Genomic DNA, 236776 nt, shown 5'->3' on the forward strand with positions numbered 1-236776 from the left:
TGTTTGGGGCTCATTTTTTGCAGCATGATCTGTAGTTTTTATTCATACCATCTTGGGATGTGTATGACTTTTTGATCACTTTTGATTTAATTTTTTGAGGGAGGTGAAGAGAAGAAAATGTAAATCAGCCATATATAAATACATCTATATTTTGGCCATTTTGAGACACAGCAATGCCTATGATCTTTATTTTTTATTGCTTAGATTTATTTTTAATATCTGGAAAGGGAGGTGATTAGAATTTTTAGATTTAAAAACTTTTTTTTAAACTTTTTTGTACCCCCATTGGAATTTAACATGGAAAGAATTACCACTGCAGTCTAGGGGAGATTCCCTATGTTCTATGTAGTCTCGTCACAGGCAGGGCTTCATAGGAACATTGCTGTGGCAGGCCTCAGATTATTTCACAGTAATGGAATGGCTTCCTCTATCTCGGCGCTGGAAAGCCTTTTGGGTCCCATTTTGGCCCCTCAGATTCTGTGGTCACAATTTATTATGACAGTTTAAAAGTTTGTAATTGGCATTCCCAGACCGGAGAGCAAACCGCAACATTTTGTATTTTGCTTTCCGTTCTGGGATGCGGAGCAAGACAGATCCGGCATTACCCCATTGCAAATCAATGGAGACGGATCAGTTTTCTCTGACACAATCTTCCACAATAGAAAACGGATCCGTCCCCCAATGACTTTCAATGGATCCGTCTTGGCAATGTTAAAGATACGTTAAAGATAATACAACCAGATCCGTTCATAATGGATGCAGATGGTTGTATTATCAGTAACGGAAGCGTTTTTGCTGAACCCTGCCCGATCCAGCAAAAACACTAGTGTGAAAGTAGCTTAAGTACAAAAGTCATTAGGACACTGCTGTAAACTGTAAAAAAAAGCTTTCACTTGGCGTTATTATTCTCTTGGAAGCAAAGGTTCCCTTTCTTGAAGTATGCTGTTAGTTTCCGATAAACCAGACCTGTAAAGAGAAAGAAATGTTGTTTACATTTATCAGCACTACTTAAACTCTTTTTAACCCTAGTCTAATTAGGGTCTTATCTTATAGGGCGGCCCCCACTGAAGTCATCGCACTTTGTTTTGTTTTGTTTTTTCCCTGTTGATTTTGGCGCCTTATATTCTCCCTGGCTGCATCCAATCAGAGCGCAACGCTCATAGCCAGGGAGGAGCTCATTCTCCCTGGCTATGAGCGGTGCGCTCTGATTGGATGCGCTCACAACCAGGGAGAAGAGAACCGCTCCGGTCTCCACCTAGTATAACCAAGTAGACTAATTAGACTATAAGGGGCCGAAATCAACGGGGGACAACAACGGACGAATTTTGAAAAAAAAAAAGTGTGATGACATCAGTGAGAGCCGCCCTATCAGGTAAGACCCTATTTAGACTAGGGCTAAACAGATGAAAGGCCCTCTTTAAATGGGTTGTCCCATCTCAACATTTATAGCAGGGGTGGCCAACCCGTGGCTCCATTTACTTTCAATTGCGGCTCGTTCTGTCTACATCAGTGTCAGATTATAATTGGGGCATTTGAGTCGGCAGCCCTGGGCCCAGGGTGAGCTAATTTGGCCGATTTGCCATCCCAAACGCCCCATTTTATGACACCAGTAACATATAGCAAAATAATAATCTTCAGCAGCAGCACTTCACTTACGAGCTGCCGACAGTAACAGCCGGGCCAGGTCCCGCCCCCGTCAGCGCCGTGGTGGAAGGCTGGAATGAGGCGGAAGAGTGGAGAGGACTCAGAGCGCCGAGAGCGGGCACGTGACTCAGTTACTCACTGCAGCTCCGCCTCCTCCTCTGGCACAGAAGGCGAAGCCATCGATGTGCCTGCACACCGTAGGGTGGCCACTGGCTTCACACCAGAAAGCCTGACCTCACCGGCGACGCCACCGACCGAGGAAAAAATGGTGGGAGGAGAAACAAAAATGGTGGGAGGAGAAACCCCTTTCAGCAGTCCCCCAAAGGAGTTAATAACTACTGTGAATGGGGGACTGCTGAAAAGGTAGCCAGCCAGTTCCCCCTTCACAGTAGTTATTAACACCTCATCAGTCCCCCATTCACAGTATTTATTAACCCCTTTCAGCAATCCCCGGCGGCCCACAGCACAGATCAGTGAGTACCTAATTTCCCCCCTAGTTATTACAGTCCCACCCATTCACAAACTTCCCCCCTTTCAGTTTCAGCAATCCCCGTCATGGCCACAGCAAAGTCTTTCAGACCAGTACCAGCAGCCTCGACTATCTCAGCGCAGCTGCGCTCCTCAGAGTCTGTTTCTCCTTTCACTTCCTGCAGCGCCTGCAAACCAGAATTGACAGGCAGCATGTGATGTCAGTGCGCTCTGCGCTGTGACTAGTGAGCCGAATCATGTGAGTGACTGATACTTAAAGTGCCCCTTACAGTAGTCTCGCCGATAACCACAAAAAAGGAGAGCTTTTGGCCGTCCGTCCTGGCCTTGCGCCGGACGGAGGACCAGAAGTCTAAAATCCGGACTGTCCGGCCTAAAACCGCACATCAGGCCACCCTAGCCATCTGTGAGTGTGTCTGTGTGTGACCTAATGCCCGCCCCCAGTCTTCTCAATGCCAGCCCAGCAGCCAGATTCATCAGACCGCAGGCTGGGTCTGTGGGAGTGGCAAGAAGTGGAGCAGCAGGCAAGGAGGACCTGCTCCAGCAGCAGCCAGCTTGAACAGCAGCCAAAGCTCCTTCCATAGTAAATTTTAATGAATGTTAATGATGGGCAGCAGGGCAGTGGGCACTCAATCAGAGCAGCAGTGGCAGAGAGACTCCCTGAGGCCAGCAGCAGCCATTTTAGTCAGATTATAGCCACTCTGCAGCTTTGGCTCTAATCTGACTGGAATGGCTGCTGCTGGTCTCAGTCTCTCTGCCACTGCTACTCTGCCTTTTTTTCACAGGGGGCAGTGCCCAGTGGATTATTAATCGCACACAAAGTGTTAGTTCGAATATCGAATTGGTGAATTATTTTTAATCCTTCTCTTCACAGGTGGCTAGCCCAGCACACCAAGTTTTTGAACATCAAAATGGTGAATATTAATCTATGTATGATAAAGAGATCAATAATCCGAGCGTTTGACCATCAAAATGGTGGTGTGCTGGGCATGTGTGAGGAGAAGGATCAATAGTAATCCACCATTTTGATATTCAAATACTCGGTGTGCTGGGCTGGGCATGGGGTGTCATCTGAGCATGGGGCGGTCATCTGAGCATGGGGCGGTCATCTGAGCATGGGGCGGTCATCTGATCATGGGGCGGTCATCTGATCATGGGGCGGTCATCTGAGCATGGGGCGGTCATCTGAGCATGGGGCGGTCATCTGAGCATGGGGCGGGGAGCGGTCATCTGAGCATGGGGCGGGGAGCGGTCATCTGAGCATGGGGCGGGGAGCGGTCATCTGAGCATGGGGCGGGGAGCGGTCATCTGAGCATGGGGTGGGGAGCGGTCATCTGAGCATGGGGCGGTCATCTGAGCATGGGGCGGTCATCTCAGCATGGAGCGGACATCTGTGCATGGAGCGGACATCTGTGCATGGAGCGGACATCTGTGCATGGAGCGGTCATTTGTGCATGGGGTGGTCATCTGTCCACTAGGACCTGCTCCAATCTCCAGAATGACGCCCCCAAAGTGAAGGAAGAGAAGCTGCACATGTGCGGCCATCCTCCAATCACAGCCATTCACATTCATCATGAACAATGAAATCAGAAACAGTAGATCTATGAATATAAAAAAGGACACTGTCGTGTCGCAGGATGTCACATGTCGCAGTGCCACACCATAGCCTATCATTATAAAAATTGTTGAGACAAAATGTTGCACAACACATGTCGTCATGTAGCCCTAGCATTAAAGGGGCAGGGTGCTGTGGAGGTCACTGTTAAAGGGGCAGGCACTGTGTAGGTCACTGTTAAAGAGGCGTTCACTGTGGATGTTACTGTTAAGGGGGAAGGCCGCTATGGAGGTCACTGTTAAAGGGGCGGACACTGTGGAGGTCATTGTTAAGGGGGCAGGGGCCACTATTAAAGGGGCAACTGCTGTGGAGGTCACTGTTAATGCAGCGGGGTACTGTGGAGGTCACTGTTAAGGGGGGGGCCCCTGAGGAGGTCACTGTCAAGGGAGTGGGGTGCTGTGAAACTCACTGTTAAAGGGGCGGGCTGCTGTGAAGGTCAAAGTTAAGGGGATGGGCTGCTGTGGAGGTCTCATTTAAAGTGGCTGGCACGGGGGGGGGGGGGGTCAGTGTTAAGGGGTGGGGGACTGTGGAGTTCACTGTTAAAGGGGCGGGGTGCTGTAGAGGTCACTGTTATGGGGGATACTGTTGATATCTAACGACACACAAACATTAAATGAAATAGATGAAATATACCCGTGCGAAGCCAGGTCCTTCTGCTAGTATACTATAAATGAATAAATTTCAAGTTTTAATGAATCTTTCTCTAGAAAACTACAGTATATATCAATCTGCTCCTTGTGATAGGAGTGTGTCCCTAATGCTCCATTCACACGTCCGCAAATGGGTCCGCATCCGTTCCGCAATTTTGCGGAACGGGTGCGGACCCATTCATTTTCTATCGGGTCCGCAGCTCCGCAAAAGATAGAACAGGTCCTATTCTTGTCCACAGCTGCGGACAAGAATAGGTATTTCTAGGGGGGTGCCAGGCGGGTGTGTTGCGGGTCCGCAACACACCACGGACGTGTGCATGGAGCCTTAACACGCTGGCATTGTCAGTAATGATTAGACAATGTCAGAGTCTCTGAGAACTCATCCCCCAACTAGTAACAGCCAGTTGTCAATTTATTCATAAACTTCTAGGAGAAATAACAGAGGAACAGTACATTGCAGAGTTATAATAAAAGCTGCTCCAGAATTGTTATATTATGAGGAATACAAATGTTTACTAAAATAGACGTCAGAAGGAATGACAGGTCGTATTGCAGTGTCCCATTATGTGTTATATGTGGGCACTTTAAACTTTTGATGTGTGTATTTAATGTATTGTGGTATCAAACTGTAATTCCTATTGCCAGGCTGTTAGAAGTCATTACATCTATTCGCCCCTAGGTGGTGCTGGCATCACTGATATATATATCTGGGGTTTACTAATAAAGTTAGTGGAAATTGAAGTTAATCCAGTGTTGAGAACAGAGAGGAATTTGATGGAGGAGCAGAACAGGCCTAGTCCACAATGTAGCTGCCATTTTGACCCCTTGGCCCTGATCAAGCTAAGGGAGCATAGAGAACAGTATTACAGCAGCACAGCACAGACCAGTGAGTCTACGTCTGGATATAGAGAAAGTCTAGTGGAGGTTAGAGCTAAACTAGCCAAAGGACTTCACGCGCAACAGTCACCAGGAGGAACCTAAAAGTACCTGGACACAGCCGGATGATTAATGCGCAAAATTATCCTTTACCACATGCCTCTATGGACATAGTGGACCGTAATTCTTCAGAGAGCATCCATTCCAAAGAATGGAGCAGAAGACTGATGCCTGCCATTACGGAGCCGCCCTGTGGATTGCTACTGACTAGTAGTTATTATATTCAGTACCTACCTGAGTGCTAGAGTGAGGACCAAGTATAGATACCACCATCTTTTCCACCACCAACCTTTGCACTTAACGGTGCTGGCGTCACAAACAACCGGGGTCCCAGCCTCAAAAGCACCCTAAACACCTATACCATCAAGGGCACCTCAACTACCATCTGGCTGGTGATCCCTGTACTAGAGAGTGCCCCGGAAGATTTAGTGCTGTCTTCCCCATCACTGCACGCCGTCCCAGGGAGTCTCTGCTATCCATGAGTAAAAACTACTACTACCCCCATCAGCTCACCGTAGCCTCACATGTTGCCCCTGCGGTCCGGTTTGCTGCACTCTTTAAAGACCTTTAAAAAGGCCAATATTCATACGAACATTTGTTTCCAATCATTGCCCTGTATAAACATTGCCAAAGATCAGCAACTAAAGACGTTGTTGATAGCATAAAAATTATTGTTTGTCAGCAGCACATCTCCCTGTGTAAACAAGGATGTGCCTCTGACAATATGCAAACTGAATGGAGATGAATAATCTTTAATGTGATCTTTCATTCCCGTCTAGTACGATGATAGCTCTATTTAAAACAAGCTTAGACACTGATGATCAGTGCTCGCTTGCAGACTGATGATCTGGCAGTGCAAATGGGTCCTTAGACAGAAAATCTGTGTCGGCATCAGGAGGACATTAAAAATGCTATGGTGTCTGTAATGTCTTCAGTGCTTGTAATCTGTTCAGTATCTAACACACTTTCTGTTGACATACAGTAATGAACATACAGCATGTTGAAGCGATAAACGCGAGCTCCAGGTATAGAAGATTCATTCATGCTGTGAAAGACTTACCTTTTTTTCTTTATCTTTGCCTCCCAGGAGTAAAATGTTAAACTCAGCACAAACTGCAAAATGACAAAATGACAACATAAAAATGATTCATTTTAAAACCAGCAACATTTCTATCATATAATGATACAAGATTCTGTGTAACTTACAGACACTAGAGGCACAATGCCTTGAAAGGCAGCCGCCCACTGAAAATTGAACTTTTCATTCAGAAATCCGCCAAGTGTTGGGCCTACAAATGTTCTTTGTAGGAAAAGAAAAAAGGAAAAATCAATAAATTGAATTAACTGCAGCAGAAACATGTTCTTAGTGGTATCAATGTTTCATGGTAAAGATGAAACCTATCTAGCATATACGGCATAAATGCTTAAGGTGTACAGACTTTAGTAAGTGATGACCTTTCCTCAGAATAGGCCATCACTAGCTGATCAGTGGAGGTCCCACAACCCGCACTCCCGCTGATCAGCTGTTTGGTGTACCTACATTGCCAGAATTCGGCTCCAGAACTACACCGAACCATCAACACTGTAGAGGAGAGATTTTGTTACTACAGCAATGCTCCCTCCACTATAAGGTTAATGGTACTGTGTACCTCCGGCGCCGAGTTCAGGTGATGGTGCTACAAGGAATAGCTGATTGGCAGGAGTGCGGGTGTCAAGACACCTACCGATCAGCTAGTGATGGCTAGTGTTGAGCGAACAGTTCGAGCATAGTTCGGGTCCGTACCGAATTTTGGGGTGTTCGTGACACGGACCCGAACCCGAACTTTTTCGTAAAAGTTCGGGTTCGGGTTCGTCGTTCGGCATGTATTTTGGCGCATTTTGAAAGGCTGCAAAGCAGCCAATCAACATGCATCATACTACTTGCCCTAAGATGCCATCGCAGCCATGCCTACTATTGGCAAGGCTGTGATTGGCCAAGTGCAGCATGTGACTCAGCCTCTTTATAAGCTTGTGCGCACGTCGGGACGTGCTCACTCCCGATGTGAATAGAACAGGGATAGACGCAGCTGATGCTAGGGCGAGAATAGGCAGGGATAATTGAATAACTGGAAGCAAATTTCTCTCCTCCACCTGTGATTCATCTGAACAACTGCAGCTGAGCTGCTTTTTTGATAGGGATTGGCTATTTTTAGAGTGGCCAGAGTGATTTTTCCATCCACATGTACCTGGGCTGACCGCCGGCCGCCATTTTGCGACTTGTAGTGCTGCAGCAGAAGCTGCCACAGTGTGCATTCCAAAGCTCCAAACAAGTCAGACATCTACACCTGGGATTCAGACCAATAGCGATTTAGCAGCACAGTCCAAGGCTATTTTTTTTAAAGGTTGTGCAGACCATTTTGTGGCACATGTTACTGGGCTGATAGGCGGCGGCCATCTTGGGACTAGTGCTGCAGCACAATCTCTCCCAACGTCCATTAATCACTTGTAATAGTGGTCTGTGCCATAGAAATCCTACATCAGGGACTTGGGTGTGCTTGTGTCACCCCTACTAATACCAGTCCACCTGTAATCCATACAGTGAAAAGCCATAAAGTATTCCAGTGAGGGAATTTTTTTTTTATTTAAAAAAGGCCAAGTTAGTTTATCTGGTGTTCAATATACTAGATACAGTTAGGCCTGCGTTTCATACATCTGGAATTAGCAAACTAATGTGCTGGGGTTGGGAAAACATATATGTACCCATACTAGAATCTGTCAAAGAAAGCGGTACTCACATATAACAGTCATTCCATCTGTAATCCATACAGTCAAAAGACTGAAAGTATTCCAGTGAGGGAATTTTTTTTATTTAAAAAAGGCCAAGTTAGTTTATCTGGCGTTTAATATACTAGATACAGTTAGGCCTGCGTTTCATACATCTGGAATTAGCAAACTAATGTGCTGGGGTTGGGAAAACATATATGTACCCATACTAGAATCTGTCAAAGAAAGCGGTACTCACATATAACAGTCATTCCATCTGTAATCCATACAGTCAAAAGACTGAAAGTATTCCAGTGAGGGAATTTTTTTTATTTAAAAAAGGCCAAGTTAGTTTATCTGGCGTTCAATATACTAGATACAGTTAGGCCTGCGTTTCATACATCTGGAATTAGCAAACTAATGTGCTGGGGTTGGGAAAACATATATGTACCCATACTAGAATCTGTCAAAGAAAGCGGTACTCACATATAACAGTCATTCCATCTGTAATCCATACAGTCAAAAGACTGAAAGTATTCCAGTGAGGGAATTTTTTTTTTATTTAAAAAAGGCCAAGTTAGTTTATCTGGCGTTCAATATACTAGATACAGTTAGGCCTGCGTTTCATACATCTGGAATTAGCAAACTAATGTGCTGGGGTTGGGAAAACATATATGTACCCATACTAGAATCTGTCAAAGAAAGCGGTACTCACATATAACAGTCATTCCATCTGTAATCCATACAGTCAAAAGACTGAAAGTATTCCAGTGAGGGAATTTTTTTTTTATTTAAAAAAGGCCAAGTTAGTTTATCTGGCGTTCAATATACTAGATACAGTTAGGCCTGCGTTTCATACATCTGGAATTAGCAAACTAATGTGCTGGGGTTGGGAAAACATATATGTACCCATACTAGAATCTGTCAAAGAAAGCGGTACTCACATATAACAGTCATTCCATCTGTAATCCATACAGTCAAAAGACTGAAAGTATTCCAGTGAGGGGATTTTGCTTATAAATATAATATATTTCATTGTGGTGCGAGTTGAATCGCAACAATGAAGAAAAATACTATTAAGGGACGAGGACGCGGTCGTGGTGGTGTCCGTGGAGCCTCTGTTGCTGGTAGAGGACGTGGCCGTTCGGCCCCAGGCGCACACAGTAGGGAACGAACTCCCTCAACTAGCCGGCAGAATGTACCGCAATATCTCGTGGGGCCCAATGCCGCTCTTAGGATGGTAAGGCCTGAGCAGGTACAGGCATTAATCGATTGGGTGGCCGACAGTGCTTCCAGCACGTTCACCACATGGTCTTCCACCCAGTCTTCTGCGGAAAGCGCACAGGTGGCACCTGAAAACCAAGCCCATCAGTCTGTCACATCACCCCCAAGCATATCAGGGAAACGGTCTGAGCCACAAGTTATGCAGCAGTCTCTTCTTCTGTTTGAAGACTCTGCTTCCAGGGTTTCCCAGGGGCGTCCACCTAGCCCTTCCCCAGTGGAGGAAGACATACCATGCACTGACGCACAACCACTTATGTCTCCAGATGAAGAGGACATGGGAATACCACCACAGCAGAGTCACCGACTCTCTGATGATGATGAAACACAGGTGCCCACTGCCGCGTCTTTTTGCAGTGTGCAGACTGAACAGGAGGAGGTCAGGGAGGGAGACTGGGTGGAAGACGATGCAGAGGACGATGAGGTCTTAGACCCCACATGGACTGAAGGTCGTGGCGATGACTTTCACAGTTCAGAGGAAGAGGTAGTGGTGAGACCGAGACAACAGCGAAGCCAAAGAGGGAGCAGGGGGCCAAAGCAGACGAGCCGCCGCCCCCAGAGTTCGCCTGCTACTGGACATCGCCAACAGGGACCCAGCCCCACAAAGGCAGCTTCAAAGAGTTCCCTGGCATGGCACTTCTTTAAACAATGTCCTACCGACAAGACCCGAGTGACTTGCACGCTCTGCCATCAGAGCCTGAGGCGAGGCATTAACGTTCTGAACCTCAGCACAACCTGCATGACCAGGCATCTACATGCAAAGCATGAACTGCAGTGGGGTACACACCTTAAAAACCAGGCACTCGCTGAGGCTCCCCCTGCTCCCTCTACTGCTGCTGCCTCGGCTTCCGCCTCGAGAGGAATGTTGCCACCTGCCGAGCAGCAAACAGAGGATGTGCCACTGACACCACCACCACCGCCACCGTCAACTAGCGTCTCCACTATATCACACAGCAGCGTTCAGCTCTCAATATCTCAAACCTTAGAGAGGAAGCGCAAATTCCCCCCGAGTCACCCTCGAGCCCTTGGCCTGAACGCCAGCATTTCTAAACTGCTGGCCTTTGAAATGCTGTCATTCCGGCTGGTGGACACAGACAGCTTCAAACAGCTGATGGCCATGGCTGTCCCGCAGTATGTGGTTCCCAGCCGCCACTACTTCTCCAAGACAGCCGTGCCTTCCCTGCACATGCAAGTGTCCGATAAAATCAAGTGTCCACCTAACCACAGATACGTGGACCAGTAAGCACGGCCAGGGACGCTATATCTCACTAACTGCACACTGGATGAATGTAGTGGCGGCTGGGCCCCCGGCGGACAGTTCCTTGGCGCACGTCCTTCCGCCCCCTAGGATCGCAGGGCATCATTCTCTGCCTCCTGTAGCCTCCTCCTCCTACTCGGCTTCCTCCTCCACTGCTTCCACCAGCTCATCCGGTCAGCCACACACCTTCACCACCAACTTCAGCACAGCCCGGGGTAAACGTCAGCAGGCCATTCTGAAACTCATATGTTTGGGGGACAGGCCCCACACCGCACAGGAGTTGTGGCGGGGTATTGAACAACAGACCGACGAGTGGTTTCTGCCGGTGGGCCTCAAGCCAGGCCTGGTGGTATGCGATAATGGGCGAAATCTCGTGGCAGCTCTGGGACTAGCCGGTTTGACGCACATCCCTTGCCTGGCGCATGTGCTGAACTTGGTGGTGCAGAGGTTCATTCACCACTACCCCAACATGTCAGAGCTGCTGCATAAAGTGCGGGCCGTCTGTGCGCGCTTCCGCCGTTCACATCCTGCCGCTGCTCGCCTGTCTGCGCTACAGCGGAACTTCGGCCTTCCCGCTCACCGCCTCATATGCGACGTGCCCACCCGGTGGGACTCCACCTTGCACATGCTGGAGAGACTGTGCGAGCAGCAGCAGGCCATAGTGGAGTTTCAGCTGCAGCACGCTCGCGTCAGTCGTACTGCCGAACAGCACCACTTCACCACCAATGATTGGGCCTCCATGCGAGACCTGTGTGCCCTGCTGCGCTGTTTCGAGTACTCCACCAACATGGCCAGTGGCGATGACACTGTTATCAGCGTTACAATACCACTTCTATGTCTCCTTGAGAAAACACTTAGGGCAATGATGTTAGAGGAGGTGGCCCAGGTGGAGGAGGAGGAGGAGGATGAGGGCTCGTTTCTAACACTTTCGGGCTAGTCTGTTCGAAGTGGCTCAGAGGGAGGTTTGTTTAAGCAGCAGAGGACAGGTTCACAAGTCGCCAGCCAAGGCACTGTACTGGAGGACGAGGAGGAGGAGGAGGTGGAGGGGGACGAGAATGACGCAAGTTCACAGCGGGGTGGCAGCCCAGGCCCATCACTGGTGCGTGGCTGGGGGGATACGGTGGACGATGACGATACGCCTCCCACAGAGGACAGCTTGTCCTTACCCATGGGTAGCCTGGCCCACATGAGCGAATATATGCTCCAATGCCTGCGCAACGACAGCAGAGTTGCCCACGTTTTAACGTGTGCAGACTACTGGGTGGCCACCCTGCTGGATCCCCGGTATAAAGACAATGTGCCCACTTTAATTCCTGAACTGGAGCGCGACCGTAAGATGCGCGAGTACAAGCGCACGCTGATAGAGGCGCTCTTGAGAGCATTCCCACATGTCACAGGGGAACAGGTGGAAGGTGAAGGCAGAGGAGTGGCAAGAGGTCGCCAACGCAGCTGTGTCACGGCCAGCTCATCTGAGGGCAGGGTTAGCATGGCAGAAATTTGGAAAAGTTTTGTCTCCACGCCACAGCTATCTGCACCGACACCTGATACGGAACGTGTTAGCAGGAGGCAGCATTTCACTAACATGGTTGAACAGTATGTCTGCACACCCCTCCACATCCTGACGGATGGTTCGGCCCCATTCAACTACTGGGTTTCGAAATTGTCCACGTGGCCAGAGTTAGCATGTTATGCCTTGGAGGTGCTTTCCTGCCCGGCGGCCAGCGTTTTATCTGAACGCGTATTCAGCACGGCAGGGGGCGTCATTACTGACAAGCGCAGCCGCCTGTCCACAGCCAACGTGGACAAGCTGACCTTCATAAAGATGAACCAGGCATGGATCCCACAGGACCTGTCCCTCCCTTGTGCAGAGTAGTCCTTATTAACTGCCTAAAACATGTCTTGTTGTGCTACGGGCCACTTCTTTATTTGATACAAATTTTATGAAACCCACAGTTGAATGAAACTCTTCTCTGTCTGGGCGCCGGGGCCTAACCAGATGAAAGTGGCCGGTTAAACTAACGGGTGACATGAAGCCATAACCTCTGCCATGCTACCTCTGTCTTCTGTCTGGGTGCTGAGGCCTAAGTCAAATAAAGCGGTCTTCTGCTGTGCTGGGGGATATGAAGCTAATCTCTGACCTCTCTCCTCTGTCTGGGTCCAAAGGCCTAAATCACTGAAAGAGGCCTTCTCCTGTGGTGTGTGATATGATGCCAGAATATGTGCTGTGGGGCCTCTCTCCTCTTCCTGGGTGCAGGGGTCAAATAAACTAAATTGTGGCCTACTCCTGTGGTGGTTGATATGATGCCTGATTCTCTGATGTGGAACCTCTCTCCTCTGTTTGGGTGAAGGGGTCAAAGTAACTAAATGGTGGCTTCTCCTGTGGTGGCTGATATGATGCCAGAATATGTGCTGTGGTGCCTCTCTCCTCTTCCTGGGTGCGGGGGTCAAAGTAACTCAATGGTGGCTTCTCCTGTGGTGGCTGATATGATGCCAGAATATGTGCTGTGGTGCCTCTCTCCTCTTCCTGGGTGCGGGGGTCAAAGTAACTCAATGGTGGCTTCTCCTGTGGTGGCTGATATGATGCCAGAATATGTGCTGTGGTGCCTCTCTCCTCTTCCTGGGTGCAGGGGTCAAAGTAACTAAATGGTGGCTTCTCCTGTGGTGGTTGATATGATGCCTGATTCTCTGCTGTGAAACCTCTCTCCTCCATCTGGGTGTAGGGGTCAAAGTCGCCTTCTCCTGTGCTGATTGATATAAAGCTGATGGTTGTGCCATCTGACATGGTTGCCAGGGTCTGATTCAATGGGGGCCTACTCCTGTGGTGGGTGATCTAAATGCCTGATTCTCTGCTGTGAAACCTCTCTCCTCCGTCTGGGTGTAGGGGTCAAAGTCTTTCAAAGTCGCCTTCTCCTGTGCTGATTGATATGAAGCTGATGGTTGTGCCATCTGACATGGTTGCCGGGGTCCCATTAAATTGGGGCCTACTCCTGTGGTGGGTGATCTAAATGCCTGATTCTCTGCTTTGAAACCTCTCTCCTCCGTCCGGGTGTAGGGGTCAAAGTCTGTCAAAGTCGCCTTCTCCTGTGCTGATTGATATAAAGCTTATGCTTGTGCCATCTGACATGGTTGCCGGGGTCTGATTCAATGGTGGCCTACTCCTGTGGTGGGTGATCTAAATGCCTGATTCTCTGCTGTGTAACCTCTCTCCTCCGTCTGGGTGTAGGGGTCAAAGTAACTAAATGGTGGCCTACTCCTGTGGTGGGTGACTTGAAGCCTGATTCTGTGCTATGGGACCTCACTCCAATTAATATTGTTTAATTTTTATTTATTTTATGTTAACTCATCATTTCCCTATCTACATTTGTTTGCAGGGGATTTAACTACATTTTGCTGCCTTTTGCAGCCCTCTAGCCCTTTCCGGGTGTGTTTTACAGCCTTTTTAGTGCCCAAAAGTTCGGGTCCCCATTGACTTCTATGGGGTTCGGGTTCGGGATGAAGTTCGGGTCGAGTTCGGATCCCGAACCCGAACATTTTTCGAAAGTTCGGCCGAACTCGTCGAACCCGAACATCCAGGTGTTCGCTCAACTCTAGTGATGGCCTATTCTGAAGACATGCCATCACTTGCTAAAGACTTTTCATCCCTTTTAAGTATATATATTTAGCAAATATTGTACATTGCCTCCATGGGTGGTCACAAATGGTCAGATGCTAAATAACAGCATTGAGCTGTGAGACATTTGCCCATCTTTTAAGCTATCAGGACATGTTAGTTAATACTTTAAAATTTGTGACTCTTTGCATCTTTTGAAGGCTGAAGGTGAATTTCATGCCTCCAAAGTTCTAACAGGATCATGTACATCTCATATATGCAGTGAAAATGGAAGTGTGGTTGGTCAAACAGCAAAGCAACATGGATGTCAGGAAGGTTTACACTAGCACTTCCCCTTATCCTGATCTGCAAAGTGTAGGAAGGCGCAAGGGACTGTCGTTGACGAAAGGTACTTGTCACCAAGGTTCCTGGCCTCAGTGGAGTAAGAGCCAGTTTTCATGTGTCAGCAGCAGTTGCTGTTGGTCACCTTGCTATTTAGTATAGCTGTAATAGCTGATCCAGGACGGATCTTACTGTGAGTAGTCAAAGATCTGGGTGGGTGACTACTCCCCATGTTCCAGGCCAGGTTTTTACTGGCCTATATAAAAAACACAGCCAGCAGTGTCAGATGGTGGTAATTTCCTCTCTCTCTCTGACAGAGGAGCTCTGGCAATCGCTGGATTGGGATCTGAGCTATGTGCTAGGCTGGAGGCCTGATAACAGGTGACTGTTTTGCTGTATGAAATGTCTAGGTGTGAACGAACACCAAAACTGCAAATGGACTATTTTGTTGCCACAAGTGTGAATAAAACACTGAAGTTTTTGAGTTACAAACTGGTCTTTGCCTCTATACTGCACCAGCTTGTCCTGTCTACCAGAACGAATGGCCACAATTGGTGGAGGATGCGGCAGGAGCAGTGAGGCCGACGTGAATGCCAAAATATTTGTTGGTTTGCATTTTTGAACACTGTTGTATGTCATACATCAAACCAGCGGTATTACAACCCATGCCCCACGACAAAATGAAGGCTGTTGTGAAGACCCTCATGGAGGCTAATTTGCAGCAGCGAGAGACAAACCTGCAACAATGGGTGGCTAACAAGCAGCAGCAAGAGACCAACCAGTTGCTGCTACAACACGTGATGGCTTTGCAGACAGCCACGATGCCCGGAAGGCAGTCCGTGCGGTGATTCCTAAGATGACATCCGCAGACAACATCGAAACCTACCTGGCGATGTATGAGAAAGTGGCCACAAGGGAGAAGCTGGCGAGACCAGTGGGCTGTGGTCGTCGCTCCGTTTCTGGCATCCGATTCCCAACAGGTGTATTTCGACTTGCTGGACGATCAAGCAGCTGTCTACCACACAGTAAAGGGTGAGAGTTTGGCAAGACTGGGGGTGAATGTGTTGGTCCGGGCCCAGCAGGTACATCAGTGAGCCCGCGAGACCCCAGTATTATGACTTACTCCACCTTTTGCAAAAGTAGCTACAGCCTAATGTGCTGAGTCCCATGGCTATGCTGGACAAAATATTGGCTGACATGTTCTGGGGGGCTTTACCACCCCCTCTCCAGCAATGGATCGGTCAGGTCTCTCCAGGTAATGCCCTTGAGATGGTCGACCTGGTGGAACGCTATGAGGCTACCCGGAATCTACAGAGGGATTCATTTGGGAGGTGGGCAGTCAAATCCTGTAAATCTCCACCCCAGATCCGGAGACTTGTGCCAACCAAACCCGCCCGGGATGTACACCCGGCTCCGATAGTCTGCTGGCAGTGTTGGGAGCCTGGCCATGTACAAGCTGACTGTCCACATAAGGTGAAACCCAAGGACACGAACTATGGCTTCTGTCAGTCATTATATGCCAGGAAGCTGTGTGCAGCGGGTACCCCAGAAACTCAAAATCACTTGTGCCAGGTGTAAGTGGAAGACACTTCAGTAGAGGCCCTGCTGGACTCAGGGAGTCTGGTGTCCCTAGTAAGGGCTCCCCTGGTACAGTCCGCTGAGTATACTGGCCGGAAAGTTGGGGTCATGTGCATTCATGGGGACTTAAAAGACTATCCCACCGCCCTGGTGTCTCTAACCACGGGGGCCGGCAGGTGGACTCACAAAGTGGCAGTTGCCACAAACTTACACTACGAACTTATAATCGGGAGAGACTTCCCAGGTTTCCCGGCACTGAGGCCTGCTATGAAAGTGACTGATACCCATGAGACAGGGGTAACCCTGGCAGAGTGGCCTTGCTCCGGGGGAAGGCCAGAACCCTGGGAACCCAAGGCCGAAGGGCCAGCGGTAGGGCTGACCGCCACTTCGGTGGAAGAGGGGGAGACAACCCCACTGAGTTTAATGGTGGGAGACATGGAGGACTTGCCGCCGGGGCTTGAGCTGGCAGACCTCAATGTCTCCGGGGATAATTTTGGTACTGCACAACACCGAGACTCAACCCTATCCCGAGCCTGGGAAAATGTATTAATAGTAGATAGTGAACCACAACTTGCTGGGGCAGAGTCGGTGTTCCCCCATTTTGTGGTTCAGAAGGATATGTTGTATTAGGTAAACCAGCTGCGGGGTGAACCCATTGAACAGTTGGTGGTGCCCCAAGCTTATCGCAAACTGGTGTTAGAGTTAGCCCACCAACCTGTTCTCGGGGGTCATCTGGAAATATAGAAAACACAGGACCGGATACTACAACGGTTTTACTGGCCTAGTGTGTTTAGGGAGGTGGGCGAATTCTGACCTGCCAGGCAACTAGCCCCCAGCACCTTTTCCGCAGTCCCTTGGTACCTCTCCCGATCATCGAGGTACTGTTTGAGAGAATTGCTATGGACCTCGTAGGCCCAGTACCGAAGTCCGCTAGAGGACACCAACACATCTTGGTCATCCTAGACTACACCACTCAGTACCCGGAGGCGGTGACACTGCGACATACATCGGCTGAACATATAGTTAAGGAGCTAATGGAGATGTTCTCTCGAGTGGGGCTACCTAAAGAGGTTCTGACTGACCAGGGGACCCCTTTTATGTCCAAGGTCATGAGAGAACTCTGTAAGTGGCTGCATATCAAACATTTACGGACATCCGTGTACCATCCGCAAATGGACGGTCTGGTTGAAAGGTTTAACAAAACACTAAAAACCATGTTAAAAAGGGTGGAGTCTAAAGATGGGAAGGACTGGGACCTTCTTCTGCCCCATCTCATGTTCTCTGTGCGAGAGGTACCCCAGGCCTCTACTTGGTTTCGCCCTTCGAATTGCAATATGGCAGACATCCTTGCGGTATGTTAGACGTAGCCAAAGAGGAGTAGGAGCAGCAACCCACTCTGCATAAAAGTGTCCTTGAGTATGTTACCAAGATGCAACAGCGGATAGAGACCATTTTGCCTCTTGTCAGGGAGCATATGGAGGCCGTTCAGCGAGACCAAAGTCAGATCTATATTCGGCAGGCTCGGGTCCGGATCTTTAACCCGGGTGATCGGGTTTTGGTTCTGGTGCCGACCGTGGCAGAGGGCCCTACGAGGTACTTGAAAAAATTGTAGAGGTAAATTATAAAGTACACCAGACATGGAGTTGAAAGCCGGAGCAGGTGTACCATGTGAATCTACTCAAACCATGGAAAGATAGGGAAACCTGTCCTAAATACAGCCAGCGGCCAGGTTTTCTAGAAGAAGCGGTTTTGGCCCCTCTGTCTGAAGCAAGGGAAGCGCCTTCCACAGTAAGAATTTCTGACAGCCTCTCCTCTAAGTAGGCTCAGGAGGCCAGGGAGTTTATTAGCCGGAACATGGATGTGTTTTCGGATCTCCCTGGACGCACTTCTACAACTCGGCATGACATTGTCACTGAGCCTCAGGTGAAAGTCCAGCTAAAACCATACCGGGTACCCCAGGCTCGGCGACAAGCCATCTTAGAGGAAGTGCAGATGATGCTGAGGCTAGACGTCATTGATGAGTCTAAAAGTGAGTGGGCTAGTCCTATAGTGCTAATACCCAAGCCAAACAGAACATTCTGGTTTTGTAACGATTTCCGAAAACTAAACGAGATCTCTAAGTTTGATGCATATCCCATGCCTCGGGTGGATGAGCTTATTGAGAGGTTAGGCCAAGCCCAGCATTTTTCTGTTTTGGACCTCACCAAAGGGTACTAGCAGGTACCATTGATGGAGGCTGCCAAAGAGAAAACTGCCTTCATCACACCAGAGGGGCTGTACCAATATAAGGTGTTACCCTTTGGTCTGCATGGCGCCCCTGCCACTTTTCAATGGCTCATGGACATTGAGCTGCATCCACATCGTCGGTACACTTCAGCTTATCTAGACGATTTTGTCATCCACAGTACTGACTGGGAAAGTCATCTACCCAAAGTGCAGGCTGTAGTGGACTAACCCAAAGAAATGCACAATAGGGTTAGAGGAGACTAAGTACCTGGGGTACGTCATTGGACATGGAGTTATCAAACCCCTAGTGAATAAAATAGCGGCTCAGTTGACAGGGCTCTTAAAGGGACGGAAGTCCGTGATGGTCCGCTGGAATGACCAGGCGGAAGAGGCTTTTTCCGCATTGAAGTCGGTCCTGTGCGGGTCACCGGTTTTGGTGACACCCCACTTCAAGAAGGAGTTTGTGGTACAGACCAATGCCTCTGAAGTAGGCCTCTGAGCTGTACTCTCTCAGGAAATCAATGGGGAGGAACATCCTGTTGTTTTTCTGAGCTGCAAACTTACCCCAGTCGAGATCAGGTACAGTATAGTGGAGAGAGAGTGCCTGGCCATCAAGTGGGCACTCGAGTCTCTCCGCTATTATCTGTTGGGGAGAAAGTCCCGTCTGGTGACTGACCACTCCCCTCTCAAGTGGATGAGGCAGGCCAAAGGAATGCTCGGGTCACCAGATGGTTCTTGTCATTAAAGAACTTAAAGTTTTCAGTGGAACACAGGACAGGCCGCTTGCAGGGAAACACGGATGCCCTGTCCCGGGTACACTGTCTGGCAAGTGTTCACCCCCTCAGGGTTGAACAAAGGGGGGAGGTATGTAGGAAGGTGCAAGGGACCGTCGTTGATGGAAGATATGTGTCACCGAGCTTCCTGGCCTCGGTGGAGTAAGAGCCAGTTTCATGTGTCAGCAGCAGTTTCTGTTTGACACCTTGCTATTTAGTATAGCTGTACTAGCTGATCCGTGACGGCTCTTACTGGGAGTAGTCAAAGTGCTGGGTGGGTGACTACTCCCCACATTCCAGGCCGGGTCTTGACTGGCCTATATAAAAAAAACAGCCAGCAGTGTCAGCTGGTGGTAATTACCTTTCTCTCTGACAGAGGAGCTCTGACAATTGCTGGATTGGGATCTGAGCCGTGTGCTAGGCTGGAGGCCTGAGTTTGGGAGGTCTGGTCTGTCCTGAGCAATGCCGATCGGGTGTTAACTAACACCTAGGATAACAGGTGACTGTTTTGCTGTATGAACTGTCTAGAAAAAAACTGCAAATAGACTGTCGTACTGTTTTGTTACAAACTGGACTTTGCCTCTATACCCCGTCCGCTTGTCCTGTCTACCAGAGCGAATCCCCACAAAAGCTTTCTATAACATAGAAGTGCTTCCTGGATATGATGTCTCGGAAGTAATCTTCTACTTCTCTGCCACTGTCCCCAGGAAAGTCATGTGATTGATATTAGGAGGAAGAATTAGGATATTGAGGACAATGCAGAGCTGCACCCAACTTCAGTTATCAGCCCCTGATTATAAAAGTCTTAAGGTGCATTTAGATGATCCAACGAGCAGCCGATTGTTGGGAAGAAAGCGTTCCTTCCTGAATATTGGTGGCTCGTTAAATGGAGATGAAGCACTGCATTTACATGCAGTGATCACCTCCACAGTATGAGGACGAGCGATGGCTGCTGCTACTGTAGCAGCTGTTATGGATTGAGCCACAATCAACAGATTCGGGATCAGATTTGTTCTTTAATACAGTTCGGTATGCACCGTTACTTACAGTAATGGTGAATGCACAAGACTCCCTTAGTCTCATTCTACTAGCGGCCATTTTGTTTGGTTGCAGGCGCAAATACTTTACATTGCAAGCACCAGTTTTTGTCAGGCTGAATTCCGACACTAAGGCCTCTTTCACACGGGCGTTGCGGGAAAAGGTGCGGGTGCGTTGAGGGAACATGCGCAATTTTTTTCTGCGCGAGTGCAAAACATTGTAATGCGTTTTGCACGCGCGTGAGAAAAATCGGCATGTTTGGTACCCAAACCCGAACTTCTTCACAGAAGTTCGGGCTTGGGATCGGTGTTGTGTAGATTGTATTATTTTCCCTTATAACATGGTTATAAGGGAAAATAATAGCATTCTGAATACAGAATGCTAAGTAAAATAGCGCTGGAGGGGTTAAAAAAATAAATAAATAATAATTTAGCTCTCCTTAATCCACTTGATCGCGCAGCCGGCATCTCTTCTGACTTCTTTCTTTGCTGTGTGCAGGAAAAGGTCCTGTGGTGACGTCACTCCGGTCATCACATGGTCCGTCACATGATCTTTTATCATGGTGACGGACCATGTGATGATCTGCTGCGCAATCAAGTGGATTAAGGTGAGTTAAATTATTTTATTTATTTTTTTAACCCCTCCAGCGCTATTTTACTTTGCATTCTGTATTCCGAATGCTATTATTTTCCCTTATAACCATGTTATAAGGGAAAATAATAAAGATCGGGTCCCCATCCCGATCGTCTCCTAGCAACCGTGCATGAAAATCGCACCGCATCCACACTTGCTTGCGGATGCTTGCGATTTTCACGCAGCCCCATTCACTTCTATGGGGCCTGCGTTGCGTGAAAAACGCACAAAATAGAGCTTGCTGCGATTTTCACGCAATGCACAAGTGATGCGTGAAAATCACCGCTCATGTGAACAGGTTGAACAGCATTGCACCCACGCGGAATACTCGCCTGTGTGAAAGGGGCCTAATGCTGGAAACAGGCTGGATCTCTGCCGGGTCCAATTATAATCAATGGGGTCCGGTGGTGTCTCCTTGCTCCTTAAACTCAAGAAGGTGGTCCTATTGTTGATTGACAGCCTTTCCTCTATGACAGTCCATACACTGCTAGCGATCAATCACTGAAAGGTCCATCTGCTTGACTTCAATGCCAAGAATGAGCAGTAATATAAAAGTTTTACAGAATTTTTTCCTTCTACATATCAATCTGCTCAGCTCCTCCTGCTCTATAACATGCTACCTGCAGCTCAAACACCATGTTCAACCAAGGTTCCCTTTAAGTAGCTGCTTAGTCTTCTTAAAAGGCTACGCAGTATCTCAGTGTTAAAAGTTCATGTATTGATCTACAATTTATGAAGGGTAATAAACACATTATGGTATCAGATCATATATAGCTTATAGAAGAACTGCAGCACACGTCTTGCATCAAGGTCTGTCTATCTCAAGGTCTATTTATTGACCAAACTTCATAGTAAAGACATGTGAAATCACAGTGATTACCCACAAGTAAGTGAACTTGTGACGAATTAAATATGTAAAAAAAAAAAGGAAAAATCCTTTATAGGTTGCAAATTCTGTATAAGGTGTCTAATATCAGAACACTTAGGTGTGGCTGTTGCAGACGGATCCAGAACCATTCAACATAAATGGGTCCATGATCCGTCCGCGTGTTCTATTTTTTTCCGGTGCGGAGGCACGGAGAGAAACCCTACGGAAGCACTCAGTAGTGTTTCTGTGGGGTTCCGTGCCTCTGTTCCCCATGGGACCTTCCAGATTCAAGTGAATGGGTCCGCATTTGTGATGCGGTGCACAAACAGCCGGGGCACAGATATTGAGGACCCGCTGTTTGCAAGCTGCAATACAGGCAGGAGAGATAGCTATAAAAGAACGTTCCTCTGACAGCTATTTAGTGTGAATGGCCAATCTCTACCCTGTAATATTATTTCCAATAGCAGAAATCTATGAGCAGTGTCAAAGCAGTTTCACCATATCAAAGTGATCTTCAACACACAGACAAAAGGAATATCACCTTTAAAAGTAAGGTTTTCTTTGAAAGGGAATCAGTCACCATGTTTATTCTGCTATTTCTGAGAGAAGCATAAAGTAGTGACGATTTTGTACCAATTTCAGCGCTGTGGTGTACTTTTTGTGAAATTTATAGTTTTTAGTTGCAGCGCTCATATCACACTGTGATTCTGAAGTCTATAGTAGTCATACAGTGAGAGAACCATGCCCTCCCATCTCTGATTGACAGAAGAAAAGCTGTCAACCAGCGGCAGGAGAAGTCGGCAGCTCATGAGCAGTGATGGCCAGTCCGCAGTGTTCGCCTGCGTACACATGCGATCTGCCATCTTAACTGACAAGTCCAGTGAGGCACAGGTAAGTCCTTACCTGTGCCTGTGCGCGAGCTGGTCTGAAATGAAATGCGGTCTCCGGGAGCAGGCAGTTCCGAGAACAGACTCCGGGGGACTCCGTTCTCGGAACTGCCTGCTCCCAGGGACCGCATTTCATTTCAGAAAGGCTCGCACACAGGCACAGGTAAGGACTTACCCGTGCCTCACTGGACTTGTCAGTTAAGATGGCAGATCGCATGTGATCGCTGGCGAACACTGCGAACTGGCCATCACTGCTCATGAATACAGAGAACTGCTGGCTCACAGCACAATGTGGGCACTGCAACAAAACATTTCAAACTAGGCTCATATATCTAACGGAATGCTGAATTCAGCGTGTCTATCACTAAGTGGTGACAGGTTCCCTGTAATGACTACAGTGCTAGTAGTTTGTTGATCATTCAAACGTTACCATATACACATTTTCCGTTCATACCGTATACACATTTTTAGCATTGTTGTTTTAGAACTGTGTGCAAACCATGGGCCTCTTAAGACCTGTAATACTTTTCTGTCTGCGCCCCCTCCCCAATATCATGTTGGCACTGCTGTGCAGGGTATTGCATTTGCCATTGCTATAGCAGGCACCAGGGGCGGACTGGGAACTAAAAGTGGCCCTGGAAAAAATTGTAAAAGTGGCCCCACGTTTCAGATGGGTTTAAATTGACAGAAAGCGGGACAACATAATTAGGCAGGGACAACAGAAGTAGGCAGGGTCAGCAATACCATAGGGCAGAACAATATACCGCCCCAGCTGAACCAAATACCACAGTGCAGCACAAAATACTGCCACCTATGTCACAGTATTTAACTGTATCGCTGTCCTGTCCTGTCCAGTCCAGTTGCATAAGAGAGAATAAGATCATTATGTACCCAGCTGGCGGCCGTGAGGAGGGCTTGAGTGGCCCTCCTAGGCATTGGCCCACCTGGAAATTTCCCTGTAGGGTCAATGGCCAATCCGCCCCTGGCAAGCACTGTGGGTCTGTAGAAGTTATATTTTAACTGCCTTAGGCTACATGCACAGGATGTTTTTTTACTGCCATCACACGTCTGTTTTAAGACCAAAGGCAGTCTATAGGGTTATTCACATGGCAGTTTTTTGATGGCGAGTGAATAAAAAATAGAACATGTTCTATCTAGTCCGCTTTTCACTAACCGACTGCCCCTATAAAATGAATGTGTCCATTTTTAACGTCCGTTTCTCAAAAAGGCATCAGTGGAAAAAAAAGTCAGTTAAAAATGGATTGTTTATTCATTTTTAATGGATGTTTTTTTTTTTTCACTGTTGTGTGCACGTAGCCTTAATGGTTTAATCCAGGCAATACTGTCCCTTTGCATTTCTTCCTCAGGCCCAGCACTAGGTATAATAGTCCTTTTACACCGCCAGAGGATCGGGACAATTATCTGTAATGGATGTTCTTATAAATCTTTGTGCTACCGATCCCCTGACAAGTGAGCAAAACAAACAAACGGAAATGGCCGGACTGGAAGGGGGGAGAAAGGGGGGCCCCTAAGGGTAGGCCCACATGACGGGGGGTTTGGTTAGTGAGCCCCAGGGAGATTAGGATTGGGGTAGCAGGGGGTGGGGTGGATGCAGGGGGGTCGTATTGGTGGGTTTGAGCAGGAGGGGAGGAGCGTAGGGGTTAAATAGAGTAGGGGGACAGTGGACGGTAGCCATTTTGGTTACCTGAGAAAGCTGGCCAGACCTGTTGCAGAGATGGAGCAGTTGGAAGCGGCGATTCAGGAGCTGCGGGCGGCAGCAGCGGTCCACGGATCGGCATAGGCCCAGGAGCAGGTTCGGTTGTTGCTGAGGGGGGAGGCTGAGGCTCCTGTCTTGCCTCAGCCACCTTTAATACGGCCGCGGCGGGCAAGGCCGCCGGCGCGCTTTAGTCCTTCTTCATCCCCCCTTCGGGCTCAGCGGCGTGTCCGGAGCCCTTCACAGGACCCTTCACGTCGGGCGCCTCCGGTGCCAGCTGCTTCAAGGCCCCGACGTGGAAGGAATCCAATTGGTAGGCGGAGCCCCAGGGGTGGCCGGGCCCGGCCATCTCCTTCATCCAGCGGCAGCGGCGGGGGTTCTGGACCAGGTGCGGCGGGGGCCCCCCTAACTCCTGGCAGGGGGGTGACCGCCCGGCGTGGGAGGAATAGGCTGCAATACGGGGCTGCTGCAAGGGAAGGAGAAACGAGCAGCAGGCCCTCCGTTCAGTGTGTGAGGGGTAGCTCCGCCCACAGTAGCTCCGCCCACCGTGCCTCAGTTAACCCTAGCGTCCCTGGTCTGAGGCTGGCCAGGGGACAGGCAGAAGGGAGAAGATGCAGCAGGACGGATCCAGATTGCCATAGAGAGTGCTGCCTTGCTGCTGACCCCAGCTCTGCCAGGAGGCAGAGTGAAGAGGAGAGCTCTGCCCCTCAGGATCCAGTCGTGGAGAGACGCATCGTCCCTGGTACCAGCGTTTCCAGGGGACAGTATGAAGATGGATTGGCGGCGGGATCCGAAGATCTGCCTCAAGGGACGGTTCGTCTGGAGTCAGGAATCGCGGCTGATGGGGACACAGCACCCAGGCAGCCAGGTGAGATTACTTGGGGACCGTTAGCACAGGTAATGCAGGGCATGGGGGTTGGGGGGGGGGTAGTGGCCCGCAGGCGGATGTCAGCAGGGGTTTAGGGCAATTGTTGGGGGGTTTGGCGGGATTGATGGCTAGTTGGGGGGTGGCGGGGGGATCCCCTTTACAGGCGTGGGGTGTACAGGGTCCGTCGGGAGGTTTCGGGTTGGTGGGTGAGCCTCGGCGGGCATTACCGGGAGTGGGGATGTCAGTGCAGACGCAGGCGGGGGCTGAGGCGGAGGAGGAGACGGTGCGGGTGGACGATAAGGCAAAGGGAGAGGTGTATGTTTGCTTTGAGGGGCCTTTGGGGGCTCATTTGAAGGCGGAGGTGCGGGAGCGGATTTGGAAGGGGGAGTATGTAGAGATTTTTTCTTTGCTCCCCTTGGAGAGGTTTAATCTAGATAGGGCAAAAAAGGACGAGGGTAAAAAAGATGAGGAGGAAAAACGACGGTTCAGGTTGATTCCACGGACGTTTGCTAATTGGTTGCAGGCGTTCGCTATTTTGGCGAGTGTGATTGGGGAGAAGGCGCCGGAAAATTGTTCGGCGCTGTTTTGTTATCTCGATGCTATAGGCGAAGCGTATAGGGTTTACGGGGGGGTTGCCTGGTTGCGTTACGATGAACAATTCCGGCAGAGAAAAGCGGTGCGTCCAGACATAAGGTGGGATCACAAAGATATTGCCTTATGGCTGAGGGTGACGGCACCTGTTAGATCTGGGCAGCCCTTTCGGGGGGAAGGAGGGAGCGGGGGGTCTTCCAGCATGGCGTCGGCCTCAGCAAGAGGCTTGTGCTTTGCCTTTAATGAAGGAAACTGTAGATTCGGGGTTAAATGCAAATTTAAACACGAATGCTCAGGTTGTGGGGGGAACCATGGAGTGGCAAGATGCTTTAGGGGCGGGAAGCAGAAAGGGGACGCCAATAGCAAAGGGGGAGACGCCGGTCAGACTGGAAAGGATGGTGCCTTTTCTCGCTAGGTATCCGGATAGGGCAGCGGCGGTATTGCTTGAGGCAGGGTTTGGGGAGGGGTTTAGGATTCCGTTTGTACCAGGGGGGGCAGTGTTGTTAAAAAAGAATTTGCGTTCGGCTAGGGAGCATTCGGAGGTGGTGACGGATAAACTAAATAAGGAAGTGTTGTTGGGTCGGATGGCGGGACCGTTTCAGGAGCCGCCTTTTGCGGATTTGCGAGTGTCACCGCTGGGAGTGGTCCCTAAGAAGGAGGTGAATAAGTTTCGGCTTATTCATCACCTGTCTTTTCCAAAGGGTTCTTCGGTCAATGATGGTATTGACCCCGCACTTTGTACGGTGGTGTATACGTCATTTGATGCAGCGGTCGCGTGGGTGAAGCGCTTTGGGGCGGGGGCACTCCTAGCAAAGACGGATATTGAAGCGGCGTTTAGGTTACTGCCGGTACATCCGGATTGTCACCATTTGTTAGGCTGTTTTTGGGAGGGGGGTTTCTTTGTGGACCGATGCTTGCCCATGGGGTGCTCTTTGTCATGTGCCTACTTCGAAACGTTCAGTTCGTTTCTGGAATGGGCTGTGATAGACTCATCAGGTTGTGCATCTCTGATTCACTACCTGGATGATTTTTTGTGTATAGGCCCCCCGGGTTCGCGGGTGTGTTCCTTGTTGTTGGAAACGTTACGTTCGCTTTTTGGTTGGTTTGGGGTTCCGTTGGCGGCGGAAAAAACGGAGGGTCCGGTAACGGTATTGAGTTTCTTGGGGATTGTGATTGATTCCGAAAAGATGGAGTGTAGACTGCCAGTAGATAAATTAGAGGATTTAAGAGGGAATTTGGTGAATGCCCAGAGGAAGAAGAAGTTGCAGCTACGGGAGCTTCAATCATTGTTAGGGAAACTTAATTTTGCTTGCCGGGTCATGCCTATGGGAAGGGTTTTCTGTAGACGACTGGCTAGGGCGACAGCAGGTGTGGTTTCGCCTCGTCACTACATTCGGCTGGGGAAGGAATTGCGGGCGGACTTAAAGGTGTGGTTGTCATTTTTGGAAAAGTATAACGGTCGCTCGTTATTTATGGGGGATGTGATGGACTCGTTTGACTTTGAGCTGTTTACAGATGCGGCGGGTGGTTCCGGTTTTGGTGCATTTTGTGGTGGCCAATGGTGTGCTGGGCAGTGGCCGGTAGGGTGGTTTGAGCGCGGTTGGGTGAGGAATTTGGCGTTATTGGAGCTCTTCCCAATTGTGGTGGCGGTGTTATTGTGGGGGGACCGTTTTCGGAATAGGAAGATTCGTTTTCACTGTGATAACATGGGGGTGGTGCAGGCTATAAATGGTTTGTCGGCATCTTCGCCTTTAGTGGTACGGCTTCTTCAGCGGTTGGTGTTGGAGTGCCTGTCGCTTAATGCCTGGGTGGTGGCGGTGCATGTCCCGGGGGTGGAGAACTGTATTGCTGACGCCCTCTCTCGTTCACAGTGGGATCGTTTTCGTCAGTTGGCTCCGGACGCGGAAGCTACGGGCCTACCTTGTCCGGCTTGCCTGTGGGATCTGCTGGAGGAACCGTGAATGGGCTCATTCAAGCGTCGTTGGTGCCCGGTACGTGGGCTATGTATGTCAGAGCTTGGGATCATTGGGAGGCTTGGTGTGTGGATCTGGGGGCTAGGATGGAGGATTTGGAGGTAGCGTTGTTGATGTTTTTGGGCCATTGTAAGGAAGAGGGATGGTCAGTTAGTAAAATTAATGGTTGTATGGCTGGGCTGGCTTTCGGTTTTAAAATGAGACGGATGTTTGATTTTACTAAGTCGTTTCTGGTGGTGCAGGCGTTAAAAGGATGGCGTAGGCTGCGATCAGGGGTGGATACCAGGAGGCCGGTATCGTTTGCGTTATTGTTGGAATTGGGGGAGCAGTTGAGGGGTGTGTGTAATTCAGTGAAGGAGGTCCGTTTGTTTAGACTGGCTTTTTCGCTGGCGTTCTTTGGGGCGCTTCGTTTGGGTGAACTAGTTTGTCCGTCGGTGTATAGACCGGGGGGGTTGATGAGGGATGATGTGGATTTGTTTCCGGATAGGGTGGAGTTCGTTATCCGTAGATCAAAGACCGATGTGGAGGGTCGGGGTCATAGGGTGGTGTTGTTTGCGGTGGAGGATTGTGATATGTGTCCGGTCAGCTGTCTTCGGGAGTATGGTTCACGGGTGGAGGTGGGGCTAGGTCCACTGTTAGTTCACGCGGATGGGTCCTATTTGTCCCGTTTTCAATTTTCGGCAGTGTTTGCAAAATGTTTGCAGGGGTTGGGGCTGGATCGGGAGGGGTACTCCAGTCATTCGTTTAGGATTGGTGCAGCCACTGAAGCAGCAAGGCTGGGTTTGGGGGATGAGGTCATAAAACGCATAGGACGATGGGAATCTACGCGTTTTAGGTCATATGTTCGGCTGAATCGTTTATAAAAAAAAAAAAAAAAAAAAGGGGGGGATGATATTTTGCTTTATGTTGGCAGTGTTGTTCTTGCATTATTTTTCTCGTTTCAGGTGCAGCACCCGCCCTGGTGTGGATTTTGGGACACTCCTATGTTTTCTGGGGGGCCGTTCGGGCAGCAGTTCGGCCGGACGGTCAGCAACTAGGTTTCGACAGGGCGTCGGTGGTGGTAAGATGGATAGGGCGCAGGGGCATGATTTGGAGAGGGGTGCTGCCGGAAGTGCATCGTTTTGCTCGGATGGATAGGGCACCTGACGTGTTGGTGATCCACGCGGGTGGAAATGATTTGGCTGCGAGACCTATCAGGGAGCTGGTGAAAGATATAAAATGGGACATGTTGCGGTTGTGGTCATTGTTCCCTGGGTTGGTGACCGTGTGGTCAGACATAGTACCGAGGCGAGTCTGGAGGGAGGCGAGGTCGTTGGAGGCAGTAAATAAGGCTCGGGTTAAAGTTAATCGGGCGGTTGGGCGGTTTATGGCACGGAACGGGGCAGTGGTGGTCAGGCATAGGGACTTGGAGAGCGGGGTTGGTTCCTTTTGGAGAGCGGACGGGGTGCACCTGAATGCAGTAGGGGTGGATATGTGGAGCCTGGCGCTGCAGGAGGGTATTGAGGTGGCCCTGAGGATGTGGAGGAACGCACAGAGTTGAGGAGTCTAATCTGTGCGTTGGTGGCGGTGGGGGGTCCTTGGAGTTGGTTACGGTGGAGCTGGAGGACATTGGGAGGGCCCCCACGGTTGGGGCTGGACTCCCATGGTGGCCCAGCTGTTGAGGGGGGGGCCATTCTGTGGTGCTTCCGAGCTGGGGGTCACGGCTGGAGGCAAAATGGCTCACCCCGGATCAGCAGCTGGGGGATTTGTGGGGCTCTAAGGACCTCCCCCGTTAGGAGGAGTCATTGTTATGGTTTATGTTATGTTGTATTTATATTAATAAACGGCTGCTGTGGCCAATATATTCCAACAGGTGTCTGAGTCTTTTTGGGATGGTTGGGTATGTTGGTATATGGTGGGGGCGGAACAGGTAAGAACAGTTAGTTGTAGTAGGGGCGAGCAAAATATGACCAATACCCCCGTCAGGAAATGGCCGGACTGGAAGGGGGGAGAAAGGGGGGCCCCTAAGGGTAGGCCCACATGACGGGGGGTTTGGTTAGTGAGCCCCAGGGAGATTAGGATTGGGGTAGCAGGGGGTGGGGTGGATGCAGGGGGGTCGTATTGGTGGGTTTGAGCAGGAGGGGAGGAGCGTAGGGGTTAAATAGAGTAGGGGGACAGTGGACGGTAGCCATTTTGGTTACCTGAGAAAGCTCCCTCCCACCCTCCCTTTTAAGTTTGGATGGGGGGGGGGGCGAGGCGATGTGTGCATGGGGAGATGGGATCGGTCTTGTCACAGTGGCATTGGCGGTGGGGGGTCCTTGGAGTTGGTTACGGTGGAGCTGGAGGACATTGGGAGGGCCCCCACGGTTGGGGCTGGACTCCCATGGTGGCCCAGCTGTTGAGGGGGGGGCCATTCTGTGGTGCTTCCGAGCTGGGGGTCACGGCTGGAGGCAAAATGGCTCACCCCGGATCAGCAGCTGGGGGATTTGTGGGGCTCTAAGGACCTCCCCCGTTAGGAGGAGTCATTGTTATGGTTTATGTTATGTTGTATTTATATTAATAAACGGCTGCTGTGGCCAATATATTCCAACAGGTGTCTGAGTCTTTTTGGGATGGTTGGGTATGTTGGTATATGGTGGGGGCGGAACAGGTAAGAACAGTTAGTTGTAGTAGGGGCGAGCAAAATATGACCAATACCCCCGTCATGACGCCTATGAGCACCACATCTCAGGGCAATAAGCAAAGTTAATGGGGGACCAAGTTTCGTAAGGTCGTTTGTTACCCTTTCACTCGGCATCTGTCTGTGTGAAAGGTTTTTTAAATGAGAGCCAATGAACTTAAATATTGCAGATCATAATTGGGCTGTGTAAGAAGACACTGATACAGTTTTACCCAAATGCTCCTTTAAGGGTAATCCCATATGAGACATTTAAGACATATCCACAGGATATACAATACATGTCTGATATGTTTAGCAATCCAGAGAGGAGATGACTAGGTGGCTCTCAACATTGTAGTTTATAGGAGTTGTGAAACACACAGCTGATTTACTAACTCCCATACACTACAAAAGACATAATTAAGTATGGTCACCTTGTCTCTTTTTCTCTTGAGTGCCAAACAGGGAAGCAGCCCAATGTCCCAATAAGTTTAGTTTCCATATCTGGGACTCCCATTTGTGAGAAATGTACAGCAAATACTGTTGAAATGCCATGTCTCAAATAAGAGTGCCTCTTTGTTTTATTTGCGGCCTTTGGTAGAGCTGCAGTCTATCAATGTGGCCATCAGACCAGATAAAAGACTGTGCACCTCTGCTTTAGTTGGATATACAATCACATTATACAGATTAATAAAAGTTGGAAGCATCCATGCAGATACTGCAGATAGAGATGTACATACCCTGTTGACCACACTGCAGTGAACAGTCCAGATACCAAGCCCAAGGTGCTAAGGTCTTCTTCAAAGCCATTCTCACTGGAAGCAAATGAGATATGAATATTACAAATTGTGGTACTATAAAACCGCAAATGACACAATTACCGTAGCTGCCTGAGCATTTATAACTCACTGCATAATCCAGCTAAAATAAGAAGAATACTAAGAGCTGTCGAGGCATAAGAGAATAAGTAAAAGGGTTAAAAAACTAATATTTATACATCCAGGGCCCGAGAGCGGAGGTTACTGGTTCCTAAGTACATTTTACCACTATAATATGTATAGGGAAGTTTACATCAATCCATAAAGGTCTTTCATTATCTACAGATAATTGGACTGAAGTCATCTATGGTAATCCTAGAATCCACCACTATTTTCAATCATTCGAAGAAGTTTTAGAAAATAATGTGATGTTCAGTCTGATGTTGATATAAGAGACTGGCAGATTTATCGACAGTCGAGGCCTCATAATAACCATATTGTGCCCTGCAGACCCAAGGCCCTGGGCCAAAAATTTGGGCCTGTGTTTTATAATGTAACAAATGCAGAAGAAAAAAAACTTTTCTATGGATGGAGGATGTAATAGCTTCTTGTAAATTCAGGTAATATCAATCTTTCATGTAATATTGTTTAACATAGATTATTAAAGGGATTTTAGGAGATTTTGAAACTGATGACTAGTGTTGAGTGAACTCGAACTCAAACTTTGCCGGAAAAGTTTGGGTTCGAATTCGGTGTTTGGGCATTTAATAAAGCTTTTGAAAGACTGCAGGGTAGCCAATCAACAAGCTTTTAAGCTGTGGGCACTTAGAAGCCAATACAGCCATGCCTAGTAATGGCATGAGTGTGATTGGCCGGTGCATCATGTGACCCAGCCTCAGTCCATCAGCTCTGAGTAGTGCAGGGACAGGAAGCAGGCAGCTGAGGCGAGGGAGAGTGTTAGGAATCTGGCTATTTGTTTTGTGGGTGACCTATAATGATTTTTTGTGGGTGCAATGCACCAGCTTTGCACCCCTGACACAGAAATATAATAATAAATTTGGCTGTTATCCCCTTGGCTACCAAAGATTTTTTCGTTTTTACGTTTTCATTTTTCTTCCCTATTTTCTGTGAGCCATAACTTTTTTTTTATATTTCCGGTCACATACCTGTATGAGGGCTTATTTTTTGTGGGACAAGTTGTACTTTCTAATGCCACCATTAATTATGGCATTAAATGCAGTGGGAAGCAGGAAAAAAAAATTCCAAATGGGGTGGAATTGGAAAAAAAACGCAATCCCTCCACAGTTCAATGGGTTTTGTTCCCACAGCGTTTTGTTTACGGCAAAACTGACCCATGCCCTTCTTTCTCTGGGTCAGTACGATTACAATGATACCCCATATGTATAGGTTTTTCATGCTGTAAAAATAAATGTAAACTTTGATAAAAAAAATAATTTTTTACATCACCATATTCTGACCCCCATGACTTTTTTATACTTATGTCTACTGAGCTGTTTAGCACCTCATTTTTTTTGCGGCACAATCTGTGCTTTTTATTGATACCATTTTGGAGTGTGCATGACTTTTTGATCACATTTTATTTAATTTTTTTTGGGTAACAGCAATGAAAAAATTGCAAATCGGCATTTTGACCCTTTTTTCCGTTCTGTTTCTGTTTTCGGTCACAGTGATACCTATGATGTTTATATTTATTGTTATTTAGGTATTTATTTTTTAATTATATGGAAAGGGGGTGATTAAAAATTTTATATTTTTTAATATATATTTTTTACTTTTTTTTGTGATCATTTTGTGGCTCATATATGAGCTTATTAATTATGTTTTTAAATTTTTCATTTTGTTCTTTCAGGGATTTTATTTTTGCCATTGAATGTCAATTTTGCTCATTTCTTATCCTGGTCTGCCATCTTGTAGTCAAAATAAGAATTGCAGCCTGAATTGCAAGGCTGAAGGTGTTCATCGCAAGTACCGATGCCCCATTTGGCCACACGGGGCAAAGGTTTTTGTGCATTTAGATGCCGTGAGCTCACTTTGTCACGGCATCTAAAGCATTTAATTACCGCGATCGGCATTATTGCCGGTCACGGTAAATAGCAGCAGAGATCTGCCGGCCATGACGCCCACTGCACGCGCGAGCGGGCGCCATGTTCACAAATCGCTCCAGCGCCGTATATGTACGGCGTTGATAGCGAAAGGGTTAATTCTGTGGGTGACCTATAGCGATTTTTTTTGTGGATGCAATGCACCATCTTTGTACCCCTGACACAGAAATATAATAATTAATCTGGCTGTTAATTCTGTGGGTGACCTATAGTGATTTTGTGTGGGTGCAATGCACCATTTTTGTACCCCTGACACAAAAATATCCGTCTGTTAGTTCGGTGGGTGGCATATACCCATTTTTGGTGTGAGATACACGTGCACTTTATACATGACAGGGAAATTATCATAGTTAATCTGACTGTAAGTTCGGCTGGTGACATATACCCATTTTTGGTGTGAGATACACGTGCACTGCATATGTGACAGGGAAATTAATATATTTAATCCATCTGTTAGTTTGGAGGGTGACATATTCCCATTTTTGGTGAGAGGTACAGGGAAATTAATATAGTTACCATTTGTAGTTCGGTGGGTGACATATTCCTATTTTTGGTGTGAAGTACACCTGCACTGTTTACATGACAGGGAAATTAATATAGTTAATCTGTCTGTTATTTCGGTGGGTGACCTCAAAGAATGAGGAGAGCATCAAATAAGGGACGTGGCCCTGGTCGTGGTGCTGTTGGTGCTGGTGGAGCTCCTGTTGCAGGAAGAGGACATGGTCGATCTGTGCCAGCTACACGCCCAAAGGAAACACCTTCCTCAGGTGCACGTAGGCGACAGGACATTCAGTGTCATTTTGTAGGCCCGAATACCGGTGTACGAATGGTGAGGCCAGAACAAGTAGAGGCGGTAGTAGATTGGATGGCTGACAGTGTCTCCAGTTCCTTTACATTGTCTCCCACCGGTCCCCTGCTGAAACCACAGAGTTGGCACCTGCAGCCCATGGGCATCTGTCTTTCACCTCACCCCCTTGCAAATCAGCCAAGCAGTCTGAGCCTCAAGTCATACAGCAGTCTCTTATGCTTTTTGATGACTCTGCTGGTGGGGTTTCCGTGGAAGTGGAAGAGGAAGAGATTGAGTGCACTGATGCCCAACCACTTATGTTTAAGAATATGGACATGGGAGGACCACCACAGCACGTCTCTGATGATGATGATGAAACACAGGTGCCAACTGCTGCGGCTTTCTGCCGTGTGCAGACCGGCAAGAAGGGCAGGGGTGAAGAGTGGGTGGAAGATGATGTGGAGGATGATGAGGTCCTAGACCCCACATGGAATCAAGGTCATGCGAGTGACGTGTGCAGTTCGGAAGAAGAGGTGGTGGTCACACAGCGCCAGCCGCACAGCAAAAGAGGTAGCAGGGTGCAAAAGCAGAGTGGCTGTCCCCTAGACAGGATGCCTGCTACTGCCCACCACACCCTGGAACTGAGCACACCAAAGCCAGCTCCAAGGAGTTCCCTGGTGTGGCAGTTCTTCAGACAATGTGCTGACGACAAGACGCGAGTGGTTTGCACACTGTGCAATCAGAGCCTGAAGCGAGGCATACATGTTCTAAACCTGAGCACCGCCTGCATGACCAGGCATCTAAATGCAAAGCACGAGCTGCAGTGGAGAACACACCTGAAAATCCACAAAAGATCTCAGGCTCCACTTGCTGCCTCTTCTGCTGCGATCTCTGACTCTTCCTCCCCCTCTGGAGTGACAGTGGCACCTGCCACCCAAAACAAAAGATGTGGCAGCAACACCTCCACCACCGTCACCCAGCATGTCCACAGCTGTCCATCCCCCAAACACTGGAGAGAAGAGGAAGTGCCCGCCTACCCACCCCACGATCCCTGGCCCTGAATGCCAGCATTTCAAAATTCCTGGCCTTTGAATTGCTGTCATTTGTTCTGGTGGAGACAGAGACTTTTAAAAACCTTATGACGGTGGCTGTCCCACAGTACGAGGTTACCAGCTGCCACCACTTTTCCAGCCGAGCCATCCCTGCCCTACACAACCAAGTTGCAGACAAAATCAGGTGTGAACTGCTCAACGCCATCTGTGGCAAGGTCCACCTAACTACAGATACGTGGACAAGTAAGCACAGGCAGGGACGTTGTATATCCCTAACTGCACACTGGGTAAATGCAGTGGGGGCTGGGCCTGAGGCGGATAGCTGTTTGGCGCATGGACATTTCTCGTTGCTTCCTCCTCTACCGCCTCCTCATCCGGTCATAGTAACACCACCAACTTCAGCACAGCCAGGTGGAAACAACAGCAGGCTGTTTTGAAACTCATCTGTTTGGAGGAAAAACCTGTGGACGGGCATGGAACAACAGACCGATGAGTGGTTGGTGCCGCTGAGTCTCAAGCCTGTCCTGGTGGTGTGCGATAACGGGCAAAATCTCGTAGCAGCTCTGGACCTAGCTGGTTTGACGCACATCCCTTGCCTGGCACATGTGCTGAATTTGGTGGTGCAGAGGTTCCTGAAAAATTACCCAGATATGTCAGAGCTGCTGCAGAAAGTGCAGCTGTCTGTGCACGCTTTCTGCGTTCTCACCCTGTCTACGCTGCAGAGTAACTTCGACCTTCCCGCTCACCGCCTCATATGCGACGTACCCACAAGGTGGAACTCCACCTTGCACATGCTGGAGAGACTGTGCCAGCAGCAGCAGGCAATAGTGGAATTTCAGCTGCAGCATGCACGGGTGAGTCGCTCTGCGGAACAGCACCAGTTTACCACCGAGTGTGCCTCTATGCGGGACGTGTGTGCCGTGTTGCGCTGTTTCGACTACTCCACCAACATGGCCAGTGCCGATGATGCAGTCCTCAGCGTTACTATCCCACTTCTATGTCTCCTTGAAAAAACGCTTTGGGGCGATGATGGAAGAGGAGGAGGAAGAGGGATCATTTCCACGGTTATCAAGCCAGTCATTCACAAGTGGCTTGGAGGGTGGGTTCCTGCACCAACAAAGGCCAGGTACACAACTGTCCAACCAGGGCACTGTTCTGCAGGATGAGGAGGAGGATGATGAGGAGGAGGAACCGTGTTCACAGCAGGGTGGCACACAAAGCAGCTTATGGGCCTCAATGGAGCATGGCTGGGGGGATACAGAGGACACCAACGATACATCTCCCACAGAGGACAGCTTGTATTTGCCTCTGGGCAGCCTGGCACACATGAGCGACTACATGCTGCAGTACCTGTGCAATGACAGCCAAGTTGCCCACATTCTAACCAGTGCCGATTACTGGGTGGCCACCCTGCTAGATCCCCGCTACAAGGATAACGTGCCGTCCTTAATTCCGTCACTGGAGCATGATCGGAAGATGCTCGAGTACAAGCGCACGCTGGTAGACGCTCTGCTGATGGCATTCATACCTGACAGCGGGGGCTCAGTGGAAGCACAAGGCGAAGGCAGAGGAGGAAGATGTTGCCAACGCAGCTGGGGCACCTCCAGCACCTCAGAAAGGAGGGTTAGCATGGCCAAAATGTGGAAAAGCTTTGTCAGCACGCTACAACAACCAGCACCACCAGCTGATACTGAACGTCTTAGCAGAAGGCAGCATTTCAGTAACATGGTTGAACAGTACGTGTACACATGCCTACACGTACTGACTGATGCGTCTGCCCCCATTGAACTTCTGGGTCTCCAAATTGGGCACATGGCCTGAGCTTGCCCTTTACGCCTTGGAGGTGCTTGCCTGCCCTTCCGCAAGTGTATTGTTCGAACGTGTGTTTAGCACGGCAGGGGGGGGGGGGTAATTACAGACAAGCACAGCCGCCTGTCCACAGCCAACATGGACAAGCTCACGTTAATTAAAATATACCAGGCATGGATCCCACAGGACTTGTCCGTACCTTGTGCTGAGTATACAAGTACCGGCCGCACCCAGCCATTGCTATACTCCAGCGCACTTTTTCTTTGCATTCTCTTTTCTATTTTCCAATGTTTTGGGGTCTTCCCAAATTTATAAAAAGAAAAACAACAAAAACAGTGTTGGCTACCTCATCCTCCTCCACCACCACTTCCACCTATACCGCCACGTCCACCGCCTCCTCAACCTCCTACTCCACTTTGACCTCTGCCTCCTAGTTCAAGATTATAATTTGTTTGCAGGGCAACTGTCCTGCTCTAACCCCCATTTTGCTTTCTTTTGCAGCCCTCTAGCCCTTACTACGACTATTTTACAGCCATTTTAGTGCACCAAAGTTCAGGTTCTTATTGACTTCAATGGGTTTCGGGTTCAAGTTCAGGTCAAGTTCAGGTCCCGAACCCGAACTTTGACCCGAAGTTCGGGCGAACCCGAGCATCCACGGGTCTGCTCATCCCAACTGATGACTTATCCTCAGGATGGGTTATCAGTATCTGATCAGTGGGTACCGCAGCCTTCTCGCAGCTTACCAAGCACAGCACCATATATTGTATAGTGGCTGTGTTGGTATCGCACTCAGCCCCATTCACTTCAGTAGGGCTGTGCGTAGGCCACGTGAACAATGAATGTGTCATCACTGGCCTAGGAAAAGTTGTGAGAAGACTGCAGAGCTCATAGGAGCGCCAATGCCTTCTCAAACAGCTGATTGGTGGTGGTATCGGGTGTCGGACCCCCACCAATCAGATACTGATGACCTATCCTGGGGATAGGTCCTCAGTATCAAAATCGTCAGGAAAGCCCTTTAACTGAAAAAATTGAGAAAAATAATACATGAAAAATAGCTCATTTAAAAAAATGACATCCAATGAAAGTAAACTAAGTGCATATAACAACATGTATTCCAAGGCACCAGTCCTTTGACGATAAAAGCTTAGGCTACTTTCACATTAGCGTTTTTTTTGGATCCATCATGGATCTGCAAAAACGCTTCCGTTACAATAATACAACCGCATGCATCCGTCATGAACGGATCCGGTTGTATTATGTCTTCTATAGCCATCACGGATCCGTCAGGAACACCATTAAAAGTCAATAGGGGACGGATCCGTTTTCTATTGTGTCAAAGAAAACGGATCCATCCCCATTGACTTACATTGTGTGTCAGGATCCGTTTGGTTCCACTTCGTCAGGCGGACAGCAAAAAGCTGCAGGCAGCGTTTTGGTGTGCGCCTCCAGAGCGGAATGGTGACTGAACGGAGGCAAACTGATGCATTCTAAATGGATCCCTTTCCATTCAGAATGCATTAGGGCAAAACTGATCCGTTTTGTACCGCTTCTGAGAGCCCATGACGGATGTCAGAAACGGAAAGCCAGAAAGTAGCCTTATTACGCTAGAGCAGAGTGGGAAATCTTTTTGCTGCCGAGGGCCATTTGGATATTTGCAACATCGTTCGGGGGCCATACAAAATTCTCTACTTAAAAATTTTACGGTTATATTTAGTCAAACATATAAGTGTCTTAGGGGTAAGTTACAGAAATTGCGCTTCAAATAAAAAAAATCTAGAGCGATGTATTTTTGCAGCACAAAATGGCGCCTGCACTATATATTACAAATAGTACAGGTGTCATTTTGACCACATATAGCAGTCTAATATTTAAGTTGAGAATGTTATATATTTATTTGGCATTAATGGCAGCCAAGCTTATCCCAGTGGGTTCCAGAGAGGGATTCACCCAGCTTTTACTCTCCCTGCCTCTTTCTTCACAACTGTCCTTACCTTTGTCCCTTTCTCAGCCTCAGATCTGCCCCCCACCTCCATCTGCCTCAAATCAGCCTCCTATCAGACCCCAAGCCTACATCAGCCTCAGATTAGACTCTCATCAGACCCTCCCAGCCTTAGATCAGACCCCCAGCCTCAGATCACACCCCCATCAGACCTCCCAACCTCAGATCAGACCCCCATCAGACCCTCCCTAGCCTCAGATCAGCCCCCATCAGACCCCCCCAGCCTCAGATCAGATCCTGATCAGACTCCCCAGCCTCAGATCAGACCCTCATCAGACCCCCCAGCCTCGGATAAGACCCCCCAGCCTCGGATAAGACCCCCCAGCCTCAGATCAGACCCCCGCAGCCTCAGATCAGACCCCCCCCAGCCTCAGATAAGACCTCATCAGACCCTACCCACACTCAGATCAGCCCCAATCAGACCTCAGATCAGACATTTAAAAAAATTTCAAAAATTGACTTACCTCTCCAGCTCCAGACGGCGCTGCCACTTGGCAGATTCACGTACCCTCCCTAGGCTTCTTTTTGCCACGCTGTACTGTGACCTGACAGCGCACAGCGTCAGGTCATAGTGCGCATCTACGTGCACTACGTCCTGACACTGTATGTGTCAGGACACAGCATGGGGTCGGAAGAAGACCAGAGAAGTTGATTACTGCTAGCAATGCGCTGTTCTCACCTTCCTGTGCCTCCCACATGCTAATGACTGCTTCCATAATGGAAGCGGTCATTAGCATTTTCAGGCAGGGGGCCGGGGGCTACATGAAATGGTCCCAAAGCAAGAGGTTCCCCACCCCTGCGGTAGAGTAACCTCACAACTGCATTGCCAAGTTATTCTCAACTGTTAAAAGGGTTTTCAACAACATAGTCCCCATGCACACTACTGAATTTCATTTTCCGGTCCAAAAATCTCGGTTTCCCAAGCCACAGATACCGGCTATGTGCGTCCTTCATTTTCCCATTCCACCTGTCCCACCCTATATTAAAAATGCATATTCTTCTCTGCAAAATGGACAAGAATAGGACACGTATGTTTTTTTGCGGCAGTGTGGAACGGACATACGAACATGGTGTGCTGTCTGCATTATTTGCAGCCCCATGGAAATTAATGGGTCCACATCCTATATGCAAAAAATGCAGATCGGATGCAAACCAAAAATACGGATGCGTGCATGGGGCCTAATACTGATGACGTATCCATATGGGTCAGCGATATCTGATTGACAGGGATCCAACTGCCTGCAACCCCACCAATAACCTATTTGTTGGGGCCATGGTGGAAGCTATGGCCTATTCATTGTACACCAAGCACAGCGCCATCCATTGTATAGCAGTTGAGCTTTGTATTTAGCATAATTTCTTTCACTTGAAAGGCTATGTAATTGATGGATGTGACTTCACAGGCTGAGGAAGAGGCTGCAGCTCTTGGCCCATGGTCCTATAAAGTGGCCTATCCTGAGAAGATCCAGAAGACCTTTTTAATTATAGTCTCTTTCTTTGTCACATGTGTTGACATCGCTCTGAACAGTCACTATTTATTAGATCGCTCTGTTGTGTATGCAGAGTAGTAGTAAGAAGTTATAAAATGATATGGCATACTTACTATGCTGCACTGAGCATTTCTGGATAGATTGGCAAACCAGAAAGACCAATACAGAATCCATCCAACACTAATACAACGATAAACAGCCACAATTTACTAGAAAACAGAGAAAATAGAAAATATAGAAAATAGTTGAGAAATATTATTTTTGTAAAGTGCTGATATCCTACTGTATATTTCACACTGCCCATAATCCTAAACATCATTCCCACATTCACACATTTTTTTATTCTCTAAATGCCTAAAATCATAAGATAAAGTTATTTTGCAATAGATCCTAATTAAAGATTTCCTAACATTTTGCTTCCTTATGAAGTGACCCACTGAATCACTGCTAAAGGATAAATACTCTGGTTGCTACTAAAACGTTTACTGTTATGCTAACTTCTGATTTATGCACCCTGTGATCCAGAAAGGCTACATATATGAGGAAATACTTAAATTGGCAGCCTTGTTAATAGTTGCTGGGTGGTGAGCTTGTCTTATTTCTTATGTCTAGAGTAGGGAGTTCCTAGAAAGTCCAGCTAGAAAGTTGCAGCCAAGTAGGCCAAAAGAGAACTCTTCTCCAGGAAAACACCATTCCTGAGAGTGAAAAGCTGCCAGAAAAGCAACTCTGCTGAGGATAGAAGAGTTGAATTAATACAGAAGGTTGAGGACCATAAAGGCTGTGTTTGGGCTGAGACAATAAGGGTAACAATTGCATATGGATTTAGACTTTACTGCATGTGGTTAGGGTTAATTACTGCATGTAGTTAAGGTTAATTGCTTCTAGCGCCCACCACACTTCTTAGATGGATCTGACCATCTGATCTAAGGGTGTGATCCAGGGTGTGATCAGAGCGGAACAACAGTGCGCACCTCCATCCACTGTTGCTGCACCCTAGGGTATAGTCGGAGAGGGATCAGCCACCATGAGGACTGCTTCCTTCCTTATGGCTACCGCAGCCACTCATCCTCTCCACATCCTGCAAGCACACATCCCTCTTGCGAGCCGTGCCCGTTGCACACATGCCTATTTACAAGCTATTGGGGGCTATTGGGGTCATTTATCAAACTGATATAAAGTACAACTGGCTTAGTTGTCCATAGCAACCAATCAGATTCCACCTTTCATTTTCCCAAAGAGCTGTCAAAAATGAAAGGTGGAATCTGATTTGTTGCTATGGGCAACTAAGCCAGTTCTACTTCACACCAGTTTGATAATTAACCCCATATGTGTCTCTATGGTAACAAACAGTAAACTTTTTATTGCCAAATTCTGCAGTCATATTCCCTTCTACCTGCTGTCAGCATCTTGCTATCCTAATGAATGTACGTTTGCACAAAGTAATGAACAAGGGAAGAAAATACGAAACTGCAACACATGATTTGATTGCTCTCTGGTACCAAGAAGACGCTTAGCCTGCATAGTAGCCGTAGAAACAAAACTATGGCAAATTATGGCAAAGCGGCAACATTTGTAATTTTCTATTCATGGGGACAATATGAAAAATGTTGGTCGTGAAGGTGTACATGGCCTTTACATTTTGAAAAATGTTTGCTATCCACTACACAGTATAGCAGTGTTTAAACACACGTTCAGCCATACTCTAACCTTGGTAAAAAAGTGCTTTAGACACGACCTAGTGCAAATAGTTTAGAAATATGAGAATTCACCAAGGTGATTGCCTTTTTTATTAACAGTACAGGAATCAGGTTGTACATGACTGTATTTGCTTCTTAGGGCTCATTCACACAACCATATGGTTGCCGTGCTCATGTTGCAGACCGCAAATAGCGGTCAGCAATGCACGGGCACCGGCCACGTGAATCCTGTATTGCGGTGCGGACTCATTGACTTCAATTGGTCTGTAATCTGCAAAATATGGCTAAAGATAGGACATGTCCTATCTTTTGCGGTGCGGAAGCATGGACTCGAAAGCCCACGGATGGGCTTCCAAATGTTTCCCTGGGCTTCCGATCCGTGCCTCCACTCCACAAAAGATAGTACATGTCCTATCTTTTGCTGTATCTTGCGGATTGTGGACCCATTCAAGTCAATGGGTCTGCATACGCAATACAGCCGTATTGTGGATCACGATTTATGGTCCGCTATATGGGAACCATGTGCATACTGTTGTGTGAATGGGTTATTACTATGTGGTAGCTAAAAAATTTATATAGCTATTAAATAATTAGTGAAGTTTTAGTATAACATCTTTCCAAAACTCAAAATTTTTATTAAAGAGGTTTTCCGACAGTTTTACACTAATGACCTATCCTCAGAATAAGCCACCAATCAGCTGTTGAAGGAGGCAGCAGCGCTGTGGTGAACACTGCAGCCATTTTGCAGCTTAACCTAGGCTAGTAACATCTCATTCATCGGTCACATGGCCTAGGCGCAGCTCAGTCCTATTCAGTAAAAATGGCTGAGCTACGATACCACACAAAGCCACTACACAAGGTATGAAACAGTGCTTGGTAAGCTGCGAGGAGGCCACAGAGCTCACTGGAGTGATAGGGCCTCTTTGAATGGCTGGAGGCACCGATCAGATACTAATGGCTTATCCTGAAGACAGGTCATCAGAATAAGGCCTCCTGCACACAAACGTATTTTTTTGCTGTCCGCAAAAACGGGTCCCGTTTTTCCGTGATCCGTGACCGTTTTTTCGTCCGTGGGTCTTCCTTGATTTTTGGAGGATCCACGGACATGAAAAAAAAGTCGTTTTGGTGTCCGCCTGGCCGTGCGGAGCCAAACGCCTCTATGTTAGAATATACTGTCGGATATGAGTTAGATCGTGAAACCTCATTTCCGACAGTATATTCTAACACAGAGGCGTTCCCATGGTGATGGGGACGCTTCTAGTTAGAATATACTACAAACTGTGTACATGACTGCCCCCTGCTGCCTAGCAGCATCCGATCTCTTACAGGGGGCTGTGATCAGCACAATTAACCCCTCAGGTGCCGCACCTGAAGGGGTTAATTGTACTATCATATCCCCCTGTAAGAGATCAGGGCTGCCAGGCAGCAGGGGGCAGACCCCCCTCCCTCCCCAGTTTGAATATCATTGGTGGCCAGTGCGCCCCCCCCCCCCCTTCCTCCCTCTATTGTAATAATTCGTTGGTGGCACAGTGTGCGCCCCCCCCCCTTCCTCCCTCTATTGTAATAAATCGTTGGTGGCACAGTGTGCGCCCCCCATTGGCCCCCCCTCCCTCTATAGCATTAACAATATTGGTGGCCAGTGTGCGGCCTTCCATCTCCCCCCCCCCGATCATTGGTGGCAGCGGGTTACTAGCAATAGTACAATAGTAAAAGATTCATACTTACCTGGGAGCTGCGATGTCTGTGTCCGGCCGAGAGCTCCTCCTACTGGGAAGTGACAGTTCATTTAGCAATGCGCCGCATAGACCTGTCACTTACCAGTAGGTGGAGCTCCCGGCCGGACACGAACATCGCAGCAGCCGGTAAGTATGAATCTTCTACTATTGTACTATTGCTAAGTAACCATGGCAACTAGGACTGTAGTAGCGTCCTGGTTGCCATGGTTACCGATCGGAGCCCCAGCGATTAAACTGGGACTCCGATCGGAACTCCGCTGCCACCAATGATGGGGGGGGCGGAGATGGGAGGCCGCACACTGACCACCAATGTTGTTAATGCTATAGAGGGAGGGGGGGCCGATGGGGGGCCCACACTGTGCCACCAACGAATTATTACAATAGAGGGAGGGGGGGGGGGGGGGCGCCCACTGTGCCACCAACGAATTTTTACAATAGAGGGAGGGGGGGGGGGGCGCACTGGCCACCAACCTATTATTACAATAGAGGGGGGGGGGCGCACTGGCCACCAATGATATTCAAACTGGGGGGGGGGGGGGGAGGGTCTGCCCCCTGCTGCCTGGCAGCCCTGATCTCTTACAGGGGGCCGTGATCAGCACAATTAACCCCTTCAGGTGCCGCACCTAAAGGGGTTAATTGTGCTGATCACGGCCCCCTGTAAGAGATCAGGGCTGCCAGGCAGCAGGGGGCAGTCTTGTACACAGTTTGTAGTGTATTCTAACTAGAAGCGTCCCCATCACCATGGGAACGCTTCTGTGTTAGAATATACTGTCGGTTCTGAGTTTTCACGAAGTGAAAACTCAGCTTTGAAAAAGCTTTTATGCAGACGGATCTTCGGATCTGTCTGTATAAAAACTAACCTACGGCCACGGATCACGGACACGGATGCCAATCTTGTGTGCATCCGTGTTCTTTCACGGACCCATTGACTTGAATGGGTCCGTGAACCGTTGGCCGTGAAAAAAATAGGACAGGTCATATTTTTTTCACGGCCAGGAAACACGGATCACGGATGCGGCTGCAAAACGGTGCATTTTCCGTTTTTTCCACGGACCGATTGAAAGTCAATGGGTCCGCGAAAAAAAACGGAATACGGCACAATGGCCACGGGTGCACACAACGGTCGTGTGCAGGAGGCCTAAAACAGTAGGAAAACTCATTTATGATTATATGAACACTAATTGGTATTTTGCCATGATTACCACAAAAAAAATCTCAGTTTTTGTTATTTTGAGGAGGGGAAAGCCACAAAACCGGTACATGTGAGTGCACCCTAATATACTAACGCTCATTGATAATCTTTATTAACACTAGTTTGTTATGTTTTATGCAAATTAAGCTTAAAAGAGCTTTCCAGGACTTAAATATTAATGACCTATCTTCCACACACATTATTAATATCAGATTGGGTCCAACCTCCTGCAACCCCACCGATTAGCTGTTTCAGCCAGCACCAAAAACTATACAGTGGGTGGAGCTGGAAGTAGAAGGTGCTCTGTCCATAATATAGGGGTGCTGGGATACTGCAACTCAGCTCCCATTCAACTAAATGGGAGCTGAGTTGCAATACAATGGCCGGAAACTACATCATGGACAGAGACTTCTGCTTCCGTCTCCATTTCTGCCACAGACAGCTGCCCGAAACAGCTGATCAGTGAGGTGCTGGACGTCACTATCCCAAGGATAGAACATAAATATCTAAGTCCTGAAAACTCTTTCAATCACTTTATCATCTGTAATCTTACAACTTGCTATTTTACTCTGTTTCTATTCCTCACAATATTTGCTTGCTGAAAGTGAATTGAAACAATGACATTATATTCACATGCAGCAGAATATCTTGCAGACATTTCTCTGACTGAAAATGAGTTTCACATACGTGAAAGGGGTTGTTCCTGCAAATCCCATTCAAAAGATGGGGACAGTTACAGACATATCTGCAACAAATCTGAGGTGTATGAGCCCTTAGGCCAGACACAGACGAGCGAGTTCGATGTGAAAAACTCGCTGTGTGTGGCTGTAGGATTTCCCGTTCTGGTTTCTGCTCCTCTGACAGGATTGCACAGCATTATAATGATTTATAATGCTTTGTGTCCCTGTGAGACCTGGAATCTGTTGAATTAGCATGTGTGTTAACTCTACTACATCTGTATATTATATGTATGTAAAAGACTCGATAGTCTACAGTAAATATAGATTTTATTAACTACCTACAAAGCAATACCAGACCGCTTACAAATCAATATAAATTTTATTACATGATCCAATACATAATTAAAAACATTAGTGCAGGGAAAGGTGACATCAACTGGAGGAAGACACAGCGGATACAAATTTCAAAAAGTTACCACATACTTATATACAGAAACAATAGAATAAAGTGCAAGTGCAAAAATTGTATTAAACACATCCAAAGGACCAAGAACAATTACCCATGCTGTGTCTCCACCGAGGTGGCACCAGCCCGACGCGCATTTCGGTGAACCTTATATTGATTTGTAAGCGGTCTGGTATTGCTTTGTAGGTAGTTATTTTAAGTATTTATACCAAGGCTTTTCGTGATAGGTATAATTGATTGGTGATGCTATTGTGCACACATATTCTGTTGGGACTCTCTTGGTTGTTGTTTTTTTATATATATATATATATATTTTATTAGTATAGAGCGTGTTGAGTCTCAGTCACAGTCCTAGTACATATGCACATCAGGATGTTAGGGAACAGAATCCTTTTACAGCATCTTTTTACAACCTGCCTACCTTGGTGGTAATTGTTACCCTTCGATGAAAGACGCAAATGTAGTGTGAAGAGCCCAAGGTATTTAACATATTAAGATTTAAACACACCTTTCAATGTGGAATATAGGTGCAGGTCCTAACATAAAAAAACACAATGCAATACCAAGGTTGCCAAAAATGATAAAACGCTTCCTCCATTCCTGTATGAAAAACATAAAAAGGTAAATCATGATTACAGTGAAAGCAAGCCACTTGATCAATGTCAAAAGAAATATTACTTACAGGGCATCTGTCGCTTACTACTCCAAGAAGTGGTGAACTTAGTGAATACGATAAAGCAAGTCCGAGAAAAACTAAGCCAACATAACTGGCGTTCAAGTTAAACTGGAAGCAGAAAAAGAGAACAGCAATCTCTACCGGAACATTACTTGAATGTTTTATTAACTAACCATATGTAAATTTGCATTATTAGAAACACACATAGGAAAATAATTATATTTAATCATACAAAGGAGACTTTGAGGAGGTAAAATATTAAAACCAGATTGTGATATCACAGAAAATCATCATAGCATTAAATGTTTATTAACTAAAAAAGAAACAAAAAAAGCATAACATTTTAGATAATCACAAAATTCCAACATTGGTGGATTTTGTCAGCAAATGTGAGCACAAAATATTTCATGACATTTAAAGATGAGTTAATTAGTTTGCAACGAACCAGGTTCGTTAGGAATTTCTCAAATATTTATCCACCAGGCAAACCCAAAGCTTTTTAGGTTACCTTCAGATGAAATGGGACACAGCGCTATTTCACTGCACAAGTCTGTGGGAAAAAGAATGAGGGAGGGAGGAAGTAAAAGAGTGCTAACATGACCCTGAGAGGAAGCGGGGTTGGGGGAGGCTTGCCCTGATTGGCTCCTAGGCTGACAGACGGCCTGGATGAGCCAATCAGTGCTGTAGCAGGAAGGGAGGTACCTTTGCAGAATGAGCAGAACATCATTCTGCGCATGGCTGTGAATGAGGGTGGACAGAAAACGATCTTAGAGACAGTGTACAGTCACAATCCAGCTTCTATTCTATTGTGAGGGATAGTAAAAGGAAAGGCTAGAAAGAAGAATAATTGTATAGAATTGGGAATGGCAGGGAAAACTTACAGACGAGGAGTGAGAAGGGAGGAGATGAGGCTGGGTGTGCTAGACAGTGCCTTCTAGCTGCAGTTACTGCCTTATAACACAGCTGCAGTTGCTGCAGAACCTCAAAAGCTGCAAGAACATTTCTTTTTTTTCCAATTTGAACAGAAATATATATATATTTTTTTTCTGAAGTGTTGGTGTGGGGAAAGACTGGACAACATGTTTTACAATAGAGAGGATAGCATTTTGAAACACCTGAAACTATAGTCCAAAATCTGGGATAGGGCATCTCCAGACAATTCAAGTATACAACACATGTTTTAGAATACGGAGGGTAGCATTTTAAATCTCTGAGTGAAAACACTGGAAATACTAAAATCTATGACAAGGCATCTCCACACAGTTTAAGGTTTTTTTTTCTGTTTTTCAAAAATAGCAATCCAAGTTCTGTGCCCATGTGAACAAGACAGACATAGCAGAGCTGGAGAGGTTTGAGAAGAGGGCAACTAAAGTGATAACTGCAATGGGTGGACTATAGTACCCAAAAGATTATCAAAATTTGGGTTATTAGGGTTAGAAAAAAGACGACTGAGGGGACAGCATTCTTTATTGTAAGAGCAGTGAGAATATGGAACTCTGTACCTGAGGAGGTGGTGATGATGAACTCACTAAAAGAGTTCAAGAGGGGCCTGGATGTATTTCTGGAGTGTAATAATAATACAAGTTATAGTTATTAGATTTCTAGAGAAGGATCATTGATTTAGGGAGTTATTTTGAATGCTTGATTGGAGTCGGAAAGGAAGTTTTCCTCTAAAATAAGGAAAATTGGCTTCTACCACACAGTTTGTTTTTTTACCTTCCTCTGGATAAATTTGCAGGATAACATGCTGAACTGGATGAATGGATGTTTTTTGCAGCCTTACAAACGATATTATTATGTTATCAATGTGTTCAAGAGCTTAGGAAGGGGGAGGGGAGAGATAAAATGCAAAAATTCATTAACAATTCACAAAAACAGATAACAAGTTTTCCTAAAAATTCTGGGTCTTAGGAGACTAGAGGGTGTTACATGCCAATTTTCAGGGCAATTGGAACCACTTTGTTTCGACCTAAATCGATTCAGGTCCAAACCAAACTTTTTGAAAGATTACGCAAACGAGATGGTCGCGCTGCCACATATAGGCTGTAGCTTCTAAGTGTAGATGAGGACATGACAGTCTCTTCTAGTGCAACCGAACAACCGAGTTCCAACAGAGGATAATCTTTGCCAAAAACGACTCCTTCTGTGGATTTTAGAATTTGGAGCACATAGTGAAGGTCCATCAACTTATTATATCTTCCCTCCGTGGTAAATAATCCATCCTTCATAACTACAACTCATAACCAATAGACTTCTATCCTTAGCTTTACGCTATTTAGTATTACCCACATGTTATCACTCAGCCAATCATATTGCATTCACATCTACTATCACCATACGTCATTCCCCATTCACAAACCTGACATGTGATTTTTAGCAACCAATAAGACCTCCCATTCTAACTAATCCTCCCCATAGTGTTATACCGTAGCTTTACTACAAACTTATAACTATTCATGCAGACATTGTTTCAGATCAAAGTCTATGTTTAGTTCATCAGGTTGTAAGGAATTCATTCTGTATATATATTCTACTTCGGTGCGATTGATGTTCGCCACCGGGTCCCCACCCTGCCCCGCCAGTTCAGTTTAACCTTTTCGATCCCCACAAACCATAACCCCTTAGGATCTTTTTCCATGCATTTTTTTTAAATGCATGGACACGCTATGACTTTCCAAGCCTTTCTTTATGTTGTTAATATGCTCCTGGATTCTAGTCTTAGGGTCCATTCACATGTCCGTAGTGTATTGCGGATCCGCAAATTGTGGATCCGCAATACACTCGGCTGGCAACCCCCATAGAACTGCCTATTTTTGTCCGCAATTGCGGACAAGAATAGAACATGTTCTATTTCTTTGCGGAGCCGCGGCCCGGAAGTTCGGGGCCGAAGCCCGGAAGTTCAGGGCCGTGCTCCGGAAATGCTTTCCGCATCCATTCCTGCCCCTTTGAGAATGAATGGGTCCGCACGCGTTCCCGATATTTTGGAATGGATGCGGACCCATTTGCGGACGTGTGAATGGACCCTTAGGCTGGGTTCAGACCTGAGCGTCTTTGATATGCGCGTTTAACGCGCGTTTTTGACAAGCGTTTTTGACAAGCGTTTTTTGCAATAGTAAACGCGCGTTTGACGCGCGTTTGTGTGATTGACTGCAATGTCCTATGGCCACAAACGCGCGTCAAAACGCCCCAAAGAAGCTCAAGTACTTGTTTGAGCGTAGGGCGTTTTACAGCGCGTTTTTCAGCGCTGTAAAACGCTCAAGTGAGAACCAGGGCCATAGGGAAGCATTGGTTTTCATGTGTTGAGCGTTTTACAGCGCGTTTGAACGCGCTGTAAAACGCTCAAGTGTGAACCCAGCCTTAAGCTTGCCCATAGTTCTCCCAATATAATGTAGCCAGCATGGACATTTAAGTAGATAAACAACCCCCATATGTTTACAGGTTATTTCTCCTTTGATATTATAGGTCAGACCACTTTTAGATGTTATTCTCTGTACATTCCTTTTCTTTTTATCTTCATTGGTGCGATTTCTGCAAATATTTTTGTCATCATGGGGGAATGAAAATATTAAGCCTATATTACAACAACAACAATCGGGGGTAGACTCCCACTATGGAAAAGATATATAGACGACTGTTTAATAATGTGGGAGGGTAAACAACAGGGGCTGACATTTTTATTAATGGCATAAACAATAATAGTTGGAACCTAACCTTTACTAGTGAAATTAGTTCAGAAAGAGTTAATTTCCTTGACCTCACCATTTTTGTCCAAGATAATAAAATAAAAACAAAAAAGTTTTTTAGGCTACTTTCACACTAGCATCTTGGTTCCCGTTTGTGAGATCCGTTTCAGGGCTCTCACAAGTGGTCCAAAACTGATCAGTTTTGCCCTAATGCATTCTGAATGGAAAAGGATCCGATCAGAATGCATCAGTTTGCCTCCATTCCACCTCCATTCCGCTCTGGAGGCGGACACAAAAATGCTGCTTGCAGCATTTTGGTGTCCGCCTGACGATGGGGGGGCAAACGGATCCGTCCTGACACACAGTGTAAGTCAATGGGGACGAATCCGTTTTCACTGACACAATATGGCACAATATAAAAAGGATCATTCTCCCATTGGCTTTCAATGGTGTTCAAGACGGATCCGTTTTGGCTATGTTACAGATAATACAAACGGATGTGTTCTGAACGAATGCATGCGGTTGTATTATCTGAACGGAAGCGTTCGTGCATATCCTTGACGGATCCGCACCAAACACGAGTATGAAAGTAGCCTAAAGCAAACCGATGTCAATGGTTATATTGACACAAGTACGGTAGCTGCCACCATGGCCCTTGGATAAAAAACATTCCTAAAGGACAACTTATGCGGATCTATAGAAATTGCACAGATATAGAGGATTACAGAGATCAAAGTAAAATCATACGAGGAAAAAGGGTATGATGAAAAAGATCAGTGAAATTGTGGATCAGTGAAACTAGATGTAAAGAAATAAAGAACAGAAATAATAAAGAAGAAAAGGACTTTAGATTTACCTTTTTCACTCAGTTCAGTGCCATTACAGGGCCAATGAAAAATACGTTACGGAAGAAATGGTCAGTTTTGAGAAATGACCCCATTTTGGGGGCTGTTATCCCAGAAAAAACAGAGGTTCTGTACCGAAAAGCGCCCAATTTAGGGGACGTTTTGGTGCACAATCATATTCCCATGAAGGCTGATAAAAAATAAAAAAATTAATTCACATGGTGCGGTTTCTGCATTGCGTGCAGAAATCACACCAAGGAAGATAAAAGGAAAAGGTACAGAGAATAACATCTAAAAGTGGTCTGACCTATGATATCAATGGGGAAATAACCTGTGAACATATGGGGGTTGTTTATCTACTTAAATGTCCATGCGGGATACATTATATTGGGAGAACTATGCGCAAGCTTAAGACTAGAATCCAAGAGCATATTAACAACATGAAGAAAGGCTTGGAAAGTCATAGTGTGTCCACGCATTTAAAAAAAAAAAATGCATGGTGAAGATCCTAAAGGGTTATGGTTTGCAGGGATCGAAAAGGTTAAACTGAACTGGCGGGGTGGGGACCCAGTGGTGAACATAAATCGCCGGGAAGTAGAATGGATATACAGAATTAATTCCTTACAACCTGATGGACTAAACATAGACTTTGATCTGAAACAATGTCTGCTTGAATAGTTATAAGTTTGTAGTGAAGCTACGGTATAACACTATGGGGAGGATTAGTTACAATGGAAGGTCTTTTTGGTTGCTACAAATCACATGTCAGGTTTGTGAATGGGGAATGACATATGGTGATAGTAGATGTGAGTGCAATGTGATTGGCTGAGTGATAAGATGTGGGTAATGCTAAATAGCGTAAAGCTAAGGATAGAAGTCTATTGGTTATGAGTTGTAGTTATGAAGGATGAATTATTTACCACGGAGAGAAGATATAATGACTCCGGTCACATCTTTAAAAAAACAATAGATAGTTTGAAGGTCTGTTTTAAGCGAATAGGGTTGCTATACTGCAGAGATTTAATATATGTAACACAGGCAACATGTGTAAGACAAAGACTATTGATATTGATTGTTGATTTAATTTAAGTATAATTAACAGAAATGTGGGTGTTTTAATTTTATATAAGTTTTAAGATACAGGTATTTTATATTAAAGAGGGGTGGGAGGAGTATGTCTTTCTTGTCTTGCCCTACCCATATAAATAGAACGCCCAATTGTGGGTGTAATATTCGCCCCTGATGAAGCTATTTTGGCGAAACCTGGGTCCGGCAGTCTTGTGAATACGGACGATTTACTGATTGTTCAATGCCTGGTAATTTTATACCTTTGTGAGTATAATAAAACTTTTTTGATATATGGAAAGTTGATGGACCTTCACTATGTGCTCCAAATTCAAAAATTCACTGAAGGGTCGTTTTTGGCAAAGATTATCCTCTGTTGGCACTCTGTTGTTTGGTTGTCATATCCTCATCTAAAACTCAGAAGCTACAGCCTATAAGTGGCAACGCGACCACCTCTTTTGCGTAAACTACTGTTTGATGTGAATCAAGCCCACTTCACACGGAGGTCTGCGACGCCGATAGAAAATCTAAATAACGCAGTGGTGAACTATAATTTATTTTGTTATATTTGGTTTTGTTTTCTTTTTATTTTATTTTATTTTATTTTTTATTATTTTAACAAATTTTAGACAAACTTTTTAAAAGATTTGGTGATCATGAACCAAACCAGATCTCAAAAGGTTTGCTCATCTCTAATGAGATCACATATGACTGCTTCATGCTGTGGAGCCCTAGACTAACAGATACTTTACTGGAGGCTCACTTCTTTATTTCACCCTGGAATCCTGCATTTGCATACATTTTCTAATAACATTCCTTAGCCAAATTGCGCTTCTAAGGCCCGAGCTCCATCGCAATGTTATGTTCCGTGGTTATTGCACTGTGCTATCAAACCAGATTGGCAGAAATATTATTAGGATTGGTTTGGGTTTGGGCGTCACTCAATATCAGGCAAAAATATAGCCAAGTTGGATTATATAATGTATAATCCAACTTGGCTATATGTTTGCCTGAGATTGAGTGATTCTCAAACCCAAACCAATCCTTTTCTCACTTCATCAGCAATAGGGAGTGCTGTTGGGCAGTGCACCTTTCCAAAAGTGGATCAGTGAGTGAGCCACCATTCTCTTTGTATTAGAAATATTATTAGCCTGTGCCCACAATTTTTAAATGACTTTATACTTCATACTGAGTCTGTACTACTGATGCTATGTTCCTCTCGCCATATTAGTTTTGATGAAACTAGGACATTTTAAAGGTTGTGGGGCAGATTTATCATAGCTTGGCATTTACCAGGCTATGATAACCAGGTGGTCTTCGCGAGCCCTTTGCTGACAAAGATTTCAGTCTTGTTTCCCACCAGAAAAATAGTGTAAAAGATGATAAATGTGGAGGGGCTGCCTACCCGCCCTCACGCCCTCAACACTCAAGAGCCATTGAAAAAGTCACAAACACGAATTTTGCACCTTTTCACACAAAAAATTGTAGTACCACTACAGTCATTTTATTGCTCCAATGCACCTAAAATAATGTAAAAAAAAATAAAATGAGAAAACTTTCTAAATCTTCAATTAAAATATTCTACTGTTTTGGGGCTACAACTTCTATGCTTACTAATGTGTCTTCCTGATAACAGACAACAAACAAACCTTGTTTAATTTAATCTTGTAGAGACGCTCTCTTTCATACTTTTTACTACCTCGGCCAATGTGTTTGGGACAGATAAAGGGGATTTGATTGCTGGATCAGACTACACAGGGTTTGTTTGCAGTCTGTAACCAAGGAGACAAGAGCTTGAGACACATCATGGAATATTTTAATAAAGATTAGTGTTGATCGAGCACAAAAGTGCTCGAGTAGAACACTTTGGGATGGAAGTCAATGGGAGAACTCGAGCATTAAACCAGGCACCCCCTGTTCTAAAGAGGGGAGGGTGTCTGGTTCATAGGAAAAGGTCAGAAATTGAAGGAAACACCACTGAAATGGTTTGGGAGCAGCATGGGGAGGATGTCTGAATGCATCTTGCTGCTGGGAACGATGTTGTCCGAGTAGTACGCCACTTTTACAGACTGACAATAATACGCACCAAACCGAAGATAAAATCGATTTTAGAGGAAAAATTGTTAGGAAACATTCTTTCCTGTATATTTACTTGTATATAAAGTGCAAGTGCTGCCAAAAATTACAAGGAACAGGCACTCGATACAACCTGTATATCACATAAAGGAGGGCCTCATTCACATTGTGGTATAATTGTTCATGTAGTGGGACTCCTACACTCATAAAGCCTATGCACTAAGTGAAAGGGCTGCCAAAAATTACAAGGAAACGGCACTCCAATACACCCTTTATTATACATAAAGGAGGGCATCATACACACCCTTGAAAAATTATGATTGATGGCCCGCTGGTGACCCTCTAAAACATTAGGGGCAAGGGCCTGACTGTTGGCTGACTGGTGCTGCAAGATGAGAATTCAGAGGTGGAAGTGGAGGAGGAAGGAAGAGAATGGGGGTTGCAGCCACTAATGTAGGTGGTGGCGGAAATTCTGATGGAAGTAGGGCCCGCAATCCTTGGTGTCAGTAGCACCTGTGCCATTCCAGGGTACAACTCTCTCCCAGCCTCCACAATGTTCACCCTTTGTGCCGTCTGGGAAATGTAGCATCCCTGGCCACAAGCACTTATCCATGTAAATTCGGAATTATGTCGCACTCAGGTGGTGGGGAATCGCTTAGAGGTGCTCCCACTGACAGACAACACCCAGTCTGACAAATCAAAAATAAGTAATAAATAAATATATGAAGGGCCACTGATGAAGGGGTCATCTTTCTAAACCCCAAAAAGCGTTTGGGATTACCCCTATCTCCAAGAAACGCACATCGACCGATTGAGTAGGCGTGGATGCTATTACTGGAAATATCGAAACCCTGATTTACCGCGGGGTCACGTGTATTCGAAGGATTGGCGCGGTATTCAAACACAAGCAACAGCCCTTGAGACCGGAACCCCAATTTCCACAGAAGGTATACCGTGTCGAGGGCAACGAAGTCCACTGAAGACCTCCCGGTAAGATTGTGCTAGTTTGTCTCTAAAACAAGCGATCGCACTTTGTGGAGTATACAGCGGGACGCCGCTGTTTGTATCAAGTGAGCGGGACGCCGCTCTATATGTTACCAGCTTTTACCTGTGCTTGAGATCGATAAGTATCTGGTATACTGCTTTGGCGCTTGGAAGAACTTTTAGTCATTATCGTATTGCGAACTTTTTATATTATCGAACATTTCATATCATCGAACATTTTATAACATTAGAGTTCTGGTCAATTGTTGCATTGCGAATATTTCAAATTATCAGAGGTCTGGTTGACTGCTGGTTCCAGAGATTGAAACTGACCAATTGGATGTATATTTTATCGTGAACACACATGTATGTGTTTTATATACCGTATATATATATATATATCCACTCTCTTTGATTGCGGCTATTAATTTTAAGAACAATATTTGTTTTATTGACCTATCTATATAATTGTACTATTCATTATCTGAATTTTATCTTACATTTAATAAAATCCCAATACTATAGGGAGTGCCCCACTATTATTTATTTATTTATTATATATCCATGTGTCAGTCGTTAAGTGGACCTTCCCAGTAAATTGTGTTGGTCAGGGCACGGGTGATGTTACGGGACACATGCTGGTGTAAGGCCGGGATGGCACACCGGGAAAAATAGTGGCGGCTGGGGACTGAGTAACGATGGACTGCCACCGCCATCAGGCTGCGGAAAGCCTCGATGTCCACAAGCCTAAATGGCAACATTTCCAGGGCCAACAATTTTGAAAGGTGTTCATTTAGTGCTATGGCCTGTGGGTGGCTGGGTATTTGCGCTTTCGTTAAAAGGCCTGTGGTATGGATATCTGTACACTGTGCTGGGACACAGAAGTGGATGTGGTAGATGATGGTGCTTGCGAAGGTCCAGGTGCAGGGTGGGAGGCATCCGGGCCTGCGTCTTGGGCAGGGGTTTGGCCAGCACGTAACACAGGGGAAGAGGAGGCAGTGGTGTGACCCGCAGACACAGATTATGGACCCTGGCATTCGACCCACCTATTTGGGTTCATTGATGCCATGTGGCGGATCATGCTGGTGGTGGTGAGGTTGCTAGTGTTCACGCCCCTGTTCATTTTGGTATGGCACAGGTTGCAAATGACCTACCTACCCCTTGGCAAGGGAGATTGCCGCAAGGGGGTTTCCTGGGGAACAGTTGCAGGCCTGTTTGGTGTGGCCCGCCTTCTCCCTTTTGCCACCCCACTGCCTCTTCCAGCCTGTTGCGGTGCTGCGGATCCCTCCCCCTCTGTACTGCTGTCCTCGCTTGGCTTGCCACTTTCCCAGGTCGCACTGGTGTGAAGTCGAGAGTTGTGTCCTGCGCCACCCTGCAAGCTGGGACATGAAGCTAGGTATCGTGGATGAGTGTGTTTCTTGTGCTCTGGCATCAGGCACAGTTTCACCGCGCACAGGGCCACGGCCTATGGGTGCACCATCAGCAGCACGGCCACTTCCCCGTCCCTTACTGCTCGCCTTCAGCATATTAAATGGTATATATGCTTGCAAGTATGTCACACGTACAGTAGCGCAGGTTTTGTAAGCATATGCGCAAATAAATTAGACTGAATGTCACTGATATTTAGGATGCGCAAACGTTATACTGGAGATGTAGGGCAGGTAATGTCGCTGCCAAATTCAAAACAACTAAATGAGGTGACTTTAAAAATACCTTTATTATTATATCAAAAGGGTATTGGTATAAATATACCACCTATATAGTGCAAGGAGACATGCGAGTACTTGAATTTCCTAAAGGGGAGTATTGCCCCCAACAAGAAATCCACAGTAACAGGATAGAAAGAAAAGGAAAACGGGGGAGAGGAGCAAGGTCTTATGGACCGGGCAAGGGCAGAAATACAGTTGCAAGAAAAAGTATGTGAACCCTATGGAATGATATGGATTTCTGCACAAATTGGTCATAAAATGTGATCTGATCTTCATCTAAGTCACAACAATAGACAATCAAAGTCTGCTTAAACTAATAACACACAAAGAATTAAATGTTACCATGTTTTTATTGAACACACCATGTAAACATTCACAGTGCAGGTGGAAAAAGTATGTGAACCCTTGGATTTAATAACTGGTTGAACCTCCTTTGGCAGCAATAACTTCAACCAAACGTTTCCTGTAGTTGCAGATCAGACGTGTACAACGGTCAGGAGTAATTCTTGACCATTCCTCTTTACAGAACTGTTTCAGTTCAGCAATATTCTTGGGATTTCTGGTGTGAATTGCTTTCTTGAGGTCATGCCACAGCATCTCAATCGGGTTGAGGTCAGGACTCTGACTGGGCCACTCCAGAAGGTGTATTTTCTTCTGTTTAAGCCATTCTGTTGTTGATTTACTTAGGGTCGTTGTCCAGTTGCAACACCCATCTTCTGTTGAGCTTCATCTGGTGGACAGATGGCCTTAAGTTCTCCTGCAAAATGTCTTGATAAACTTGGGAATTCATTTTTCCTTCGATGATAGCAATCCGTCCAGGTCCTGACGCAGCAAAGCAGCCCCAAACCATGATGCCCCCACCACCATACTTCACAGTTGGGATGAGGTTTTGATGTTGGTGTGCTGTGCCTCTTTTTCTCCACACATAGTGTTGTGTGTTTCTTCCAAACAACTCAACTTTGGTTTCATCTGCCCACAGAATATTTTGACAGTACTGCTATGGAACATCCAGGTGCTCTTGTGCAAACTGTAAATGTGCAGCGATGTTTTTTTTGGACAGCAGTGACTTCTTCTGTGGTATCCTCCCATGAAATCCATTCTTGTTTAGTGTTTTACGTATCGTAGATTCGCTAACAGGCATGTTAGCATATGCCAGAGACTTTTGTAAGTCTTTAGCTGACACTCTAGGATTCTTCTTCATCTCATTGAGCAGTCTGCGCTGTGCTCTTGCAGTCATCTTTACAGGATGGCCACTCCTAGGGAGAGTAGCAGCAGTGCTGAACTTTCTCCATTTATAGACAATGTGTCTTACCGTGGACTAATGAACAGCAAGGCTTTTGGAGATACTTTTATAACCCTTTCCAGCTTTATGCAAGTCAACAATTCTTAATCGTAGGTCTTCTGAGAGCTCTTTTGTGCGAGGCATCATTCACATCAGGCAATGCTTCTTGTGAAAAGCAAACCCAGAACTGGTGTGTGTTTTTTATAGGGCAGGGCAGCTGTAACCAACACCTCCAATCTCATCTCATTGATTGGACTCCAGTTGGCTGACAACTCACTCCAATTAGCTCTTGGAGATGTCATTAGTATAGGGGTTCACATACTTTTTCCACCTGCACTGTGAATGTTTACATGGTGTGTTCAATAAAAACATGGTAACATTTAGTTCTTTGTGTGTTATTAGTTTTAAGCAGACTGTGATTGTCTATTGTTGTGACTTAGATGAAGATCAGATCACATTTTATGACCAATTTGTGCATAAATCCATATCATTCCAAAGGGTTTACATACTTTTTCTTGCAACTGTATCTCACCCTAGTTGCCCTATAGACTGCTCAGCCCAGGGCGACCCCCTGATGGTGGAGGTTCCCTGTCCCCGAATCTAATACTATCCAGTCCCTGTTAATCCCTAATCAAGGGAACCCTAACAAGGGAAAGATAGCTACGTAGAGGGTATCAGCATTTATCCCAAAAGAGGTGGGTGCCACCGAGGCCCTCCCGATACACATAAAAAAAGTGTCAGTGGTTATCCCAAGGATTGGGTGCCACTGAAACTCTACAGATATAGAAAAAACGAGACCCCAGCAGCGAAAAAATTACACTGAATGTCACTGATATATCGGATGCGCTAACACTATACTGATGATGTAGCGCAGGTAATGTCGCTGTCACCAGCGGCCAAACAATTGCGCTGAATTTCACAGCGCAAATGTAACACAACAGATGCAGCAGAGGTTGTGTCACTGTCAGCAGCGGCCAAAAAATTGCACGCAATTTAGAGCAGGTTGCGCTAATAATATATATGGCAGCCAGATAAAACAATAGTCCTTAAAAGGACTTTTGGGTCTCTAACACCTTTCACCAGTAAAACCTGCCTAACAAACCAACCAATTCCTGTCCCTACACTATCTGTCCCTTCTGCTGCAGCTTTCCCTGACTAAGACTGAGCTGAACCACATGTCATTGAGTGCTATATAGCATCCGATTACGAGTTCTGGCCAGCCAATCAGTTCCTCCGCACATGTTTATTTGCTGCATAGCGATGCTCGAGTAAAAAAGTGTTCCAACACTAATAAAGATTATTAGCATTTTTTTTTTTTTACTTGCATTTACGAGCAAAAACATGTATGGCAGAAGGTTACATACTGTACCATTTACACAACTAATCAATGTGAAGACCCTCAGTCAGGAAGTACCGTATGGCAAGTAAAAGGACAGCACAACGTCCTCCATATTCTTTATACTGCATAATGTTTTAGAAGATATGGAAAGAATTTGCAGATTGGAAATGACACCCAGTAAATACTAAAGGTGATCTGACATGATTCCTAACCAAGATATTACTAGAAGGAAAATTTAAGATTAAATTTCCCATGTAATAACATTTCCAAAGTATCTGTTCTAATGACTCTATGTTGTTATGTTCCTCTATTGTTCATTCCAGAAATGTATGAATGAATTGCCAGAAGTCTGTGATATAGGTACAACTGGGTGTTTTCTGTTGGGGTAGTGTCCCTGAATAGTATGACACTGATTGGATAGTAACAAGTCCAATTGGTAACACCCAGTTGGACCGTTAATGCAGACAGCATTACAGCAACAGCAAAGTTATTAGAAAAGATGCTCCAAATTTATTATCACATGGGGAATGCAAGGAATTACTCAAACAGACAAGCCAGGAGCAGTAACAGGTCTTCTTTAAAAAAAAGCATGTTAACTAAAATAGATTTGAATACATTTTGAAAACAAGTGCAAATTACTTACAGTTTCTATAAGAAAAAGGGACATGGTTGGATCCAAAAATGCTAAAGATGCACCCAATGAATATATAGTAAAATACAGTATAATAAGCTTTGGCAGCTTGACTAAAGCCAAAAAAGAATTTTTCCTGGGTAAATCATCTGCAATAAATATGAAACACAGTAAATAAAAACAGTTTTTGCAGGGTTTTTGTATTATTAGGGCTCTAAAGCTATAAAAGCATACATAATATGTTGTTTGTTTCAAGTTAAATATACATAAAATATTCTTAAGTAGTTTTATACACATCTTGTAACAGTTTGTTTTGCGGTGAATTTAATGTTTTGTAATTTTGGAGAAAACAAATGTAAAAAAAATAGTACAAGACATGGGGGGGGGGGGTTAAAAAGCTTCCATGCTAGTTTTCTGACATAGAAAAGTTGGAAATTTTAGTGCAAGTCCCATTTAACAATATGTTTTCCAAAAAACTGCTGCACATTACACCTAAAGTTTACTCCAGTTCCTGGTTAGAGTAGATTTCAGTTGTGGAGCATGGGTGCCACAAAATATGGCACAATTATTAAGCAGTGTGCACCTACTACATGGACAGACACCAGAAGAGTGTTACTTTTGTAGTGTTGGTCGAGCACCAAAGTGCTTGTGTGCTCTGGTGCTCGAGTAGAACACTTCCCGATGCTCGGGTGCTTTACAAAGTACCAGAGCACAATGGAAGTCAATGGGAGAACCTGAGAATTAAATCAGGCACCCCCTGCTCTGAAGAGGGGAGGGTGTCAGGACTCTAGTTCAGCTTAGGAGTCCCTGCTCTGACGCCATTTATAGCTATGTCCATATATGGAGTCAGTGCTTGGGTACCCAGTGTATTTAAATCTAATTTAGCCTCTATTTCTGAAAAGTTTCTGGAGGGATTCGAACTCGCAACCTTCTGCATTACAGCCAAGAATCTTAACCACTACACTATAGAGCTGCATAGCCAGTTACTTAAATAAAAAAAATAAAAAATATGAGACTTCTGCTGTATAGGAATACTTGCAGCTCTATAGTGTAGTGGTTAACATTCTGGGCTGTAATGTAGAAGGTTGTGAGTTCAAATCCCTCCAGAAACTTTTCAGAAATACAGGCTAAATTTAATTTAAACATATATATGTTTTTAGCCATTATATATTTACATATATTATTATATACTTAGAATATATAATATATCATAATATATGTAAATATATTATGGCTAAAACATCAGTAGTAGTTTCCCACATATTATGCATTCATATATATCAGAAGTATGATTTTATCTATATATAAATATATATATATATATATATATATATATATATATATATATATATATATAGGTAAAGAAGAATCCAAGGCAGCACACAAATATCCGTGAAAAACAAAGGGTATATTATTCATGGATGGACGGTGACTGCAGGCATGGCACATGTGTGTATGATAACTATCTAACACTGACAGTGTTCATGTATGTCTGTTTGTTCCTCCCGATGTGGGGACTGTGACACAGAGTCACTTCAACGGTGACGTCTGTGTTCACTGGACCCACTACGGTGTGCTGCCTCTGATCTGGGTCCCCCGGCGGAGGCTTCACATATATGGAAAACAGGTGTGAAAGTTCATATTGTGCGGACCTGTAAATTGACAATTTTAAGGATATAGTTATGGGGATGAGGTGGCCAAGGGTGACAGTAGCCTGTTTTATACCGCTGGACCCCCTTTGTTATGGATGAGTAACTAGGAAATCAATAGTGTAACAGGTCCGTAGCTATGCATGATTGTCAGGTGACTGGTCAAATGATCGCCGTGCCTGTTTGACTATGCCCGTCTAGCTTTGGGAGTGAGCATGCTCGGTCCACGTGTGATGCCAAGCCGCCATCTTGACTGTGGGCCGTTGGTTGCTGTATGTCATAGACAGTCTAGCGGGATGTAACATTCCCCGCGCCTGCGCAGTGTCAAGTTCTGGACGCCGAGTGAGTCCTGCGGTCTCCAGAGACATGTGAGATATCCAGAAGTAAATGAATTTTTAATTAACACAATCATGTATACCTGCAAGAGATTATCAATTGACGATTTGTATGCACTATAACTGTATGTATCGATGATCAATATTTGTGACACTTGGCACTTTTTTGATATCTTATGTTGTGTGGCTATATGTCTTATATTATAATTATGTACAGTTGAGAGTCACGGATTTTATTAATGTTTATGTATTAATTGGAATACAATCATGTAATCACGCTTTGTTAATTGTGTATGCTTTATAAGCACCTGAGTTTGCACTGAGTATTATGGCTTGACAAAGGCTCCATAGAGAGAGCTGAAACGTTGCTGTCTGCACATGGGTGAATAAAATACCCTTTGTTTTTCACGGATATTTGTGTGCTGCCTTGGACTCTTCTTTACCTATATCCTATTGGATCAAAGTCCATGATCCATTTCAAGGAATATCGCCTCCTGGCTTTGTGTGCTGCTCATCTATTTTTCATTTTATATATATATATATATATATATATATATATATATATATATATAATGCAAAAAAGGGCAGCACTCCAAGATAAAAGAGAAATCCGCTTATTCACCAAAGTGGTACAGTGACGTTTCAGCTCAACAATAGAGCCTTTCTCAAGCAAGGAAAATAGACAAAGTGCTCAATACATATAGTGCAACCAATAAAACTCATAATTTCATATCATTATCACATAATTAATAAATAAAAACTTACACAAAATCGCATCAAAAGTAAATGAAAGTGCAATAGACATGATTTCATACCTAAAAGATCAATGATTAAAATGATGTCAAAATCATTTAATAATGATGAATCACATGTGATTGATAAAGTGCCATGTGCAAATAATATGATATGCTAAATCAAAGAGGAGGGAGGACGGACTGGGGTACACTAACCAGGTGTGGAGCGACATCGTGTGTAATGTCCGCCAAGTTTGGAGTATCAGATCACCACCTCGCATGACCGGGTTGCTTTCAATGCCTATAATGCGTCATTACGCTAAACAGCAAATAGAGCATGCGCATACATGCCTGACAAATTTGTCGGCCATATTAGAAAAGGTAAATAATGTTGCATGCCCAGAACATCCTAAGACCTATCAAATCGCCATCTTACTAATTGGCCACATGTACATCGGCTCATATAGGGGCACTAATAGCCATAGAAAGGGCAAATGACATTGAGAATTCATTCTTGGACAACTTCTCGAAAAAGTCTAGTATTGCATATACTAAGTTGCGTAAACGTAATATTGCATTTACCGCCTTGGGCCTTACTGATATATGGAGATACCACAACCCTTCATAGAGGGATTTCATTTTTTTCTACTCCACACCACTCTTTTGGAGGCTTGATGGTTTTTCTTTCCTCTCTCTACCTACTTCTGGTCGGCAGAGACTGGCAACTAGTGATGGACGAACATCGGCCAGGACGGTTCGCTAACGCGTGTTCGCGATCAAATGTTCCCGAACCACGTGTTTGCGGCGGGCCCCATTGACTTTAATGGCAGGCGAACCTGAAAAATCTTCAGGTCATAATTACAGCCAGCAAATACTTACTAGAAGTGCACAAATAGTCCCACAACATGAACAGTGACATACCAGAAGGGGATCATTGGCAAAAATTCACACAAAAAATATGTATTTTAATCAGGGGCCATTTTTATGCGTCTTAATGGGAAAATCTTAAAAATGTGCCCTGCTGGAGCCTAGAAAGATTTTATTTTAGACCACGGGAGTACAGGCCTCAAAAAATAGGCATTCACCTGACAGAAAAGAACTTGTGATGATGTGGCTGGAGGTACATTAGGTGGTCACTAGATAAAGATTTTACTGTAGGCCACTGGAGTACAGGCACCCAAATTTAGGCATTCACCTAACAGAAAAGAACTTGTGATGATGTGGCTTGAGGTACATTAGGCGGTCACTGGATAGAAAATTATACTGTAGGCCAGTACAGGCTCCAAAATGTAGGCATTCATCTGACAGAAAAGAACTTGTGATGATGTAGCTGGAGGTACATTAGGTGGTCAATAGATAAAAATTTTACTGTAGGCCACTGGAGTACAGGCCCCCAATTTTAGGCATTCACCTGACAGAAAAGAACTTGTGATGATGGGGCTGGAGGTACATTAGGCGGTCACTGGATACAAATTTTACTGTAGGCCACTGGAGTACAGGCCCCAAAAATTAGGCATTCATCTGACAGAAAAGAAATTGCGATTATGTGGCTGGAGGTACATTATGCGGTCACTGGATACAAATTTTACTGTCAGCCAGTACAGGCCCCAAAAATTAGGCATTCACCTGACAGAAAAGAACTTGTGATGATGTGGCTGGAGGTACATTAGGAGGTGACTGGATACAAATTTTACTGTAGGCCAGTACAGGCCCCAAAAATTAGGCATTCACCTGACAGAAAAGAACTTGTGATTATGTGGCTGGAGGTACATTAGGCGGTCACTGGATACAAATTTTACCGTCGGCGAGTACAGGCCCCAAAAATTATGCATTCACCTGACAAAAGGCCTTTTATGCCGCTCAATATACATAAGGCAAGGACCATTCTTTGTTCTGGGTGTGGGCGGATATGTGTGGGCTGGCATGAGGAAATTCAATTACACGAGGTCGTCACAGGAGTTGAATTCCTCCGAGATCAATGCCTCATTAATTTTTAGAAATGTGAGGTAGTCCACACTGTCGTGAGCTAGGCGAGTGCACTTATCGGTCAAGATCCCCCCCTGCTGCGCTGAACGTCCTTTTTTCAGACAGGACACTCGACGATGGGCAACCCAAGAGTTCCATGGCAAATTGTCCCAGCCCTGGCTATAGGTCAAGCCAGCACACCCACTAGTCCAGGGGTTCCTTGCTTCACAGAGCGTCTACATTGGTCGTTAACCTGATGTTAGTCGGACACCTGTCGGTCTAGGCGTTCCCTGAGGCTAGAACCGGAGGGCGGTTGTCAATGGGTTGGCTGCAATAATGATCTCATGTCTGAAGTGACCAACACATCTTCAAACCGCCCTCTTCTTGCAGACGAGATAGTATTGGTACCTGCACCTGTTTCGTTGTGGGTGGAAATTCCTCTGCCAGTGCCCGCAACAGCAGAATGCAGCATCTCTCGCAGCAAGGCCTGGAAATGCTGAATTCTGCCAGCCCTCTGTGATGCTGGTAAAATGTCCGCCATTTTGTGTTTATACTGGGGGTCTAAGTACATTGCCACCCAGTACTGGTCCTTGCCCTTTATGCTTTTTATACGGGGGTCCCTCTTCAAACACTGGAGCATGAAGGCCCTTATTTGCACTAAATTGAAAGCGGTGAAGCGCCATGGCTTCTGCTCATAGCCCAGGAGAATTTCGTCCGCGGTCTCCTCCCCCCAGCCACGGAGAACACCATGGATCCCCGAAAAAGTTTGAAGTCCCCCTCGAAGACTGCTCTTCTTGCTCCTCCTTCTCCTCCCCCCAGCCACCATCCTCCTCTGACTCCTCTTCAGACTCCTGCTGACTTGTCTCAGATGGAATAGCCCCCCCTGAGAATTCATTCAGCATTGCGACTTCCTCATCTTCCAGCTCCTGCTCCTCGGTAGCTTGATCAATGACACGACGCAATGCACGCTCAAGAAAGAAGGCGTAAGGTACAATGTCACTGATGGTGCCCTTGCTGAGACTGACCAGTTTGGTGATCTCATCAAATGGCCGCAGAAGTCTGCATGCGTCGCGCATGAGCAGCCACTGGCGTGGTGAAAAGAAACCAAGCTCCCCAGAACCTGTTCTGCTGCAGAGTTCGTACAAGCTGGAGCAGCCTATCAAGCATATACAAGGTGGAGTTCCAGCACGTTGGGCTGTCACAAATCAGACGTCTGACGGGCAAGTGGTGGTCAATCAAAAATAGCACCACCGTGTGGCGTGTTCGGGTATTATTTTGTAACTTCATCATTTATTTTGCAATTGTATTGATTTTATATTCTTTGTTTTATAATAAACGATATATATATATATTGCATATACAATTGTCCGTTAGTTTCACTGCTTGCACAAATCAAATTAAGATACTAGATAAAAAGAACTCAGAGGCGTTTATGTCCGCCCGAAGGATCATATAATATTTTTTGATCCATACATATATATATATAATTTAATCCTCTCTTTTATATGAAGATTCTTTTTATATAGAAGCTATATGACAATGCGTTTACAGCACAGGCTGCAGGTGGCAACACTATTGTCAGCAGCTGACACGTTAAAAAAAGCCCACACTGCAGAGCCATGTGCGAGCGTCCTGGGAGTGCCAGAAGTGACAGTGCATGGTGGATGGCTCGCTCCAGATACATTTACAGTCTGCTTTTTGCCTCCTGTGCCCTGAGAGCTCTGCCGGCTTCTCCTCCCTCTCTGCTGCTCCGTCTCTGATTCTGAACTCCCCTGCTCTTCCTCTCTTGTGGGCACCCACGTGATGTCCATCGACACATCATCTTCACCACCACTGACATTTGAGATCTCAGAGTAGGCAGCAACAGCGGGGACCTCCCTCTTTAGGTTGATCTGGGTACTGTCGTCAGCGGCCGTTGCTATCTCCTCTTCCTCATCCGATGTCAAGAATAGCTGCGCATCGGTAAGGTCTGGGAATGGATTGGAAAATAATCCCTCTGACTCGAGTGGAGGGGCTATGGTGGTGTTGGTGGTGGTGTCTTTGGTGGTGCACACAGCAGAGAGTGAGGAGGGTGAAGATACAAAGAATGAGGAGGGTGTAGAAGTGGAAGGGCAAGTGAGCCACTCAACCAACTCTGGTGTGCCTTTTGAAGTAATCGCACAAGCGTTCTCCAACTTCCCACTTAGGTTCCGTCCTGGTGCACCTGCCCGACCACTACCACCCCTGCGGAACGGCCTGCCTCTTCCTCTGCCTGTCATTTTCAAAATTACCCTGTGCCTAAGTTCCCAGAGAAAAGCAGTATTTGTAGAAGCAGGTATATCGCAGGCCTCAACCAATATTTGGTGGAAACCGGTATATCGAACCCCTTAATCTGTATTTTGTGGAAGCAGGTATATTGCAGCCCTCAATCATTATTTTGTGGAAGCAGGTATATCAAACCCTTTAATCAGTATATTGTGGAAGCAGGTATATCGCAGCCCTTAATCAGTATTTTGTGGAAGCATGTACAAACCGGATTCCAAAAAAGTTGGGACACTATACAAATCGTGAATAAAACTGAATGCAATGATGTGGAGGTGCCAACTTCTAATATTTTATTCAGAATAGAACATAAATCACGGAACAAAAGTTTAAACTGAGAAAATGTACCATTTTAAGGGAAAAATATGTTGAATCAGAATTTCATGGTGTCAACAAATCCCCAAAAAGTTGGGACAAGGCCATTTTCACCACTGTGTGGCATCTCCCCTTCTTCTTACAACACTCAACAGACGTCTGGGGACCAGTTTCTCAAGTTTAGAAATAGGAATGCTCTCCCATTCTTGTCTAATACAGGCCTCTAACTATTCAATCGTCTTGGGCCTTCTTTGTTGCACCTTCCTCTTTATGATGCGCCAAATGTTCTCTATAGGTGAAAGATCTGGACTGCAGACTGGCCATTTCAGTACCCGGATCCTTCTCCTACGCAGCCATGATGTTGTGTGATGCAGAATGTGGTCTGGCATTATCTTGTTGAAAAATGCAGGGTCTTCCCTGAAAGAGATGACGTCTGGATGGGAGCATATGTTGTTCTAGAACCTGAATATATTTTTCTGCATTGATGGTGCCTTTCCAGACATGCAAGCTGCCCATGCCACACGCACTCATGCAACCCCATACCATCAAAGATGCAGGCTTCTGAACTGAGAGTTGATAACAACTTGGGTTGTCCTTGTCCTCTTTGGTCCGGATGACATGACGTCCCAGATTTCCAAAAAGAACTTTGAATCGTGACTCGTCTAACCACAGAACAGTCTTCCATTTTGCCACACTTCATTTTAAATGATCCCTGGCCCAGTGAAAATGCCTGAGCTTGTGGATCTTGCTTAGAAATGGCTTCTTCTTTGCACTGTAGATTTTCAGCTGGCAACGGTGGATGGCACGGTGGATTGTGTTCACTGACAATGGTTTCTGGAAGTATTCCTGAGCCCATTCTGTGATTTCCTTTACAGTAGCATTCCTGTTTGTGGTGCAGTGTCGTTTAAGGGCCCGGAGATCACGGGCATCCAGTATGGTTTTACGGCCTTGACCCTTACGCACAGAGATTGTTCCAGATTCTCTGAATCTTCGGATGTTATGCACAGTTGAGGATGATAGATGCAAAGTTTTTGCAATTTTTCGCTGGGTAACACCTTTCTGATATTGCTCCACTATCTTTCTGCGCAACATTGTAGGAATTGGTGATCCTCTACCCATCTTGGCTTCTGAGAGATACTGCCACTCTGAGAAGCTCTTTTTATACCCAATCATGTTGCCAATTGACCTAATTAGTGTTAATTGGTCTTCCAGCTCTTCGTTATGCTCAAATTTACTTTTTCCAGCCTCTTATTGCTACTTGTCCCAACTTTTTTGGGATTTGTTGACACCGTGAAAATTGGAATCAACGTATTTTTCCTTTAAAATTATACATTTACTCGGATTAAACGTTTGATCTGTCATCTACGTTCTATTACAAATAAAATATTGACATTTGCCATCTCCACATCATTGCATTCAGTTTTTATTCACAATTTGTTTAGTGTCCCAACTTTTTTGGAATCCGGTTTGTATATCAAACCCCTTAATCAGTATTTTGTGGAAGCAGGTATATTGCAGCCTCAATCAGTATTTTTTGGAAGTTGGTATATCAAACCCCTTAATCAGTATTTTGCGGAAGCAGGTATATCGCAGGCCTCAATCAATATTTGGTGGGAACAGGTATATCAAACCCCTTTATAAGTATTTTGTGGATGCAGGTATAATGAACCCCTCAATCAATATTTGGTGGAAACAGGTATATCAAACCCTTTAATAAGTATTTTTGTAGAAGCAGGTATATCACACCCCTCAATTATTTTTTTAGCCACAACAGTTTTATTACACCACCCTGTTTATTTGGGGCAACAGGTATATCGTAGCCCTCAATCAGTATTTTGTGGAAGAAGGTATATCGCACCCCTCAATCAGTTTTTTGGGGGGCAACAGGTATATCACACCCATGGCAAATAGTTGTTCCAATAGCGCTTGTCCCTCTATATAGGTGTGGTATTGCAGCAGAACCGCACACAACTGCTGCACAATATAAATATACTATATACTTTCTATGTTAGAAAGTATATTATAGGTATATCACACCCCTCAATCAGTTTTCTTTGGTGCAACAGGTATATCACACCCATTGCAATTAGTTGTTCCAATAGCGTTTGTCCCTCTATATAGCTGCGGTATCGCAGCAGACCGCACACAACTGCTGCACAATACAAATGCACTATAATATACTTTCTATGTTAGAAAATATATTATAAGTATATCACATCCCTCAGTATATCACACCTATCGATAGCACACCTATACAAGTCCTTAAAAGGACTTTTGTGGCCCTATTAGCTAGCGTTTGGTGTCCCTAACAGCCTGTCCCTGCTCCACAAAGAAACCTCTTCCTACACTGGCATAACACAGAATGTAAAATGGCTGCCAGATCGGGTTCTTTGACAGGGTGGAGGTGTGTCCATGTGCTGAAACGTCTCAATTGGCTGTCCTGTCCCACCTGATGGATGTGTCATGGGTCAAAGTTCGGCACAATGCAAAAGAATATGGCGCCGGCAGACATCAGCATATGTTCACATGTTTGGCGAATCGCGAATGCGCAAAGTTTACCGCAAAACGACTGCTGGGCGAACCGCAAGGCCATCTCTACTGGCAACATATCTATATGTGATCATGCCCCGATTTCCACCACCTTACAGTTGAATGGACCAGGTTACCTCAATGGATCTCTTATACTGTACACACCAAAAGCAAAACCTACTTGATCTCTTCACAACTAGTTTGTAGTTTGCAGCCTGACTCCCCTATGCCTATAGTTTGGGAAACTCACAAATCTCATATTTGTGGGATTCTTATTGCATTGGGATTCTCGCTATACAAAAATCTATTCAGAAAGAGGTAGATTCTCTACTAACTCAAATTGCAGCGATGGATCGCATTTACAAGCACACTAAATTGACAGCTTAAGCAGACCTTGCATTGCTTAGAGGTAAACTCAAAACGCTTCTAAGTGCTAGATCAGCTAAGCAGCATTTTCTTTTTTCAATATTAACCTAATATAAAATTTCACACAAAACAAAATAAATATAAAACCCAACCCACTATTTCTAACACAGAGAGAGAAATAGTGATTCCAAACCAGTGATTCCAAAGTTTGGAGAACAAATAATTTTTCTCCCCTATTAGTATATATTATTTTTTCCATCCTTATAATATGGTCAATCGTTTTCTTCCACTCTATCACAGAGGGGGATCTTTTTTAATCCATCTTTTTAAAATAAGGAGTCTAGCTTGAAAAAGTACTTTACAAAGTATTTATTTATCCCATCTTGAGATCGGCAAATGCATCATACCTCCTAATATACATACCAAAGGATCTCCCTCTATTTGTATTCCAATAGTTTCTTTAATAATTACTGCTATCTCAAACCAATATCGGAACAATTTAGGGCATCTCCATACCAGATGGAAGAGGCCTGCTTGCTCCCTGCCACATCTGGGACACTCATCTGTAGATTTTATACCCTTTTTTTTTATAATAAAGGAGATCGATATAGTCTATGAATAAGAAAAAATTGAGACACCCCATATGAGGGCCTCATTGAGACCATGGATCTATTCTTCAATACCTCCTCCCACTGTTCTCCGATATCCCATCAAAATCTTTTTTCCATTTTTCTTTAGCCACTATATTAATCTTAGGGTACTTTCACACCAGTGTTATTCTTTTCCGGCATTGAGTTCCGTCCTAGGGGCTTAATACCGGAAAAGAACTGATCAATTTTATCCTAATTAGAGTTGAGCGGACACCTCAATGATAGGGTGGAGGTGTGTCCATGTGCTGAAACGTCTCAATTGGCTGTCCTGTCCCACCTAATGGATGTGTCATGGGTCAAAGTTCGGCACAATGCAAAAGAATATGGCGCCGGCAGACATCGCATATGTTCGCATGTACACGGGTTCGACCGAACTTCACAAAAAAGTTCGAGTTCAGACCCGAACTTGACCCCAAACCCCATTGAAGTCAATGGGGACCTGAACTTTTAAGCACTAAAATGGCTGTAAAAATGTCATGGAAAGGGCTAGAGGGCTGGAAATCGCATCTAAATGTGGTTTAGAGCATGGCAAGTGCTCTGCAAAAAAATGTGTATAGGGAAATGACTTGAAATAACAAAATACGTAAAAATAAAAAATTATAATCTTAATCTAGGAGGACGATGTCCATATGGAGTAGGAGGTTGAGGAGGCGGTGGATGTGGCGGTGTAGGTGGAAGTGGCAGTGGAGGAGGAGGAGGTAGCCTACACTGCTTTTTGGTTTTTAATTTACTTAAATTTTTTTAAATTAGGGTACACCCCAAAACATTGGGAAATATAACCTGTGATAACCCCCTCCAGTCATGCTAAGCACACATTTAGACAATACACTGGCTGCAGGGCAGGCCAGCACCTCCAAGGCGTAAATGGCAAGCTCAGGCCATGTGCCCAATTTGGAGACCCAGAAGTTGCAGGGGGCAGAACCATGTGTCAGTTCGTGTAGGTGTATACAAACATACTGCCCCACCATGTCGCACGTCCCCATGATGTTCACGATCCAATTGGATATCTGTTATGTCAACCTTATATGTTCTTTTCTGCGCCTACCATGTTGATCACGGTTAGCGGCGAATCAGGGTTCCACCCCAGAGAGGGAGCGTGAGAAAGAGAGACCACATCCAAGGGAGATCAATGGATGATATTTTATTGTGATTAAGGGAAAATGTGGGACAAATTATTAAAGCAGAAGAATTGAAGGAAAGAAGGGGGGCCGCGACAATCAACTGTCAACTATGTAGAGCAGGGTTATATCACACCAAAAATTGGTTAATTTCATCCGAAAATGTAACAGACAAATTAGTGAATTTTTTTTACCTGTCTACTAGGTATAGCAGTGGTATGTCACACCAAAAATTGGTGAATTTAACCCAAAAATGTAACAGACATATTCGTGAATTTTTTTTAACCTGTCTACTAGGTATAGCAGTGGTATATCAAACCCAAAAATTTATGAATTTCACCTGAAAATGTAACAGACAAATTTGTGATTTTTTTTTTACCTGTCCACTAGGTATAGGAGTGGGATATCACACCCAAAAATTGGTGAATTTCCCCTGAAAATGTAACAGATAAATTAGTGAATTTTTTTAACCTGTATACTAGGTATAGCAGTGGTATATCACACCCAAAAATGTAAAAGACAAATTGGTGAAATAAAATCAAATAAAATACGTACAAATAAAATAAAAAAAACTTGATTTATGAGGTGGAAGTCCATATGGAGTAGGATTTTCAGGAGGCGGTGGACGTAGCGGTGTAGGTGGACGCGATGGTGGAGGATGACGAGGTAGCCAACACTGGTTTTTGGTTTTAATTTTCTTTTTATTAGGGTACAACCCAAAAGAGTGGGAAGTATCAAAACTACAACAATGAGCAATTGCGCTGTAGTATAACAATGGCTGGGTAAGGCCGGTATACATCTCTATTCTGCACAAGGTACGGACAAGTCCTGTGGGATCCATGCCTGGTTCATTTTAATGAACATGAGCTTGTCCACATTGGCTGTGGACAGACGGCTGCGCTTGTCTGTAATAACGCCCCCTGCCGTGCTAAACACACGTTCAGATAATACACTGGCTGCAGGGCAGGCCAGCATCTCCAAGGCGTAAAGGGCAAGCTCAGGCCATGTGCCCAATTTGGAGACCCAGAAGTTGAAGGGGGCATACCCGTCATTCAGTACGTGTAGGCGTGTGCACATATACTGCTCCACCATGTTGGTGAAATGCTGCCTCCTGCTAAGACGTTCCATATCAGCTGGTGATGCTGGTTGTTGTGGCTTCCTGACAAAGCTTTTCCACATTTCGGCCATGCTAACCCTGCCTTCTGAGGTGCTGGCGGTGCCCCAGCTGCGTTGGCGACCTCTTCCTCCTCCTTTGCCTTCGCCTTGTGCTTCCACTGTGCCCCCGCTGTCAGGTGGGAATGCCACCAGCAGCGCGTCTACCAGCGTGCGCTTGTACTCGCGCATCTTACGATCACGCTCCAGTGAGGGAATTAAAGACGGTACATTGTCCTTGTAACGGAGATCCAGCAGTGTGGCCACCCAGTAATCAGCACAAGTTAGAATGTGGGCAACTCGGCGGTCGTTGCAGAGACACTGCAGCATGTAATTGCTCATGTGTGCCAGGCTGCCCAGAGGCAACAAAAAGCTGTCCTCTGTGGGAGGTGTATGGTCTGTGTCCTCTGTATCCCCCCAGCCATGCACCAGTGATGGCCATGAGCTGGTCTGGGTGCCACCCTGCTGTGAACAAGGTTTCTCCTCCTCTATCTCCTCCTCCTTATCCTCCACCTCGTCATCCTCCAGAACTGTGCCCTGGCTGGACAATTGTGTACCTGGCGTTTGTGGGTGCAGGAACCCAAGCTCGGAGCCACTTGTGAATGACTGGCCGGAAACCCTACGAAATGATCCCTCTTCCTCCTCCTCCTCCTGTGCCACATTCTCTTCCATCATCGCCAGCAGCGTTTTTTCAAGGAGGCATAGAAGTGGGATAGTAACGCTGAGCACGGCGTTATCGGCACTCGCCATGTTGGTGGAGTACTCAAAACAGTGCAACAAGGAACACAGGTCTCGCATGGAGGCCCAGTCTTTGGTGGTGAAGTGGTGCTGTTCCGCAGAGCGACTCACCCGTGAGTGCTGCAGCTGAAACTCCACTATTGCCTGCTGCTGCTTGCACAGTCTGGCCAGCATGTGCAAGGTGGAGTTTCACCTTGTGTGCACGTCGCATATGAGGCGGTGAGCGGGAAGGCCGAAGTTACGCTGCAGCGCTGACAGGCGAGCAACAGCAGGATGAGAACGCCGAAAGCGCGCACAGAGCTTGCAGCAGCTCTGACATATCGGGGTAATTTTTAAGGAACCTCTGCACCACCAAATTCAGCACATGCGCCAGGCAAGGGATGTGTGTCAAACCGGCTAGTCCCAGAGCTGCTACGAGATTTCGCCCATTATCGCACACCACCAGGCCGGGCTTGAGGCTCACTGGTACCAACCACTCATAGGTCTGTTGTTCAAGGCCCGTCCACAGCTCCTGCACGGTGTGGGGTTTGTCCCCCAAACAGATGCATTTTAAAACTGCCTGCTATCGTTTACCCCTGGCTGTGCTGAAGTTGGTGGTGAAGGTGTTACGCTAACCGGATGAGGAGCCGGTAGAGGATGACGAAGCGGAGTAGGAGGAGGAAGCAACAGGAGGCAACCTGAAGCGCCCTGCAATCCTCGGTGGTGGAAGGACATGCAGAAAACTGCTATCCGCCTCAGGCCCAGCCGCCACTGCATTTACCCAGTTTGCTGTTATGGAGATATAACATCCCTGACCGTGCTTACTGGTCTACGTATCCGTAGTGAGGTGCACCTTGCCACAGATGGCGTTGCGCAGTGCACACCTGATTTTGTCCCCCACTTGGTTGTGTAGGGAAGGGATGGCATGCCTGGAAAAGTAGTGGCGGCTGGGCACGACGTACTGTGGGACAGCCACCACCATAAGGCCTTTAAAACTATCAGTCTCCACCAGACGTAATGACAGCATTTCAAAGGCCAGTAATTTAGAAATGCTGGCATTCAGTGCTAGGGATCGCGGGTGGGTAGGGGGGTACTTCCTCTTCCTCTCCAGTGTTTGGGAGATGGAGAGCTGAATGCTTCCGTGGGACATTGTGGAGATGCTTGGTGACCCAGGTGGTGGTGTTGCTGGAAGATCCTCTATTTACGGGGTGGCAGGTGGCACTGTCACTCCAGAGGTGGATGAAGAGCCTGAGACTGCAGCAGAAGAGGAAGCAGGAGGAGCCAGAGACCTTTCTTGGTTTTTGAGGTGTCTACTCCACTGCAGCTCGTGCTTAGCACTTTAATTGCTGGTCATGCAGTTTATGCTCAGGTTGAGAACGTTTATGCCTCGCTTCAGGCTCTGATTGCACAGCATGCAAACCACTTGTGTCTTGTCGTCAGCACATTGTCTGAAGAACTGCCACGCCAGGGAACTCCTTGGAGCTGGCTTTGGTGTGCTCGGTCCCTTGCTGCGGTGGGCAGTAGCAGGCGTACTGTCTAGGGGACGGCTGCTCTGCTTTTGGACCCTGCTCCCTCTTCTGCTGTTCTGGTGGCTCTGTGCAACCACTGCCTCTTCCTCTGAACTACACAGGTCACTCGCATGATCTTGATTCCATTTGGGGTCGAGGACCTCATCGTCCTCCACATTATCTTCCACCCAGTCTTCACCCCTGCCCTCCTTATCGGTCTGCACACTTTCGAAAACCACAGCAGTTGGCACCTGTGTTTCTTCATCATCCGAGACGTGCTGCGGTGGTCCTCCCATGTACTCATCTTGAAACATAAGTGGTTGGGCATCGGTGCTCTCAATCTCTTCTGGGAAACCCTGCTAGCAGAGTCATCAAAAATCAGAAGAGACTACTGCATGACTTGGGGCTCAGACTGCTTGGCTGATTTGCAAGGGGGTGAGGTGAAAGACTGATGGACATCGGCTGCAGGTGCCAACTCTGATCTTTCAGCAGGAGACTGGGTGGGAGACAATGTAAAGGAACTGAAGACACTGTCAGCAACCCAATCTACTATCGCCTGTACTTGTTCTGGCCTCACCATTCGTAGAGCTGCATTAGGCCTGACCAAATAACGCTGAATGCTCTGTCGCCTACTCACACCTTCGGAAGGTGCTTCACTTGTGCGTGTAGCTGGCACAGATCGACCACGTCCTCTCCCTGCAACAGGTGCTCCACCAGCAGCACTACGACCGGGGCCCCGTCCCTTATTTGACGCTCTCATCATATTTCTAAAATTTAGTATCTTGGCCAAAATGGGTGTTTTTTTTATAACAGAATAGAACAACAGTATCTAACACATGTATCTCACACTGACAGATGCAGCAAAGGCTGCCAAATTACGTTTTTTGCCCAAAATAGGTGTTTTTTTTATAACAGAATAGAACAGCAGTATCTAACGCGTGTATCTCACACTGACAGATGCAGACAAGGCCGCAAATTTAGTATTTGGCCCAAAATGGGTGTTTTTTTAATAACAGAATAGAACACCAGTATCTAACGCGTATATCTCACAATGACAGATGCAGTAAAGGCTGCAATATTAAGTACTTTGCCTAAAATGGGTATTTTTTTAAACCCTGAATATTATTGCTGTATTTCAAGCTTGTATCTCACATTGACAGATGCAGACAAGGCCGCAAATTTAGTATTTGGCCCAAAATGGGTGTTTTTTTTGTATACAAATCTTCCTATTACACTCCCTACACTGTCTGTCCCTTCCTATGCACAGCTTTCCCCAACACTGAGCAATTTAGAGCAGGTTGCGTTACAAACATATATTGCTGCTGTCACACACAATAGTCCTTACAAAGACTTTTGGGTCTATGAAACGTTTTTGTAGAAAAATGATATTCAATTACACTCCCTATATTCTCTGTCCCTTCCTATGCTTAGCTCTCCCTAACTTAGAATGAGCCGAACACGCGTCATCGGGTGCTATATAGCACCCGGTGACACATTCTGGCCAGCCAATCACTGTAATGCCAGTAGCCAACATGGCTACTGGCATTACACTTAGGGCAGTACTTACCTGCACGTTTATTGGCTGATTAGCAGCTGCAAAGGGAGGAGACTCAAGCATTGCGCTCGAGCGCATGCGGTTCTCGGCCGAGTACCGCCATGTGCCGAGCATAGCGATGCTCGAGCCAAACTGGTATTCGGCTGAGCAGGCTCGCTCAACACTAGTGAACACATTTAGGGTTTTATTTATTATTTGGCACAGCTGTTATGAGATGTATTTTGTCTGCTGCGCAGGTGTTTTACACCTGATAGTACTTAGCAATTGTGGTGCGAGACTATTGCACCTAAATTTATTATTGTGGCCCATGCTGCCACGTGTCTATTTGGTCCAGGTCGGATTTGGTGCATCCATTACCCATATAAAGGCAGCCTTTGTGTGGGACAAATATTTTGACCTGTCTTTCCTGCCAGTTGGTTTTCTGCAACTTTATGTAGTTTTTGTTTCACATCTTTGGTCATGGCTTCAGTTGCCCCTGCATCTGTAATTGAACTTTATACAGGGACATTTCAGCCCTAGTTTTCTCCCATAAATAAAGGTTTTCCCTAAATAAAGTATATTAGAATAATATTCCCCATTCCTGTCCCTACACATTAGCAAAAAAATAAAAATGACAGTAAATCTTTAAGGGGGTCATTTACTAAAACGTTTAATGTGCTGGTGGTGGATATGCCAAAGTTATGAAGAGGTGCCGACCGATACATAACTTCGGCAGATCCACACCCGATTCTAAACGTAAAAAAAACATCTACAGGCGTAGAAAATGGTAAATGAGCCAGGCCTACAGGCCCATTCACTTCCCTGCCCACGCCACGCCCACTCTTTTAGAGCTGGCGTGAACCTGGAAAAGTCACAGATTGCGGCGTAAATAACCTTTGCGTTACAATAATACATTTAAGGGCAATAGTCTCACACCACAATTGATAAGTATTATCAGGCATAAAACACCTGCGTTGCAGAAAAAATACAGCTCATTTAAGAACAGCTGTGCACCAAATAATAAATCAAACCCTAAATACGCACACATGAATGAGGAAAAAAAGAACAGAAAATGGCCTCTTGCACACAAACGTGTGCTGCCCATGCCCATGCTGTGGACCGCAAATTGCACCAACAGTGGGCCAGCCTCATGCGGATCGCGACCCTATTCACTTGAATGGGATCCGCGATCCGTCCGTTCCGCAAAAAGATAGGACAAGTTCTATCTTTTTACGGAACGGAAGCACGGAACGGAACCCTACGAAAGCACTCCGTAGTGCCTCCGTTCCATGGTTCCATTCAGCACCGCATCTGTGACGCGCAATGCACACGGCCGTTGTCCCGTGTATTGCGGACCCGCCGTATCTGGGCTGCAATATGGCCATGGCAGACACACAGTCGTGTGCAATGGGCCAATGATGGAGAAAAAGGCAAGCTTAGCAAATATGCTCCATTAAGCTCGCCTTTTTTTTTTTCGGAGTAAAAAAAGACTGCCGTATTTGAAACGTCTGTCTTTAAATTGTCTCAAATTTATGAGCCCTTAATAAATCAGCTTAATCGTATTTGGTTTAAGTCTGACGTCTAGTAATTGCTTGGAAAACAGGTTCAAAGGACTTTCTTTTCCGTCTTGGATAACGGAAACCAGGCGGATCCGTTAGGTTTGCCCTGAGACCTCTATTATGATGGATCAAAATGGAAAGCGTCTAAAGGCTGATACGAACTCGCCCTAAGACTGTTTCGGGTGGGTTCGCACTAGTATTATGCCATTCTGCTATAGGTTCCGTTTATAACGGAATATAACGTAATGGCCAGACGGAATGCAAAACAGAAGTCTTTAAGAGGCATTCTGATTTGCTCCATCCTAATACAAGTCTATGGGCAAGCATAATGGATCCGTCTAGTTTCCGTTATGCAGGACGGAAAAAAAAAGTCCTGTCGACAGGACTTTGTTTCTGTTCTGCATAAGTGGAAAGTGGTATTCCACTTTAAAAATCAATTACCTAAGTTATTCAATAAAGTAACGCGCGACTTCGTGAATAACTAACTTCGGCTTATCGGAGCCCATACATTCTAATACTGTACGGAGACGAATCTCAGTACAGTATTATTCCAAAGTTTTAAACAATGCAACTTTGGATGCTTTATCTGAAGCTCGTTTCACTCAACTCTAATGTAATGTAAATGCACCTCCACTTAACGGGCAGCCGACAGTCGGTTAGGAGCACTTCCTTACCGGCAATCTGCTGCTTATCGGCCCATCTAAACCCGCCTCGTTCACACCTCAATTATTTGGTCAGTTAATTTCCATCAGTATTTGTGAGCCAAAACCAGGTACATGTCAAATGCACAGAACAGGTACAAATCTTTCCCTTATACCTTATCTCTGTGTAGGCTCTGCTTCTGGTTTTGGCTCACAATCACTGATGGAAATCACTGATCAAAACACTGACATGTGAACTAGGCCTAAGGGCTCATGCAGACGACCGTATGTATTTTTGATCCGCAAAACATGGATCTGCAAAAAATACGGATGACGTCCGTGTGCATTCTGTATTTTGCGGAAAGGACAGCTGGCCTCTTATAGAACAGTCCTATCCTTGTCCATAATGTGGACAATAATAGGACATGTTCTATTTTTTTGCTGAACAGAGATACGGAAATGGAATGCAAGGAATGGTTCCGTATACGGTCCGCAAAACAAAAAACGGAACAGAACTGGAAAGAAAATATGGTTGTGTGCATGAGCCCTCTGGCAGATCAAGGATGAACTAAAGCTGGGTTCACACCTGAGCGTATTCGATAAGCACTTTTTACAGGCGTTTTTAAGGCGTATTTTGGGGCGTTTTTGCATTTTGGAAACGCGTGTACTACGCGCGTTTGTGTGGTTAACCACAGAGGCATCCAATGAAAAACTGCCACAATACGCGCGACAATACGCCCCAAAGAAGCTTCTGTACTTCTTGGGGCGTAGGGCGTTTTGAAACGCTCAGGTGAGAACCATGCCCATAGGGAAACATTGGTTTTTGCCTGTTGAGCGTTTTACAGCGCGTAGGAACGCGCTGTAAAACGCTCAGGTGTGAACCTAGCCTAAGGGAGGAGGGGTGACCTTTTCCCTCTGTCTCAGTAGAGGCTGCTCAGGACTTCTCATGTTACACATTGCATATCTTCTTCTTGGCTTCATCTCAGTCTGCTAATCTATATTTCCATTTCATCCACCATGACGGCCCACATTGAGATTGACCCTTGACCTCTGTAGGGGCAGGAACACATAGAGAGTTTAAATTCCCCCCACCCCTCCACCTCCTCAGTGCTTTCCTGCCCCTACAGGGGCCAACATGTAGAGAGAGCCCTCCTTCCAGGAGGGTAGTAGCTTTATTCTCTTACAGGAATCTCCTGCTGGCCTCCCACGGCAGGGGCTAAGGCTGGCCAGCTTGGAGCAACAAGGACCCTCGTCTTAGCTTATGCTGAGGCCTGCGGTCCTTCCCTACCTCAGACTTCCTTCCCTCCTCTGGGTAATAGTCGGGGGTGCCGGCTTCACAAGGCGCCTCGCGTCCTTCCTCTCAGGTGACCGGCAGGAGGAGTGGTGCGGCGCATGAAGCGCATTAGAGGCGGGCCGGGCGGCGCACGTACCTTTTTCTACAAGCTGGTGCGGCGCAGGCTCACGCTGTCAGTCGGGGCGCTGCTTGATGACGTCAGACGCCGGGACAAGATTTTAAAAAAGCGCGGTTGTCAGCCTTTGCCTGCTGCACCGCGATGTCTGAAGCACCTACTCCTCGCCAGGAAGGCTCTGATCCTTCGGCCATCAGTACAGTGAGTCCCCTCTGGGGGGAAATTGTATTTTGAATTTTACTTCTGTTCCAATTCTAAGCATGGTATATCTGGTTGCTTCCTCCAGGGCAGCAAAGAATCTAAAACTAAAGCAAAGCTCTCAAAGTGCTGTGCATGCTCAAGAAGGTTACCTGAAAATTACAAAAAAAGGCTGTGCAAGCCTTGTACTGCCGAAATATGGAAGGAAGAGCAACCAGATATTCTGTCCGAAATGAAGACTTTTTATTACGGACGAAATCAGATCTTCTTTGGCCACTATGTCTGTCCCCGCTAGTGTCCCCAACCCTCCCAAGAAACGCAAACTGTCGGTCGTCTCCTCATCTGAGGGCGAGGATGTAGAGGAAGCTTCCGTCACATCCAGACAGATTCCTGCTGAGGACCCCTTGTCAGAGGGGGAAATTTTGGAGGAGGACAAAAAATATTTTTTCTCCACAGACGAGATGGAGGATTTACTCAGAGCAGTCAGGTCCACAATGGGAATTGAGGATACCCCTAGACCCCGGACCGTCCAGGATGAAATGTTTGGCGGCCTTAGATCCAAGACTTCCATCGTCTTCCCTATAAACGAGAATATACGGGAAATGATTATGGAGGAGTGGTCAGATCCTGAGAAGAGATTAGGTGTCCCCAAGGAGTTCAGGAACCGACTCTGCTTTGATCCAGCAGAAAGCAAAATATATAATCAGACCCCCAAAGTCGACATACAGGTGGCTAAGGTTGTAAAGAAAACCGCTCTTCCCTTTGAGGATTCCTCCCAATTGGGTGATCCAATGGACAGAAAGGCAGACGGGCTCCTAAAAAGATCCTGGGAGTCAGCAATGTTTGGGGTAAAAGCAAACATTGCAGCAACTTCAGTAGCCAGGGCTATGTATATATGGCTGGGGGAATTGGACGAACACCTAAAAAATAAGTCCCCAAGAGAAGAAATCAGGGAGTCTATTCCACTCCTTCGTTCCTCCACAGCATTCTTAGCGGATGCCTCTGCGAAATCCATCCGTTTCTCAGCCAAAGACGCTGCTCTCTCTAACGCAGCCAGGCGAGCATTATGGATGAAAGCATGGTCAGGGGACAAGGCTTCCAAAGCCAAACTCTGTTCTATCCCATTTTCTGAGGAGTTTGTCTTTGGTCCCACTCTAGATAAGATTTTAGAGGGAGCGGCGGATAAGAAGAAGGGATTTCCGGAGGACAAGGAGTCTAGAAAGAAGCCCTTTCGTCAGTTCCAGCCCCAGCAGAGATCCTACAGGGGGGAAGGAAAAACTGGCAGGTGGAGCTATCCCAAAGGGGGAAGAGGGAGAGGCTTCATTCTCAATCCCCAAAACCGTCAAAATAAACAGCAATGACACCAGAGTAGGGGGGAGACTGAAGGGGTTCTTACCATCTTGGGAGCAGATCACCTCAAATCCCTGGGTTCTAAACGTAGTCTCTCAAGGCTACAAGATAGAATTCACATCAATCCCCCCAAGAAGATTCTGCATCTCATCCCAGAACAAAACAGAGCTTCCAAAAATATGGCAGGGCGTCCGAGACCTCTTAGATCTAGGGGTAATTCAGAGGGTCCCGCAACTAGAACAAAGGAGAGGTTTCTACTCCAACCTCTTCCTAGTAAAGAAACCAGACCAATCCCTGCAAACCATCATAAATCTAAAACCTCTAAACAGATCCATCTTATACAGGAAATTCAGGATGGAAACCATCACATCCACTATTCCCCTAATCCAGAAAGGAGCGTTTGTCGTCAATCGACCTCAAAGACGCATACTACCATATTCCTATTCATCATCTTTCTCAAAAGTACTTAAGATTCTCCCTAAAAGGGCCGGACGGCTTGATCCACCATTTTCAATATGTCGCCCTCCCTTTCGGCATCTCCTCGGCCCCCAGGGTCTTCACAAAGGTGGTAGTGGAAATGGTGGCCTATCTTCGTCAGGAAGGTATAACAATTATCCCATACCTAGACGACTTCCTTATTCTTGGCAATACAGAAGCCGAAAATCTGTCTGCAACTCAGAGATTCTCAGAGTTGCTAAAAGATCTGGGTTGGATCATAAATATAAAAAAATCCACTCTGATCCCATCCAGAAGAATAAGATTCCTAGGCGTAGAACTGGACTCAGCCCTGTTAAAGACCTTTCTTCCCCAGGACAAAACAGTGGCGCTAGTAGAGAAGATCCGAATGTTTCAGAGTTCTCACAGGTGCTCCATCAGACGGTCCATGAGTCTTCTCGGAAGTCTAACTGCCTGCATCCCCTCGGTTGCCTGGTGCCAAAGCCACACAAGGGTAATCCAGAGTTGGATCCTAAGTGTATGGGATGGAAGACAGACAAACCTAGACAAAAATGTATGGATTCCTCAGTCCGTAAAATCAGATCTAAGCTGGTGGAAAGAAAGAAGAAGACTGCTTGGAGGTCTACAGTGGCGGAACTACCCGGCCGTTCAGGTAATAACAGACGCAAGTCTGGAAGGCTGGGGAGCAAAAATAGGAGACCATCTTCTACAGGGTACTTGGCCAGAAGACATAAGAAAAAGATCCTCCAATTACAGAGAGCTGTACGCTGTCCTCGAAGCATTAACAAAAGGAGAAGACCTACTGAGGGGTCATCATCTAAAGATTCTATCCGACAATACCACATAGGCATACCTACGACACAAAGGAGGGACAAGGTCACGCCTGTTGGGCGCTGTAGCAATGAAAATCTTCTCCTGGGCAGAAGAGAACACCCTGTCGCTCTCCGCCATCCATTTAAAGGGCTGCGAAAACACAGTAGCAGACTACCTGAGCAGGGAAAAAATAGATCCAGGGGAATGGTCCCTGAACCGAAAGATCTTCCAGAGGATCTCAAAAAGATGGGGTTATCCGAAAGTAGACTTATTCGCTTCAAGAAAAAATACGCAGGTAGAATGCTTTTGCTCCCTAAATCAGGAGGACGGCCCGTGGGCAATAGACGCCCTATCAATTCAGTGGAATTGGAGACTGGCTTATGCATTTCCCCCGATACCACTATTACCGCGAGTCATCCAGAAGCTTCTAGGAGAACCAACTACTCTCATCCTAATAGCCCCCCTATGGCCAAAGAGGAGCTGGTTCTCTACTCTAAGACAGCTATCGCTGGAGGATCCCTGGGAAATTCCTTTTCAGAGAGACATCCTAGTCCAGGGCCCACTTCTGCATCCAGACCCAGGAATCTTCAGACTGGCAGCCTGGATCCTGAGAGCGAAACCTTAAAGAACAGAGGCCTGTCAGATAAGGTGATTCTCACGCTCAAGGCCAGTAGAAAAAAAGTGACATCTTCCATCTATTTAAAGATATGGAAAAGATACTGTTCTTGGTTAGGAATTGATCTCCCGGACACCTCTTCTCCTCCCATCAACAAGATTCTGGACTTCCTCCAGAGCGGTCTGGAATTAGGTCTGAGACCTAGTACTCTGAAAGTACAAATATCAGCCCTCAGTACCTTCTACGACTGCAGCTTAGCCAATCACAGATGGGTCAGGAGGTTTATTAGAGCAGCTTCAAGGTTAAGACCCACCCTTAAATCTAGAGCTCCAACTTGGGACTTGAACATCGTCCTAGAAGGCCTAACAAAGCCTCCATTTGTACCGTTATCAGAGATCTCCTTAAAACACCTTTCTCTGAAGACTGCTTTCCTGATAGCAATTACTTCAGCCAGACGTATTGGAGAACTTCAGGCCCTCTCCTGCAGGGAACCATATCTCCAAATCTGTAATGATCACATCCGCCTAACGCTCGACCCTGGGTTCCTCCCTAAAGTAGTCTCCTCCTTCCACCAGGAACAGGAGATCTTTCTACCTTCTATCACTAGGTCCGAAGTTGCAGGGTGTAGTGATAACATGTACCTCTTAGACGTTAAGGATACAGTAATTCAATACCTAGAGGCTACCAGGGCTCTTAGGATAGATAATAATCTCCTAGTTCAGTTCTCTGGAAAAAAATAAAGGGAAGAAGCTAGCTAAATCCTCCATAGCTAGATGGATCAGGTCCACCATCGAGTGTTGCTACAGGATACAGGACAAGCCCAGTCCCGGCAATATTAAAGCCCATTCCACTAGGGCCACTGCCTCCTCTTGGGCTGAAAAAAGAGGCGTCTCACTAGACCAGATTTGTAGGGCCGCAACCTGGGCTAGCACAAACACCTTTGTAAGACACTATCACCTTAATCTTCCAGACTCGAATGAGGCTCTTTTTGGTCGGAAGATTATACAGGCCATATCCCCACCCATGTAGTCATTTGATACATCTCAATGTGGGCCGTCACGGTGGATGAAATAGAAAAACCGCAATTAGACTTACCGGTAATTCCGTTTCCTTGAATCCACCATGACGGCCCCGTACTATTCCCATCCCAAAAAAAAAAAAAAAAAACACATATCATATATGTGTATTAAAAAATAAAAAATAAATCTATATAAAATACGAGTTTAAGGGTATGAATCAATATCTTTTACTCTCTTTTCCACCTTTCGGATAATTTGTAAAGCACTGAGGAGGTGGAGGGGTGGGGGGAATTTAAACTCTCTATGTGTTCCTGCCCCTACAGAGGTCAAGGGTCAATCTCAATGTGGGCCGTCATGGTGGATTCAAGGAAACGGAATTACCGGTAAGTCTAATTGCGGTTTTTCTATCACACTTTTTATGCATAAAGCATGGGGCACACATTTACTAAACTCGCCTATTTTTTGGGGAGTTAAAAAAAAATAACTGGCGTATTGGCATAGTCTGTCTTTATTAGCACCTATCTAGAGCATGGGCAAAAACACCACTACACTGGCCTGTGCCCGAAATATTCAATAGCTGGGTATGGATGGGTATATATAGATGGGGACATACTGCAGAGTGTCATTCACCCCCTGATGAAGCATGTAGCTGCTGTAGGAATGATATACTCTCTGTGTATATTTATTGCACTAATTTCTCTAAGTGACCCACGTGATCTGCTAGAGCGTTTAGCCCTTGGTTTTCTATTTTCCACCACCATCTGCTATTTGTAGTTTTATGTATGTTTTAACTATCATGTTATAATAAAGATCTATTTATAAATGTGTATATGACTCTGGCTGCTAATTTTTGGTGTTGAAAATCTGTCTTCAGTTTGCGTCTCATTTATCATCCTTTCTTGAAGGGATTCTGTCACCAGATTTAACCCTATTAAGCTAGCTGACATTAGCGATGTGCTAATGTCAGCTAAACCTAGTTAGCCTAGTCCTACTTTTATCTATGCCCCCGTTACGCCAGAAATCTAACTTTTATAATATGCTAATTAGCCTCTAGGAGCAGGGGGGGGGGCGTTCCTGCTCCTAGAGGCTCCGTTCTCCCACCTTTGTTCGGCATTCACGGTCTCGGCGACAGATGACTCTGTCTGTCCTTCTAATGATAGAATCCTCTACCACCAGCATCTGTCTAACCTTTGCTGCACTCCTCCCACCTCCATTTCACTGACCCCAGTCAGTGCCTGCACAGTGAGGTCTAAGCCTCTCTCCAGGTTTGCAATGCCCCTAATTATTTCAAGCTGCTTATTTAGATCCAAGGCAACGTGATTGCATCTAGTGCAAATGTATTCAACCTCAAATGGCTCTTCAAGGCATGCATACATTGCACAGGACACATACTTAGTAGCATTGTCCATGGATCACATGTTAAAATGGGGATGAGCTGTAAAGAAGGAAAACAGAAAATATGAGTTAGAATTAGGCCCCTTTCACACGGGCGAGTATTCCGCGCGGATGCGATGCGTGTGTTGAACGCATTGCACCCGCACTGAATACCGACCCATTCATTTCTATGGGGCTGTTCACATGAGCGGTGATTTTCACGCATCACTTGTGCGTTGCGTGAAAATCGCAGCATGCTCTATATTCTGCGTTTTTCACGCAACGCAGGCCCCATAGAAGTGAATAGGGTTGCGTGAAAATCGCAAGCATCCGCATGAAAGTGCGGATGCGGTGCGATTTTCACGCACGGTTGCTAGGAGATGATCGGGATGGAGACCCGATCTTTATTATTTCCCCTATAACATGGTTATAAGGGAAAATAATAGCATTCTGAATACAGAATGCATAGTAAAACAGCGCTGGAGAGGTTAAAAAAATAATAATAATAATTTAACTCACCTTAGTCCACTTGATCGCGATGCCGGCATCTCCTTCTGTCTCCTTTGTTGCACAGGACCTGTGGTTAGCATTCTTTACAGGTCAAGGACCTTTGATGACGTCACTCCGGTCATCACATGATCCATCACATGATCTTTTACCATGGTGATGGATCATGTGATGACCGGAAGTGACGTCATCAAAGGTCCTTGACACCGATCCCAAGCCCGAACTTCTGTGAAGAAGTTCGGGTTTGGGTACCAAACATGCGCGATTTTTCTCACGCGAGTGCAAAACGCATTACAATGTTTTGAACTCGCGCGGAAAAATCGTGGGTGTTCCCGCAACGCACCCGCACATTTTCCCGCAACGCCTGTGTGAAAGGGGCCTTAGACCCTGTCTGTTGTAGTTGGAGGACTAGCTAAAATCAAGTCAACAACACACAAGGAAAATCTATCAAACCTTAGTTTCTTGCTCCTTGTCTTAAACACCGGTTCTTTAAACTCCACTTATTCAGAAGCCCACTTATGGTACTTTCACACTAGTGTTATTTTTTTCCGGCATTGAGTTCTGTCCTAGGGGCTCAATACCAGAAAAGTACTGATCAGTTTTATCCTAATGCATTCTGAATGGAGAGCAATCCGTTCAGGATGCATCAGGATGTCTTCAGTTCAGTCTTTTTGACTTTTCAGGACGGAGATAATACAGCAGCATGCTGCGGTTTTATCTCCGTCCAAAATTCCGGAACACTTGCCGGAATGCTGGATGCAGCATTTTTTCCCATTGAAATGCATTAATGCCGGCTACGTTTTTGCGCATGCTCAGACCGCAAAAATTAGAAAAAAATAAATGCCGGATCCCTTTTTCCGGATGACACTGGAGAGACGGATCCCGCATTTCAATGCATTTGTCAGACGGATCCGTCTGATCCGGATCCGTCTGACAAATGCCATCAGTTTGCATACGTTTTGATAGATCCGGCAACGGAACTGTCTGCCAGAATCCTCTGCTGCATGTGTGAAAGTACCCTTAGTACAGCAAGCCCAGGTAGAGTGAGCTCAGGAAGAGTTGAGCAGTGCAATTGATAGCACAAGGACAATTGCTATAAGCTATATGCAGCTATTTGCAATCACTCCCACAGAATCACACTCAGCACCAGCACTCCGGTTCTTTAAACTCCACTTATTCAGAAGCCCACTTAGTACAGCAAGCCCAGGTAGAGCAAGAGTATAAAACCAGGTTTGGGTGAAAAACTACTGATTGTGGCATCAAATTAAGTGGAAAAGAAGTAGAGAAGTGTTCTGCTTCGGCGAATGGTGACCTCGTTGGCTAACCCTTTTTGGGTTATATGTTCTCGGCCTTTATCATGATCACCGCTAGTATCTTTTCTTTCTTAAGCCTGAGGAGATTGCTTTCTTCACCCGTGTAGCATGCCAGAGCGCAAGTACTTATATATGAACTAAATTTACTCCAAAACTGTTTGTATCAGAACCCAATTTCACCCCAGAATTAAGGAGGAATAGATTTACTTAAATATCAACTAAATACACCCCAAAACTGGTTGTATCAGGCCGCAAATTCCCTCCAGAAACAAGGATGAATGGAGTTACTTTTATATATGAAATAACCCCTTCCCCCCAAAACTGGTTGTATTAGACTGCAAATTCACTCCAAAAGCAAGGATGAATGGAAGTAATTTTATATATGAAATAACCCCCCCCCCCCCCCCCCCAAAAAAAAATTTAAGAAAAATTAAAATGGTTTTATCAGACTGCAAATTCATCCCAAAAGCAAGGATGAATGGAAGTACTTTTATATATGAAATAAACACACCACAAGACTGTTTGTATCAGGCCGCAAATTCATCCCAAAAGCAAAGATGAATGGAAGTACTGTACTTTTATACACTCACCTAAAGAATTATTAGGAACACCTGTTCTATTTCTCATTAATGCAATTATCTAGTCAACCAATCACATGTCAGTTGCTTCAATGCATTTAGGGGGAGTGCTCCTGGTCAAGACAATCTCCTGAACTCCAAACTGAATGTCAGAATGAGAAAGAAAGGTGATTTAAGTAATTTTGAGCGTGGCATGGTTGTTGGTGCCAGACGGGCCGGTCTGAGTATTTCACAATCTGCTCAGTTACTGGGATTTTCACGCACAACCATTTCTAGGGTTTACAAAGAATGGTGTGAAAAGGGAAAAACATCCAGTATGCGGCAGTCCTGTGGGCAAAAATGCCTTGTGGATGCTAGAGGTCAGAGGAGAATGGGCCGACTGATTCAAGCTGATAGAAGAGCAACGTTGACTGAAATAACCACTTGTTACAACCGAGGTATGCAGCAAAGCATTTGTGAAGCCACAACACGCACAACCTTGAGGCGGATGGGCTACAACAGCAGAAGACCCCACCGGGTACCACTCATCTCCACTACAAATAGGAAAAAGAGGCTACAATTTGCACAAGCTCACCAAAATTGGACTGTTGAAGACTGGAAAAATGTTGCCTGGTCTGATGAGTCTCGATTTCTGTTGAGACATTCAAATGGTAGAGTCCGAATTTGGCGTAAACAGAATGAGAACATGTATCCATCCTCTGATGGCTACTTCCAGCAGGATAATGCACCATGTCACAAAGCTCGAATCATTTCAAATTGGTTTCTTGAACATGACAATGAGTTCACTGTACTAAAATGGCCCCCATAGTCACCAGATCTCAATCCAATAGAGCATCTTTGGGATGTGGTGGAACGGGAGCTTCGTGCCCTGGATGTGCATCCCTCAAATCTCCATCAACTGCAAGATGCTATCCTATCAATATGGGCCAACATTTCTAAAGAATGCTATCAGCACCTTGTTGAATCAATGCCATGTAGAATTAAGGCAGTTCTGAAGGCAAAAGGGGGTCCAACACCGTATTAGTATGGTGTTCCTAATAATTCTTTAGGTGAGTGTATATGAAATTAACACACCACAAAACTGGTTGTATCAGACTGCAAATTCAGTACAGAAGCAAAGATGAATGCAAGTAGTTAGATATCAACTAAATACACCCCTAAATTGTTCAGACCGCACTTTCAACTTAATAACAGATGCTAGGATTACTGCAATTACTGTTTAAAACAATCTAAAATTAGAGATGTCGCAAACATAAAATTTTCCGTTCGCAAACCGCCATAGACTTCAATAGGCAGGCGAATTTTAAAACCCACAGGGACTCTTTCTGCCCACAATAGTGATGGAAAAGTTGTTTCAAGGGGACTAACACCTGGACTGTGGCATGCCGGAGGGGGATCCATGGCAAAACTCCCATGGAAAATTACAAAGTTGACGCAGAGTCGGGTTTTAATCCATAAAGGGCATAAATCACCTAACATTCCTAAATTGTTTGGAATAACGTGCTTTAAAACATCAGGTATGATGTTGTATCGATCAGGTAGTGTAAGGGTTACACCCGCTTCACAGTGACAGACCAAACTATGACAGACAAAATTCCCTGTTTAATGCACCACAAACAACCGCAAACAGTCCATTTGCACAACCGCAAACTCCCCATTTGTACAAGGTTGGATACCAAGCTAGCCATGTCCCGTTCCTTGTCCTCACTGATGTGATTGAAGGTCTCTTCCTCCACCCAGCCACGTACAACACCAAGGGTCCCCGAAAGGTGACAACAAGCCCCCTGGGACGCCTGCTGTGTTTGGTCTTCCACCTCCTCAAAGCCACCTTCCTCCTCTGACTCCTCTTCTTCAGACTCCTCTCTCTGCATTGCCTCTCTCTGCATTATTATAAGGTGTGTTAAGTAGTACTATTCCTATCAGTTTAATCCCATTTATGTGTCCTATCAGGGGACGTGTATATGGAATCGATTTTAGGAACCGGGAGATGGGAAAAGATGCTTGGTCGGTCCTCCTACTTCCAATTTGGGGCACTGCGCGTGCAATCTACTGTGCCACCAGATAGGAGTGCTGTGTTAAGTAGTACTATTCCTATCAGTTTAATCCCTGTTACGTCCACTAGTATTATTATTAATGTAACGGACCGTTTCAGCAGACAAGGGGTTAAAATCCTTTTAGGCGATAAGCCCCTTTTTGAGAGACAGGCACAGCTACTGCAGAACACCAAACCCCGAACTAGATACAAAATAGCACTCCAAACTGGAACCTCACGAATAGCTGCTAGCAGACGAACAGGAAAAGCATACAATCCTGGCAATCGGTCCTCTAACAGCATACAGTGAATCCCCCCAATAACGAGACAAGGCTCCGTGTTGAGGGTCAAACAGTGGTCTGACTGTACTTCACGTACAGCCTCTTTTATTCATAAACCACAAACATAGTACTGCCCACAGGGGTTTGAAATACAACCAATCAGTAATTAACAACACATACAATGTAACTACAGCAACCAATCGTTCACGCCCCCAGAGGACCAGAATGAAGACTGTGACTTAGGACAACATATCCCCACAATGCATCATGGTCTCCTCCCCTCTGTCTGGAGACAACCTGAGGAGCAATCCAATTATCTCTCAGAACAAAGGGAGATCGCCAATACACATGTAGATACAACAGGACAGACATCACCATTTAAACACACAATGGGACAATAGCACAATAGAAACACACCCAGCATTTTCCTCCCAAGCTGACAAGTTACAATTATTATAGATTGTTACAACTTTGTGAGTTTACATTGGCCATACATATAACTTACATTAATTCAAACAGTATAACGTGGGGACAAACCTATCCAAAATTCACTTGAATCGGTTCAGGGGTTTAAAAGTTAGTATATGGCCCATAATCCTGGGGCAAGAGGCCAGCAGCCAGTCCTCTCCAAAACCCAGTGGCGAGGTCGGTTTCGCCACACATCTCCCCCCCCCCCCAAGGGAAGACTAACCAGATACCTGACCTCACGCCGGTCGGTACCTGAGTTAGTCTGGCAGCCCACCCACAACCAACTACTGGACCTGTTGACTTTAGTAGCCTGTCTCTGTCCAGTGAGTCCACCAAGGTTATGTTGGAAGCTGGTACTCCCAGTCTCTGTGTTGCTCCCTGGCTTGGAGTGAAGGTTGTTTTGTGGGCAGGGATCAGTGGTACTCTGCCCTGGTGCCAGCGCTACCACGGAAGAAGCCTGGTTGGAGCCTGGTTGTTGGAGGGGGAGACCGACTGTCTCTACCCCCTGTGCTGTAAGTGCAGAGACCACGGTCCCATCTGCACTGTTGTGGGGCTTACTTTGTCCCCCTGGTGCGTTAAGCTGCCGCTGGGGGGAGGGGGTAATGAGCTCCTCTCCCATACATACTTCCAGCCGCTGGGGAGGGCGACCGACCGTCTCCGCTCCCAATACAGTGTCCTGCTGCTGGGGAAAGGAGACTGGGCTCTCTATTCCCTGCTGGACACTCTGCCGCTGGGGGACAGGATTGACTGTCTCTGCCCCCTGTAACTCCGCCTGCCGCTGGGGAATGGAGACTGGGCTCCCAAATCCCAAAAAATCATGCTGCTGCTGGGGGGCAGGAACAACTACCTCTGCCCCCTGTAACTCCGCCTGCCGCTGAGGAGGGAGGACGCTGCTCTCCTCGCCCTGCATTTCACACTGCCTTCCCGGCATATCACTCTGCTGCTGGGGGGCAGGAACTACTACCTCTGCCCCCTGTAACTCAGCCTGCCGCTGGGGAGGGAGGACGCTGCTCTCCTCTCCCTGCACTTCACACTGCCGCTGGGGAATGGAGACTGGGCTCCCAATTCCCTGCAATTCACACTGCTGCTGGGGAATGGAGACTGGGTCTGTCACCTTACTGTCCTGCTGAGCCTTCTCACTGGCGTGGAACAGCTGCTGGTAGCCCTGTTCCATCTCCATCTCCCGGGTCACCAGGTGGACCAGGTCCTGCTCAATCTCATGAGTGTCGTCCCAGTCATACCTGCTCTCCCTCCATTCCAAGAGATCATGGAACCGGGCTTGTGTAGGGCTCCCAAACTCCAGCTCTGAAAAGGTCTCCCATAACAAGCCAGGACCATCAAACTCCTCTCCCTCCAGCTTGTCATGCTCAGCTGTCCTGGGTAGGTACTGTGCCCCATACCACCAGAGCGCCTGGTAGGCATCTTCCAGCCACAGCTCCCGCCATGCTAGGAGATCCAATTTCTTTACCCATTCCTCCCGGGGCTGCTCTCCCAGGAAGGGCATCCGCAGGGCTACTCGCTTCTGCAACCGCTGGTCTTCCGTGGGGAGTCTCTCGTCCTGCATATACTCCACAATACCCAGTACCTGGTACCAGATGCCTTTGCGGACTGCATCTCGGTCATCCATGACACCCTCATCATACTCCACTGCTGTTTCCATTCTGGTGCTGTCAGGGTCGCTGTACTGGGACATGCGTTGCCCTCAAATTGTAATTCCAGGGAATGATGTTTCTTTGTAGCTGTCCTTCTGGGCTGTGGGAACGATCCCGCTGCTTGCCACCAATGTAACGGACCGTTTCAGCAGACAAGGGGTTAAAATCCGTTTAGGCGATAAGCCCCTTTCTGAGAGACAGGCACAGCTACTGCAGAACACCAAACCCCGAACTGGATACAAAATAGCACTCCAAACTGGAACCTCACGAATAGATGCTAGCAGACGAACAGGAAAAGCATACAATCCTGGCAATCGGTCCTCTAACAGCATACAGTGAATCCCCCCAATAACAAGACAAGGCTCCGTGTTGAGGGTCAAACAGTGGTCTGACTGTACTTCACGTACAGCCTCTTTTATTCATAAACCACAAACATAGTACTGCCCACAGGGGTTTGAAATACAACCAATCAGTAATTAACAACACATACAATGTAACTACAGCAACCAATCGTTCACGCCCCCAGAGGACCAGAATGAAGACTGTGACTTAGGACAACATATCCCCACAATGCATCATGGTCTCCTCCCCTCTGTCTGGAGACAACCTGAGGAGCAATCCAATTATCTCTCAGAACAAAGGGAGATCGCCAATACATATGTAGGTACAACAGGACAGACATCACCATTTAAACACACAATGGGACAATAGCACAATAGAAACACACCCAGCATTTTCCTCCCAAGCTGACAAGTTACAATTATTATAGATTGTTACAACTTTGTGAGTTTACATTGGCCATACATATAACTTACATTAATTCAAACAGTATAACGTGGGGACAAACCTATCCAAAATTCACTTGAATCGGTTCAGGGGTTTAAAAGTTAGTATATGGCCCATAATCCTGGGGCAAGAGGCCAGCAGCCAGTCCTCTCCAAAACCCAGTGGCGAGGTCGGTTTCGCCACAATTATTATTATTATTATTATTATTATTATTATTATTATAAGGTGTGTTAAGTAGTACTATTCCTATCAGTTTAATCCCTGTTACGTCCCCTATCAGGGGACGTGTATGGAATAGATTTTAGGAACCGGGAGATGGAAAAAGATGCTTGGTCGGTCCTCCTACTTCCAATTTGGGGCACTGCGCGTGCAATCTACTGTGCCACCAGATAGGAGTGGTGTGTTAAGTAGTACTATTCCTATCAGTTTAATCCCTGTTACGTCCCCTATCAGGGGACATGTATGGAATAGATTTTAGACAACCGCAAAGAGTTGTCAATAGTTGACACACTCATGACATAAATTTTATTCCTCTATGCGTTAATCTTGGTGTAGTGATGACTGTGCTCGTGCGCACATTTGGGAGATTGCAGGCGATGGGGGTTTTTCAAAGCCTATGGTCGTGCTGAGGTAGTTCAGTGACAGTTAAGTGACCCAGAAAACAATGATTCTGCAGTATGGGCCGATTGTTGGCCTAGTAGGCTTTAACCACCTCCGGACCGCCTAACGCAGGATCGCGTTCCGGAGGTGGCAGCGCTGCGCACAGTCACGCATATACGCGTCATCTCGCGAGACGCGAGACTTCCTGTGAACGCGCGCTCACAGGAACGGAAGGTAAGAGAGTTGATCTCCAGCCTGCCAGCGGCGATCGTTCGCTGGCAGGCTGGAGATGTGTTTTTTTTAACCCCTAACAGGTATATTAGACGCTGTTTTGATAACAGCGTCTAATATACCTGCTACCTGGTCCTCTGGTGGTCCCCTTTGTTTGGATCGACCACCAGAGGACACAGGTAGCTCAGTAAAGTAGCACCAAGCACCACTACACTACACTACACCCCCCCCCCCGTCACTTATTAACCCCTTATTAGCCCCTGATCACCCCTAATCACCCCTGATCACCCCATATAGACTCCCTGATCACCCCCCTGTCATTGATTACCCCCCTGTCATTGATCAACCCCCTGTAAAGCTCCATTCAGACGTCCGCATGATTTTTACGGATCCACTGATAGATGGATCGGATCCGCAAAACGCATCCGGACGTCTGAATAAAGCCTTACAGGGGCGTGATCAATGACTGTGGTGATCACCCCATATAGACTCCCTGATCACCCCCCTGTCATTGATTACCCCCCTGTCATTGATTACCCCCCTGTAAAGCTCCATTCAGATGTCCGCATGATTTTTACGGATGCACTGATACATGGATCGGATCCGCAAAACGCATCCGGTCGTCTGAATGAAGCCTTACAGGGGCATGATCAATGACTGTGGTGATCACCCCCCTGTCATTGATTACCCCCCTGTAAAGCTCCATTCAGATGTCCGCATGATTTTTACGGATGCACTGATAGATGGATCGGATCCGCAAAACGCATCCGGACGTCTGAATGAAGCCTTACAGGGGCATGATCAATGACTGTGGTGATCACCCCATATAGACTCCCTGATCACCCCCCTGTCATTGATTACCCCCCTGTCATTGATTACCCCCCTGTAAAGCTCCATTCAGACGTCCGCATGATTTTTACGGATCCACTGATAGATGGATCGGATCCGCAAAACGCATCCGGACGTCTGAATGAAGCCTTACAGGGGCATGATCAATGACTGTGGTGATCACCCCATATAGACTCCCTGATCACCCCCCTGTAAAGCTCCATTCAGATGTCCGCATGATTTTTACGGATGCACTGATACATGGATCGGATCCGCAAAACGCATCCGGTCGTCTGAATGAAGCCTTACAGGGGCATGATCAATGACTGTGGTGATCACCCCCCTGTCATTGATTACCCCCCTGTAAAGCTCCATTCAGATGTCCGCATGATTTTTACGGATGCACTGATAGATGGATCGGATCCGCAAAACGCATCCGGACGTCTGAATGAAGCCTTACAGGGGCATGATCAATGACTGTGGTGATCACCCCATATAGACTCCCTGATCACCCCCCTGTCATTGATTACCCCCCTGTCATTGATTACCCCCCTGTCATTGATCACCCCCCTGTCATTGATCACCCCTCTGTAAGGCTCCATTCAGATATTTTTTTGGCCCAAGTTAGCGGAATTTTTTTTTTTTTTCTTACAAAGTCTCATATTCCACTAACTTGTGTCAAAAAATAAAATCTCACATGAACTCACCATACCCCTCACGGAATCCAAATGCGTAAAATTTTTTAGACATTTATATTCCAGACTTCTTCTCACGCTTTAGGGCCCCTAGAATGCCAGGGCAGTATAAATACCCCACATGTGACCCCATTTCGGAAAGAAGACACCCCCAGGTATTCCGTGAGGGGCATATTGAGTCCATGAAAGATTGAAATTTTTGTCCCAAGTTAGCGGAACGGGAGACTTTGTGAGAAAAAATTAAAAATATCAATTTCCGCTAACTTGTGCCAAAAAAAAAAAATTTCTATGAACTCGCCATGCCCCTCATTGAATACCTTGGGGTGTATTCTTTCCAAAATGGGGTCACATGTGAGGTATTTATACTGCCCTGGCATTCTAGGGGCCCCAAAGCGTGAGAAGAAGTCTGGTATCCAAATGTCTAAAAATGCCCTCCTAAAAGGAATTTGGGCACCTTTGCGCATCTAGGCTGCAAAAAAGTGTCACACATCTGGCATCGCCGTACTCAGGAGAAGTTGGGGAATGTGTTTTGGGGTGTCATTTTACATATACCCATGCTGGGTGAGAGAAATATCTTGGTCAAATGCCAACTTTGTATAAAAAAATGGGAAAAGTTGTCTTTTGCCAAGATATTTCTCTCACCCAGCATGGGTATATGTAAAATGACACCCCAAAACACATTCCCCAACTTCTCCTGAATACGGCGATACCACATGTGTGACACTTTTTTGCAGCCTAGGTGGGCAAAGGGGCCCATATTCCAAAGAGCACGTTTAGGATTTCACAGGTCATTTACCTACTTACCACACATTAGGGCCCCTGGAAAATGCCAGGGCAGTATAACTACCCCACAAGTGACCCCATTTTGGAAAGAAGACACCCCAAGGTATTCCGTGAGGGGCATGGCGAGTTCCTAGAATTTTTTATTTTTTGTCACAAGTTAGTGGAAAATGCTTATTTTTTTTTTTTTTTTTTTTTCATACAAAGTCTCATATTCCACTAACTTGTGACAAAAAATAAAAACTTCCATGAACTCACTATGCCCATCAGCGAATACCTTGGGGTCTCTTCTTTCCAAAATGGGGTCACTTGTGGGGTAGTTATACTGCCCTGGCATTCTAGGGGCCCAAATGTGTGGTAAGGAGTTTGAAATCAAATTCTGTAAAAAATGACCTGTGAAATCCGAAAGGAGCTCTTTTGAATATGGGCCCCTTTGCCCACCTCGGCTGCAAAAAAGTGTCACACATCTGGTATCTCCGTAATCGGGAGAAGTTGAGGAATGTGTTTTGGGGTGTCATTTTACATATACCCATGCTGGGTGAGAGAAATATCTTGGCAAAAGACAACTTTTCCCATTTTTTTATACAAAGTTGGCATTTGACCAAGATATTTATCTCACCCAGCATGGGTATATGTAAAAAGACACCCCAAAACACATTCCTCAACTTCTCCTGAATACAGAGATACCAGATGTGTGACACTTTTTTGCAGCCTAGGTGGGCAAAGGGGCCCACATTCCAAAGAGCACCTTTCGGATTTCACAGGTCATTTACCTACTTACCACACATTTGGGCCCCTAGAATGCCAGGGCAGTATAACTACCCCACAAGTGACCCCATTTTGGAAAGAAGAGACCCCAAGGTATTCGCTGATGGGCATAGTGAGTTCATGGAAGTTTTTATTTTTTGTCACAAGTTAGTGGAATATGAGACTTTGTATGAAAAAAAAAAATCAAAAAAAAAAATCATCATTTTCCACTAACTTGTGACAAAAAATAAAAAATTCTAGGAACTCGCCATGCCCCTCACGGAATACCTTGGGGTGTCTTCTTTCCAAAATGGGGTCACTTGTGGGGTAGTTATACTGCCCTGGTATTCTAGGGGCCCAAATGTGTGGTAAGGAGTTTGAAATCAAATTCAGGAAAAAATGAGGAGTGAAATCCGAAAGGTGCTCTTTGGAATATGGGCCCCTTTGCCCACCTAGGCTGCAAAAAAGTGTCACACATCTGGTATCCCCGTACTCAGGAGAAGTTGAGGAATGTGTTTTGGGGTGTCTTTTTACATATACCCATGCTGGGTGAGATAAATATCTTGGTCAAATGACAACTTTGTATAAAAAAATGGGAAAAGTTGTCTTTTGCCAAGATATTTCTCTCACCCAGCATGGGTATATATAAAATGACACCCCAAAACACATTCCCCACCTTCTCCTGAGTACGGAGATACCAGATGTGTGACACTTTTTTGCAGCCTAGGTGGGCAAAGGGGCCCATATTCCAAAGAGCACCTTTCGGATTTCACAGGTCATTTTTTACAGAATTTGATTTCAAACTCCTTACCACACATTTGGGCCCCTAGAATGCCAGGGCAGTATAACTACCCCACAAGTGACCCCATTTTGGAAAGAAGAGACCCCAAGGTATTCGCTGATGGGCATAGTGAGTTCATAGAACTTTTTATTTTTTGTCACAAGTTAGTGGAATATGAGACTTTGTAAGAAAAAAAAAAAAAAAAAAAATCATCATTTTCCGCTAACTTGTGACAAAAAATAAAAAGTTCTATGAACTCACTATGCCCATCAGCGAATACCTTAGGGTGTGTACTTTCAGAAATGGGGTCATTTGTGGGGTGTTTGTACTGTCTGGGCATTGTAGAACCTCAGGAAACATGACAGGTGCTCAGAAAGTCAGAGCTGCTTCAAAAAGCGGAAATTCACATTTTTGTACCATAGTTTGTAAACGCTATAACTTTTACCCAAACCATTTTTTTTTTACCCAAACATTTTTTTTTTATCAAAGACATGTAGAACTATAAATTTAGAGCAAAATTTCTATATGGATGTCGTTTTTTTTGCAAAATTTTACAACTGAAAGTGAAAAATGTCATTTTTTTGCAAAAAAATCGTTAAATTTCGATTAATAACAAAAAAAGTAAAAATGTCAGCAGCAATGAAATACCACCAAATGAAAGCTCTATTAGTGAGAAGAAAAGGAGGTAAAATTCATTTGGGTGGTAAGTTGCATGACCGAGCAATAAACGGTGAAAGTAGTGTAGGTCAGAAGTGTAAAAAGTGGCCTGGTCTTTCAGGGTGTTTAAGCACTGGGGGCTGAGGTGGTTAATGATCACCTTAGATGATCACAAAGAAAATTACAGTTTTTTCTATGCAAAATTATCCAGCCGATTGCTTTTGGTCTGTTCACAATAAAGCAACGACCTTATCATCTGGGGTGTGCCAACATTGCCATTGCCAACACACTCATAGAGCTGGTCGCTTCATTGTGATACGCAAGCCCCTTCACCACAACAAGGTAACGATCACGAAGGGGAATTGACACATGTATGTGCCTTTCTTTTTGTTTGGTTTTTGAAGCCACAGTGCAGCACCAGAGGCCAGTAAAATGACGCATGTACACATGCCTGAAAAATTAGGTATTGTTGCAGCCGCTGCTGTAGCAGCGGCCAGAAAAATTTATGTTTCCCAGGCAGAAAGTGCCCTAAAACATTGCGGCTTGAACCCTAGTTGGTGGCGGATAAGTCACGCAAGTCATCCGGCATTCAGAGATAAAATACAGCAGCGTGTGGACCATTTTTAGCCCAAGGCAGCTCATCAGGCCTTTTTTAGTCTAATGTATCACCCACTGTCAGTCCCTTCGGGAATCATCCCTCATTCATCTTAATAAAGGTGAGGTAATCTATACTTTTTTGACCTAGGTGACTTCTCTTCTCAGTGACAATACCTCCTGCTGCACTGAAGGTTCTTTCTGACTGGACACTTGAAGCGGGGCAGGCCAGAAGTTCTATCGCAAATTGGGATAGCTTAGGCCACAGGTCAAGCCTGCACACCCAGTAGTCAAGGGGTTCATCGCTCCTCAGAGTGTCAATATCTGCAGTTAAGGCGAGGTAGTCTGCTACCTGTCGGTCGAGACGTTCTCTGAGGGTGGACCCGGAAGGGCTGTGGCGATGCGTAGGACTTAAAAAGCTCTGCATGTCCTCCATCAACAACATGTCTGTAAAGCGTCCTGTCCTTGCCGGCGTGGTCGTGGGAGGAGGAGGATTACTTTCACCTCTTCCCCTGTTAGATTCCCATTGTGCTCTGACATCACCCTTATACGCTGTGTAAAGCATACTTTTTCATTTATTTTGGAACTGCTGCATCCTTTCTGACTTCCGGTAATTCGGTAACATTTCAGGCACTTTCTGCTTATACCGGGGGTCAAGTAGCGTGGCCACCCAGTACAGGTCGTTCTCCTTCAGCCTTTTTATACAAGGGTCTCTCAACAGGCACGACAGCATTAAAGACCCCATTTGCACAAGGTTGGATGCCGAGCTACTCATGTCCCGTTCCTCGTCCTCATTGATCTCACTGAAGGTATGTTCTTCCCCCCAGCCACGTACAACACCACGGGTACCAGATAGGTGACAACAAGCACCCTGGGATGCCTGCTGTGGTTGGTCTTCCTCCTCCTCCTCAAAGCCACATTCCTCGTCTGACTCCTCTTCCTCACACTCCTCTTCCAGCGTTGCCGCAGGTCCAGCAAGCAATGCTGATAAGGCTGTTTCTGGTGGCGATGGTGACCACAACTCTTCCTCTTCACGCTCATCTACGGCCTGATCCAGCACTCTTCGCAGGGCACGCTCCAGGAAGAAAACAAATGGGATGATGTCGCTGATGGTGCCTTCGGTGCGACTGACTAGGTTTGTCACCTCCTCAAAAAGATGCATGAGCCTACAGGCATTGCGCCTCCGCAGAGGCTGTTCTAGCACCCCGGTCATACAAATACTCGTTGACGGCTTTTTCTTGTTGGAGCAGGCGGTCGAACATTAGGAGTGTTGAATTCCAACGTGTCGGGCTGTCGCAAGTCAAGCACCTCACTGGCATGTTGTTTCGCCGCTGGATATCTGAAAAGTGCGCCATGGCCGTGTAGGAACGCCTAAAATGGCCACACACCTTCCTGGCCTGCTTCAGGACGTCCTGTAAGCCTGGGTACTTATGCACAAAGCGTTGTACGATCAGATTACACACATGTGCCATGCACGGCACATGTGTCAACTTGCCCAAATTTAATGCCGCCAACAAATTGCTTCCGTTGTCACACACCACTTTGCCGATCTCGAGTTGGTGCGGAGTCAGCCACTGATCCACCTGTGCGTTCAGGGCGGACAGGAGTGCTGGTCTGGTGTGACTCTCTGCTTTCAGGCAAGTCGACCCCAAGACGGCGTGACACTGTCGTATCCGGGATGTGGAATAGCCCCTGGGGAGCTGGGGGGTTGCCGTTGATGTGGAGCAAGACGCAGCAGCAGAAGAGGACTCAGCCGTGGAGGTTATGGAAGAGGATGGAGTAGGAGGAGTAGAGGAAGTTGCAGCAGGCCTGCCTGCAAGTCGTGGCGGTGTCACCAACTCCTCTGCAGAGCCACGCATTCCATGCTTGGCAGCCGTCAGCAGGTTTACCCAATGCGCAGTGTAGGTGATATACCTGCCCTGACCATGCTTTGCAGACCAGGTCTCACTGGTCAGATGGACCCTTGCCCCAACACTGTGTGCCAGACATGCTATTACTTCCTTTTGCACAATCGAGTACAGGTTGGGGATTGCCTTTTGTGCAAAGAAATTTTGGCCGGGTACCTTCCACTGCAGTGTCCCAATAGCTAAAAATTTTTTGAAGGCCTCAGACTCCACCAGCTTGTATGGTAAAAGCTGGCGGGCTAAGAGTTCCGACAAGCCAGCTGTCAGACGCCGGGCAAGGGGGTGACTTTGTGACATTGGCTTCTTACGCTCAAACATGTCCTTGACAGACACCTGACTGTGGGCAGATGAGCAGGAACTGCTCAAGGCGAGAGACGGAGTGGCGGATGGTTGAGAGGGGGCAAGGAGGACAGCAGTGGTTGACGTGGCTGAAGATGCTGGACCAGGAGGAGGATGGAGGCTTTGAGTTTGTGTGCTGCTTGTACTCATGTGTTGATCCCATAGGCGTTTGTGATGTGCGATCATGTGCCTCGATCATGTGCCTTCGCAAAGCAGTTGTACCTAGGTGGGTGTTGGACTTCCCACGACTCAGTTTCTTTTGGCACAGGTTGCAAATAGGATCGCTGTTGTCAGAGGCAGACACACAAAAAAAATGCCACACTGCTGAGCTCTGCAATGACGGCATTCTGGTGGTGGCAATAGCATGCGTTGATTGGCGTGCTGTCTGGCTGACCCCGGGTGCCGATGCATGCTGTCTGACTGTGCTACTAGCTCCTTGCGACGACCTCCCCCTGCTTCCAACTCGTCTCCTCCTCCTCTCTGTCTCCCCATCAGAACTTTCCACCTGTTCTTCTTCTCTTCGAGCGGGCACCCACGTGACATCCACAGACACATTGTCATCATCAACCGCTTCACTTGTATCTGACAACCCAGCAAAGGAAGCAGCAGTGGGTACAACATCATCATCATCACACCATATGTCCATGTGTGTAATGCTGCCTGACTGAGACATATCCCTGTTATCTACATCCTCTGGCAATAATGGTTGCGCATCACTCATTTCTTCCAACTGATGTGTAAATAACTCCTCTGACAGATCAAGTGAAGCGGCTGTGGTGCTAGTGTTGGTGGTGGCGGCAGGCGGGCGAGTGGTAACTTGAGAGGTGCCCGAAGCTGAGCTGGAGGAGGATGGTGCGTCAAGGTTCCGAGCGGAAGCTGTAGAAGATTGGGTGTCCTGTGTTAGCCAGTCAACTATGTCCTCAGAACTTTTCGAGTTCAGGGTACGTGGCCTCTAAACACTGGGCATTATTCTAGGGCTAAAGGGAATCACAGCACCATGACCACGACGGCCCCTGCGGGGTGGCCTGCCTCTGCCTGTCATTTTTTTTTTATTAGTTAAGTTGTACTATACTATATGCAAGCTACTGTGACACCAGATATGAGTTGCGCTGGTGACACTATGCACTTGCAGCAGGGCCTTAAACACACAAACAAGTGCAGGCAACTGACTGCTATTTTTTCACAGTCAAAATTGTTGTTTTTCTTTAAATGTAATCTACTGTGACACTAGATATGAGTTGCGCTGGTGACACTATGCACTTGCAGCTGGGCCTTAAACACACAAACATGTGCAGGCAACTGACTGCTATTTATTCACAGTCAAAATTATTGTTTTTCTTTAAATGTAATATACTGTGACACCAGATATGAGTTGCGCTGGTGACACTATGCACTTGCAGGGCATGAAACACACGCGTGTGTCGGCAACTGACTGCTATTATATTACAGTCAAAAAAGTTTTTTGTTTTTTTTTAAATGCAAGCTACTGTGACACCAGAGGCGCATAAAGGAGTTCCACATATGGCTTGGTAAATGGTGTCAAGAGCAAGGATTTGGCTTTGTTTCTCATGATAGCTCTACTTGGAATAGAAAGGAACTGTACAAAAAAGATGGTTTGCATCTTTCTCTCAAAGGAACAAATGTACTTAGTGAACAACTCCAAGAATTTGCGAAAGAGTATTTAAACTAGAAAGGGGGGGCAAAAGAGTGAAAATAAAAGAGTCCAATTGCCCCCCGAAACAATGCCAGAACAGGTCAGAAGCACAGAGGTTAAGAAATGATAAGCTCAGAGTCCTGTCTACAAATGCTCGCAGTTTAGGTAAAAAAATCAATGAACTTGGGTCAATAATGGCATCTGAGAATGTAGATTTAGTGGCTGTTACGGAGACATGGTTTAATGAAAGAAATGACTGGGACATAACCATACCAGGGTACTCTTTATACAGAAGAGACAGAGAAGGCAAAGGAGGAGGAGTGGCCCTGTATGTGAAAGATAGCATTAAATCTAACCTAATACAAGTTGGTGAGGCCAACATAGAGTCAGTTTGGGTTACGTTGCAGTTTGCTAACCATGCAGTAACTCGTGTAGGTGTGATATATAGACCACCTGGTCAAGTTAAAGAACTAGATGATCTACTAGTTGAAGAAATAGCTGAAATGACAATAAAAGGAGAAGTTATCATTATGGGAGATTTCAATCTTCCAGATATAAACTGGAAAACCAAAATAGCAAGTTCTACCAGGAGTACAGATATTCTAAATTCCCTACTGGGGTTATCTCTACAACAAGTGGTTGAGGAGCCAACCCGGAGGGAGGCCATTTTGGATTTGGTATTCACAAATGGGGATTCGGTATATGATGTCATTGTAGGCGAAACCTTGGGATCTAGTGATCACCAGTCAGTGTGGTTTAATATAAGAACTGTGAAAGAGTCCCACCACACAAAAACAAAAGTTTTAGATTTTAGAAAAACAGACTTTTCAAAAATGAAATTAGTCATAAATGAGTCCTTATCAGACTGGAACGGATTACATGGAGTCCAGGAGAAATGGGACTACTTAAAAGGTGCATTATTGAAGGCAACAGAAAATTGCATTAGACTTGTCAGTAAAAGCAAAAAAAGGAGGAGACCACTGTGGTACTCAGCAGAAGTGGCCCAAATCATTAAAAATAAAAAGCTAGCATTTTGTAATTATAAAAAAACCCAGAGCAATGAAGATAAGGAAATCTACAAGATTAGTCAGAGAGAGGCCAAGCAAGTTATAAGAACTTCTAAAGCGCAGGCAGAAGAAAAACTAGCTCAGTCTATGAAAAAAGGGGATAAGACATTCTTCAGATATATAAATGAAAAAAGGAAATTAAAACAAGGAATAACTAAATTAAAAACAAAGGACGGAAGGTATGTAGAAGAGAATAAAGGGCTAGCCGACTGCCTTAATGAATACTTCTGTTCAGTTTTTACAAAAGAAAAAGGAGAAGGACCTCCACTAGAAAGAATGACTAATAAATTGTTTGATGCATGTATCTTTACAGAGGAAGATGTTCTAAGTTTGCTGTCTAAGGTGAAGACAAATAAGTCACAGGGGCCTGATGAGATACACCCAAAATTATTAAAAGAGCTTAGTGGTGAGCTGGCAAAACCGTTAACAGATTTATTTAACCAATCATTAGTAACAGGAGTCGTCCCGGAAGATTGGAAATTGGCAAATGTCGTGCCCATTCACAAGAAAGGTAGGGAGGAATCGAGCAACTATAGACCAGTGAGTCTGACATCAATAGTAGGCAAATTAATGGAAACCCTATTAAAGGATAGGATTGTGGAACATCTAAAATCCCATGGATTGCAAGATGAAAAACAACATGGGTTTACTTCAGGGAGATCATGTCAAACAAATCTTATAGATTTTTTTGACTGGGTGAATAAAATAATAGACGGTGGAGGTGCAGTAGACATCGCATATCTAGATTTTAGTAAGGCTTTTGACACTGTCCCACATAGAAGACTTATCAATAAACTGCAGTCATTGAGCATGGACTCCCATATTGTTGAGTGGATTAGGCAGTGGCTGAGTGACAGACAACAGAGGGTTGTAGTCAATGGAGAACATTCAAAACAAGGTCATGTTACCAGTGGGGTTCCACAGGGATCTGTACTGGGACCAATTTTGTTTAATATCTTCATAAGTGATATTGCAAAAGGCCTCGATGGTAAGGTTTGTCTTTTTGCTGATGACACAAAGATATGTAACAGGGTTGATGTTCCTGGAGGGAAACACCAAATGGAAAAGGATTTAGGAAAACTAGAAGAATGGTCAGAACTCTGGAAACTGAAATTTAATGTGGATAAGTGCAAGATAATGCACCTGGGGCGTAAAAACCCAAGGGCAGAATATAGAATATTTGACACAGTCCTGACCTCAGTATCTGAGGAAAGGGATTTAGGAGTAATTATTTCAGAAGACTTAAAGGTGGGAAGACAATGTAATAGAGCAGCACGAAATGCCAGCAGAATGCTTGGATGTATAGGGAGAGGGATAAGCAGTAGAAAGAGTGAAGTGCTTATGCCGCTGTACAGAACACTGGTGAAACCTCACTTGGAGTATTGTGCGCAGTACTGGAGGCCATATCTCCAGAAGGATATAGATACTCTAGAGAGAGTTCAGAGAAGAGCTACTAAACTAGTACATGGATTGCAGGATAAAACTTACCAGGAAAGGTTAAAGGACCTTCATATGTATAGCTTGGAAGAAAGAAGAGACAGAGGGGATATGATAGAAACTTTTAAATACATAAAGGGAATTAACTCAGTAAAGGAGGAGAGCATATTTAAAAGAAGAAAAACTACCACAAGAGGACACAGTTTTAAATTAGAGGGGCAAAGGTTTAAAAGTAATATAAGGAAGTATTACTTTACTGAGAGAGTAGTGGATGCATGGAATAGCCTTCCTGCAGAAGTGGTAGCTGCAAATACAGTGAAGGGGTTTAAGCATGCATGGGATAGGCATAAGGCCATCCTTCATATAAGATAAGGGCCGGGGGCTATCCATAGTATTCAGTATATTGGGCAGACTAGATGGGCCAAATGGTTCTTATCTGCCAACACATTCTATGTTTCTATGTTTCTAGATATGAGTGGTGGCACTGGGCAAGTGGGCACAGTATACGCTGTGAGCCTGACACACACGCTGGCAGGAAACTGCAATTAGATTACACAGGAAAAAAAATAAAAGAAAAGCAGACTGATGTTCTAGCCCTAAAAAGGGCTTTTTGGGGTGCTGTCCTTACAGCAGAGATCAGATGAGTCTTTCAGGACTGTAGTGGACACTGAATACACTAGCCTAGCTATCGATTTCCCTATTAAATCAGCAGCAGCTACACTGTCCCTCCTCTCACTAAGAATGCAGCTTCCGAATGAATCTAAAATAAATGCTGTCCAGGAGGTGGGAGGGTCTGGGAGGGAGGGTATGATGCTGATTGGCTGGAATGTGTCTGCTGACTGTGAGGTACAGGGTCAAAGTTTACACAATGATGACGAATAGGGGGCAGACCGAACATCGCATATGTTCGCCCGCCGCGGCGAACGCGAACAAGCTATGTTCGCCGGCGAATAGTTCGGGACATCTCTATCCAAAATCTGTAGTATTAGAGCACTTTTAGTAACCCCAATTAGTGCAGCAAGGTGTAATAGAATCGCTCCTATTACCCAAGCTGTATATTCCCCTATTGGTCCCTGATCTCTTCCTACAGTGCCTCGCTATCCTTTCCCTACACTATGAATAATCTTTCCCTAAACAGGTCAAAATTATATATATTTTTTTTATAAAGTCTTTTCTAAACACTGTCCGGTAACGTCTCTCCCTGAAGTAAGTTCACTGTAAAATGGTGGAGACTGGGCATGATGAGGTTGTTTATAGGGCTATGACATCACAGGGACTGGCTGATTGGCTGTCTGCATGGCATTGTGGGTGCTCCCTCATTCCCGGGCTTCTTACTTTCACTTTGTAACATGTGCAGCAGCCATTTTAGAAAATATTTATTTCGCTACCACGAAGAGCGAGTAAATTCGACTTCGGGACAAATCTAATTTTTCCTGAAATTCTGATCGAATTCCACTTAGTCAACTTCGACTTGCTCATCTCTATTTGTACTGTATTGAAATGTTGTGTATTTTAATTTTTGTGGCTATGTGTACTAGTAAGGAGAGGTATGGTTGGCATGGCTTGGCATGAACAAAGCTAACCACCCTGTTACTTCCCTCTTGGCTTCCTAGTTCCTGTGCAGTATTAGAAGGGAGATGAAGCACATGAGAGATCTTCCTACTCCTTGGAACCCAATATCCTTCTCTTGTGAGACTAACACTCCAGGAAGACCAGCAAAATACATCTTCAAGAAAACAACTGTAAAACAAGTCAGCAGAGTGATCAGTGAAATACAGCTTTACAGACACGGCTAAAAGGTGAGGGACAACGGCTCAGACACCCATCACCAATACCTCCACTAGGCCAAAGATCAAGTCAGAATCTTACAGAGGACACCTATACCCACATGTGCCAATAAATAGTCATCCAACTTGCCAATATACCTCCTCAACTACTGCCAGGAACTGCACTTTGATTTAGCTACTGTTGGATGTACCACAATTTTTATTTTGCACATAGTAAAAAGACTGCGCCGATTCCCAGGGAGCAATAGCCTGAGGGAGTACACCATGACACAACACTTCATCGGAGCCACTACCACTCCCCTCCTCTGCACTGGCTCCTCAGGGGCTTGCTGCAAGTGTACCAGGCTGGATCTCTTTGAAAGTATATGCAATTCTGTCATATATTCACCTGCTTGACAGTGTCAAGCCGAGGAGAGAAAGCTATGTATCAGTACAGTAATCAAATAATCAAATGATCTGCTAATGCAGCAATCAGGAGGGCCTGAAAACTATTCCAGCATTTATTAGATCATATCACAACCCAGGCCAGTTATTACAATGCAATGGCATTCATTCAATGCTATCAGTTTGGCAGCTCATGTGCCTAGAATATCGCCATGCAGCCCATTCACAGCATGCTGGTCCTTTCCTTAACTTCACTGTCAATGCAATAGATCTGCTCCTAACTTAACTATAATATCATCTTCACTTCTTCAGCTGATGACAGCTTTAAGGTCTTGAGGGAATAAAAATAATTTCTTATAATAAAATATTTGTACATACCATATTTTGGCAAGGCAAAGATATTGAGTGGGATCATTAACAAGATAAGACAGCCAATTGTAATAAATGGAACTTCGTATCCAAATGTTTCATAGAGAATTCCACCGACTGGAGGACCCAAAACAAGACCCAGCCCAGTGAAAATTTCAAGAGAGCCCTGTGCAATAGATAGAAGAAAAGCATTACTTATTGTAAGTATTCTTTCAGAAACTATTCAGCAACTACACATCAAATTAGATTGTAGCACCCCATGTCTACTGTACTTACATTAGTGACCCTACTGGAAGCACCTATCATCACACAAAATGCCATATAACCTACTAGACCTATATTCAGAAATTACATTATTTTACAGAAGTATGAAATAGACAAAATATGAAAGTGAAGGGCAAAGAAAGGCATTATTTCATATGGCCGTAATGAAGCTGCATTTTAAAGTCAGTTATGTCGAGTATTGATAGCTAGGGCTCACTTTCCCAATCCTTTTCTTTGGGAACGTTGTCACTTACCATAGTTACAAAGCTGGTTATATTTATTAGATTAATTTCATGCATGCCAATCTAGAAAGTCCGGGAGGCTCCCCAAAAAAGTGGAGACCTCCAGATCTCCAGAAAGAGCTAGCAAATCTCCCACACAGCTTGTGGAGGACTTTTGGAAAGCAGCCCTCCATGAGGTCTAACTGTATGTATATGGTGTCAGGATGGTCCATCAGTAGATGCAGCCTTGGTGGCTGCACATGCGCTGAAGGGGTGTGTCACATCATTAAATCATTTGTGATGCATCAAAAAAGGGGGATAATCTTCTGGGGAAATGGCTGGGGCTTGGGAAAGGGGCATGTCCATGGTGCACATGCTTCGCATGCTCAGCCATCTCACACTTGCCAACTGCTAAAAGTTGGTAAGTATGGATTAATGTTAATCGAACCTGACAATTTTGGCAGGATTAGACAACCATTTAATGTGTATAAGGTTGTCCCAATATCCGCCCTCCCCCAACAGAACACGTAGGGGAGGAAAAGGATTGGGCTGTCGATATTAACGTGCTCTTAAGGGAGATAAGTCTGACAGTGGCTTTCTACCCTCACCCGATTTTAACACATGCACACTTGGCCTAGCCAAGCGAGGATGTAAATAAAGAGGGTTTGCAAGGAATAGCTGTTGGCTGAATAAGTTATCTAAAATGTATGGCCATTTTAAGTAACAAACACACAAGAAAACACACAGCTGGTTATCTTCATGTATCATGTTGTAATTCATCTGACTTACAAATACAGTGGCCAAATTGTTAGGAAATGTCTTCGCCATAACAGAAAATGATGCCGTTGTTGAAGCACCAAATCCCACAGCATCCACGCATCTCAACAAAAGGCACAATGCTATGAATATTGTTCTGTCGGTTACTTTGTCGAGCAATCTGGAATAAGAAATTATAAAAAAAAAAAGTAGAAATCAACCTATTGTGATACATTTTTATATTAAAATGGTTGTCCAATTTTTTAAAGTGATGGCCTATTCTCAGGATAGGCCATCACTAGCTGATTGGAGGGGGTCTGGCACCCGACACCTCTGTTGGTTAACTGGTCTGTGTAGCTCCATCACCAGAACTAAACTGCACTGTCAACATTGTAGTGGACAGCACTCCTCCCTGCAGCGTTACTTCTATTGAAGCATGCCACACCCCTGCTGATCAGCTAGTGATGGCCTATCAAAGTCCATTCATCTTACAGGGACTGATGAATGAACAGTGCACTACTGGTTCTTTCCTTTTAATTGTTACCTTTTAATGTAGAGAGCTACAGTAATGAGCAGATAGATACATGCCTCTATTGTTCTCAAGACAAATACCTAAGGGTTGAAATCATTGTACATGTCTAATGCACAATGGAGACCTTTAGCAGGAGCTAGGGGGGGCCAGGAAGCTAGAAAATTTCTATGCATGTAACAACGGCTTCAGCTCCACTAATGGCAGTGATTGACTAAGATTATATTTTGTGACTATCTCTCTCTTGTACTACCATTGGGCGTCAGCCATGTTGGAATGTCTTACTGGGGTTCCCCCACTGTTGCAGGTTAAAGGATTGTTAGGCTGCATTCACATCTCCATTGGAGATGATCTGGCAAACTGATCCGGCATAAATGCAGGCTGCCAGATGAACATAAACTGCTGCATGCAATGGAATATATCCAGCCGAAACCTGGCTTTTATGCCGGAAAGCAGTCCAATCACCGCCGGATCCCATTATAGTCAATAGGTCAACGTGAAAACAGCCTTACTTACTTTTACTCTGTATGTGATGTCTATATATACAGTGGATATAAAAAGTCTACACACCCCTGTTAAAATGTCAGGTTTCTATGCTGTAAAAAAAATTAGACAAAGATAAATCATTTCGGAAATTTTTCCACCTTTAATGTGACCTATAAACTGTCACATTAACTGTCTTCACTGTGTTCCATGGTATATTTAATGCCTTGGAAATTCTTTTGTATCCTTCTCCTGACTGATACCTTTTAACAATGAAATCCCTCTGATGCTTTGGAAGCTCTCTGTGGACCATGGCTTTTGCTGTGGGATGCGACTAAGAAACTTTCAGGAAAGACCAACTAGAGCAGCTGAACTTTATTTGGGGTTAATCAGAGTCACTTTACATGATGGCAGGTGTATGCTGACTCCTATTTAACATGATTTTGAATGTGATTGCTTAATTCTGAACACAGCTACATCCCCAGTTATGCACACTTATGCAACCACATTATTTTTGTTTGTTTTTGTTTTCTTCCCTCCACCTAAAATATTTCAGTTTGTTTTTCAATTGAGTGGTACAGTTTATAGGTCACATTAAAGGTGGAAAAAGTTCGGAAATGATTTATCTTTGTCTCATTTTTTTACAGCACAGAAACCTGACATTTTAACAGGGGTGTGTAGACTTTTTATATCCACTGTGTATATATATATATATATATATATATATATGTATATATATATATATATATATATACAGTACAGACCAAAAGTTTGGACACACCTTCTCATTCAAAGAGTTTTCTTTATTTTCATGACTATGAAGGCATCAAAACTATGAATTAACACATGTGGAATTATATACATAACAAACAAGTGTGAAACAACTGAAAATATGTCATATTCTAGGTTCTTCAAAGTAGCCACCTTTTGCTTTGATTACTGCTTTGCACACTCTTGGCATTCTCTTGATGAGCTTCAAGAGGTAGTCCCCTGAAATGGTCTTCCAACAGTCTTGAAGGAGTTCCCAGAGATGCTTAGCACTTTGTTGGCCCTTTTGCCTTCACTCTGCGGTCCAGCTCACCCCAAAACATCTCGATTGGGTTCAGGTCCGGTGACTGTGGAGGCCAGGTCATCTGGCGCAGCACCCCACCACTCTCCTTCATGGTCAAATAGCCCTTACTTTCAAAGTTTTCCTAATTTTTCGGTTGACTGACTGACCTTCATTTCTTAAAGTAATGATGGCCACTCGTTTTTCTTTACTTAGCTGCTTTTTTCTTGCCATAATACAAATTCTAACAGTCTATTCAGTAGGACTATCAGCTGTGTATCCACCTGACTTCTCCTCAACACAACTGATGGTCCCAACCTCATTTATAAGGCAAGAAATCCCACTTATTAAACCTGACAGGGCACACCTATGAAGTGAAAACCATTTCAGGGGACTACCTCTTGAAGCTCATCAAGAGAATGCCAAGAGTGTGCAAAGCAGTAATCAAAGCAAAAGGTGGCTACTTTGAAGAACCTAGAATATGACATATTTTCAGTTGTTTCACACTTGTTTGTTATGTATATAATTCCACATGTGTTAATTCATAGTTTTGATGCCTTCATAGTCATGAAAATAAAGAAAACTCTTTGAATGAGAAGGTGTGTCCAAACTTTTGGTCTGTACTGTATATATATATATATATATATATATATATGTATATACACACACACAGTATATCTCTTGTATTTTATCAATGGTTAGTAAACTTTTTATTCACATAAGCTTTGTTAAGCCTATCTTATTCCCATATCTTAGTATTACCCGTAAATCAACTATAGAAAACCTAACCCGATACAAAGGTTTTGCTGTTCAATTACGCAAAGCACAGTGATGTACAATAACATAAAAGGCACAACCAGACAGATTATAGGGAGGACAAAAGGGACAAGTGTCTAGGGTCCTTCACCAACCATTCCCTTCAGAAGGGGAAATTATTGCATCCTTTACTAATATACAGTGTATTACTACTTTCCGAAGCTCCTTTCTCCTTGTATGGAGCTCTGATGCCCCATCATTTAGAGCTACTACCCAAAAGAAATACAGTGGTCAGTTATGCAGGTTCATTGCAGGGATAAACAGCTGCCACATACCACTGACCCATTTATATTTGATTAACAAGGACATTCTAAAGTCATCTATGCATTATTTGACTCTGCTGGAGGGGCCCCATCTAACTAGCTGTCTAGTCGCCCCGCAACCCTTAACCTGGCTCCTATGTTGACGTATATTTCAGTGAATGAATTGAAACGTACCCAAAAAGAATTGTGGCAACTCCAGATGTGGCTAAACCAGCCACAAACATAAACTTTGCTCCAATTTGAACAAGCTGGAATATAAAAATATATTTGTACATTTATTTTCAACAGAAATATTGTGTTTAATACAAAATAGAAGTCCAAGTATATGGGTGGGTTTGCTATGAATTTCCGTACCTTGCACAGGGTCATATTTACCTATAGTCACAGTAAGGTTGTACCTCTTTACAATCTGAGGGATAGACAACTGCTAAAGAGAAAATTTACATATGCATGTAGCAAACAGTGCACATTCATATGCACATTACATATACCGTAATAAAGGGTTTGTCTCATCTCAGAAACTGATGGCACATTACTAGGACAGAGATCAGCAACCTCTGGCACTCATGGGTAGTGTGGATGAAATTAGATCCTACTAGGAATAGATTACCAAAACCAGTGATTATGTTCCACGTCTTTCATGCTGTTATTATAATAGTAATCTCTTGATAATTGATATCTTATCCTATGTTAAACTCGAAATGATCCTGTGAAAATGATATAACTGCAAGCACCTGGTCTATTAGGAATAATTGTTGGAATGACTTCATGTGGATACGTTCCCAGCATTGAACAACAATACTAGAGCCAAAAATAAATTCTTTATGTGAAATAATGTTCATTTAAAAGGAATCTGTCAGCTCCTTTCTGCCTATTAAACTGAATCTGATGCCGGGTAGTGGACAATTGTGCAGGCAAACTTTTCAGTCCCTGGACAGAAGTCCAATCACTGAGAAAGTCTAGTTTGAAAACAATGTGCAAATGAGCATGCAAGGGACCAGTGGGGGGTCCAGAACCCACCTACTACACCCACTAAACCCAACCTGGTGCCACCATCTTGACTGAAACAAATCAATACATTGCATTTTTTTAAAATTATAAGCCACTTAAAGGATTTTTCCAAGAAGTTTTTAAAAAGTGTCACAGGGCAGTGGGCTGTATGAGATAAAGAACAAACCCACACTCACCTGTTTGCAGTGGGCACATGAACAATGAACGGTACATTACCACTGCAGGTAGAATGGGGATCAGAGAAGTGGGAACTGGAGCTACACAACGAGATCGGCAGAACATTTGAAAGGTGAGTAGGATTTTATCTTCATTTTAAATATCCCATTGCTATCTGGTGATCTTGGATAACCCCTTTAAATATCAAAACCCCTTTAAGCTATGGTTTTTCAGAAAAGAAACTGCACAAAATAACTTTACAGCAGTAAAATACTAATATATTATGACAAAAAGAAAGCACACAAATAATAGACATTAGTTGAAGATGGGAAAACAGACTTACATATTTTCCTAGTATTAGTGAGCTTAAAAAATTGCACAATGCAAAGCTGCCAAATATGAAGCCGACCATTGTGTCACTGACACCTTTCTTCACTGCCTATAATTTAAAAAAAGAACATAAATAAATAAAAAATCAGAAGGAACCAATGTATTAATATTTTTGCTCTTTTTCCTTGTTTTACTGAGGAGGACAATAGAACTAAAACTTAGAAGACTATATCATTATTACTCAGCTTATTCTTGTCAAAATGTAATCCCTGAGAAGACAGGACGGTGTTAATATTTCCTCTCATCATACCTTTAAAAAACAGGACTCTTTAAAAGTGACATATTCAATTAAATGGAGTCTGTCAGCAGTTTTGACTATACTAAACTGTTGACTGCACTAGGCAGCGGCTGATGACAGCGGTACAAACATACCTTTTGTGGAGCTGTTTTTATCAGGAGTAGTGAGAATGTAAACTTTTATTCTGCTAAACTCTGCTTCTTAAAAGTGTTGTCTCATTAAAAAAATATAAAAAACATTCTACATATTTCAGACCATCTGAATATTTTTGTAATAGCATGTAGCTAAATTTTTTTACAAAGTTTAGCCACAGTTATTAAATTTATAGTATTTATTCAATACAATTACAGTATTATTACAGTTAGGCCTCATGTACACAACCGTTGTTTTGGTCCGCATCCGAGCCGCAGTTTCTGCGGCCTGGATGCGGACCCATTCACTCAATGGGCCCGCAAAAGATGCGGACAGCACTCCGTGTGCTGTCCGCATCCGTTGCTCCGTTCCGTGGTCTGCAAAAAAAATATAACCTGTCCTATTCTTGTCCGTTTTGCAGACAAGTATAGGCAGTTATATCAATGGCTGTCCGTGTTGTTCCGCAATTTGCAGAACGCACACGGAAGCCATCCGTGATTTGCGGATCTGCAATTTGCGGACCGCAAAACACACAATGGTCTTGTGCATGAGGCCTTATAGTATTTTATCAATGCAATTTATTTTTATAGCACCATCTGCTGTTTTTTTTATTTTATTCATGTGAGGTACAGATCTTGTTCTGGCTTTGTTAAAAAGATATTGTCATGTATTATATGACAGCTGACATTTATTTTTAACATGAATTATGAGATAACCCCTTTAAGTGCAATGTAGGCAGAACTTAACAATTACACCCTCTCTCTCTGCACTGAGCTGCTACACAGCCCCTCCTCTCTGCTCAGAGTGACAGAGAAGCATTCAACTAGAAGACCAGTACAGAGGTGCAGAGGTGCAGAGGTGAGGGGCTGTGAAGCATGACCACAGTGACGAGAACATTGAAGCAACCAGTGGTCAAAGCATGCTGCCCCATTCAAAGACTAAGGGAATGACAGAGGCAGATTCTACAACTACCTAACTTTGGTTGTTCAGGGAGGAGGAATTATAAGGTGCCTTCACACACGACAGATTTTGTTGCTGAAAAGTTCTACAACTGAAATTCAGTTCTATTGATTTGAATGAGGCTTGCAGAAATTCATGTGTGTCCCACCAAAACAAACCAATTCAGATGAATGGAATGGACTTTCAGTAGTGTAAATTTTCTGCAACAAAATCTTATTAGTATATAGTAGCACCCTAAGGGGGATCACAAACTGTCCAGCAAGACTTGAGTTGCAGTTGAGCCACCTCACATAGCTATTATATCTATTCATTATGATCCCCAGACAAGGTATCATTTTACAAGCTACTTCAGTGCTATTAAAGGGGTTGTCCCATTTCTTGTATTGATGACCTCTCCGGACCCCCACAGTGGGCCTCCCACTGATCAACTGTTTGAAGAGAACGCAGTGCTTGTGCAAATGCTGCATTCTCTTCACTTTTTACCTGCTTGCCATCAGCATCGCAGTTGCAAGCAGGTGTAATTACAGCTCCTCCATCCTATTCACTTGAATGGGAAAGAGCAATTCAGTACCATTCAAGTGAATGGGACGGAGGAGGCGTAATTACGCCTACCCACCGTTGCGATGTCGATGGCGAGCAGGTAAATAGGAGCGCTGCATTCTCTTCAACTAGCTGATCGGCAGGGTTGCAGGAGTCAGACCCCCACCGATCTGATATTGGTGACCTATCCTGAGGATAGGTCATCGATATAGGAAACCGGACAACCCCTTTAAGACATCTTTATTCTAATTCAGGTTATGCTAGTTCTTTTTTTCTATTCATACTAATCTCTTATATTATGAAAAGGAGTTTCTGTCTGTCCCGACGTCTGTCTGTCTGTTTGTTCTTTATGCACGACCAAATGACTGGAGTGATCTAAACCAAATTTGGCACACAGGTGTCCGGGAAGGTTTTAGACCGGGTCTCAGCACTCTAGGACATACCATTCCTGAGATATTCTCTAAATATGACTTGCATTAGCCAATACAAGCCTGCAAGTCTTTTCTCTTCATATCCTGACTGCCATACACACAGTCACATGTCCCTTATCAGCCAATAGAAGCTTGAAGGCCCTTAGTCTCCACATACACAAAGTTTTACTCCAAGTTTCCATAACAACCCAGCCATTTTTCTTCACTGCTGTAGGACAGCTTTCGGCTAGGGCTACAGGACAACCATAAGGGTACTTTCACACTTGCGGAAGAATGATCTGGCAAGCAGTTCCATAGCCGGAATCTGCATGCATGCAAACGGACAGCATTTGTAGACGGATCCGGATCCTACAGACAAACTGATCCGTTTCTATTTTTCTCACATTTTTAAAGGTCTGCGCATGTGCAGACCGGAAGGACGGATCCGGCATTGCAGTATTTTTAATGCCGGATCCGGCACTAATACATGCCTGCATTCAGGCAAGTGTTCTGTTTTTTTGGCCGGAAATAAAACCGCAGCATGCTGCTAACTGTTGGCTGGTGCAGATGATGCAGAGAATAATCAGACATATATGGATGGCTGTAGTTTACTAGGATTCATTTGTATTGGAGACATACAGCAGAGAGCATGGTGCTCATGTTAGCACAGGAGATATAGAAGAACAACAACCATAGATAACAGGGAAATGCAATTACAGATAGTCAACACATAGAACATTATGATAGAGTATTTGTGTATAGTGACATCTAGTGGTCATACTCCAAATACACAGGGAAATAAACCAAGCAATGTATAACATAGCATGAAACAATGTTCAGTCTCCAACACCCCTTCTCATTGTGAAGTGCTTAATTAGACAAACCGATTCTTCTTGTTAGATCCATATGTCTCTTTGCAGGCAAAGGCTTAGTAAGGATGTCTGCTAACATTTCCTCAGTGGGACAGTATCGTAGATCCATCTGTCCTTGCTCTTGCAAGTCTCTTAAGAAGTGATATCTCACGTCTATGTGTTTGGTTCTCGGGTTTATCCGCTCTGTCTGTGCGAGTGCTATACATCCTTGATTGTCCTCATAGATTGGCGTGGACTCTGTCTGGTTCTGATCTAGATCTTCCAGCAATTGTCTCAACCAGATTACCTCTTGCCCTGCTTGTGATGCGGCCACATATTCTGCTTCGGTGGAGGACAGTGTCACTGTGGACTGTTTTCTGGTGGTCCAGCTGATCAGGCCGTCTTTAAATAGAAACAGATGTCCACTGGTGGATTTCCGATCACTGGGGTCACCTGCCCAGTCTGCATCCACATATCCAGTCAGACCACTCTTCCCTGTTGATGAAAGTTTCAGTTTAAAGTCTATTGTTCCCTTCAAATAGCGTATGATCCTTTTTGCTGCGTTCCAGTCCATCTGGGTTGGCTGGGATACTTTTCTGCATAAGAATCCCACTGCTGTAGCTATGTCAGGCCTTGCCACTGTAGCAATGTATAGTAATTTCCCCATTGCCCTTCTGAATTGTGAGTCATTTTGCAAGGGGTTAATTGAGTTGTTTAATTCTTTAAGATAATTTGTTTCCATAGGCGAGTTGACTGGTTTGGCATCATTGAGCCCAAAAGTTTCAATTACTTCCTGTATTTTGTGACTCTGGTTAATAAGAAAACTACCATCTTCTTCTCTTTCTATCTGCATGCCTAGGAAGTGTTTGACATCACCTAGATCTTTTGTTTCAAAGTCCATGTTTAAGACCTCCAGCAGTCTGGAACAATCCCCTTCTTGCTCATAACATACTAACAGATCATCTACATAAATGAGTACAAAGATCCACCTACCATTTAGTTTCTTGGTGTATAGGCAGGGATCGGCCTTGCTCCTCTGAAAGGATTCTCTCAAAAGCGCCTCATTAATCTTCATGTTCCATGCTCTGGCTGCTTGCTTGAGCCCGTAGATCCCCTTCTTAAGTTTGCATACCTGTTCTGGCTTTTGTGGGTCTACAAAGCCCTCTGGTTGCTCCATGTAGATGTCTTCTGTTAAGTCACTGTGTAGGAAAGTGGTTTTTACATCAAAGTGCTTTACTAGCATTTGTTTTGTAGTTGCAACTGTGAGTAGAGCTCTGATTGTGGTATGTTTGACGACTGGGGCAAATGTCTCATCGTAGTCTTCTCCATATTTTTGGGAGTATCCTTTGGCTACGAGTCTCGCTTTATATCTCTCAACTGTTCCATCAGTGTTGTACTTGACCTTGAAAGTCCATTTACAGCCAATTGCCCTCTTTTTGGCCGGCAGTTGCGTTAGCACCCAAGCCTGTGTGTCCTGTAGTGAGATGATTTCTTCCTCAGCTGCCTTTATCCATCTCTTGGCTTCCCTCTCCGGGAGTTGTGTTATGTCTTTCCAACAAGTGGGTTCTCTTACGCAGGATGTTTCTACTTTGTACGAGAGTCTGTTGGGGGGTTTACCTTTGTTTTCCCTCATTGAGCGTCTTGGTTCAGCGTCATTAGCTGGTTCAGTTTGTTCCAGTCTCTTCTGTGACACAGTATCACTCTCGGGGGTTTGTTCCATAGGAAAAAAAACCTGCTCAGCGTTATTTGGTTCTTCTGATCTTGGCATGGCTGGCTCCGTTACTTCATTTCTCAGGTCCTCGATAAATGTTACGCTGCTGCTGATTGTCACTTTATCGGTCTTTGGGTCTAGGATTCTGTATCCTTTGGTGTTTTCGGCATAACCAACAAAGACACCTTCAATTCCTCTATTTTGGAGCTTGCTGCGCTTTTCTCCCGGAATGTAAGCAAAAGCTTTGCTTCCAAATATCTTGAAGTGTCCTATGCTTGGTTTTCGACTGTGCCATAGCTCGTATGGAGTTTTGGTCGTTGCCTTGGAGTGTAATCTGTTTTGTAAGTAGGTGGCCGTTTGTGCTGCTTCTCCCCAATATTTTTCAGGGAGTCCAGAATCAGTCAACATGCATCTGATCATTTCAGTCAGAGATCTATTTTTCCTCTCTGCTACCCCGTTCTGCTCTGGAGTATATGGGACAGTCTTTTGATGTTCTATTCCTAGTTCCCTGAGTGTATTCTCTACTTGAAACCCGGTGTACTCCCCACCATTATCACTTCTGAGTACTAATGGTTTTCTGTGAAATTTATTGCTTACTTTGGTAACATAGTCCTTCAGCTTGTCGAATACTTCTGACTTGTTCTTCATTAGGTATGTCACTGTAAACCTTGAGTAGTCGTCTATAAAAGTTAATATGTATTTATTTCCTCCTGGGGTGGTTGTTCTCATAGGCCCGCATACATCTGTGTGTATTAGGTCGATCTGTCTTGTTGCTCTGCTTTCACTTGCCTTTGGTGGGGTTACTCTGGTGGCTTTGGCCTTGATGCAGCATTCACACCTTAGCGTGTTTGGGCAGCCTGTTAACTTGAAGCCTTTCGTTAAATCCCGTCTGGCCAGCTCCTGTATGCTGTCAGGGTGCCTGTGGCCCAGACGTCTGTGCCATAAATGAATACAGTTCTTGTGCTTATGTGTGCAGAGCTTTGTTTCTTGCTCAACAACATCAAGTTCATAAAGGTGCTTACCCGCTTTAGCTGTTGCTATCACTCTTTCCCCATCTTGGATAGTGCATTGGTCACCTTTAAACGTTGTGGTTAGTCCTTTGCTTGCCAGTCGCCTGACTGATATAAGGCCGCCATTGAGTCCGGGAACATACAATACATCCGTCATTGGTATTTTTAACACTTGTCCATCCTCATTTTTACAAGTGACTATTCCATATCCTGTTCCTTCAGCAGTTGTGCAACTCCCGTCTGCAAGATATATGGTTTCTTTCTTGTCTGGATTGAGCTCTACGAAGAATTCTCTATCGTTAGTCATGTGACTTGTTGCTCCAGAATCTATATACCATTTATGGTTGGTGACAGCATCTGTCACTTTAAAAGTTCCGTGCCACGCTGCTTGGTCGCTGTTTTTCATCATGGTTATGAGTGCCTGATTGGGATCTTTTTCCCTCTGCTCATTCCTCCACAATGGACAGTCGCGCTTGAAATGCCCAGCCCTGTTACACCGGAAACATAGTTTGGCCTTCCAGTTTGGCATCTTAGTGTCTGTTGCTTTAAGAGCTGCTCCTGTATCGCTCTCTTGCCTGTGAGAAGTTTGCTCCTTTCTGCGCTTGTATTCATCTGAAAGTCGAGATTTCACCAACTGTAATGTGAGTTCTGCTTCAGATCTTGTCTCTAATGCATTAATCAGAGGGTTGTATGACTCTGGCAGGCTGCATAAAAGTATTGCTGTCACATGGTTATCTTTGATCTCCTCTCCGAGGTCCCTGAGTTGTGCAACAATCTCCAGCACGCTTCTTATATGTTCTTGCATATCCTCTTCTGGAGTCAGTTTTGACTGATACAGCTTCCTTAGTAAATATAACTTGTTGTTTAAGCTAGAGCTCTCATGTAATCTACGGAGTGCATTCCACATACCTTTGGAAGTATCTTCCCCTTTTATGTGGATAAGCTGTTCATCTTCTACCAGTAGGGCTATTGTGGCTCTTGCCTGTCTGTTTTTCTTATCCCACTCCTGGTTGTCTACATCCGGCCTGTCTGTGGTGAGGACATCCCATGTGTCATCTTTGCTCAGCAACATCTCCATCTTGAACTTCCACATCTGGTAGTTGTCACTATTTAGCTTAGTGATCCCCAGTTTAAGATCCCCGCTGCTAGCCATGATTAATGTACCTTTGCTCGTATTCCAAGCACCTGGATACCTCAGAGCAGATTTCCTCCGCAGCTTGATCAAAGATGGTGTGCAGATGAAGACTAGGCCTCTGTTCCGACTGTCTGATGATTCACGTTGTCTGGGCCCATAACCTTTGTTGGCTGGTGCAGATGATGCAGAGAATAATCAGACATATATGGATGGCTGTAGTTTACTAGGATTCATTTGTATTGGAGACATACAGCAGAGAGCATGGTGCTCATGTTAGCACAGGAGATATAGAAGAACAACAACCATAGATAACAGGGAAATGCAATTACAGATAGTCAACACATAGAACATTATGATAGAGTATTTGTGTATAGTGACATCTAGTGGTCATACTCCAAATACACAGGGAAATAAACCAAGCAATGTATAACATAGCATGAAACAATGTTCAGTCTCCAACACTAACATCCCTGTTAGCGAATCTACGATACGTTAAACACTAAACAAGAATTGATTTCATAGGGGGATACCACAGAGGAAGCCACTGCTGTCCAAAAAAAACATTGCTGCACGTTTACAATTTGCAGAAGAGCACCTGGATGTTCCACAGCAGTACTGGCAAAATATTCTGTAGACAGATGAAACCAAAGTTGAGTTGTTTGGAAGAAACACACAACACTATGTGTGGAGAAAAAGAGGCACAGCACACCAACATCAAAACCTCATCCCAACTGTGAAGTATGGTGGTGGGGGGCATCATGGTCTGGGGCTGATTTGCTGCATCAGGGCCTGGACTGATTGCTATCATCGAAGGAAAAATGAATTCCCAAGTCTATCAAGACATTTTGCAGGAGAACTTAAGGCCATCTGTCCACCAGCTGAAGCTCAACAAAAGATGGGTGTTGCAACAGGACAACGACCCAAAGCATAGAAGTAAATCAACAACAGAATGGCTTAAACAGAAGAAAATACGCCTTCTGGAGTGGCCCAGTCAGAGTCCTGACCTCAACCCGAGATGCTGTGGCATGACCTCAAAAAAGCGATTCACACCAGACATCCCAAGAATATTGCTGAACTGAAACAGTTCTGTAAAGAGGAATGGTCAAGAATTACTCCTGACCGTTGTGCACGTCTGATCTGCAACTACAGGAAACGTTTTGTTGAAGTTATTGCTGCCAAAGGAGGTTCAACCAGTTATTAAATACAAGGGTTCACATTCTTTTTCCACCTGCACTGTGAATGTTTACATGGTGTGTTCAATAAAAACATGGTAACATTTAATTCTTTGTGTGTTATTAGTTTAAGCAGACTGTGATTGTCTATTGTTCAGATCACATTTTATGACCAATTTGTGCAGAAATCCATAGCATTTCAAAGGGTTCACATACTTTTTCTTGCAACTGTAGTGTAAGGAATTGATTCAATTGAATTTTATTTTTTTGTTAGGCAGGATTGGTGTTAGAATCCCAAAAGTCATTTTAAGGACTATTGTTGTGTCTGGCTGCAATATATATTTTTAGCGCAACCTGCGCTAAATTGCGTGCAATTGTTTGGCCACAGCATTACTGCCGCGACATTACCCGCTCCACATATCCTGTATAACGCTTGCCCATCCTAAATATCAGTGACATTCAGTCAAATTTTTTTGCTGCTGATGGCAGCGACATTACCTGCGCTACATCTCCAGTATAACGTTAGCGCATCTGAAATATCAGTGAAATTCAGTGTAATTTTTTCGCTGCTGGTGACAGTGACATTACCTGTGCTACATCTCCTGTATACCATTTGCCCATCCTAAATGTCAGTGACATTCAGTCAAATTTTTTTGCCGCTGGTGACAGCGACATTACCTGTGTTACATCTCCTGTATAATGTTTGCCCATCCTAAATATCAGTGACATTCAGTGTAATTTTTACGCTGCTGGTGGCAGTGACATTACCTGCACTACATCTCCAGTATAATGTTAGCGCATCTGAAATATCAGTGACATTCAGTGTAATTTTTTCACCGCTGGTGACAGTGACATTACCTGCGCTACATCTCCAGTATAAGGTTAGCGTATCCGAAATATCAGTGGCATTCAGTGTAATTTTGTGCTACTGAACATGTGACATACTTGCAAGCATATATACCATTTATAATGTTCAAGGCGAGCAGTAATGGATGGGGAAGTGGAAAATGCCCTGTTCACCGTGAAACTGTGCCTGCTGTCAGAGCACAAGAAACACACTCATCCACGATACCTAGCTTCATGTCCCAGTTTGCAGTGCAGCACAGGACACCAATATCGACATCACACCAGTGCGCCCAGGTGGTCGGTTGGATTTTAGTGGATAATGCTTCCCGTCTGTTAAGCACCACCCTGTCTTCCACAAAGTCCAGTCTCAGTAACCAAGAGTGTGGTCAACAGAAAGATGACGGTGGGGAACGGCAATTAGTGTTTCACGAGGTGGATGATAATGATGAGACACAGTTGACAATAAGTCAACCGCAATTCGTGTCTCAGGTTCATGTTGAGGATGAGACACAGTTGTCAATAAGTGAGATTCTTGTTAGGTCAACAAGTGAGGAGGATGAGCAGAGTGAGGAAGTGGAAGAGGAGGTGGTGGACGATGAAATCACTGACCCAACCTGGAAAGCTGGCAAGCCGAGCAAGGACAGCAGTACAGAGGTGGAGGGATCCGCAGCACAGCAACAGGCTAGAAGAGGCAGTGAGGTGGCAAAAGGGAGAAGGCAGGCCACACCAAACAGGCCCGCAACTGTTCTCTGGAGCACCCCCTTGCGGCGATCTCCCTTGCCAAGGGATAGGTGTTCCGCAGTCTGGCGCTTTTTTGAGGAAAGTGCAGACGATAAGAGAATTGTCATTTGCAACCTGTGCCGTACCATAATGAGCAGGGGCATGAACACTAGCAACCTCACCACCACAAGCATAATCCGCCACATGGCATCAAAGCACTCTAATAGGTGGGCCGAATGACTGTGTCCAAAATCAGTGTCTGCGGGTCACACCACTACCTCCTCTTCCCCTGTGTGTTACGTGCTGGCCAATCCCCTGTCCAATACGCAGGCCCGGATGCATCCCGCCCTGCACCTGGACCTTCGCAATCACCATCAGCTAGCACATCCACTTCTGTGTCCCAGCGCAGCATACACATGTCCATACCCCAGGCCTTGGAACAAAAGCGCAAATACCCAGCCACCCACACGCCATAGCACTAAATGCGCCCCTTTACAAATTGCTGACCCTGGAAAAGTTACCATTTAGGCTTGTGGACACAGAGGCTTTCCCGCATCCTGATGGTGGTGGCCGTGCTTCGTTACTCAGTTCCCAGCCGCCACTATTTTTCCCGGTGTGCCGTCCCCGCCTTACACCAGCCTATGTCCTGTAACATCACCCGTGCCATGACCAACGCTGTTATTGGGAAGGTCCATTTAACGACTGACACATGGACAAGTGCTTTTGGCCAGGGACGCTACATTTCCCTGACGGAACACAAAGTGAACATTGTGGAGGCCGAGAGCGAGTTGTACCCTGGGATGGCACAGGTGCTACCGATGCCAAGGATTGCGGGCCCTACTTCCATCAGGATTTCCGTCACCACCTACATTAGTGGCTGCAAACCCCCCCCCCCTTCCCTTCTCCTCCTCCACCTCCACCTCCTCCTCCACTTCCACCTCTGAATTCTAATCTTGCAGCACCAGTCAGTCAGTAGCTGGAAGCAGTGTAGCACTGCAGTGGGGAAGCAGCAACAGGCCATGCTGAAACCTTTTTGCTTAGGTGACAAACAGCACACTGCCGCAGAGCTGTGGCAGGGTATAAGGGAGTAGACTGAGCTGTGGCTCTCGCCATTCAACCTACAACCAGACATGGTTGTGTCTGATAATGGCCGTAACTTGGTGGCGACTTTGGAGCTCGGCAAGCTTACACACATGCCATGCCTAGCCCACATGTTAAAATTAGTGGTTCAGTGGTTTCTCAAAACCTACCCCAATTTGCCTGAGCTACTGGTGAAGGTGCGCCGCATGCGTGCCCATTTCCGAAAGTCATCTACAGCTGCCGCCGGTCTGGCAACGCTGCAGCAGTGCTTGCAATTGCCAGCTCACCGATTGTTGTGCGATGTGAGCATGTGCTGGAACTCCACGTTCCACACATTGGCCAGGCGTTGTGAGCAGCAGAGGGCAGTAGTGGAATACCAACTGCAACATGGTTGTCGCCTTTCCAGTCAGCATCCACTCTTCACAAGCGACGAGTAGGCATGGATGTCTGACCTCTGAGGAATCAACACAGATGGTGAGCAGCGATGCCGCTATTATCAGCGTAACCATTCCACTTCTGTGTCTACTGAAACACTCGCTGCTCACAATGAAGGCGGACGCTTTGCAGGTGGAAGAGGTAGAAATGGGGGAAGACAGTAAACAGGGTGATAGCCAAATCACCCTCATTTCGTCTTCTCAACGCGAATTGGATTATGAGGAGGAGGAGCAGGAGACGGTTGCCTCCGCTACAGAGGGTAGTACCCATAGCAGGTTTATTCCATCTGTTCAGCGTGGATGGGCAGAAGAAGATTATGAGGAGATTGAGAGTCATCCTCCTGATGAGGACAGCAAAGTCTTGTCTGTTGGACTCTGGCACACATGGCTGACTGTATGTTATGCTGCCTTTCCCGTGACCCTCGTGTTGTACGCATTTTGGCCAACACCGATTACTGGTTGTTCACCCTTCTCGACCCCCGCTACAAAGAGAACTTCTCATCTCTCATTCCTGTGGTGGAGAGGACTAGCAAAATGGTGCAATACCAGAAGGTCCTTGTGGAAAAATTGCTCCAAAGGTTTCCAGCTGACAACACTGGCGGAAGAGTACTTAGTACCTTGGGCAACCAAGGAGGTGAGATGAGGGGAACACATAGTTCCAACAGAGGCAGGGCAACACTCTCCAAGGCCTGGGACAGTTTCATGACACTCGGCCAGCACACTAACCCTAATGAGCGGCCTACTGTCACAAGGAGGGAAACATTTTGGAAGATGGTGAAGGAGTACGTAGCAGACCGCGTCTGCGTCCTCAATGATCCCTCTGTGCCTTACAATTATTGGGTGTCCAAGCTGGACATGTGGCACGAACTGGCGCTTTACGTCTTGGAGGTGCTGGCCTGCCCTGCCACCAGCGTTTTGTCAGAGCAGGTATTTTGTGCTGCTGGGGGCATAATAACTGATAAACACATCTGCCTGTCTACTGAAAATGCTGACCGGTTGACTCTTATAAAAATGAACAAGGCCTGGATTGCCCCTAACTTCTCTACTCCACCAGAGGAAAGCGGTTGAACATAAAGGCACTTTAAATGTGGCTTTTATGGTGTATTGAATACACTGTATTTCCATGCACCCCTTCGAACACAAAAAAGGGTAAATGGTTCAATCTTCCTTTTCTCGTCATCCTTTTTCCTCCTCCATCATATGAACATGCTGTCATGGTGGGGAGTGGGGGAAACCCCCCACCGTAATGTAGGATCTGTTACTAGGCCAGACAACAATGAAGGGAGCAGGCCATAACCTACAGCCGCCCTAATCCTGACCCTGATCTCCTGACCGCATGAGCAAACCCTGAAGGTGGGAGGGCTCAAGCACTGGAACCTGGATCCTGCTGACCCTGATGGTCCCTGGCATAAGGGTCAGGAATAGGAGACAACCGGTTCCTCAGGGACTGTCACCGCCAGACATCTGTGAAGCTCTGACAGACGTTCTTTAGAACCTCCTGCTTGAGGTTCTTTTGTTTTGCTTTCGTTTTGTCATCTCGTTTCCCTCTCTCAGCTGTTATCTAGTTGCACTGATTGCATCCCTTTAAATCCCCTCCCATACTGCATCACTTTGCGGTTTATACAACTTCCTGGAGTGTGTGCATGCTGGATGCTACAACTGATGCTTCTACAGATAAGTCTGTTCATTTATCTTTGTTTTCCTGTTTGCTTGATCTGAGGTGACCCTGACTCCCTCCGTATTAAGTGTAGGGAGCCGGTGGTCGTGTCCCCTCACTATTTTAGTGTGTTCAGGTGTCATACAGTCGAGGAACGAGGGTATGCAAATTTCTACCATTGAGATTTTTGCATAGGCTGAGAAGTAAGGGAGAGAGCTAGCGTTGTTACAGGGCTTACCCGTTGGTTCCTTAGTTTTGGATCAAGTCAGTCGGATCTTCATTTGTGTCTTCTAGTTTTCTGTTACACCATCCGTGACAGGGACTCAGACGAACCGGAGTCTCCAGCTGCCTAGTAACAGGTGCAAGGGAAAAGACCATATGCAGCATCTGGATTGGCAGGTAAGAACACCGGAAAACTCACTAACCTGCCGCTGCCACCTCGACTGGAACCCGAGCATAAGTACAGGTGCCCACACACCAAACAGGACACCGTACAGACAACACACACACACACACAGGTAGAGCATGGAAGCCTCAGACAGCACTGCATACAAAGTAATTGTTAACCCCTCCGGGAAACCAGCCCCCTCACGGAGGTATCAACATACCAGGTGACGTATAGCATACATGCAGGGACCAACAAAACGCTTAACACACCCAGAACATAAACCCACATCCACACATACAACAAGTGAGGGTAAAGGTACATGGAGAGTACATAAGGGAGGACAATTTATGTTCCATAAGGTGGCCCTCAAGGACTGGGCTGGAACACCCAGGCAAGGAGCAAAGCTCCAACACCAAGTAAGGCTGTAGTGCAACTGCACCCAGTCAGCAAGCCACAGGTTTATATTAAGCTTGCGGCCACACCCAGGAAACACCTTAATCCCCACTAGCCAGAAGATTAACCCCTTGCTCACCAAACAGCAGGGAGGCACACCTTAGAGGGGAAGTGCACGTGCAAACCACAAACTACACATTGCCCCTGGCAACCAGTCTGCACGGCAACCAGTCTGCACGGCAACCGTGTCACGGTCAAACACCAATATGACCGTGACACTATTAACCCCTTGCTCACCAAACAGCAGGGAGGCACACCTTAAAGGGGAAGTGCACGTGCAAACCACAAACTACACGTCTGCACGGCAACCGCGTGACGGTCAACACCAATATGACCATGACACATGCTTATTAGGCTGCCTTTGCTCCTAATGTTTTAGAGGGTCACCTCAGCAGCAAGCCCTCAACCATAATTTTTTCGATGGTCAGCTCAGCAGCAGGCCCTCGCTCATAATTTTTTCCATGGTCAGATCAGCAGCAGGCACTCACCCCTATTGTTTTAGAGAGTCAGCTCAGCAGCAGACCCTCAACCATAATTTTTTCGATGGTCAGCTCAGCAGCAGGTCCTCGCCCATAATTTTTTTGATGGTCAGCTTAGCAGCAGGCCCTCGCCCATAATTTTTTCCATGGTCAGATCAGCAGCAGGCTCATGTTTTAGAGAGTCGGCTCACCAGCAGACCCTCAATCAAAATTTTTTCGATGATCAGCTTAGCAGCAGGCACTCACCCCTAATGTTTTAGAGTCAGCTCAGCAGCAGACCCTCACCCCTAATGTTTTAGATGTCAGCTCAGCAGCAGGCCCTCACCCCTAATGTTTTAGATGGTCAGCAGCAGGCCCTTGCCCATAATTTTTTCAATGGTCAGATCAGCAGCAGGCCCTCGCCCCCTAATGTTTTAGATGGTCAGCTCAGCAGCAGGCCCTCAACCCTAATGTTTTAGATGGTCAGCTCAGCAGCAGGCCCTCATCCCTAATGTTTTAGATGGTCAGCTCAGCAGCAGGCCCTCGCCCATAATGTTTTAGATGGTCAGCTCAGCAGCAGGCCCTCGCCCATAATGTTTTAGATGGCCAGATCAGCAACAGGCACTCGCCCCTAATGTTTTAGATGGTAAGCAGCAGGCCCTTGCCCATAATTTTTTCAATGGTCAGATCAGCAGCAGGCCCTCGCCCCTAATGTTTTAGATGGTCAGCTCAGCAGCAGGCCCTCACCCCTAATGTTTTAGATGGTCAGCTCAGCAGCAGGCCCTCACCCCTAATGTTTTAGATAGTCAGCTCAGCAGCAGGCCCTCGCCCATAATGTTTTAGATGGTCAGCTCAGCAGCAGGCCCTCACCCCTAATGTTTTAGATGGTCAGCTCAGCAGCAGGCCCTCGCCCATAATGTTTTAGATGGCCAGATCAGCAACAGGCACTCGCCCCTAATGTTTTAGATGGTCAGCTCAGCAGCAGACCCTCACCCCTAATGTTTTAGATGGTCAGCTCAGCAGCAGACCCTCACATCTAATGTTTTAGATGGTCAGATCAGCAGCAGTCCCTCGCCCATAATGTTTTAGAGGGTAACCAGCAGGCCCTTGCTTCTTATGTTTTTGAGGGTAACCAGCAGGCCATCAATCATAATTTTTCAAGGGTGTGTATGATGCCCTCCTTTATGTGTAGTAAAGGGTGTATTGGAGTGACGGTTCCTTGTAATGTTTGGCAGCCCTTTCACTTAGTGCATAGGCTTTATGAGTGTAGGAGTCCCACTACCTGAACAATTGTACCACAATGTGAATGAGGCCCTCCTTTATGTGATATACAGGTTGCATCGGAGTGCCTCTTCCTTGTAATTTTTGGCAGCACTTTCACTTTATTTACAAGTAAATATACAGGAAATCCTAACAATTTTTCCTCTAAAATGGATTATATCTTCGGTTTTGTGCGCATTATTGTCAGTCTGTAAAATTGGAGTACCACTCGGACAACATCGTTCCCAGTAGCGACCTGGGAGTCCAAGATGCATCCAGACATCCTCCACATGCTGTTCCCGAACCATTTCAGTGGGGTTTCCATCAATTTCAGACCTTTTCATGTGAACCAGTCGCCCTCCCCTCTTCAGAGCAGGGGGTGCCTGGTTTAATGCTCGGGTTCTCCCATTGACTTCCATTGTGCTCGGGTGCTAGGTAGAGCGCCCGAGCATCATCAGGTGCTCTACTTGAGCACCCAAGCACCCGAGCACTTTGGTGCTCGATCAACACTAATGAACACGTCTACTGCTTCATTCAAATAAGGGAACAAAGGCCTCTGCTCTCAAAAGGTGATAAGTTGTTGTAATAGGACAACCCCTCTAACCCCTAGAAAATGTGTTTCCTTTTTTCTAGACTACATAAGAAAAGTGTGCCTGGAATCCCACAAACTAAAAGGGTAGACACATGGATAATGTTTATAGAATACCTCTTGAGGAAAGAAGGGTCCCAAAATGGAGTAACACAGCATGGAGCTAAAGTTCAGAGAGGCAGCCGAAATCATTATTAGGGCTTGCTGCCTGGATAGTCTTCTGCCACGGTTGTTGGTGTTATTTTCCAGCATGATCTCCATGTTCTCAGACATGATGTTACCTGAAAATAACACAAAAACAATAAAAAAAAGTAAGCACAACGCATTAGGGGCTAATATGGAAATGATGGGGATATATATTCATTGAATATATGAGGCACATGTGATCCAGGCTTATATGTAGTCTTGTGTGCTCTGTTTTTGATCCCATTAAAGTAAATGTATACAAAGTGGCAGACAATGTTGTAGGGTATGCTAATAAATAAATAAAAAAATGACCCAGAAAATATAGTTTTCAACCACATGGATATATTTTTAGTCCCATATAATAAACTAAAACATTGGCCATGCAAGGCTCGGCTTGTCCATGGTGAATATGATAGAAACCTATTTTGAAATAAATCCTTCCGAATGCCATTGACTTTTAATGTATCAGATTTTAGTTTTGTTTTATACTAGATAGCATAGTGTGTCATGTTTCTAAAGCTACACAGCATCACTGGGTGGAAAATATGGCATTGCAGCAGAGCGGTGGAATTCCAAAGATCAGCCTCAGACTTCTGTCATGAATTTCGCATGCCGATTTCTGGGCCTGAAAAATTATTGTGGACATATACCCTAAATACGGCTATCTTCCATGTGCATTCTGCTTCTCACTCCTATCAATAGTAAGGAATATCCTCATTTGCAATACAGACAATAATGGGAAGTGTTGTATAATTTGTTGAATTGCCACTAGGCAAGAAGGATTCTCAAAAAATATGGATGTGTGAATGGCCCCATTGACATGGCTGGGTCATTGTTAGGGATGAGCAAACCTGAACTTTACAGGTTTGGGTTCGGCGTTTGGGCAGTGGAGTAATCCCATTATGGATTCCGTTATAACAGAATATAACAGATTTCTATGTTGGAATCGGAAGTCTTTAAGAGGCATTCTATTTTGATCCGTCATAATAGTAGTCTATGGCCAAGCATAACGGATCCGTCTGGTTTCCGTTATGCAGAATGAAAAACAAAGTCTTGCATAACGGAAAAAAATGTGGCTAGCACACAGATGAAAAGTACAGTTGTGTGCATGTGTCACAGCCAGACAGCTGAGAAGCGCTCACAGGAGCTTCTAAGATCCTCCTCCTTGAATTTCTTTGCTTTGGTTTAGTTTCTCATCTCGTTAGTCTATCTCAGCTGTCATGTAGTCAGACTGATCGCTACCCTTTAAGTTTCTCCCCATAATGCAGTAGTGTGCGGCTGATACAACTTCCTGGAGTGTGTGTGCATGCTGTTCCCAGTTCCCAGTTCCCAGTTCCCAGTCCTCAGTCGTCAGTCGTCTGCAGATAAGTGCTGTTTATGTATTTATGTTTTTGTCTTTTCTGGATCCAGGTGACCCTGACTCCCTCCGTGTCAGTGTAGGGAGCCGGTGGTCGTGTCCCTTCACTATTGTAGGGTCTTCAGGTAATAGATAGCCGAGGAACGTGGATATGCGGCCATCCACCTTTGGGGTGTTCGCATAGGCTGAGCAGTGAGGGAGAGCGGCAGCTCTATTGCAGGGGTCTCCCTTTGTTCCTTAGTTGTGGATCCAGAGAGACATTGTTTATATGGTATTGTCTTGTTTCCTGTACACCATCCGTGACATTATCAGCCGCCAAAACCGTCTCAAGCATGGATCCGGTTTCACTTTTGGCTGAACGCCTCCAGGGTCTTTCATTGGAGGTAGCTGATCTCCGTAGGATTTTTTCTCAGTTTCAAGTGACCGGTTCAGCTTGCGTTCATGGAGTTTGTGCTGAGCCCAAGATCTCGCTCCCGGATACGTTCTCTGGGGGTAGTGAGAATTTTGTGCGTTTTAAAGAGGCTTGCAAACTCCATTTTCGCCTTCTTCCCCATTCTTCTGGTGATGAAGAACGGAGGGTGGGGATCATTGTATCGCTGCTCAGGGGTAACGCTCAGTCTTGGGCCTTTTCGCTACCGGAGGGGGCACGGCCCCTCCGCTCAGTGGATGAATTCTTTTTAGCCCTGGGTCAGATATATGATGATCCGGATCGTATTGCTCTGGCTGAGTCTAGACTACGTCTGTTATGCCAGGGTAAACAATCCGCAGAGATATACTGCTCCGAATTTCGGAGATGGGCAGCTGATACTGGTTGGAATGATGCTGCACTCCGAAGTCAATTTTGCCATGGTCTTTCAGAGGGATTGAAAGATGCATTTTCCTTTCATGAGAGGCCTATCTCCTTGGACTCTGCTATGTCTCAGGCCGTTCGTATTGACAGGCGTCTTAGAGAGAGACGAGAGATCTCTCCTTCCTGTCCTACTCAGTCTCGGAACAGTGCAGCGGTCTCATTCTGTGCGCAGGAGTCTCAGTCGCTGTCAGCCCCTTCTGAGCAGGAGCCCATGCAGCTGGGGTTGATTGCCTCTGACAATAGAAGATTCAGCCCGCATGGGAGGGTTTGTTTTTGTTGTGGAGGTATAAATCATTTGGCAAATGTTTGTCCCTCAAGGAGATTCAGGCAGTTTTCTGGGAGTAATAAAGAGACAAAAAGGAAAAAATCTTTTAAAAATGTTCCGTCTGTTACTATTGGCAGGGTTGAGGCAGAAATTGAAGGTTTTCCGTTTGCTTGTAGTTCCCGTTTTGTCCTGCCTGCTAGGGTGGCGCTAGAGAGCAAGAGCATTTTTTGTGAGATTTTTGTGGATAGTGGAGCAGCTGTCAACCTCATTGATAATCAATTTGCAATAACTCATGGTTTCCAGGTATGCACTTTGGGAAGGGATATTCCTGTTTTTGCTATTGATTCAGCTCCACTTTCTCAGAAATCATTAAAGGGCATAGTTCACAATATCCGTTTAATTGTGAGTGATGCTCATGTTGAGGATGTGTCATGTTTCGTCCTTAGCGGTTTGCCTACTCCTCTAGTGTTGGGGCTACCCTGGCTCACTAAACATAACCCCACCATTGATTGGCAAGCGAGGCAAATAAATGGTTGGAGTAACTTTTGCAGAGAGAATTGCCTCATAACATCTGTTTCTGAGGTTTCTACTAAGACTGTACCACCTTTCCTCTCTGAATTTTTGGATGTCTTCTCTGAGAGTGGAGTTCAGGGTTTGCCTCCGCACAGGGAGTATGATTGCCCTATTAATCTCATCCCAGGCGCCAAGCTGCCTAAATCTCGTTTATACAATCTCTCCCAACCTGAGAGGGTCGCTATGCGGGCTTATATCTCTGAGAGTTTGAGAAAAGGACACATACGACCCTCGAAGTCACCTGTTGCCGCTGGTTTTTTTTCTTTGTTAAGAAAAAAGATGGTTCTTTAAGACCTTGTCTGGATTTCAGGGAGCTGAACAGTATCACTATTTGTGATCCTTATCCGCTTCCTCTGATCCCGGACCTGTTTAACCAGGTTGTTGGGGCTAAAGTCTTTTCCAAATTAGACCTAAGAGGGGCATACAACCTGGTTAGGGTCAGAGAAGGAGACGAATGGAAGACGGCTTTCAATACCCCTGAGGGCCATTTTGAGAATTTGGTTATGCCTTTTGGTTTGATGAATGCCCCAGCCGTTTTTCAGCATTTCGTCAACAGCATTTTTTATCATTTAATGGGAAAATTTGTATTAGTGTATTTGGATGACATTTTGATTTTTTATCCTGATTTCAAGACTCATAAGGAACACTTATGTCAGGTCTTGCTCATTCTGCGGGAGAATAAATTGTATGCGAAACTGGAAAAATGTGTGTTTGCGGTTCCAGAAATCCAATTTCTGGGATTTCTTGTCTCCGCTTCTGGTTTTCGCATGGACCCCGAGAAGGTCCGTGCTGTGCTTGAGTGGGAGCTTCCTGAGAACCAGAAGGCGCTGATGCGTTTTTTGGGCTTTGCCAATTATTACAGGAAATTTATTTTGAATTATTCCTCTGTTGTTAAACCACTCACTGATATGACCAGAAAGGGGGTAGATTTTTCTTCCTGGTCGGTAGAGGCGCGTAAGGCCTTTTCTAATATCAAGGAGAGTTTTGCTTCCGCTCCCATCCTAGTACAACTTGATATTTCGTTACCCTTCATAGTTGAGGTTGATGCTTCTGAGGTAGGGGTGGGTGCGGTCTTGTCTCAGGGTTCCTCTCCTGCCAAATGGCAACCGTGTGCCTTTTTCTCAAAGAAACTCTCCTCCGCAGAGAGAAATTATGATGTGGGAGATAGGGAATTGTTGGCCATCAAGTTGGCTTTTGAGGAATGGCGCCATTGGCTAGAGGGAGCCAGACACCCTATTACCGTGTTTACTGACCATAAAAATCTGGCCTATTTGGAGTCAGCCAAGCGTCTGAACCCGAGACAGGCCAGATGGTCTTTGTTCTTTTCAAGGTTTAATTTTGTTGTTACGTTCCGCCCTGGGGTTAAGAATGTGAAGGCAGATGCCCTGTCACGTTGTTTTCCAGGAGGTGGGAATTTTGAAGACCCGGGTCCCATTTTGGCTGAAGGTGTGGTGGTCTCTGCTCTTTTTCCTGAATTGGAGGCAGAGGAGCAGGCAGCCCAGTCAGAAGCTCCTGATCTTTGTCCTCCTGGGAGGTTGTTTGTGCCTCTCGCTTTGAGACACAAGATTTTTAAGGAACACCACGACACGGTCCTTGCTGGGCACCCGGGGATAGAGCCACACTGGATCTCATCGCTCGGAGATTCTGGTGGCCTGCGCTTCGTAAGTCGGTTGAGGGTTTTGTGGCAGCTTGCGAGACTTGCGCTCGTGCCAAGGTCCCTCATTCACGGCCATCAGGTCCTCTCCTTCCTTTGCCCATTCCTTCCCGTCCTTGGACACATCTGTCCATGGACTTCATAACGGACTTGCCTCGTTCCTCGGGGAAGTCTGTGATTCTGGTGGTGGTGGACCGTTTTAGCAAAATGGTGCATTTTATCCCTTTCCCTGGTTTGCCCAATGCTAAGACTCTGGCGCAGGCATTTATTGACCACATTGTCAAATTGCATGGGATTCCTTCAGACATAGTCTCTGATAGGGGCACGCAGTTTGTTTCCAGATTCTGGAAGGCTTTCTGTTCTCGCTTGGGGGTTCGGTTGTCATTCTCTTCTGCTTTCCATCCGCAGTCGAATGGCCAGACAGAGTGCGTCAATCAGAATCTAGAGACATATCTGCGCTGTTTTGTGGCGGAGAATCAGGAGGATTGGTGTTCTTTTTTGTCCCTTGCTGAGTTTGCTTTAAATAACCGTCGTCAGGAGTCCTCTGATAAGTCACCATTTTTTGGTGCATATGGGTTCCATCCGCAGTTTGGGACTTTCTCGGGAGAGGGCTCTTCTGGTTTGCCTGATGAGGACAGATTCTCCTCGTCTTTGTCATCTATTTGGCAAAAGATTCAGGATAATCTAAAGAGCATGAGTGAGAGATATAAGCGTGTGGCGGATAAGAGACGTGTGCCTGGTCCGGACCTGAATGTTGGTGATCTGGTGTGGTTGTCTACCAAGAATATCAAATTGAAGGTTCCCTCCTGGAAGTTGGGTCCTAGGTTTATTGGGCCTTACAAGATCCTGTCTGTCATCAATCCTGTTGCCTACCGTCTTGATCTTCCTCAGACTTGGAAGATCCATAATGTTTTTCATAAGTCCTTATTGAAACCTTATGTTCAACCTATTGTACCCTCGCATTTGCCTCCTCCTCCGATTATGGTTGATGGAAATCTTGAATTTCAGGTCTCTAGGATTGTGGATTCTCGTCTTGTCCGCGGTTCCCTCCAGTACCTCGTTCATTGGGAGGGTTATGGTCCTGAGGAGAGGATGTGGGTCCCAGTGACGGACATTAAGGCCTCTCGTCTCATCAGGGCTTTCCATAGGTCCCATCCTGAGAAGGTGGGCCCTGAGTGTCCGGAGTCCACTCCTAGAGGGAGGGGTACTGTCACAGCCAGACAGCTGAGAAGCGCTCACAGGAGCTTCTCAGATCCTCCTCCTTGAATTTCTTTGTTTTGGTTTAGTTTCTCATCTCGTTAGTCTATCTCAGCTGTCATGCAGTCAGACTGATCGCTACCCTTTAAGTTCCTCCCCATAATGCAGTAGTGTGCGGCTGATACAACTTCCTGGAGTGTGTGTGCATGCTGTTCCCAGTTCCCAGTTCCCAGTCCTCAATCGTCAGTCGTCTGCAGATAAGTGCTGTTTATGTATTTATGTTTTTGTCTTTTCTGGATCCAGGTGACCCTGACTCCCTCCGTGTCAGTGTAGGGAGCCGGTGGTCGTGTCCCTTCACTATTGTAGGGTCTTCAGGTAATAGATAGCCGAGGAACGTGGATATGCGGCCATCCACCTTTGGGGTGTTCGCATAGGCTGAGCAGTGAGGGAGAGCGGCAGCTCTATTGCAGGGGTCTCCCTTTGTTCCTTAGTTGTGGATCCAGAGAGACATTGTTTATATGGTATTGTCTTGTTTCCTGTACACCATCCGTGACAGCATGAGGCCTAATATCAGTTTTTTGTCACATACTGGACAGTGTTCTAAAGCTGTGCTGTCAAAGACTGGAAACCTGGTACGAAAGAACTAATGCAAGTGTGAACTTAGTCTAAGACTCTGTTCCCACCTGAGTCATGACTTCTATTATGAAAGGAAACTGTGACATAGTAAGAATACCTGTCACGGATTAGAGTGGGGGTAACTCTAATCCGTGACAGTATGACCACAACGGCTCCTCACGTGGTGACCTTCGAAAGAGGGTGCAGCATGCATCGCCATCTGCTGATGGGGTGCATGCGCGTTCTCCGGAGGGAGAGCGTTAGGGGGTTCACCGTTAACGGCGCGGTTGGTGGCTTATTCCCCGCCACCTTCCCTTCCGTGTCCGTGTTGGTGATCCCTTGTCCCTCTCTATGTTCCTATCACTGGTTGTCTGCTGGCAGCACTCCGTTAGTGTCCCAGCTGTGTGCTGGTTAGGAGTGTCTGTTGGCAGCGACTGGAGTGGGAACGTGTGTAGAGACTGGACGCAGTGTCAGTGTGGTCTCCCCGGGCTGTTTCTTTGCTGGTCTCTGGTTCCTGTGTGCTGCTCCAGAGCCTGACAGTCAGATCCCTGGTTCCTGTGTGTTGCTCCAGGGTCCGGCAGCAGTCCTGGGGAGACTCGCATTTACTGGCGCTGATTCCCCCATTTTTCCCTTCTCACATCAATTTTGAGTTCCTCATTAGTTTCCCTTTTTTTTTTTTGGTGGGGGGGCTTTGAGGGGTGGGAGTGTCACGCCCCCATAAGCATGGTCGTGACTCCTTGGGAGCCGCATGCAGTTGCCGCGGTCTGGGTGTTTTGTCAACCGCAGCTGGGGGCTGTTAGTAGTTTGCCTCAAGTGCGGTTGCCGCAGACAACCGGTGGTTGTTGGCAGTGTAGCAGCCTGAGCTGGTTGCTAGGCGTCTCACTGCTGATGCGTGCGGTTGCCTCTGGCTATGTGTGTGTGTATGTATGCACTTTCTATGTCTGGTGTGCACGAGGTTTATGTATGTGTGCACTGTGACACTTCCCTTAACTTGTGGCTGTCCGTGGCAACGTGTGGAGTTGTGTACATGTGGTGCCAGTGTCTCGGCCTTCTGGCTGTTCCCCAGGACATGGTTGTCACGCATGTCGTTGCCTGTGGTAACAGCTGCAGTGTGATAGTTTATGGTACACTTCTCCTTTAAGAGGCTTTTTCCCTTGCCTGGTGTAGGAAGGGTTAACTCCCTTCTTAGTGTGTGAACACTGGGTGTGTCTGTGTGTGGGTGTGGCCACTTGGGGCTATTTAGCTCCTGCTGGATGCCAGACTCTGAGGGGTACGTCAGCCATGGTTAGCTGGAGTCATCCTCCTGGTTATATACTATCTGCCAGTGAGGGCTACCCTTGTGGTCATAAGTTTATGTTACATGATGTTATTTTATGTTTATGTGGTGTTTGTTATTATTGCACCTATGGATCTGGGTTCCTGTGTGTTTATGTGTGTGTGCTGTGTCCTTTTATGTTGGGTGTGGACATCAGCAGTTGAGCACGGGATCCAGTTAGTGTGTCTGTGGCAGGTAGGGGTGGAAGTCTTTCACTCTCCTGGCATATCCATAGGCTGTTGATGTTTCTCTTCATTTGCAGCTTGGCCAGTTTAGACTCCTGTCCGTCCGTATCCAGGAGGAACAGGTTGTCTTACCCAACTCCTAGCTCAGGGATCTGTCCAGGGCTAGTAGGGAAGCGAGGTTCCGGAGTATGAGCTTTCCTACCATCAGGGTCGGCTCATACAGCTAGGAGTCAGGGTCAGATTAGGGATGTGCTAGGAGGTGACCTGCTCCCTAATTCTGTTGTCCTGGTCAAGCAGCTTCCACGTATGTTAACATCACACGGATTAGAGTTACCCCCACTCTAATCCGTGACAATACCTGACTGATAGAACCCATTCACTTACAATGGGGTGTGATGGATTTTGCAGCAGTGTCCATTCACGTAACAGTAAAAAAAAACGGAAAAAAAAAATGCATGCAGCACTATAATACACCAATCAAGTCTACAAACACAGCCTACAATGCAAATGTGAACACAGCTCAACCCACATACTACCTAAAGTGAATGTGTTATATGATAAATTAAAGCCTTTTAGGCTTAAGAAAGGCTCAAAGGTCTGATTCACATTTTCGTTTTTCACTGACACATGCTTTCCGCATTTTCTGATAGGAGATGCTTTGGAAATTATTTTTCAATTGTCGATGGAATACAGTCAACACACGGACGGCAAGAAACAGACACACAGACCAAACACGGACATCTTCACAGATGAAACACTGACTGATATTTCATGGATGTCAAATGGAAATGTGAACAAGGCCTAATGCTGAGCTGACATATTACAGACATTGGGTGAATAAAAAAAGTCTTTCCTTTGTATTTTTTATTTTTTTCTGGAGTTGTGACCCATGGCACAGTGTATAGTTGGACCTGGAGCTGAGCATCCCAGTTCTGAAGAGAAGAGCCAAGGAGTCCCTTCCTCTGCTGCTTCTCCAGTTCAATGGAAATAATGCCAGACCCGGCATTACGGCAAGTGTTCAGGATTTTTGAACGGAGAGAAAACTGCAGCATGCTGCAATATTTTCTCCAGCCAAAAAAACGTAAGAGGGACTGAATTGATACATCCTGATGCATAGTGAACGGAATGCTCTCCATTCAGAATGCATTAGGATAAAACTGATCAGTTTTTTTCCGGCATTCAGCCCCTAGGACGGAACTCAATACTGTAAAACAAAAATGCTAGTGTGAAAGTACCCTAAGGCCCCTTTCACACGGGCGAGTATTCCGCGCGGATGCGATGCGTGAGTTGAACGCATTGCACCCGCACTAAATACCGACCCATTCATTTCTATGGGGCTGTTCACATGAGCAGTGATTTTCACGCATCACTTGTGCGTTGCGTGAAAATCGCAGCATGTTCTATATTCTGCATTTTTCACGCAACGCAGGCCCCATAGAAGTGAATGGGGTTGCGTGAAAATCGCAAGCCTCCGCAAGCAAGTGCGGATGCAGTGCGATTTTCACGCACGGTTCCTAGGAGACTATCGGGATGGAGACCCGATCATTATTATTTTCCCTTATAACATGGTCATAAGGGAAAATAATAGCATTCTGAATACAGAATGCATAGTAAAACATCGCTGGAGGGGTTAAAAAAAAATAATAATAATTTAACTCACCTTAGTCCACTTGATCGCGTAGCCCGGCATCTCCTTCTGTCTTCATCTGATCTCTGTGCAGCAATAGGACCTGTGGTGACGTCACTCCGGTCATCACATGATCCATCACATGATCTTTTACCATGGTGATGGATCATGTGATGACCGGAGTGACGTCACCACAGGTCCTGTTGCTGCACAGAGATCAGATGAAGACAGAAGGAGATGCCGGGCTAAGCGATCAAGTGGACTAAGGTGAGTTAAATTATATATTTTTTTTTTTTAACCCCTCCAGCGCTGTTTTACTATGCATTCTGTATTCAGAATGCTATTATTTTCCCTTATATCCATGTTATAAGGGAAAATAATTCAATCTACAGAACACCGATCCCAAGCCCGAACTTTTGTGAAGAAGTTCGGGTTTGGGTACCAAACATGCGCGATTTTTCTCACGCGAGTGCAAAACGCATTACAATGTTTTGCACTCGCGCGGAAAAATTGCGGGTGTTCCCGTAACGCACCCGCACATTTTCCCGCAACGCCCGTCTGAAAGAGGCCTAAGTGTCATACAGTATAATCATCTTACAAACATATTGTTCAACAGTAACCAGAATGTGGCCAACCCCTTTAAGGTAATGGTACTGTACATTAGACATGAGAGGGAGGGAGGTTGGGGTAGGATGTAAGGAGGTAAGCAGGGTATCTGTATTTCTATCTAGGCTAATCTGTGTGTGGTGGGAGGTATCCTATGATCAGCAGTGTAATTTCTCAGTATTTTATGCTTCCAATTCACCTCTGTAGAAGGCTATGTTTGTTACTAGATAATTTCCTTTTCCCTATGTCCCAATTATTCACTGTTCAGCGGGTACACCAGTTGTAACTACTCTAAGCAGCCACTTCAGGGGGCTGCATTACTGGTCAGTTTCTGTAGTAACATCCATTCAATGCACATGCATTAGTCACAGTATACAGTATATATGCACACACTCCCCTAGCTCTACAAAACCACTTTGAAGGATTGCACTAGAGCTCTTTTGGCACAGTTCTATACATTCAGTGTCTGACCACCATCAAACTAGTTTCATCTCATCATCCACTTCAAAGGCCATATCATCATCTGTTATCGCAGCCACATTGAGCTCTGACACAATTGTCAAGACAGCCACTTCGAAGGTCTGCACTATCTCACCAACACACACTTTCCCCCAAACACAGTCATCCTACCCTATTCACACTATCTGTGGGTCATTGATGTAGTTCATTGGGTCACAAGTACGGTTATCCCAAGTAACAATTTAGTGTTGTCTGTTGTTTATTAAAAAATAGAAAGTTAGAAGTACCCCCAACATGTTTCATCACTAGCGCGGCTTCACCAGGAGCCTGGAGCTTATGACTAAGCACACCTTCTCCTCCAGTTATAACTGGTGTACCCTCTAAACAGTGAATAATGGGAACATTAAATAATTGGAGCATATTGGAAAAATAATTGGAACATAAAACAAACTACCTTATAACCAGCACAGCCTTCTACAGTGGGGAATTATTGGAAGCATAATACACGTAAGAAATTACACCTCTGATCATAGGATACCAAGCACCACACAGATTGTCCGGGCAGAAGTACAGGGCAACTATGGATACCCTGCTTACCTCCACACTTCCTCCCTCTGAAGTCTAATCTTCAGTACAATTACAATTTAGTATATATTCTCAGGATTAGGCCTCTTTCACACTACCGTATGGCTATTTCAGTGTTTTGCGGTCCGTTTTTCACGGATCCGTTGTTCCGTTTTTTTGTTTCCGTTGTGTTTCCGTTTCCGTTCCGGTTTTCCATATGGCATATACAGTATACAGTAATTACATTAAAAAAATTGGGCTGGGCATAACATTTTCAATAGATGGTTCCGCAAAAACGGAACGATACGGAAGACATACGGATGCATTTCCGTATGTGTTCCGTTTTTTTTGTGGACCCATTGACTTGAATGGAGCCACAGAACGTGATTTGTGGGCAATAATAGGACATGTTCTATTTTTCAACGGAACGGAAAAATGGAAATACGGAAACGGAATGCATACGGAGTACATTCCATTTTTTTTGCGGAACCATTGAAATGAATGGTTCCGTATATAGACCGTATACAGAACGCAAAAAACGGCCCACAAAACGAAAAAAAAAATAATTAAAGTCATGTTAATAAAGGTTACGTTTTAGTAATAGGGTGGAACATTTTATAAAAATTTCCCTTCAAAAGGAACCTAGTGTTTGAAGCAATTGCATATCCTAGTCACACCTTTTTGTATGATGAGTCACACTGACACTTCCATGCCCCCCTCCTCACTTACTTGTTTTTGGCTCAGCTTGTAGTTTTCTCCCCCGCACAGACTATGTAATGTGAGCCGCTCCTGAGCACAGCACCTCCAATGTGAGCTGCCTCCCTCCAGTCACATGGGGCCGCACTGAGCTGTGTACACTACATGCTAGCCTCTGTGTTTTATAGGGTCCTGTGTAATCTGATGGGAAGACGCAATGCCGCTAGCTTTGTGATACACAGATATCAGTTGTGTCCCAACCAAAACAACTGGCTGGACACCACTGATATACTGTACATGAGCTTAGCCCATATCCATCCACCCAACAGAGGCCAAAAGAATGTCCTTTGAGAAGTACATCTGAGAAGTATACGTTGGCAAACCTTTTTTTTTTCAGCAGTATAGAAAAACACAGTGGGTGTGAGTGTGAGGAGCGGGGGACCAGGGTCTACAGTTCTGGTGATCAGTTGAGGTCCCAGTGTTTGGTCTCCAAACAATCTAACATTTACCATCTATTCAGTGGATGTAATAAATGCATCTGGCTGGAATACCCCTTTAACCACCTCAGCTCCCCTAGCTTAAACCCCCTTAATGACCAGACCACTTTTTACAATTCTGCACTACACTACTTTCACGGTTTATTGCTCGGTCATGCAACTTACCACCCAAATGAATTTTACCTCCTTTTCTTCTCACTAATAGAGCTTTCATTTGGTGGTATTTCATTGCTGCTGACATTTTTACTTTTTTTGTTATTAGTCGAAATTGACATTTTTCACTTTCTGTTGTAAAATTTTTCAAATAAAACTACATTTCTATATAAATTTTTCTCTAAATTTATTGTTCTACATGTCTTTGATAAAAAAAAATGCAATAAGTGTATATTTATTGGTTTGCGCAAAAGTTATAACGTTTACAAACTATGGTACAAAAATGTGAATTTCCGCATTTTGAAGCAGCTCTGAATTTCTGAGCACCTGTCATGTTTCCTGAGGTTCTACAATGCCCAGACAGTACAAACACCCCACAAATGACCCCATTTCGAAAAGTAGACACCCTAAGGTATTCGCTGATGGGCATAGTGAGTTCATAGAAGTTTTTATTTTTTGTCACAAGTTAGCGGAAAATTATGATTTTTTTTTTTTCTTACAAAGTCTCATATTCCACTAACTTGTGACAAAAAATAAAAACTTTCATGAACTCACTATGCCCATCACGAAATACCTTGGGGTGTCTTCTTTCCAAAATGGGGTCACATGTGGGGTATTTATACTGCCCTGGCATTTTAGCGGACCTAAAGCGTGAGAAGAAGTCTGGAATCCAAATGCCTAAAAAATGCCCTGTGAAATCCTAAAGGTGCTCTTTAGAATTTGGGCCCCTTTGGGCATCTAGGCTGCAAAAAAGTGTCACACATGTGGTATCGCCGTACTCAGAAGAAGTAGGGCAATGTGTTTTGGGGTGTATTTTTACATATACCCATGCTGGGTGAGAGAAATATCTCTCTAAAAGTCAACTTTTCCCATTTTATTATACAAAGTTGTCATTTTAGAGAGATATTTCTCTCACCCAGCATGGGTATATGTAAAAAGACACCCCAAAACACATTGCCCAACTTCTTCTGAGTATGGTGATACCACATGTGTGACACTTTTTTGCAGCCTAGGTGCGCAAAGGGGCCCAAATTCTAAAGAGCACCTTTAGGATTTCACAGGGCATTTTTTACGCATTTGGATTCCAAATTACTTCTCACGCTTTAGGTCCCCTAAAATGCCAGGGCAGTATAAATACCCCACATGTGACCCCATTTTGGAAAGAAGACACCCCAAGGTATTCCATGAGGGGCATGGCGAGTTCATAGAAGATTTATTTTTTTGGGCACAAGTTAGCGGAAATTGATTTTTTTTTGTTTTTTCTCACAAAGTCTCTCTTTCCGCTAACTTGGGACAAAAAATTCAATCTTTCATGGACTCAATATGCCTCTCAGCGAATACCTTGGGGTGTCTTCTTTCCAAAATGGGGTCATTTGTGGGGCGTTTGTACTGCCCTGGCATTTGAGGGTCTCCGCAATCATTACATGTATGGCCAGCATTAGGAGTTTCTGCTATTCTCCTTATATAGAGCATACGGGTAATGAGATTTTTTTTTATGTTCAGCCTCTGGGCTGAACGGCACAGATTTCTTCATTCGCATCGATCAATGTGGATGAAAAAAGGCGTCTGCCAGGACATAGGAGCTCCGCCCAACATCCAAACCCACTCAGCCCGTATGCCCTGGCAAACCCAATTTCTCCATTCACATCAATCGATGTGGATGAATAAATCATTGCCGGGATTTATTTTTTTATTTTTTTATATATATACAAAGTGTTTGCCAAAGCATATGAACACCGCCGCTCAGCTCATAAGCCTCAGCAAACGTATCTTTTTTACTGCAGAGGAGAAATCTTGTCTTGCAGCGCCGCATACACCGACTTTTGTGTAATCTGACAGCAGCGCAATGCTTCTGTCAGAATGCACATCAGTGCTGCAGCTGGTTCATCGGTTGGTCCACCTAGAAGGTAAAAAAAATAAAAAATAAAAACAGGTCGCAACGCAATAAATTTATTAACATTAACTTTATATAACATTTGAACAGAACATTAACTTTTATAAACTTTATTGAACTTTTTGAACAGAACATTAACTTTTTTGCTTACCGGTGATTTTTTTTTTTGTTTTGTTTTTTTTACCTGAGATGTGGCGAAGTACATTATGCACTTTGTCCCAGGTGAAAGGAGAGGTTTGCAGCAGCTGTGAGTGAAAGGGTCCTAAAAGCCCTGTGTGCCTGTCCTGTGTCACGCAATGCTATGCTAATAGTGTACCTGTGTGTGGTACTTCCGGAAACACTCCTCTAAGCAGGGTGGTCAGAGCAGTCAAGACAGAAATAGCGGGTGTCACGCCTTATTCCACTCCTGCTACAGACACGACATTTTTTTTGGGGTGGCGGTTGGGTTGGGGTACCAGCACTGACATTGGGGAAATGTCGCTCGTGTAGACGGCTCACTACACTGGTGGTTGTGGCCACTGAACCTCCTGGATACAGGAGGTTCTCGATGATCTTTTCCTGAAATTTGAGGAAGGATCCTGTTCTCCCAGCCTTACTGTAGAGAACAAAACTATTATATGCAGCCAATTGAATCAAATATACAGACACCTTCTTATACCAGCGTCTGGTCCTGCAGGAAAGTAGATAAGGAGCCAACATCTGGTCATTAAAGTCCACCCCTCCCATGAGCAAATTATAGTCGTGGACCGAGAGGGGCTTTTCAATGACACGGGTTGCTCGTTCTATTTGGATTGTCGTGTCTGCGTGAATGGAGGAGAGCATGTAAACATCACGCTTGTCTCTCCATTTCACCACGAGCAGTTCTTTGTTACACAAGGCAGCCCTCTTCCCCCTTGCAAGATGGGTGGTAACGAGCCGTTGGGGGAAGCCCCGGCGACTAGGTTGCGCGGTGCCACAGCAGCCAATCTGTTCTAAAAACAAATGCCTGAAGAGGGGCACACTTGTGTAGAAATTGTCCACATAAAGATGGTACCCCTTGCCAAATAAGGGTGACACCAAGTCCCAGACTGTCTTCCCACTGCTCCCCAGGTAGTCAGGGCAACCGACCGGCTCCAGGGTCTGATCTTTACCCTCATAGACTCTAAATTTGTGGGTATAGCATGTGGCCCTTTCACAGAGCTTATACAATTTGACCCCATACCAGGCGCGCTTGCTTGGGATGTATTGTTTGATGCCAAGGCGCCCGGCAAAATGTACAAGAAACTCGTCTATGCAGATGCTTTGCTCAGGGGTATACAAATCTGCAAATTTGGTGTTAAAGTGGTCTATGAGGGGCCGAATTTTGTGGAGCCGGTCAAAAGCTGGGTGGCCTCTGGGACGAGAGGTGCTGTTGTCACTAAAGTGCAGGAAACGCAGGATGGTCTCAAATCGTGTCCTGGACATGGCAGCAGAGAACAGATGGGCATGTGATGAATTGGGTTCGTGGACCAATATGACCGCAATTCATGCTTTTTTGTCAGGCCCATGTTGAGGAGAAGGCCCAGAAAAGTTTTCAATTCGGAAACTTAGACGGGTTTCCACCGGAAAGACTGGGCATAAAAGCTTCCCGGGTTGGCGGCTATAAATTGAGTGGCATATCGGTTTGTTTCTGCCACGACTAAGTCCAAGAGCTCCGCAGTCAAGAACAGCTAAAAAAAACGCAGTGCCGATCCGATCTGAGCTGTCTCAACCCGAACTCCAGACTGGGCGGTGAAAGGGGGAACTACTGGTGCGGCTGAAGTTGGGGGCTGCCAATCAGGGTTTGCCAGCACCACAGGGACAATAAGGGCTCTACGGGCCTGTCTGTGCGGTGGCTGCGACGGGGGAACTAATGCACGTGCCACCGTACTAGCTTCAACTGCCCTTCTGGTGCTCGCCCATTCACCATGTTGTACGGCAGTGCTGGTACTAGGTCCAGGATGGGCTGCGCTGCTGGTGTATGCCTCACCACGTAATCCGACAGCGCCAGCCCCACTCTGCTGCCCTTGAAGCGGATCCTGCGCAACCTATGGTCTAGCAACATGGGGCCGGGTACGCCTGGTGGTATCAGGGACCTCAACCTCATTGTCCGAACTTTGGGTCAGACTGCCACTGCTTTCTATAGGTTCGTATTCTGACCCGCTGGATTCGTCAGATGAGGGTTCCCATTCCTCATCCGACTGGGTCAGAATCCTGTAGGCCTCTTCAGAAGAATACCCCTTATTTGCCATTTGGTCAACCAAATTTAGGGGGTATTCCCTGAGACTACCCAAGAAAAAAAGCAAGCCTGACTTACAAATGGGAGGCTAGCGAAGTACAGGAAGCCGCTGCGATTGATAAAAAATATCAAAACTGATTTTTTTTATCGCCGCAGCGCTTGTGAAGTGATTGTGCAGTGATAAAAAATAAATAAAAAATTTGTCACTGCGGCGGGGCGGGCGTAGGTGAATGCGCGTGTGGGCGACCGATCAGGCCTGATCGGGCAAACACTGCGTTTTTGGTGGAGGGCGAGCTAAGGTGACACTAATACTATTATAGATCTGACTGTGATCAGTTCTGATCACTTACAGATACTATAAAAGTACCAATGCTGATTAACGATACGCTAATCAGCGAATCAGTGACTGCGGTGCGGTGGACTGGGCGCTAATCGACGCTAACTACCTAACAAAGGGGCCTAAACTAACCTAAAACCTAACCGTCAATACTAGTAGGAAAAAAAAAGTGACAGTTTACACTGATCACTTTTTTCCCTTTCACTAGTGATTGACAGGGGTGATCAAGGGGTTAATTGGGGTGATGGGGGGTGATCTGGGGCTAAGTGTAGTGTTTGGTGTACTCACTGTGATGTGTGCTCCTCTGCTGGGACCAACCGACGAAAAGGAACCAGCAGAGAGCACAGAAGCCATTTAACACATTATATTTATAAATTTTTTGAAAATCACCAACCTGCCAGCGAAGATCATTGGCTGGCAGGCTGGTGACGAAATACTCCTTTAACTTTTGCCGGCCCGCAATGCGCATGCGCGGGCTGGCTGTGCGCGTAATCTCGCGTCTCGCGAGAGGACGCATCGGCGCGTCCAGGAGGAATAACAGGGCCGCCGCCAGGACCCCCTGAGGTGGTTAAAGGGAGTCTGTCACCAAGTTTTCACTATTCAAATTATCAGCAATATATAGCAGAACATGTAAACACCATTGCCAACATACCTGCATGTCACCAGAGTGTGAAGTTATTTCCAGTTGCTATGGGCAACTAAGCCAGTTCTACTTTACACCAGTTTGATAAATCTCCCCCAGTGTGTGTGTATCACGCGTTTATACTTCGCACACATCATATATCACATTTTCAGTTTATTTTTTTTATTGGGGTGTTTTTTGCACTGTAATATTATCACAGCCTTAGGGCTCATGCACACGAATGTATTTTCTTTCCATGTCAGTTACATTTTTTTTTTTTGCAAAAACGGAAGTTACTCTATGTGCATTCCATTTCCGTATGTCCGTTCCACAAAAAAATAGAACATGTCCTATTATTGTCCGCATTACAGACAAGGATAGTACTGTTCTATATTGGGCCAGCTGTTCTGTTCTGCAAAATACGGAATGCGCACGGACATCATCTGTGTTTTTTGTGGATCTGTTTTTTGCGAACCGCAAAATACATACGGTCGTGTGCATGAGGCCTTATTTGTATATTTGATATTCGTTTTTAATTTGGCATAGCGTGCTTACACATCACATGTTAAAAATATACAGGTGAAACTCAAAAAATTTGAATATCGTGCAAAAGTCCATTTATTTCAGTATTTCACACGACCGTTTTTTTTTTTCGTTTTGCGGGCCGTTTTTTGTGTTCCGTACACGGTCCGTATACGGAACCATTCATTTCAATGGTTCCGCAAAAAAAACGGGATGTACTCCGTATGCATTCCGTTTCCGTTTTTCCGTTCCGTTAAAAGATAGAACATGTCCTATTATTGCCCGCAAATCACGTTCTGTGGCTCCATTCAAGTCAATGGGTCCGCAAAAAAACGGAACACATACGGAAATGCATCCGTATGTCTTCCGTATCCGTTCCATTTTTTGCTGAACCATCTATTGAAAATGTTATGCCCAGCCAAACAACGGAAACAAAAAACGGAACAACGGATCCGTTTAAAACGGACCGCAAAACACTGAAAAAGCCATACTGTCGTGTGAAAGAGGCCTAATGCAAATTAAAAAGAATTGCATTAATGCAGTTTAAAATTAGAATTTTGTGAAAAGGTACAATAATCTAGACTCAAAGTGCCACACTCTAGTCAGCTAATTAATCCATATGCCCTGAGCAAAGGGTGCCTCAAAATTGTGACTTTGGGGTTTCATAAGCTGTAAGACATAATCATCCAAATTATAACAAATAAAGGCTTGAAATATCTCGCTTTGCATGTAATGAGTCTATCTCATATATTAGTTTCACCTTTTAAGTTGCATTACTGAAATAAATGAACTTTGCACGATATTCTAATTTTTCGAGTTTCACCTGTATATATTTTCTTCACCCCCACTGATCAGCTGTTTCAGAAGGCATCAGTGACCACAGTAGCGCCGCAGCCTTCTCTCAGCTCACCAAACACAACGCCATACATTGTACTGTGCTTGCTATCACAGCTCAGCTTCAGTCACTTTCTGTTGCACTGTACATGTACAGCAGATGTCAGAAAGGGGTTAATGGGGCTGGGCTGCACCTAGGCCATGTGACAGATGAACACGATGTCACACGGCTGAGACAAAGCTGCAAGAAGACCATGAAGCTGCTGAGAGTGCTGGTACCTTCTCAAACAGCTGATCGCTGGGGTCCCACCAATCAGATACTTGACCTATACTGAGGATAGATCTTCAGTTAAAAAATCTCAGAAAACCCCTTTAATTGATATATTGTTTTATTCATATACATATGATCAACATGCTGTTCTCAATGTGCACCTGCACAGTGAGCATGTCCCTCGTCCGCTTTCTGTGCTTATCTGGCGGCGTGCAATGATGGGATTCTCAGTGTAGCCATGTGACTTTGTTTGTCATGTGATGTCACGGGTTGATTACCTTACTTTTTGGGGGCACACAAATTGACATTATGGCATGGTCATTGATGAGGTCCATGTGCCAGAAATGTACAGGTGTGTACATTGGTCCCGTTTGATTTAAATATTTGATTGATATGTATGCCATATGTATGTAAACACATGTATGTGTTTTGTAGTGCAATGTAGGTTTAGGCTAGGGCTACATGGCAACATGTCGGCAAAATTTTCTTAATGATAGTCAATGACCCGCACTGCAACATTCTGCGAATTTGACATGACAGTAAAAAATTAAATATCCATCCAAGGTGGATTTCTGTGTGACTGTCATGTCGCAGTCGCAGCATGTCACATGTCGCAGTGCGACACCATTGACTATCATTTAAAATAATATTGAGCGACATTAGTGTGACACATGTCGCAATGTAGTTGTACCCTTATAGTCGCGCGACACATGTCCTTTAGCCCTAGCCTTAGATGTGTTGATATGCGTCGGAATTAATTTGGTATAAAGCAGTTTATTTGTCCCAATTGATGGGTGTTATTTTATGGATATAGGGGCTCATTTATTATCTGATATACGCCATTTTTGTGGCATATATTGGTCACAGATTTTAATAATAATAAAGTGAGTGGCAAGCACTATACACCCTGGGGTTGTATGGACAAAACAATCAAATGAATCTATAAATAACCATTTATTCTAGAACATGATACAAAAAAATTATATATAAAATAGAAGTTATGGAATATGATTATAGAAGACGATAATAAAATAGTTAAAAACGATGGATATACAATTAATATGGGTACACCTACTTAAATACTATCTCAATATGTACATAGGCCCTAATTAATCTATTTATGCACTGAAATGCACTGTATAAATCATCAAAATAGAAAAGATAATACTTAATTCTAAGGGTGGGTTCACACTAGCGTTAGGGATTCCGTTATGGCTTTCCATTATAACATGGTTATAACGGAAAATAACGGAATGCAACGGGAAGCCTTTAAAAGGCATTCCATTTGCTTTCCGTCCTAATAGAAGTCTATGGGAAAGCATAACGGATCCATCTGGGTCCCCTTATGCAATACGGAAAACAAATTCCTTTTAAAGGCTTCAGTTTTGCATTCCGTCATAATACAAGTCTATGGGCAGAAGAACGGATCCGTCCTTCCGTCTTATGGATTCCATTATTTAAAGCCATAACGGAATCCCTAACGCTAGTGTGAACCCACCCTTAGTTGAATTGTAGTGAAATAGGTAAGACGGACTCATAGATTCATGAGTTGATGGCCATCACAAAATAGCTGCTATTTAATGTAAAAACATCTTCTAGATTTGTATACATAAGTTGGCGTCCCCCTGGTAAAGTGTATTGGTACCGTTTTATCTAATGAATTGGATTAGATTGCAGGGGAACAACGTTCATTCAATAGTCAAGCATAAGATGGCCAATTGTTCGGTCAGATTGAAGAGTAAAAAGAGGCATTCGATCATTCAGCAGTTAAGTAAAATGTTGCCAATTGTAACACACTAGTGCGTGTAATTACATTACCATCCTAGAAGAATTACTCCGTAGTACAGATAGATGGCGTTCTTTAGATGGCAGAAATAGTCAGCGGAGGATAGGTATGTGGAGTCTTTATATCGAGATGAATAAAAACCAATGATGGGGATGGTTATCGCCTTATAATTGTATCAAAATTATATCATATAGCCCAAAATATAAAATCAAATGCGTTTCGGAGCTATGTCTGCTCCTTCTTCAGTGGTAGTATATAGAAGTCTGATCGATTTTGGCTTTTTATGATGTCATCCATTGAGAGGGGAGGGGCAGCCATATTGCGTATAAATTGAGTCTAGTGCAAAACCTGGATCAGAGTTTCAACCATATGCATTAACACAGTTCTTGAGGTTAATGGTCATTCTAATTGCAAATCAAATGCTATGAGTTCAAAGTACATAGTTAATAAAATGAAGAACAAAAATAGAATGAAACAGACATCTCGCAGCCATGGGAGATATACATATTTATAAAAGAAAAACATAAAGCATATAGATCTCTCTTTCGTTTTCTATGCATTTTTCATGCGTTTTTATCAATTACTATTAATTAAGTATTATTTATATGATTGCATTCATAAGTTACTTATATAAGCTCAAAAGTAATGAGTTTATACTCCTTCTTCTGAATCACTATTAATTAGGGTGAGGACCTCAATATGAAATAATGAAGAAAATTAAAAAAATTAAAAATTCCGGATAAGAAAGATGAAAGAGGGGGGAGGAGTTCTCCCAAAGAGAAGACATCGAGGTGCTGGTAGTACAGCCTGACCTCGATGTCCTGTCTCCGAAGGACAGCCACCCCATTTCTACAGGAAACCAAACAATTCCATATATGCATTGAGGTCGCCAGGAGCATGGTGTCGAACTCTAATATCTTCCAGGATTCGATTCTCGACATACATGCCACATGGTCGCCACCTCTCTACTGTCTGTTAACTTTTTCAAAAGTGACAAAGGTAAGTAACGTTGGATCACTATTATGCTTTTCTTTAAAATGTTTGGATACTGAGTGTTGTTCAAATCCGTTTTTCATGTTGGTAATGTGTTCGGCTATTCTATTTTTTTATTATCTTTTTGTCCTACCTATATACTGCTTATGACACGGGCATTCCAACATATTATTATTATTATTTATTATTAATGCGCCATATATTCCATAGCGATCCAGCCCACCACATGTTCCTGGTGAGCTTATTAGAATTTGTGCTCACACATGATTATTTTGTTTTCGACCGTACCTTCTTTAGGCAGATTTCTGGTACCGCCATGGGTGCACGGTGTGCGCCTTCCTATGCCAACCTCTTTTTAGGTTGGTGGGAGGCCACCCGGGTGTACCCATTGGATCAGTTCAGGGATCATGTGGTGGGCTGGTATCGCTTTATTGATGACATTATCTTTTTTTGGCAGGGCTCCAAACAGGATTGTGAACGCTTTATTGGCTACCTCAACGAGAACCCGCTTAATATATTCCTGACACATAAAATCTCTGAGTCTGAGGTTGACTTCCTGGATCTTCGAATAAAGTTGCAGGATTCAAGAACTGTGACATCTTTGTTCCGCAAAAGCACTGCAACCAATAATCGACTTCATTTTGCAAGCTTTCACTCGGTACATTTAAAGAAAGGCATACCAAGGGGTCAGTTCTTACGTCTACGACGCAATTGCAGTGAATTTGGCGACTTTAAGGTGGCCGCACAGGATTTATCTTCAAGGTTACACGAGAGGGGTTACCCTAAAAAGGTTGTATCCCAGGCATTTGAAAGGGCCAAGGAATCCAAACGTGAGGATTTATTTGTTCCAAAGATCAGACCACGGGACAACAAGGTACGTGTGATCACTAGATACAATAACCAGTGGTCTGACCTGTACAAAATCCTTAACACATATTGGTTTCTACTCCGAGCAGACGGTAAATTGGCAACGCATGTTGACGATAGACCTAGGATTATAGCAAGGAGGGCTCCAAACCTTAAAGATACCCTCGTCCGTAGCCACTTTCAACGCCCGGTGGGCACCACGAGTAGAGGAGACACACTAAAAGGTACATATCCTTGTGGAGACTGCAATGTTTGCCAATTTATGCTGAACTCTGACAGCTTTATCTATGGAGAAGACAACAGAGTGAATCTTAAACATTATGTCAACTGCCGCTCCAAAAATGTAGTTTATGCCCTTCTTTGTCCCTGTAACAGGATCTATGTGGGCCAGACCATGCAGGAGCTCAGGAAGAGAGTACAGCAACACACTTCGAATATTCGGCTGGCAGACCGGGACAGAAGTAAGGGGGAAAAACCCCTAACATCAGTGGCAACTCATTTCCTGGATAATCATGATGGCAGGTACGACGATTTACGGGTGGTGGGGTTGGACATTGTTCGAGGTAACATCAGGGGGATACACATTTCCAGGAGTTTGCTCCGATCAGAATAGAGGTGGATTTTTAACCTTGGTTCACAGGCCCCAGGTGGCCTGAATGAGGAGCTAACTTTTACTGGCTATTACACATAAGTCTTATTTTGAACAGATCTATGTATCACTTATCTAGTCCACTCTACTTGGTCTAGCCTCACTCTCACTTTATTTATTTTATTCTTCCTTCTTTAGGTTTAAGGAGGTTGGACGACACTGGAATGCGGGAACAGAGGACCTATGGATTGTGTTCACTTGCTCTTCTTCACCTTTTACATGCTCTCCCCGTGGTTGTCAGCGTACATGGGACGGTTGTGTCTCTGTTTATCCCTCACACCCACAGGGGCATATCTATGAAGCACTCAGCACTTTCTCACTGGTGTCCAGTGAGACATACTCAAGTTTTTGTTTGTTGTGTGCCCCGCTGGGACACCCCTTACACTTATATATTTTTGTATTGACTTCTTTGTACTTCGGACACTGTCTGATATTGTTTGAAATTTTCCACAATATTGCAATATGATGTACTTTTGTCCACTAACTGCCTTGTATATATTTATTTATTTATTTATTTATTTTCTATATGTATACAGTGTTTATTGATTGTTTATTTTAATTTCTATATGTATTTAGTATAGAGCAATATGTATGCTCTCCCTAACTTTGCGCTTGCTTGGCCGGTCCCCTTCTCCCCGGTGCATGGTCTGCCACTATTTGGTTAGTTTTCACCCTGATAGCATTGATATTATTTATTGGAGTATTAAATTCATGTGCACAAAATGCACATACTCAGGGAGACAGGGGTTGTGGGTGCAGGATGCCCTTCGTTTGCACAACCTTGTTATTGGAGCCAATGAGGAATATTGCCTTTAGGGTTGTATCTATGCCCTCATGAATTTGTTCTTTTTAATGTATCTATTGCACTATAACATAAAATGTCACGTGATTAATTATTAATTAATGTGGGTCTTTTGTGGTATTAATCATGGTTTGAAGGGTTTGCTTATATTATGATAGAATAATTATGTTGTGATTTTGTAATTTTTAATATCAATATATTTGTATATATTTTTATGTAATCATTGACTTATTGAATTACTTTTTGTGGGTATATAATTATATTGGATGCACAATCATGTTATTATATATATATATATTTTTTAATTACATCATGCAAGTACTTCATTGGCCCGCCTTATACATATTCTGCTATAATCTGTGAACATCTCATTGGCCTGATTTTATAAGGTATAGATATATGGCGGTTTAATCGCTTTCTGCACCCCATCGCGCTTGCTTGTACCCCCTGTTTGTTTGCGTTCCATTGGGTGTCACGGCGCAGGCTGGTGACCGGCTGTGACGTCGATGCCGAGCTGCGCCTCCGGTCTTTGGCGCGCAGCGCGGCGTCTGCTTCCGGTTTTGGCGCCATCTTGCGCATGCGCACTTGTTTCTCCAACACGCCGGCTTGTTCCGGCACTCACAGTTGCGCGCGACCATGCATCGGGGAGGATCCAGGTAACTTATATACCTTGCCACCGCCTTCCTTGCCCCTTCTGTAGATGACCGCTCCTGGATTAGCTCTTACCACAGGTTTATTCAATTATGTCTTAACTATGTGAACTATAAATGTTCTAACAGTCATTCGTACTTACATGGACCTCTGAGGAAGCTAGTATTTGCACTAGCGATACACGTTAGGACTGCTTGGCTCCCCTCACTGATGGGTTTTTGTTACTCCGTGTGCTACCACTGTGCTCCATGATAAGTATTCCACCTAGGGTTTGCAGATATTTTACTGTCTCCTGTTATGGTTCTGTGATTATATGGTCATTCATGCACTGTAGCACTTTAAATATTTCCCCATGTGTGGGGTTTGCCTTGTCCATCCATGTTTTTAACTTATAACTTATATGTTTCAATAAAATTATGCTTTATTTTTGGAGGTGCGGCTGTGCTATGGTATTTCTTTCTCTAGTGTTGTTCATGGTTGCTCTTTGATACCAGGCCTGCACTCCGTTTTATATATTTTTAGGTGTGCCCCTCATTGTTTAGTTGTGCATATATTCCATAGTGCTATACATATGAAAAGGGGTATACATACTTAATACAGACTATTGCACTAAGCATGAAAATGACGAGTTACAAACTGGTACAGAAGGAGAGAGAGCCCTGACTGTGAGGGTTTACAATCTACATGGTATGGGAGAAGGACATAGTAGCAGAGGGTAAAGTTGGTCATTGCGTTATAGAGGCAGCAGGGTCACTGGTTGTAGGCTTGTCTGAAGAGGTGTGTTTTTAGGTTTCTTTTGAATGATTCCACTGTAGGGGAGAATCTGATATGTTGGGGTAGCGAGTTCCAGAGTGTGGGGGATGCACAGGAGAAATCTTGGAGGCGATTGTGGGAAGAGGTCATAAGAGGAGAGGGGAGAAGGAGGTCTTGTGAGGATCGGAGATTGCACGTGGGAATGTATCGGGAAAGTAGCTCAGAGATGTAGGGAGGGGACAGGTTGTGGACAGCCTTGTATGTATTTGTTAGAATTTTGAACTGAGTTCGCTGGGCAGTGGGGAGCCAGTGAAGGGATTGGCAGAGGGGAGAGGCAGAGGAGTAACAGGGTGAGAAATGGATTAGTCCGGCAGCAGAGTTGAGGATAGATTGGAGGTGTGCGAGAGTGCTAGATGGAAGGCCACAGAGGAGGACGTTGCAGTAGTCTAGGTGGGAGATAATCAGGGCATGTACAAGCATTTTCGCAGACTTAAAGTTGAGGAAAGCACGGATGTGGGAGATGTTTTTGAGTTGGAGGCGGCAGATGGTGGAAAGGGCTTGATGTGCAGTCGGAAGGAGAGGGCAGAATCCAAGGTCACTCCAAGGCAGCGGACTTGGTTGACCGGGGAGAGTGTGCAGCCATTGATCGTGATAGATAGGTCTGTTAGGGGGGGGGTTTAGCAAGATGGGGGAAAGATGATGAATTCTGTTTTATCCATGTTAAGTTTTAAAAAGCGAGATGAGAAGGAGTATATGGAAGATAGGCCTTGTGTGATTCTGGATAGTAAGGTGGTGATGTCTGGACCATATAGGTAGAAGAGCAGAGAGGCGAGGGTGGGGGCGCTGGGGGACGGAGAAGGGAGTTAAAAAGTGTTAAAAAGTTGTTTAGGGCTGTGGGACAGGGAAGATATGAGAGATGAGAAATAGGCCTGTTTTGCATCAGCGAGTGAGGATTTGAAAATGAGGAGGGATTGCTTATATGTGGTGAAGTGATCCTTAGAGTTGGATTTCTTCCATTGCCGCTCAGCAGCCCTGGAAGCTTGTCTGAGTTTTTTGGTCAGGTTGGTGTGCCAGGGTTGCCTGTTAATTTTTTCGGGTTTTGTTGTGTGTGAGGGGGGCAACAATGTCCAGAGCTGTACTTATTGTGGTGTTATATGGGGTGGTGGTTACTGCATTGTACTAATTTTGAGCTAAAAAGCATTTTTTGCGTCTGTGGATGGCACTGTTATGGGGGCGTCTGTGGATGGCACTGTTATGGGGGCATCTGTAGATGGCATGACACTGCTATGGGGGGGAATCTGTGGATGACAGATAAATAGCATCTAATGTTATGTGTCATCCACAGATCCCCCCCCCCCCCATAACAGTGTCCCTGTGAATGACCCCCAATACAGGGGGTGGGGGCTGGCATCTACAGTAGTTTTGTAATGGCAGCGGGGCCCAGTGCAGTCATTGTATTCTATTGCACCGGGCCCCACTCACTATACTAATCGTATCTAACTGCAGGCAATGTTTAACTATAGAAAATCTTCAATCCAGTAGCCTGTACTTACGACCACAGCAGGTAAGAGGCTGGGCGGGCGGGCACCGGCAGTGTAACTCACTAGGTCACGTGCCCGCGCCGCCTGTTTCATTCATAAAGTGGGCGGAGCAGGCGCGTGACGTAGTGAGTTACGCTGCCAGTGCCCGCCCGCCCAGCCTCCTGCCTGCTATGGTCGTAAGTACAGGCTGTTGGATTGAAGATTTTCTATAGTTGCATTGCCTGCAGTTAGATACGATTAGTACAATGATCAGATGCAATAGAATACAGTGACTGCACCGGGCCCCGCTGCCATTACAAAACAAGATGCCGGCCCCCAGCCCCTCCTCCCTCCTCGCTGATACACCTCCGACTGTGCTGTGCAGCATGCGGTTGGCGGTGTATCAGTGTAAACTGCAGCATTCGCCCCATAAGACGCACTGCCATTTTCCCCCCACTTTTGGAGGGGAAAGTGCGTCTTATAGGGCGGAAAATACGGTAAATAAGAAAAAGTATACATATTAGGTATTGCAACGACGGTAACAACCGACTCTATAAAAATATCACATGCCCTAACCCCTCAGGTGAATGCCGTCCAAATAAATAAATACAAACTGCCAAAATTACAAATTTTTTGGTCTCCTTGCCCCATAATGAATGTAATAATTAATGATCAAAAAAATCATATGTACCCAAAAATGGTACCAATAAAAACGTCAACTCTTCCTGTAAAAAACGAGCCCCTGCACAAGATAATCGGCAGAAAAATAAAAAAAATGGCGATCAGAAAATGGAGACACAAAAACATAATAAAAAAAAAAAAAAGATTTATTATGTAAAACTGAAACAAAGAAAATAGACGTATTTGATATCATCGCATCCGTAACAACCTGCTCTATAAAAATAGCACATGATCTAACCTGCCAGATGAACGTTGTAAAAAAACAAAAATTAAAACAGTGCCAAAACATCCATTCTTTGGTTACCTTGCCTCACAAAAAACATAATATAGAGCGATTAAAAATCATATGTACCCCAAAATAGTACCAATAGAACTGTCACCTTATTCCGTGGTTTCCAAAATAGGGTCTCTTTTTGATTGTGGCTACTGTAGGGTGCATCTGGGGGACTTCAAATGGGACATGGTGTCTAAAAACCAGTCCAGCAAAATCTGCCTTCCAAAAACCATACGGCGCTTCTTTTCTTCTGCGCCCTGCCATGCGCCCATACAGCAGTTTACCACCACACGTGGGGTGTTTCTGTAAACCGCAGAATCAGGGTAATAAATATTGAGTTTTATACAAATAATATATCACCCGTGGGTGATGTGGGACATAAGCGCTGGTGGACACAGTAAACCAACTAATCCTGTAACAATTCCTTTAAGTGTGTAAAATAGAGTAAATCTTAATCATGAAAAAATGGGGGATTGTAATTTGTAGGGTCGGTTTAGACTGAGAAGAGTTTTGTTTTATGATGTGAGAAACCCGGTGTATGACCAGGTCATAAAAAACAGATGGTAAAAGGTTGGATATATACAGCTGAATGAATTGGACGTCAAAATGTAAAGGCAAGAAATGAAAGCGTTAATAGTGGTGCGGTCTATACCTTATCTTTTAAACCAAAGTAGTCACTTGATTGAAGGTCCGGTGCATCGCTCACTTTTCTGTGTACTTCTTGTGTGGATCCTGTCTCTTTAAATCGCGGCGTCCTCCTCGCTCACCTACCAGCAACAGCGCGGCCCCGGCCGGAAGCACGCGTGGCGCGAGGGAGCTTGTATGCCTGTTGTCCTGGAAACCGTTTTCGGTGACGTCACCGCTGGGAGTACGAGGGCCTCCGTAGAACAAATTACTACCTACGCGTTTCGGGGCCAATCGGGCTCCTTCGTCAGGGTTAGTTAACTTGTTGTACATCGGAGGTTTAAATTGCTCCTCCGGTTCCCATGGCAACGTACGTACACAACCCTGAAGGTGACGGAGTCACTTATACTGGACACTAGGAAATTCTGTGTTTTTAGCTACATGAATATTCTGGGAGTACCACATTTCAAATAGACACCCCACAAGGCAAATATACAATAAAAGACTATATCACATGTCACACCAAAGGTGTTATCTATTACATTAGGTGCCCGTGTGGCAAAATGTATGTGGGACGGACCAAAAGAGAACTCAAGGTCAGAATGAGGGAACACATTAATAATATAAATAAAAAATCGGATATTCATCCACTATCACGCCACTACACGGAATTCCACCAGGGGAAATTTTTGGGATCCACTTTTGGAGGTATAGAAAGAGTGAAAGAAGATAAAAGGGGAGGTGATTTCATCAAAACCATGTCCAGAGCGGAGAGCAAGTGGATATTTAAGTGCAACAGTCTGGCTCCAAATGGACTGAACCAAGAAATCGAACTGTTTGCATTTCAGTAGCAAATAAAAATAAGAATAATAAAAAAACTGTACCTGTGGTACTCCCAGAATATTCATGTAGCTAAAAACACAGAATTTCCTAGTGTCCAGTATAAGTGACTCCTATGTGCTGCATAATCGAACAACTAATCAATAAATTATTCCCCAAAAAACTGCATCCACAGCGCTCATTCCATTACAATATACTGGCACCTCCGTCACCTTCAGGGTTGTGTACGTACGTTGCCATGGGAACCGGAGGAGCTATTTAAACCTCCGATGTACAACAATTAGTGTCCACCAGCGCTTATGTCCCACATCACCCACGGGTGATATATTATTTGTATACCACTATTTAAGGAGGACAATAGCTCCTTGCCAGACATTCAGCAGTGGAGTCTCCCTCCATAGGTAGACTGACACATCTAAACAATAGGAGCGCAGGGGGGTCTTTTTCTTCTATTTTAAATATTGAGTTTTGTTTGGCTGGTAACACTCGATGTATTAAAGAAAAAAAATGCATTAAAATGGAAAATCGGCCAAAAGAGTGAAATTTTGGTGGAAGGTATTCTTGTGGAATACCTAAAGGGTTAACAAAGTTTTTAAAATCTGTTTTGAGTAACTTGAGGGGTGTAGTTTCCAAAATGGGATCATTTATGGGTGGTTTCTACTATGTAAGTCATACAAAGTGACTTCAGACCTGAACTGGTCCTTAAAAAGTGGGAGGTGGGTTTTGGAAATTTTCTTAAAAATTTTAAGAAATGCTTCTAAAATTCGAAGCCTTCTAACGTCCCAAAAAATAAAATGACATTTACAAACTAATGCCAACATAAAGTGGACATATGGGGAATGTTAAATAATAAATATTTTATGAGGTATCACTTTCTGTTTTAAAAGCAGAGAAATAGAATTTTTTTAAATTGCAATTTTTTTATTTTTTTTTGTAAATTTGGGATTTTTTCATAAATAAAGGTGAAATATATAGACTCAAATGTATGACTGCCATGAAGTATAATGTGTCATGAGAAAAAAAATCTCAGAATGGCTTGGATAAGTAAAAGTGTTCCAAAGTTATTACCACATAAAGTGATACATGTCAGATTTTCCAAAATAAGCCTGGTCACGAAGGTGCAAAATGGCCCGGTCATTAAGGGGTTAAACCTAACACTTCTGTCTAGAAAAGCTACTACAGTTTTCCTACTCCACTCTGCTACTGGAGTGATATTGCAACTTTTTTTGCACGCAGGGCTCCATAGTCACACTGCTGTGACAGGCCTCAGAGCCTTCAGAGGTCTCCAGGCTGCCATAGCAGCTAAACAGTTCTCTTGATCTCAGTATGGGGGAGCCATTCGGGCCTAAGAATACTCCCAGGTAAAGACCACTCAGATGCCGTAGTCACAATTGACAAGTCACCATGACATCTGAGGGTTTAAATTTCTGTAATTGGCAGTTGGCCAATCACACACAATGCCTCTGGGTGTCTGCATGTTTAAAGAGCAGTCTTTAAGGGCTTAAAGGCTATGTACACCTTTGGAGGCAATTTTTTTTATGATTGCATTTAACTTATTTTTTGCTAAAAATCATATTTTGAATTGACCTTTATTATAAATATTGAGCTGTTCAGTCACAAGGGGTTAACTTTTTTTCTAACTGTGTGACTGGTACATTCACTTTGTGCTGTTCATCTAATAAGCCTTATCTCTAAACTAATAAGGAGGTTATAAACACTTATTTAAGCCATATTCTTATCAGTAAGGTAAGGGTTGAGCTTTAATGAGTGTTTATAATGTGAGAGAGTAGAGACAAGGAGTCTGAACATGACCCAGCTCCCCAAATGATGGAAATGACAAAAAAAATAAAAAAATAAAATCCACAGGCAGCTAGTAGAGCATGTCAGCACTGTACAAAAAAATGGGTTCCATATTGTTAATAAAGACAAATTGAAAAAAATATTTTTAGCTCAAAATAAGGGCTCATTCAGACGGCCGTATGCTGTCCGCAAAAATACTGAATGCTATCCGTTTTTTTGCGGATCCGCAAAAAAAATGAAACCTGTCCTATACTTGTCCGTGAAAATCAGGACATGGCCCCATTGAAGTCTATGGGTCCGCAAAAATACTGAATGCTATCCGTTTTTTTGCAGATCCGTTTTTTTGCGGATCCGCAAAAAAACGGATAGCATTCAGTATTTTTGCGGACAGCATACGGCCGTCTGAATGAGCCCTATGTATAATGCAATAATATAAAAATATTGCCTCCAAAGGTGTACAGGGTGGGCCATTTATATGGATACACCTTAATAAAATGGGAATGGTTGGTGATATTAACTTCCTGTTTGTGGCACATTAGAATATGTGAGGGGGGAAACTTTTCAAGATGGGTGGTGACCATGGAGGCCATTTTGAAGTCGGACATTTTGAATCCAACTTTTGTTTTTTTTAATAGAAAGAGGGTCATGTGACACATCAAACTTATTGGGAATTTCACAAGAAAAACAATGGTGTGCTTGGTTTTAACGTAACTTTATTCTTTCATGAGTTATTTACAAGTTTCTGACCACTTATAAAATGTGTTCAATGTGCTGCCCATTGTGTTGGATTGTCAATGCAACCCTCTTCTCCCACTCTTCACACACTGATAGCAACACCGCAGGAGAAATGCTAGCACAGGCTTCCAGTATCCGTAGTTTCAGGTGCTGCACATCTCGTATCATCTGAAGGCAATCGTCTATGCTGTGAAGATACGAGATGTGCAGCATCTGAAACTACGGATACTGGAAGCCTGTGCTAGCATTTCTCCTGCGGTGTTGCTATCAGCCTTTAACCACCTCAGCCCCTATAGCAGTGATGGTGAACCTCTTAGAGACCGAGTGCCCAAACTGCAACCCAAAACCCACTTATTTATCGTAAAGTGCCAACACGGCAATTTAACCTGAACACCAATATCATATATCTTCCATGTACTTTATCATTTAGCTATAATAACCTGCCTACATTCAATGTGCTTCCTGTGCTGTTCATAGCATGTCCTGCACTGATGAATGGCAGGAAAAGTCTACGGCATATTGGTACACCATAGACTTTCTCCAGGGTGCGGGTGCCCACAGAGAGGGCTCTGAGTGCCGCCTCTGGCACCCGTGCCATAGGTTCGCCATCACTGCCCTATAGCTTAAACACCCTTAATGACCAGGCCACTTTTTACACTTCTGACCTACACTACTTTCACTGTTTATTGCTCGGTCATGCAACTTACCACCCAAATGAATTTTACCTCCTTTTCTTCTCACTAATAGAGCTTTCATTTGGTGGTATTTAATTGCTGCTGACATTTTTACTTTTTTTGTTATTAATCGAAATTTAACGATTTTTTTGCCAAAAAATTACATTTTTCAATTTCAGTTGTAAAATTTTGCAAAAAAAAACGACATCCATATATACATTTTTCTCTAAATTTATTGTTCTACATGTCTTTAATAAAAAAAAATGGTTTGGGTAAAAGTTATAGCGTTTACAAACTATGGTACAAAAATGTGAATTTCCGCTTTTTGAAGCAGCTCTGACTTTCTGAGCACCTGTCATGTTTCCTGAGGTTCTACAATGCCCAGACAGTACAAACACCCCACAAATGACCCCATTTCGGAAAGTAGACACCCTAAGGTATTCGCTGATGGGCATAGTGAGTTCATAGAATTTTTTATTTTTTGTCACAAGTTAGCGGAAAATGATGATTTATTTATTTATTTATTTTTCTTACAAAGTCTCATATTCCACTAACTTGTGACAAAAAATAAAAACTTCCATGAACTCACTATGCCCATCAGCGAATACCTTGGGGTGTCTTCTTTCCAAAATGGGGTCACTTGTGGGGTAGTTATACTGCCCTGGCATTCTAGGGGCCCAAATGTGTGGTAAGTAGTTTGAAATCAAAATGTGTAAAAAATGGCCGGTGAAATCCGAAAGGTGCTCTTTGGAATGTGGGCCCCTTTGCCCACCTAGTGTAATGACCGACGACACGCACAGGGAGGAAAACAGGGAAAGCCCTGCCCAAGGGAGAGGGAAAGGTGGTGACCCCTAACTCACCTTGCGGCTGGCACCTGACTGCCCTGACGTCCCAAGACGGGTTCCTCACCCGTGCGGCGATCGCGTGCCTAAACCCTGGCTTTCCCTAATATGAGCCCTGGATAGTGAACAGGCCGGTGGGATCGCTAGTCCACACCACTATCACTAAGAGGGAAACACCAGGGAGAGGACAGACAAAACATACAAACACATACACCCAGGTGGGCGACCACAATAAACCAAAAAGGTCCAACAGGGATCTGGAGGGTAGCGTACTGGACCAACTACCAGCGAACGCAGCAACACAGCTCCAGAAGGTCAGAATAGATGTCCAGGCAGGAAGCTCTATCTCTGGCAACCAGAGAAGTGTGAGAGAGAAATATAAGGAGGTCTGGGAGTGCTGGACAAGGAACAGCTGAGGAGAAGGAGCTACGGATCCCTGAGTGAGCCAAAAGGGTTTGCTAAGCAAACCCAGAAAGCTACCAAAAGGAAAACAGCCCTATCTTAAATAGAGCGTGCAGCCAACCGCTGCGACTTCCTGACCCCGGGTATAACGGAGTCAGGCGTGGTCCTCGACACCCTCGTGACAGTACCCCCCTCTCTACGAGGGGCCTCCGGACACTCAGCACCAGGTCTCCCAGGATGAGAGGCATGAAAAACCCGAACTAACCTGTCGGCGTTTACCTCAGACGCAGGAACCCACATTCTTTCCTCGGGACCGTAACCTCTCCAATGCACCAGATATTGAAGAGAGCGGCGGACCCGACGAAACAATTTTGGATATCTGAAATTCTAGGTTACCATTCACGACAACAGGAGGGGGTGGCAGCGGTGATGGTTCTAGAGGTGGAACATATTTTTTGAGTAACGACTTATGAAAAACATTATGAATTTTAAAAGTCTGAGGTAACTCCAGGCGAAAAGCCACAGGGTTGATGATGGCTACAATTTTGTAAGGGCCAATAAACCTAGGACCCAGTTTCCAAGAGGGAACCTTCAATTTAATATTACTAGTAGACAACCACACATAGTCATTCACTCCTAGGTCCGGACCTGGCGACCGTCTCTTATCAGCCATGCATTTGTATTTACCTCCCATATTTTTCAAGTTAGCTTGCACCTTCTTCCATACCGATGAAAGAGATGACGAAAACCGTTCCTCTTCGGGAACCCCAGAAGACCCCCCCTCTTTGAAAGTACAGAATTGGGGATGAAAACCATATGCACCAAGAAATGGTGACTTGCCAGTGGATTCCTGACGACGATTATTTATGGCAAACTCAGCTAACGGTAAATATGATGACCACAACTCTTGGTTTTCAGACACAAAACATCTTAGATATGTCTCAAGGTTTTGGTTGGTACGCTCAGTCTGTCCATTCGACTGAGGATGGAAAGCTGAGGAAAAGGACAAGTGTACCCCCAAACGAGAACAAAAAGCTTTCCAAAATTTAGAAATAAACTGGGTACCCCGATCCGAAACAACATCGGAGGGGACCCCGTGAAGCTTCACGATTTCACTGACGAATACCTGAGCAAGAGTCTTAGCATTAGGTAGTGCGGGTAACGCAATGAAGTGTACCATTTTGCTAAACCTGTCCACTACTACCAAAATAACTGTTTTACCCGCAGACAAAGGTAAGTCAGTGATAAAATCCATTGACAGATGTGTCCACGGTCTATTGGGAATGACGAGTGGTAATAGAGACCCTGCAGGACGTGTATGTGAAACTTTTGCGCGCGCACAGGTAGAACAAGAAGACACAAAATCCAATACATCCTGACGCAACCTTGGCCACCAAAAACGACGAGACAATAGTTCCAAGGTTGCTTTACTACCCGGGTGCCCAGCAAGTGCTGAATTATGATGTTCCTTTAATAATTCGAAACGTAAGTTCAACGGTACAAACAATTTCTCTGAGGGGCAAGAGACCGGGGCGTCCCCCTGGGCCTCTAACACCTTCCCCTCCAAAACAGAGTGTACCGCAGAAACAACCACTCCTCTTTAAAGAATGGGTACCGGATCACTCACATTACCCCCTCCAGGGAAACAACGAGATAGTGCATCAGCCTTGGTGTTCTTTGCCCCAGGATGATAGGTAATCACAAAGTTAAACCTGGTAAAAAATAGCGACCACCTAGCCTGTCTAGGGGTGAGACGCTTAGCTGATTCGAGGTACAGAAGATTTTTGTGGTCCGTAATTACAGTGACGGGGTGGACTGCCCCCTCTAAGAAATGACGCCACTCCTCAAACGCAAGTTTAATAGCTAATAGTTCCCTATTGCCAATATCGTAGTTCTTTTCTGCTGCAGATAGTTTTTTAGAAAAGAAAGCACAAGGACGCCATTTGCCAGGAGACGGACCCTGAGACAGCACCGCCCCCACTCCCACCTCTGACGCATCGACTTCAACAATAAAAGGCTGAGAGACATCAGGTTGGACCAGTACAGGTGCTGAGGTAAACCTCTCTTTTAGAGAGGAAAAAGCAACTTTAGCGGCGTCAGACCATTTAGAAAAATCAGTCCCCTTCCTAGTCATGTCAGTAAGCGGTTTTACAATAAGTGAATAATTTTTAATGAATTTCCTATAGAAATACGCGAAGCCCAAGAACCGTTGTAGTGCTTTGAGGTTCTCAGGAAGATCCCAATCTAAAATTGCCTGGACCTTCCTAGGATCCATACGGAAACCTGACGCAGATAAAAAATAACCCAGGAATTGTATCTCCTGAACGGCGAAGACACATTTTTCAATTTTAGAATATAATTCATTCGTCCGTAGGACCTGCAGTACTTGTCTGACATGCACCTCATGTGTTTTCAGATCGGACGAATAAATTAAAATATCATCTAGGTATATTACCACAAACCTGCCGATTAGATGACTAAAAATGTAATTAACGAAATGTTGAAAGACGGCAGGAGCATTGGTCAGACCGAAAGGCATAACTAGATTTTCATAATGCCCCTCAGGGGTGTTAAACGCTGTCTTCCACTCATCCCCCTCCTTAATACGAATCAGATTGTAGGCACCCCTAAGATCAAGTTTGGAGAACCACCTAGCACCCGCAATCTGATTAAACAGGTCAGGAATGAGAGGAAGAGGGTATGGGTCTCGGATGGTTATCTGATTTAATTCGCGAAAATCTAAGCAAGGACGCAGGCCCCCATCTTTCTTTTTAACGAAGAAAAACCCTGCAGCCACGGGTGAAGAAGAGGGTCTGATGTGTCCCTTAGCCAAGCTCTCGGAGATATAATCTTTCATGGCTTGTCTCTCTGGACCCGAAAGATTATATAACCTGGTCTTGGGTAATTTTGCGCTGGGAATAAGGTTAACCGGGCAATCATAAGGACGATGAGGTGGTAACTTCTGACAACCCTTTTCAGAAAAAACATCCTCAAAGTCCGAAATAAATGTAGGTAGGGTAGTTATGGAGGCGACTAAGCAATTGCTATTTAAGCAATTTTCTCTGCACTGCTCACTCCACTCCAATATCTCCCTGGCCTGCCAATCCACCACTGGATTGTGCGCTACCAACCAGGGAAGACCCAGCACTACCGGAGTGGGAAGCCCCTCCAGAACATAACCTGAAAGCATCTCGTTATGGTGGTCCCCTACCCGAAGGTGTAAATTATGAACCATGTGCGTGAGGTTTCTCTGAGACAGGGGAGCAGAATCAATAGCGAATATGGGAATGGGTCTCTGTAAAGTACAGAGAGACAAACCCAAAGTGCGGGCAAAATGGGCATCTATCAAATTTACCCCTGCTCCACTGTCTAGAAAGAAAGAAATAGTCTCCGTCTTATCACCAAAAATAATAACCGCTGGCAACACAAATTGCGATGTACGTATGGAGGAAACGTATACCCCCCGGCTGACATCCTCCACACAGCCTGGGGTTAGTAGTTTTTCCGACGGTCTTTTGTTTCTGAGGAAAGAAGGACAGACATTAATGAAATGACCCCTCTCCCCACAAAAAAAACAAACCCCACGCCTACGGCGAGCCTCAGGAGGACGGACCTGACGAGTAGTTCCTCCTAGCTGCATAGGCTCGTCTAAGTCTGTACAGACTAACTGCTGCTTGGGAGGGGTTACCAATTGCTCCGGTTTTTTCAACCTGACCCTAAGGCGTCTATCTATTCGGATAGAAAGGGACATAACCGCATCAAGGGAAAAGGGGGTCTCATATAATGCAAGCGCATCCTTAACCCTTTCGGATAACCCAGAGCAGAACTGACTCCTGAGAGCCGGGTCGTTCCATTGGGTATCCGTAGCCCACCTACGGAATTCAGAGCAATACTCCTCTACCGGCCGCTCTCCTTGTAAGAGTCTCCGTAATCTTGATTCAGCCAGGGCGACTCGGTCAGGGTCATCATATATGAGACCCAAGGCCCCAAAAAACTCATCCACTGACCGAAGAGCCTGGGAATCAGTAGGTAAAGAGAACGCCCAGGACTGCGGATCCCCCTGCAGCAGGGAAATAACAACCCCCACCCGCTGATCTTCATTACCAGAGGAGTAAGGGCGCAGTTTAAAATATAACTTACAGGCCTCACGGAATGTCAAAAACTTGTCCCTTCCCCCAGAAAATCTGTCAGGGAGAGGGACCTTGGGTTCCGCAACAACCTGGTTACCAGTAGCAACCGCTGGGCTTGCAGTCAGTTGTAATTGCTGCTGTTGCTGGAGGACCGACGCCTTCAATCCTACCACCTATAAAGACAGGCCATGAAATTGTTTGGACAGAGCAGCAATTTGATCCATACTGGATTCTAAGTAGGTAAAAAAATTTTTTTGTTTTTTTTTTACCTACACAAAATAATGGCCAGAGATAATGTAATGACCGACGACACGCACAGGGAGGAAAACAGGGAAAGCCCTGCCCAAGGGAGAGGGAAAGGTGGTAACCCCTAACTCACCTTGCGGCTGGCACCTGACTGCCCTGACGTCCCAAGACGGGTTCCTCACCCGTGCGGCGATCGCGTGCCTAAACCCTGGCTTTCCCTAATATGAGCCCTGGATAGTGAACAGGCCGGTGGGATCGCTAGTCCACACCACTATCACTAAGAGGGAAACACCAGGGAGAGGACAGACAAAACATACAAACACATACACCCAGGTGGGCGACCACAATAAACCAAAAAGGTCCAACAGGGATCTGGAGGGTAGCGTACTGGACCAACTACCAGCGAACGCAGCAACACAGCTCCAGAAGGTCAGAATAGATGTCCAGGCAGGAAGCTCTATCTCTGGCAACCAGAGAAGTGTGAGAGAGAAATATAAGGAGGTCTGGGAGTGCTGGACAAGGAACAGCTGAGGAGAAGGAGCTACGGATCCCTGAGTGAGCCAAAAGGGTTTGCTAAGCAAACCCAGAAAGCTACCAAAAGGAAAACAGCCCTATCTTAAATAGAGCGTGCAGCCAACCGCTGCGACTTCCTGACCCCGGGTATAACGGAGTCATGCGTGGTCCTCGACACCCTCGTGACACCTAGGCTGCAAAAAAGTGTCACACATCTGGTATCTCCGTACTCAGTAGAAGTTGAGCAATGTGTTTTGGGGTGTCATTTTACATATACCCATGCTGGGTGAGATAAATATCTTGGTCAAATGCCAACTTTGTATAAAAAAATGGGAAAAGTTGTCTTTTGCCAAGATATTTCTCTCACCCAGCATGGGTATATGTAAAATGACACCCCAAAACACATTGCCCAACTTCTCCTGAGTATGGAGATACCAGATGTGTGACACTTTTTTGCAGCCTAGGTGGGCAAAGGGGCCCACATTCCAAAGAGCACCTTTCGGATTTCACCGGTCATTTTTTACACATTTTGATTTCAAACTTCTTACCACACATTTGGGCCCCTAGAATGCCAGGGCAGTATAACTACCCCACAAGTGACCCCATTTTGGAAAGAAGACACCCCAAGGTATTCCGTGAGGGGCATGGCGAGTTCCTAGAATTTTTTATTTTTTGTCACAATTTAGCGGAAAATGATGATTTTTTTTTTTTCTTACAAAGTCTCATATTCCACTAACTTGTGACAAAAAATAAAAACTTCCATGAACTCATTATGCACATCAGCGAATACCTTGGGGTGTCTTCTTTCCAAAATGGGGTCACTTGTGGGGTAGTTATACTGCCCTGGCATTCTAGGGGCCCAAATGTGTGGTAAGTAGTTTGAAATCAAAATGTGTAAAAAATGGCCGGTGAAATCCGAAAGGTGCTCTTTGGAATGTGGCCCCCTTTGCCCACCTAGGCTGCAAAAAAGTGTCACACATGTGGTATCTCCGTACTCAGGAGAAGTTGGGCAATGTGTTTTGGGGTGTCATTTTACATATACCCATGCTGGGTGAGAGAAATATCTCGGCAAAAGACAACTTTTCCCATTTTTTTTATACAAAGTTGGCATTTGACCAAGATATTTCTCTCACCCAGCATGGGTATATGTAAAATGACACCCCAAAACACATTCCCCAACTTCTCCTGAGTACGGCGATACCACATGTGTGACACTTTTTTGCAGCCTAGATGCGCAAAGGTGCCCAAATTCCTTTTAGGAGGGCATTTTTAGACATTTGGATCCCAGACTTCTTCTCACGCTTTAGGGTCCCTAAAAAGCCAGGGCAGTATAAATACCCCACATGTGACCCCATTTTGGAAAGAAGACACCCCAAGGTATTCAATGAGGGGCATGGCGAGTTCATAGAAAAAAAAAATTTTTGGCACAAGTTAGCGGAAATTGATTTTTTGTTTTTTTTTCTCACAAAAGTCTCTCTTTGCGCTAACTTGAGACAAAAATTTCAATCTTTCATGGACTCAATATGCCCCTCAGCGAATACCTTGGGGTGTCTTCTTTCCAAAATGGTGTTATTTGTGGGGTGTTTGTACTGCCCTGGCATTTGAGCGTCTCCGCAATCATTACATGTATGGCCAGCATTAGGAGGTTCTGCTATTCTCCTTATATTGAGCATACGGGTAATGAGATTATTTTTTTCCGTTCAGCCTCTGGGCTTAAAGAAAAAAATGAACGGCACAGATTTCTTCATTCGCATCGATCAATGTGGATGAAAAAATATCTGCCAAAAAAAGAAAAAGGAGGGGAAAGGCGTCTGCCAGGACATAGGAGCTCCGCCCAACATCCATACCCACTTAGCTCGTATGCCCTGGCAAACCAGATTTATCCATTCACATCAATCGATGTGGATGAATAAATCATTCCCGGGATTTTTTTTATTTTTTATATATATATATATATATATACAAAGTGTTTGCCAAAGCATATGAACACCACCACCTCCTCAGCTCATATGCCTCGGCAAACGTATCTTTTACTGCAGAGGAGAAATCTCGTCTTGCAGCGCCTCATACACCGACTTGCTGCAGCTAGTCAATCAGTTGGTCCACCTGGAAGGTAAAAAAAAAAAGAAAAAACCAGGCCGCAACGCAATAAATTTTATTAACTTTATAATAACTTTTGAACAGAACATATAAACTTTTTTTTTACTTTTTGAACTGAACTTAACTTTTTTGCTTACTGGTGTTTTTTTTTTTTTTTTACTTTTATAGGACAAACCACTCCTTCCCCATGGGACAATGTGCAAAGCGCAAATCGCCCAAAGATGTGGCGAAGTACATTATGCACTTTATCCCAGGTGAAAGGAGAGGTTTGCAGTAGCTGTGAGTGTAAGGGCCCTAATAGCCCTGTGTGCCTGTCCTGTGAGATGCAATCCCTATGCTAAGTGTACCTGTGTGTGGTACTTCCGGAAACACTCTCCAAAGCATAGGGCAGGGTGGTCAGGACAGTCAGGACAGAAATAGCGGGTGTCACGCCTTATTCCACTCCTGCTACAGACACAACATCTTTTTCGGGGTGACGGTTGGGTTGAGGTACCAGGAACGACACTGGGGAAATGTCGCTCGTGTAGACGGCTAACTACACTGGTGGATGGGGCCACGGAACCTTCTGGATACAGGAGGTTCTCGATGATCTCTTCCTGAAATTTGAGGAAGGATCGTGTTCTCCCAGCCTTACTGTAGAGAACAAAACTATTGTACAGAGCCAATTGAATTAAATATACAGACACCTTCTTATACCAGCGTCTGGTGCGTCGGGAAACTAAATACGGAGACAACATCTGGTCATTGAAGTCCACCCCTCCCATGAGCAAATTATAGTCGTGGACACAGAGGGGCTTTTCAATGACACGGGTTGCTCGCTCAATTTGTATTGTCGTGTCTGCGTGAATGGAGGAGAGCATGTAAACGTCACGCTTGTCTCTCCATTTCACCGCGAGCAGTTCTTCGTTACACAAGGCAGCCCTCTCCCCCCTTGCAAGACGGGTGGTAACGAGCCGTTGGGGGAAGCCCACGCGACTAGTTCGCGTGGTGCCACAGGCGCCAATCTGTTCTAGAAACAAATGCCTAAAGAGGGCCACACTTGTGTAGAAATTGTCCACATAAAGATGGTACCCCTTGCCAAATAAGGGTGACACCAAGTCCCAGACTGTCTTCCCACTGCTCCCCAGGTAGTCAGGGCAACCGACCGGCTCCAGGGTCTGATCTTTTCCCTTATAGATCCAAAATTTGTGGGTATAGCCTGTGGCCCTTTCACAGAGCTTATACAATTTGACCCCATACCGGGCACGCTTGCTTGGGATGTATTGTTTGAAGCCAAGGCGCCCGGTAAAATGTATCAGGGACTCGTCTACGCAGATGTTTTGCTCTGGGGTATACAAATCTGCAAATTTCTGGTTGAAGTGGTCTATGAGGGGCCGAATTTTGTGGAGCCGGTCAAAAGCTGGGTGGCCTCTGGGACGGGAGGTGGTGTTGTCGCTAAAATGCAGGAAACGCAGGATGGCCTCAAATCGTGCCCTGGACATAGCAGCAGAGAACATGGGCATGTGATGAATCGGGTTCGTGGACCAATATGACCGCAATTCATGCTTTTTGGTTAGACCCATGTTGAGGAGAAGGCCCAGAAAAATTTAAATTTCGGAAACTTGGACTGGTTTCCACCGGAAAGGCTGGGCATAATAGCTTCCCGGGTTGGCGGATATAAATTGTGTGGCATACCGATTTGTCTCTGCCACGACTAAGTCCAAGAGCTCCGCAGTCAAGAACAGCTCAAAAAATCCCAGGGCCGAACCGATCTGAGCTGTCTCAACCCGAACTCCAGACTGGGTGGTGAAAGGGGGAACTACAGGTGCGGCTGAAGTTGGTGACTGCCAATCAGGATTTGCCAGCACCTCAGGGACTCTAGGGGCTCTACGGACCTGTCTGTGCGGTGGCTGCGATGGGGTAACTACTGCACGTGCCACTGTACCAGCTTCAACTGCCCTTCTGGTGCTCGCCACTTCACCATGTTGTACGGCAGTGCTGGTACTAGGTCCAGGGAGGGCTGCGCTGCTGGTGTATGCCTCACCACGTGATCCGACAGCACCAGCCCCACTCTGCTGCTCTTGAAGCGGATCCTGCATAACCTGTGGTCTAGCAACACGGGGCCGGGTACGCCTGGTGCTATCAGGGACCTCCACCTCCTCGTCCGAACTTTGGGTCAGAGTGCCACTGCTTTCTACAGGTTCATATTCTGACCTGCTAGATTCGTCAGATGAGGGTTCCCATTCCTCATCCGACTGGGTCAGAATCCTGTAGGCCTCTTCAGAAGAATACCCCCTGTTTGACATTTGGTCTACTAAATTTAGGGGTATTCCCTGGGACTACCCAAGAAAAAAAGCAAGCCTGTCCTACAAAGGGGAGGCTAGCGAAGTACCGGAGGCCGCTGCGGTTGATAAAAAATATCAAAACTGATTTTTTTATCGCCGCAGCGCTTGGAAAGTGATTGTGCAGTGATCAAAAAAATATATATTTTTTGTCACTGCGGTGGGGCGGGTGTGGGTGAACGCACGTGTGGGCGACCGATCAGGCCTGATCGGGAAAACACTGCGTTTTGGGTGGAGGGCGAACTAAGGTGACACTAATACAATTATAGATCTGACTGTGATCAGTTTTGATCACTTACAGATACTATAAAAGTACAAATGCTGATTAGCGATACGCTTAACAGCGAATAAGTGACTGCGGTGCGGTGGGCTGGGCGCTAAACAATCGCTAAACTACCTAACCAAGGGGCCTAAACTAACCTAAACCTAACAGTTTACACTGATCACTTTTTTCCTTTCACTAGGTGATTGACAGGGGGCGATCAAGGGGTGATCAAGGGGTTAATTCAGGTGATGGGGGTGATCTGGGGCTAAGGTGTAGTGTTGGTGGGTACTCACAGTGATCTCTGCTCCTCTGCTGGAACCAACCGACGAAAAGGACCAGCAGAGGAGCAGACAAGCCATTTAACACATCATATTTACTAATATGATGTGTTATCTGGCTTGTGATTCGTTTTTTTGAAAATCGCCAACCTGCCAGCCAATGATCGTGGCTGGCAGGCTGGTGACGAACTTGTCCTCTAACTTTTGCCGGCCCGCGATGCGCACGCGCGGGCCGGCTTTGAGCGAAATCTCGCGTCTCGCGAGATTACGCGTATATGCGTGACTCTGCGCAGCGCTGCCGCCTCCGGAACGCGATCCTGCGTTAGGCGGTCCGGAGGCGGTTAAAGGGCTTCTGTCACCCCACTAAACTGTTTTTTTTTTTTTTTTGGATACTTATAATCCCTATACTGCGATTTATGCATACATACTGTAATTAATCATTTTGGTTCAGCAGATTATGTTAAAAACGCACTTTTAAAATATGCAAATTACCATGCTACCAGCAAGTAGGGCTGCTACTTGCTGGTAGCAGCCGCATCCTCCTATCCTAAAGACGCCCCCTCCGCATGCTGATTGACAGGACCAGCGAACAGGATCTTTCTCTGCTGGCCCTGTTTGCATTCAAAATCTGGCGCCTGCGCCATACCTGTCTTTAGTCGGCGCAGGCGCACTGAGAGGCGGCCGCTCCTTCCTCAATGCGCCTGCGCCGGGTGTAGATGTGACGTCATCGGCGCAGGCGCATTGAGGATTGAGCGGCCGACTGAAGACAGGTACGGCGCAGGCGCCAGATTTTGAATGCAAACAGGGCCAGCAGAGAAAGATCCCGTTCGCTGGCCCTGTCAATCAACATGCGGAGGGGGCGTCTTTAGGATAGGAGGATGCGGCTGCTACCAGCAAGTAGCCGCCCTACTTGCTGGTAGCAAGGTAATTTGCATATTTTAAAAGTGCGTTTTTAACATAATCTGCTGAACCAAAATTATTAATTACAGTATGTATGCATAAATCGCAGTATAGGGTCTATAAGTATCCCAAAAAAAAAAAAAAAAACAGTTTAGTGGGGTGACAGAAGCCCTTTAAAGGGAACCTGACAGCACATAATCGACCTCCAAACTGTCTGGAGTACCTTAACAGTCAGTTCATGTTGTCCCGGGCGGTGTTCTTAAATGGTTCTTCTGTCTTCTGAATGCAGTGAAAATCATCTTTATCAACCGCTCCCGCTGTATGCTATTCAGCGGTTTAAAATCAAGGAGGCTGGCACCTTCTTACATGAAGACAAGGTTGCCATACCTAAATCATGCCCCGATCTCCGATGATTAAAGGTTTTGAGCACAGGCAACATCATTCCCTGGCCTCTCTTTGCCTGTACTAAGGAACGTCAGGCAAGAAAGTGCAAGCCTCCTTGACTTCAAATTGCTGATTAGCATACAGCAGGAGTGATGAATAAAGATGATTTTCACTGCATTCAGAAGACAGATGAACCATATAAGAACACCACATGAGACAATGTTCAGGTACTCAAGCAGTTTGGAGTTAAATTTTTGTGCTGCCAGGTTCCCCTTGATTGATATGAAAATCTGCAAATCAGGCAAGGTTTTCCTTTTGAAAGTGCCCAAGCCTGATTCCAGCTCCTCTCCCATCCTTCAAACCCTATCTCCCTTTCTCCCCTGACATCTCCATTTGCACCTCCAAATCACTCACAAGCACACTCTTAGGGCTCTTTCACACTTGCCTTCTTGTCTTCCGGCATAGAGTTCCGTCGTCGGGGCTCTATGCCGGAAGAATCCTGATCAGGATTATCCTAATGCATTCTGAATGGAGAGAAATCCGTTCAGGATGCATCAGGATGCATCAGGATGTCTTCAGTTCCGGAACGGAACGTTTTTTGGCCGGAGAAAATACCGCAGCATGCTGCGCTTTTTGCTCCGGCCAAAAATCCGGAACACTTGCCGCAAGGCCGGATCCGGAATTAATGCCCATTGAAAGGCATTGATCCGGATCCGGCCTTAAGCTAAACGTCGTTTTGTTTCGGCGCATTGCCGGAGCCGACATTTAGCTTTTTCAGAGTGGTTACCATGGCTGCCAAGACGCTAAAGTCCTGGCAGCCATGGTAAAGTGTAGCGGGGAGCGGGGGAGCAGCATACTTACCGTCCGTGCGGCTCCCCGGGCGCTCCAGAGTGACGTCAGGGCGCCCCAAGCGCATGGATCATGTGATCACATGGATCACGTCATCCATGCGCATGGGGCGCTCTGACGTCACTCTGGAGCGCCCCGGGAGCCGCACGGACTGTAAGTATACCGCTCCCCGCTCCTACTATGGCAACCAGGACTTTAATAGCGTCCTGGGTGCCATAGTAACACTGAACGCATTTGGAAGACGGTTCCGTCTTCAAATGCTTTCAGTACACTTGCGTTTTTCCGGATCCGGCATGTAATTCCGGCAAGTGGAGTACACGCCGGATCCGGACAACGCAAGTGTGAAAGAGGCCTAAATCGCTTCTGGCATATGCTGCAGCCTTTGCTCTTGTGGATCTCCAGAAGTAGAGAAGTTCACAGGAGGCTATTCGTCTGCAAAAAGAGGACTGGAGCCTTGCAATGTAAGTGGGTCTGCTCAAGGGGCACAGCTGAAGTTCCTCCATGCGTACCTCCCTTCCACCAGGAAAGAGAAAGTAATCAGTGGTTCATGACTGATTACATTAGAATAGATACCGTACATGACCAATATCTCTGGCAGACACCTTTTCCTTAAATTGCTGACTTCCTTATCTCAGCAGTTCCGTATTTGCAAATACAGCACAATCACAAGTATGAGTAGTAATCGTAAGACATACAGGATACATCTGGTCACAGCAAAAGAAAGAAATACAAAATGGATGCTAGTAGGACTGCTAATAGTAGTTATGGGCAGGGCTGAATGCGTCTTGGACGTGGGTAAGGCATGCCGAACCTGAACTATGGCTGAGTTGTGCCGGGAGCCACGGGCGTGGGTAAGCCTGGAGAGGGCGTACCCTATTGGAGTGTGTGAAAAAAGGGGTGGGAGGGAGGGGTAAGTGAGACACACCACCTGAGGGAAGGAATTGGCAGGTATATATAGGGAGCCAACGCCCTGCCCACAAATACAGGCTGAAATCAGCCTTAATACTTATGGGCAGGGCTGAATGCGTCTTGGACGTGGGTAAGGCATGCCGAACCTGAACTATGGCTGAGTTGTGCCGGGAGCCACGGGCGTGGGTAAGCCTGGAGAGGGCAAAAAGACAAGTACACTATGTTGTCTAAACCGGTTTATTCATATACTTCCAACTCGCATGACCTATAACGCCAATGACTGAAAAGCCTGGGATATTTCCCTGTGTGGGTTTGGAATGTATCTAATGAAACAAGATGATCTCCAGTGCCGCTCCGATGCGGAACGAGTGACCCGAGATGACTCCTGGGTCGTACCCAAGGCCTGCTGCCAGAGAACGGATATGGGACGTGAATTGGTTTGAAGAGAGGGGTTTGTCTTTGAAGGGCAGGAGAGGACTGTTACGAGGCGCTGTCTGTAACAGGGATAATAATTTGTTGAGGATCCGAACTGGGCACCAGTTATTTTGGGTAGGGAAATATTTAGTCTCCGTGGGTGGCCCTGCTTGGTTTGTTTTGGTCAGTGAAAGGCTGAGTACGAAATAGTCATTATGCCACGACAGCTGTTCTTTGCGGAGACAGCCATGTCCCGGAGAGCTGCCAGTGAATTCTCCTGGCCGGAGGAAGCCGTAAAAACTTAAAAACATGGCTGCTTGTATTACCGTGCTGGTCAAGGGCCCAAAAGGACAGCCATCTAGGGCAGAAGACAAATCCCTGAACAGCTTGCTGGACACCGGTTGTCTACGGGTGGGAGCCTGTTTTGCATTTTTTTGTATTCCCCTGAGGGCCGTCTTGATTGCCTGGTTTGAAAAAAATAGAAGATCGACCCAGATTACTGAGCATGAAGTGATGTTGGAGGCCCGCTAGGTATAATTTGATGGTATTATAAGAGAGTTTAAGTTGGGAATAACAGAAAGCTATGAACGCCAGCAAGTATGATGTTTCGTCACGGCCGCCCTGAGGGTAAAGGAGTCTAAAACTATCAAACGCTTTCAACCCGGCTCTGTAATTCCTGGCCGTATTTGGGGCTAATGATTGACTTATGAGGTGTTTTGCTGTCGAAATCAAAGACTCTAGCCCATCACTAGAGTGTTGTGTGTCGGGATTGAGGCTCCCGTGGGGTCCGCGTCGGGCATCTCCTGAAAGAAAACCAAAAAATTAAATCTAGACAGGGCATCTGCTGCTACATTTCTTTGACCCTGAGACATCGTGGATCCGCCTTTGACTGAACCTGACTTTGATGAATGACTTGATCTGGATTGCCGCGAACAGAAAAAACCAACAATAAGAGCTAAATAAGGTATATACAGACTGGGATATGCAAGGATAGAACCTCCCAGTGCTATTACCCTCGTTGCGTATGACTTACCTTGCGGGACTTTTAGCCTACTTTGAGAATGATAGTGGCCGGAGACACTTCTAGGAATCTGAGGGAAAACATTTAAGTAAACTGAATAACGTAGCCGTGAGAAAAGGATGGGGACCGTGAAACCCCTTGATTGTCCGGAAGGCTCCTAAAAGCCGAGCCTGGACAGACTAGAACGGGGTGTGGCGAACCCAATATGACATATGATGTGGATACAGCAGTGGCTAACTTGGAGGTCCAGTTGTCACTCAACATTTAGCTCATCCTAGGGGTAACCCGGACAGGACAAATGGTGTGACATGTTATCAGTGGTAGCTGAACCTGGACAACCTATGTGACGTACTACATTAAACATGGCCTGGACGATCCAGGTGACGTACTACATTAAACATGGCCTGGACGATCCAGGTGACGTACTACATTAAACATGGCCTGGACGATCCAGGTGACGTACTACATTAAACATGGCCTGGACGATCCAGATGACATACTACATTAAACATGGCCTGGACGATCCAGGTGACATACTACATTAAACATGGCCTGGACGATCCAGGTGACATACTACATTAAACATGGCCTGGACGATCCAGGTGACATACTACATTAAACATGGCCTGGACGATCCAGGTGACATACTACATTAAACATGGCCTGGACGATCCAGGTGACATACTACATTAAACATGGCCTGGACGATCCAGGTGACATACTACATTAAACATGGCCTGGACGATCCAGGTGACATACTACATTAAACATGGCCTGGACGATCCAGGTGACATACTACATTAAACATGGCCTGGACGATCCAGGTGACATACTACATTAAACATGGCCTGGACGATCCAGGTGACATACTACATTAAACATGGCCTGGACGATCCAGGTGACATACTACATTAAACATGGCCTGGACGATCCAGGTGACATACTACATTAAACATGGCCTGGACGATCCAGGTGACATACTACATTAAACATGGCCTGGACGATCCAGGTGACATACTACATTAAACATGGCCTGGACGATCCAGGTGACATACTACATTAAACATGGCCTGGACGATCCAGGTGACATACTACATTAAACATGGCCTGGAGGATCCAGGTGACATACTACATTAAACATGGCCTGGACGATCCAGGTAACATACTACTTAAAAACGTGGCCTGGACGATCCAGGTGACATAACATTAGACTTGGCCTGGACGATCCAGGTGAAATACCATATTGAACATAGCCTGGACAATCCAGGTGACATACAACATTGAACCCGGCCTGGATGATCCAGACGACGCACAACATTAGACTCGGCCTGGACAATCCAGGTAACATACTACGTAAAACTCGGCCCCGTATGATCCAGGGGACATATAAAAAACTCGGCCTGGACGATCCAGGTGACGTGTTACATTGGCTCGTTTGAAAAACTAACTGCGTGTCACAACAATGGCTAAATTGAAGGTCCAGTTGTCGCCCAACATTTAGCTCATCCTGGCGTGACCCAGAGGCAAGATAAATGATGTGACATGGTATAAGTGGTAGCTGAACCTAGACGATCCAGGTGACATACAACGCTAAAGTTGGCCTGGACGATCCAGGTGACATACAACATTGAACTCGGCCTGGACGATCCAGGTGACATACAACGTTTAAAGTTGGCCTGGACGATCCAGGTGACATGACATTAAACACGGCCTGGACGATCCAGGTGACATACAACGCTAAAGTTGGCCTGGACGATCCAGGTGACATACAACATTGAACTCGGCCTGGACGATCCAGGTGACATACAACGTTTAAAGTTGGCCTGGACGATCCAGGTGACATACAACATTGAACTCGGCCTGGACGATCCAGGTGACATACAACGTTTAAAGTTGGCCTGGACGATCCAGGTGACATGACATTAAACACGGCCTGGACGATCCAGGTGACGTACAACATTGAACTTGGCCTGAGTGGTCCAGGCGACAGATAATTTAAGTACGCGGTATATGTGATAACTGAACTGATCGCGCGCCGCTGACGAATCTTTCCAGCCAAACCTGCGTTTGGAAACAGGGAGCCTGCCACGCGCAATTTTGGACCTCTGACACCTGCTGGCAGTGTGAATCCCTGCTTCCATGCCGTGACACAATTCTGACCTGCAGGGACCAAGTAACTTACTGGCCCATGTGCTGTTGATTAATATATGCAAATACGCACACCAAAATTGCCCCTGACACAGGCTGGAAGCTGGGCTGCCGCAGTTTGGCGTAACGCCGGCAACAATGCCCACTGCTTCCCATCTGTGCCGCCTCTGCTATATAGCATCTCTGCTGGGGCAATGATTTATTATCCCTTTTTTTTTTTTTTTTTTAATCTGGGGTGGATATTTCCGAGTGGGCATGTGGCGCACTCATGGCCGCTGCAGGGAGGGGAAGGGGGACCCCCGTGCTTGCTACCCTGCTTGGACTGGGATGTGCGGTCCCCAAGTGCGAGCCTGGAGTGGACGGACGTGTGTGGGAGGTGTTGCGATCAGTGCTCGGCTGGAGGAGGGCAGGCGGAAGTGGATGCGTTCCACCTTGAACCGCAGAACCTTTGTGGAGGAGTGCTACTGCCCGTAGCCGTGAGTAGGCGGGAGCTCATGCTCCAAGAACTTACGTGTAACCGAACGACCTCTCGATATCGTGGCGCTGTGTAGCGAATCGCACTTGAACAACCCGACGTGAAGCTGGAAAAAAAAAAAAAAAAAAACAGACGTGAAGCTTGCATGGCAGCTAGATGTGGCTCCTCCTACAAAGTAAGTGAGACACACCACCTGAGGGAAGGAATTGGCAGGTATATATAGGGAGCCAACGCCCTGCCCACAAATACAGGCTGAAATCAGCCTTAATACTAGTATGGATAAGCTCAATAATACATGGTCGAGTCACAATATTATGACCACTTCCTACTTTTGATGTCGGCAGCTCGTAGCTCATGAAGGAAGCCATGTGTCATGAGCTGGCGTGATGGGTATATAAGGTGTATATATTATAGGCTGTCAGCACACATATCCCTTGTTGCCATCATGAGTAAAAGGAACAATTTATCAGAGTTTCAAAAAGGGATGATTATTGGCTTTCGGGCCGAGTTGCAGTATTTCTGAAACTGTGCAGTTTGTGAAGTATTTGGGTGCTGCTTTGGTGAAAGTGTATCGTGACTGAACAAATGGCACCATTGTGAATAAGCAACGTGGAAACGGCAGAGCATCAAGTGTCATTGATGTGAGAGGTGGATGAATGTCAGTTATGAAGGTATGCAAGGGGAGAAAGACACGTTACATTGGAGCAGCTAATCTCCAAAATGAACCAGGGGGCTACCAGATGTGTCTCTAAAACACAATCCATAAAGAATGGGGGATTGGCACTCACCAAGCGGTATCTGTCTGGCTTCTTACACCCTGATTCTGCTGTATGTCTTCTTTTAAATAATAAAGGAAGAATTGGACCAAGTTGGTGAGTGCCCCCCATTCTTTATGGATTGTGTTTGCTGCCACTGTTACCCCCGTGTCTGGCCATGCCATTCTACATCACTCTAGGTTCTTTACATTCAATACAGGGAGTGCAGAATTATTAGGCAAGTTGTATTTTTGAGGATTAATTTTATTATTGAACAACAACCATGTTCTCAATGAACCCAAAAAACTCATTAATATCAAAGCTGAATATTTTTGGAAGTAGTTTTTAGTTTGTTTTTAGTTTTAGCTATTTTAGGGGGATATCTGTGTGTGCAGGTGACTATTACTGTGCATAATTATTAGGCAACTTAACAAAAAACAAATATATACCCATTTCAATTATTTATTTTTACCAGTGAAACCAATATAACATCTCAACATTCACAAATATACATTTCTGACATTCAAAAACAAAACAAAAACAAATCAGTGACCAATATAGCCACCTTTCTTTGCAAGGACACTCAAAAGCCTGCCATCCATGGATTCTGTCAGTGTTTTGATCTGTTCACCATCAACATTGCGTGCAGCAGCAACCACAGCCTCCCAGACACTGTTCAGAGAGGTGTACTGTTTTCCCTCCTTGTAAATCTCACATTTGATGATGGACCACAGGTTCTCAATAGGGTTCAGATCAGGTGAACAAGGAGGCCATGTCATTAGATTTTCTTCTTTTATACCCTTTCTTGCCAGCCACGCTGTGGAGTACTTGGATGCGTGTGATGGAGCATTGTCCTGCATGAAAATCATGTTTTTCTTGAAGGATGCAGACTTCTTCCTGTACCACTGCTTGAAGAAGGTGTCTTCCAGAAACTGGCAGTAGGACTGGGAGTTGAGCTTGACTCCATCCTCAACCCGAAAAGGCCCCACAAGCTCATCTTTGATGATACCAGCCCAAACCAGTACTCCACCTCCACCTTGCTGGCGTCTGAGTCGGACTGGAGCTCTCTGCCCTTTACCAATCCAGCCATGGGCCCATCCATCTGGCCCATCAAGACTCACTCTCATTTCATCAGTCCATAAAACCTTAGAAAAATCAGTCTTGAGATATTTCTTGGCCCAGTCTTGACGTTTCAGCTTGTGTGTCTTGTTCAGTGGTGGTCGTCTTTCAGCCTTTCTTACCTTGGCCATGTCTCTGAGTATTGCACACCTTGTGCTTTTGGGCACTCCAGTGATGTTGCAGCTCTGAAATATGGCCAAACTGGTGGCAAGTGGCATCTTGGCAGCTGCACGCTTGACTTTTCTCAGTTCATGGGTAGTTATTTTGCGCCTTGGTTTTTCCACACGCTTCTTGCGACCCTGTTGACTATTTTGAATGAAACGCTTGATTGTTCGATGATCATGCTTCAGAAGCTTTGCAATTTTAAGAGTGCTGCATCCCTCTGCAAGATATCTCACTATTTTTGACTTTTCTGAGCCTGTCAAGTCCTTCTTTTGACCCATTTTGCCAAAGGAAAGGAAGTTGCCTAATAATTATGCACACCTAATATAGGGTGTTGATGTCATTAGACCACACCCCTTCTCATTACAGAGATGCACATCACCTAATATGCTTAATTGGTAGTAGGCTTTCGAGCCTATACAGCTTGGAGTAAGACAACATGCATAAAGAGGATGATGTGGTCAAAATACTCATTTGCCTAATAATTCTGCATGCAGTGTATGTGTTTAAAATAGTTCTGCAAACCCTATTGCCTATGGGGCTCTAAACCAGACAGATGGTTGATGTTCAGCAGAAAAGGGCAGGACCACGTGGCACGGTTGTGAGCCATGCGACAGTCAATACTGCACGGCCATTTACAATGCAGACCACCTATACAGTGTGGTCTTCATTAATTTAGCAAGAGGCAGCCACGGCCTAATTGGCCGTGCAGTACTCGACCACAGCTGGTCACGCCGTGAACAGCAGACATAAGGGGACATTTTTGTACTAGCCCACATTTTAAGGGGGTATTTTTCCACTGGCACCTGTTATAAGGGGGCATTTTTTTTAATACTGGCACACATTATAAGGGGTCATTTTTTGTAACCGCACACATAAGGGGATATTTTTTTGTACTTGTATGCATTATAAGGGGGTATTTTCATAATGGCACACATTATAAGGGGGCATCATTACTAATGGATGCATTATGGAGGGCTTTATTACTACTGATGGACCATGGGGAACATTATTACTATTGATGGCACTGTAGGGGCACTATTAACACTGAAGGCACTCAGAGAGAGATTTATTACTATTGGTGGGACTTTCGTGAACACTATTGCACATCAGTTTATCAGTTTAGCACAATTATTTTGCCCTATGATGCCCCATTATAATGTGTGCCAGTATGAAAATATCCCCTTATAATGCATTCCAGTACAAAAAAGATCCCCTTATGTGTGCGGTATGTATCTTACTTGAGCCATAACTTTTTTATATTTCTGTTCAACTAGCTGTATGAGGGCTTAATTTGTGCAGGACAAGTTGTACTTTCTAATGCTACCATTAATTATGGCATACTATGTAGTGGGAAGCGGTAAAAAAAATCCAAATGGGGATGGAATTGGAAAAAAATATATATATTCCATCACCGTTTTACGGATTTTGTTACCACAGCGTTTCGTTTGCAGCAAAACTGACCAATGCCCTTTATTCTCTGGATCAGTATGATTACAACAATACCCATATGTATAGGTTTTATGTGTGTAAATAGTGTAAAAATAAATGTAAACTTTAAAAAAAAAAAAAAAATTTACATCACTATATTCTGACCCCCATAACTTTTTTTTTTATATATAGTTATATCTACTGAGCTGTGTGGGGGCTCATTTTTTGCGGTACAATCTGTAGTTTTTATTGATACCATTTTGGAGTGTGTGTGACTTTTTGATCACATTTTATTACATTTTGTTGATTAAGAAAGGCAATAAAAAAATGTCAAATTGGCCATTTTGACCTTTTTTTTCCCATTACACCATTCGCCGTATTGGAAAATTATTTTTATATTTTAATAGTACGGGCGTTTTTGGTCACGTTGATACCCATGATGTTTATATTTTTTGTTATTTAGGTATTTCTTTTTTTATTATAAGGAAAGGGGAGTGATTTAAACTTTTATATTTTTTAAATTTTTATATTTTTTTAAATTTTCTTTTTAGTTTTTGTAATGATTTTGAAGCTCGTATTTGAGCCTACAAAATCTATTTTAAAATTTTGAACAATTATGTATTTTTTTAATGTTTTTATTACTGTCTATTGCTCATTTCTTATGTTGGTCTGCCACCTTTTGGCCAAAATAAGAATTGCAATTTCAATGCTCAGCCTCTTCAGCGAGGCTGAGCACTTTCAAATCAATTATCGGCATCCTCACTGGCCATAGAGAATGCCGGTAACCCCTCCGGAAGCGCAAGCATCTGGGTTTTTGCGTATTTAGATGCCGTGACCTCACTTGATCACGGCATCTTATGACTTTAATTACCGCGATCGGCATTATTCCCGGTCGCGGTAATTAGCTGCAGGACTCCTGCAGTTGCGAGTGGGCGCTATGTTTGCCTATCGCTCCAGAGCCAAACGTGTACAGCACTGGTAGTAAAAGGGTTAACATGGAAAGGTTTAGAGTCACTGGTCTACACTTACTGTCAGACATGACTTGTGCTGTTACTGTGCAGTGCACGGACCAGCAGGGGTTACACGCTGGGCACTGGTTGCCTGCTCTCCTTATATACAGTTACTTTCCCTTGTGGGATGGGTGGAGTGGAGAAGCACAGCCTAAACAGAAACATTCTTACAGTTTTTGTCTATCACAGACTTGTATACAGTTTCAATGCAAGTATAGGATACTTTCACACTTGGTTTCGGGGTTCCGCTTGTGAGTTCAGTTTCTTAAGGCTCTCACAAGCGGCCCCGAACGGATCCGTACTGCCCCAATGCATTCTGAGTGGATGCGGATCCGCTCAGAATGCATCAGTTTGGCACCTTTTGGCCTCCGTTCCGCTCAGCAGGCAGACACCCGAACGCAGCTTGCAGCGTTTTCGTGTCTGCCTGGCCGTGCAGAGCCAAACGGATCCGTCCAGACTTACAATGCAAGTCAATGGGGACGGATCCGTTTGACGTTGACACAATATGGTGCAATTGCAAACTGATCCGTCCCCCATTGACTTTCAATGTAAAGTCAGGAGTCCCTATTAATATACCATCAGATCTGAGTTTTCTCCAATCCGATGGTATATTTTAACTTGAAGCGTCCCCATCACCATGGGAACGCCTCTATGTTAGAATATACCATCGGATTTAAGTTAGATCGTGAAACTCAGATCCGACAGTATATTCTAACACAGAGGCGTTCCCATGGTGATGGGGACGCTTCAAGTTAGAATATACTAAAAGAACTGTGTACATGACTGCCCCCTGCTGCCTGGCAGGTGCTGCCAGGCATCAGGGGGCAGACCACCCCCTCCCTCTCTCCCCTGTATTTAACTCATTGGTGGCCAGTGCAGCCGGCCCCCCCTCCCCCCCTGTTTTTAACTCATTGGTGGCCAGTGCGGCCGGCCCCCCCTCCCTCCCCCCCTGTTTTTAACTCATTGGTGGCCAGTGCGGCCGGCCCCCCCTCCCTCCGACCGACTCCCCATCATTGGTGGCAGCGGAGAGTTCCGATAGGAGTCCCAGTTTAATCACTGGGACTCTGATCGGTAACCATGGCAACCAGGACGCTACTGCATTCCTGGCTGCCATGGTTACTTAGCAATTTTAGAAGCATTATACTTACCTGCGATGTCTGTGACCGGCCCGGCGCTCCTCCTACTGGTAAGTGAAAGGTCTGTGTGGCGCATTGCTTATAGCACAGACCTTTCACTTACCAGTAGGAGGAGCGCCCAGCCGGTCACAGACATCGCAGGTAAGTATAATGCTTCTAAAATTGCTAAGTAACCATGGTAGCCAGGAATGCAGTAGCATCCTGGTTGCCATGGTTACCGATCGGAGTCCCAGCGATTAAACTGGGACTCCGATCGGAACTCTCCGCTGCCACCAATGATGGGGGGTCGGTCATTTTAATTAGGGGGGGAGGGGGTCTGGCCACACTGGCCACCAATGAGTTAAAAACAGGGGGGAGAGGGGGGGGGCGGCCGCACTGGCCACCAATGAGTTAAAAACAGGGGGGGGAGGGAGGGGGGCCAGCCGCACTGGCCACCAATGAGTTAAATATAGGGGAGGGAGGGAGGGGGGGGCACACTGGCCACCAATGAGTTAAATATAGGGGAGGGAGGGAGGGGGGGCCGGCCGCACTGGCCACCAATGAGTTAAAAACAGGGGGGAAAGGGGGGGGGGCGGCCGCACTGGCCACCAATGAGTTAAATACAGGGGAGGGAGGGAGGTAGCGGGGGCCGCACTGGCCACCAATGAGTTAAATACAGGGGAGGGAGGGAGGGAGGGGGGGGTCTGCAGTTCTTTTAGTATATTCTAGAACGAACAAGTGGAAATGTTGTATCAAAAAATAAGTTTATTTATAAAATATAAAGAGTAGAGAAGCTACAGGATGATATCCAAAGATACGGAAAAGCACAGGGTAAATGACACCAAACAATCACCAATACTACTGTGAGATATAGCATACAGTAGGATGCAGTCCATGAATCCAAATCAAAATCTCATTGGTGGCCAGTGCGGCCGCCCCCCCCCCTCTCCCCCCTGTTTTTAACTCATTGGTGGCCAGTGTGGCCAGACCCCCTCCCCCCCTAATTAAAATGACCGACCCCCCATCATTGGTGGCAGCGGAGAGTTCCGATCGGAGTCCCAGTTTAATCGCTGGGACTCCGATCGGTAACCATGGCAACCAGGATGCTACTGCATTCCTGGCTACCATGGTTACTTAGCAATTTTAGAAGCATTATACTTACCTGCGATGTCTGTGACCGGCTGGGCGCTCCTCCTACTGGTAAGTGAAAGGTCTGTGCTATAAGCAATGCGCCACACAGACCTTTCACTTACCAGTAGGAGGAGCGCCGGGCCGGTCACAGACATCGCAGGTAAGTATAATGCTTCTAAAATTGCTAAGTAACCATGGCAGCCAGGAATGCAGTAGCGTCCTGGTTGCCATGGTTACCGATCAGAGTCCCAGTGATTAAACTGGGACTCCTATCGGAACTCTCCGCTGCCACCAATGATGGGGAGTCGGTCGGAGGGAGGGGGGGCCGGCCGCACTGGCCACCAATGAGTTAAAAACAGGGGGGGAGGGAGGGGGGGCCGGCCGCACTGGCCACCAATGAGTTAAAAACAGGGGGGGAGGGGGGGCCGGCTGCACTGGCCACCAATGAGTTAAATACAGGGGAGAGAGGGAGGGGGTGGTCTGCCCCCTGATGCCTGGCAGCACCTGCCAGGCAGCAGGGGGCAGTCATGTACACAGTTCTTTTAGTATATTCTAACTTGAAGCGTCCCCATCACCATGGGAACGCCTCTGTGTTAGAATATACTGTCGGATCCGAGTTTTCACGAAGTGAAAAATCAGATCTGAAAAAAACTGTTATGCAGACGGATCCGTTCTGAACGGATGCAAGCGTTTGCATTATAGGAGCGGATCCGTCTGTACAGACACCAGACGGATCCGCTCCTAACGCAAGTGTGAAAGTAGCCTTAGTAGCTTTTCTAGACATAAACAAGTCTTCAGACATAAAGAAAGAGAGCTAAACCAGACAGTCAGAATATCAGTGTGTCTGTTTGTTTCCCTAAAAACTTTGCATTAGAAAGGTTAGGTAGAAAGTTTCTAAATATTAGCTGGCTATACATTAACCATCCCCACAGTACAGTGCAGCTATAGTGTAATAACAGTGCAAATAGACAGAATATACTACAATAAACAAAATGCAATTCAACATTCCTCTGGCTAAGGCTGAGGTATAGCTTTGCCCTTGCTGATGGTGCCCTATTTTGCCACTGCCTGCCTGCGTATCATGTTCTGTAACATATAGCTGCTGCTGCCACTAACATGCCACTATGCTGTCTGCCTGCCTACCATTGTGGTTTATACTCTATGGCTGCTACTGCTGCCATCATTTCACTGTGCCGTCTGCCTGCCTATCATCATGTTCAGTACTACATGGCTGCAGCATAATTTTTTGACACTTGTGCAGAACAAGCCACTCTTTCTTCTGACATTACCATTTCTGTGCGTATTGACAGGGACAGGGATCTGCCTCAGTTGAGGTCTAATTTTTGGATGCTAGGTCCCAACAAGCCACTGTCTTTTTACCATAACACCATGTGTGTTTACACACCATCTGCCTCCAATAAGGGACACATTTTGGAACTGTGAAAAATTAAAAACCATAACATATGTGACGGTGCAGTGTGTTTTTTTAAACACACTGTTTGTTAACACTGTCAAACATATGTTTACCCATAGCTATTTATGTCAGTGTCACTCTCACATTATTTGCTATTGCTGTCATTGCGTTCAAGAGCTTAGGGAGGGGGGAGTGAATGAGTAAGAATTCATTTAAAAAAAATATATAACATATTTTCATAAAAAAACTGAAGTCCTAGGAGACTAGAGGATGTTGTTATACATGAATTGCAGCAACTTTGATTTGTGTAGAATCGATTCAAAAACAAATATTTCTATGTTTGGATACATACATTATGTGATGAAATGTGGATGATCAGGTGAAAAATGAGTGGTGGAGATGGCTTCCTTGAATGCCTTCCTTCTGTTATTGACTTACATCCAGCTGTAAGTTATTTGGCTGATGTATCCCTGCACCTTAAATATTAGTATTTTCTGCTATTTTGTCATTCCTCTTGGAAGGAGCCATTGCGAAACATGTTAGAGTGTGTGGGTCAATTGCTTTGGTCTGTATGGACACTTTTTTCTATTTACCTGAGCCCCATGGTGATCTTGGCCTTGATATAGTGGCACTACCAGTGTCGTTCTGTTACAGATGATGTTGGGGCTGGTCAGCCGATCAGGGATGCCAGGCCAATCAGGCTCAGTACCAGTGTTATGTGCTTCCTGTTGGCGGGGTATTTAAACTGGACAAGAATAGGACATGTGATAAGGCTGGCCGCAGGTTAGCCTGGATTTGTGGGAGGGACCTGTACCTGTTTTAAGCGGTCCACTTCTCCCAGGCAGCACGTCGACATTCGGACATCGCTACTTCCGGGTGTGACGTCATCACCAAGCGACCGCTAGTGTTGGAGCTCCTAGACGCCGGGTGGTGCTTTTCGTTTGCTACAAGTTTTTTCCAGCGTTGGTCTTTGGTCAGGAAGGTGGGGTAAGCGAAGCAGGGCAGGAGGTTGGGAGGGTAGGGGGTAGTGTGCGGCAGGATCGCTTTCCCTTGCGATCAGGCACGTGCGGTTTTCAGGTTTGACACCGGGGGGCAGCATTGCTACACGCACCATTGCCGGCTCAGCTCCGCTGCCCAATTCGAGCCATAACACTCTGGGGCTGCAAGTGACCGGGGCACAGCTGCCTAGGCCAGTGGCTGGGCTCCTGTGTCATTTCTGTGCATTTCCAGCAGCGATTCTGTCTGTGCACACATTGACCTCACATACATATACCACCTACTTACACCATACAGGTAGTCCGCACATGTGACAGTGGCGAATAAAAAAAATAAAAAAAGTAAATGAAAATTTTTCCTTTAGGGGGCGTGGTTATAAATAAGAAAAAAAAAAAAAAAAAAAAGGGTTTTCTAAAGGAAGGATTTTCATGTTGCCTGGTGGAAATCATTCCGCTAGCCTCTTGCAGACACCACTAGCATAGGTACATTCACCATCCACAGCCACACTCTCGCACGACAGTCAGAGACACTTCGTATCATCTCGTAGAATAGTGTCATACGTCATACGGTCTGTTTTCCACGACTCCTATACTTACATACATTTCACCTACCACGTCTGTAGGTTCGATAGCCCGCAGTATTCGTTTTTAATCAGTCTGCCACGCCACAGATTCAGACAAACTCGGGCTCGCTTCATCCGTCAGTGGAAACGACTACCATACTTCACGTGAGCCTCGTCGACTGCTCCTCATACGTTCATTCTGTCGGGGGAGGGGGGTCAGGTTCCGTCAGTTATCTGTCGGCTTACGGGCTGCAGGTCGTAGGGTTAACAGGTTGTTGTTTTTTTTTCTCCCTCTTCTTTCTTTCCACGTTTTTTTTTTTTTTTTGTTGTTGTTTGTTTTGTTTGGTGTTTTCTTTCTTTTGTTGTTTTTCTTTAGTCATCATGTCTCAGCCATCAGACATCGAGGAGTTTGTGTCTTTGCCTCCGTCTCCAAGAGGGTCCGAACACGGCAGCACTCCATCCATCAGGGCTTGGACTGTGCCTAAGTTAACGGCAGAGTTACTCAGGAGAGGGATTCCGTTCGCGGCTACTGTCAGAAAGGCGGAACTTTTCAAATTGCTATTTCCCGCTACACCACAGGCCGGCCCGGCTTCTTCCGGTGACAATACCACCATCACCAATTCACTGGTGCAGATCCACTCGGTCTTAAACTCGCTCACTAGTTCCATTCAGGACTTGCAAGCCCGGATGGAAGTAATGGAACAGCATCGCATTCCCCCCCCAGCAGTTGGGCCGGCTGGCGGCGCGGCATCTTCAGCTGTGGTCACAGGTACCGTGCCGTCCCTACTTCCAGCACCTAACCTGTCGCAGGGCGGGAGAGCGCCTTCAGTGGCACCGGTATATTTCGTCAGGCCCAGCATCAGAAAGGACATATTAGAGCGCAAGGATGTCAATCTGGCATCCTTGTTGATTACATCCCACGATGTAACGGAGAATAAGTCCTTCGGTTGCAGCGAGATGTCGGTAGTACTCAAGGCCAAAGACCCCAGGCTCAGCCGCAAGCTGACCCTGGCTGAATTCGTCCTGGCTTTCAGTCTTTTCAGAGACGTGTTGTGCTCTGCCAGCCCCAATAGGAGAGAGGAGTTGGACATTTACCTCTACAGGGTGGTAGACTTGGCTCATAAGTACGGGGGCGCAGCATTTTATGACTACCATAGGTCCTTCTCGGCCAAAGCGGCAGCCATTTGGTCCCAGTTCCAGGTAGTCACGGACTGGAGCGACATTGACATGGAGCTATTTTGCAGGCACTTCGCCAGCCTGAAGTCCCCGGTGTGCGCAACATGTCAGTCTCCTGCTCATACTACCGCCTGGTGCCCTTTGGCCGACCTCACTGCTGCCCCCAGTACCTCCAGAGGTGGGATCAACCCGGGTCCTAGCCTGCAGGCTTCCCAGTTTGATAAGCTGGGGAGACCCATTCATTACTTGGGCAAAGCGCAGCTTTGCAACAATTTCAACTATGCGGTATGCAACTTCAGCCAGTGCAGGCTCCTGCATATTTGTGCTACATGCTTCAGGGCACATCCGGTCACGGTCTGCACCGTGAAGCCGGCATGACTGAGCCGGGTGAATGTCAAGGTCCTTGACAACCTGCTGCGGCTTCATCCCGTTCAGCCGTTCCGCGCTTTTCTAGTGGAAGGTTTCTTACGGGGATTCCACACTGGGCTCATAGCCTTGCCTCAGCAGACACACGAATGCCCCAATCTGCAGTCGGCTTCCAACCATGCTGATCTGGTGGATCTGCTGCTGGCAAGTGAGCTGGAGAAGGGCTTTATCATCGGTCCTTTCCAGTCTTCTCCATTTTTCACGTGGAGGGTGAGCCCGGTGGGGGTGGTGCAGGGCAAATACTCAAATAAATTCCGTTTGATTTATGACTTGTCTGCTCCACATTCTTCCCACGTTCCTAGTCTCAACTCTCTGATTCCGTCTGAAGAGTTTTCATTGAAGTATACTTCCGTGGATCAGGCTATCCAGGTCATTCTACAGTCAGGCAGGGGCGCTTGGCTGTCCAAGGCAGATATCTCTGATGCGTTCAAACTGCTGCCCATTAGCCCATCTGTTTGGCAGTGGCATGGCATCAGATGGAGAGATGCGTACTATTTCGCCACAAAGTTGACGTTTGGTTCCAAGAGCAGCCCCAGTCTGTTTGACAAGTTAAAAGCGCAGGCTCTGGAATGGATTTTGTTGGAAATTCAGGGTTGCCAGAATGTCATTCACTACCTGGATGATTTTCTGTTGATAGAGGAACCCTCACGGGCGCCTGCTGACTTGCAGGTTCTCTTGCAGGTGTTCGAGGAGTTAAACATTCCGGTGGCTGCCCACAAAACGGAAGGGCCTGCGCAGGTTGTCACATTCTTGGGGATCTCTCTGGATTCACGCACCATGTCGGCAAGTTTACCGTTAGACAAACTCGATAGGATCAAATCAGGTGTCCGTTCCTTGCTCAGGTCTCAGGTTTGCACCAAGAGAGAATTGCAGTCTCTGTTGGGCATGTTGAACTTTGCCATGAGGATCATTCCTCAGGGCAGATCATTCATTTCAAGGTTGTTAGTCTTACTGCAACAGACCAGTGATTTGGACGCATCAGTGCATCTTGATACTAACGCCCGGGCAGATCTGTTCATGTGGGACGGATTTCTTAGTGGGTGGAATGGCATTTCCATGTTTATTCCGAGGGCCACTTCTGATTCTCCACACGTATTTTCAGACGCGGCTGCCTCGATTGGTTTCGCGGCCATATTCGGCCCTCACTGGTTCGCCGGCTCATGGCCCTCGCACGTACTACAGATGCCGGGGTTTTCTCAGACGTCGGCATTGTTCGAGATCTATCCTATTGTGGCAGCCGCTATAGTTTGGGGGCGTAGGTGGTCGGGTCACACGGTGGTTTTCCACACTGACAACATGGCGACCGCAGAGATCATTAACAAGGGTAGGTCCAAATCGCTACTCATCATGTCTTTCATGCGTAGGTTGACCTGGATAGCTCTGGATCAGGGGTTTCATTTCCATGCCCAGTTTCTGGACGGGGTCAGCAATGTGGCGGCTGATGCTTTGTCCCGTTTTGACTTTGCACGCTTTTTCTTACAGAACCCAGAAGCAGACGAGGTGGGCACCCCGGTACCGGACTGGCGGCGGCTGGTCTTGGACTAGACTCTCTGTTGGTGGTTGCCAGTTCTCTCATTACGAAATCTTTGTCCACCAGTACTTTGAAGTCATACCGCCGAGCATGGGTAGTTTTCTTAGACTTCCAGTCGGTATACCCTAGGGGTGACGCTGGTCAGGTCAAGTACATGGTGGCTTTCATATCTTACTGTCACTCAGTACTAGCGTTATCCTACAACACCGTCAGGCTATATTTGGCAGGGGTGCAACATTTTTTGGCACTTCAAGAGCCAGATAGACCCTCCATTTTTTCAGCTCACCCGATTAAGGCCATCCTCAGAGGCATCCAGAAAAGCCAGGTCACGGGCAAGCCGAGCCGTCAACCTATTACGGGGGTCACATTTCGTAGTCTGTCGGACGTCCTCTCGTTGTCACCGTTCGGGGCCCTGCCTAGCCTGGTGATCAAAGCAGCGATGTACCTGGCCTTTTATGGGTTTCTCAGACCAGGTGAGGTGACACAGGCCAGACGAGGGGCGGTGGCTCTCCGCAAGGGAGACTTAGTCAGGGTGGGCAGTATCTTCCATTTTCAGTTGCCTCACAATAAAACCAGGCAGGTAGGTCTTGGCCATGTAGTCAAATTCTTCCAGACCACAAACACCTGGTGTCCAGTAGCAGTCTTGGACAACCTCGCGCTGGCCCTTAGTCTCCACGGCCCCACCGACCCGTTGCTACCATTCCCTGTCGAGCCACTCACGACCAGCCAGTTCACCAAGCATATCCGTACCCTGTTGGCCAGTATTGGAGTGAATCCGGCGCAGTTCTCAGGGCATTCTTTCCGCATTGGTGCGGCATCCGCAGCGTCCAAACATGGAGTTCCTGCGCACATCATCAAGCACTTGGGGCGCTGGCGCTCAGGGTGCTTTGTCCGGTATATCCCGGAGCCTCTGGCAGAGTTGGTCCAGGCATTTAGTACTTTGGCAGAATAGCACGGGGGCCATCCTTCCCGCACTGGTGGGTTTTTGCCCCCTTTTCCAGGCATACCGACCTAGTGAGGCCAAGGCACACCTCAGGCCAGTTAGGTAGGGGGGGTGGTGGTTGGGTGTCCTCCATTCGCCAGGTCCTGACCACAAGTGATAAGGCTGGCCGCAGGTTAGCCTGGATTTGTGGGAGGGACCTGTACCTGTTTTAAGCCGTCCACTTCTCCCAGGCAGCACGTCGACATTCGGACATCCCCTGCCCACCCATGCCCATTTCTTCAGGCAGTCATCCAACTTTCACATCCAGGGTATGCCCCCTTTTCCAGGCATACCGACCTAGTGAGGCCAAGGCACACCTCAGGCCAGTTAGGTAGGGGGGGTGGTGGTTGGGCGTCCTCCATTCGCCAGGTCCTGACCACAAGCTAAATTTTTTTGCGGGTACCACGGAACAGACATATGGATGCAGACAGCACACTGTGCTGCCCACATCTTTTGCAGCCCCACTGAAGTGAATGGGTCTACATCCAATCTTCAAAAAATGCAGATCAGATAAGCACCAAAACCACGGTTGTGTCATGAGCCCTAATACTGTATATAGTGTATATTCTGGATACCTAGCCAGTTAACTGAAAGCCAGGTCACATAAAAAGTGTGAGGGTTACATAAAGGCTCACATGACTGAAGCCATGTTTAGCTATCCTATAGATGCATTTTACAGGACTGTACCATTCTTTCTTTAGGAAAAAGCTACTGAATGGATATGAGCAAAATTTTAAATAGATGTATATTAGAAAATTGCTCAACATCCTATTCTCTACATAAATAAATGAAATCAGAAAAAACAGAATACCTCTTTAATAAAGCAAGGTATGCATCCACGTAACAGTAACAATCAAGATATATTGTTTGACATTTTAAGACAATATTGAGATATTTAAATTTGTTGGATCTTTTATATAATTTCTCCCCAAAAGATTGACACTGAGAAGTGCTTTAGAAGAAATCTTTGCTTGACTCACTAAGCGCCCATCTTTCAACACCTAAAACAACAAGAGACAGATAAAAAAACGTCAAAAAACTCAGCAAATCAGTAAAATTGATTGAGCTGATATGCTGTGTAAAACAGAGTAAGCTTATATTACACTCACAGATCGTTCAGATCATCGATATGAACGCTCGTTGGCAACGATCTGGCAGTGTAATACCGCCGCTGATTACTCAATGAATGAGCAAATGCTCGTTCATCAGGTAACTGGAATCTTTCAGCAAGTAGAAAAATTATCCTTGTGTAATCACGATCTGCTGCTGGCAAACAGTGATTCAGAATGGGTATGGGGGCAAGTGATGGCATTAGCGATTGCTCCTCCCTTTACTGAGGAGGAGATTGTTGCATGTAATAGCAGTGTTCTCCTCCGCTAGCGAGCAGGCGATTACCAGGAAGGAACGCTTACTTCCCGACAATCACTTTGAAGATCTGCGAACCTATTAGTAATGATGATGAAAAGTGATCTGTACAAACCAGGATTTTACATTTTTTTATAAAGTAACATGGAAAATTAAAAATAACATCACCAAAAATTCTTTAAATAGATGTTAAACATAAAAACTTGATATTACAAAAAGTCATTTTCTGATGACACATTCCATTTAAAGGGGTTGTCCGGGTTCAGAGCTGAACCCGGACATACCCTTATTTTCACCTAGGCAGCCCCCCTGAGGCTAGCATCGGAGCATCTCATGCTCCGATGCGCTCTCTTGCCCTGTGCTAAATCACGCAGGGCACGGGCTCTTTTGTTTATCATAACACACTGCTGGGCGGAAGCTTCCGCCCGGCAGTGTGTTCGTTGACGTCCCTGGCTCTGCTGGGCGGGCTTTAGCGCTGCCCGAGCCATTTTACTGGCTAGGGTAACGCTAAATCCCGCCTATCAGTGCCGGTGACGTCACCGGGCTTCCTGGCAGCCCCATTGAGAGCCCGGTTCGTCACTGGATCTCCAAAAAATGCCTTTGCCCTGCGCGATTTAGCGTATGGCAAAGGAGAGCATCGGAGCATGAACTGCTCCGATGCTCAAGTCAGGGGGGCTGCCTGGGTGAAAATGGGGGTATGTCCGGGTTCAGCTCTGAACCCGAACAACACCTTTAAAGGGGTTCTGCACTTTGTTTAAACTGATGATCTATACTCAGCGATGCTGCCTTCTCAAACAACTGCGATGAGCGATGCTGCCTTCTCAAACAGCTGATCGGCGGGGTCCGACACCCGGGACCCCGGCCGATCAGCTGTTTGAGAAGGCAGCATCGCTCCAGTAGCGCCACGGCCTTCTTACTGTTTACCGCTGGCCTAGTGATGTCACGACTTGTATCAACTGGCCTGGGCGGGGCTAAGCTCCATTCAAGGGAACAGAGCTTAGCCGCGCCCAGGCCAGTGATACTAGTCGTGACGTCACTGGGCCTGTGGTAAACAGTGAAGGCCGCGGCGCTACTGGAGCACTGCTGCCTTCTCAAACAACTGATCGGCGGGGGTCCCGGGTGTCGGACCCCCGCCGATCAGATGCTGATGATCTATCCAGAGGATAGATCATCAGTTTAAACAAAGTGCAGAACCCCTTTAAGACTTTTTGCTCTTTGACAGCAGCCACATAGGCTATAGGTGCAATAGACTAGAGGTGACCTCATTGATTTCTGAGGGAGATTTTTCTAGGCATGCTCTGTGACATGTGCAGGTCAGGAGGAAGTAGATAAGCTTTAAAATCTCCCATTGTGAATGGCAGACCCTATGTTATCTATACAGAGATAATAGCTGACATTGTAATTCTTCCTGTGATGAGAATGCCAAGGTTACTGAAAAGTTACATTTAAAAAATAGTAAGTCTCAACTTATTAGGCCTACTGTCCAGTGCAAAATCTGCACCATTTTAGGCATTTTTTTTAAAATGTGACATGAAATTTAAAACACCAATTTAATAATAAAATATGTTTAACATAAAAATGTGATTTAGAGGGCATCTGTTAGCAGTTTTTACCTATGAAACTGGTTGACCTGTTGCATGTGTGCTTGTTACACCTAGAGGCTGTGCTCTCTCTGCAACTACCATGCGGTCTCTACTTTGATTGACACAGCCAGGCATTGAATAAAACATCATTCCTAGCCCTGTCAATCAAAGTGCAGAGAGTTCAGCAATTGCAGAGAGGAGCGCTTCTAAGTGTAATGACAACGCCCCCGTGGCTCCTAAAGGATCATTTGCATATATTAAAACATAATTTTTCTCAACAATGCGGGCACAAATGAACAACACAGATATCTTCAGCTGCCAAGTGCACATACAACAGGTCGGCCAGTTTCATAGGTACAAATCTGCTGACAGATGCCCTTTAAACAGTACGCCATTTTCTGATGACACACATTACCTTTAAGTTGTGACTCATGGTGTCTTAATCTATACAATATTATTTTAGCTATATTAGTGTATTCGTGTTATTTAGGCCTGCATTTCATCTGATACAACACTAGTTATGCCATCAGGAAAATACAGGTAAGGCTACTTTCACATTAGCATTTTCAATTCTGCTATTGAGATCTGTCAAAGGATCTCAATAGCGGAAGAAAACGCTTCAGTTTTGTCCCCATTCATTGTCAACGGGGACAAAACTGAACTGAACGAAAAGGAATGCACCAAAATGCATTCCATTCGGTTGCGCTCCCATCGTGGACAAAATAACGCTGCAAGCAGTGTTTTTCTCTCCGCAATGTGGTGCGGAGCAAGACAGGTCCTGGCACACAATGTAAGTCAATGGGGATGGATCTGTTTTCTCTAACACAATAGAAAATTGATCCATTCCCCCTTGACTTTCAATGGTATTCATGACGGATCCGTCATGGCTATAAAAGACATAATACAACCGAATCTGTTTATCATGGATGCATGCGGTTGTATTATTGTAACGGTAGTGTTTGTGCAGATCCATAACGGATCGGCAAATAACGCTAATGTGAAAGTAGCCTAATTCAAAAGCCTCTATCCATAAGAAGTCTTATAATTTCTAGGTTCCTTGATATATGATTAATAGCTCAATAAAGTATTACCTGAAATATATCCGGATCCAACTGAACTCCACTGAGCAGGACTTCTGGATAGACAATGGTGGATTCAAACGTACCAGCTAGTGAAAATGATTCAAATTTGGTGTATGCAGTGTCTGTAGGTATGTGACAATTCTCTAAGTTTGTACACTTCACCAGTGTGCACACCTGAAAAAGGAAAAATACATCATTCTTAAATTGGTTGGCCATCTTTTTTGCCTTTTTTTAAAAGGTCAGCCTGTTGTACCTGTTGAAAAAAATCATACTCAGCTGCTCCCAACCATACGTCCTATAAATTTTCAGTTGGACGAGATCATGTGTACTGCTGAAACCAATGACTGATCTCAGTTGTGACGTTTCCCCGAGCAGCACATCACTACTTGGTCACACGCCGTTTTTGGACACAATACTTCCTAGGCCAATCATTGTCTGCAGCAGCACATGTGACTGTCCATCCAGAGGTTTACAGGATGGGGACTGAGAGACGGCAGAAGGGAGACAGCAACCCAGGAATCCAGAACCAGGCTACGGAAAGCAAGCGGGAATAATTTCTTCAACAGGTATGACAGGCTGCTTCAGACTTAAGAAAAAAATATAAACCTGGACAACTGCTATAAGGAGAACTAAATCTTACACATTCACATTCCATTTAGTTTTCAGTTACATATCATTTCAATAACTTGCATTTAAAGAGGTGAAATATTTTACAAAATGTTATTAATATTATTTTTCCTAATAGATATTTTATTACTAACCTCAACTGTATTTTGTCTAGCCTTTTAATTAAAAGAATCATCCTGCTAAAAATTACAAAAACAATTACAATTCCTGCTAAAAAAAAGCACAAATAAATTAGAGTGGTTTATCTTTTTTGAAAAAACACAGCATTTTATTCATTACATCAAAATTCTGTGGCCAGTAATTAGCTGTAAGTCAACAGTAAATTATAAAAGACTCTAAAAAAGCACATTTTTGTGGTGTTCTTCTTTACCTGGCACATCTCCATTTTCAGTAGTAGTTCTGGCAGCTGAAGTTGTGGTACAACCAAACTATATGGTATTGATGATATCCCTGGCTCGAAAAAACCCTTTATTGTCCCTCTTAAATGTTGATTTTTTTTTTATACAATGAGGATGTTATTCCTTTTTAGATTAATGATGTATTTGAGGTTGTGCGTGTATGTATGTACAGAGGCAGTTCTGTTAACCCCTTCCCGACATATGACGTAATAGTACGTCATGGCTGCAAGTGACTTGGTGATTGGGTGGGTGCGTGCCTGATCACTGCAGGGTACCTGCAGTCCCTGATAGCTGGGCCTCTGCTGTATCCGCCGGCATCGCTGTAAAAGCCGATGCCAGTGGATTAACCCCTTCTATGCCACGGTCAGCGGTGATCGTGGCATAGAAGGTGCGTGCGGCGGGTGAAGGAGCCCATCAAGCTGCCTAATGCCTTGCACGGCATCAGGATTTGCCTTCTACGGGTGCCCAGGAGATCCAGCCTCAGGCTGGGTCTCCCAGGCAACCTGTTAGTGGATTACTCAGTGTAATACACTAACAGGCAATGCATTACAATGAAGATCAGATCACATTTTATGACCAATTTGTGCAGAAATCCATATCATTCCAAAGGGTTCACATACTTTTTCTTGCAACTGTATATATACACAAACACACATAAAAAATTTAGTTTTCCAAAGAGAGTAAAACTAACCCTAAAATGTTCTTCAATTATATAAATGGTAAAAAGTTTAATCTTGAAAGTGTTGGCCCTTTACAGAGTGATGAGGGAGGAGTTGTAGAGAGCCATGAGGAGAAAGCAAATCTATTAAATATTTTTTTCTCCACTGTATTCGCTGAGGAAAATGAACTGTCAGATGAAATGCACTCTGAACCCGGACAACCCCTTTAAGTAATGTCATAGACGGAACCTTATTTCTGATATTTAACCTCTTAAGGACACAGGACATACAGATGTAATGGTACTTAACCCCTTAGGGACGCATGACGTACTGGTACGGCATGTTTCCCGAGTCCTTAAGGACCCATGACGTACCGGAACGTCATGGGTTTAAACCGCGATTGCGGCGCAGGGGGGGTTAATCAGAACAAGATGCCCGCTGAAATCATTCAGCGGGCATCCTGTCACAACGCCGGGGGGGGTCATGTCACGTATCGGCGATCGTCGCAAACCGCAGGTCAATTCAGACCTGCGGTTTGCAGCGCTTTCTGCAGTTTCTGATCCCCGCGGTCCCTGACTCCGGGGATCAGAAACTTTAAAATGCCCAAAATTAAGATTTTTTCACCCCCCCCTGCACCCCTGAATGATTTTATGCCGGCGGGTGGTGCAGGGGGGATGAGTTGCAGGCGGTGCGGGCAGTGCGGCAGGCGGGATCGCGAACCCCCGCCCGCCTCCTCTTGAATATTCATTGGTCTCCAGTGGGTATACCAGAATGTCAGCACATTGCTGACACTCTGGTATAAACGGCTGACATCTGTGCTGTGATGTCAGCTGTTTAACCCTTTCCATACCGTGGTCTGTACGGACCGCTGTATGGAAAAGGTTAACAGTCAGGGAGCTCCCTCCCTCTCCCATCGGGGGGGTTGCTGTGCCTTTGCAGCCCCCAGACAGGATGGGGTCACAGAGAGGGAGCCCCCCTCCTTACCCTTCCCCGTCTGCTCAGTTGTGGCAGACGGGGAAGGTTCCCATGGCAACAGGACGCCTTCTCAGGCATCCTGCTGTCCATGGTGCTGAACAGATCTGTGCTAAAGGCATAGATCTGTTCAGACAAAGTGTAAGTAAAATACAGTACAATACACTATATAGTGTACTGTACTGTAATATACAGACATCAGACCCACTGGATCTTCAAAAACCAAGTGGGTCTGGGTCAAATTTTTTTTTAAAAAAGTGAAAGAAGTAAAGATAAAAAAAAACATCACTGAATAAAAAAATAAAAAATTAAATACACTACACATATTAGGTATCACCGCGTCCGTAACGACCTGATCTATAAAGCGGTCATGTTACTTTCTCCGCACGGTTAACGCCATAAAAATAAAAAAATTAAAACTATGAGAAAATTTAAATTTTGCCCACCTTACTTCACAAAAAAGGTAATAAAAGTGATCAAAAAAGTTGCATGTACGCCAAAATAGTACCAATCAAACCGTCATCTCATCCCGCAAAAATCATACCCTACCCAAGATAATCGCCCAAAAACTGAAAAAACTATGGCTCTTAGACTATGGAAACACTAAAACATGATTTCTTTTGTTTCAAAAATGAAATCATTGTGTAAAACTTACATAAATAATTTTTTTTTTATGCATATTAGGTATCGCCGCGTCCGTGACAACCTGCTCTATAAAAATACCACATGATCTAACCTGTCAGATGAATGTTGTAAATAACAAAAAAAAAAAACGGTGCCAAAACAGCTATTGTTTGATACCTTGCCTCACAAAAAGTGTAATATAGAGCAACCAAAAATCATATGTACCCTAAACTAGTACCAACAAAACTGCCACCCTATCCCGTAGTTTCTAAAATGGGGTCACTTTTTTTGAGTTTCTACTCTAGGGGTGCATCAGGGGGGCTTAAATTGGGACATGGTGTCAAAAAACCAGTCCAGCAAAATCTGCCTTCCAAAAACCGTATGGCATTCCTTTTCTTCTGCGCCCTGCCGTGTGCCGTACAGCAGTTTACGACCACATATGGGGTGTTTTTTGTAAACTACAGAATCAGGGCCATAAATATTGAGGTTTTTTTGGCCGTTAACCCTTGCTTTGTAACTGGAAAAAAAATATTAAAATGGAAAATCTGCCAAAAAAGTGAAATTTTTAAATTGTATCTCTATTTTCCATTAATTCTTGTGGAACACCTAAAGGGTTAACAAAGTTTGTAAAATCAGTTTTGAATACCTTGAGGGGTGTAGTTTCTAGAATGGGGTCATTTTTGGGTGGTTTCTATTATGTAAGCCTCACAAAATGACTTCAGACCTGAACTGGTCCTTAAAAAGTGGGTTTTAAAAAAAATCTGAAAAATTTCAAGATTTGCTTCTAAACTTCTAAGCCTTGTAACATCCCCAAAAAATAAAATATCATTCCCAAAATGATCCAAACATGAAGTAGACATATGGGGAATGTAAAGTAATAACTATTTTTGGAGGTATTACTATGTATTATAGAAGTAGAAAAATTGAAACTTTAAAATTTGATAATTTTTCAAAAATTTTGGTAAATTTTTTATTTTTTTTATAAATAAAAATACATTTTTTTGACTTTTTTTTTTACCAGTGTCATGAAGTACAATATGTGATGAAAAAACAATCTCAGAATGGCCTGGATAAGTCAAAGTGTTTTAAAGTTCTCACCACATAAAGTGACACTGGTCAGATTTGCAAAAAATGGCCTGGTCCTTAAGGTGAAAATGAGCTCGGTCCCTAAGGGGTTAAGGGCATGACAGGGAGTGTTCCACAGGATTGGCTCTTAGCAAATGTGGTGCCAATATTCAAAAAGGGGTCAAAAACAGAGCCCGGAAACTATAGGCCGGTAAGTCTAACATCTGTCATTGGTAAAATGTTTGAACTTTTTCTAAGAGATGCTATTCTGGAGTATCCCAATAAAAATATTGTATATTATTGTGTATAACGCCATGTCAGCACGTGTTTATGAGGGAACGGTCCTGTCAAAACTAATTTAATCAGTTAATATGAGGAGGTAAGTATTAGACTTGATGGGGGTGAGTCAATGGATGTCATATATCTTGACATCTCCAAAGCATTTGATATTGTGCCACATAAAAGGTTAGTATATAAAATGAGAATGCTTGGACTGGGGGAAAATGTCTGTATGTGGGTAAGTAACTGGCTCAGTGATAGAAAACAGAGGGTGGTTATTAATGGTGCACACTCAGATTGGGTCACTGTCACTAGTGGGGTACCTCAGGGGCCAGCATTGGGCCCTATTCTCTTAAATATTTTTATTTATGATCTTAAAAAAAGTCTTGCACTATAAAATATACATTTTTGCAGATAACACTAAACTGTGTAAAGTAATTAACACTGAAGAGGACAGTATACTACTACAGAGGGATCTGGATAGATTGGAGGCTTGGGCAGAGAAGTGGCAGATGAGGGTTAACACTGACAAATGTAAGGTTATGCACATGAGAAAGAAAGATACATGTCACCAGTACATGACAGATGGTAAAACACTGGGTAACATTGACATAGAAAAGGACTTAGGAATTTAAGTGGACAGAAATCTAGTACCAGACAGCTGCTGCCAATGACAATAAGATTATGGGTTGCATCAAAAGGGGCATAGATGCCCGTGATGAGAACATAGTCCTGCCACTTTACACATCACTAGTCAGACCACACAAAGTACTGTGTACAGTTCTGGACTACTGTGAACAAGACAGATATAGCAGAGCTGGAGAGGATTCAGAGGAGAGTAACTAAAGTAATAACTGGAATGAGTGGACTACAATACCCAGAAAGATTATCAAAAAAAGGGTAAGGCTACTTTCACACTAGCGTTTTTGCTGGATCCGGCAAGGTTCAGCAAAAAGGCTTCCGTTACTGATAATACAACCATCTGCATCCGTTATGAACGGATCCGGTTGTATTATCTTTAAGATACCAAAGACGGATCCGTCATGAACTCCATTGAAAGTCAATGGGGGACGGATCCGTTTTCTCTTGTGTCAGAAAAAATGGATCCATCCCCATTGACTTGCATTGTGGGTCATGACAGATCCGTCTTGCTCCGCATCCCAGAGCGGAAAGCAAATTCTCTTTGGTATGAGAACGGAACGGAATGCATTTTGGAGCACTCCGTTCTATTCAGTTACGTTTTGTCCCCATTGACAATGAATGGGGACAAAACAGAAGCGTTTTTTCCCGTATTGAGACCCTATGACAGATCTCAATACCGGAAAATATTAACCCTAGTGTGAAAGTAGCGTTATTCAGTTTAGAAAAAAGACGACAGAGGGGAGATCTAATTACTATGTATAAATATATCAGGGATAAATACACATATCTCTCCCATCATCTATTTATCCCCAGGACATAGAAGAGGATTCTTTATGGTAAGAGCAGTGATACTATGGAACTCAAGAGGGGCCTGGATGTATTTCTGGAGTGTATTAAATTTACAGGTTATAGTTATAGTTATTAGATTTCTGTAGAAGAGTCATTGATCCAGGGACTTAGTCTGATTGCTTGATTGGAGTTGAGAAAGATTTTTTTCCCCCTAAAATGAAGAAAATCCTCACAGTTTTTTTTTGCCTTCCTCAAATTGCAGGATGACAGGCTGAACTGGATGGACAGATACTTTTTTTCAGACTTACAAACTATGTAACTATGAGTAGCATGGGTAGGAGAGGTTGAGCCATTGGTGGTACCTCCGTGAAAAATGACTCATTTAACCTCTATTTATGTGCTCACCTTATGAGGGCTTCTTTTTTGTGGGAAAAGTTGCAATTTCTCATGTTCACCGTATAAGGGCTTCTTTTTTGTGGGAAAAGTTGTAATTTCTAATGAGACCATTTAATTTTGCATACAATATACTGTAAAGCTAGAAACTAAATTCCAATTGGGGTGGAGTTGGAAAAAATAAATAAAAATTCAGCCACAGTTTTATGGGTTTTGTTTTACAGTGTTCCCTATGCGGTAAAATTGACCTGTTCCGTTCATTCTCTGGGTCACTTACTTTTTTAAATGGGTTGTCCCACGAAAAATATTCTACAGTTTTCAAACCAGCACCTGGACTTGAATACTTTTGTAATTGCAAGTCATTAAAAATTTTGTATAGCCACTGAGCTATTCAATAAAATATATCTGTATAGCGCCACTTCATTTCTTATTTTTTTGACCAGCTCACTGAGATGGCCGCACATGCTCAGTATCATCCTTCAACTGCCTTCTGAGCTGTGATAGGGAGAGCTGAGACACGCCCCTCAGAGCTGCACCAGAAAAGACACTCCCCCTGAGCTGTCCGTTTGATCTAAATCTAATAGGCCAATGAATGAGGAAATCTCTGGATCTAGCTTTGTTAGAAAGGTATTGTCATGCCTTCTTAAGAACTACAACTGTAATAGCATGGGTTTCTTCATACAGACCCACACTATTGCATAAAATGAACAGCTCCCCTGATTGCCATGCAGTAGAGTCGTTCTGGCCTCGGGAACTTAGCGTTTCCGGGGAAATCCGCCGCAGATACTATGGACACAATTGACCACAGCATCTGTGCTGCTAATTATCCGCAATTGGTGTTATTACTGACATTAACCCCATGTGTCTCATGAGAGCCATCTTTAAAGACCCAATATTCATTGTACATGTACTGCAGAGGTCGTACAGGGGTTAATAACACGTACTAGAAAACTTGTGCACATTATGTCTCTTGCTGTCATAAATTTCACTTTCTGGCACATGGAGTTCTTGAGGATGCCCCAAAATTTTCAAGAGGCCTGTGCCTCTTAATAATTCTAGCATGTCGTATGACAATAAACACTGTCGCCAGTCTAAATACACGATTTGTCCCTATGTGTGCAAATAGTGTAGCCTTAGAGAGATCTGGGTAAACAGGTTTTCTGGAGACACACATTGATAGTCTCTCCTTGAATAGGCCATCAATGTGTGCACAGTGGAGGTCCAACTTCTGGGACCCCCACCAATTAGCCACATAAATGGAAAGTACTGTATATACTTTTGTCAGGTAATGAACAAAATGAATGTATGTACACTCCATGAAAGATTTATTTGAAAGAATGTTCTCTTAGTTGACTGCTGGGAGGGTAAACTAACATCTTATGGTGGTACCATGACACCAAGTCACCTTGCATTAAAGTGCAACCATTTTTTATATATTTGATACACTTCTTATACTGTATTTTATGAACTAGCAATTCCTCTAGATATGAGTTTCTATTTTCAGAAAGCTTATTCCTTCATCTGTATTGTCTTATTCACACGTCAGTGTTTTGGTCAGTTTCTATCAGTGATTTTGAGCCAAAACCAGGTGTGTCTCTAAACACGGAACAGATGCAGATCTTCCCCTTATACCTGATCTGTGTGCAGGCTTCACGGCTGGTTTTGGCTCACAATCACTGATGGAAATCACTTACCAAAACCCTGACGTGAATAAGGCATAAGTCTGAACTGTCTACTAGAAGCTACTGACAAGAAAGTGTAAATGAAGATGAAAAATTACCTCAATATAAAAGACTTGACGTGGCCCATGGTAGCCATCATAAGCACCAAGTACATATACTTCATCATTTCTCTTCTCCAGCATGCTATAGTTCAGGTAACAACAGAGATTATGGTGGCAAACTGCAGCATATCCTTGAAGATCTGTCAGCTCAGTCATGGTATAGTTATCAAGAAGCAGTTCTCCAGTGAACACTTTGCTGCTTGGTAAAGGTTTCGTAATCTGAGATGCATACTCATGCCATTGGATTGGGGACCATTCCGTGCTGTTTCTCGTGCAGGATTTCAGTTCTGATATAACCAAATGACCCTCATCGACGGTATTGTTGTAGTAATATGGTCCAAGCTTATCTGATGAAAATATTCCACTTCCTTGAAGAAATGAATAATCACTAATTTAGCTACACATAACAAGTATATGCTAACATACATTACAGTGGGATTAGCTTCAAATTCCTAGACTATAGAACAGAACCTACTCCTTGGTATGGTAATATGTATAAATAGTGTGATCACAGAAGAACTGCTACATGGCGATTTCATAGTGACAAAATCAGTAGGATTTAAACATTATTCAATCATTATCTGACCTGAATATCAAGTTTGTCATGTTCAGATGGGCTGCAGGAAAAAAGTATACATTACAAAATGAATACAAGTAAGAGATTCACAAGAAAACTCTCTGAACCTCAGCAATCACAGAGTAACTATTTAGCAGGATGAAGATTGAGAATCCCTAGGCAGAGTTAAGGGAGATGGGTCAAATGAAAGATTCATCTGAAATTGTATTCATGGGGACCAGATCTTAGGATATGTATCTCTCGTCCTACTAGCCAGACTGGTAAGCTCCTCAAATTGGCATATTTGGTTTACCTTTGAAACCCATTCTTGAAAAGAAGGAGGGGTTTGGCTAAGCCAATGAGGGGGAATTAGTGCCTTGGCTGCCGCCAATAGGTGCATGATTAGATTATTGTTAGATGGTTTATAAGCAGAGCTAGGTCTGGCGAGTACAACATGTTCAATAGGAAGGGTAAAAAAGGGAGAACAGACCTTTCGGATAGTTTGCTCAATACGTTGTCAGCATGACGTTATCAGTAGGCAAGACCACCAGATATGAGAGAGAGAACAGATGTGAACCCCACACCTCCAACAGTCTTTCGAACTAGAAAGGTTGAGTGTTAAGAGGAATCTTGGGGTTTTGTGCCACCTTGTAAGGAGCTTATAAAGATTCTGCAGCAGTTAGGGACAGATACGGGTCGAACATTGACTTATAGGATAGCTGCCTTACATGTACTGGCATTAGAGGCAGAGCTTGTTATGAGCTAATTTGCATCCCTTACTTCCCAGAATTCCAGAGGAGAAGGTATGGCTTATAAGTCTTCTCACGCTAATTAGGGTTCTCTTTCCCCAAGGAGAGATAATTTCCCCTAAATCCCGACTTGGGCCTCTCACCCAGTTAAGCCAGTACTCTTCTCTACACTGATGAGGGGTTATCACCCTGAAACTGCTGTCTACAGATGACGTGCTGGCTTATTTAATAACAGAGTCATGTCTCAAGGCCTATCTAATGGGTCGAACATTGACTTATAGGATAGTTGCCATGTGGTGGCATTAGAGGCAGAGCCTGTTAAAGGGGTTATCTAATACTATAGAAATGTCCCCCATATGCCAGGCCCCTCACATTGGATATAATTACCCAGCTCCCTGCATTGCTCCTGTTCCCTGGACCGCCGCTGCAGCTTCTCCCCGTGCACAGATAAAAACATCCGGTTTCGGGGGGAGCAGCCAATGGCAGGTGGTGACGGGGACGAGCCTCCCTAGCATTGCGGGTGACGCTAGGAAGGCTTGTCCGTGTCTGCCATTGGCTGCTCCCTCCGACACCAGATGTTTTTATCCGCGCACAGGAAGAAGCAGCAGCGGTGGTGTGGGGCCCAGGAGCAGAGCAGGGAGCGGGGTAAGTATATTCACTGTGAGGGGGACATTTTATAGTATTGGATAACAACTTTAAGAGCTCATTTGCATCCCTTTCTCTCCCGAGACGAAATATAGGTAGGTCTAGAGGCAGAAGAAGAGGGAGCTGAAGACAATTGAAAAATAGTTTATAAGGCAGTTTCAAAGGTGGTGAGCTGCCTTTCAAAAGCAAAAGCCTAGAGAAACTGTCATGCTAATTTCTGAAAATGTGTAAAGTAGGGATGGGCGAATGTTTCATCGGAAGTTGATTCGCATAAAACTTTGTTTCAATACTGTACGGTGCGAGTGCTCCGTACAGTATTATAATGTATTGGCTCCTATGAGCCGAAGTTATTACTTCGCAAAGTATCGCGAGACTTTGGGTAATAAGTTCATAAATTTATTTCTACTGTAAAAAAACATTTCCCAAACTCGGGTTCGGAACCAAACCCGTGTTCGGAAAATGGCTTTTTACAGTAGAAATAACTTCGGCTCATAGGAGCCAATTCATTCTAATACTGTACGGAGTGCTCGCTCCGTGCAGTATTGAAACAAAGTTTTATGCGAATCGACTTTGGATGTTTCATCCGAAGTCGATTCGCTCATCCCTAGTGTAAAGTAAAGGGACGTTAATTGGGAAGGTTTCTTTAGGTCCCTGAGGGCATCGTGTGATGGAACCGTACCTGCACAAAATATCGAAACCGAAATGAGCTTCACCCAAAAATCTGAATAAGGGGATTCAGCAAGTTAGAAGTAAGTAAAGGTGAAGGAGCTAGTGTATCTTTAAATGAAAACCAGACCGCATATGTGCCCCTAAGGAAGGGATCACAATCTGGACGTCTGAGAGTCAGGCAACCAAAGAGCCCTGAAAAAAAAGGGGCCCAAAGAGTGCCAAGCCAAAACTTCCAGATCCAATTGTTTACTAGGATTTAGAAGCTCCAGCCATCTATTAAGATGTATCACTTTATAATATGTGGCAATGTCTGGTACAGCCATTACTCCATTCTCATGACGTTTAATTAGTAGAGAATAGGATAGTTGAGGTTTACGTCCTTTCCAAAGGAACTTAGAAAACATAGAACAAATAGAGCCAAAAAAGTAAGCAGGTAGGTATATAGGTATCATCAACAGAGTATAGGCACAATATAGGTCTTTAATAAGTTCCTGTGACCCATCCATGAGATGAACGGTAAATCATAGTCTTGTAAGAGATGCTTAAGTTCAGTAAGCAGCAGTATATAATTAAGTCTCTATAAATCTGAAAGGTGACTAGGGACTTGGATGACGATGTATTTGAGGGATGTGGTAACAAATGGGTATAAATAGTGTTGTTTTTTTTTTGCCGTGGAAACGTCTCAGGCAGGGGTTGTGACATTAAGTATTTCAGATTTGGTTACGTTTATTTTAAAATTGGATAAGAGGCAAAAATCTTCTAGTGTTTTTGTAAGCAGTGCGAGGTCAGATACAAGATTAGAGATGAGAAATAATAAATCATACACAAACGCAACACATTTGAGCTGCAAAGGACCCACCTTGAAACGTACAATAAAGGGATCCTGACATATACTTTGAAGGAGGGTTTCCACTACTAGAATAAAAAGGGAAGGGAAGGGACAACCCTGTCTCGTCCCATTTGTTATATCGAAGGGGGGGAGGGGCAAGGTATCATTTATCTTGACGCAGGCATGTGGTTGTGCACAAAGTGTAAATATAGCTCAGACTATTTCAGGGGGAAATAAAATATAGATAAAGTGGCTTTCATAAAGGACCAATTGACACAGTTGAATGCTTTTTCAGCATCTATACCTAACAGCGCAAGAGGTAAGTTGCACTGATGCGCAAGATGGATGGTGTGAAGAAGCTTATAGGAGTTATCTCAGCCTTCCCATCCCTTCACAAACCCTGGTTGTTCTTTGACAATCAGGCAGAGGAGTAAGGAGCTAATACAGACAGCGGGCAATTTGGCCCAATTCTTTATGTCAAGGTTGAGAAGAGAGATGGGACGGTAACTCCCATCTCTCTTCTCAACCTTGTTACCTGGTTTATGAATTAACATGATATGTGCCTCTTGAGATTGCTTATAAAGGGAGCCCCCTGGAGTAAATGATTGCAAAGAGTGATGAGGAGAAGCAGCAGAACAGCCTCTAATTTCCAATAATATAGGAGGGGGAGTTAATCAGTACCAGGACTTTTACCTGGGGGAAACTGCGGACAATGAAATGTAATTCATCCAGCAGGATAGGGGCCATGAGATTGGTGGCGTCCGTTGCAGAGATAGACAGGAGGTTGAGAGAATCCAGGAAAGACTTAATGGGAGCTGGGGGTGTAGGATCTGAGGGATCCTGGAGATTATAGAGATCTGAATAGTATGAGTGGAAAGCCCTCACAATATCTGCTGTCTGTGTATATAACACTCCCTGGTTCCCTTTGATGGATTAAATATAAGTCCTTTCCCCTGTTTTCTTGATTAAAGAGGACATACTGTATGCACCATGTGCATATAATTTATATTTAAAGTATAAATGTTGCTTGTTGGCATGTTGAAGGTCAAGTATTCGCTTAAGCTGGAGTCTTAAGGCCTCTTTCACACGGGCGTTGCGGGAAAAGGTCCGGGTGCGTTGCGGGAACACCCGCGATTTTTCCGCGCGAGTGCAAAACATTGTAATGCGTTTTGCACTCGCGTGAGAAAAATCGCGCATGTTTGGTACCCAAACCCGAACTTCTTCACAGAAGTTCGGGCTTGGGATCGGTGTTCTGTAGATTGTATTATTTTCCCTTATAACACGGTACTACTATGCATTCTGTATTCAGAATGCTATTATTTTCCCTTATAACCATGTTATAAGGGAAAATAATACAGTGAATAGACTCACCTAGCAACCATGCGTGAAAATCGCACCGCATCCGCACTTGCTTGCGGATGCTTGCGATTTTCACGCAACCCCATTCACTTGTATGGGGCCTGCGTTGCGTGAAAAACGCAGAATATAGAGCATGCTGCGATTTTCACGCAACGCACAAGTGATGCGTGAAAATCACCGCTCATCTGAACAGCCCCATAGAAATTAATGGGTCGGTATTCAGTGCGGGTGCAATGCGTTCACCTCACGCATCGCATCCGCGCGGAATACTCGCCCGTGTGAAAGGGGCCTAAGGGAATAAGGTCTTTTTGTTGTTCCTCTGAAAAGGATGCTTTATTGAGTTTCTCAGTGGTTATTATTTGAGCTAAAAAGGAAGCTATCTTCTGCTGCCGTTCCCTCTTGACCCTCATCACCAATGCAACAAATATACCACGAATATAGGCCTTGTGAGTTTCCCAGATCTGTGGGGAGGATTTTTGTTCAAAGAATGATTAAATGTTCTGTCTGATATAGGACTGGTGAGCATCTGAGTTGAGTAAGGATTCATTTAATCACCAGTTCCACTCTCCACATTGAAGTTGGGAAAGATGACAAGGTGGCACAGAATGGAGCATGATCTGAAATGGTAATTAACCATATATGTGCTGAAGAGAAGAGAGAGAGAAGATGCTGAGACAAAAATATAGTCTAGGCGGTGAAAGAAATTGTGAGAACCCAAAATAACATTACCTTCCGTAAAGAGCTGAAGAGTATCTAAGGCTAAGTAACCATGGGATTTTCCCCGAACTGGGTGCATAAAAGTTGTCAAGGGTATAAATTTTTGAGGCAATCTCACCTTTCCCTAACAGGAGCCTCCCTTCTGCATCAGTATATTGTTGTTTCAGTACAAAAGGAATTGAATGGTGAATAGCTATTGAAACCCCCTTAGAGGCTGAGGTGACATGACTAATGTAAAACCAATGCGAGAGTAGAGACTTCGGAAGTTTTGGGATTCAAGCACCCCTAAAATGGGTTTCCTGCAAGAAAAGAATATGCGTCTTTAATTTGCGCAACATGAGGAAGATGTGATTTCTCATATTGGGCGAGTTGAAACCTTCCACATCAAAAGTGTTAATTGCACAGTCCATCTGAGAAGGAGGTTGGAATCAAAGAACACAGAAACAGAGAAAAGGGAGTATCAGGTGTAAATAAAACATAAATAAAAGAACAGATATTAAACAGGACCATCGATCCGCAAACAAAGGACCAGTACTGTAGATACAACATCCACTGCACAATATACTATAATGATGTTGAGCTACAAAAGTGTTTAGCATTCCCGAAAACCCCCGGGTCTGCGCAAAAGAACAAAGGTGAGAAGATGCAGTGATGGGGGGTGGAATAGTAAGCAAAGACAATAACTGTCCTGACCAACGGTTTACAAGCAGTACCTGAAAAGATTCTAACAGTTCAACATGGAACATAGTGACTTCACAGAACAATGTGAAACGCTTCATCAGGGTGCAGAAAATGAGCAAAACACTGCAAGTGTACCCTAGTGCATATAATGTAGAAGGTGACAATAGTGACCTGATATAATGAAGTAATACTGCCTAGGGGTTTGTAGCGGTTGGCCCGGCATTCAATTCGCGGCGAACTTCGCCTGTTCGCGATTTGCTGAACATGCGAACATATGGAGAAATTCGCGCCCGCCATATTCTTTTACATTATGAAGAAATTTGACCCATGACACATCCATCAGGTGGTACAGGACAGCCAATTGAGACATTTCAGCACATGGACAAACCCCCTACCTTATAAATAGAACTGATCTGGCCGCCATTTTACATTCAGTGTTTTGCCAGTGTAGGGAGAGGTTGCTGTATGGAGCAGGGACAGGCTGTTAGGGACACCAAACGCTAGCTAATAGGGCCACAAAAGTCATTTTAAGGACTGGTATAGGTGTGCTATCTATATGTTTGATACACAGAGGGGTGTAATATACTTATAATATACTTTTATAATGAGTCAAAAACACATAGATCTATATAGTGATCACCTGGAAGTCAGGGGCCTAGGGGCTAGGGGCTTACTTGGGCCATTTTTATATAGCGTAAGGTTTCGGACGGGGTCGCTCTTATCAGGGCGGGTGGTCTGTGGTGAGGCAATTAGGGCCAGAATAGCACCCCTCTGTAGGGCAATATCAGGGACAGTTCTTTGCCCACTCTGTCCTTCAATACCACATCATCATCTAGCCCAGGGATAGATGTTTTTTGCTTTACCTCCGGGATTCATGGATGTGCACTGGAACCCCCCGTATTGTGGTAGGACATATGGTTTCTGATTTGGTGCCGCTGAGCACTTATTAATGCCTACCACATCTATGCTTTTTGCTTAAAGGGGTTCTGCACTTTGTTTTAACTGATGATCTATCCTCTGGATAGATCATCAGCATCTGATCGTTGGGGGTCCGACACCCGGGACCCCCACCGATCAGCTGTTTGAGAAGGCAGCGGTGCTCCAGCAGCGCCGCGGCCTTCTCGCTGTTTACCGCTGGCCCAGTGACGTCATGACTAGTATCAACTAGCGTGGGTGGGGCTAAGCTCTGTTCACTTGAATGGAGCTTAGCCCCTCCCATGCTAGTTGATACTAGTCGTGACGTCACTGGGCCGGCGGTAAACAGTGAGAAGGCCGCGCCGCTGCTAAAGCACCGCTGCCTTCTCAAACAGCTGATCGGTGGGGGTCCTGGGTGTCGATCCTCCGCTGATCAGATGCTGATGATCTATCCAGAGGATAGATCATCAGTTAAAACAAAGTGCAGAACCCCTTTAACTTTAATAATTTAATTTATTTTCATTTTGAGGGATATCTTATCTATTCAGATGTCCGCAAAATCGGTTCGCATCCGTTCCGCAATTTTGCGGAATGGGTGCAGACCCATTCATTTTCAATGGGGCCGGAATGTGCTGTCCGCATCCGCATTTGCGGATCCGCAGTTCCGCAAAAAAATAGAACATGTTCTATTCTTATCTGCAATTGCAGACAAGATTAGGCATTTTCTATTATAGTGCCGGCGATGTGCGGTCCACAAATTGCGGAATGCACATTGCCGGTGTCCGTGTTTTGCGGATCCGCAAAACACTTACGGACGTGTGAATGGACCCTCATAGTAACATTATTAAAGGTTACATTTTATCTTTATGTATATTCTAATGGATTGCCTTCCTTGTACAATGTTATAATATACTTTCTATGTTAGAAAATATATTATAGTGCATTTGTATTGTGCGGCAGTTGTGTGCGGTCCTGCTGCGATACTGCAGGTATATAGAGGGACAAGCGTTATTGGAACAAATAACTTCTACTGGTGTGATATACCAGTCGCCCTCCAAAAAAACTGATTGAAGCGGGGTGTTATATACCAATATACTTTCTTTATAGTGCATTTGGGTACTGTATAGTGCATTTGCGCATGCGCGTACACGAAAATTATATTGCCGATATTTCGCATTGAAAAAAATAATGAATGGAGATCGCAAATTCGAATAATACATCTGGTATGTCACTGTCCATGTTGTGGGACTATTTGTGCACTTCTAGTAATTATTTCTTGGCTGCAAATACGAGCTGAAGGTTTTTCAGGTTCGCCTGCCATTAAAATGAATGGGACCTGCCGCTGTTTTTCTAGTCTTCTATGAGGGTCAGAGCCTTGCTGATGTGGGCTAGATGATCTAGAGATTGGCATTCCAAGGCTGTGGAGTGCGTCATTATGTCGGGCAGAACACTGATATCAAAGAGTGCTATATAATGCCTCATTTCACAAATTATGACTATATATATATATATATATACAGTGGGGGAAATAATTATTTGACCCCTCACTGATTTTGTAAGTTTGTCCAATGACAAAGAAATGAAAAGTCTCAGAACAGTATCATTTCAATGGTAGGTTTATTGTAACAGTGGCAGATAGCACATCAAAAGGAAAATCGAAAAAATAACTTTAAATAAAAGATAGCAACTGATTTGCATTTCATTGAGTGAAATAAGTATTTGAACCCTCTAACAAAAAAAGACTTAATACTTGGTGGAAAAACCCTTGTTTGCAAGCACAGAGGTCAAACGTTTCTTGTAATTGATGACCAAGTTTGCGCACATTTTAGGAGGAATGTTGGTCCACTACTCTTTGCAGATCATCTCTAAATCCCTAAGGTTTCGAGGCTGTCTCTGTGCAACTCTGAGCTTGAGCTCCCTCCATAGGTTTTCGATTGGATTAAGGTCCGGAGACTGACTAGGCCACTCCATGACCTTAATGTGCTTCTTCTTGAGCCACTCCTTTGTTGCCTTTGCTGTATGTTTTGGGTCATTGTCGTGCTGGAACACCCATCCACGACCCATTTTCAGTTTCCTGGCAGAGGGAAGGAGGTTGTCGCTCAGGATTTCACGATACATGGCTCCGTCCATTTTCCCGTTTATGCGAATAAGTTGTCCTGTGCCCTTAGCAGAAAAACACCCCCAAAGCAAAATGTTTCCACCCCCATGCTTGACGGTGGGGACGGTGTTTTGGGGGTCATAGGCAGCATTTTTCTTCCTCCAAACACAGCGAGTTGAGTTAATGCCAAAGAGCTCTATTTTGGTCTCATCAGACCACAGCACCTTCTCCCAGTCACTCTCTGAATCATTCAGGTGTTCATTGGCAAACTTCAGACGGGCCTGCACATGTGCCTTCCTGAGCAGGGGGACCTTGCGAGCCCTGCAGGATTTTAATCCATTGCGGTGTAATGTGTTTCCAATGGTTTTCTTGGTGACTGTGGTCCCTGCTAATTTGAGGTCATTAACTAACTCCTCCCGTGTAGTTCTAGGATGCTTTTTCACCTTTCTCAGAACCATTGACACCCCACGAGGTGAGATCTTGCGTGGAGCCCCAGAGCGAGGTCGATTGATGGTCATTTTGTGCTCCTTCCATTTTCGAACAATCGCACCAACAGTTGTCACCTTCTCTCCCAGCTTCTTGCTAATGGTTTTGTAGCCCATTCCAGCCTTGTGCAGGTCTACAATTTTGTCTCTGACATCCTTGGACAGCTCTTTGGTCTTTCCCATGTTGGAGAGTTTGGAGTCTGCTTGATTGATTGATTCTGTGGACAGGTGTCTTTTATACAGGTGACTAGTTAAGACAGGTGTCCTTAATGAGGGTGACTAATTGAGTAGAAGTGTCTAACCACTCTGTGGGAGCCAGAACTCTTAATGGTTGGTAGGGGTTCAAATACTTATTTCACTCAATGAAATGCAAATCAGTTGCTATCTTTTATTTAAAGTTATTTTTTCGATTTTCCTTTTGATGTGCTATCTGCCACTGTTACAATAAACCTACCATTGAAATGATACTGTTCTGAGACTTTTCATTTCTTTGTCATTGGACAAACTTACAAAATCAGTGAGGGGTCAAATAATTATTTCCCCCACTGTATATATATATACACAGGGTGGGCCATTTATATGGATACACCTTAATAAAATGGGAATGGTTGGTGATATTAACTTCCTGTTTGTGGCACATTAGTATATGTGAGGGGGGAAACTTTTCAAGATGGGTGGTGACCATGGCGGCCATTTTGAAGTCGGCCATTTTGAATCCAACTTTTGTTTTTTCAATAGGAAGAGGGTCATGTGACACATCAAACTTATTGGGAATTTCACAAGAAAAACAATGTTTTTTTTTTTTAAAGTTGTCATTTATAGAGATATTTCTCATACACAGTATGGGTATATATAAAAAAAAATACACCGCAAAACCCATTGCCCTACTTCTTCTGAGTACGGCGATACCACATGTGTGACACTTTTTTGCAGCCTAGGTGGGCTAGGGGCCCAAATTCCAATGAGTACCTTTAGGATTTCACAGGGTATTTTTACACATTTGAATTCCAACCTACTTCTCACACTTTAAGGCCCCTAAAATGCCAGGGCAGTATAAATACCCCACAAATGACCCCATTTTAGAAAGAAGACACCCCAAGGTATTCCGTGAGGGGTATGGTGAGTTCATGTAAAATTTAATTTTTTGTCACAAGTTAGTGGAATATGAGACTTTGTAAGAAAAAAAAAAAAAAGAAAAAAATCTATTTCCGCTAACTTGTGCCAAAAAAATAAATCTTCTATGAACTCGCCATGCCCCTCATGGAATACTTTGGGGTGTCTTCTTTCCAAAATGGGGTCACTTGTGGGGTATTTATACTGCCCTGGCATTTTAGGGGTCCTAAAGCGTGAGAAGTAGTTTGGAATTCAAATGCGTAAAAATGCCCCTTTTTTTACATTTTGGGCTAACTAAATTTAGGGGGTATTCCTCTGAGACTAAAAGAGCACACCTGCCTAGTAAAAAGGAGTGCTTGCGAAGTAAAGCTGCGATCGCTAATAAAGATTAAAAAAGCTCAAAAGTGATCTTTATAGCGCCGCAGCGATTTTACAGTGTTTTTGCAGTGATCAGAAAAAAAACATTTCTGTAACTGCGGTGGGGCGGACTGAACACAAGTGTGCACACAAGATCAGGCCTGATCGGACGAACACCTAAGGTGACCCTAATGTACTGATATAGATCTGATTGCGATCAGTCTTGATCACTTACAGATACTATACAGGGAGTGCAGAATTATTAGGCAAGTTGTATTTTTGAGGATTAATTTTATTATTGAGCAACAACCATGTTCTCAATGAACCCAAAAAACTCATTAATATCAAAGCTGAATATTTTTGGAAGTAGTTTTTAGTTTGTTTTTAGTTTGTTTTTAGTTTTAGCTATTTTAGGGGGATATCTGTGTGTGCAGCTGACTATTACTGTGCATAATTATTAGGCAACTTAACAAAAAACTAATATATACCCATTTCAATTATTTATTTTTACCAGTGAAACCAATATAACATCTCAACATTCAGAAAAATACATTTCTGAGATTCAAAAACAAAACAAAAACAAATCAGTGACCAATATAGCCACCTTTCTTTGCAAGGACACTCAAAAGCCTGCCATCCATGGATTCTGTCAGTGTTTTGATCTGTTCACCATCAACATTGCGTGCAGCAGCAACCACAGCCTCCCAGACACTGTTCAGAGAGGTGTACTGTTTTCCCTCCTTGTAAATCTCACATTTGATGATGGACCACAGGTTCTCAATGGGGTTCAGATCAGGTGAACAAGGAGGCCATGTCATTAGATTTTCTTCTTTTATACCCTTTCTTGCCAGCCACGCTGTGGAGTACTTGGACGCGTGTGATGGAGCATTGTCCTGCATGAAAATCATGTTTTTTTTGAAGGATGCAGACATCTTCCTGTACCACTGCTTGAAGAAGGTGTCTTCCAGAAACTGGCAGTAGGACTGGGAGTTGAGCTTGACTCCATCCTCAACCCGAAAAGGCCCCACAAGCTCATCTTTGATGATACCAGCCCAAACCAGTACTCCACCTCCACCTTGCTGGCGTCTGAGTCGGACTGGAGCTCTCTGCCCTTTACCAATCCAGCCACGGGCCCATCCATCTGGCCCATCAAGACTCACTCTCATTTCATCAGTATATAAAACCTTAGAAAAATCAGTCTTGAGATATTTCTTGGCCCAGTCTTGACATTTCAGCTTGTGTGTCTTGTTCAGTGGTGGTCGTCTTTCAGCCTTTCTTACCTTGGCCATGTCTCTGAGTATTGCACACCTTGTGCTTTTGGGCACTCCAGTGATGTTGCAGCTCTGAAATATGGCCAAACTGGTGGCAAGTGGCATCTTGGCAGCTGCACGCTTGACTTTTCTCAGTTCATGGGCAGTTATTTTGCGCCTTGGTTTTTCCACACGCTTCTTGCGACCCTGTTGACTATTTTGAATGAAACACTTGATTGTTCGATGATCACGCTTCAGAAGCTTTGCAATTTTAAGAGTGCTGCATCCCTCTGCAAGATATCTCACTATTTTTGACTTTTCTGAGCCTGTCAAGTCCTTCTTTTGACCCATTTTGCCAAAGGAAAGGAAGTTGCCTAATAATTATGCACACCTAATATAGGGTGTTGATGTCATTAGACCACACCCCTTCTCATTACAGAGATGCACATCACCTAATATGCTTAATTGGTAGTAGGCTTTCGAGCCTATACAGCTTGGAGTAAGACAACATGCATAAAGAGGATGATGTGGTCAAAATACTCATTTGCCTAATAATTCTGCACGCAGTGTATAGTACTAGTGCTGATTAGCGACAGCTATGACGCTAATCAGCGACTAATCAGTGACTGCGGTGCGGTGGGCTGGGCGCTAACTACCTAACAAGTAGCTAACTAACTGGCGGTGATATGGGACCCTTACAGGGGGGTGATCAATGACAGGGGGGTGATCAGGGGTTAATAAGTGACAGGGGGGGTGTAATGTGTGTGTGGTGCTTGGTGCTACTTACAGAGCTGCCTGTGTCCTCTGGTGGTCGATCCAAACAAAAGGGACCAGAGGAGCAGGTAGCAGGTATATCAGACGGTATTTACAAAATAGCATCTGATATACCTATTTGATTAGTTATTTTAAAAATCTACAGCCTGCCAGCCAATGATCAGCGCTGGCAGGCTGTAGTTAAACTTGTATTCTGCGCGCTCCTGTGAGCGCGCGTTCACAGAAAATCTCAGGTCTCACAAGATGACGCCAATAGGCATCACTGAGACCTGAGAGCGCTGCCTGCCGTCCGGACGCCTATCGGCGTTACTGTGACGGCAAGTGGTTAACAGTGCTTTTCACAGTGACCTCCCCTTTAACAGTGACTTTCACAGTGACCGCCCCTTTAACAGTGACGCCCCTTTAACAGTAACTTTCACAGTGGCCGCCCCTTTAACAGTGACCACCCCTTTAACAGTGAGTTTCACAGTGACCACCCCTTTAACAGTGACTTTCACAGTGACCACCCCTTTAACAGTGACTTTCACAGCGACAGCCCCTTTAACAGTGACTTTCACAGTGACCGCCCATTTAACAGTGACTTTTACAGTGACCGCCCCTTTAACAGGGACCTTCATAGAGCCCGTCCCTTTAATAACAGTGACCTCCACAGTGCCCGCCCATTTAAAAGTGACCTCCACAGTACCCGCCCCTTTAATAACAGTAACCGCCACAGTGCCCGCCCCTTTAATAACAGCGACCTCCACTGTGCCCCCCCCCCCCTTAAAAACAGTGACCTCCACAGTGCCTGCCCCTTTAATCAGTAAAGAAAAATGGCTGGGTTGTTATGGAAACCTGGAGTAAAACTGTGTTTATGGCAGTTGGGATCTGATGAGAAAGACTTGCAGGCTTGTATTGGCTAATGTGGGTCATTTTGGGGGAATATCTCAGGAACGTCCTAGAGAGCTGAGACCCGTTCTAAAACCTTCCCGGACACCTGATGTACCTGTGTGCCAAATTTAGTGAAGATCGCGCATAAAGAACATCTAGACATCTAGACAGAAACTCATTTTTATATATATAAGATATAGATATATATATACACACACACACACATAGCTTGAGGAAGGCTCTAGCACTGAGCCGAAACGTCGCACTGCCCAATGGGTGAATAAACTTTTCCTTTTTCATTTTATTTCCTGGAGTGCTGCCTATTTGGGCTTTTGCACCCATCTGCTTTTCCAATTGATGGTGCTGCCACCACCCCTTTTTTCTTTACACACACACACACACATATATATACATATATATGTGTATATACACATATATATATATATATATATATAAATAAACACACACATATACATATATACACACACATATATATATATATATATATACACACACACACACATATATACATATATATATAACAAATGACGAGGCAGCACTTCCAGCTTTTGGTGACAGGGTGACGAACCCAAAACTTTATTCCCAGCAACGTTTCGGCCTACTCAATGAGGCCTTTGTCAAGCTATACAACAGTGCTTGCTATTGGGTATATATACCCACAAATCATTACACACTCGGTGCAATCAGTGAAAACACCTGTTAACAATAGGGTCACATGATCATCCATAACAGCATCATCACATGACATTCAGTGTCTAATACATGCTAGTGTCAAAACAATATTAACCATATACACGATCTATAAAACAAATCAACAGTGATCATTGTACAGTCTGTATTCAGTTCATGTATACATTACAGTTTACTATACAAAAAAAAGTGTCCCTTAGGTACAACATCCAATGTCATAAGTGAAGTGCAGACGTGCTCTGTGCATTAAGGGTTAAAATTCCTTATTCGTGATGCAGCTGCATCATATCAAAAGTTAAACTTTAGTGGAGCTTACCGCCCATGGACCCGCCGAGTCAGCCAGCGCTGGCGTCCCCCCATCTGCAATGCGCATGCGCCGGGCCAGAGGTCTCTCACCCACCTCCCCACGCAGCCACGTCACCACGCACACTCCCTGGAACGCACCCTGCAAGATAGACCTTTGGATAGGAGATCAGTCTGTGCAACTGTCAGTACATGGGAAGATATACACTGCGTGCAGAATTATTAGGCAAATGAGTATTTTGACCACATCATCCTCTTTATGCATGTTGTCTTACTCCAAGCTGTATAGGCTCGAAAGCCTACTACCAATTAAGCATATTAGGTGATGTGCATCTCTGTAATGAGAAGGGGTGTGGTCTAATGACATCAACACCCTATATTAGGTGTGCATAATTATTAGGCAACTTCCTTTCCTTTGGCAAAATGGGTCAAAAGAAGGACTTGACAGGCTCAGAAAAGTCAAAAATAGTGAGATATCTTGCAGAGGGATGCAGCACTCTTAAAATTGCAAAGCTTCTGAAGCGTGATCATCGAACAATCAAGCGTTTCATTCAAAATAGTCAACAGGGTCGCAAGAAGCGTGTGGAAAAACCAAGGCGCAAAATAACTGCCCATGAACTGAGAAAAGTCAAGCGTGCAGCTGCCAAGATGCCACTTGCCACCAGTTTGGCCATATTTCAGAGCTGCAACATCACTGGAGTGCCCAAAAGCACAAGGTGTGCATTACGCAGAGACATGGCCAAGGTAAGAAAGGCTGAAAGACGACCACCACTGAACAAGACACACAAGCTGAAACGTCAAGACTGGGCCAAGAAATATCTCAAGACTGATTTTTCTAAAGTTTTATGGACTGATGTAATGAGAGTGAGTCTTGATGGGCCAGATGGATGGGCCCGTGGCTGGATTGCTAAAGGGCAGAGAGCTCCAGTCCGACTCAGACGCCAGCAAGGTGGAGGTGGAGTACTGGTTTGGGCTGGTATCATCAAAAATGAGCTTGTGGGGCCTTTTTGGGTTGAGGATGGAGTCAAGCTCAACTCCCAGTCCTACTGCCAGTTTCTGGAAGACACCTTCTTCAAGCAGTGGTACAGGAAGAAGTCTGCATCCTTCAAGAAAAACATGATTTTCATGCAGGACAATGCTCCATCACACGCGTCCAAGTACTCCACAGCGTGGCTGGCAAGAAAGGGTATAAAAGAAGAAAATCTAATGACATGGCCTCCTTGTTCACCTGATCTGAACCCCATTGAGAACCTGTGGTCCATCATCAAATGTGAGATTTACAAGGAGGGAAAACAGTACACCTCTCTGAACAGTGTCTGGGAGGCTGTGGTTGCTGCTGCACGCAATGTTGATGGTGAACAGATCAAAACACTGACAGAATCCATGGATGGCAGGCTTTTGAGTGTCCTTGCAAAGAAAGGTGGCTATATTGGTCACTGATTTGTTTTTGTTTTGTTTTTGAATGTCAGAAATGTATATTTGTGAATGTTGAGATGTTATATTGGTTTCACTGGTAAAAATAAATAATTGAAATGGGTATATATTTGTTTTTTGTTAAGTTGCCTAATAATTATGCACAGTAATAGTCACCTGCACACACAGATATCCCCCTAAAATAGCTAAAACTAAAAACAAACTAAAAACTACTTCCAAAAATATTCAGCTTTGATATTAATGAGTTTTTTGGGTTCATTGAGAACATGGCTGTTGTTCAATAATAAAATTAATTCTCAAAAATACAACTTGCCTAATAATTCTGCACTCCCTGTATTTACCACCACTGATTTCTTTTCCTCCTTGCTGTACGTTAATCTTTTTCTCCATCTGTACTGTCTTTGTCCCCCACGTCTGGTCCTTTTGGATCCAGGGTTGGGCCTAAAAAACGATCATCTCGCTGTTGCTCGACTTGCGTGGATCCCACTTCCGCAGCTGGTGCCATTCTATTCGTGAAATTGTTGCTGTTTTTCTTGGTGTTGTTAGTATTACCATAGAAAGGTTGACGTCTTTGGCTTCTTTGTTCCTGCCATGTGTACACGTTACCTCGTCTGTAATCTTCCTCATCTCGTAGCCATTTGCGCCGTTTAATCATCTCCTGCTCTTTTCTGAATTTATCCAGATAAGCAGAACAACTGGTTAAATATGCGTCATAGTCCTGTACAGGGAGGACATCCTTCAACCTGTTATCAGCCTTTACAAGCTGCTCACGTGTCGCTCCCAATTCATGTTGTAGAAACTCCAAATTGAGCAATATCACATCCAAGGCATATTTATTGGAGATCTGCGTGAATTTGTGAGCAAATTTGCTGTCAGCTGGGAACAAACTAGGCTTCAGTTGGGAACGCACCCCTCTTGGAATTCTGTGCGACTTATAGTACTCAGCTAAGGTCGCTAGATGCAATTCCATTGAAGCCAGCCGTTTCCCATCAGCCTCATAGCCTTTCTTAAGCTCTGTAACAGATGGAGTGGATAAAAATGTGCAGTCGCTCACCAAATCATGGAGAATCCTCTCCTCATCCTGCCTGGTGTAGGAGAATACATCGGGGGGGTCTCGCTCAGATGGATCAGGCATCTTCAATATATTCAGTGCTAAGCTGCTAAGTCCTTATATAAAATCACAAATACCGCAGCAGCACAGTCAGACCACGTGCACTGGGTGCAATTCCTCACAGAGGCAGGCTTCTCCTCCACAATATGTATATAACAAATGACGAGGCAGCACTTCCAGCTTTTGGTGACAGGGTGACGACCCAGCAACGTTTCGGCCTACTCAATGAGGCCTTTGTCAAGCTATACAACAGTGCTTGCTATTGGGTATATATACCCACAAATCATTACACCCTCGGTGCAATCAGTGAAAACACCTGTTAACAATAGGGTCACATGATCATCCATAACAGCATCATCACATGACATTCAGTGTCTAATACATGCTAGTGTCAAAACAATATTAACCATATACACGATCTATAAAACAAATCAACAGTGATCATTGTACAGTCTGTATTCAGTTCATGTATACATTACAGTTTACTATACAAAAAAAGTGTCCCTTAGGTACAACATCCAATGTCATAAGTGAAGTGCAGACGTGCTCTGTGCATTAAGGGTTAAAATTCCTTATTCGTGATGCAGCTGCATCATATCAAAAGTTAAAATTTAGTGGAGCTTACCGCCCATGGACCCGCCGAGTCAGCCAGCGCTGGCGTCCCCCCATCTGCAATGCGCATGCGCCGGGCCAGACGTCTCTCACCCACCTCCCCACGCAGCCACGTCACCACGCACACTCCCTGGAACGCACCGTCACCCAGTGGAGTGCACCGCAGGCGCAGCAGCGGAGGGCAAGGACATGTGACACGGTCGCACTAGCACCGCATCAAGGGGGCGTGTCAGTGGCCATGGTAACACAGGGTAAATATCCCAGTGCCGCGTAAGGCGGGGGCATCCAGACGAACACATCGTGCACACTAGTTATATCAGTCTTCATCTCAGTGTGTAGGGGGGACACACACATACATATATATACACACATATACAGTACAGACCAAAAGTTTGGACACACCTTCTCATTCAAAGAGTTTTCTTTATTTTCATGACTATGAAGGCATCAAAACTATAAATTAACACATGTGGAATTATATACATAAACAAGTGTGAAACAACTCAAAATATGTCATATTCTAGGTTCTTCAAAGTAGCCACCTTTTGCTTTGATTACTGCTTTGCACACTCTTGGCATTCTCTTGATGAGCTTCCCCTGAAGGCAGTCCCCTGAAATGGTCTTCGAACAGTCTTGAAGGAGTTCCCAGAGATGCTTAGCACTTGTTGGCCCTTTTGCCTTCACTCTGCGGTCCAGCTCACCCCAAACCATCTCGATTGGGTTCAGGTCCGGGGACTGTTGAGGCCAGGTCATCTGGCGCAGCACCCCATCACTCTCCTTCATGGTCAAATAGCCCTTACTTTCAAAGTTTTCCCAATTTTTCGGCTGACTGACTGACCTTCATTTCTTAACCACCTCCGGACCGCTGTACGCAGATTCGCGTTCTGGAGGTGGCAGCCCTGCGCTCAGCGACGCATATACGCGTCATCTCGCGTGAGCCGGGATTTCCTGTGAACGCGCGCACACAGGCGCGCGCGCTCACAGGAATCGAAGGTAAGAGAGTTGATCTCCAGCCTGCCAGCGGCGATCGTTCGCTGGCAGGCCAGAGATGTGTTTTTTTTAACCCCTAACAGGTATATTAGACGCTGTTTTGATAACAGCGTCTAATATACCTGCTACCTGGTCCTCTGGTGGTCCCCTTTGTTTGGATCGACCACCAGAGGACACAGGTAGCTCAGTAAAGTCCCACCAAGCACCACTACACTACACTACACCCCCCCCGTCACTTATTAACCCCTTATTAGCCCCTGATCACCCCATATAGACTCCCTGATCACCCCCTTGTCATTGATTACACCCCTGTCATTGATCAACCCCCTGTAAAGCTCCATTCAGATGTCCGCATGATTTTTACGGATTCACTGATAGATGGATCGGATCCGCAAAACGCATACGGACGTCTGAATGAAGCCTTACAGGGGCGTGATCAATGACTGTGGTTATCACCCCATATAGACTCCCTGATCACCCCCCTGTCATTGATTACACCCCTGTCATTGATCAACCCCCTGTAAAGCTCCATTCAGATGTCCGCATGATTTTTACGGATCCACTGATAGATGGATCGGATCTGCAAAACGCATACGGACGTCTGAATGAAGCCTTACAGGGGCGTGATCAATGACTGTGGTTATCACCCCATATAGACTCCCTGATCACCCCCCTGTCATTGATTACACCCCTGTCATTGATCAACCCCCTGTAAAGCTCCATTCAGATGTCCGCATGATTTTTACGGATCCACTGATAGATGGATCGGATCCGCAAAACGCATACGGACGTCTGAATGAAGCCTTACAGGGGCGTGATCAATGACTGTGCTTATCACCCCATATAGACTCCCTGATCACCCCCCTGTCATTGATTACCCCCCTGTCATTGATCAACCCCCTGTAAAGCTCCATTCAGATGTCCGCATGATTTTTACGGATCCACTGATAGATGGATCGGATCCGCAAAACGCATACAGGCGTCTCCCTGGAGCCTTCCAGGGGGGGTGATCACCCCATATAGACTCCCTGATCACCCCCCTGTCATTGATCACCCCCCCCCTGTCATTGATCACCCCCCCATGTCATGCTGCATTCAGATGTCCGTATGATTTTTACGGATCCACGGATACATGGATCGGATCCGCAAAACACATACGGACATCTGAATGGAGCCTTACAGGGGCGTGATCAATGACTGTGGTGATCACCCCATATAGACTCTCTGATCACCCCCCTGTCATTGATCACCCCCCCTGTCATTGATCACCCCCCCCTGTCATTGATCACCCCCCCTGTCATTGATCACCCCCCCTGTCATTGATCACCCCCCCCTGTCATTGATCACCCCCCCTGTCATTGATCACCCCCCTGTCATTGATCACCCCCCCTGTCATTGATCACCCTCTGTAAGGCTCCATTCAGACATTTTTTTGGCCCAAGTTAGCGGAATTATTATTTTTTTTTCTCACAAAGTCTCATATTCCACTAACTTGTGTCAAAAAATAAAATCTCACATGAACTCACCATACCCCTCACGGAATCCAAATGCGTAAAATTTTTTTGACATTTATATTCCAGACTTCTTCTCACGCTTTAGGGCCCCTAGAATGCCAGGGCAGTATAAATACCCCACATGTGACCCCATTTCGGAAAAAAGACACCCCCAGGTATTCCGTGAGGGGCATATTGAGTCCATGAAAGATTGAAATTTTTGTCCCAAGGTGGCGGAACGGGAGACTTTGTGAGAAAAAAATAAAATGCCCTCCTAAAAGGAATTTGGGCCCCTTTGCGCATCTAGGCTGCAAAAAAGTGTCACACATCTGGTATCGCCGTACTCAGGAGAAGTTGGGGAATGTGTTTTGGGGTGTCATTTTACATATACCCATGTACCCATGAATACGGCGATACCACATGTGTGACACTTTTTTGCAGCCTAGGTGGGCAAAGGGGCCCATATTCCAAAGAGCACCTTTAGGATTTTTACAGGTCATTTACCTACTTACCACACATTAGGGCCGCTGGAAAATGCCAGGGCAGTATAACTACCCCACAAGTGACCCCATTTTGGAAAGAAGACACCCCAAGGTATTCCGTGAGGGGCATGGCAAGTTCCTAGAATTTTTTATTTTTTGTCACAAGTTAGTGGAAAATGATTATTTATTTATTTTTTTTCATACAAAGTCTCATATTCCACTAACTTGTGACAAAAAATAAAAAATTCTAGGAACTTGCCATGCCCCTCACGGAATACCTTGGGGTGTCTTCTTTCCAAAATGGGGTCACTTGTGGGGTAGTTATACTGCCCTGGCATTCTAGGGGCCCAAATGTGTGGTAAGGAGTTTGAAATCAAATTCTGTAAAAAATGACCAGTGAAATCCGAAAGGTGCTCTTTGGAATATGGGCCCCTTTGCCCACCTAGGCTGCAAAAAAGTGTCACACATCTGGTATCTCCGTACTCAGGAGAAGTTGGGGAATGTGTTTTGGGGTGTCATTTTACATATACCCATGCTGGGTGAGAGAAATATCTTGGCAAAAGACAACTTTTCTCATTTTTTTTATACAAAGTTGGCATTTGACCAAGATATTTATCTCACCCAGCATGGTATATGTAAAAAGACACCCCAAAACACATTCCTCAACTTCTCCTGAATACAGAGATACCAGATGTGTGACACTTTTTTGCAGCCTAGGTGGGCAAAGGGGCCCATATTCCAAAGAGCACCTTTCGGATTTCACTGGTCATTTTTTACAGAATTTGATTTCAAACTCCTTACCACACATTTGGGCCCCTAGAATGCCAGGGCAGTATAACTACCCCATAAGTGACCCCATTTTGGAAAGAAGAGACCCCAAGGTATTTCGTGATGGGCATAGTGAGTTCATAGAAGTTTTTATTTTTTGTCACAAGTTAGTGGAATATGAGACTTTGTAAGAAAAAAAATAAATAAAAAATCATCATTTTCCGCTAACTTGTGACAAAAAATAAAAAGTTCTATGAACTCACTATGCCCATCAGCGAATACCTTAGGGTGTGTACTTTCCGAAATGGGGTCATTTGTGGGGTGTTTGTACTGTCTGGGCATTGTAGAACCTCAGGAAACATGACAGGTGCTCAGAAAGTCAGAGCTGCTTCAAAAAGCGGAAATTCACATTTTTGTACCATAGTTTGTAAACGCTATAACTTTTACCCAAACCTTTTTTTTTTTACCCAAACATTTTTTTTTTATCAAAGACATGTAGAACAATAAATTTAGAGCAAAATTTATATATGGATCTCGTTTTTTTTGCAAAATTTTACAACTGAAAGTGAAAAATGTCATTTTTTTGCAAAAAAATCGTTAAATTTCGATTAATAACAAAAAAAGTAAAAATGTCAGCAGCAATGAAATACCACCAAATGAAAGCTCTATTAGTGAGAAGAAAAGGAGGTAAAATTCATTTGGGTGGTAAGTTGCATGACCGAGCAATAAACGGTGAAAGTAGTGTAGTGCTGAAGTGTAAAAAGTGGCCTGGTCTTTCAGGGTGTTTAAGCACTGGGGGCTGAGGTGGTTAAAGTAATGATGGCCACTCGTTTTTCTTTACTTAGCTGCTTTATTCTTGCCATAATACAAATTCTAACAGTCTATTCAGTAGGACTATCAGCTGTGTATCCACCTGACTTCTCCTCAACGCCACCGATGGTCCCAACCCCAATTATAAGGCAAGAAATCCCACTTATTAAACCTGACAGGGCACACCTGTGAAGTGAAAACCATTTCAGGGGATTACCTCTTGAAGCTCATCAAGAGAATGCCAAGAGTGTGCAAAGCAGTAATCAAAGCAAAAGGTGGCTACTTTGAAGAACCTAGAATATGACATATTTTCAGTCGTTTCATACTTGTTTGTTATGTATATAATTCCACATGTGTTAATTCATAGTTTTGATGCCTTCAGTGTGAATCTACAATTTTCATAGTCATGAAAATAAAGAAAACTCTTTGAATGAGAAGGTGTGTCCAAACTTTTGGTCTGTACTGTATATATATATATATATATACACACACACACACATATAATATATATATATATATATATATACACACACACACACACACATATGTATACACACATATATATATATATATATACACACACACACACATATATACACACACATATATATATATATATATATATATATATATACACACACACACATATATACACACACATATATATATATATACACACACACACATACAGTACAGACCAAAAGTTTGGACACACCTTCTCATTCAAAGAGTTTTCTTTATTTTCATGACTATGAAAATTGTAGATTCACACTGAAGGCATCAAAACTATGAATTAACACATGTGGAATTATATACATAACAAACAAGTGTGAAACATAGACGACATCTTCCTCATTTGGCGAGGGGACATTGAATCCTTGGAACAATTCCACTGTTAACTGAATAGTATGGACAGTGAGATTGTATTCACATTAACACACTCCAACAAACAGGTCCAATTCCTTGACACAATAGTGTCTATTGTTGGTGATAGATTGTCTACGGACATCTTCACCAAATCAACCGATTGCAATACGTTATTGCGATATGAAAGCTGTCATCCTAGACCCTGTATTGATTCCCTACCGCGCAGTCAATTACTGCGTGTGAGGAGAATCGTACAGGATCCAAAAAACCTACCTGTCAGATATGGACAAATGGTCAATAAGTTTAGACAGAGAGGGTATCCGCAAAAAATTTTTGCGATACATCTGAGGAGAATACAGCATTCGCAGGAGGAGGAGGAAAAGAAATCAAAACCTAAACAGATCCCTTTTGTAACAACATACTCAGAACAAAGTAAGGATATAGCTAGTATATTGAAAAAACACTGGCCTATCCTACAGAGTAATTTTCCTAAGATTGAAACACTGATTAGACCTCCTCTCCTGTCATATAGACGGCCCACCAACCTGAGAGACAGGCTGGTGAGGGCTGATGTCCCTATCAAAAAGAAGGTGCAGACATTCCTTGGTGCAAGGAGGACGGGATGTTTTCCATGCCTTACATGTGTGAATTGTACTTATATGATTAGGGGTAATATGTTTATACATCCGAAAACTGGAGTACAATATGACATTCGGCATTACCTGACGTGTGACAGCACGTTTGTTATTTACGTGTTGAAACGTCCACGTGGTCTCCTCTATGTGGGGGAGACCACATGTGACATGAAAACGCGTTTGAACAATCACCGGTTCTCGATAAGACGTAAAAGATTAGACCTACCGGTCCCTAAACATTTTGTGGAGTTTGGTCATACTGAGAAAGACCTTAAATGTATGATTATAGATCAGGTCCAAAGGGGTAGACGAGGTGGCGACCGTACAGTGACCCTTAAACAACGGGAACTGCGGTGGATACATCGCCTACAGTCACTCAAACCTAAGGGTCTGAATGTGGACTTTAAGTGGAACATTATATAGAATGTTTGGGTTTTCTCTCGCCTCCATGGGGGCTTATTTTCCTCGTATACCAATTTGGTTATGTGATCACCTTTGGTGTCTATTCTAACTATCCTTTCTTTTTTATTTTTAGAACCTTTGGGATCCGAAAAGGATTCATCTAGTCTTCAAGTTGTTATCATGGTGGAGGAGAATGGTGGCAGTCGCCGTGGCGGTTTAGGTCCAGAACAAGAGAATGGGGTTTGAATCATGGCTCCACACTTGAGTAAAATGGATAAGTCGTGAATGGAGGAAATTTTGGCTACAGGAGATGTATAGGGGGTGGAAGTGGAACATGGGGATGCGGTGTGTGGACAACACTCTGTACCCTATGATCCTTTAGGTGTATGGGGGTGATCACTTGAGTGATGCATCCTTATAGACTGCACCCCCTTTCTCCATTTAATATATGTTATGTCCCTTTTTAGGACTACAATCCTCCGATATTCACGATTTGACATCCTGATTTATGTATCTATTATAATTGTCTGCAATAATCATGCGAATAGCGCCTACAGCCCGATCATTCTCTGTCTGTTTCTTTCCCAATATAGGTCTCAGTGCCGTGCTCTGACTGATCCTGGAGATGGCGAGACGTTGAGGGTAAGCGCTTCCTGGTTGCCAGGCAACGGTTCACGTGACTTGGTCATGTGACCGGGAGGCCGAACAGGGAGACGCCGCCCTCCGTATCGTCATGCTTCGGGGGAGGTGCCAGGTGGCTGGTGTGCGCATCAGGACCAGCGTCACTTTTGGGCGCGGTCTCTGTTAGTGTACACCGGTATCCAGGATACCGAGCATGCGCGGTGAGACCCCAGGGACGCCGAGACGGCTGCCATCACGATACTCCACTCTGCAAGTTAGTAAGTTTTTAAACCATGCGGCTACTGACCGCCTAATTAGCACTTTCAGGTGATCACTGTAACTAAAGCACAAGGCACTTTATGAACCAGGCAGTGTTTATTTGTGAATTTTGAAAATTGTCTATGAGATCTCACCATTAGGGATGAGCGAACCCGACCTGTATAGTTCGGGTTCGTACCGAATTTTGGGGTGTCCGTGACACGGACCCGAACATTTTCGTAAAAGTCCGGGTTCGGTGTTCGGCGCTTTCTTGGCACTTTTTGAAAGGCTGCAAAGCAGCCAATCAACAAGCGTCATACTACTTGCCCCAAGAGGCCATCACAGCCTTGCCTACTATTGGCATGGCTGTGATTGGCCAGTGCAGCATGTGACCCAGCCTCTATATAAGCTTGGGTCACGTAGCGCTGCACGTCACTCTGCTGATTCAAGCATAGGGAGAGGTTGCTGCTGCGACGTTAGGGCGAGATTAGGCAGATTAACTCCTCCAAAAGACTTCATTCTGTGATCGATCTCCAGCTGTGGATCATTGAAGTGCTAATATCGACATGCTCACTTTTAGGCTGCCCAGAGCGTTTTTAGATCACTTTTTTCTGGGGTGATCGGCTTGTGGTGCGCCAGCACAAGCTACCACCAAGTGCTTTTAACCATCAATAGTGTGGTTATTTTTTGCTATATCCTACATCAGCTGCAGGCTGAGCCTGTGTCACCGAAGTGCATTTAACCATCAACAGTCTGGTTATTTTTTGGCCATATACTACATCAGGTGCAGGCTGAGCCTGTGTCACCCAAGTGCATTTAACCATCAACAGTGTGGTTATTTTTTGGCCATATACTACATCAGGTGCAGGCTGAGCCTGTGTCACCCAAGTGCATTTAACCATCAACAGTGTGGTTAATTTTTGGCCATATACTACATCAGGTGCAGGCTGAGCCTGTGTCACCCAAGTGCATTTAACCATCAACAGTGTGGTTAATTTTTGGCCATATACTACATCAGGTGCAGGCTGAGCCTGTGTCACCCAAGTGCATTTAACCATCAATAGTGTGGTTATTTTTTGGCCATATACTATATCAGGGGCAAGTTGAGCCTGTCACCCAGTGCCTAAAAAATAGACCTGACATTTCTATTCAACCAAATCTGTACTGTTTTAGCTGGTCAAGTTATTTGTAGTGACCGTAAAAGCACAGTTTTTGTTCTGGGGTGAAAAACTATTCCCTAATTTGACATTCTCAAAATAAGTAGTTTATGCTATATGAGGCCTACTTGAAATCTATCCCAAAAAGGATATCTTACATTCAAGGTGCTTATAGTGTCATTCAGAAAAACTTAGCGTGATAGGAAGATGCGCGAGTACAAGCGCACGTTGGTAGACGCGCTACTGAGAGCATTCCCAAATGTCACAAGGGAACCAGTGGAAGCCCAAGGCGAAGGAGGAGCAAGAGGTCGCCAACGCAGCTGTGTCACGGCCAGCTCCTCTGAGGGCAGGGTTAGCATGGCAGAGATGTGGAAAAGTTTTGTCACCACGCCACAGCTAACTGCACCACCACCTGATACGGAACGTGTTAGCAGGAGGCAACATTTCACTAACATGGTGGAACAGTACCTGTGCACACCTCTCCACGTACTGACTGATGGTTCGGCCCCATTCAACTTCTGGGTCTCCAAATTGTCCACGTGGCCAGAGCTAGCCTTTTATGCCTTGGAGGTGCTGGCCTGCCCGGCGGCCAGCGTTTTGTCTGAACGTGTATTCAGCACGGCAGGGGGCGTCATAACAGACAAACGCAGCCGCCTGTCTACAGCCAATGTGGACAAGCTGACGTTCATAAAAATGAACCAGGCATGGATCCCACAGGACCTGTCCATCCCTTGTGCAGATTAGATATTAACTACCTCCCCTTAACAATATATTATTCTACTCCAGGGCACTTCCTCATTCAATACTATTTTTATTTTCATTTTACTATTATATTGCGGGGCAACCCAAAGTTGAATGAACCTCTCCTCTGTCTGGCTGCCGGGGCCTAAATGTGTGACAGTGGCCTGTTCCAGTGGTGGGTGACGTGATGCCTGATTCTCTGCTATGACATGAAGACTGATTCTGCGCTGACATAAGGCCAGATTCTCTGTTACGGGACCTCTCTCCTCTGCCTGGGCCTAAATGTGTGACAGTGGCCTGTTCCAGTGGTAGGTGACGTGATGCCTGATTCTCTGCTATGACATGAAGACTGATTCTGCGCTGACATAAGGCCAGATTCTCTGTTACGGGACCTCTCTCCTCTGCCTGGGTGCCTGGGCCTAAATGTGTGACAGTGGCCTGTTCCAGTGGTAGGTGACGTGATGCCTGATTCTCTGCTATGACATGAAGACTGATTCTGCGCTGACATAAGGCCAGATTCTCTGTTACGGGACCTCTCTCCTCTGCCTGGGTGCCTGGGCCTAAATGTGTGACAGTGGCCTGTTCCAGTGGTGGGTGACGTGATGCCTGATTCTCTGCTATGACATGAAGACTGATTCTGCGCTGACATAAGGCCAGATTCTCTGTTACGGGACCTCTCTCCTCTGCCTGGGCCTAAATGTGTGACAGTGGCC

The 236776-nt window shown here is 45.0% G+C and overlaps 2 protein-coding genes across 2 annotated transcripts in view; both read right to left on the reverse strand.

Annotated features, from left to right (window-relative positions):
• Positions 1-902: 902 nt before the first annotated feature.
• On the reverse strand, positions 903-131442 carry LOC120999221 (MFS-type transporter SLC18B1-like). The gene is made up of 13 exons (XM_040430095.1): positions 131287-131442; positions 115079-115174; positions 113743-113816; positions 110463-110610; positions 109198-109354; positions 60422-60558; positions 46802-46903; positions 46628-46719; positions 40462-40557; positions 31071-31145; positions 6538-6631; positions 6392-6444; positions 903-966 (listed from the first exon to the last, which is right to left on the reverse strand). Exons 1-13 carry the CDS (start codon positions 131440-131442, stop codon positions 903-905), a joined length of 1344 nt encoding a protein of 447 aa, XP_040286029.1.
• Positions 131443-197140: 65698 nt separating this feature from the next.
• LOC120998504 (pantetheinase-like) overlaps positions 197141-236776 on the reverse strand; it is an 89056-nt gene continuing 49420 nt past the window's right edge. The window contains exons 5-7 of the mRNA XM_040429156.1: positions 208599-208969; positions 200380-200544; positions 197141-197341 (exon numbers count right to left, since the gene is read on the reverse strand). Of these exons, the coding sequence (XP_040285090.1) occupies positions 197216-197341; positions 200380-200544; positions 208599-208969 (662 nt within the window). The 3' untranslated portion in view covers positions 197141-197215. The remainder of the gene's footprint in view (positions 197342-200379; positions 200545-208598; positions 208970-236776) is intronic.

Source organism: Bufo bufo, chromosome 4, assembly GCF_905171765.1.
Source record: "Bufo bufo chromosome 4, aBufBuf1.1, whole genome shotgun sequence".
Lineage (NCBI taxonomy): Eukaryota > Metazoa > Chordata > Amphibia > Anura > Bufonidae > Bufo > Bufo bufo.

Coding starts and splice junctions, on each gene's coding strand:
- LOC120999221 (XM_040430095.1), bottom strand. CDS start 131,442: ATGTCTGAGAACATGGAGATCATGCTGGAAAATAACACCAACAACCGT. Junction 113,817..115,078: donor CACTAATACTAGGAAAATAT/GTAAGTCTGTTT, acceptor TTTATATTCCAG/CTTGTTCAAATTGGAGCAAA. Junction 109,355..110,462: donor ACAATTTGGCCACTGTATTT/GTAAGTCAGATG, acceptor TCTATTGCACAG/GGCTCTCTTGAAATTTTCAC.